Genomic DNA, 278470 nt, shown 5'->3' with positions numbered 1-278470 from the left:
GACAGGGGCTATCTATATGGCCGGGGAATGATCAGGGTCGACTTCTCGGCTTAGATAAGCTGCTGCTTTCTGCTGTTTCAGTTTTATGCCCATTCTCACTCCGTTTCCCCTTCCCAATCCCCCCTTGGCTGTCCTCCTGATATCTCGACAGTGACAGACGGCAGGCTGAGGAGGGGTTACAGTTAGTCTCGGATGCTCAGGCTCTGGCTCAGGCTCAGGCTCGGGGGTTGTTTCGGCCGAGAGTCTCCTTTTTCTGCTGGTTTTTCGACATGCAGATGTGACGGGCGCGGATTTGTTTCGTGTGTCCTTGCGACAACTTGATTTTTTGTCAACGCGATGCGCTTTTCGGGTAAATCCGAAATCCTTTTAGTCCTGATGGGTTCGCGAGTGCATTTGACACTTTGTACTTGATGGATTACGTTAATTATTGATTAAATGGGCTTGTACTTGTCAGCCCGAAAGTAAAATCCATTATGTATTTTGAATACGGCGATGGTCTGGCCGCAGCCTCCGCGACAAAATTAGATTTAAATTTTTTCGGGAATTTATAATTTGACATGAACGGGGCGCGCGTTTGATGGATGCTCCTGGATGGGTACACCTTAAAAAGAAATGCGTATATATATAATATTATTGTATGTAGTTGCCGCCGAAGAGGGTCTCTCGCTGGATACTTGCTGCGGTGACATTCCGGTGCTGCTGCTGCTGCTGCTGTCGCCTCCAAGCGCCATTGACCAGAGGTACAGATGCTGAGGCGCACTCAGGCAGGTACACTGGAGAAAAATAAGCCTGTAAAAGAATGCAACATTATATTTAAGGTTTCAAAAAATATGTTTAATTATTTTAAGATTTAAATATGGTGTTTTACAGGCTTTCCTCGGAAGGAAACTATTAGTTAAAGCATTCTAAACTGTTTTGTTAAGTTTCTTCTGAAGTGAAAAACATTTCCTCATATCTAAATTTAAAGGAAACTGTAAACTATATATTTAATGCTTAAAAACTAAATGTTTTATATTAATTTCTATGTAGAACAAACCTTGAACAAACCTTTTCTGAAACCTCTTAATGTCTCTCCCCGAATTTTCTCTCCCTGCAGATACTCTGTAAATGGGATGCATCCGAATACATGTCGCAGTCCCAGGTCCCTGTCCCGATTCCAATTCCAATCCTCACCCGAATCGAAGGCCCGGTGACGCGATGGACACGCACTAAAGAGCCCCCCGATGCTCTGAGGCTGCTGTGGCGGCGATTCATTCAGATTGAGGAGATAACGCAGCGCTGGCTCGCGGCGTTTTTCTTTGGGAGATGCCGCGTCGTTATTTTTCGGTTGTCGCTGCTCCATCTGCTCTGATTAATTCCCTGTGATGAAAGGCCGCTCCGCTCCTCCACTTGATGCTGCGCGTATTTGTTGTAAAGCCTCATTTCTCGATCCCAGAAACTTTGATTTATCGGCAGCATTCCGATTCCGACAGCGTCGCCATTTTGTGGCGACTATATAGAACGATTTAGGTGCAGCTTGACAAGTTGCATTGCAAGCTTTTCGGGAGCTTTTTCGGGGACTTCGGGAGCTTCGGGACGCTCCGTTAGTTCGAATTTTCCGACTGCAAGTTGGCTAGGGAAATTTCCGCCATCGAGCAGCGCGCAGTCTCTGCCTCTAAGGCGGAAAATTCATGAATTTATGCACAGCTGTGGCGGCTAATCAGTTGAAAATTCCCTACCATCTGCGCTAAATTTCCCTTTATTTCCCCCGCCTGCACTCAGCAAAAGTCCCAAGCGCTTCCGTTATTTAGGCACCGCCCGTTAAAAAATGGCTGCGCATTTATCTGCGGCCTGCGACAAGCGAGAGCAAGCGGGACAGCCAGAGTAATGGCTGAGCGCGAGCCATCTTGCTCGCACACATTCTGTCTTTCCCCTTTAGCGAATACATATGCAATAGACACACACACGCACACACTTTCGTTTCTTTTCGTTACTTCGCGCTGGTAATCCGTGCAAAACTTTAATTGGTGTTCCGCACTCCTAATGGATCCTGCGAGTGTGTTTCAGACCCCGCAAAACCGAATCGAAAACAGAAAGAGACATTTGTATACACTCGAAATCGCTGGAAACACATGTAACTGTAACAGTAACTGTAGCTGTAGCTGTGCGGCGGTGTAACTGTGTATGTGTGTGTGTGTGCACGTAACCGGGGGTTAAGTGTTTGGATCCAGGCGCTAATATTGATCTGCGATATGTGTCAGTTTGCTTTTGGAGGATTTATGATATTTTCATCATGAGATTTGTGGTTTTAACTTTTATTTAACAATTTTTTCACTATGTATTTGGATAGCCTAGGATGTCCTGGGGTCGTCCTTTCTGTAAAGAATTTTGATGAGGAGATTAACTTTATCAAAAGCAGTGCAGTTTTCCAATGTAGAGTTACAATTTATTGGATCGAAAAGCATGGAAGAGATCCATGTCAATTTAAATTATTAAAGGATTTTATTGAAACTTTAGTGACAGTTCTCCTTGACCATCCAGATAAGTTACTTTGTGAATTTAAATTTAAATTATTTAGGTTTCTAGAAAAATAAAATAATTAAAAGTCACAGAATATTTATATTAAGGCTGGTATATTGTTTATATTGCCGAAAAAAACTAATTCTTTCATATATCCTTTTTACTGTTAAAAAGATGAGAAAACCTATTAATGTTTGTGAAACAATCGAGTATACCAATATGTTATGTTTAAATTTGATATTGTTGATATTTTTGTAATATATTATGTCTAAATTGAATATTATTAACATTGTTTGTTATTTGAAACACGAATTCATGACTTCAAACCAATTAAGTGATTAAGTCAAAATGCTATTTTGGTTTTACATGGCGGATGATTGATTTTCTAAATAATATGGGAATCCCGAGCCAACTAAACCATTACTTTAAAACATTAATTTAATTCTTCTTTGCTATTTAAAATTATATTATTGCAACTTCTATTTCGACTTTATAAAATTGCATTATATCCATTCTTAAAATTGAAATAAAATATAAGTATATATGTATGCGTTATAGCCTTGTTTTAATTACTCTAATACGTAAAAGTTCATTTTTCCAAACAAACCAAAAAATCTCACAAATGTATATGTAAGGTATAGCCTTCCAAATATCTCACTTTGATAAGGGATGATCCCCTCCCACTTTAGTTTACCAACGCCACAACACATCTTTACTTCTTCTTACGACCTAAATTATTTGGGAATGAAAATTGACTTGTTCGGAGCAGATCCTAAAATTAGAATCTAATTGTTTCATTTCGAAGCGAAACAAATTGTTTGTGTCGCGCCATCGGATGTTGGATAATTCATTTTTATTAAGAAGAGCTGTCACTTAAAGAGGACGAGAGTCTTATCCAAGCGCACTGATATACGAAGAATATGTATATATTCCAGCGGGGGAAGATAAATTTGTTGTGAATATTGTCAACGACAGCTTGCCGGGAAGACTTTTTGACTTTCTGAGGGATGTGCGTTGACATTTTGAGTTCAAAGAAAAATTAAAATATATTAAACAACTGAATGGAAGCGGGAATGCCTCAGGGTTTATTAATCTTTTGGTTACAGGAACTAATTGCAGGAGGGTTTCTAGAAAAAATATAGAAAATATATAAACAGTCTTAAACAATCTACAATCTGCCCCCTAAATATAAATTCGTTTTTTTAATTTTATAACACTTTTGAAATTAAATCTAATGAAGCGATAAATTTAAGCCTGTGCATGTGGCGCCAGACATGTAACTAAGTAAATAAACGCTTGAATAGTCGCTCATTAAAAAATGTATAAGCCCCACCGTTGAAGTTTAGTTAATAGACTTTGTGGACTCTCCAGCACATATAATTATGTACACGTGTTCCGGCAGGTGTGGTCCTTCGAAATGTTTACACGATACGCAGACACACACACACACAGACGCAGTCTGGCGACATGTGACCGACCGAAAAGCCAATCCTTGTCACACCGCTGTGACAGTCTGTTGGAACAGTGGTAAATCAGAACTAATTTCGGAGACCGGCTCATCAGAGCCCCGCCCCGCCGCTGAGGTGGCCCCACTTCCCTGGGATCAGAGGTGTAGAGGTGTCCACTGACCCCCGGACATGATCCAAAGACTGCTATTTAAAGTTTCAAATTTCGGACATTTGTCCGTCACGACCCTGAACAGCAAACGTCGGTGGTTGAATCGCCACAGGACACTCGCAGGATAACACACAAGGACATGGACACACCCGAGGGATAAAGGTATATCCACACACAGGCAGGCAGGCAGGCAGGCCTAAGACATCGCTTCGACGTGGAGCGGACTGGACAGGACGATGACAACGAAAGTCCTTGTAGCCAGCAGAATGTAGTTTGTTTGACATCTATTTAAAAGTTTAATCGGATGAGTGTAGTCCGTGCGGTTAGGCTGACCAAAACACAGTGTATTACATAGTCACTGACTTTCCGCATCGCCATCAGGTGAGCGACCGCTCGACCAAGAGACAGGTGTTGCGATTTCGGGGATGGGCTTTCAGCTCCTTCGTCGATGCTCGCCAGCAACATTGTCTATCCTTCGACATTAATTAGCGTTGATTCATTGAGTTAACTCTGAACCCGTCCCCCCTTGAAATTTAAACAAAAAAAGCTAGCTTGCACTTTACATTTTTAATTGTGGGCTGAATCTAAATCATTCTTAATTTTTCCCTGGCTAATGGAACTGTCCATGAGAAGCGGGAATACGGGAATACATTGTTACCATTTAGGGTTGCATAAACTTAAGATAAATTATTATTTAAAATAAAAGTAAAATATTTAAAAGAAACGAGTATTTTATGCTGTTTTTCAGAACAAAATTAACTTCCCATAAGAAACTTGCTTAATGATATTTGAAGTGTACAGCCCCAAGAATGTGATGACAGTTTGGGACATGCCCCTGGGCTTGTGGCTGTATTTTTTTTATTTTGGATGGTCGTTCTGATCGGCAGCCTGTCGCCATAGCCACTTCATGCTCGATCGGAGGGCATATCTAACCATCGCTTTTTAATTGCCGTATTCTGTCCAAGCCGAGCGCCTCCACTGACCATCCACTGGCCATCCAGCACTGGCACTTGGCAGATAGCCCAATTATGTACACAGACATGGACAGGGCCGAGACCATTGTCTCATCCGGCCATAGCTGTACGGCTACGGCTACGGCTATGTGGCTATGTGGCTATGCGGCTATCTGTCTATCCGGCGGTAAGTAATTGTAGGCAAATATTTGTGTTTGCTCTTTGCCGCTATCTGAGAGCGGCAACTTGAAATGCCGAATTTGACACTCTGTCCGAGTATCGGACACGGGACATCGGACATCTGGAGTGGAGTGGAGCCACCGTTGGCCCATCGCTATCAATGGCCCGTTCATGCGAAACTTTTAATTAAACGCCTAATAGATGTTTGTCACTCCCGAGCGCCGATTAATAGCTCTCGATTCCACTCGGTCTCGTGATCTCTCGTGTCATGTCCATACGCTCGGCAATTAATTTCTGGCTAACTGGCGAGACTTTCTGTCAGGTTAGAACCACAAATCCGTAACAGACTTTCTCATATATATTCGTAATGAAACATTCTGCACTTTGAACGCCGCCATATATAGCCCGCGCGGCTTTCTTTGAGGGCGATAAGGCGGCGCCTACTCAGGCCCCTTGTTACCCAAATTCAATATAATAATATCGGGGTAAATATGATAAATTTAATTTCCTTAACCAGGCCGATTCTATCGAGCTTAATTAATTGAAAAGTGCAGAAAACCGTCCCCGGTAATTATCTCCGAAATATATATTTTCCCAGTAAGTATGTCGCCGATTTATCAGCTCCGGAAGCCTCAAAGGCAAAACTCGATAAAAATCGGTTTTATAACATTCGCATACTGTCGAAGAATTAATATATTGACTTTTTTTTTTGTGTCCAACTCATAGTCCATTTCCGTTTCTCGCCCCGTGATTGCCTATATGAATTTTTTTGGATTTTTTCTTCTTTGGCCCAAAGTTAAAGCCCGATCTCAGCGTTTTCGGGTTAATGGTGTTTATGTACACATTATTTGCATGTGTGTTTTTTCCGGGGCTCGATCAATTAACTTTGCTGACATCGACACCACCAGCCAGCGGTGAGCTGAGCGCTGAGGTTTCATTCAGAAACGCGAAAGAAGTGCAGTTCTCGTTTATTAAATGAGTATGTTCGCTGCTGTGAATTAATTCCGATGACGCAGATGAAATGGGGGTTGGCTCGTGGATATGCCAAAAAATAATGGAAACGGTTCAGCTGCTCAGACGAAGGCCTTCCTTGCAGGGGGTAGAGGATTTTCCCAATTGAAATTTCCTCTTTGGAAAACTGGCGGAAGTTGTATATCAATTGCTGCCAGCGTGTAAATGCAACAACCTGTCTAAACAAATTGTATAATGGGGAAATGGAATAAGTGAGAATTAATGTCATTTAGGAAATTCATTTCTTTGGCTTATTTTTAAAGGTTTATGCAAGACAAAACTTTGGTTGTCTAAATTATTTTAAAAAGAAGCTGGTTGAAGTATTGTACATATATATTTTAAGTAACATTTATCAAGCTTAAATATATAAAAACTCCCACAAATGGGTGAATAAATCTAAACCTAAATACTATATTTTAAGTGAATGGTTATATAAATACACTTGAAAAATTCATTCAAGGTTCGATTATCCAACAGAATTAATTATTCCTGCTTTTTGCCTGCCACTTACGATGTACTTTTTTCCACAGAATGTTCTTGTTGACCTCTTGAAATGTTAGGTATATTCAAATTCAAGCATTTGTTTCACAAACTACATAGTTTGTGACGCATTTGGTATACGACTTGGTAATTCTGCGACCACGACCTTCGACGACACGAGCTAATTTTCTTGCTTCTATTAGCGCGGGCCTTTTGTATGCAAATCGAATGCAAATGGTAATTAAACGAGAGTTTTGTAATTCGCACACACAGTGAGTGCTACAATACCAAACACAACACAACACAACACACACACTGTGGGGTCTCGGGACCCCACATGAGAAACTATACAGCCACAGTCGGGAGGGGCCAGAAATCGCGGGAGATCGGAGTGAAATATGATCGGCGATCGCATTTACAAACGCGAATGTAAGTGCAGCGTTCGCATTTTCGCATTCTGCAGTCGAAAGTGTGCACATATTTTTGTTGTTCTTTGGTGGTCCCAATAGCCCATCCGGTCGGACGGACGGACAGCTTAACGGACGGACGGACAAACCGCTGTCGACGCCCCAGTCGCCAATGCTGTCTACATTGGATTTCCGGCGTGGTGTAAGAATGCCTCTGCCTCTATCCCTCTCTCCGATTTTGGTTTTGATTTTAATTCAGATTCTGATTCGGATTTCGCTTATGGCAACTATATGGCTATATGGCACTGGGGTTACATCGGATCATGCTTAATTGGCAAAATATGATTCATGGCGTTTTGCACTTTCGTCGCTTGGTTTGCCGCCACTGCAGTTTTCGGTTTGTCGCCTATAAACAATTAACGCTGCGCCCAGTGAGTTACCATATATATGTCTGTATCTCTGCCCCCATGGAGCACACTACTGCATATATATAGATATCTCCAACGACCGCCAATTAAGAGCAATGCAATTGTCGCCGGGACCAATCGTCCTGCGTGGCTGCGATTGGTTCGGGGCTCGGTGTCCGGTGTCCAACTCATAAATACGTCATGTTCAATTAAGGAGCGTTAATTGAAAGTAATGAACATTTATCGATAATGGAGCCGACGCGAACGCGGAAGTGGCACTTCGCGACGAGGAGCCCACCTATAACAATTCATTTAAAAGTAAGTAGTTGGGCACATGTAACATGTCAGCGAAATAAGTTGCAAAGACCAGAGACAAATAGTAAATTTTTTAAGGGAATAATAATAATGATCATATTATAAAAATATATCTAAATATATCTAGTTAACTTTCCTCCAGGAAACCAAACCCAAAGCTCTTCCAATATTATTCCATTTCAGTTTCCTTATAAATATTACAAAAAAACAAGCCAAAAACAAGCGATTAAAGGAGTAACACGATTCAAGCACATATTAATATCTAATTGGAATTTCAAATGATTTTTCGTTAGCTACGAATACGATATAAAACAAGCGAAAGACAAGTAATTAAAGAGCAGTGCCAAACAAATAATGAAATAAAACCGCCAAATTGGAATTCCATATTGCTTCCTTGTTTCGGGCGATCATCACTCAATGAAACAATGTGTTCTCTTTAATGGAAGCGCTTTAAGTCGCTTAGCACTAAACAAAAAAAGTTCAACAAAAAAATAGAAAGAAGAAAAACGAATTGTTTGCCGCGGTGGCCGCGTGGAGGAAATGATATATAAATATGCATGAGACTCGCGAATGGGTCTACGGACGGCTTTTAGCTAACATTTTCGAAACTTTTACGTTTGGATTCTTAATTCAACAAAACACGCAAAGTTAATAAATTTCAAAGTGAATATGTTTTCACCATCATGCATTTAGTCTGCCCGAGAATGTTGGGCGGCGTCTGGCGACTTCGGACCCCGCTTTTTCTGCTGGGGGACTCCCCCCGGGTAGGAGCGGGGGCCCAAAAAGGAGAAGACGGAATGGAAATGTTGCTTGCGGCGTGGCTACATTGTTTGCAACTACAAGTAATTAATTTTACCACTACAAGGTTTTAATGACTTCTAAAAAGTTTTTAGCATTGCTGGATAATCCGGCCGGGGCCAAGTCAAGTCAGCCCAAGTCAGCAACGACTTTCTCTAAGGGAACGGGTGGGTAATGGAGGAGGGGCAGGAGCCGTGGGCGTGCCGACAAAAGCCTCCGCCGGACTATTGTGCTACAAGTTATTCGTAGTAAAAATAAGTGGAGTATGGAGCATGGAGCGTGGAGCAAGGAATATGGAGTGTGGAGTGTGGAGCATGGAGAGTGCTAAGAGAATAGATGCTGCCGCCGTCGACTATGCTAAATAGGCCCGACTCCAGGCCATCGTCAGAGCCCACAGCTGGCTGTTTATGGCCAGTGTCATGTCCATGTCCATGTCCCCGGCGAACCGCAAGGCCAAGAGAGCCCCAGTTAGCAGAAACCCGAAGGCCGAGGCCCAAGGATTGAGTCACGGCCTGGACACAATGTGCGGTTTTTGGTCTGTTGATATAATTTGAATTTTATGGTGTAATTACGGTCATAAATGTATTTGCCGTTTAATGGACCCCAGCATCGTCCGATGTGTGTGTGTGTGTGTGTGGGGCCAGAATCAGTGAAAGAAATAAGGGGGTTTTTAAATTAAAACTATTTAAAAATACTAGAGATAAATGATTTATTACTTGAAAGACATTTTAAAATATAAATAAATGTTATCAATTTTTGCATAACTAATTATTAATTGTTTTTTGTAAAATACTACAAAATTTAAAATAAATAAAGAACTTTAAATAATTATATTCATCTAATTATTTATATTTCTATAAACAAAATTTAATCAATGAAAAAGGTTTTACTAAGAAACAAAATTATTTAATACCCTTTAAAATATATTTCCTTGACCTCTTAGGCACCTCTCTCTCTTAATATTAAAGTTTAAACTTTTTCTCCCTGTGCACCCAGCCTTAAGACTCTCATTTTATTTGCCTGCGTGTGATGATGGCCACCCAGGAAAAACAATGTTGCCGGGTAGCCAAGAACCTTTTGTTGACTGCCAACTATAAAGTGATAAACCCGTGAAGACATCCTGATGTATGTGGAGTGCCTGCCTGCCGCAGGCGGAGGCGCCGTGAGTGCATTTAATTTGCATTTATTGGATATTAGCACGTCTGCCTCCGGATCTCTCCGCTGCGCGAGTGCAAGACGCCGCAGGAACAAAATGATGTGGTAATCTATATAAAGGCCTGCATCCGTTCGCTTAATAAGCAAACGCTAACAATGTATCCGAGGGATGGCGATGGCGATGGGTCGGGTCCTGGGGGTAGCGGAGCTGCGAGGTTGAGGCTGAAACTTTAAATACAATACGCTAATGGCATGGCATTGTGCCCGCCCGGACCTGAATCCGAATCTGGATGGGATTGGGCCAGTTGACTGGATTGGGATTGGGATTGGGATTGGATCCCCGTTCGCCTTGGGTTCGTTCGTTCGGTTTCCCAGCGCTTTTGTTTCACTCGCCGAGCATGACAAAAGTGGCGACAGCCAGCCAGCACTCGTGAATGCGAATGCGAATGTGGATCCGAGGAGGTAGCTGCAAAAAACACAGAACACACTGAATTATAAACATTTTAAATTGAAATAACGTGTCGCAATTTTTTGTCGCTTTTGCCGCCTGTGTGTGCTCCTTGCTGCCGCTGCTGCTGCTGCTGCTGCCACAGAAACAAAACAACACAAAAACAAAACAAAACCAAAATCGAAACAGAGAAAAAAAAACAGGCAAAGAGCAGCGAGCAGGCAGAGCAGCGAGACTTCAAAAACGTCGTTAACGCTTACCTACCGCGCATTCTGCAATCAAATACGATTGATCTCACACTCGCCACCCCCCCGTCCTGGCCCTGTATCTGTATCTCTGGGCCTGCCTGTATGTGTATCTGTATCTGCAGCTGGGCCACTGCTGGAGCCGGGCTGTAGCTGGAGCATCACCATCAACAACAGCAGTGACAATGGCGACAGCAAAACAACAGCAACAGCAACAGCAAACAGCCAAGAGCCAAAAGGATGGCAACTGAATGGCCAGAATGAACGGACAGGCGGACATCCAGGGAGGACGGACTGCCGCAGGAAGTGAGTTCGGGGCCCTCATTTTCGGTCCGGACCCTGTCTGAGCCACCTCCTCCAATCCTTATACATAATACCCACAGTGCCTCCAACCGCGCGTGTCGCCAAGTCGGTGGCATGGCATAGGTGGCAATGACAATCGCGACCGGATGCTTCAAATCAGATATTGTTTTACTTTGCGCCTTCATTCAGAATTTCGAATTTCGATTGTCAGCGTGTCTGTGTCGCTGTTTATTTTTTGCCTTTGCTCCTTTAACTTTGGCTTTTGTCTGTTGTTCTGTGGAGAAACGCGAAATATTTAAGCGGCGACGGTGGCAACGGCAATCACCGTTTGCAATGCGAGCAACGTGAGGCTTAAATAAATGTGTCTCGATTGGGACGACGGGCCGAGCTGACAACGCGCCCGCCGATATTTATCCTGCCTGCCAGCGGCTTAAGCTTTTTTTCTGAATCTGTAGAATCCTCACTCTCAGCACTGGGTTTGCTCAATGAAGCTCGTAGATCTAATCACACCGAGGGCCGCAATAAATGCGGCGTGCAGGCGACAAATTCATGGCTCAACTCTGCGGTCAAACAGAGGGAGAAATATATAAATGAGATATTACAAATATTAAATATAATTAAAATAAAATTAAAATAAAAACAAGAATGATTTATAGCTGAGGGAAAAATTATAGGTAAATATCCTAGTTAAGGTCTAAGAATTAAATTTTTTACTTTAAAATCTTCACAAAATGTTGGCTTCTATTTAAGATACTTTATTTCCAGTAAATTTAAATTAATATTATTCTCTCTATCATTTTATTTCAGTGCATTTACCCTGCTCATAGTCATTTCCCATTGGAATACAATTCGAAGGCAGCTGGCAAGCCCCTTCAATCACCTAAAGTCCGCTCGATAAATGAAGGCGATTTGGGACCTAATGACTGTGTGAGGTCCAGAACGGACACAGACACTCTGGACACTCTCCCTAAGTCCGACTCATCATCATCATCATCCACTTTCACCGCCAGGGGAACTGAACCGGCGAGAGTGTTTGATTATTGTCTCAATCGAGGCCAAGACGCTATGGCAACTTCCGCTTGTCCGCTGATTTCGGGGCTCAGGGATCCCAGTCCCGGTCCCGGTCCCGGTGCCCATCCTGGATGGCTTTGCCTTTCATTCATGAAGCCCCAAATCCCACCGGGAAAATAAGGAGTCGAGACACGAAATCACACAAAAAGTGCGGTATGTGTGGCGGCGGTACACAAAACCTGTCTGGTTGTTAACACCGCCAACTGGGAGCTGGGAATCGGAAACTGGCAACTGGCAACTCTGGAACTCTGGAACTGGATGTCGAGGACAACGCTCTAGTGTTAAAGCCAGGGGAAGTGTCAGCGAGCCAAATTGACAGGCAAAGGCAGAGTAAACGATTTTGGAGATTTGTCATTGATAAGTCGGCCAGAGTGGTAAAAGGGCTGCCAAATGCGGGCTTTTCGCAGAAACGAGGTCCCAGTCCCAGTCCCAGTCCCAGTCACAGTCCCAGAGCAGGGCAAGACCCAAACCGGACGGAAGGATGGAATCCTGATTGTGATTGTGTGTGGCTCTCCTGCTCAGCGGCTGACTTCTGGCGTGCAGAGCAAATTAATTCACACCTTGCCAATCCATTGTTGGACGACAAGACATATATATGCAAATTGTTTCTTACGAATTAAGCTTGCCCACGGATACCAACTGCTGTTCTCTGGCCACAAAGTGAGTGTGTGGTGTATGGTGTATGGTCTTAGGTAAATACACGCGGGACGGAACCCAGGCGGCAGTAGTTCGATATTAATTTGGTAGGCAAAGCTATGGCTTTGTCTAATAAATTACAAACAAAATATGCTCATGTCTTCGTGAGTCGACAGAAAGTGGCACACATCGAACTATTCGAATCGAATCGAATCGAATCGGAGCCAAGTCCAACAACGAGCCATTCCGAACATAACAATAATATTATGTCAGTAAGTGGCAAGGGGAGCGGTAGCCGATATGCCTATTGTGCACTGAGATAAATGTAAATTAATAATTATAAAAATAAAATTGATGAAGGGAATACAATTGTCTTTATTATTTGGAATTTTGAATGTAAATAGTTTCTTTTCATGTCTTACTAAAATGAACAGTCTACTGTTTTAATATTGCATTTTTTTATTCTTTGTTCTATTACTTTCTCTGAGTGTCTCCTTGCCTCACGCTCCGCATCCGCAACTATCGATTCAGGCGGCCTTTCAGATACTCGGACACCCAGATACTCCACCGCACTCGACTCGCACTCGGCACGAACTGCTGTGTGGGGTCAAAGAAATAATTAATTTAAAATTCCAGCAGCGCACGCCGAAACGACACATTGAAAGCTCTTTAAGTCCCAAATTACGAGCATTGTACCAGAAACAAATAAGAAAGACTCACGACAATATTTCTGACACATTTGCTGTTTGTAATGCGATTGTTAACTGCGTGCGACGACAACCAAAATCAGACGCAATGCGGATCGTTCGGTTCGATCTATTCGTGTATATTGGAATATCATATTTGAATGCTAACCTCTTCATATGCGCAGCGCGTTTTCGGTTTCTCTGTCCCACCAAAAAAGCAAAATAAATTCCCCTCCGAAATATCAAAGAAACCACCCATTTCCATTTCCAATTTCCATTACCAATTCCCATTCCCATCGGAGGAAGAAGCCGGGCAAACATTTTTGGTTACCAAACAAGACCTTCTGCCGAATCAAAGTGGTCTTTAATGGACAATGTCGCTATGATAAAAGCAGTCACACCTGGCGGGGAAAACATATTTTCATATTTGGGTTGCCTTTTCCTAAAACAATAAATTACAAAATTACCAATACCGAATTTGTAAATATGATACTGGCTTACTTTTGCTTCATTAAATTGGAATTTAAAGGTTTACTTTTCAAGTTTTTACAGATATATATTTTAAATGAAATAATACCTGTTATTGACACCTCATTAACTTACCTTATAACATCTGCAATAAACAAGATACGGTGTGAAATTAATAGCCGTTTAAGATAATCCATTATGATGGCCTGGCAGGTTTATGACTTTATTTCGCACAATCACATTTTCGGCTTATTTATTTCCGCGACATCTAATAATTTAAGAAACAAAGTTCACGTTCAATTAAGCCAATTGCCATTGAACGGCCACGTTTTTGGCCGATTAGATCGCCACGGAGGAGAGGATCGTAAATCATGCGGCGGGAAGAGCCCTTGAAGTACCGCTGCTGCTGCTTCTGCTGCTGCCGTTGAGTGGCATTTGCCCACCTTGGCGGACAGGTGCGGAAAATTACTTTTTATATGCTCGTTTTAGTGGTTTATTATGACAAAACAAAACAAACTCTAACCCAAATATCCGCGCACAAAGGTTAAGGGAACGGCACAGCTCATGCGCGGCAAGCGGCGTTTCGGAGATCGGAGGACGGATCCCAGACGAGAGCCGGCACGTCATCCACTAACTAGCCTTTTTTGGGGAAACAGAGTGTGGGCCTCGGCGATAAAGACGCAGACAAAAACGCTATTAACATCATAAAACTACTACAAAGAAGCTAAACGAAAACAGCAACCGCTATGTGCACAACATAAATCATCGAATTGTTAGGATGAAGATCCATTATGGCCCATTACGGACACCAGCCAGCAGCACCCGAGTGCTTGGCCGAGGGAAGAAAGGTAGCTGTGGCAGCGGCATTATTAAAATGCCGTTTTGCTTAATTTTATTTTATTGTTTTTGAAGAATTTCAGCCACGAATGGCAGTCAAATGAGCGCGCGAACTCCGGTGGTCGCGTCCACAAATCGAAAGAGTCGGCGGAGGGCTGGTTAACAAAAAATGCAAGAAAAATATGCACAAGTAAGGAGCAAATGCCCGGTAGCTTAGCTAACGAACACACACACTCCAAGGGACGAGGTCCGAGCTCCGAGCTCCGGACTCCGAGGTGAGCAAAGTAAAATTTATTAATGTGCCTGAGATACGCCGCTGATAGGCAGGCGTTCGCGATGTCCAGCGGCTTGTCGATCGTTTCCTTGGAAGTGGAAATGAGTAATTTTTTCAATTTTGCTTTTCACTTAGATGGGCGTCCTTGATAGTCGGCGTAGGAGAGAGTCTAAAGGCAATATGCTAAGTATTAATAAACAGGAGGGACCTGGGCGATACGCATAATGAGGAGCAGATGACAGGGCATATCATCGCTGACATCAGCACTAAACACTTCCGAAAGTGCGTATCTTCATCTAGAAATTTTGTTGAGTGAAAGTTGAACGGAAGTCGTGGGGGATCCAATCGGAATGAGGAATTATTATTTTCAATATTTTATATATTGGAGAGATCAATGAACACTTTTGGGGGAAGCAAAGGGTAATTGGTTAGGAATCTTCTTTACTTTTTTATTTACTATCTCAACTATAACTAGATATTCTTAAAAATAAACTTTCCAGACCTATTAGGCTTCATTAAGAACATCTTACAGATGACCCCATAAATCCTTATCTTTTATTAAATGCATTGCTCACTCTAATTTAATTTCTTACTTTCCATTTCTGCCCACATAAACTCGGCGGTGACCATTGATTTTTGTTCCATCAAATCCACGGCTTGAAGAGGTCGTAGACCTGCGATATATCGTATTAATCAAACCACTGCCCATGACGACCATCGGATGGCATTTCCAAAATAGGGCTTGTCGCGGCGTCTCTTTGAAAACAAATTAGGCAGCGTCGGTAGCCCCCAAACGCACTTATCGGATGCCCATCTATGTTGAGAATCCCATCCCTCCGCCCAAGATCCCGATCCGAACAGATCCCATCCGACGACACAATGTCTGACGAGATGGCTTCGGCTCTCCTTCCCCTCGACTTGGGGAGAATTATAGATAAATGATCAAAAGATTGTTAAATGCTGTTCAGGCAGCTCTGGAATTTGTTTGATGAGAGATTGATATCGCCTTGCAAGAGTTACGCATTCAGATCGAGCCAAAGGTTGTCCGGACTTGTTTTTCTTTCCGCCAACAAGATCCCATATTCGTGGATGTTTGTATACATGATGGCTTAGCACTAATGAACAATGTGTGTATCTGCATACCTGGGAGGAGCTCAAGGAAACGAGAAACCCAAATAAAAAAGGGTGCCAACACAAACTTGACTTTACGCAGGTGGTCCCTGTTTTGACCCCTTTTAAGAATTATGGGGAAATAATAGCTGGAGTGAGTCACGGTCTTTGAAAATTTAGTTCTAATGGAGTCACTTGTATCATTTTTCTAAAATTTATTTAAGCTTAAAAAACAAATTATTTATAAACTCTAAAATCTAGAGTCTAGATGCATTTTTATTTGATGTTTCTGCAAAGCCTATTTACCTAATAATCTTTCGAAATTATACTCTTTTAGCTATGTATATAATTTATTTAAATTACATATTAAATCCTAAATTTCTAGCACATTTTATTGATTATATCACATCCAGCTGATCAAGAGCTCCGCATATTTATTCACTAATAATTATATTTCCAAACCGTTTCCTCGTCCATTATATGCAGATGTGCCAATGGCTGTGTAAATTCGAATGGCAAACAAATTGAAATTGAATATGGGAAATGGGAAATGGAAAATAGAAAACTGAAAGCAGAATTATGAACGGAGGTTGTTGCATAACAACAACACACATGCCTGAGGTCGGATGCCTATGTACTCAGTGCCCGCATGCAAATATGGATTTGATTTGATTAAGTAACGCGGGCCGAAGCGTTGCCATTAATATTCTTGCTCGGGCATTTAAATGAGCGCCGCCCAAGTGGGGGTGGGTGGATGTAGTGTGTGTGCTGTGTGTATTTCGCATAGTTTTGTGCTCCCCATTGGCAATTCATGAACATGACAACTGCAACTGTCCATGGCAGCGAGATGTAGATGTCGTAGTATTCGGTGTTCAGTGTTCTGCGTTCAGTGTTCGCTGTTCAGTGTTCGGTGTGTGTACTGAGTGTGTGTGTGTGTGTATGAGCGGGTGTGCTTGTACATACATCTATGGGAACACATGTCAACATTCCAGGAACACATGTACTCTGTATGTACGCATTCCAACACCAACACTCAGCCATGCAACTAGCCCACACATAGACACACACCCACACACGCCCATAGTGTGTGCAAAAGTGGGCGGGGCCAAGGGGTGGCTCCATCGGGTGGGTGGGCACAATTAATTAATTGCCTTTGTGCTATTTGCGCAACTGCAATTAAAACACTTACTCGAAAATACGCTCAGTATCTCAGTATCTGTATCTTTATCGCCATAATTACGTGTGTATCTGTACACAGTGGAAATAGTTGAAAGTTTCAAGTTTCCAAGAAACTAACTAGTTTTATTTATTTAGAAAACTTAGGATAAATTTTATAGCACTTGGTTTTCTGTACCTAAAAATATATTTTTAAAGAAAGCTCTTTTGTTGATATGTTTTTCTCCATTATTTACTTTTTGGTAAAAGTTTTATTAAGAATACAGATCATACATTATAACAGTATGTACTTAAATACATAGAAGAAAGCTAAACTAAATTATTTATATATCAAAGATCACATTTTCAAGCCACCCAAAAAGTCTAAGATAAAGGTGTATTAGTAATAATTCAATTAATCATATATATATTTTTAAGAACTCAAATGCATTCTTGAATTTTTAGAATTTATATCATCTACTTAGCAGCACGCATTTTAATTAAATTTAATTTTAAAAATTAAAAATTAACATATTCTGCAAGCACATAAATCGAAAGCTAACCTAGTTCCTTAAATAAATAAAACTGTAAAATTAAATACAATGCTTCTTGTTTTAATTACACCCTACTTTTTCCCCGTGCATGTGCGTGTGTATTGGTGCGGAGGAAACGGAACTGCGTGAGCGCCAGAGGTCGCCACTCTACACGAATAGTTTGTGACCTTTCGCTTGTTTTACAAACAAGCTCCAAACAGTTGGCGTCGCCCGTCGCTCGACTCACTTCACCCAATTCGCGCCTCAATGTCACACTTTGCTGGGTGTGGGGGAGGTAAAGGTGGAGACGGTGATCCCCACCAGCTGCAGCAGCTACTTCTGCTGCTGCTCCGCCTCCCAGCCGATGGTGCTTGGAATTGCAAATTGGCAACGGCGCGCCGCATCGAGCCCAGGCCGAGAGCCCATTTTAATTGTTTACATTTTGTTTTGTTTCAGCACTTATTATTATTAATTTCACTGGCACTCGCCACTAGCTCCGCTCCCCCCACACCCGCTCCATTTCCGCCCGCCCCCTTGCCCTTGCGCCCTTGCGACGGCCCCCGCGGCGTATACGCTATGCTTTAGCTTCTCTTCTTATTTTGCTTCTTTTTTTTTTGTGGGCGGCAGTGTTATTGACTTTTGCAAATGCTGCAGAAATGAATGCAGAGCCAAGCAACTCGCAATCGCCAGAGTCAGAGTCAGAGTCACAGTGGGAGATGCCAGCACAGCCCTTCGCATCTTTGGGGCCGGCAATAAACAAGTTTGTTTATGGAAGCATGTTATTAAACGGCGACCGATATGCCCTCTCTTTAGAGGGGTGAGTCGGTTTTCAGTGGGTATTTGATTTGCCTGGAATTTACCATATACTACTTGCTTTTATCAGTAAGACTGCAGTCAAAGTACTGACTTTCTCTTTAGAATTTATAACTTAACAGATCTTAGAATGCATGTTTCTTACAATTTCTTAAATATTTTTAAGGCCACCATTATTAAAAAAAAATTTATTTGTAATTTATTTATAAATGAAAGCAGTGAGTACCCATCAAAGATAGAAGAATAAGCTGGCCAACAAGTCATAAACCTTTTAACATTAAACGAGATAACTTTGAACTTCCATTAAAGAGTATCCCAACTTCCCCCTTTACCTGTAATTTCCGCTTTTTCGGTTGGCCTGACTAGGTCTGTTCCGCTGGGAGACGACACCGACACTGTTGGAGGCAATGTCACTGATTCCATCTTGGCTCAATTTAGCGCCACTGCACGCTAGTGGAGCTTGAAGCTCTACTCCGGACTTGGTCTAGCCACTATCCGAGATCCGTGATCCGTGAGTCGTCGAGTCGCGTTGAGGCGAAGTTGGTCTTCAGATTGGCGGCACGAAACCATGGAAGTCTACCGTTACTAATAGTGCTTATAGCACATAGTGTGCGCTATGCATTTCTCCCCATATTCATGTATCACTGGGTTCCATGTGAATCCGGGACTCCGGACTGATAACTGTGCTTTCGCCGTGTTCGAGTCGCAGCTAAAGTGATAATTGCCAGCTCATTATCAGCGTTTTGCGTGAGCAATTCGAGCCGCGTCCAAAGAGGCACTACCTCCCAGACACGTCTGCATAAATGCATTAGGCATTCTCGCAGTGCATATTTTATGCTTGAGATGCGAAGAAACATGCTCTAAACACTTGTTCTGCAGCTCCCTTAATTAGCAGCCTATCGAGGAGTGGGACTAGCTCTTGAAAGATAATGTTTATAATAATTTTAATTTGAATTTAACAAGGGGATTAAAAAAGGTACTAGGTAACCTAAGCTTAAAGGGTTTTAATATATATAAAAATAGTTTAAAAGGCAAGAAAGATAGGTATTCTTTAACTTAGCAACTCTTTAATAGTATAATATTGAGAGAAATTATCAGTCACTATTTTAATAATATTTTGAAAGTAGAGAAAAACCTATTTTTCTCAATTTATAAATCCCCTTAAACCAATTTAACCCTAGAACGATCAATTCCCACATCCCTCCTTGTCAATTAGGGATAACTACAGATCGCGGGGGTATGTGGGCGAGGGAAACACTATGGTTTATACATGAAATTTACGAATATTTCCGCACTAATGCCGCGCCCGATCGCCAGCGCATGCGCAGCGGCCCCGGACGGAGGTGTTATACGTGCCGACAGGGCGACAGCTCGGATTTGGACGAGAAACATGTGTAGGTAACTGCTCAAATAGCTTGTAGTGCCACTGCGGGCCAAATTCAGCGCCGGGCTGCATGCGAATTAGAAATTAATTCCTAATTCGCCCCTCAATGAATGCTGAATGCCGGTGACATGTGGCACAAACCGAGTGTGGCTGCCACTGCCACTGCAACTGCATAACTGCCGCGGCATTAAAGTAGTTTTCGCTTGAGGTGTCGAGATGTCGAGGTGCCGCATTCCTGGAGCTCTTCCTCCATAAATTTCTCAAAGCGTTCCCACGACATTTGGAGCATCCACTCTCGTCCGGAGAGGCACTGCTGGCAATTATTCACGTATGGCACGGCCACTGGACTGTATAAATCAAGCGGCAAACCCAAGTCAAGCGTTTGGCAATTAACAATTTTACTTCTATTAGCCCAAACAATGTTACCACCAGCCGGTGGCAGCCAAGGAAGACCTAGGCACAGGCACAGTAGCTAGCTAGCTAGCTAGCCCGAACCCCAAGGTGCACCTTCTTCATAACACCTTGTTGCAGTTGTTACGCAGTAATTTTACGACTTTTCTCGGAACAAAGTCATACAAAACGGAGCAAAGCTGCGGATGGTTTTTAAAGAGGAAATGCTTAGCTCTGCATGGCAACCAACGGGCGATAATGGTGTGTGTACATAATTTCCACCTTTTTACTGGAAGACAGCACTTATGCGTTCCTAATGGCCACATTAAGAGTTTCATATTTCTCGTTATTTTTGTAGACCTAAATACAAGGGGGTACTTTCTATATATGTAGTCCTAGGCGCCAAGTATTTTTTGACTTGGGGGAACAGAGCAGAATATTTTAATTTAAAGGTGTTGGTATTAATTTGGATAACATGAAGTACACATTCTAGTTAAAACTAGAATGAAAATTAAGCATCTTAGGGGGTAAAATGTAAATAAAACATTATTTATGATAATGTTTCTTTGGAAGATTCCTTGGGAGAGTATAATATCTTAGAAAGATCAGATATATCAACAAAAATGTACCCTTGTTAACAAGAAATATCTGGGATAGTGGCAAAACTTGCTACTTGTCAACCGCACCCCAGCCCCATCTCTAGCATACCAATCTATCATTTAATGGAATGCCAGTTAATCCCGATTCCAATTCGATTTCTGGCTCAGATAGAGGTGAGAGCTACTACCTGGCTCTCATTTCCCTGTCGATATATTTCCCCGATTGATCTTTGCCCCGGCCTTTAATTTGCTTGTTCGCAAGCCGCGGAATTTGCATGGCCATTGTGCGTGCTTACTCACCAGGTAGCCCCTCCACTGCCCCCCGATGGATGGGATATATAGAATGGTGTATTGATGAAAGCCCCCCGGACAGGCTTCGTGCGTCACCGCTTAACGCTGGCAGTGGCAGTGGCAGTGGCAGTGCCGAGTATGTAGCCTGCATAAATATGCCGCACCTGCGCCTACATGCCAAAGTCAGTGCCAAATCCAGCCGATATGCCAACGCCGAAGAAGGCGTTTTTTAATTGCGGCGACATGCGCTGCCTGCCAATGGGCCTTGTCGTCACCTGTGCGATGGTTCGATTTGTCCGATCGCCCGATAGCTATATGACGCTGTCGCCACCACTAAGGCACACCACACTCGTCCGCCGCATCCACTACTGTTGCTGCACGCAAAAAAAAGAGCAGGCTGTGCGTTAATCCGCAATATGCAAAATGAGGTGGACCTTATAAGGAGGCCTACATAGAACAAAGGCACTAAAAAAGGTTGGTTTTATATAGAAAATATAGTTTTTGTGAGTCGATATCACTCATACGCAGTGTTGTCTGGCAATTAAATTGTAAAAAGCCGGCAGCTATGACAAATTTCCAGGCTTAAAATTATTAATCTTCTAAGATTACTTAAACGAGCTTATACTTTATCCAGAATTGTTATTAAATAATCTATAAACAATCTTCTAATATACAAAACTCAAATTATAAAAATTATAATTATTATTAACACCCAACTAAAGTCCATCTTAAAAGCCTATCCATAGCCCCAAAGCTGCAGGCGGACTTTGTTCTTCCTACTGAGCACCTTCTTTAGAACTAAGGAGTGAGTTTTAAGCCCAACTCCATGGCGAAAGGCTTACTTACTTAAATCTCTGGCCCACTGTCGACGGTGGTGTAAAAAGTCGTGTGATTGGCCAGAGACGACGGCGTTTGTGATTGTTGTGACAACGGACAGAGCACATTTGGAGAGCGAAGAAGGTAGGCAACTGGGGCCTCGGGCAGGCCGTGGCAGATTAGGGAAATCGTGTGAGAAACAACTCCAAATATTTGCATAGGCACTGTCGGGGTATCTCGCCTCTTGACTCTCCACTCTCCACTCTCGAGGCTCTCGCGCAGCTCCATTATGACATCCGACACTGCTGTTTGCGCACATTTAACGGATTGCTGACTTTGCGGATGCGTTTCGGCAAACAAATGCATCTCTTGGATCGCCAGCGGCATCTGCATCTGAATCCGCATCTGCGGCGGCGGTGCAAATAGAAATCGATGGCTGCCCGACTCTGCGGCACTCCAACCCTCGAGATCTGAAGATCCTTAGATCTACGGATCGGTTCCGAGTCGTTGAGTGACAAGTGTCCAAACAACAACCGTCAGCGGTGTTTTCTCTGCTGCATTTGTGATCATCATAGCGGCCTGCTTGCCCATTCGCCGAGTGTATTTGCCTTGCCCAGCGATTTGCATGGCCTCATGGCGTGTTTTCCCGGCTAATGCCTTGGATTTAGCCAGATTGCCTATATATATATTTGTGCATATAGTTGTATATAGAGAGAGAGTGAGAGGGGTGAAAGAAAGAGAAACAGACGCCGGCGGTTTGTTTAGTGCGCGTGCGCGTGTTCACTGTACATGGCTCACTGTGGTCGTGCATGGCGCAGGCACAAGTTCAGGAGATCACACAGCAAAAAACTATAAGTTGAAGGATATTATATATAAGATATAGAGTAAAAAATATTTAAAGTTTTTAGAGCATTTCTCTTAGCAGAAGCCATGAAATGAACTTAGATTAAAGCTACCTTTTGAATTTTTTATTAAAATTTCCTAAGGACAAAGCCAAATATAGTAGTATAGTAGTATTATTATTATTCGTGAACATTATTATTATATATTCTGAAATATTAAAGATTTGTTTCACTTATTATAAATACAAGATAGTCCTGTCAACCTCTTCCTTCTTCCCATATATAATACCCTTTAGTTTCTCTCTGTGCATGCACTCATAAGCCGTAGCTGCTGCCTGAGCCGCAGTTGCAGTTGCAGTTGCTGTCGCAGTTGCTGTTGCTGTTGCCGTTGCCGTTGCTGTTGCGACCACAAGCGCTGATCCGCGGCAAATGGCTAAAGGAATGCCTGAAATGTTTAGGCCGAGTTGGGATTACTGGCGTCCAAACATCGGGCCACTTCAAAGAGCCGCGGACATTTGATGGTAATTGCCGCTAAACGATTTTCAATGTTAGCTTGTAGAAACGTTAACATTTTAAATTTGTGTTATATACTCACGGACATGCGTATGTTAATACCCGACATCTACCCATTCGTACACCCATGCGTGTGTCGCTGAGTCCCCGTCTCTGGGCCTGGTCTCTCTCATTAGTGGAATGCAACGACGACGACGACGACGACGGGGACGGTCCTGTTTATGGGAAAGAACGGGAGATTCAGTTTCCTCGGGGGAACTCGGCTTAGCTCGCCTTAGTTTAATGCACCTGGAGATGACTTTAGGTGACTGCCGTTTTTTATTGGGGGGATTCGAAAGAACCTTAAACATTATTATGCATAATTTATTTGTGCTTCCCGTTTAGGTAATGGCTGTCGTCGGCACATAGGGCCTTTGTTCGTTTAATAAAAAATTAAATTGCGTATAAGGTGTAAGAATTTTGAGAGGAAATGGAGGTTAAAAAAAGAGTTACAGATGTTTAAATATATATTTAAAGGTTTATATTGATTATTTTATTAAAGAACTTTGCTTTTGCTAAGACCTTCAGAGATATTCTTAGAGAATCCAAGTTCTTCTTTTAGAAACCTTTCCCTCCTATTGAATATTTTGTTGTATTATTCCAGTACCAAGTACATGCAAATGCCCATATCTTGTTTGTACATATCCTAATGATCATAAGATGGCCCGGAATGGAATGTCTTTAATAACCTTGATCGCTGACTCGACCGTTTCACGCGAACATGAATGGATAAAAGAGTCATCTGCCGAGTGCCATCTCGCATGTACATTGTAGAACAATATTGATGACTGCGACTTTTCGATCGATCGTCAGCCGAGGCCTATATGGAGTGCAAAGTAGAATTCTCGAATCAAAATCAGCTCATTACGGAGGCTAATGTAAGCACAACAAAGCCATTCTGACGAGATTTATTCAACAGCTTTAAGTGCTTGGCAGGCAGGAGGAGGATGATGCAGCGCTAATGACACCGAGCACGACTTCTTCTTCGATTTGGATTCGGATTGAGCGGATGCAGTGAAAAGAGGTACGATCTGGGTATTAACAAAAAAGACTAGTACTCGCGCACAGATTTTTTGAATAAGAATCCGTGTAACCGAAGCGAGCAAGGGGCAGACGCGGCGGCGGTGTGAAAAGGCTTTCATTTCAAACGCAAACAATCGGGGCTGAGTAGGAATTGAAATTAATTTCATGTATCATCATTAATCAAAACACTCGCTGCCTTGTGAGCTGATAGGAGTTTGGGAATGGGGGAGTGCTACGGGTTTTCCTTACACATTTCATATCTGCGGCCATAACGATATTCATTCTGCTACACTTGAAGAAAGGAATATTCCAAGAGAAGTTATTTAAAGGGGAAATTGAAGAGATTAAAAAGGGAGAAACTTAAGAAATTATAAAGAAAAGTTATGGGAAAAGTAAGAAATCTAAGGTCCTGTGAAGAAGATACTGTTAAGGAGGCTGAAATACTGTCACAGTTTGAGCTAGACTTTCTTTAAAGATAGGAAAATTTAGAAAAATTACGGATAAATTAAAAAACCAAAGGACCTATGAACAAGATCCTCTTATGGAGGCTTAAAAGAAGGGAGAAATTTAAAATATTATATAGAAAAGTTACGGACAAATTAAAAACTCTAAGGACATGTGAAGAACATACTGTTAAGGAGGCTTGAATATCGCCACAGTTTAGCTAGACTTTCTTTATTACTTTAAATATTTATCCCAAAAATATTTACTCCATTTTGGTTCAGTGTAGCGAGTAGTAACATGGAGGAGGGCCCTGGATCGGTATGGAGTTGGGGGCATTCCCCGAGCCCAACTAATCAGCATGCAAAGAAAACAACATTAAGAGTCAACAACAGCGTCTGACTCTCAACACAATTATGAGAACTGACGTTGCAAGAGTTTCATGTTTAATGGCAAGTCACTTTCAGCGCCCCAGTTCAGTCATTCAGTCATTGTCATTCATCCGAACAGATGAACTGGAGCTGGAGCTGGAGCTTGAGCTGAGGCTGCTTTCGAGATTTCGATGGGATGTGACTGGCTAGGAGTCGGAGTCAGAGTCAAACTCTGAGCTGTCTCTCTAACGATGTTTTCTTTGGAAAGTTAGGAGCCGTTTCCAGTAGTTCAATTACAACTTCACCTCACTTAAAGTGTTTTGTTCGGCCGGGGCTGCCTCTCGGCCCTGCTCTGCCATCAATTATAATCCAAATATCTGGCGGGCGAAGAAACTCTCCAATCATTTGCATTTTCGCATAAACATTTTCGGTCATTATAAATTTGTACGCTTATGAATAATATACATGTGTTTTATGCCACGCAAAAAACCAGTGGCAGCCGAAAATGCTTAATTTACGCCTATTTATATTTTGTTCCCTTTCGAATTCGGATTCGGATTCAGATTGGATTGGTATAAAACACATTAACACAGTGGGACCCAAAAGCGAGACCTCCGGCTATAACACTGATATGAACAACGCTCGTTGTCGCTGTCGTTGTCGTTGTCGCTGCCTTTTGTTGCCACATAGCGTTTGTGTAGGCTGATGCTGACAATTTTGGGAACGGTCTTGGCTTTGGTTGGGGTTTTGGTTTCGGTTTCGGTTTCGGCCGTTAACAAAACATGACATTTAATAATACGTGTACAATACAAACAGACATAAGTGTTATCGCTGACTAAAAAGCTTTTTGTTGCTGCTGTTGCTGCCGGTGCTGCTCTGCCCCCTGATTGTTGTTATTGTTTTGTATCTGTATCTGTGTTTCGTTGTCATTTCGTCGGTATCGGATTTTGTGTGTGTCTCCTCGGCCTCTCCGGCCAAATTCATAGCTGCCGCTGCTGCAAAAGGCCAAAACAAATGGCTCGCCATATACGCTTTTATTCGCGTTTTATCATTATTATTAATAATGTAGATTCGAAGCGGAGCGCAAACGTGTGCATGTTTTGTTTATTCAGTGGTGTGTCTAATGGCTAGTAACTGCCCCCCTTTATCTTTGGCCGATAGCTATTCAAATTTCAGCCCGGTCCGTGGGCCTTCTGGTAGCCAGTCAGTGTGTGGCACTTTGGCCCTTACAAGATTCCATTTGCCAGCGAATATACATATGCATAATGTGGTTATAACAAGGGGTATTTAGTTTGATTTTGAACATTCAAAATGGAATAAATTAAGGGAAAGTGAGGAGACTTGAGTTTTGCTAAGTAATTTAAATAAAAACGATGATGTAGAGATGCTAAGGCAGGTCTGTAGAGCTAATGGGTTGCTTGAGAGAAGTTTTTCTTAGAGTTTTTCAATTCAGTTGGTTCTTATATATTTAAGATGAATTTTTAAGATATATTCAACACTTTTTAGTAGCTTTCTGACCCCCAAAACGCAAGAAAAATAATTACCCAGGACTTTTTCAAAGTTTGGTAAATGAAATTATATTTTATATACGGTTTTTGTGGTAATTTCTATGGTCATAAAGCTGATATCGACCAGTTGCAGCCGGCTTAAAGAAGTTATGTTCACATATGTACATGTACGTTACGTCTATAGTATATAGCATATATACCATATAGCATTTAGCTTAGGACCGATGGAAAATCGCTGTCACTGCTAATGCCCGCGTGTGTGTGTGGCGTGAGGGGGTAAAATGCATCGACATCGAACATCGGCATCGAGCCCGGTGGTCGAAACATATGCAATATCCATCGCAAGAGGAAATGCAGTGCTCGCTGCCGTATCACTCGCATCCTGCCATTTATTTGTCCTTATTTACCGAGCTCTCCTAGGCAGGAACAGAGCAGGGAGGGAATGGGAATGGGAATGGTATCGGGAGCGTTGCCGCATCATGGCTGCTGACAATGAGAGTTGAATAGACGCCTCTGTTGCGGAGAAATACCTCCCTGTTGGCTCTTGTGCAGTTATTTATTTTTGAAGTTCATGTATGCGGATATGGCGCGGATGTGTGTGTGTGTACACACACACTGGCAAGGACAACGACAACAATGCGGCTCAGTTCCGACAGTCGTCATCCTGTCAAAACAAAGTGTGATTATTGATAATTTATGATGTCACGGATTTTTCCGGTCTTCGAATTATTATTTTATTGTCTTGCCAGGGCCATTTATTCTCTGTTTTTCTGGTCTCTAACACATTTCCCAATGATTTCCCAACACTCGAAGTGTGACAGGCGCCTGAATAAGACAAATGCCGAAAAATAAGCAGCATAAAGCATTTATTTATTTAATGATTAAATATTTAACGATAAATGTGGAAAGGAGTTAGCAATTGTTTAAGGAAAACTTACTGCTAATATAAACTTTAATTTCTCTGCAATCCTTTCCCTATTTAATGATAGTTTCTCCACTTTAAATCTTTAGTTTTCCTCATTATACTCTGGGATTAAATATTTTCAAATGCTATTTAAACTCATCCATACATTTCCCATTTTCCTGGGCATTCCATAAATATTTTCATACTAGCCTAAACTCTGTAATATGTGTAAACAACAATTACGCATCTTGGCAGCCCTGCCATCTTGAAGGCATTCATTGTCCTTCGAGGCTACTTAGCATGCTAAGTTATTGGATATTTTGTGGTTAACTCCGGTAATGCCGCGCCTGCGCAATCGCTTGTCCCTCTGCGGTTCGACATCTGGTCAACCTGCCTGCCTAAGGTCCTGCGCCTTGCCTTGGTCCTTGCATTCACCTTCGGGCCGCACACGACCCAGGGTCATTTTCCGGCTGCGCATGCGCAAAACCGCAACAAAAGTCGTCCTAAATAAATATTTGCACTGGGCGGCCTCTCGGCTTCGGCTTGGGCTTAGCCCAGGCCGCTAATGCGATGTTTGTTAAACGACTGTTTTGCCGGGGATTTAGTGGTTGCCACACAGTGGTTATTGTGTGAAAAATCTGTGTTTGTGCCTAGCGCTTAAATTTATTGACGCAAGTAGTAGGCATGAAAATGCCAAGGTAAACACAGAGGGAGAGAGAGAGCGGAAGGAGGTACAGACGAGAGCGCGGAGGAATCAAATGGCAAACCGGAAGCAGAACGCGGGACCGCATGTAACCATCACTTAACTGGCGGTAACGGCAGCACAGCCCAAAAGTGTCAGTAAATGCATATATGGTTATATAACCGTATGTGCTAATTTAATGGATGACAGATAACGGAGGCCAGCTGCATGCACTTTGGGAAGAAGGTAGCAGGAAATGGGGGGGGAAGTCGTACTCATTTATATCTTAACTACATAAATATAACATTTATTTCCTAGAATTACTAATTTTATGTAATTTTATTTATCAAACTATTCAAAAGTTAAATTTTCTAAAGATAATTAAAAGTATTTTATGGGAATACTTCATGAATACTTTGGATATTCTTGGATATTCCTTAAACCCTTTGATTACTTGTTTAATTTTAATAATTTTCTTCAAAGATTCTTAAATTTGATCACATTTTTCCCTCAGTGTTTCTTTAAAACAAAAAGTACAGGCTTCAACCTCCATGTTGGCACTGCCCGCATGCGCCTTTGGCTTCATTTTCAATTTAGTCGGGAGCTGGCCATAATTTGTTCTGAAGCGAGTTGCGTCAGTAAATCCAAATATGAGAGAAGTAGCCTACCTCCCTCCCTTCCGGATCGTGGGGCACGCGACTCGGCCTCAACTCGCCCCGGCTTATTAGGTTAATTACGAGTTTTTGATTGGTAAATTAAGGCTGTGCACCCATCGTTGTTCGCCGGTCGAAGGGAAAGCTCCGGTCCCGGATCGTAATTCGGCACGCGGCAACCCGCTGCTCGCGCCAGCAACCATTTCGAAATCAGTTCTTAGCCGGAATGCCTCAATTCAAATGCGTAAATAATTAATTTGGAAGCCATTTAAGAGCTCGCGTCTGGGGCTGCCGGCTATTGACGCCCTCGGGTATCTGTATCTCTCGGCTCTCGGCTACAGATAAACCACCCGCCGCGCCTCATCATCATAATTTCCACAGCAGCCGCTGAGCAACCCCGAAGGGGCCCGCGGAATCCAAGCCAAGATGGGATGGAACCTCAGACAGACGCTCAGCCAGGGAGTTCCCTTCTCACATCTTTTTTTATGTCTCTGTTAGGCCGTTTAATATTTAATCCTTTGCCACTTTATTAGTCCCGCCGGCAGGTGTTTCCACACAGTAGCAATATGACTCGTTAAAAATGCATTATAAACACCTGAAATTGGGGGAAAATAGACAGCGGTTTTGACCGGTGGAGGCGAGTTTTGAAGGCATTAAAATATATCCTTTACCTGCGTTTAAAAGAAGACACAAATATTTACAAGAAAATTAATGAAAATATACTTTTTAATAGGCAATTTTATGGATAGGATATCATTCCATTACCGTAAGCATTTTCAAAAGGAAAAACAATATTTTCGCCCTAATGAAAGTACCTCTCTTATGCAGATAGTACTTATTTCCAGTTATAAAAGTTGAACAAATATAGCCATAATGTGTACATTTGTTGCGTTCACTAATTGAACCCGCAATCGTGAATATCTTTTTTGTTTTTCCCGGGAAAATGGCTGTCTAGGTACTCCGCTCTCTATTCAATTTACTATCTGCATCTGCAAAAGTAATCTATAATTTTAATGTATGGCAACGAGAGGAGCGGCGATATCAGCGCGTGTCGCTATCAGTGCCGATAATGAATACACAATTAACGCCGCAACGCGGTCAGCCAATAATCGTAATCGTTTTTTTTCCCCCAAAACAAACAGAAAGGCTGAGAAATACCAATAAATTCACGCAACACAAATGCGATATGGGGATTCTGCTATATTTGAATATGGCTGCCATAACACTGTTTCCCCGCAAAAAAAAAACATCTGAATAGGAATAACATTCCCACCTTCCGCATTAAGGACTCGGATCAGTCACGTACTGACATAGGTAACGCATATGTACATTTGCACTTGCGTCAGATACGGAAAAAAGAACAGTAACTAGTGACAGCGGAGCCAACCGCCCCAATTGTCAGCAGATAACATCGGCAATTTATGTACCTGCCTGCTTTTTTCAATGTAATAACAAAGTTTGGTTCGTATAAATGGAACGGATAACCGCGTAACATTTCCCCAGTCGCCCCCACATACACTCGGAGGTGCACAGGGAGAAATGTGTACTCTTTTTAGGGTCAGGAAAAAATCTTATTAAAATCAATGGTTATATTTTTTTAAGGTCTGAATAAAATTCTGTGGAGAACTAATGCTTTACAGAACACTAGGATATAGGAACCCTAGGTTTAGAATTATTATGTAATATATTATATAGTAAGCCTTAAGATATGTTTAAAAGATAATCCAAGACTTCTCTTTAAAGTTCTTAATTCAATTCTTACTAAACTCTTAGAAAGGAAAAGGTTAAAATAAGATATATGTCCCCTTAATTAAAGCTTAAATATCAAACCTTTCAGTCGGAATATTATCCATAAATCAGCATTTACAAAAACCTAAATTATATAACGAATCAATTACTAAATTATTTCGCTCACTGCACAATAAGTGCTCAAATATTTCGCAGGAAAGTGAATTATTTTTGGTGAGAACCCGTTTATGTCAAAACGATTGCCAAGAAATGGCGAGACCGAAGACACCAAACTATAATTTGAGTGTCTAGGCCGCACTTATCTGGGATCGCAGGACGGGGCCCAAGGAAGGGCCTAACTTGCAATTACACCTCCGATCCCTACCTGAATTCACGCACACCCCCACACAGAAGCCGGGTAACTGGTAACTGGTAACTAGTAACTCGGAACACGCAATGATGAAATAAATCAAACAAAATAATTGCTTTTGTTTCAACGGCGAGAACATAACATTCACCGAGGTAAAGGCAGAGTCAGAGGCCGAGCCAGTCGAAGCTGTCGACGGAAAATATGCTTCGCACCTGTTCAATAGTGGCTACCAAGTACCAAAAGAGTACCAGGTAGACCCAAGGAGCTCTCCCTCCTCCATCTTCGACTGAATGCAAACGCAAATTTACGACACGCAACTTGTTCCGAGCTGCGGGTGAGGCGAACTCGTGTTCTGCGTCAGCCCCACAAAAGACGCTTCCACCTCCACTTCCTCCACTTGGAGTTCCAGGTTTCGACGACGACATGCCAACTGTCCTCCGGAGTGGTCCGGAGTGCAGCGCGGAAAATTAACAGCACCTGCGTTTGCGACTGAGTCTGCGTCTGCGTCTGCTTCTGGTTTGGGTTCGCGTTCTGGTCTCTTTCTGCAATTGTGGCAGCCTGAATGGAGTCGGGATCTTTGGCCCGACCTTCCATATCGAGTAATCCGCTCTGACTGCTAATTGAAAATCAGAAAATGGTATGGAATTAAAGAGGACAAAGCAGTTAAGTGAGCAGCGAGCTAGAGTTGATTGGCAAAGGATATTTTTATAACACAAAGCGGATAGAAATTCTAGACTTTAAAGTAAGATAAATCTTTCCTTTCTTAAATATAAAGGTTAATTCATATAATTTATTTATTTATTTCCTTGATTTTCAATAGTTAGAACCAATAAAATATATATTAAAATATATCAAGGCTTAACATCAATAAAAATCCCTGAAAACTTTAATGATCTATCTTTATCGTTTTGAAAAAAATAAGCCGTGCAAATATTTTATTCCCTGTATTTTGACAGAAATTTCCGAATTAAAGAGCGGCTTTAAAATTCCTGAAATCAAATTATAACAAGGTCCTTGGCATTCCTGATCCGACGGCACAAACTGGCAATAAATGAATGTCGGGGTATAGTAAATAAGGCGGGCGCAATGAGGGATCGGCGTGGCGTCTGACATAATGGTCGGCCATTATTTCGCCGGAATCCTCAAATTGTCGTTGCCAGTACGAGCCTGAGTCCAACTCCAAGCTAAATTCACAACAAATTCGGGCCTGCCAACCCTCCGCGGTATTTATTATGGCATACCCTAAATGCACCCCACTCCAGGCTACACTGCTCCGATCATTGGCGAGCATTTTCCCTATTATGGTCGCCCAGCGGGTAGCCCAGGGAATAAATACTTTTGAATTTTTTGAGACTGGCAGAGGGGGATGGGAAAATATAAGCGCGGGGTGGCGACCTTCGGCGGGGGTTGTTCCGCCCAGGCCAATTTGTATGTAACTCAATTTATGTACTTACAAAATATGCGTTGTCATTACCCAGATCTGGATGTGTATATAGAGAGTTAACAGTAAACCGGCTGAAAGTCCTGAGAAACATTTTCTGTACATGAAAAGAAAATCTAATGGAACTAGTTTTGTCAGCTTAACTTGAAATTCAATTATGGGAATAGGGTTAATAGAGTATTTTCAAAAGGTATGGTACAGTTTGAAAGGGTTTTTTACAAGAAATTAATATAAATTTTCAAAATTCATATGATGCTTCTCTTAAGTTTTAAGTTAGAGAAGCTCATACATTGTTTAGTTATGATAATTGATTTATAGTAAGTTCTTATTAAAACTATCCTAGAATTAGGATATAGTTAAACAGATATTTCTATTAAAATAAATCCCATAATTTTTCAATATTTTCCAAACCCAGTTCAAGTTCTTTGACATTTTCCCCCCTCGAATCAACAACAAACCCAATAGTAATTGTGGCAACCAGCTCGCTCGGGGCATCTGTTCATGCGAAATGGGGATGCCAACATCACCGAGAGTATCCTGTGTGTCCTGCGGCAGTTGCAGAAGACAATCGCATAGAGCAACCTTTCAGAAACTGCTGCACTCATGCCCGTTTGCTCTGATTTGAAGCGAGGTAATGCGTTCCGGATTTGGACTGGAAATGCGATTGGCTTCGTCACGTCAACGACATCGGCGGCTGCCGCAGGATATAGCACTGGCACTGACATTGTGTTGACGTTAGTTAACAGTGCTGTTCAATTTTTCCGCACTAATTAGATTAAAGGAGGCCCAGGACCAGGAGTGATCCAGAAAAAAAAACAAAAAAATCAAGGAAACGCACAGAGAGAAGCAAGGCGGACAAAAGGCAAATCGTGAGTTGAGCGGAATTCCTGTATCGGCAGCCGGCGATAAAAAGGTCAAAACAACTGCCAAATACTTTAATCCTATTAAGGACATAATTCAGCTATAGCGGAGACACATGTTGCCGGCGCAGACGACAGGAAGGATAAAGAGCTGTGAGATTGTCCTTTTTGCGCCGACTACACGACGGAATATGTCTCTGAAAAAAATTGAAAGGGGGAACAGCCATTAGGGCGAAAATAAATTCGACACCAAACGAATTAAGAGAAAAAATTAACACTATTAAACTAAGGAAAAGTTTTTAATGGGGGCTCTGGGCTTCCAGAAAATGTATTTTTAAAAGGGTTTTAATGCGAATATAATTTTTTTCTAAAATAAATATATGAATATCATATAATAATAATAAAAAATATTTAAAATTAGCAATTTATTTATTTTTTTTAATTATTTATTTAGTTTTAAATAACTTAAGTAGGAACAACTTTTAAAAATTCATAAAAACTTGATAAAAAAATAATTCTAAATGTTCTTTACAATTTTCGCCTTTTAAATAAACTCTATAGTAACTATAAAAATGTTTTTTATTTTTATTAAGAAAAATTATATTGAAATTTATTTATAAGTATCTTATTTAAAAATGAATTCCACTTCGCTCCCGTACGCTTAACTTTCTCCCACGCTCATAATGCTGCCGCAATCATTTTAATTATTAAATACCACAAAAAAATCAAACCAGATATATCAAACCAGACAATTTTTCCCAGCTGGATTATAGAGATTGATCAAAAACCTGCTGCAGCTCGGAATAATTCCCTAATGCCTCGATTATCGGGGACAGTCAAGGTGTCAGCCCACAGTTGTTCACAGCGATGATCGCAAAAGATTAAAATTTTTGCTCATTTCATGGGTTTTCACCGAGTTGAAATGTCCCGGACAATATCCGAGTTTTTCCCATTTTTCCACAAAATCCTCGCTCCTTTGTGTCCCCGTTCAGTCGTCCATTATTTGCCGTCGCCTGTCACCGTCACTTCCCCATTGTCCGACATTGTTTGTTTTCATCCGTTTAATAATTGCAATGTTGCCGGTGATGTCTCTTTTGCCAGTCAGTCAGTCGCCCATTCTAATTTCCATCTGTCGGGGATGAGGATGTGCATCGGCAGGACCTAGGTGATGGACCTCCGCCGCCGGACCGAGTTTGTTTTGCCGATTGTCTGCAGTTAATGCGAAATCCGCTTACCGTTGGCCATATTTGCGCATTCGCCGAGAGTTAATACTTAAATTTGCAACTTTTTAATTATTGTAAGCGGATTCCCGTTTTTCGGGAGACTTGTTTGGCTGCGAAAACCAAGGGTCCTTTTTCACTTGCCGCTGGGATTTCACTCACCTTTCCACCACCGCGTGCACCTGACAAAATCCAACAAATATTTGTTTGTTTGTGGAGACAAAGGGATTTATCTTTGATGGGATTTATATGTATATCTATAAGTTAAGCCATTAATTATAAATGATAAGATAGAGGATTTATTAATCCGAATTTATTTAATTAATGTCTTGCCAATCTATATTCTCTTTGTGTTTAAAAAAAACCCTCCTGAAAGCTAATTTAATTTATTGTCACCCACGAATGCCTTCCTTGGCCCAACTTCCTCTCGCTTTTGGCCAATTGAAAATGGCTTTCTTGGCGCGGCAGCAGTCGCAGCATAATATGTAATAAGCATAGATAATGGCTTATTGTTAGAAACTTTTTTAATATAAATATGCACACATGCAGATGTTCGCCGCGTAGTACCCACCGCATCCTGCGCATCCTGACAGCGCCCGGCTGTCGCTGAAAGACTGCTGCGTTATTGTTAATCATTAAACAAAAAGTGAGACGAGACAAAAATACTCGGGCCCGGCCGCAGCATAATTAAACTCGGCTGCGTTGCCTGAAATTAAAATGGGGAACCAACCAAAAAGTTGGCTTACAAAAAATAAAAAAATATATATACACAGAAAGGAATATATATAAAATATGTGCAGGCGAAAAAGGAGCAAAAGTACAGAGTACATTGTGATAAGGACTGCGGCAAAATCTGTGAACAAAACCGAAAATATTTTAATGACAAAACCAAATGTTGAGCAAACAAAGCGAGCATGCATCCAAGTCCCGAATCCAATCCCAATCCAGAACCCGATCCGAACCACCACCGGAATGGAGCTGAAACAAACACACACACACAGAGCCGAGAGGCAGCCAACCCATTATGTGCGCGCCCGTAATTATTTGCATAAAAATATATGCAAAGGTCTAAACAAAACAGTTTAGCAATCAATTATGAAAACACGTTAAATAGCTAAGTGCGAGGCCGTATCTGAATGTGAATGTGCGAGGACCGGCTGATGGTATGGGATCTCCAAACACGAGCATCTGATACAGGGGCTGGCTATATATGGTTTGGGTTTGGAGTTTCCAAGGGCCTTAGCTTTAGCTTTGACTTTTACTTGCTGGCAAGACAATCGGCAGATGCCATTGTCGTCTCATTCCGAATATTTACCCGGGGGAAACCAATGCGCGGATTCACACTGTACGCACATTAACACGACACCCCGGGTACAGTGTGTACTCTGCGGCAACACCGCGATAAGTGAAGGCAAATAGCCAGACGACGACCGAGGTGATAAAAGTTTGTTTGCCACACCAAACAAAAGTAACGCCTCATGAGAATGGCCGTGTGGCTATGGCTATAGCTATGGTATTTACCTTCCACGGACCGAAGCCTTCACCAATCAGATCGGGAAGGGTAATGACTGCCTCTCGGTTTCATTAAAACTTCATTAAATTCGGGTATATGTCAGGCTTGACCCTTTCACCTTGTTTAATCAGGCGTACTCCTTTTCTGGATGTCTTTCAAAACAAGGAGAAGGTAATGGGTCCCATTATCTAGAAGCAAACATTAAATTAAAATGGCTGGGGGGTTGTTTAAGAGATGTTTTATATCATTTAAATAAATAAAAACTATAAGATGAAGAGAATTTGGTATATAAAGTGTTAAATTTAAAACTATAAACGGTGTCAAAAAGAAAGTTATTATATATAAAGTACAGGTGAATATTTTAAATATTATTTAAAGATATTTTAACTTACCTTAAACGATTTTATCTTAGGTTTAATTATACCCTTAGGTATTCATATTTTAATTATAAGTCTGCAATGGAAACTGAACAAAAAAATATAATATAATGTAATAAAAATATATATATAATGAGTATTCGTGGTTGAATAAAGCCTTTTGCTGTAATTTGTGTGTTAAAAAATACAGTCTCTGAATTATATTAAGCCTATTTGAAATCGATTTAACAAGAATAAGTAATAACACAAATGTAATTTAATTTGAAGGGTTTCGCAATAATTGAATTTTAGAACCTCTTAACCCAACTACAAACTCCATAGTATCTCAAGATATATGAGTATTGACTTCAATACCTTAACAATTGATAAAGTTATCTTGATGAGACCTCTGAAAACCCCTTCTTTTCAGCCTCAACCATAGCTCAGTTAACCAAAATTTGAAATAAAGTATACTTGAGCAGTAGAAAGTCCATTGTGCAGCTGAGGAGAGTTGGACATTGTAAATTACTTTTCCGTATGAAACTCACATTAGATGGGCTCACGAGGGCTTTTCTCCTATGTGATTTCCATTTCGCGCAGAGCCCAATCAAAACCCTAACACGATTTATGGGTCTACATAAATTCAGAAAATATTGTGTGCCGCTGCTACCCACCGCAGTTAATCCGATTATGAAACGCAGCGTTTGGCGGGCACCGCTGGCAATGGCGATGGCCACAGCCATAGCTACTATATGGCGATTGTGAACGATAATATAATATCCCACATTATTTTGCATTTCAGATAGGAGCAGTCACCTGGCTAGGAAATGCTTTTAAGATTACGCCTCTATCGGCAGAAGTCATCGTGTAAGGAAAGTGTTAAGTGAAATGGGCCTTAAAACTTGGCCATTAAATGCCGAGTTCCACCCAATAATAAACTCTACAGAATGTCGTCCACTCAGCATTGTCGGGCTGAAGTTGAATCCTCGGCTCAAGTTGAGTTGTTATGCTTCAGTTGAGTGTTGGCAAATATTTAACGTAGTATAAATATCTCCTCGGTTCGCCCCCAGACTCCCCAACTTTCGGGCATTGTTATCCAGGAGCTGCTTCTTTTTTTTCTGTATATTTTTTCGGGGGTTGGAAAGCCCCTCGGCCTGTGTATAACACAGAAAAAATCTAATTTTCCAACTTTTTACGACATTCGCTTTGCCAGTTCTGCGGCAATTTCATAAATATTTTCCGCTTCTTTGCGTTTGCATACTTTGTATGCAAAAAAACATGCCATCATCAGAACATTATCCCGCCGCGTGTAAATGAAATTCTCCTTGTCTGCCGAAGAACCTTCTGAATTTTCCCCATCCCAGCCCCCGTTTTCCCCCCTCTTGTCTAGTTGAGTCTGCAAAGGCAACGAGCGAGCGACTGACGACTGCGATTGTGGTGGTAACAGAAGCGAAAATGGGGGAGCATCGCGACCAAGACCGACTCGAGGGTTGTTGACTTATATCATTTATCATAAGGAATTAGGTTCAAGCTTGTTATTAATATTAGACTGGCTTCGTCCTCCCCGCACTCCCTGCGCGGCGTGAAGCCGTTAACGTGCGAGAGCGTTAATAAAGTTCATAAAATAAACAAAGTCCGCAGTCAACATGTGAAATTAAAATCTTTGCCGCTGTCAATTGGCGTAGAGCACGAGCTGGAGCACTCTCTCTCGCTCTGGCAGTCTATTAAAAAGTAAATCTTCCACTTTATCGCCCAGCAGTCCAGCCTGGGCCTCGACAGATCCATTAAGCTATGCCTTTTTATTGGTCTTATGAAAGACGATATTGACAATCTGGCGCAATTGTTGCCGCGGTTAATTGAAGTATCCAAATGATAGGAAATTGGAGTAATAAGTAGCCATTGGGGGTTTTGTTATTATTGGGATGAAGCTGAAAAGATAATGATAAGATGGGATTAAAGAATATAGTTTAGAGTCAAGATCTTACATATATTATTTGGAATATTTTAGATACAGTTTTTGTAAAAGAAAATTAAGTATCCAAGATCTATCAACTTTAAAGAGTTAAAGCTTTAAATACAAATATTTGTTTGATCATAATTTTCTTCAATTTAAATTATTTTCCTTTTAAAGTATTAAGAGAAAAATAGATAGATGCTTTTCAATGGTTATTATATTAATCCAATTAATATATTCAACCAAAAATCGTATAACTCACCACCAGATGTTATCAAAATATAACCAAAAATCATTACAAGTACCAAAATCTGTTGACACAAGTGGAAATCATGAGATCACACACAAAGCTGGTAAGCAAATAAAATTAAAGAGGATTTGCTAACTTGTTTATGTTTACCCTGCTTTTATGTTGGTCGCAGGAAAAATGGTGTGGTCACTTTTGTTTTTGTGTGGCAAATAAAATCGATGAAAACAAAGTAAATACGAAGCTTTTGCGAGATATTGTACTACCACTACTGCCCAGAAGTGCTACCAATTTGCCGTGTTGCGTAATGGCCGAGTGACTGAGGAGGCGACAACTGCACGGCATGCGATGACAGTGCCGCAGAACCATAACCCGAGTCCCCTCATAATTCCGCATCCTGGAGATATATGTGGCATCCCTCGGATACCCGTCCCATCCCTCGGATCCTCGCAGCTCCTGCATGGCGGCGGAAAAAGCTGAAAGGATAAAAAAAGGAATGTAGAGAAGCGGCGGTGCAACCCCTTTGGAGCGAGAGTGGTATATAGCCGGCTTGCTTCCCCTAGGAGCGGCTTTATTTTTCCATTTCCCATTTCCATTCCCACTCCCCGCATTCCGCTTTTCGCTGACCGTAAGCCACGCCCTGTGCATGTTTGAAGCGAGTGCAACAACACGAACATTGTTAGATACGAGCGAAAAAGTCGAATGAAAGGGCCAAGATAAACACTTAAGCCTAACAAAAAACGATAAAAGCGGCCAGAAGGAAAAGTTGCAAAAGGTAACAATCTATGTAGAATGTTTTATGGCCGAAGGGGGGGCCAGCAGGAAGAGAGGGGTAGCCAGCAGCCAGCAGCCAGCACACATGTCCAATATTCTCTTAACGCGATAAAAATGAAGTAGCAACATTGAAATCTGGCCAAGAGAGGGAGAGGCAGGGCAGTGGAGCGCTTTTTTCGGGAGGTGGCAACAGACGGCCGAAAAAACACAGAAACATCAGTTACATTTTGTTCGCTCGGCTTCGCCACTCGCTCTCTCACTCTCTGGCCTCGCCATAGATATATAGATATAGATATAGATATTTCTGTATCTGTATCCCGGCCGACCCACTTTCTCCAACCCTCCTCACGGGCCGGGCAACTCCTCCTGCGGCCGCCTGCACGCGCCCATGAACGAATAAAAAGATAGCGTGGTTAAACGCGCTTATTTCGGTTTATGATTAAATTTATTACGTGTACATCCAACCACAGCCCGGCCAAAAATAACAAAACAAAAGTAATGGCTTTCGGGGTAGGGGTCGCTTTTTGGGGTTTTTTTCCGGGTCTTTACGTCTTGGAAAAACTTTTTTCCCTTTTCCCTTTTAAATTTAATTACATTTTGTGGCCCCCCGGAAAAAAAAGGAAAATAATATCTAAAAGTTTGATCTAATTGGTCATTCCCTTAAGCTTAACCCTTATTATTTTTGATGAGCGCTCTTTCTAATTAGGTTCGCGAAATTGATTTCAAGGGGCCGCAACTTGGCCAAGAACGAGCCAGAGCGAGAGAGAGAGCTCCTGCGACAGCCGCCGTGTGTAGCTGTCGCCGTGCAAAAGTATCTTTTTATCTCGGGCTCGCTGTGTTTCTACGATTTCCAGGCAAGGCAGCCCAGGGATGTGGCTGTGCCAATCGAACCCCGCTCGGCTCTGGTGGCGGCGCTAGCAGCGGCGCTCGTGCTTACTCGCTCTTCTCCTGCCACAAAAAAGAAAATAAAGGAAAAACAACATCAAGAGGAAAAACAAAGAAAAAGCTGGGGAAAAAAGGAAGAAAACCTAGAGCCACCGAAGGAAGTATCTCCTCCTCTCTGGGCATCGGCATCGGCGTCGGTGTCGAAGTCGTGTCTTCGGTTCTCGTACCTTTCGGACTCTTTCGTCGCTGGTGCCTCGTTTATTTATGATTATCTGTGTACAACTTGTTCCATGTTCATCGCATGTCGATGATGGCTGTATGCTGGATGCTGTATTCCGTATTCTGTGCGGAGAGCATCGCATCTCGGTATCTATCTGCTTTGTTTGCGAGCACTGCGAGCATTAAACCCTGCCCCGGGGTGCATACAGGTACGGCTAGAGGCCGCAGATATACACCCAGTTCCACAGATACACAGGCACTCGTGGATACATGCCCCATCGCCATCTGCAGATGCAGGGGAAGCACACCTCTGAAGCGCCTTTGTCTTCGATTCGGTTCTGGTTGTTCATTAATGGCTGGTTGGTCGGTTAGCTTTAGCTGGTTGGCTGCATCTTGGCCCACTTGCTGCCACTTGCCACATGCAGCTTGCAACATTGCGGATTGTCATCGTTAAGACAGCCAGGCGCTTTTCGTTGCTCCTCCCCCTTGAGTTCTTATGGGATGAATTAACGATAGCCTTTCAAAATCCATCAGGGGTCTAGTTGCTTTTAATGATTTCTTGTTTAAGTTAAGATAAGTTCTTGGTTTCCTATTGGAATTTAACTAGAATCAGGGAAATGATATTTACAGATTTGAAGAGATAGTTTTATATTTTAGAAATTTATTTAGTTATATTTATCAATTAATTAATTTTAATTCATTATTTAACCATTTATTTAAAACCTTAATATTTTGGGAATACAATTTATGATTTCTAGCACGAATTTCCTTTTTAAAAGGTTCTACTTTCAGTAGGGTATATGACCGGACAACAGAAGTTCGGAAAATTAGAGGTTTAGTAACCTACAAGTTAAGCTAAACAGAGTTCATGGCAAATATATGAAAACGAATAAGCCAAACCAATAGCTAGAGTTCTATCTAAAGCGTTTTAAGCGACAAGATTTAACTAAAGGTTAACTAAAGAATTTCTGTTCAACCGCCTAAAACCGCTTTAAAAAATCTGTAAAGTGCTCTCTATATATTTTCTCGAATTTTATATTATTAATTGACTCCAGTCAATTACTTCGTATAATTTATATGGATTATAAAATAACTGGAATATCGATTATTTTAACTGTCCCATTAAAGTTAACCCTAGAATATTAGAATATAAAAAACCTAAAAGAAAGACAAGTGCCTTAACCATCAACTCATCCCCCACACTATCCCTCAATGAGATTCCGCAATTTTGTTACTTATTACAAGTTTCCAGAGTTCTTCAATAAACCCTCCTTGAGGAAAATCAATCAAAAACATTGTATAAAGAGACGAAATCCGGCAGACGCACAGGCATAACCGCAGCCTTCGGGGGGAAACTCGTCCACGGAATAAGTCCTGTGGGGACCGACAAAGGGGAGGCAATAAAAGCACCGAGGCACCGCAGAACCGGAGGCTGGAAACGAATCAATACGCGAACTACATACACTCCTCCTTGGGAGCTAGCTCAAAAGCATCGAATTCTCAAAGGCCTCGGATGGCCCCGACCGCAGATGTACGCCCCAAAAGCCCGGCGAGTCAAAGCGATTACACCGGAGCGGAGCACACAAACACCTTTTCATTTGTATCTATTAGATTAAAATTCATGTCGGCGTTTGTAGACGCGTACGAGTACGAGAGTACGCACTCCCCGCAACACGCGCTTCCAGATACTCGCACAAAGCTACATAGATACGGAAAATGGAGCTGCCAAGAGCCGTCGTCATCATTGGCCTGGCGCACACACACACGCACGCATACTAGCTCACAAACAACCTGAGCAGCCAAGCTATCTGCAAACAAGAAAAAGATACACCGCACGGGCAGGGGCAAGGGGGTACAGACGCACCGCATCCCAGAGATACACAGATACCATACGAAGCCCAGCGAAGCGAGGCGAAGCCATCAATACAAGCTGTACGACTACAGATACAGCGGCTACAAGCACGGCACACACAGCCACGACTGCGGGTACGAGTGGCAGTACGAGTACTCGCAATAAAAATGAGAAGAAAAAGATACTCGTACTCGCACTCGTACTCTGTGGCAACAAGCGAAGTACAAAGGATACAAATATATCTCGTGTTCGAAATATAAAAATCGTTAAACAAAGACTGGCGTTGTTTCTGGATTTGGATCGACTGCGACTAACGACTGCGGAGGGGTTTGGGGTCTGGGGTTTGGTGGCTGGGGCCTGGGGGTGGCTTGGAGCCAGGCACTGGCACTAGCATCATCATCTTGCCCTCCCGCTTTTGCTTGCGGCCATTTCGGTGGCAACTTTTCCCTGCTCGCCGTCTCACTCTTTCAGCTCTTTCTCTCTCTCTCTCTTAGCGCCAGTTAAAGCCCGCCTCGAAAAAGCTGGCTGGCCAATCCCCCCAGCCCCCGTCGATTTGCTCCCTTGCCCCCCTGATTCCTCCCCTGGGATGCCCTTGCCTCAGTGAAGTTGCTGCTGCGGTTGTTGCGAGTGTGTTGCTGCTACTGCCACTGCTGTTGCTGTTGCTGTTTGCTGCTTTCTGTTGTCTTCCTGCACAGAAGGCGACGGCAATTTTGTAGGCGCGCCAATGGGTTAACGTGATCTGAATTTGTTGCTCGCGAGCCAATTAATGTCGCTCCGAATTAAAAGGGAAGATACTGACGGCAGATACAGATACGGATCGGTAAAGTAACTTCAGCTGGGCTCACCCAAAATCCATTAGTGTGATATTTTTCATTTCTTTCTTAATAAGCTAGCTCTTTTGGGGAATTAAAAAACGTGTAAAAGATAAGTTTATTAAATTTAAGATCACAAAAAAGATTTACTTTAAATTCATAGGAGAAATAAAATGTTTTATAACTTATCTCAGAAAAAGGTAAATGTCTACAAGGGTTAAAAATAATGTAGGCTATGAGAAATTAATGTATTTTCGATACATTAAGATAAAAATATGTTTAAAATTGTCTTTTGTCATGGAAACAATACGGCAACTAAGGTTAGAAAATATTGTAATATTGTAATATAATTATATAATTATATAATATTGTAATATAATTATTTTAAACATTTGCAGATATCCAACTGAAATTGCGTGACTTTTTAAAAATTATTATTAAGATAATCATTAAAGCTTCATAATATAGTATAATATATTATAATATTCATTAAATATTTGTTATTTTTTATTTTTATTAAAGAATATAAATAATTTGTATTTGTATTTATTTTTTATTAAAATCTAAAAAATATTTAAATATAAATGCTTTGAATTTAAATTTTCTTTTTTTAAGTAACAATATAGAATTATTTTATACATGTATGTTTCATATTTTTAATAATATAATATTATACTTCAATATTAAATACTTAATATTTCTTCAAAATAAATTTGTTTCCAATAAGAAATAAAATATTTTTTATTAAAATTACCCAAAATCAATCAAACGTTGCCTTATTAAGTGAACAAGTAGCTAAAACGTAAGATACCAACTTTTTGTTTGTAACCAAACTACGTCGGTTTGTTGGTTAAATTTTTATATATTTTTTTGGCCCTGTCAATCCATTAATTTTCATGAAAACTTGCGCACCATCATCACAGGGATGCCGGCGGGCGGGGAAAACACCTAATAAATGACTATCGAAAAACTAATCGGTGATGTCTGGGCAATGGAAAAGGATAAAGCTGCCGTAACTTCATTTAAATGTTGTAAGAATTTGTTTACTGCGTGTGCGACACCGTGCTCGGGCCTGGAGCTGGGGACGGGGCTAGAGATGGGGCTCAGGTGTGGCCCGCGGGGGTTAAACCGCCGACAAAGTAGCTTTCGACTGCAGATACTCCTACATATGTAGCATATACAAGCCGTCCCGCTCTAGCCGTTGAGTGGCGTTTCAATTAATTAGAAAAAGTTAAAGAAACGCCAGGGCAAAAAACAAATACCTACATAATAAAATGTAAGAGAGGAGCCAGCAGCAGCGACGGCAGCAGCGCCAGCAGCTGCGGTGGAGCAGCGGCAGCAGCGCGAAAGATGCCACCAATCCAGCCAAAGCGGTCAGCAGGGGGGAGCGAGGTGCCCGGGGGGGGATGGTAATACTTTGGCCCAACCTCTTCGCGAGTCGCGTTCATGTTCATCAGGCTTTTCTTTTTTTTATTTTTTTTTTCTTCCCCCCTTGGATTTTTTGTACCATTTTTCATCGGCGGCGAAAAGCGAGAAGCAAGCGTAAACACTTTGCTTTCATACGTCGCGACGTTGCTGCTGATGTTGCTGTTGTGTTGTTTATGGCAACAACTACACGTAGCAACACCCACGGCAGCAGAAGCACAAGCAGCCCCAGCAGCAAGCAGCAGAAGCAGCAGCAAGTAGCAGCGTTGCAACAGCAGCAGCAGCGGCAGCAGCAACAACACCGCCTACAAATACATACATCGGCATTTACAACAACACGCAATAACAGCCATTTTTCTAGTTGTTAAGTTAATTTTTTCATGTTCTGCCGCTCGCTGCTGCTGCTGCTTGCTGCTGCTGCTGCTGGCTGCCGCGCTTCACAGCTGGCGCCGTCTCGCTTGCTCTCCTGCCAAAAGCCAGTGGCAACGCGGGCAGCATTGCCTGCGATTCGTGGCCGAAATGCTGTCCCGCTCTCACGCCGGCCGCAGCTGGCAGATACTTTATTTATGGTCACAACTGGCAGATACTTTTTCTGTAGCTGTAGCCGTGTCGCTCTCCCCTCCCCTCCCCTGCCCCTGCCCGTGACGCAACCGGTTGTGAGTCTCGCTTGCACTCGCAGCGGTAATAAGAGAATATAGGGGGGATATAGCCACCGATTCCAATTGCCACACACAGCCGCCTGGCAGCAGCGCCAGCCCACTTATAATGATAATCATTATTGCCGTTGTTGCCGTTCGTGTTCTCGCAGTCGTCGTCGTCTCAGTCGTCGCAGTCGTTGTCGTGCCGCCTCGTTTGCTACTTTTTCCACACAGAGCTCCAGCCCAGATACTCCCCTGCCCAGATACTCGGATACAGATACTCGACGACTGCTCAGATACGGTTCGGCCTGCTCACAGATACGAAAAGAGCAAAGAGAACGCACACATATTGTGACAAAAAACCCGTTTTCTCTCTCTCGCCATACACACACTTGGAAGCCAGAGTATCTGTGTGTGTGCCGCTGTGCGTGGGGTTGTTGTTGCTGCCGCTGCCTGGCTGCTTTGCGCTGTTTTTCGATTGTCGGTTGTCGTGTAATTCCCATTTGTCGTACACTTTGTAGTTGCCCAAGAAACTCATGTTAGTCTACTTTTGACTGTTACGCAGATTGTTCGTACCGCTCGTGTCCGCTGTTCGCTGTTCGCTGTGCGCTGTGCCGTGTGCTGTGTGTGCTGTGAATCTGTGCTCTCTGCCCGCCGCCGTCGCCACCGCTCGCCTTCGTGGTGCGAGCTGGATTCAGATACAGCCGCCGCCGCCGCAGCTCCAGTCTGAGATACGTCGCATCCTCCGGATAGCTGCGCCCGCTGCGTAAGCTCCATCTCGGTACCGATTCCGATTCCGATCCCCCTGTTCGCCAGCCGTCGGATTTCACGGATTAACGTAGTGCCCGCCCGGCGATCGAACCGAACGACACAAAAATCCTTAGCCGTCGGCAAGTGCAACCACTAAAGTGATGAAAAGATTACAAGAAATTCTTAAAACAAAATAAAAACACACACAAGAAACTCACAAAATAACTGAAATACATATAAAATAAACCCTCTAAGATATCCCTTAAACGAAACCCACATTTTATTTCCGAGTGCATCGCGCGGATCCCCACCTCGTGATCGTGGATCGTAACATTAAGATTTGCTTTATAGTTTTAGTTAAAAGCAAAAATTAATATTAAATGACAGTGCACAGTAATGAAACCGGTATCTGTTTAGTAATGGTGCGTATTCCAATTTGTTTTTCCGCAGCTATTATGCTTGGAATTTATAGCTTGTAAGATGGGTTGTGCTGTTATTAATGCCTGAGTTTGGATAGTGACAATTAGATTGCACTTGAGGGAACCCGTTTGATGGCACTACTTGTTGATCGGACGAACACATGTCCGAGTGCACAAACAGCGGGCTCTGATCTGAATCGATTTTCACGCGATTTGATTTGAGTTGGCAAACGGCAGACACGGGGTTAAAAATAAACCTCTGAAGATGTTCGGATCGATGTCTGCCAAATCCGTTGAAAATGTCAGGACCACAAGTGTGCTACATTGGCCAAAACACACGAAATGATCGCTGCCAATTCGGAAAATCCCTCGAAGCAATGTCTTTTGGTTGTTAACCAACCCAGCAAGGTCACAGAGTACGTTCCTCTTTGCAAATAGGAGAATCTTTTAGTGTTCCTGCTACTTAGATAATCTGAGATCCTTGAATAATATTCTTTTCTTGGGAAAAGGCAACCTGTGGCTTGGCCTAAAGTCTCTTAAAAATATATATTAAATACAAATACCTCAAAGCATACTCTCTAAGTAACCAAAAATAAAATATATATAGCCGCAGAAACACTGCCTGCAGTTATAGATAGTCGATAATCATCGGCGGCTGATTCAAAGAGCCAAGCGATAAGAAGGCCTACCATCCAGTGGATCCATCCAGCGGATCCATCCATCCCAGCAAACACCGGGAATTAATTTTTAATCGCATAGGGCCACTTGAGTTGTCACTCGATGAAAGCACGAGACGGGACAAGGGACCAGGGACACACTATATATACAAATATACAAATATATATATACATATATGTCTATAGCGGCGGTATCAATCACGACCGAAGATACAACATGCAGCGCTCTCTCTGTGACCGACCGGCGGCAGGCGATAAAAATCGTATCTTACGCCTCGGATCATTTGTAAAATGTTAAACGGGAAGAGGCACAGAGACCAGGGAGACCAGGAACCCGTTTGTAGTATCCACCAAGACTCCATGGCTCCCCCCCGTACCCCCATGTGCGAATGCAGGCACTGCAAGCAACTAAAAGTGTTGACAAAAGTGCGCGATAGGCTTATGTGCGCACAGGCACACACTATAGCACTATAGAGCCCCGATCCGGGCACTCATTGGACAACTTACAATCAAATTGCTCTTAGGACGTTGCCGTTGTCGTTGCGTTGCTGTTGCCGTTGCCTTTGCCTCGCTGTCGATGTTGCAGTCAGTTGTCGTCGTTGGCAGCAATCGGCTGTGTAATTTAAATCAATGTTGTCAATCGAAAACATGATTTGTTGGTAATGGCGGCCCCACTTTGAAGATCGGAAAGGGGCAACAGGGGGGTGTGGGCCTGGCACCAGAGCCCACTTTATTGACTCTGGGGACTCTGAGACCGAGCTCGGGATCCGGAGTTCTGTTCTGGGCCCTTCGGACACACTGAAGAGTCGCGCTTATCGCATTGATAAGGGGCAACGTTTTTAATTAAGTTTTAGTGCCAGCTGGTAGCGCGGTACAGTAGACCATCTATGCGGCTTTTCTCTTCTTTTTTTTTCTGTTTTTGTTATTTGTTGTTAATTTTTTATCCAAAGCAAGAAGCTGCTTTTTAATGGGCTGCCCATAAACCAAAAAGTCGTATAATCCAAATTTTGGGAAATAAATATTGAAGCAAAGGGAATTCCTTTGGGAAACGTTTTAAATTAGTTTCGTTTTTTGGTAATGGTGTTTATTAATTTTTATTTGGGATTAGGGTTAGAGGTTTAAAGGGTTTTTATTAGAGTTTTAACTCTATTTATCAACATATCAGTTGATTTAAATATAGCTTATGACCCTTTTAAGTTAAAAAATATTTTATATCTACAATAAAAGCTGGTAATCTGACACATATAACTTTAAAAGTTGCATTTCATTAAATACATATTAAATAAAAAATTTAAAAAATACATATCTATAACAAAATAAATCCTTAAATAACTCCAAATTTCCTTCCTAATCTTCCAGAATGCCGTTTCAACTCACCTTGCCACCTCGTCGCCCAACACGCCTCCAACCAACGCTCCGCAGAGTCCACCGTCGACCCTGCCCACGCTCGCCTGTCCCGCCGCCCAGCCGCTGAGTGCGCCCGGCATCTCCGGGCCCGGCCACAGTGGCATGGTGACCTCAACGGTGCCGCCGGGTGCCCGCTCCACCTCTCCGTGCGGCCCGACCGCCGGTCTGCCTGCCCTACCGCTGCCGCTTGTCGGTGGACCGCCGCCGCCAGGAGGACCCCATTCAGCGGGACCACCGGGAGGAGGAGCGCCAGGAGGAGGACCCGGTTCGGGAAACCGCTGCTGTGATACGGGTCGCACCATCTATACGGATCCGGTCAGCGGCCAGACGATCTGCTCCTGCCAGTATGACATGCTTAACTACCAGCGTTTAGCAGCCGCCGGAGGCGTGCCCCTCGGCGTCTATCCGGAGGGCATGTCCGCCTACCTCTCCGGCATTGCGGCTGATCAGCCGCCGTTCTACGCAAATCCGGTAAGTGAGCTCAGCACTTAAAAATTTTTGAAATCTGGGGAGACATTAGGCGGTACACTGAACGAAAATTATGAATTTAAATCTTGGATAATATTTGCTGAAAAATAATGGATTCTTTTATCTAAAATAGAATGAATTTGGATTTTCAAAAAAGTTTGATTCTTAATTTTTTTTAAGAAAAATATTTATACTTTTCCTTGACTTTAATATTTCTCTGTGTGCCTCGTAAAGCCTGTTCATAAGTCATATGTCCCGAACAATGGCGCAATAAATTTGTGAATTTGTCCAGTCGGAGCGGAGCGGGAGACCACCACCGAAGCTTGGGCTCAGCCTGAAGTTGAGGTTCAAGTCGCGTCGTCGTCATTTGATCGTGCCCCGCGGGTCTATGCTTCCGAACCTGCGGCGAAAAACTGGCCTACAGCGGAGCCTCGCTTGAAGCGATTTGTCAGGCTGGGGGCCACAGGTCCTATAGGTCCTACAGGTCCATGGGTACTTAGGGCCTAAGCCTATGCCTGACCTTTGGTTCGCCAGCGGCGATATTTCAAGCCACATTGTGTGTGCCGCCAAGTTGCGAAATATCGCTGGCTTAACTCCGATCTCCTCCGACTCCAGTTGAGTTGAGAGTTTTCTGAGGCGGCCAGGATCCCTGTACTGTCCGAATTTATGGACAATGGACAGGCACTGACTGCCCACCACATTCACCACGTCCACAGCATGTCCGGCGCTTGGCCGTCGGCCCTTTGTTCGCCTCGCATTGCTTCTAATAGCATCATGTAATTTGCCTTTGTTTGCCAACAATTCTATTTGGACACAATGTTCTGGGGACCACATGCGGAGCCCAAAGACTGGACACCCAGTGGTTTGAGTTTGGGTTCTGGCATGTGTTCGGTGCTCGGTTCCCGGGAAAGCCACCTAAGAATCGGAGAAACTGCCCTTGCCAGTCAATACAATGTATCGACTTAAAATGTTTAAGGACATTTAAAGGGAAAGGGAGATGTGTAATTTAATGTGTATCTTGTTTTTTAATTGTCTGGTGAGGGAAAACCATTACAAAACAGTTTTGGAAATATAATAAAATTAGCAAAGAAAAACAAAAGAAGCAGTTAAGTTCACCTTACTTAAAACATAATTAAAACAACCCAATAAAATCCATTGAAGTCTACTTAAACATTTAATTAAACTCGTGTAATTGGTTATTAACTAAAACCAGGTTTAAAGTGAATTTAATTGAATTAGAACACCATTTAAGCAATTTTAAATGGATCTAATGCATCCGGTTTTCTTAATTTAAATATAAACAACTTGTTAAATAATAAATGTAAATAAAGCAAGTGATTAAGTGAGCTTAGAGTGATTATACGAGCAGTGATTAAAAGTGTAACTAATACCAAAAGGCTCTTAGAACTCTGAGAAAAATTTAAATATCTAATATATTTCAATTTCAAAAATTCAAATTAAATACTAAGAACCATAAAAATGGTCTAGTAATTCCCCCAAACCATTCCGTGACAATTAAATTAAACACAGGTATTTACTTTAAATTAAATGTGTGCATTTGTCTTCGCTGTCGGTAGGCATTTTCCCGATTCAGCTCAGCTCCGTTCTGATTCTCCCTTGTCGAGGCCTCTTTCGCGCCCATTAAATATGATCCGATAAAATGTCGCATTCAAAAGTGAACACATAAATTTATTTGCTTACAAGCCAAAAAAGGAAAAAGTCTTGAGAGCTGCACAAGCAAAAGCAAAACCAAAAAGCACAATCACAAGAAACAGAAGCAGAAGCAGGCAACTCGAAACGCGCTGACGACTGTGAAATTGAAACTGAGAGTTTAATGAATGAGTATTTCGAATGCCGCTACTGAAGATGAAGTGAAATATATATATATATATATAAATAGGAGTCGTAGTTGTTGTGACTAAACCTAATATTCGCTGATCTGGGCAAACGCTAATGTGTGATTAAATATAATCGCCCGTCGAGTGATTTAAGTGCAATCGATGTCCGCCAATGGTGTTTCGCCTAATCAAACACAAGCCCAATAATAAAATATTCAACGCAGGGGAATTTGCATCTCAACTGGTTTCTAGTTCAGCGGGAAAAAAGGTGATAAGGAACCGGTTTGTGGTCTCCGAACTCCGGACAGTAGCCGTGCTCGTATAAGTTTAGCCATTGTCTCCAAAAACAAATTATGAAAGTGCCAGATCGGGATCGAGAGGCACTCACTATCTGGTAGATATCTACCCGCTGCTGACACGCCAATTTAGCGCGTTGGCAGGAGTACTCAAGATCACAAAACACAGTCCCTACTCTCCTCCTCATCCGGATCGATGGCAGGCGTTTAAGAGACAAGGCAGGTCGGGTCGCGGCATCTGCTAAATAAATCATCCGGGGTCGTAATTAGTCACTTCAGCCGCCGGCGCTAAACTGGAGCGATTTCTCTTCCCGAGAAGATAGATAGATATATGTGTGTTTATATGTAGATATATTGCCGTACACCGTAGTTGTAAAAGTGTCTGCTCAATGCGGTGGATTCATTACTTTGACACGAGCTGTCAAGCGGCTGTCAAGTTGCCGCAGCGCGGGAATACACTATGTCCCGCTCCCAAAAACTCACGACTCCGTCTCTTAAGTCCTACAGTTCTCCAGTTCTACGGTTCTCCGGCTCCGAAGGTGGATGATGACTTCAGTGGATGATGGTGCAACCGTCGTCGCATTTGAAGAGCGCCGCCGCTGCTAACAAATAGGCCGAACCCAGGCCGCGCCCGGTGTATTTTCCCTTCAGAGTTTTTCCCAGTTTTCCCATCTTGTTTGGGGGCGTCGACTGGCGATGCCGCCTCGTACCTTATTAATAAATTTGTCAACACGCAAGTGACAGGCTGTCAGGCTGTCCGCCCTCCAGTTCCAATTCCATTTCCATTCCTATTCCCATTCCGCTTCATTCATCCGTTTATCTGCTGATCCTTGGGTACGACCCCGGCGCATATGTTGCACTGCATCCTGCACTCGTGACACTCGAAGAAATTAATTTTGTTAATTGTAAAAGGCTGTCCCTAATTTAAAATGGGTCTTTTGTTTGGGTAGGCACTTCTGACAGGCTCAGGGAAATTGGATGAACAATTTATATAATTTCTTTAGACCAAAAATATAAATTTTTCTATAAAAACTAATGTTAAATTTAATCAAAAACAAGCTATAAAATATTTAAAATTTATTTTAAAGTCCCACAACCTCTTGAAAAAGTATGATTTTTTAAAACCCAAACAAACAATTAAGTTAAAGTTTGGCCTGTAGACACTTGCCAAGTCTAATGAGTGTCCTGCCATTTTGGACTTGAACTTTCCCTACGCGGCACAGGGACTCTGCCTGGAGCCTGTATCCTGAATCCTGCTCACACACACAGACTGGCCTCCTGAATACACAGAATAGCTGCTTTTTAGACACTTGACGCCGGGCAAGCAGCCCAGAATGGTATATTGACTTTTCCCCAGTTTAAGTGCCGCAACATCATCAACGACAACAATGCAAGCATGAAATTTCACACTCGACAACATAGTCGCCCTGGGTTTTTGGCCCCAACAAAGGACTGCTGGCTGCTAGGCTGCGGTATATGCTCATATCCTGTGGGAGCTACAAAAACTTTTCGCCCCCCCGGCAAGTTTTCTACAAAATGTAGCAGAAAGCAACTACAAATCGGACCACTCTCTCGCTTTCTCCATATACTATATGAAAAAAGGGGGGCTGAGGCCCCACTTCCGATATCACACTCTGGCCTTTTAGAGAAAACAACCCCCGAGACTCGGCTCAGCCTCCCAACATCCTTGGCTCCTTGGAACCTGGCGCTACATGCACTGATTTGTCAACTTTTGAAAATGTCGAAGTGTTGTCGTGTTGTTTTTTCGGGGGTGGCTTTTCTAATGGCAAGGTGACGGCGGCCAGGGGGTGTTTTTCCAGAGGGTGGGGCATGGGGCGGTGGGCTTTATGCCCAAGTACTAAATACATTTACTGCTCCGGCACCAATCTCATTGTTGTTGCCGTAAGTGTTGTGGAAAGTTTCTGTGTTGCTGCCGTTGTTGTTTGGCTTTTTGGCAAAGTTGAGAATGTTCGTTAACAGTAAATTTTGCACTTTTATATGTATGTATGTATATGTATGTGTTTGTGTGTATGGATGGGAGGAAAAGGAAGTGGCTGCCTTGGCACGAGAGTATTTGTGAATGGCCGTCCTGCCTACAACAAACAAATTAGCAGTCATGGCAACGCATACGAACAACGTACAAACAAACAGGGAACACGACCAACCGACCAACCGACCAACCGACCGACCAGCAACACCATCCACATCAACCTCAGAGTTGTACAACTTTATAAGCGGAGTTGTGAAAAAAAGTGTCATCGAAAGGCAGCTGGGAGCTCCAGTTTGCAAAAGGGGGAAGAATTACAAGCATACACAGGGAACATTTAAGATTATTTTATTTTTAAGAGAATATTTAACTTGTAAAGAATTGTAATTAAAAGTATTCATTCAAATTAAATTATTTCAAATTAAATCAACTTTAAATGTAAAGAAGAAATAAAATTTATATGAGCTAATTAGCACATATTAAATTTATCTACAGCATAATAAAACCAGAAAGTTTATCCATTAACATCGAAATTTATCGATTTAAAATGGATTTTTTTCTTACAAAAACAATATACTATTTTTTGGGACAAATATAACCAAATTTAATTAATTATTCGAAGTTGAATAGTCGTCTTAATGGGCTAATTTCCAAAAAGAAACTATTTCTGATCTTTTTATAAACATCTCCTACTTTTAAAAAGTACTTCAAGTACTTTATTCGCCGAATAACCATTTTTTAAAGTGTAGATTAGTGGAGCTAGGACAGAACGCATTCTTTGGCGCAACTCAAACTCCGCGCTGTCGTCAATTTCAATTTCAATTTCGATTACGATTCCGATTCCCAACTACCAAGACTCTCGGCTCTCAACTCCAATTCCAAATACGAATACGAAGACGCATCCGATTTCGATTCCGATTCCATTCATTCTTGGCTGCACAGGCGGGAATGCGGCGGGCAAACGTGCGTTTATTTTTAAATCGAAGCAGCAATTAATTAACTCGACCCGTCATTACGCGCATCGCTCAAATCGTGGCGCATCAGGGCGACAGACCACAGGAGCCGGAATCGGAGTCGGACTACTCCGTCTCCTCCAGCTCCTCCTCCTCCTCGATATAGTCGTAATCCCAAGGCATTGACGTTTGGCGTGAAGGGAACACAGTCGCAGAATTTCCTTGGTAATGAAGACAAAGACCCATTTTAATTTGAATTATTTAATTTGCCCGCAGACGGAGGAGAGGGTAGCCCGGTCAAACCGCACTTCCCGATGCGTGAAACGACGCACTCCGATTGTCGGGTATGGTTGGGATCCAACGGATCAGACAACATCCCAACAACCACTTGGAGTGTTCTTGTGGCCAGCCGCCAGTGGTCAGTCATTCATGTTGTTCTCTCCCGGGAGGGGGCAAGTTTCTCGGGCTTTATTATAAACACAAGTTGCCTGGCCAAATATTAGTTTTGTGAGGGAAAAAGATTAATGGGAAATGGAAGACCAGGCGAAGGCATGGGGAGTATATCCAGCGTGTTTTATAATTCCATTATTATTCGAGATCTGCAGTTTCTTCTTGATTATTAATATGGTAACTAGTGTATCTTCTACAGGTTCAAATTTATTGTGAGCTCTTTTTTTATTTATACAGTTAATAACTAATATTTATTATGATTTAATTTTTTGAAGGATTTTTAAAAACACAATTTCACGGTTCTATAATATATTTTAAGTAATTTCCAACTGCAATGATTCATCTTTAAACAAACAGATGATGAACTGCGATGAATCACCTTGTAATATTTAAAGAGAAAAATGAGTTTTTGGTTCAACTATAACTTAGCTACTGCTTGGATTTCAAGGTTTAATTTTATTGCTTAGTAAGAAAGACATTTCAGACATTCAAAAATGCCTTTAAAATTTCTTCAAAACCTTAAAATGATTTAATTTTGTTAAATATTCCCCATCATTGATATGCCCAGCCAAAAATCTCCCTCTTCCGTGCACTGATGGTGGTCAGATTTGGGCATTTAAGGCACAAACACACCTGGTACAAGCCGAAACTACAAACATTTTGCAAATGCATAAACATTGTTGCGGAAGAACAAGCTATCGGCAATATGCGATCTGCGCTACAGCGCTTTTTACAATTGCAGTTGTCGTCGCCAGTGGTAATGCAATATTTAACTCGAAAAAAAACGAGTTGCAGTTGCTGCTGCAACATCAACAGTTGCTGCTGCTGCTGCTGTTGCTGTTGCTGCCGCATCGCTGCATTGGTAATAATAAACGCAGACGCAAACATGTCGAATGTTGTTAATATTAACCACCGCCAGCGCAAATCCCGGCCGGCACGGGTGCGTTTTTGCGTCCAAAAGGCAGACTCCCGACTCTCGAGGCAATAGCAACCAGCTACTGTTGCTCAGTGGATATATAGTAGATACTACCCGGCTTGGTAGCCGGCTACAATTTATTATATGCGCTTTACCCGCATCGACATGGCCTACACGCACTCGCTGCCAAACACGCACGAGACAGATTCGGTGTACGGGATGGGATGGGATGGGATGGGATGTGAGGATCCCCCATTCCCATTCCCACTGCCATCCTCGACTTTTGGCCAATTCCCGTGATAGCCGGGCGTGATTATTGTAAGGTTGTAAAACGTAAACTGGTTTCGGTCTCGGTTCAGTTCAGCAAGGTTCGGTTCGAGCTTCCATTGAGAAATAGGAGCAGCCCGTGTAATTTAATATAGTCTGTCCCAAAACGCTGTCCATGTTCGGCTAACTGACTTCTGCAATCGCTCGGAGACGCAGTCTGTACGATGCACTTGGAAAAATATATATTGCTAAAAGGAAGAATATTTAAAAGAAAAGATTATACATGGTAAAGTAAAAATCACAGTAAAAATATCAAGTAATTCCATTTAATAAATATTAATTAAAAAGAAAAGTTGATTTAATGATCACTTTAACGACATTCAAAAAGAGTACATTATATTCAGTTTTATTATAAAATAAGATTAAAAAGCAAGATATTTACGTTTATAGGCATCAAATGAAAAAATTCCATAGTTTCTGGAAAAGAATAAAACTTAATCTCATTAAATTTTTAAAATATTCGCTTTTTAACTAAACTTTATTTCCAGTTCCAGGAACTGAAGCATATTTTAGTCTGTAATCTGTACTTATACTTAAATGAATTTGCAAGAATATTTTTTTAACATTTAACCTGTTTTTTTGAGTCAGTTTGATTTTGGGAAAACTAGTAGATTAAAAATCTTTTTTAGGAATTTTTGTTAAGGGATTTTCTTACTAGTTTAACATATAAATACTTTTTTGCTAAGTGCCAAACCTGTCAAAGGGCCTTGGCCCTGGAGTTAACCTGGCCCCGAAAGATCTGTGGCTGTTGCCTTTGCTGTTTATCAGTCTATCGCCGCTGTACTCGCACTCACCACATGCTGCGCCAACGAGTGGCAGGAGAGGAGACCTCTTGGCCAGACCGAGACCCAGACCCGAACCCGAACAGAGTCCCAATACCGATGCCAGACTCACTCCTACTCCGCATCGATGGCCGGCGATAGCGATGTTGCAACATCAACGGCAACATTTTCGTGTTGGCGACATAAAAATATTTCCGCTTTGCCGCAATCCACAGCAATTTCTGTCCAGACGCTCGTCGCGACAGCGAAACAATAGATTTCGACTGGATTTCGGGACCTGCATCCGAGTGCGAGCATCCTGCTGCAGCACTCCTGCACTCCTGCACTCTTGCACTCGTCCTGCGGTGCCATGTAGATCCGTATCGGGCTCGTTCTCATTGATTCCGCATCTTGTTTTCGTACCCCCGCTGTTTCTGGCTGGACAATATGTTTGTGTCATAACTGCGGAGGCGGGTCGTGCCTCAGGTGACGAATATGCGTCCGACTTTGACTATTCAGTGCGATTATATTATATAGAATATATACTAGAGGCAGCTGCCTCTGTCGCTCCGCCATTATCGGAGCCCCCGAACAGCTGGCAAATGTCGCAGCGAATCGAGACAAGACGCGGAGATAATTGTCGTGTTAAACTTAATCGGCGTTCTATATTACACGCCTGTTGTCCCACGCCTATCAGTGCCAAAGTCTGTGTTCCTAAATGTTTTCTGTGATTCCAATCGTTGGGCCTAATGGCACTACTATATATGCTTGTTCCAGCGTGGCGATTAAGTAGACAATCTGGGAGACTGAATGCGAGCGGAGAGTAGATCTACCAGCTCTTAAAGTCACTGCCAGGCGTCACGACTTGTCCACATGTTCCACTGATGCTGGTCAGATTGTTGCCGGGCTTATCACTTGTACATTGACACAAAAATATATTTTAATTTAGTGGTAATACTAGGAATTCTTCAGTATCTAATGGGTATTTGTGTTAACGAACTTAATGGGAAATGGTTTCTGGTTCTGGGGAAATTTTAAAAGCACAACAAATATTTTATATATTTTTAGAAAACTTTTTTATATAGTTGAAAAATTACAATTCCACTGTGCTTTGTTTTTTCCTGATAACACTTGCCCCATCTCAAGCCATCCATCCATCCAAAAATAAACACAAATATGTCTTAATGAATTTGTTTAACATGATTTTTAATAATTTTGGTTCAAGGTCCCGCGGGTTCAAGCTGCGGGAATTAGTCTAAAATTATATTTTTTTGACAAAAATATTTATGCTGTGTGTCTCTTTGTATTTTCCAGGCTGGAATCGATCTGAAGGAGAACCTGGTGGCCGGAGCCTCCCCCTGGCCATATCCCTCGATGTATCATCCCTACGATGCGGCCTTTGCCGGCTATCCGTTCAACAGGTGAGGATTAGTCACAATAGTATCTGATGGATACTTCCCCACATAGCGCTATATAAACTCCATAAACTCGGATGGTGGTCCGCGTCGAAAGGCGTCGATCGGAACGTGAGTGGGAATTGGGATTGGGACTCGGATTGAGGTGCTGCAGGTGCGTGCAGGTGCATTTTAAATGACGGCGCGGAAAAGTGCGTTCGAATAGTAAAAGTCCGGCGCATATTGGCACGCAGGCGCAGCGGCATTCGGCACTTCGGCACTCCGATACTCACTTTGTCGAGTTTCCCCATTTATTCGCTTGTAATTGATCGTTTGCACGTCGGCGGGTGGGTTGCTTCCGCCGATCGAAACGAAATGAAACGCAGCGGCAGGGCAAGGCAAGGCAACGCACCTCCGAAACCTAAAAAACCACAAACATGCTGCATTGAAGTGACATAAATTTCCAAACACAATTGCCAGTTAAACAATCGACAATCGACAACATCCCGTCACGTCATTTTCACCTCACCTCACGTTCGGACAGGTACATCGGCGGGCCCATTGTTTCCCCTGTAATTGACACTCATAACAAAATTTGATAGTTGACTCATGCAGCTACTGTTGGAGTCGTCGATGTCGATGATATATCGCAGTTGTTGTCTATCTTGGCCATACCATATTCGCCATAAATCAATTTTGAGTTATTTCGCCGTGACGTGCTGGCGGTTTGGCGAATTCGAATTCGAAATTCAAAATTCAGCGGGAATACGCGCGCGAGAGAGACCCCACCTTTAAATTGGAGGAAACCTGGGACCTGAGCACTTGGGGGCGTTGTTGTCGTCACCAATCATTTACAGCGCTGATAGGAAAATTAAAAAAATGTATTCAGCTGTCAGGTGATCAAAGGCAGAGTGCCTGTCTGCGCAGGTGTTTCGCACTCGGCGACACTTTGCATTCAAACTTAAATTAATTAATGCATCGCACAGAGCAGAGCAGCAGCAGCACCAGCAATCCCTCTGTATATCGCTTCATATATGTAGTATGTGTATGTATTTACTGTGGCTATAGCTATAGCTGCTTTAGCATCCAGTTGACATCGTTGTCATCCTCTCTGTTCGGATCGGGCAGCTGTCTGAGAACTACAAATGAGACAGCTACACATGTATGCAATGGCACTGTATCTGTTTCTGTTTCTCTTGCTCCCCCGTGTTGCTGTTTTGCATTTTGCACACTGGGGGAAATTAGAAGGAGGTTGTGCATATTTTCTTATAAATTGAATTGAGAGAGAGAGCTCGTTTCTAGGCAAATCAATTCGATTATTTAATCAAATATTTAGAAATATATTTTAAACAGGATAACATTTGAAAACAAAGAGCCACAAAAATAACTTGAGAATTATAAAAGTTAAAGATATCAGTAAATAGCTTAAATGGCTACATAAGAACTATTTTAAAGTTTCAAGAACTAATGTCAATTCATTCAAATACTTAATCAAATGTTCAGAGAAAACAATCATAAAAGAAAAGGCTTCCTAAAAATGACCAGATAATTTAAAAGACTATTAAAGTTCTGTATTTGAAAGACACAAAAAAATGACTTGAGAATTATAATGATCCTGGAATATACAGGATTAAATTGATTCTATTATATTTATTAGAAAATGTATATCCATATTTGAATCTCTTTTAATATCTTATCTGCTCTGTCACTGTATTTCCTTGTTCTACTTGAGGAAATATTTTTTTTAATTTAAAGAAATTCTTGTAGCAATTATCCCCAGTGTATTTAAGTATTCCCGGACATATGTATATGCGCTCGCCGCGATGTATATACACTCAATATACTAAAAACGTTCATGTTAACTGCCCACAAAAAGCGATAAAGGACAGTTGTTGTCCACGGCGGCATGCGGCAACATTCGACCATCGACCATCGATTCCCATTGTGGATGGAGTCGACCGGGGACAGTGGGATGGGTAGCAATGTGTCAGACCGCAAACTGCACGGGCATAAATGTTCATCGGGGCCCATGCAAATGCGTTTATGATGAACAAATTTAACGCACAAACAAAGCCCAGCCCGCCCAGCGTCCCTTTTGGCCAGTTTAACAAATTGCAACAATTGTTTGGGCCCCGGCCTGGCGCATATTTAAGCAGGAACTCCAAACGACCTGGCAACAGCTGGGCCTGCATTCCACTCGGGCCTTAATCACCTGCTGGCAATTCGAGGAATGGTCGGTCGTTGGTCGGTCCGACGGTCGTCCTTATCGCAAACTCTGACTTTAACCCCGTCTAACTAAGAATTCCTTTTCTTGTTTTTTGCAGCTACGGCATGGATTTGAACGGAGCCCGGCGGAAGAACGCCACCCGCGAGACCACATCCACGCTGAAGGCCTGGCTGAATGAGCACAAGAAGAACCCGTATCCGACCAAGGGCGAGAAGATAATGCTGGCCATTATCACCAAGATGACGCTGACGCAGGTGTCCACGTGGTTCGCCAACGCGAGAAGAAGACTGAAAAAGGAGAACAAAATGACCTGGGAGCCCAGGAACCGTGTCGATGACGATGATGCCAATATCGACGATGATGATGACAAGAACACGGAGGATAATGATCTGTTAGGTAAGAGAATAACACTATTTTTACTGAATCCTATTTTAAACATATTTTTAAAAGTAAAATTCTTATATTAATGTTAAAAAAGATCAAAGAGAGAAACTAAATTCTTATTAAATACTTCTTAATATATTTTCTACTCTTCCTAATTTTATACTAACTTCATCCCTTTACTTTTCTTCTCCCCTTACAGATGCCAAGGACTCTGGTGTGGGCTCCACGGACGACAAGGACCGCAGCGGTCGTCTTGGCGACATGCTGGCCGACCGACCCGGCGAGAGCAACAACAGTGAATGGTCCGAGTCCCGCCCGGGTTCGCCCAACGGCTCCCCAGATCTGTACGACCGACCTGGTAGCATGCCACCCGGCGCCCATCCGCTCTTCCATCCCGCCGCCCTGCACCATCACTTCCGGCCACCGGCGGGCTCGCCCCCCGACATTGCCGCCTACCATCACCACCAGCAGCAGCTGCTGCAGCAGCACCAGCAGGCGCAGCAGAATTCCCTGCAGACGGCGGTGGGCGGAACGGCCAAGCCCAGGATCTGGTCACTCGCAGACATGGCCTCCAAGGACAGCAAGGAGTCAAGCTCGGGGGCCAAGGATAACCTCGCGGCGGAACTGCCGCCCACGCATCCCGGCTTCTATGGACATCCTGGCCAGCAGCCGTCGCCGGGCAAGATTCTGTCGCCGCTGGCGGCAAGGATACCCAACTACTCGCCCTATGTCCGCCCGGATCTGTATCGGGGATTCTATGGACCGGCGGCCGCGCACCTGAGCGCTCCGACGCAGGAGTTCCTGGAACATCAGCGCAGCTTCGGGGCCAGTCTGGCAGCGCACAACGGACCGCTGGGCATGAATCCGCTGCTGTGGAAGGCGGCAGTATCGGGAGCCGCCAATGGACCGCACTTTGCACCGCTTAGTCTGACCACCTCGGGTGGGGGTGGAGCAAGTGGGGCCCAACATCAGGTGGCGCCACCGCCAGTGGCCTCACCCTCCGCCTCCAGTTCGTCCTCGTCCATGGGCTGCGACGTGGTGCACATACCGACAAGCAGCGGCCAGTCGGCGGCACAGCACATGATGGGACCAATATCCAGCAACTCCACCGCCTCGTCCTCGTCCTCGCACTCTGGCAAGATATCGCCCGGCGTCAATGTGACCTCGCTGAGTGCAAAGCCATGACATCCATCGGCATCTCCGGATCCTGAGACGACGGCGCCATCGGTTGCCTCGCCCATCTCCGCCTTCCGCTCGCTGATCGCCTTCCGGGAGCAGCAGAAGCTGACGCTCCTGCGGCCGTAATCCGATTCCAGATCCAGTTTCGATTCCGATTCCTAATCCGACTTCGATGCCCGGGCTTGAAAGGTATAATAACACTTTCGGACAATAATTTACAATGTGATTATTCGGTATTTTGATTAACGCCGCTTATACCAAATAGCAAGCAAAACCAGCTGAAACGCAGCGGTTCCCTTGGCATGGGCCCCCAAAAAAGAAAATATATACGAAAAACACTGAGAGAAAATATAAGAATTGAAATAATGAAACGTAAACGTAAAGATTGGAACACCCAACAACAACCGCTGCTGCCCCAGAGACGTTGTGCAATTTTGTGGAGAAGAAGATAATCCAAAAACCATTTGAAGATATGTACGTTAATTTAATTACTTACAACTTATGCAATCAGAGCTTATAGGATGTAAATTGGAAGATATATAGAGCAGGGGCGACATCAATGAATACAATACAATGCATATACCCGACCACTAACACGTATATAGCCGATATAAGGCGGCAGATCCGAGAGAGAAACCCACTAAATTGTAGAGCACACTTCCTTGGCGGCCAGGTCTTCTCGTCTCTCTCCCTTCCTATATCTCCCACTCACCTGTGTAGATCCGTACGGATCCTGTATGGTTTTCTTCAAGTTTGAGTTCACAGCCAGGCGGAACTTTACCCGAGAAACATATCAACCCCGAAGTCTGCTGAAAAAGAAACCCCTTAACCCCAAGCCCGAACCCAAGCCAAATGTACACGAGCAATCATTGATTTAGCTGTTATTGTTTTTATCGTCTTAAGTTACCAATTTGTTCCTGTCGTTTATAAATTTAATTTATTTTACTTCGTATGTACCATAACTTCCCTCGATGTGCGTGTAATTATTTCCTAAACTAGAGATCCGTGTATTCGCTGTACTTTATGCACAAGTTGTAAGTATGTGTAAGCTCGCGTAACTGTAGCGCCCTAAGCGTAGTGTAAATTAGTAAAACTGTATATACTTATAATAAAAAGAACGATAATGAGACACATTAAACAAAAGCCACAATTATTGGTATAAATAAAACAAAAAAAGTGTTTAATTATTTGAAATTGTGGGAATTTTTTCTTGGATTTCAGGTATCTTTTTTTTCCTCTGACGTCTAGACCAAGTTTAATGGAACAGCTAACCAACTTACCAGTTTCTTTTTTGGTTTAATTTTTTTATAAATCCACAATGAAAATAAACAAACCTAAACAAAAATATGAATTAACCATTAACCAAAAAATAAAATACTTTTGATGAGCTTCGTATGTTTGTTGCTGCCACCAATGTCCAAGAACTGTATGAAAATATCCCAAAAACACACACAAAAAAGAAGAAAATTAAAAACCGCTAACAACAGCTATTAAGAATTAAGCAAAGACAAAAACAAAAAGGTGTTAATAAATTGGAACACATATGAAAAACCGTCGCGACACTCTCCGTCCGTCTCATTTCCTTTCCCGTAAGTATAATGCCAGTATTTATTTATTTTTATTGGTTAATCATAGACAGTCCCCCCCATGCGGTGATTTAAGGGCTTGTGGCGGTGGTGTACGAAACGACAGAAGAAACAAAAACAATATTTTGCTATAAACGTGTTTTCCTGTGTCGCTGACCGGAAACGCATTCGCCGACATAAACAGAACAAGAGCAAAGTGAGCAGAAAACTTATGAATGGAGGTAACAAAAGGCGGTATATATGGCCAAGAGAGAGTGGAGGGGAGTGGGGGTAAACGAGGGAGTGGACTGGAGGGAGCCAGGGGTTAATAAACCCCACAAGTTATTTATGGTCTTCCATTATCGACTATCGCCGCTTGATTTGCAGCGGCTCATCCATGGTTAAGTGCGATTTCGCTCAAGGAGATGTGGTGGGGTATCCTTTTGATATGGTCAAGGGGAATTACAATCGAGATATAATATGTTTTATATGGCTTTTGTACAAATAAAGCAATATTCTTAGCTATTTTTTTGTAGATATTCATTTAATACCTTATATATTTTAATAATGAATAGTTAATGTCTCGTAAATGATTTAAATGAATAGTTTATAGTGTAAAGCATGACCCCTGTTCAAACATGAACACGGTTTTAGATAAGAAGCATCTGTTAGCGATTAAGTCTCAGCAGCAGAGCACGGCCTAGCACTTGTATGTGCATATCTATCTATTAATACAACCGCCACTTGAGCCTATATAACAAGTAACCCGAAATATGACCTCCTGCGAGCGGTCTGGGTTTGTTTAAGATATGTTCTTTCGGGGTGACTGTTTGCACCCTTATCGTACTTTAAATATTTCTCACGATCGGGAACTGTCCGATGCGTGGGTCTAGAACTAAGATCTACAATGTACATTCTCATGTTAGCTATATAAGCTAGGGTTTGAATGGAATAAAATCAGTTTCTTACAAAAACTCAACACATGAAGACTTCTCATTTATTTTGGAGCTCTTTCATTTTGGTCAATCGAGCCTTCGGAGCATTTTTGCTTCGACAACTCTGCAGTTTCCCCCTCTATGGTAAGGGACTCAGAGTGAGGCCAGCTCCTTCAAGCGAAGCAAGTAACACTTGTAGCTAAAAGGTAGCAAAATAATTAACTCTTGTTTCCCCCCACCCGTGGTAAGGAACAGAGTATAAAATAAAAACAAAAAGACACAAAAGAGTCTTTTATGTTTTAAAAACATGCACCATGTAGGTTGCTGTAATACCATGAAAAAAATGGTAAGGCGTGCTGGAGCCAATAATATCAGTAGAAAATGTGCTTAAAGAAAATGTAAAAAGTGCATAAAATTATGTTATGGTATTTGAAATGGCCAACATATACCATATATATGCAAAAGGATAAAAAAAGAGTCCTTCTTGTTAAAAAAAAAAAGTGGTCGAGAAATCGACAAAATTAAAAAATAAATATAACAAATATTTATTGTGGGCGTTTTTTCGAGGCCTAAAACATCGAAAAGTCGCGGTAGTGAAAAAAAAAAAAAAAAAAACCTATCGGGACAAAATTTAAAAAAAAAAAAAACACAATAATAAAAAAGTTTTTGGTGGTCGTGAAAACGATAATTCAAAAGGTCAAAAAAGAGTCCCTTTTGTTTTTAAACAAAAAAATTTTTTCCAACTCCATTGGTTGGTTTTTTAAAATTAAAGGACAATAAGAGTCCTTATTAATATTTTTTTTCCAACTCCATTGGTTGGTTTTTTTGTAAATGCCAGATATGGCAACCAGAAAATAGGAATAAAACAATTTTCTGGGGTTGAGAAATCGACTATGATATTGTGTGGAAGTTACCCAGCCCTTGACGGAGAAAAAGTAGAAGGAGGGACGACCTCACGGCAGCAACTACAAATAAGTCTGCAACAACAACGACGGCCGCAGCGACGATACAGAAACAGGCGGCATCAGGAAATCATCCTACAACAAACAACGGCGGCAGCGACGACAGCAGCAGCAAAAACAACAACATCAAAATTAAAGACGACGGCGGCGCGGCAGAAGCGGAAAAAGCAGCAGCTAAGTCGACTTAATTAAAATTCTTTTTTTAATATAATAATTTTTTGGTTAAAAAAAAAAAGGATCAGGAGTTGCTTAATGCAATATTCCCCCGGCAGGACCTCACTTCGGAGGTATTTATAAAGCTGGAGTTAAAGTCATAAAGTCAGTTTCAATACCAATTGTTTAATATAAAGGAAATTCAAAAATAATAGAAAAAAGAAATACAAGCGGATAAACAAATTTTGATGAATTAAAAATTAAAAGTTAAAAAGAAATAAAATTGTACATGTATTAAGCCATGATACGGAGGGCTTTGTAAAATATTAGTTGCAAAATTAATTATATCGAATGAAACAAAATAAATACAGTCCACTTAATTTTAATTGCAACTAATTTAAATGTACCCCGAATCTTGCTGGCCCTTGGCAGAATGTTCAAACATGAACACGGTTTTAGATAAGAAGCATCTGTTAGCGATTAAGTCTCAGCAGCAGAGCACGGCCTAGCACTTGTATGTGCATATCTATCTATTAATACAACCGCCACTTGAGCCTATATAACAAGTAACCCGAAATATGACCTCCTGCGAGCGGTCTGGGTTTGTTTAAGATATGTTCTTTCGGGGTGACTGTTTGCACCCTTATCGTACTTTAAATATTTCTCACGATCGGGAACTGTCCGATGCGTGGGTCTAGAACTAAGATCTACAATGTACATTCTCATGTTAGCTATATAAGCTAGGGTTTGAATGGAATAAAATCAGTTTCTTACAAAAACTCAACACATGAAGACTTCTAATTTTTTTGGGGTTTTCAACCCCCGTCAAAAGGCGAAGGACGGCAAAGGAAAGGAGTATTCCAGCGATATACTGCTCTCTTGGCCTGGGTTCTGAATCTGGGCGACTTTATCCCGTGTGTTCAGCGTGTCTTGTAGTGTGTCCGGCTGGGCGGTATGTCCTGTATACCTGCCTGCCCCTTCGCTCCTCCGCCTTGTGTGTTTGTTTATGTTCCATATGAAGCCTTCCTTTTAATCGGAAGTCTCCTTCCCACCGTCAGCAGAGGCAGCGGCAATGGCAACCTCCTCGAAGTTATCCACCAGATCGGGCACATCATCATCCCCGTCATCGGCAGCAGCGGAACAAGCAGCGCCTCCTGCCGAGCTCTTATTAACGATCTCCGTGGCTAGCTGCTTTAGCTGATTGATGTCCTGGGATCCCAGTTGCGCCAGGATGCTGGGCATCAGCTCCGCAATAGTCTTCCGATCACCGTGGCCCGTGATGGCAAACGTGTTTGCCGGCAAAGAGGCCTGCAGATTCGGGTTGTTGAAGTGGATGACGGTGCCATCGTTCTTAATGATGTTGACCTCCTCGATGCCGGCGATTGGCTTTACCGAAAGCTTCTTCAGCGACAACTGCAACTTCTTGTCGTCGGTGGCGGACGTGGAATGGACGATCTTCTTCTTGCGACGGGGAGTGCCCTTGCCGCCAATGCGCACCTGCTCCTCTAACTTCTTTAACTTTTCCGGATTCATTTTGATTTAAATATAATTTAGCACAAAATCTAGCCTGAAAATATATGCGACCAGTTGAGGGAAAAGTCTAAGCACATACTCAAATCTAGAACTGCTAGAAATCGATGAAATTATTTACTTTTCACTTTTTAAAGTCAAGAGAAAACAACTAAAAACCTGCCTCATAAAGCCATAAAATAAATTACCTCTTCCGAAAGCGCTCAGACAAGATCACTTTATTTTGTATTTTTCTCAGCAAACCCAAATAAAAACCCAAACCAATTCCGAAAAACTACATTCCTGGCTTTGGCCTGCAGTCGAATCGTCTGACTTTTGGCTCCCGTGAAGGCCGTTTTTACAGATCTAACTCAATACAAGTAGCGTAATCCGGGGTATTGAATAGGAAAAAACCAGTAGCACACAAAGGCGGAGCCCGAATTTTAAGCTGACATCTGTTTTTATGGACCAGAGATTATTAATTCACGCGCCCAGCGCTTTGTTACTGCATTGTCGTCGCATCGCACAAAAGGCCTCCATCCTCATCTCCATCTCGATCGCGATCGAAAAGCATCAAATCCATATTGTCAGCGCCGTTAAGACTCAATCGCCATTGGAAATTGGAACGGATTTTGGTTGTCAGCTTAAATCAATCGTGTATCTTCTTATAGTTTTCAGAGGCGGAATGATTTAATTATTGTAGAGCGGCAAGCGTAATTTCCATCACAAAACACACACAACTTTCTTCTGCCCAACAAATTGTTTATTCTCTGAGCCCGACTTAGGGAAATTCCAATATTATGGCTCCATTCGAGCCACGGATCCCTAATCGGTTTACAGCATTCTCAAAGCCCCCGATCAATGGGCGGACCCACGTTTCTTTATTGAGAAACTGTCGACATTCGAAAAGTCATGGCTTTTATGCTTGGCCAGCTTAAGCGTGTTTTCTATTGTTAACCCAAAATTGTTTAAACTTACACTGGTCACAGGAATTAAGTATTATCAGGTTGTTGGAAAATATTTTAATGATGATTTTTAAGTTAAAAAGAAATAAATAAGAACCTTTACAGTCAGGAGTCAGGACTCCGTCTCACCTTTATATCATCATAAATATTATTATTTACCAGACTTCAAAAATAATTTATGTTGAGTGACCGAACACCCTCTGAAGCATCCGATGAAACCCTGATATTTTCCAAGTGAAATCCACAATTATGCTAATTCCGGCAGACACACTTAAAAACACAAGAACATGTGTTTCGAGCATTTAGCACATTGCGTCTCTACCTTTACCTTGCTCTGCAGATACTGCTCCTCGTATCTGGATATCCGAGTCTCCGCCTGATCCGAGAGTGGAGTGGCCTGAGCTGGCAAACAAATAAAATGATAATAACATGTTATTATGCAGACAACGATCACACTGGAACCTAAAACAATGATGGGACTAAAACAGAGTGCAGCAGACGGCTGTTCGGGCCATTTCCAGTCGATAGGTGATGTGCAGCTTTCGCGGAGAAGAAGTAAAACCCACATTTCCGCATTTAACCATGTGGAACTGCGACTGCGACTCAAAAACATGTCCCGGTCCCTCAGCCAGAGACAGTTCATTGTTTTTCGGAATTAAATTTGCCAAACATCTCCATCAAATGGTATAAGAAGCCTCGTCTTGCCGCACTTTGGTTCCCTTGTCTCTCCAGAAGAGAGTGATAAATAAATTAGCCAAGCCAAACGAAGGAATAACTAATTTTAGGTCAGGAAAAACAATTAGTAGCCGAGGTGCTGAGATGATTTATCTCCTCGGCAAGCGGATAACTACAAAGTAGTTTTATCAGGAAGTCGTATTTGTATTACATGGGGGAAACCGTACCGAGTTTGTCACCTTTTGCGGCATGTTAATTATAATGCACTCTTTCAACAATTATTTCGTTAATGCTGTCACAAATATTGTGACACGTGGCCATAGCCCAGCACTTGAGCAGCGGCCTCCCTTTGATTTTAACTGTATTTTTGCAGAAAATTAAGAGATCAAAGCGTTTCCTGACATATGCAAGCTCTGCTCTTGTTTACCTCAGATACATTCACACATGTGTATCTAGAGGATATGCCGGCATGCTCAGAGCACTAATACACGAGTATATGTATGAAAATTCACTTGGATAGGGGCTGCAAAATATGAAGAGGCCGAAAAATATGGAAATAAAAATAATATGGACAAAATGGGGTTACTTTTAATTATTATTAAAAGTAATAAACAGGGAGAGAGACTATACTTATTTTCTTTATTTCTTAAGTAACATTGATAGATTCAATAATTAAAATAGAAGTAACTTCATTTAAGAATCAATTTAAAGCAAAAAAAAACTTGGTTAAGTTATAAATAAATTCTTAACTACTATATTTTCTCCGAGTGCCTTCATAAAAACCCCTACAACATTTCCTCAGAACTTGGACAAAATGTTCCATAGTACCGCCTCCACGGGATAGGTGTAACTGGGATTCACCCAGCAACTCGGGAGGGGCAGACCAAGTAGAGTCGATCGCCTGATCGTCTGAACAACATGAGCTCTTGTTTACTCGCATGTGGGTGGAGTGCTTTAGGTTGGGGGGCTAGCAAGGAGTCTCAGCCCAAGTCCAGTCTGAGCCCAGTTTCCAGGTTCATTCAACGACTGCCACATTTCAATGGCAAAGCTGAGATCCCTGTCGCAGATACCACAATTCGGATGTTCCTTATTGCATGTCGTGATTGCGTCAGCTTGTCTCCGGTGCCCGGAGCTCCTGCTCCACCGGCGAATGCGAGAAATTAAGCGGCAACCAATCATTGTTGTGTATAATGCCCAGAGAGACGAGTACCGAGAGTGTTCAAATTGAAAAGTTGTAAATTATCGGAGCACCACCATCAAAATCGAATCATTCCAATTAAATTTGAATCCAAAGTGTTGACGTCCCATTGGCAGTCATGAAATGTTTCCCTTTTTGGTTCCTTTAACTTTTGGGTTTAAGTTTTCTTGGGGATTTGAGTAATTTTTTGCTTAATAAAGAGGCTAACAGGTTAGTCTCTAATAGAGACTCTCTATCTCTTTTCTTAATGTTTAAATAATCTCAAATATAAACCAAAATCTACCCAAAAAAGCTGGCTGGATTCCCCTGTTTGCATCAAGTTAATTGAAAGCCACCTTTTGCGGTTTGATTAGGCCATGTTCGGAGGAACACTCTCGTCTTTCTCGACGCGATAGTTGGGATAGCAAATTGTTTTACGCTCCAATAAGTGGTACATGCGGCTACAAGTTGCTCGTGGGGATTGGGACTGGAGGAATTGGGATTTGAGCTGTTGTCAGCGTGATCGCGCCACATGAACACGATGGTTCTGTTGATGTGGATGATCTTAATCAGTATCACAGAAGGCATCCTCCTCTGGCCGCGCTAAGTGGATGCATACCCATATCATCGCATTGTCGTTGTCGGATCGCGAAGGGAAGGGATCCCAGGGATCCCTGGTATTGTAGAGGTGTGCGTCAGATGCTTAATTTAAATTACCCGAGGGGCGGGAAGACGAGCGAGCAGCGAGTCTGCGAGCACAGCGCACAGCATGAGTAGCTGCGATTTGACACCTCGACTGACAGCTGGAATTGGGGAAAATTATTGAGCGCACTGGAACACGAGGGCGCCCATTAGATGACTCGGCCGTAAAAGCAGAGACCTAAAGAGCGTCCCTCTGCTAAAGACCTGTGTCCGGGGCACACACAGTTGGATCTTGGATCTTGGAGATGGAGCTGGCACTGGAGTTGTGAACAGAGCAGACCACTAATTTATTCCACATAAATTAGTCGTATAATTAAAATGTTTATACAAGAACTGCTGCTGCTGCTGTTGCTGCTGCTATTGCAGCCCCAAACGATGCCACAAAAGAGATAATCAAATATTTTGTAACTCAATCCGCCCATCAGTTGAGTTCAGTTCGGTGCCGGAATAGCATCAGCATCTCAATTGCCATGAAACTCAAGCTTTTTAATTATTATTGTGCACAGTGTGCTGCAGCAGCCCCCCCGGACTTATAAATATCTCGTTAATCGGCCTTCGGAGGGTTCCGTTTTTTGGTCCAGCTCGTACGTAACTTAACCATTAATAATTTCAGAATCATGTCTTTTGTCGCCAAAACATTTACCGCAACGAAATGAACATAAAACTGTCATATGTTTGATGACTTTATATTTATGAAGGCCAAAAATGTTGATCGCCAGCAAAAACCAGTTGTTTTTACGATCGCGAATTATGATGAATTCATATTCGATATTTCAGATTCGAAATCGGAGACGAAGAAGGAGAGTCCCAGAAATATGAACGTCTCCTGTCGGAGAACACACAGGCGGTACGTGCTTTACATTTGAAATGATGTCAAGTCAGGCGCACTAATTGATCGCTTTCGAGCGTGGAATCCTTGGCGAAAGGCATCCGAGAGACAGCCACATCCACATCATTGTCCACCAGATCGATCTGGGCCCAGTGCCCATGTCCCTTGTCAAAGAACTAGATTACCGCGTCCTGTCCAAACATCGCAGTCGTCCGCCGATGGCCCATGCCCATCACTACCTACCTGTCCGGGAGTAATTTCTGTTCGGCCGCGCTCCACATTTCCCCATACTGTTCCCATTCACTTAAGATTTATTAATTTATGTTGTCTTCGTTCGGCTTGGTCCTCTTAAGCCTCCTCCTTCTCCTCCTTCTCCTACTCAAACTCAAACCCAAACTCATACTCATACTCATAATAACGATGTCCCGAGTCGCCGCAGAAAAAAAATACACCATAAAACACGAGTAGAAACATCCAAAGTCGAACGTATGAGAATATTTATTGTCTTCCACCAAAGTACAACTTGTACAAATGTATATAAATTCCATTGTTTTAAATTATAAACGGGTTCTCCTAAATGAATTGGTATAAATATGAGCATCTGACAGAATGGCTTGTTAAGTCTTGTTGCGACTGCGAGCAGAAAAAAAGAAATAAATATACCAGCCTTTGGGTTTCTATCTTGTTTCGAAAATCTTTGGTTTGGTTTTTTAATAAAGAAAAATGTTTCTATTTAATTCTAATGGTTCTGGTTCTTTTTTGGCAAGAATTTATTTGTTTTTTATAAGCAAACAGTGGCAGGGATTAGCCAAAACATAATGTCGTGGGTGGAAAATATTTCAAATATAAATTAGATACTTAAATCTAGTGTCTATAAAAATATTTAATTTATTCATTTACCTAACTCTTAATTAAATTTAATATCAACAACATTTTTTCCTATTTTATATAACCCTTAAAATTACCACCTTGGCCAAATCTCCTATTGCAAGTTCACCACCTTCTACAACGTGTTAAGATTTATAAAAAACAAATGTATAAAAAACACCCTTAGCATGGTTAAAAAAATACTTTGAACGGCAAAAGAAACACAAATCACAACCTGTCCAAAAAAAAATAAAGGGGGGACTGAAAAAAAAAAGAATAAATAACATGCGGCCAGGGTTTTCGCTGAGCAGTCAAAATTGATAGCGTAATGTCAACACCGCTGTCGTCGCTGGTTACCGCTCGCCGCCGCTTACCTGGCGGATGGATGGACTAGGACGTGTCTGGTTTCCAGTCTGGCCCTGATCCCGATCCCGATCCCGATGTCGCCGTAACCGGAGAGCTGCTGACCAGCGGTTTCTGGCTCTTTCTACTGCTTTACACCGAATTCCGGTACATTTTCTCGGAACACATTTTTCCCAAGCATTTTTGCGTGGTCTCGGTCTCTCCCCATCTCATATTTATTTATGCATGTATATACCTCCTCGGAATACCTCAATTTTGGGCGAATAATAATGCTATCAGGTGGAATAAAATATATGAACGTCTTGCAGGGGTAATATTATTGCTTCCTGCAGGAATTACGGGCCGAGAATTGAATTCGTGATGAGGTTAGGTGTTAAAGTGCGGTAAACACTGGGGAAACATGCCCGGAATCCCAAACTACACGGGATGATGATCAATAATGCCCACGTTGTGAATGGGTTCACTACGAAAACCCCATTACTGCAGGTACAGTATAAGAAGTGTGTATATATTTGGGCATAAGTTTGTCTGAGGACCCCGGCTTCTCTCGGGAAACTGCCAAGGCACTTATGATTACTTTGATTATGCTGGGTCCCGGCCATTTGTAGCACGTGCTGCTGTCACAATCAATTTTATTCCCCTTTCTCCGGCACATTGTAAAGTTTTAACACTGTTCTACATTGATTACGAAAATGAAGGTTGTTTTGGGTGGCGGCAGCTTCTTAACCCCAGAGTTATGCTGCTTCCTTTGATTCGGAAACGAAACGGGGAGCACACATAGTTTTACAGAGAGAAAAATAAAGGGATTTTGAGGCAGAATTTAAATAAATAAATAAAATTTAAATAATTTTGTTTTATATTTTAGATATTTTCTATTATCCCTTTTGTAGCATACAATTTAATTTTTTAGAAAAATTTAAATAAAATTTATAACATATCGACGCATTTTCGCGAAAGTATCGTATGTCGCTTTTTTTCGAAATTGAGATTTTAATGCAAAATTGTTAGGCACCCAATGTCTCACTACCCTGTGAAATATTATAACTGAAAACCTTATAGTTCCGATAAAAATTAAGTTTCAATTTTGTCTTTTCTATAGTGCTTCCTAAGAGATTAAAGCACAAAAAAGCTTCTCCTGTAAAATTGGATTTTTCGACATACGATACTTTCGCGAAAATGCGTCGATATGTACATACTAAAGACTTCACAATTTACAATGTGTCACCGAATTTACAGTTGGGAATTTTAATCACACTTTTTTTAAATGCTTTTTCGACTCTTAAGGATTTATTCTAATTATATTAATAATTTGTTTATATATTTTAATTAAGCAAAGAATGACCGAAGGTTGTACTAAGCTTAAGAGCAATTCATGTTCATTAGGAACAATTTACTGGTAATACAAATAAATTTAAAACTCCTTAAAAATTTTTATAAATTATCAAAGCAATTTAAATTGTTTTTAGAAACAAAAAAATGTAAACCTTTCTCTCAGTATTCTAAAAAGAGTCTTAGTTTCGTATTTCACTTGAATAAAATCCTGCAAGGTGAGCCATATTTAATTAAATAATTAAATTCCCTCTTAATTAACCCCCTTTTGTCCCAGTGCCTAGCATACTAAACGCATACACTTGTGCAGATGTGTAAAGGATTGTTTGAATCGTTGTTGCCACGCTTTCGGGGAAATGTCGAAGCGAAACAATCTGCTACATTGTGTAAAATGTTCAGACAACCGCCATCCGCCGCAGCCAGCGCCAGGGAAATCTACGGAACACGCCCCCTGAAAAGGCGCTCCCAAAGCAGCCAAACATTTTGGGCATTCAAACAGCCAAACAGGCAAACATCCAAACATTGTCGTGTCGACGACAAAAACAGAAATCAGAGAGCTGAACACAGAAAACTGGAAACAGCAACGGCGAACAATGTCGACAAGCGAGACGGCGGGGCAGCCAACTGGAGGCCCGAAAAATAAATGGCTCAAAACTGTAATGATTATTGACGCTCTTTATGTTTTAATAATGTGTCACGGAAATATATATACATATATACTTATGTATATATATTTTAAGGGTTAAATGGGCCACACGCCACCCACGTCACGAGCACTCGTGTCGCGCTCAGTGCAATAAAACTTTGAAATTCGTTTTAAAATGTCACCGGCTGTTCTAAATTTATAGCATCCACTCGCTGGCAACAGGCGCCAAATACGTTTCAAAAGTGCTCTTACATTGTGAATATATCGTGAATAATATAACCACCCCCCACAGGAAAGGGTTGAGCCCATATTTTTCATGTCCCCTTCAATCAACTAGCACGGGCACCTTCACAATTTTCAGATTTCATGGACATTAATGGGGGCTTAATAAAGTCGTTAAACGTTTTGAAAATTTGTTAACTGCAAGGTTAGGGAAAATATATACATATTTTCCAGCTCTTTGGAATGGACGGTCATGTCAGCAGCTTGACCACTAATGTGGAGAACGGAGACCCTTATTAGTGGCTAATTGAATTTCATGGTCAATACTGAGGGCTAATATTTGTGGGTTAGTATTTGTTTTGGTTAATTTAGTCTGTATAAAATTTTAAATAAAATAATAAAGATACAGAAATTAAAGGTTTTCTATGAACTATTATATTTAAGGGGTTCCCCTAGATATTTTAAAAGTAATTCTACATAGAATTACCATAAATAAAATATAATAAATTATTATATAAACTATAAAAGTATTCAATATTTGTATAAACAATTTTAAAAGAATTAAAAAAAAAAAAAACCATACCAATAAGTATTTAAAATATCAGTTAAATATTTGTAATATTAAATATAAATATTTTTCTTATTTAATTAAGCAAATTTTTCAATAATATCATGATATATATAACTATTTTTAATAAAAACCTAATACATTAAATTAAATATAACACTTTCTAAAAGGATTACCAATTCATTTACAAAAGATAAATAAAAAATATATGTATTTAAAGCTATAATTATAACATGATGACCTAAATACATATTTTCCACATTTAACAAACCAATTTAAATCATAAAATAATATGGATAAAGGCAAAAACTATTTAAATAATATTAAAAGTGTCACTCCAATCCAAAAGGATTACTATTTTTGTCCGATTATATATAGTTAAGCTCTCAATTATAAAATCATAAATCCTTTCAATTATAATATAACACAGCTTCCAGCTTGACCACCAAAGATCTGCCATTTATTAGTGGTTAATTCAATTTCATGGACCATAGTGTGGTATTCCATTTGTTTGACTTAATGAAACCCCCATTCATAAGGGCAGAAAACAAACATAATAAAATATTTCCCGGACCCACACACACACTCACTCCATGAACTTTTTAATTCATGTTCTTATACGAATGAAGGGCGAAGAAAGAGGAAAATAAATACATTTGTCATTTGTCGCCAGGAACTGGCCCTGATGGACCACCCGTGGCCGGCTGAGGAGCACATCCTGTCCTGATTGGTGGCCACCAATCCGCCTGTGGTCCAGCACTAAATTCTGGTTTTCCTGTCCAAATCGCCACAATATCCTCTGCGACAATGGGCCCGGCAGAAGGCAGCAGCCAGCAGCTAGCAGCAGGCAGGACTCGGACAGCAGGATACTCGGGTGCTGCGATGTCCTTGCCAAAACTGTACTGGGGCAAGGCACACACAATGCCCGGGCCATTTATCACGTTGGCATATTGTCCGACTCCAAGATTGGCATCGTATTGAACCCATTTCCCGCTTCGGTGCCACATCTCCATCAGCTTTGCCATTCGCACTATCATAATAAATAAATACCGGGCTGTCCGGCCAGATTCGATTGAATGGGATGACCTTTTCGCTGTCATTTAATTTCGAGCATTGTCTACTCTCGCTTCGGGAACGGAAACCCCTAATCTGGCCATGATGTTATTCGAAGTGGTATCATTAGGGCCCGGCCAGCCCGTTCGGGGGATGAAACTCAACTCAGACTCAAACTCAAACTCGAACTGGAATCGAATGAAAGAAAGAATCCCGAAATGAAAGTGAGAGCCTGCCCGTTTGTCTTATTTTGTTTGCTTTCCCGGGCAGGAAAACGCATTTGGAGTCAAAATATTTACTGTCAGCATTTTTCTTCTCTTTAGCGGCCTTCACCCCGGACCCAAAGTGAACTCAGTAACCCTTGGAGGAACAGCTTCATTACATTTATATTAGGGAATGCCAGGATTCGTCATTATTTATGACATGCGTTCGTTAATCCCGAGACTTAATTAATTGTCAGAGACATCATTGGAATATAAGTAATGTATTTGGCCTGCAAAACCTGGTGGCCAAGATATTCGCATGTCCTTATGGCGCAAACAAAAAAATACAAATATATATTGTGGTGCGAAATACTTTCTTTATTGGATTCCTTGGAGTAAATCAGGGGTTGATTTCGCTTATAAACAGACGTTGAAGGTGTATTTCATGGAGTGCCTTACTTAATTTTAATTTATTTGCTTTTTCGACTTGATGGGGTTTTTATTAAAGCCAAGGAATGACCAGAAAATGGGGAATAAACTCCAAGTACAAGGCATTTTATAGTCGAGTCACTCTCAAAGTCTGGAAGCGCTCCCACTTCTTGTCATTGTGGTTTTACAAAGTCCTGTAGTTGTCGGTTAGACAGGGACTTCGTGACCTTTCGCCGCTGCCGGGGATAATCAAAATTATAATTTGACTGATTACCCGGGCATGCCTCTCAATGCACACGCATGAATTGGCACACTCGCCTAAGCTGACGTACAAACGGCTTCATTCTAACACACAATATGTTTACGTGTATGTCCTTAAAAACACGGGAAAGAAGAGATTTATTCGACTGGGGAATACCTCGTAAAAGGGGTTAAAGTGTGAGATATGTTTTTATATATTTTAGGTCTATCCAGCTGACCTCTAACCTCTACTTATTTAACTGACTGATACAGTCTCAACACTATGCTTGGTTTTATATAAGTTTGTTACTACATTTGTAATACTATTAAATATTTATAAACAGGAACTTTAAAATATTTAATTTACTAAAATTTATTTTTTATGTTATACAACATTTGAGTGTTTTGCTTGTTACTTAAAGGGAAGCAACCTTTAAGTAAACGCTTAAAACTTTTTTTCTGTTCTGCACATCTATCATGTTTTGGGGGTTGACTTTTTGATTTTTGCCACATCCATCATAAATTACCTTTTTCTTGTTTAAATTTGCATTTCCATAAAAAAAACCAACATAGCTTTATAATTATTAACCGTTTAGAGACGTTATTGAGTTTTAAATAAATATAAATTAAAAAGAATTGAAGTTTATTTCTGCTCAGAACAAATTTAAGAAGTAAAGACAATTTAAATTTAAATCAAGACAAACTGTGTTTGAATAATAACTTTTCCCTGCAAAAAAAAAAAAAAAACAAATAAAATATTTATAGAATATCTTACAGCATTTTTATGCACCTATTTAAATATTTTCATTTTAAGAATCCCAAATAAATATTTCGAATTCTGTAACATTACTCTATATTACCCTCCCTATTAACGTTATGCTAAAATAAACATAAAAGTAATAATAGCCGCTACAAATATTATATGATTCCCTCATAATTTGGGTACTTGCACCGAAAACGTGTCCAAATTCGGGCGGCACGTGCTAGTCGGGCCGAAATGTGTAGCTTATTATGCAAGCCGTGCCCTTCAGCCGGTTGCTGTTTTTGCAAATTGTGTGTTTATGCTGGAAAATACGTTTTCCTTGCTAATTAGTACATTTGTGCGGTTCGATTAGGCCGGGGACACGTGACGCCGACGCAAGGATAATCCCTCCCCGGTTCGCCGGCCAACTAACTTTCCTAGTTGCCGCAACCGGTAAGTTCCATCTGCAGAATCCCCGCCAGACACGGCCGAACTGGTAACCAAATTCGCTGCTCTTTTGGCCACAGCCCAATGATGTTACATCCTTGGCTGCCTCGGGGCATCGGTGGGGACATCAGTGGGTGCGGACCTGTTTTGTGGAGAGCAGCAGACCCAACAAAACTGGCAGAGTCCGCATCCCGGGGATAATACAAAACATGTGTTGACGTTGCCGCAAAAACTCCCAGCCATTAAAAGAGTCCTGAACCACCACCGACCGACAGGTGTTCCAGCTGCTGGGATGGGTTTGGTCCATTGGACGCTGGTTCGGGGCCCCGCAGATGCACAGCAGAGATGCCAGGGACTTAAAAATGAAGTCTGAAAAGAAAGTTATCGAGTCATAAAATGCAGACTTCTTCGGAGATTAATTCTACTTATTTTTACAAGGTCCTTGAGCAGTTTAAAGTTTATTTTAATTTAGTAAATATTGTAAAGAATGATATGTTATTTACAAGACATTTTCTTGGCATACAAATATTAATTCTTAAGAATTTTATGATCCTTGAACATTTTAAGGATATTTAAAGTACGATAATCAAACTGGAAATGCTCAAAACATTCGCATCACTAGATGCACATGCACATGCACATGCAGCCCGCAGACTCATAATACTAACAATTTCAGCAAACGGCGGCTGGCTCATTAAAGCTCTTGCGATTGGGCTGCAATTTCCATATGGAAATTGAATTTTCGCCAGCTTTCATGTGGTTTTTCCAATGATGCGGAGGCGTGGTCTAGGGAGGAGAGCATTTTGCGCGTGGGCGGGGCCGAAACGATGTTTTAATGCCCTCCTAGGCACTGTTGACACTCTGGACTCACAGGACTCGCAGTCGGATGGATTAAAGGCCGCGAAGAAGAAGCCGGACACGGCACGGCTCGGCGCAGCATAATTTAATTAAAATTGTAAAATATTTGTCGGATTTTGCATAAGCTTGTAAAATCCCATTAATTCACAGAGAGAGCAACCCATTGTTGACCGCAACACAATCAAAATATGCAAATTTATCGCATTAACTCGAGAAACTCCGACTGTCTATCCCAACGGCGGCGAAGAAATCGCGAAGCCGGGACATTTAATTGGGAAATGAGCATCCTCTCCGCCTACACAGAAACCTCCCCCTTTCTTTGGGATAGATCCCGGGATCCCGGCCAGGGGATGGGGCTAAGACGAGGCAAATGGCGAGCTCAGTTGGCGGTTCTAAGGTCGCTTGTTTCACTCGCCATGATTTGCATTTTTAATACTTTTTAGCCTCGTTGGAAATCCATTGGTTTTACCGACAATTGCCGCCCAGATAAATCCCGGGAGTGGCTATTCAGGCTTTATTTATATTATGTAGTACATATATTTAGGCGTATCAAATGGCCAAATTAAAGTGTCGAACGGAGCTCTTTTTTGGGGGACATTCGGAGGCATTAAAATAAATTATCAAATGCTCCTTGTGGTCGCCCAAGTCGTCGCCAAGTTCCGGTTATTTATTCGCCCCAATATGTCACTCGGAGGCCAAATCCTCTTTGGCCGCCTGAAAAAGGTGCGATTGACCTAATCTGCAGCAAGCCATAAGGATATCACCGCCGTGGACTAATAAGCACATCAAAAGTCCGCACACACACACACGCACGCTCGAATAAAAAGTCAATCCTGTTTAAAATTTTCCATGCTTCACGGGACTCAATGAGAAGTAAAAGGATCGCATTGTTGTGTAAAGTCTCCCAACAACAACCACTCTGGCACTCGCATCCCTCCTTCCCATATGGACGTGTGTGTGCAGTGTCGCGACGCCTCATGTGTAAATCCTGAGCTCTTAGGGCGAACCTATATGGCACAATGCCTCACTGTTCCCTTTCTTCGATGAAGTGTTCTCCTTATTGTTACTTATATTTCGCCATAAAATGGTCAATGGTTTTGTATGAGCCTCAATTCCAACGTCTTAGTCGCAGATGTCAAAAAAAAACATATTTTTGCAACTGTTTTGTGGCAGATTTTTGCCTTTTATTACACTTACACCTTGCGAATTATTATTTCAAGATTTTGAGAGGAGTTTACTATGGAAAAAAATATTGAAATAAAAATTAGGCAGTCTTCTATCCAGTCAGTCTTAAATCCAACGTATGTACCTTAATATTATAGTTTCAAAAATGTATCTTAGCATTCCTTATTTATTAAAATCTCCTTAAGATAAAATTCACAGCAGCTGTAGAAAATGTTCCTTTGGTTTCGATATCCTACAATTAAGACTGACAAACCTTTATGTAGCAATTAACATTTGACGGACACGTTAGCATTTTGGATACCGATTCCGCAGGTGACACGCGTCACTCCCAGGTCCCCAAGGGTTAGCCAAACTTCCCGACCATATCCATATATATCCCTTCGGTTCGGCTTAGTTGATGAACGAGCTGAGGCAGGGAATAAAGTAGAAACACTTGTAAATGAGCCCTCGATCTAAGTGAGAAAGACGTGTATTTGTCAGAACCACATGTTCGCATTTTCCACGGAAGACGACTGGCCGGGCATAAGCGAACATTTGTGTATATTTAGAGTGGGTATATATTCAGGGATATTCGGGGAGGGGAGGGGGACAGAGGACTCGGGATACCAAGTCCTAGGAATGCGTAATATAATGTAAATGTAATGAGAAAGCATCATCAATTTCGAGCGAAAAGTAAATCCCCTTTAAAGCACACGACGACAAATGAAATTGTCTAGTTGGCCTTTTCGAAGTCCTCGTCGCCTATTCTAATCCTTCAGTACGTATAAATGAAATCAAATCCGAAAATTGGATTGCAAGGCAACGCCCACACATCCGCAGTTTCCACTTGGCAGACACTCTGCGCGCCCCTGCAGTTTCCCCGGGGGTGGAAAACTGTGCGGACACTTAATGTGGCAGCCAAATGTTCAATTGCGGTGTCGCAGGACATGCCAAAGTGAGCGGAGAGCGGGATTTCGAACCGACTCCTTTGTGTGTCCTCCAATGGCCAAAGTGGCAGAGTGGCAGAGTGGCAAAGAGCCGCAGAGTGGCGAAGCCGAAGCCCAAGCTAAAGCTGAGGCTGGTGCCGAAAATGTAAACAGAGCCAAATGGAGATCCAATTACTTAAACGGTTAGTCCATTGTTGAATACACCAGAATTTGCATATTTCTTATTTGTTTGTTGGTTTAGGCGCTGGCTTGAAGGCCACGACGAAGTGCCACATAGAAGGTAAGTCGATATTTCGAAATTCTGGCTTTGCTTTTGGATACATAGTGTGTATTGGATACCCATTGGCTTTGATTTTTGATATGGTATTCTATGAAATTTATAGTAGATTATACTAAGAGCATACTTCTATATTCTATTCCTGGAAATCATGAAAATGTTAAATTTCATAAAAATTACTACTTGTAAATCCAATTTAAATCCCCTTATTTCATCCCCAGATTTATGTTTATATGAAAAAGAAATTTATTGTTCCAAACAGGACTGGGAAAGCCTTTATCTGCGTGGCAAACTGCTGAAGACAATTGGCACTTTCCCGGATTTCAAATGGAGCATTCGACTTATATTGTTCCCATCTACCTACTTACAAGCAAACGTGACACTTGAAGTGATTTCACCCGGACGGACACCCAGGGAAAGTAAAATGAGACAAAAGTATTTGTTACATGTTTCACATTATTTCAAAGGCACTGTTTGTTTGCCACAAAAACGGTAATGATAAAAAAACGAGCGCTCGAAAATGAGTTGGCAATAATTCTTCGGGTCATTCAGGAAACATGTGTGGCGGCTGTTGTCCCCGAAGAAGGATCTGTTTCTATCCTGGTGGTCGTGAACCCAAAATATTGACTCTCCCAAGCGTTATTGCATTTCATGCTTGCACGCATGCATCACAAGTGGCCTTTAGAAATCACTTTCCATTCACATCAGCGCGTCGTAAGCGAGTGTAAACTGTCACCCGAAGAAAGAATAAGGAGTTGGAGAAGTTCTGGTCGAGCGACGCGTCGATCCCCATATTGCAATTTATTTATTTATTCCTCAGTTCTTTTGCACTTTTGTGAGCAGAAAAAGGAAGTATTTCGCACTTTGTAAACGAGTGCGTGAATGTATTTCTCATCAGTAACAGCAGGCAGCAAATGCACTTGGAGAAAGATTTGGCAGGTTTAAGTTAATTTAATTAAACAGGGTTGGACAGAGGAATCATAAAATAATAGTTAAAAAAGATAATTGTCAAAAGATATCTTTAATTCTTCAATGATTTTTATTTTCTTAGCTTAACTTTATGAGCATACTTTTAGGCACTATTTTAACTGATTTTAAATCGCTAGTCTTTCTTTTGTCAATTTTATTTATTTTTATTCCTCATAATCTTTTTCATTCATAAGAATAGTGACTTGGGAATTACAGCGAGTGTAGACCTACATTACGCGCTAAAAGTTAAATTGAAATATGACATTTACCTCTCTGTCATAACCATTTTTCCCTAGTGTATGAAAGGGAATAAGTCGCAGCAATTTAGTACTTCATCAAAAAAAAAGAAGAAAAAGTCTCTCCAATGTATCTGTAAGGAAGCATGTACCTCTGGACAAGTCAAAAAGCAAAGAGGATGTGACCGAGGCTTCCACTGCCCAGGGGGTCGAAGCCCGCCAGCCGAGGATGCGAACTAATGCCCCAGGCGCAATGCGCGATGCGAGCAACCCTCTTGTCAGGGCCATTGTTTGGATGCTTCTTCGATGTTTGGATGTTCCAATGTTTGGATGTTTTGGACTTGTTCTGGCGAAACAGTCCCGAGCCGCGCGCAATGACAGGGAAATAAGACAACGACAAACTGGCAGCATTCGCTGTAGATTAGCCCGCCCGATCACCGCAAATAAACAAGTTCACAAATAAGCAAGCCGAGAGCAAAGAGCATTGTGTTATGTTCGCGAACGAGATCTCCGATGATGAGGATGAGTGCTGAGAACCCACAATCCAGAGCCGGGCACTCCAGCACCCAGAACTCGGAGTCAACTAGCGCCCGCTGTGCCTCCACAGCCTGCCTGGCTTCGGCTTCGACTTCCCTGCTCTCTGCACGATACTGAATCGCTGGCGGATTTCAATCGGATACAGCTGGGCAGAGCCTATTACAATTGCAGAAACAATAAATAATTATTATGTTTATGTTGCGGTCTTTTGTTTGCCTTATTAAAACATTTTTCACGCAGCGCCAAAATCTGCAGAAAAGCAACTGTCGATGTCTGGTTAGTGGAACACAATTGCTGTTCGCCTGAAGTCGTTAAATATAATCAAATGAAATGATAGAAATTAAATGAATATTTTGAGAATTATAAACAGAAATGAGTAATGTTCAAAATTATATATAAATTAAAGCAGTAAAAGTATATTGAAGTTTAATTTAAGTGACGCAAAAAAACATGTTTATTACTTAATTTTATTACAAAACTAATCGGAATATATTTCAGCTTCGTATTAAAATGTATTTTTTAATTGAAATTTAAATACAGCACATTATCAATGTACAAATAAATTCTGATTTTTGTATAAGAACATTATGTTAATGTCTGAATTTTTAAAATGTTTTATAAACGTATTCAGATTGTTGAACATATTTTGAATAAAGTCCAAAGACTTACAACATTTCATAGCATACTTTGCGGGATATTAAAAGGAGTTTTTAAAAACACCCCTAAAGAGACTATTTTAAACCAGTTTCAGGTTTACCTTTTATAATGTATATTTAATGCAAATTATAAAATTATAAAAAAAAGGTTTAGAACCCTTATTGTTGCTGTTTTAATCTTTATGTATGCAATAAATCGCAAAATATGGTATAGGCTATAGATTCTGCTTAATATCAAAAATCCATAAATACAGACTACTGTCTGAGAAGCAGTGCACGTTAAGGATACCACACACATAAAATCAAATATTATTGTTCTCATACCATTAAAAGGGTTCGAGGTGCCAGTTTCATCTCTCCAAAGTCCGGAGTTATGAATAGAGCGCTGCTGGAGAGCCCTAAAACACGTGCCGGGTGCCATATTGTTACCGTTACAGCCCCGGGGCCACTAGCCCAGGATGTGAGACGACGTCTGAATGGAGGATGGAGTTGCTGGGAGTTGTTGGGGTGTTAACACAATCATTGTGTGTCTGGTTTTTGGATTCGGAACTCGTAGTTCGGCCACCCCCGTCGTACGTCCGCCGATGCTGCAAATGATGAGTTGTGCCTAATTCATAACCACATCGAACGAATTAACTCGCAGTATGGAACCGCCCGGAAGATTTCCAAGGGTGGGACGAGGTTGAGAGCAAGGATGTGGGATCGGATCGCTGCGTGTTTAAATCCGGCCTCTGATACACGTGTCGCAATTCGTCTGGGCGAGATATTTACAAGCGAACCGGGGGCTTGAAAGTGAAATTAATTACGGTAACGAAGGGTAAGTGTCACCAACCGGATGCGTACCAAATGGATGCCTCAGCCTCAGCCAGCTCTGTCTTAATATATGGCCAGATAAGTATCTGCCCAGTGGCAGTTCCTTACAATAGACGCTTCCCCTCTAATGGGTTGCCTTTTGTAAACACACATTAAACATCCTCTGGTTGTGTCGTTAAAAAGGCACCTCTGGTATCTGAAAAGTTACAGAATCCTGGCTGCAATATTTCTTTAACAATGAAACAAATGTTTCGAATGGAAGCCATTTTGAAAATGCATTTAATTATAATATATTATGATTATATTTCATGAAACGGAAAGCTGCATTTGATGGTCTCATTAACACTTTTTGGCTGATTTTCAAAAGTGTTTTTAAGAATAAATAATTACAAATAACACAGGTACACAGCCAAAAATTTCCACGAACCATTTCAAGTTTTCCATGATATTTGGGTGCTCCTGAGTAAAAGTCCCATACAAAATTATTCTCCATCACCTACAGGTTTCGCGATATACCTAAGAATACAAAAAACCTATGTTTGCCGACATTTTGAATTACGTGGCCTATAGAATTGGACTTACCTTTATTATTTTTGGTAGGACCTACTCTCAATACATCACGGCACTACTAAAAAATAGTCCCAATCGTGGACCATTGCCCATGTCTTTGGAATTCGACGCCAAAATTGAAACTCCCAAAATTTTCAGCATTTCTGTGATGAAAAAATAATTCTGAGAATTTAATCTTATATGGAACTAATTTTAAATATTCATTGAATCTATTGTTCATTGTATTCTTTAATTTCGGTTTAAAGCGTTTTCATGAGGACATTTTATTGGATTTATTAAACGAATAAAACAGCTTTTTTGGTTTTATTATCTACTCCTATTTGCTGTCAAATTTTAAATAAGTCAAGGCAACCTATAAAATAGTAGTAGATATGTTTCTTTTTATATATAATATAAATTTAGTTTTATATTAAATAAAAATGTATTCCGAACATAACATTTTTAAGACAGCTTAGTAGCCAGCGATAATCCTTACATATTTAAGTTTAGACAAAAAAAAAAATGTATATTATATATAAAAAGAAACAAATCTACTACTATTTTATAGGTTGCCTTGACTTATTTGAAATTTGACAGCAAATAGTAGTAGATAATAAAACCAAAAAATCGGTTTTATTCGTTTAATAAATCCAATAAAATGTCCTCAGGAAAACGCTTTAAACCGAAATTAAAGAATACAATGAACAATAGATTCAATGAAAATTTAAAATTAGTCCCATAGAAGATTTAATTCTCAGAATTGTTTTTTCATTACAGAAATGTTGAAAATTTTGGGAGTTTCAACTTTGGCGTCGAATTCCAAAGACATGGACAATGGTCCACGATTGGGACTATTTTTTAGTAGTGCCGTGATGTATTGAGAGTAGGTCCTACCAAAAATAATAAAGGTAAGTCCAATTATATAGGCCACGTAATTCAAAATGTCGGCAAACATAGGTTTTTTGTATTCTTAGGTATACCGCGAAACCTGTAGGTGATGGAGAATAATTTTGTATGGGACTTTTACTCAGGAGCACCCAAATATCATGGAAAACTTGAAATGGTTCGTGGAAATTTCACAAAGTTTAATTTTGTGTTCCTGTGTAATCAGTTGTTTAATGAACTTTTCAATTTTAATTAATTTATTTATTTTATGATTGAAATATATATTTTCATATACATCAAATAAACTATATTTTCTGTAACAAAATATTAGCAGTAGATGTTTTTATTTGCCAGCAGCAGTCATGGGCACAAATATTCATTAAGTTGAAATAGCGTACAACCCGTAGCTTGGACAAGTGTTTACATAAGTCTTGAGTTTTAACTGAAAACATAATTTTCCGTCTGAGAGCGCCGTGAAATCAAGTGGCTTTCGGAGCTCCCGGCTCCGGTCCCGACTCCCGTGTGGCATATTCCCGTATTCCGTATTCAAAGCTCCGAAGAGTGAGCTGCCGTGCAGCTGGCAGTATTTGCGAGCGAAAGAGATGCTAATTAATTTAATGAAACCTGTCCGTTGCCACAGGCTCTGGAGAGTCCTTGGCCGCTTTGTACTCGTATTTGCCCTCGTATTTACATGTGCACTAGAGGTTTACGCCGATGGTTAAAGGCATCGGCGGCGGCGTAGAGGTCAAAATGACTCGGCGGCGGCGGCGTAGTAGTCAGAAAGAACCGGCGGCGGCGGCGCGTCAAATAAGGCAAAAAGGCCATTTTAATGAGTTATTTATTTTTTTTAAAGTTTTATAAAGAACAATGACACTGAAGGCCGCGCTGAAGCTGCGCCGATGCCGCACCAGCGGCGCGCCGCGGCGCGCCGTTATTTTCATAATTTGGCGGCGGCGCGTCAAATAAGACAAAAATCGGCGGCGGCGGCGGCGTGGCGCGGCGGCGTATATGTCTAATGTGCACATTAGGCTTGTACATTTGCTGTGCAAAAAAGTTGAGCTTCTATTTATAAAATGCTAAAAATGAACACTGAATTATTAAAAGGTAATTAATTATGGAGGCATTACTTGGGTTTACTTGTAGTAAATATTAGTTGAATGCTTATAAGTTTCATAATGAAAATGAGCTCGGAATGTAAGACTTAATTATTAAATTCTTATTAAAAATAAGTTAGTTATATATACTTTATATATTCAATTTCACACGAAATGATTCCTATCCATCAAGCTTATAAAAGGGAGTTTATTTCCAAATTAATTTAAAATTAATCTTCGTCCAGTTTACCCACTTAATGCCTTTAATTAAAGCTTCCTTATTGAGCCATCACGATCCCCAAGGGTTTGGCTAAACACCAAAGCAAACTTTACTCCAGTAAAGATATCAAGTTTGTATCGTTTTTATTTGGATTCCACCTTATCGCAATGTTGAAACGCGCCACGTGCTGCTTTGAAATGTCTCTGTTCGAGTTAAAAACAAATCCATGAATATATTACTGAAATAATTAACATTATCGCACCGGCAATGGGCAATAGTCGAAGCAAGGACCGGCGGACGCGTGCGCCGTTTGACTGTAATCATCGTTATCTAATAAGGGCACCGGGAACCAGCGCTCGTCCGCAAATATTTGCCTACTTCAATCCGTCATTTGGAAGTCACATGCGTGAGAATGGTAAACAAGCCGACCCGAAGGGGGAGTTAGCACCACCGAACATCCCTGTGAATGCTCCGGATTCTGGCCCAATGTTACGTCGAACATCGAAGATCCCGGCCGAAAAACGGCCACCCGGAAAAGTCAACCCGAAGAGGACAAAAGTTATACAGCATTTAGACGCTGCGCATTTCAGCGGATGGTCCTCCTCATCCGCAACACGTGTCACTGGGTTGACGTCCTCGCTCTCTCGTCCTCCTAGATACGCAGTGCACACAGTCCGCAAGCCAGGCAGCGACTCCCAGCAATCCCACAGTCCAGCGGTCCCGGGCACACATAAAAAGCAATAAACTAAAATTAAGTCAGAAAACGTGTCAAAGTCAGTACTCACTGCACTGACAGTGATGCAAAGACAAACATAAACAGCGAGCGTTGGTCCTTGTTTACCTTAATAAAGCCGGTTTCGATTCTCCTCAGTCGCCCAGTCAGTCGCTCGTGTGCCGCCAGCAAAGACTCATGCCGAATTGGTATCGGTATCGATTCTGTGCGCCCTGGATATATAGCGAATTATCCTTTGAGAGAGCTCTGTCACCCACCTAAAATAACACCGTCAGCATGTGGAAATGGGTGGAAAATAAGGGAAGTAGTACGTTTGCAAGCTGTAAGAAAATCATTAAAATTAAGTCGATTTAAAAAAGACTGTTCCGGTTTACAGTTTTGTGTTAAATTGATTTGAACACATATTTTTCAATTTTTTAAAAACGATTTTTCTTATGGATTTAGTTAGAGAAATATAAAAAACTTGGACACATTTATTACAGCTTAAATAAATTTAAATCTTAAACCTTTTAGAGAGGTTTAGAGATTTTAAATCCAATAAAATAACGTCCGAAATTGTGCTAAAATATATTAAATATTTCAGGAGCTTAAATATTTTAAAATTCCTTACGCTGTAAACTTTTTTAACACGATTTGCGATACATTTCAAAATATTTTCGTAATTGCAATATTACTGAAAAATGTTACCTAGGAAGAGTTTATTTGAAAAATAATTTTAAAGTGTTATTTAGATTCTCCAGAAATTGAGGCGAATTTATATATTGAAAAGATATCCATAAATATATATATTAAAATGTTTTCCCTTAAATAATTCATTTAATTTACATCAAATCGTCGGCTTTCTAAAAAGGTATTACATTCTTTTACAGTTTTTTCCAGAGACTGTCCCAAATACATAACTATATTGTATTGCTAGAAATATAAAAAAAGGCCATCATATAGTTTTTGTATTTTTTAAAGTACGCCCCTTGAACACCCCCATATTGGAGTCCCATGTTTGTATTTATGTCTAGACAAATATTATAACGCATTCCCCTTCAAGTGGGACTCTGCAGAAGGATACTTAACAAAGGCAGAGCCCCGGCTTAAGTGCAAACATTTGTTTGTCTGACATTATGTCAAAATTAATTTGGTTGTACCCAGTGGATTTTATTTCTCCTATCTTAAGAGATTCGTATCTTGTTAATTTTGCGATTCATTTTATGGCTAAACCGTAAACGGAGCGCGGCCCTTTTTGTTTTATAATTTATTTTGATCTGGCCGCGGCATGCGTTTTCGATTGATATTGATGGTTCCTTCTGGCGAAACATGTTTTGCTCATCAATGAACACTCGCGCTGAACCTGTTTTCGCTTACCTCATTTAGTCTAAGGACCTCTGTGGCTCTGCGCAGTACAAAAAAAAAGACAAGGAGGCGATACAAACTTTCACATGGCGAAATACAGATACTAAATAACGATTCCGGCTTTGTTTCATATGCCGCAGCATCATTATTTAACCGCTTACAGTGCGGCTTAACATGCTGCATAGTTAAAACTGTATCCTCCAGCCATTAATTTTTAACGACAAAATATAAAGCCAACTAATTAAAGACGCTGCACTGCATTTAGTGGACTATTCTAAAGTTTTGGGTTACAAAGGACAGCTCAATATCTTCGTGTTTTAAATAAAAGTCCGAAATGTATAGCTCGTGACGATTTTTCTCTATGATCCTAAAGGCTTTGGCCAGTGGAATTGATGAATTGTTTATATAAAAAAGCATGTCACCTTGAATATCTTCTCTGAAGAAATATATAAATAAATATTATATCTTAAATAGAAGCAAAAAAAGATACTTACAATAAATAAACATCTCCAAAGTTGGCCAACAGAAACCGTGTAATTTTGTCTACAATATCTTCCATGTTTATTGGAGGACTGTTGGAAAAATGTATCAACTGACAACAAATAGAATTTAATAAACAAAATACTTGCTTAATTACGGCATAGGGTCTGGCCTTGGCCATTAGGATTAGGCCACGACTTAATTGATTTCTATAGCTTGCCACAGGACCAATGGCGTAAAGCTGTCCTCGGTTCATCAAAGCCAATCGATTGCAAAGGGTTTGAAAGTCGCCCATATTGTTGGATGATAATAAAATCGCACTGCCGCACTGATTGACGTCTTTCAGAACATCCAAAACATATGAACGATGAGCTGTCTCCAATCCAGTCGTGGGTTGATCCAATATAATCAAAGGAGGCGAGCCTAAAACGGCTATTGCGGTGCTCAACTTACGCTTGTCGCTGATTGTATACATTCGTGCCCTCTTATCTAGATGTCGTCTAAAATTGAGCTTATCCGACAGATCCTCGGATACATCGCGAACTTGTCTGGATTTTATCCCCCGAATGAGGCTGAATATTTTTAGATTCTCACGACCCGTAAACTTTGGCTCAAAATAATTATTTTCGGGACAATAACCCATGAATTGGAAGGCCCGGTATCGGCTTGTCTTGTTATGAACATCAATGCCATGGACAAAAACGTGACCCTTGGATAACGTCTGTTGGGATATTATTAGTTTATTAAGTGTGGTCTTGCCAGATCTTTCACCAATCAAGCCCAGAATATCCATGCTGCAAAATAATTTAAAAAGATATATTTTTTTAATTTAAAATATAAAACAGAAAAATACTTACGGTCTCAGTCCGAAAGTAACATCTTTAACGGGCCTTTCCATATCATTTGCTCTTACATTATCCAGGAGTAAAATATTGTTTCGCCTTTCACTCTGCGTCACTCTTTCTTGACCTGCATTAGATCTATTAAAAACAGTTCTTTTTAACATTGATTAAATACAAATATAATACAAAATACCTTTTTCTGCCAGGACATCCCTTTTCATAAAGTAAAAGTAATGTAAAGTAAAGCAAAGCCAAACCGATAAGTACCCCGAGATATGGTAATGCCGCCCAAAATATACTCCACTTTGGATGTTTCTCTAAATAAAAATGGTTTTTAAATGTTATTAATAATTACATTTACCAATCTAGCTAGGCGTGGAAATGTATCTATAAATTTCCCTTTATTTCTTACCCCTTCTTTCACGGCTTACAAGGGTGCAAAATGGGCTTTCAACCATTTTTTTTGGGTATGAACGTTACACTTTCAAAGCTACTTTTAATTAGAATAATTTTTATTTGATATCTTACCGCATATTCTATGCATCATTGCAATGGCTGTATAAATGGGTATTAAATATAGTATGCCAAAGGGAAAATCCGGAGCACCGAGCTGAAATGGTATGACTAAAAAATAAAATTAATAGGTTTACATTAAATAAAAACTCTATAAAATTACTCAAAAGAACAAATAGAAGTATGGGTGTAATCCATCCAAAAATTGTGCATCTGCAGAGTTGCATCAAAAGATATAAAAAGGGCAGCTGAGCCAGATTAAAAAACATCAAAGCAATTATGTAGGCAACTAAAGTAAACAATATATAATATATTTAAAAACTATTAGTATGTTTACCTATTTCATCACTAAAACCTTTCCAAAGTACTAAACTCATTAGACAAACCAAAAGTACAGAAAACAATGTAAGCCACAGCCAGTCCCAGAGCAAGTGGGATAACCAGAAAGTGGCCATATTAATGCCCTCGACTTTTTGCAGTAGCTTAAAATTAAGTACACGTTCTCTTATTATATATGCAAGAAAAAATCCTGTAAAAATACTCAAACATAAAAGCAATACAAATAAGACATCACTTTCCAAACATTTCGCCTTATATGTTGTACCGATTTTGTTATGTTGCAATGCTGGATATGGATAATTGTAAAAATCTATATTTTTCATGCGCATGTCAGTGATCTTTTCATAACTAGAACAATATTTATCCAGCAGCTGGCTGAAAACTTAAATTCTTAACTTTTACATATATCTTTTGTATATTTTCTCTTACTTGTTTGCCAGATATGCCATCAGTGAGGCTGCAACTGCCTCCGAATGCAGCCATTTTCGACTATACAAAATTTCATAGTTGCATTTATTCATCCTAAGTGCAAAGATATGCTTGTCATTTAAGTAGGTCGCATTTTCCAGATCTTCTTCTTCAACTGCCGTACAACGTTTAAATTTATATTTCACCAACGGTATCAGAGGATGTTCCGTGTCATTGTTTTTAGATATAGCATAACTGCAGGGCCTGCCATATGAATCTAAATCTAATTTTAAAGGTTCTTGGGATATCCAAGTTCTCCTGGCTTCCTTGAAGTTCTTAGGCTTGAAGGGTAACTTATTATTAAAATAAGCAAGTAAACCGGCAAAGGCCATAGAGAGTAACAGGGGTAGAAGAATAAACAATAAGAGGTTGTTCTTTATGTGATAGAACTTTTTCAGTGTCATCCCTTGCCATTGATTAAAGCACAGTTTATTTCGATTTAATAAACTTCCATCTGGTTCTTCGGGTAACCTGCAGACATCAGGGCACTCAGTTACATTCTCGCAGCAAGAGGCAGTGGCGTTCAGGTACTTCTCTATTATGGGCATGGTTCCGATCTGAATGGTATCTATATTTTGACATTGCACTGATTTCTCCAGAGCCTTCAGCAGGGGCACAATTCCGCAACAACTGGACTGCGGAATATTGCATGACGTTTCGCACTCATGACAGCAGATACTGGTGTTGGGAACATATTTCTCAATTAATGAAGTTATTAGTTTTTCATGATATTTTAGGCCCTGAGAGCAGACCTGAAAACGAGGAACAAATCGAATTAAAATTAAAATTACAAGGAACAATTCTTCTCCCTCCTTTTTTTAGTTTACATTTTCAGTTGCTTACCAATTGATACCCCGTTCCATAGGTGTTTTTTAAGAACGCAGCTGATCCACTGAATTTTAATTGGCCATCGCATAAAATGGCCACCCGATCGGCCAGAGCATCGGCCTCATCGATATGGTAAGTGGTCATTATAATGGCACGACATCGCTTCTCGGTCTGCAACATGTCCCAGAGCATTCGCCTTTCGCAGGGATTCAGCCCCTCACTGGGCTCGTCGAGCAGAATAATGCGGTTATCCCCACAAAAGGCACAGGTCACCGCTAGCTTCTTTTGGTCCGCCTGAGATAAATTGCGGCTTTTCACGTCCCTAACATCCCAGAGATCCAAGGCCCTTAAATACCTCTCAGCTGAGTGGTTCCTTAACTTTCTTCCCGAACCTCTTCTCCGCAAGGACGTATACAAGGTAGTATGCTGCCTTACCGTCAAATTAGGGAATAAGGCATTATGCTGGGGTGCTAACCCCACGGACGATCTTCCCTCGGGGTTACCCATGATATCCACATTATCTATTCTCACCCATCCGGAATCCAGGGGAATACTGCGGGAAATCGAATGCAATATGGCCGATTTTCCCGAATCGGAGGGACCCAATAGGACTGTTATCTGATCTTGGTACATATTCATGCTGAAATTTCTGAGATGTGCCTTATTGTTTTGCCATTTTCGCAAATTATTTGCCTCAACAATCATAGAAGGATTTTCATTCTCCGGCTGCTCAACAGGACGTTTGCGGCGGCACACTGAGATTCCATACCTCCCCGGAACAATCAATTCAGCGAAAAAGGCAATTAATAAACTAATTAAGGCTACTATGCCCATCATTGAGAGAATATAACCAACGTCATTAGTTAAGCCTGACTGAGAAGTATTTTTAAATGAAATCATATGATGCCACTGCAGTCCTGTATTATCATAATATTCGAAATAAAGTATACGCCTTAGGACTGCTAGGAAAGCATACTGCAGTAATATACTGAGAATATAGTCCAGAATTATAAACATTGAGTGAAAAAATGCAAAAAGCAGAAATCCTAGAATGCAGAAGAAAGCTGCCACAAATGCAGCCAATATGACATTATTAATTAAACTATAAACTAAGAAACAAAAGCAAATGCCACACAATGACCATATGAAAAAGACAAAAAGTAAAGCCCAGAAATTTGAGCACTGTAAGACACTTCCATTTTTACAGAAAGCCGCCTGAAAAGAAAGAAAATAATTAAATAAATAAATATTTAATGCAAAGATTGTTTTAGTTCAGGAAATTGCTAAACAGATGGCGCCACTATTCGATATATCGATACATATTCTGTGCTGGTGTTCTAGCTAGAACTGTTTTAGCTATTTTATAGCTGCTTTATAAACAAATTCAATAAACTAATATTAAATTAATAAATATAAATCCTTTTTGAAAATCTCTGCATTTTCAAGTAAATTCTTACCTTAAGTAAAAATATAGTCAGTAAATTAATAATGAATAAGACAACAAAAGTGGATATAAACCAGCATAAATAGTGCAAGAACCGATTTGACCCTGCCATATTCATTAAATCAACTTGCTGTCTCGTCTTTTCCCTGGTCATATGCTAAAAAAAAGGATTTCATTATACAATTTACACATTTTTCAAGAAAACTCACCATAACCAATCGGATAAAAGGATAAATGTACAAGACGCCAAGGTAGAAGCCCAAAATATATTCCTCTCGCCTTTTAGTTGGATCGAAAAGTACGCGATTTAAATAATTTTTATATTTTCCATCAAGAATAAATGGATGTGATGCGATCGTTACGTCAGAATTCTTATGAGCCTGGTTAGAGTCCGGTTGACTTAGAAATGCAGTAATAGCATTTATTATTTGCAAGAATCCCTCATCGGAGTAGTAGGACTCTGGAAGATCCGATATTCTTTTATCCGTATGCCAAAGATTGTCCGGCCTAGTTCGCAGGATACTGGGAAACCGAATGGTTACTTCGGTGTCCATATCCTTGACCTTCCAAAGTATGCCGCCCAAATAGTTGCCATTAATTAGATATTTAGCCATATTAGCCTCGTTCTTAACTCGAATCACATCACTCAGCTGTAAGGAATTTCTTAATGCGGGTACAAGTTTATCCGCCATTGAATCTGCATTCGTGTATAGTAAAAGTTTCCAAACGAGACCCACATCATTGGAACTTTCTAGGAAATTCCTTTAAAATAAGACTGGTTATATTGTCTTTGAAATAATTGATTTTCTTAGGAACTTACTGCAGCGGATACAGTTTCGTATTACCTCCAAGCAATCCATTACGTCGCTCTGAACACTGGATAGTGTTCTTATCTCCGTGGCATCGCAAAATAACTAAATGTAACATTAACAGAGGCAACAGGAGATACAAAAGTATTTCCAGTCTTGTATATGTCCTAAAGTTTTTGGCTAATAGGGCAAACATTTTAAGGAATAAGAATCGAGCTTAATTACAAACATCAAGAACACTCCAAAACGAAACACTTCTCATCACCTACTAAGAAAACAATCACTAAGAAATGGGTTTCTGGAGTTACAAGTATATTCTCCAGCATCAAAGGGTGAGGATTCCCGGCCTGGTTCCTAAAATATATCGCAAAATAAGTTAGTAACTGTCTTAATATCAGAAGCCATCGAATTCGTCGAGATTTTACTTTATCCAAAGAATTTATTTGTATTCTATATTTATCGAATATTTGTGTTTTATTAAGTGTACCAGTTACAAAAATTAACGCCTGCCCGTGGCACGGCCCCTTCCGCGTCCCCGTGGTCCGCCGCGTCCGCGGGCGCCTCTGCCTCTGCCGCGGTTGCCAACGCGACCGCTGTCCTTCTTTTTTGTCTTCGACTTGGGAGTGTCGTCGATCAGCAGCGTCTCCAGCGGCAAGCTGTCCGGCAGTATAAAGTATCTAATGTTATTGCCGCGAATGCTCAGCGTCTCCAAGTGGACGGGATCGCGGTTCTTGATGGTCATCCGGACGCTCTTCAGGTGGGTGTTCATGGCCACATCCACGCCGGTAATGGTGCCGTGTATTTGGGTGCCATTCTTCAGCTCAATAGTCACAGTCTCATGACTTAACTTCATAAGGAATCTAAAAGGACAAAAAAGCTTTTGCTATTTTAACAAATGTAAAAATGTGTTTAAATGATTGAGATACTTTGGCTCTACCCATGCACACTTGTTATTTACAAGAAAGTATGCTATTATTATGAAACCTTTATATTTTATCCATTGAGTGTTGTGTACAAATACAACAAAATTGCATAGCATCGCGTTTTGCAGGCGTACATGTGTACATTTTGCACAGCCCGCTAAAATTGATGGAAACCGGCATTTGCGACAGTTTCTGACAGGATTATCAATGATATAATGGATTGCGATTAAGCTTACCTGACCAATTTCATGGTTTTTATGTGTTTTCCAATAGTTTTCTGCAAAAAAACGCGCACAAACAATGCCGGCTAGTTTACTTTTTTATTCTTTTTTGGTTAAACTCAGTGTTGCCAGATGAAAAAATTGGCTTTACTCCTAAAAAATATCAAAAAGTTGAAGTTTCCCCCTAAAAAATCCACACGAAATTCGAACCACACCTGATATTCGAACCACATTTGATACTCAAACCACCTCAGTTACTATATGCCAAGATAGCAGCACAATGGATTTCAGACTATTTCGATTAGAATTCCGTTTCCACTGTTCCCAATAACTCATTTGCGCAAACTATACATATTCGACTAGTTTATCGATAACGCCGCCGCAAAAAAAAATATATTAAGAAAATAACGATTATTGAATACTTGTTCGCGGCCGCCGTCTACTAAATGTTTTTTTTAAAAACACATTTTACGGTGTTTTTTTAGTCGCCGCGACACGTACTACACAGAGAAACACGTTTTTTACCAACGCAAACAACGAATATAATTTTTGACATATGTATTTATCCGGTTTGGAGTGAGAATTAGCAAGCCATGGCGTTACTCTGCCGACGCATGTCGACGCTATTAATTATAATCCTTGCATATATCTTCCTTGGCACGATATGTGTGCAGGGATCTGTGAAACGAGGTAAAGTCTCGATAATTTTGCGGCTAAGCTAAGGCGAAGAAAAGTACATTACACATATGAACATACACACATACATACGCACATACAGCAATAACGGGTTGTGGGTGTCAACAAATTGCGGTGTTTTCTTTTGTTTTTGCAATTGTGAATGAATGTTTTACGAATATCCCAGGCAAGTTTAATTAATAGCCGGGAGTAAAACTTATCGAGAGGCAGCTCTGTAGATACAGCGGCACTTGAACTATGTCGGTAACGCCCAAAGATTACGGGGCAATGGGGTGAGATTTCAATTGGGGGACTAAACAAAGTAGTCGAGCATATGTACACACTTCCCGATGCACATACATACAGACGTAGCTATGTATGTCGGATGTATGTAGCCCAGTACTTGCACTCTCGTTTATCTGAAACAGTTATTTCGAAAACTTATTGTACAATGGAGTAAATACGTGTTGATTCCAAAATAACGATAATGGATTTTTAAGCCCGCTGTGGGTGGGGGTTGAGCACTCGATTGGGTCGTCTGGCTAATAAAAATTCTTTGACCGCCCAAAAACCCCCTCATAAAAGGGGGAAATGGATTAGCAATGGGAAGTTTTAATACAATTTTTATTCACTAAAATAGTGGGGGGAACTACTACTACTAAATGTAAAAGTAAAAATAGAAACTAATCTATACAGAATTTCTGTGCTTTTAAAAACAATTTAAATGGGTATCCAAAGTATCCTTAAAAATATATATAAAAACACATTTTTGCATACTTCCCATTTGATTCAATTTAAAAATCATTAAACAATATTTAATTGATTTATTTTTACAGAGTGGGTTGAGATAGGAAAAAACCTATCCTTAGAATGTGCCTCTGAAAACGAAGCAGCAGTATGGACATTAGGAAACCAGACTATTGATAAAAACACCACAAGGTAATAAATAATATAAAATCCCTTCGTAAAACAGCAATTTATAAAAACTACTTCCTTCCAGATTCGAACTAAGGACTGATCCCCTAAATCCCAATGAAGGTGTTAGCGAAACCAACGAAAGTCCCGACTTTATCAAGTATAAAAATGTTCTGACGCTCCGCCATATTAATATTAAGGACTCTGGAAAGTACACATGCACATCCCCTTCGGGGCAGAACCATTCGACTGAATTTCACGTAGAACCATACCTTCCCGCCAAGGTTTTGCAAAGTACCGCCGACAGGATAAAGCGCAAGGTCGGCCAGGATGTGGTGTTGCATTGTCTGATAGAAATGTATCCGCAAAATGAGACGACGAGTAAGAATATGAAATGGCTCAAGGACGGCAGCCCCTTCGAGTTCCTGGACACCTTCTCCTCCATCGCCAAGCTGAACGACACGCATTTAAACTTTACTTTGGAGTTTACCGAGGTCTACAAGAAGGAGAACGGAACGTACAAGTGCACCGTCTTCGACGACACCGGCCTAGAGGCGGCCTTCAAAGAGATTACGCTTTATGTGATGGAAGAACCGCAAGTTAGCATCGATTTCGCTAAGGCTGTGGGTTCCAATAAGATATATCTGAACTGGACTGTCAACGATGGCAACGATCCTGTGCAGAAGTTCTTCATCACATTCCAGGAGGCTGGTACACCGACCTTTCTGTACTATAAGGACATCATTAATGGCAACCAAACCTCGTATATTTTGGATAACTTCAAACCAAACACCACTTACTTCCTAAGAATTTCGGGAAAGAACTCAATCGGCAACGGCCAGACCACACAGTATCCACTGGGGGTCAATACGCTCAGCTTTGATCCAATTTTTATACCGAAAGTCGAGACCACCGGCAGCACTGCGTCTACGATTACTATTGGCTGGGATCCGCCGCCGCCGGACCTAATCGAGTACATTCAATACTACGAACTGGTTGTCTCCGAATCGAACAAGACGATTGAAGAGGCTATTTACCAGCAGAACTCCCGAAACTTGCCATATATGTTTGACAAGCTGAAGACCGCCACGGACTACGAATTTAAGGTGAGGGCATGCAGTGACCTAACGAAAACCTGCGGCCCCTGGTCGGAGATTGTCAATGGCACCACCATGGACGGTGTGGCCACAAAGCCAACGAATTTGACGATCCACTGCCATCACGACAACGTGACGAGGAGCAACTCCATCTCCATTAACTGGGATGTGCCCAAAACGCCGAACGGAAAGGTCGTTTCCTACCTTATTCACCTTCAGGGCAATCCCATGAGCACGGTGGACCGCGAGATGTGGGGTCCCAAGATCCGACGGATCGACGAGCCGCATCACAAGACACTATACGAAAGCGTTAGCCCCAATACCAACTACACAGTCACAGTGTCGGCCATAACGCGACACAAGAAGAACGGCGAACCGGCGGCCGGTAGTTGCCGGATGCCCGTCTCCACGCCGGACACCATTGGCCGCACAATGTGGACAAAGGTTAACCTGGGCTCCAAGTACATACTGAAGTCCTATCTGCCCAAGATCAGCGAAAGAAACGGGCCGATATGCTGCTACAGACTGTATTTGGTTCGAATTAACAATGCCAACAACAACGAGTTGCCGGAGCCAGAGAAGCTGAATGTGGCCACATATCAGCAAGTGCACAGCGATAACGTGACCAGAAGCAGCGCCTACATAGCGGAAATGATGAGTAGCAAGTACTTCCGACCGGAAGTCTTTCTGGGCGACGAGGTAAGGTTCTCCGAGAACAATGAGATAATCCGGGAAAACGATGACATTTGCCGCAGATGTTTGGCGGGTACAACGTTTCTAAGAAAACCCGAGACAGTACATAGGCCACCACCACTGAGCTCCCTTTCAAGTAAGTAGTATTTTATGTTCATTTCCAAACATGTCTTCAACTAATTTAACTATTACCACACTTAGATTCGGACTTGGAGGCCGGAGATAGAGATAACAACCTTATCAAGGGCGCCAATTTAACAGAGCATGCTCTCAAGATTTTAGAGAACAAATTGAGAGCTAGGAGAAATGCAGTGACCAGCGAGGAGAGTCCAGTTCTTAGCAGCTCCGTTAATCCAACTGTGCCGCTCCTGGACACCAGTCGAGATGTCTACGATGGCCAGATAGATATTAACTCTAACTACACTGGTTTCTTGGAGATAATTGGTAAGCTATGAAAGGGAACAACTAGCAGACCCAAGTCCTTACTGGTACTAAACAAAACTATATTTTCATTAACAGTTCGAGACAGGGACAACGTACTGATGGCTTATAGCAAATACTTTGATATAATCACACCGGCAACAGAGGCAGAACCCATTCCGTCCTTGGATAATATGGACTACTATCTGAATATTGGAATCAAGGCGGGAGGCATACTATTCGGTATATTGATTGTGATTATTGTGCTGTGGGTTTTCCATCACAAAAAGTCCAAAAACGCCCTGCAGGGCGAAGATACCCTGACGCTGAGAGATTCTCTGAGGTATTTATTTAAGCATTTGCATTTAATTTCTTGTAATAAATCACAAAATGTTGCATTCCCATTAAGCAGGGCCTTCTTCGGTCGACGCAGTCACAACCACAGCCATTTCATCACTTCGGGCAGCCACAAGGGCTTCGATGCCGGGCCCATTCACAGATTAGATTTGGAAAACGCCTACAAGAACCGGCACAAGGACACCGACTACGGATTCCTGCGGGAATACGAGATGCTGCCGAACCGGTTTAGCGATCGAACAACCAAGAACAGTGATCTGAAGGAGAACGCCTGCAAGAACAGGTATCCCGACATTAAGGCCTACGATCAGACACGCGTCAAGTTGTCGCCTGTGAATGGTCTGCAGACCGCTGACTACATCAATGCCAACTTTGTTATTGGCTACAAGGAGCGCAAGAAGTTTATATGCGCCCAGGGTCCCATGGAGAGCACCATCGATGACTTTTGGCGCATGATTTGGGAACAACATCTGGAAATAATTGTGATGCTTACCAATTTGGAGGAATACAACAAGGCCAAGTGCGCCAAGTACTGGCCGGAGAAGGTATTCGATACCAAGCAGTTTGGTGATATTTTAGTGAAATTTGCACAAGAACGTAAGACTGGTGATTACATCGAACGCATCCTGAATGTCTCCAAGAACAAAGCCAATGCCGGCGAGGAGGAGGATCGCAGACAAATCACACAATACCACTATTTAACGTGGAAGGACTTTATGGCACCCGAGCATCCCAATGGCATCATCAAGTTCATACGTCAAATCAATTCCGTCTACTCCCTGCAACGGGGCCCCATTCTGGTGCACTGCAGTGCCGGTGTCGGTCGAACCGGAACCCTGGTGGCACTAGATTCCCTCATCCAACAGCTGGAGGAAGAAGACTCGGTGTCGATCTACAACACAGTGTGTGATTTACGGCATCAGCGTAACTTTTTAGTTCAATCTTTGGTGAGTTGATAATAACACCAAGCTAAAGCTTTGTCAAAACTAAAATCTTGCAATTTTTGTTTTTTAGAAACAATACATCTTCCTTTACCGCGCTTTATTGGACACTGGAACCTTTGGAAACACGGATATTGGCATTGAAACCATGTCATCGGCCATAGAATCTCTCAAGCGAAAGCCCAACGAGGGTAAATGCAAGCTGGAATTGGAATTCGAGGTAAGCTTTGTACTGAAATAGGTAATGTTTAGTCTTACTCTCTACGTTCCTAAACAGAAACTGCTGGCTACCACGGATGAGATTAGTAAATCGTGTTGTGTGGGCGACACAGAGGAGAACAATATGAAGAACAGAAGCCAAGAGATTATTCCCTACGATCGTAATAGAGTGAGTTATTGAATGGTTTAATTTTAACGATAGTTTGATGTATTAATTACTGATAAACTCTAAGGTTATATTGACTCCTCTTCCACTTCGGGACAACTCAACCTACATCAATGCATCATTCATCGAGGGCTATGACAACAGCGACACCTTCATTATAGCCCAGGATCCGCTTGAGAACACCATCGGTGATTTCTGGAGAATGGTTTCGGAACAGAGTGTCACCACTCTGGTAATGATATCTGAGGTAAGTGTGAGTGTTTTTCATATTATTTCTGTGTACTTACCTATGTTTCACTTGCAGATTGGTGACGGACCTAGAAAGTGTCCCCGTTATTGGGCCGACGATGAGGTTCAGTATGATCACATACTCGTAAAATACGTGCACAGCGAGAGCTGTCCCTACTACACGCGACGGGAATTCTACGTTACGAATTGCAAAATAGACGATACGCTGAAGGTGACACAGTTTCAGTACAATGGCTGGCCGACGGTGGACGGCGAGGTTCCTGAAGTCTGTCGGGGCATTATAGAACTAGTGGACCAAGCCTATAACCATTATAAAAACAATAAGAATACTGGTTGTCGATCACCGCTTACGGTTCATTGCAGGTAATTGATTTACTTCATTTAAAGGCAGACCTTTGTAATAATTTCAACTATTTTCTAGCCTGGGAACTGATCGAAGTTCCATTTTCGTTGCCATGTGCATTTTAGTCCAGCATCTTCGGCTGGAGAAATGCGTCGACATTTGTGCCACAACAAGGAAATTACGATCTCAGCGAACGGGACTTATCAACTCATACGTAAGTCGAGTCTCGTATAATTGATTTCATTTTAAATTAAACCTCAACTACTTGCAGGCACAATACGAGTTCCTACATCGCGCAATAATTAATTATTCAGACTTACATCACATAGCCGAGTCAACATCAGATTAAGTTTAGTTTATGTACATATATTTATATACATACATACGAGATATACATAATGCACGGGTTTTGAATGAACATCATCGGTGTGCATCGTGTGTGCTATGGATAAATTATTTGTATATTTATAAAATCTTTTACTAAAGGTATTTACAAGGGCAAATTGTAATTTTTTTAACGAATTCAATTTGCCCGAAACATAATATAATATACAATACAAATATAAATGTAGTGTATACGTATCGTATTGATAAAATTACCAAAGGAAAAAAATAAGTAACATATTTTATAAGATACAATGTAATAAACAACTGAGATTAAGAAATTGTACTTTTTGTGTTTGACTTTATTTTATTAAAGGAAGCTATCTTCGGGAAGGCGAATGTTGTGTACCAGTTTGCAATTGGATCAGGGGGTTGAATTTGAAATTGTTTGTAGTTATGAGCCAAAAATACATTTATTTTAATTCGGTTTTCTTTGTTTATTTATATTAGGTTTAAAAAGAAGCATATTATTTAAATTTAAAAAATTTGTTTATTTATTTTAAATTCCTGCGTTCCAGCAGGAAGACCAAGAATATGTGCAAAATAAGGTCCTTAAATTGACGTTTCAATATATATAGATTTTTTGTAAATCTAAATTTTTTTAAATGAAATAACTAATCCAAAAAATCATTAATTTCAATTAGTTTTTTATTATGTTAACAAAAAGGCGAATTGCATTTTTTTAAACAAAATTAAAAACATCTTTAAAGTATATAAAAAAAATGGGAACCATTTTTTAAGGACTTGGCTAGATCGACTTGGCTGTTGATACTGATTAAGTATAATAATAATAATACATTGGGTCGGAAATGACTATAATTTCGTTGCAAACTCACAGCCTAAAATTTAATATAATACAATGCAGTGGTATAAAAATGGTTTAAAAAATTTGATTTTCATCTAATGGAATGATATCATCGAACTCCTTACTCCTTTTTTCAAAGGACTTGCAATCCTATGTACATATGTATGTATGTAGTCCTTCTTTTACCACCTGTTCCGTGGGGCTAAACATACATATATACATACGTTCCAGCCCTTTTACATGTACATATGTATGTATGAAATTTTTATAATTTCACCCCACCAACAGCCTTGTATAAATTAGGACAATGACAATGACTTAAAATTTTGTTCCTTGCAATTCTTATTTTTAAAATTGGTTCCGCGGCTTTACATTTTGTTTTATTTATTATTTTTTTTTTTTTCATGTTTCATTACATTTTTAAAATCCCACCTTGTTCCATTTTCAACTGTTCCAGAGTAATGGAAAACTATGACAGAAAAATATGAAATGCCTCACATTTTAAATTAAGTTTGTTTTTAGAGTAGTAACCAGATTAGCCGACATTCACAAAATTAATAAGAGAAATTTATAAATTTTCAAGCCAATATCATCATGGAAATTTCTATTCTTATCTCTTATTATCGATAGTGTACCAAGCTCATCTTACCATCTCTAACGGGACTTTGTTTACTATTATTTTTGGCAAAACAAGAGAAATTAAGCAGAAATGCCGCCGAGTAAGCTAGATAGTCTTTATCGGCGCATGCTGATAACCAGGTTCTTCGAAAAAGGATGGGGCAAGCCGGAAAACCTGCGCCGGTAAGAAAATCTTCTGAAAATTAATAGGAAATCAACGAAATGTGTACGTTTTTCATACACTCACTTTACGTAATACTTGATTGATTTTGACCTAGTTTTGGTTATTTATTCGGGTCTCCTACTTGATAAACAAAGTGGTTTTACATTGCACTGTGACTAGTAAGCAAATGGAAGATTTTGTGGTATAAATAAGGTCCTTGAAGATTTATTGTTAAATGTCACGTTCAACCGGTGTCCCCTTATATCTAAAAGTCCTGGCACTTTGCACTCATAAAAGTGAAGGAAATTTCACTTTCTCTTCTCATCAATATATTCAAGATCTCAAGGTCTAAATCTACATTATGGACTTAATTATATAATAGTTTTATTTATACACCCTAGGATCTAATACCGATTTAGAACTTAAATTGTGCATGTCTTATAATCCTAACATATTCCCTATTTAATTGTTTCATCTTTGAACTTCAGGGCTTTATTTTCCTCTAACCCATCATCCTTTGTTATTTATTTAATATTTTATTTAATTTCCATTGCTCTTATTTAGTGGATAAGACTTCTGAGAGAGAGAGAAAGGAGACTGATCTTTGGTTTATGGTTAAATGTTGTGCGATTTTCTCGGGAATTTGAGATGCATTTATTCTTCTAGATTTACGATCCCATTGTTAATTTACATTTCAGTTCCCTTTCCACCAGTGGACGACACTGGATATGACTGCAATTTTTTATTCTCATGTACAGGTTAGTGGGAAGGAAGACAAGGAAGAATAACACTCGATAAGATTGAAGATTCAATTTGCAATCGCTACAAATAATGTTTTAGTTTGAAAATATCCCTGGAGTTCAATCGAAAAACACAATCATTTATATTTCGTTGTTATCAGGCCTTATCAGCATCGCTTTATCCCATCTATCCAACAAAACCTTCATTATAAATCATATTCACTTTAATTGTCTTCGTTCTACGACAATTGTTTCAGAGTGTTTCAGTTCCGAAAAATAATATCGAGTAGGGAATCATGTTTCAAGCTTGTGCCCCGCGATTATCCCGTGGAGATAACCAAAAAAGAAATCAGTGGCGAGAGCACCCTGATAGAAGGCCAATTCCTGACCCCCCTTGAGTTGCACCTGCCCGGCGTTGTTCCGAAAGCATCCCAGCAGGCCCACTTTCAGCTCTTGATACCGAACAAGTGGAAGAGCGAGAAGCACAAGCCGGTATGCATTCACCTGGCGGGAACCGGTGATCATGTGAGTACTCTCGATATATCCGTGCCCTAAAACGCAGTAATATAATGTCTGTTTTACTTTCAATAGAGGCCGGCCCCAGGGGATCGGCCATAACAGCAAATTTGAGAAAAGTGGGTCCCACAAATAGAGAAATCTTTAACCGTTTTGCCTTGCCAATTTCATTAAAATTGTGTCATCAGACCATACTTTTTGATAATTAATTTATTTGTACCATTTATGGGACCAATTTCAGTCATTTATGAAATTTACATTTAAACCCCAGCCTGGATTTTTGCTTACCATTTTAAATTGTAATTTTTCGAGTTCCACTGATTGGTGATTTAATATTTTGCAGTTTTTTTGGAGGCGTAGAAACTTTGTGGCCAAGCCCCTGCTCAAGACCGCCAATATAGGATCCATCATACTGGAAAATCCATTTTATGGACTGCGAAAACCCACCGATCAAACGTGAGTTAAAGTGAAGATTAATAAATATTCGTTTTTCTAATAGTAATTTATTTTTAGACGATCTAACCTGCACAACGTCTCGGATATCTTTGTGATGGGTGGATGCCTCATTCTCGAATGCCTTGTTCTGTTGCATTGGTGTGAAAGGAATGGGTTCGGCCCTCTGGGTGTCACTGGGCTGTCCATGGGCGGACATGTAAGTCGAAAAATTATAATTAATTCATTAATTACTTAATTTTGATATCTATATAACAGATGGCATCCTTGGCAGCCACCAATTGGCCAAAACCTTTGGTTCTTGTGCCCTGTCTATCCTGGTCCACCGCCTCAGCAGTCTTTACAACAGTGAGTAAAATTAAATTAAGGTAATAAATAAATATTAACAAATAATCTATTATTCCTCAAAGGGCGTAATGAGCCAATCCATCAACTGGGACATGTTGGAAACGCAGTATTTCTCCGATGGACAGTACCGAGAACGTCTCTCCAAGATGGTCACTGTGATAGACGATGCCTTTTCGGCGGGCCAGAGTTTCATCAAGAACTTTAACCAGTCGCTGCACGAGCTGAAAGAGGACATTAGTGATACGCGAAAGATCCAGGAGGATGAGAGGAACAGCAACACCTGTGGCGACATATATGAAACGCAGGCCGGTGGCAGCTGCCCACAAGATGCCGACAGTTCAATATTCCTAACCAAGTCCCTGAAGAACTCCAAGCTCGACTCTGACAACCTGACCATAGATAATAGTAAACAGGACCTTAGTCAAAAGGTTAATGCCATTGAAAAAGAGGGCCTGCCCAAGGAGCCGACAAAGTCAACGTTGACGAACTTGATGAAGTTTATACTCCCGCTCTCGGCGCAGAACAAATCGGATAAGATAGATATAACCAAGACGAATTGGTGGGAGAGGGAGGCGCTGCAGTTTATGCGCGGCATGATGGACGAGTGCACCCACCTGAAGAACTTCTCGGTGCCGTTTGACACCTCGCTGATAATCGCGGTGTGTGCCAAGGATGATGCCTATGTGCCACGCGAAGGCTGCTCCAGCCTCGAGGATATATGGCCCGGGGCAGAGGTGCGCTATTTGGATGCTGGTCACGTGAGCGCCTACGTTCTACACCAGAAATTATTCAGGTGAGTGGTTATTCTGTGATTATTTTCTGTACTCAAACTAAAATGGATTGCATTTTCAGATCCTGCATCATCGAGGCCTTTGACAGGGCCAAGAAAGTATATGGCAAGGACACGGGGGAAGACCTCAAATGTGATACAACTTATCAGCAATTGTTAAAGAAATATGACAAAAACATAAGTTAGGGCAATAAATTTAAGAGATTAAAACATAAAACATAATAAATAATATGTTGCCATATAAATATTTTTAACTAGTTTTATTTGTGTGCTTAATGATAATGATAAAATATCTATTGTACATATTAATATGATAAAATATAAAAATATGTATATTTTAGTAAAAGTAAAAGGAGAGGTAATTTTGTAAAATACGGAAAAAAGGAACCATATATTTTATATTATAAATCGAAATTAATTGATATAAGAATATATGAATTAGAAAAATATTAAAATAATGAAAACATTAATAATATTTATTTCTAGTAATAAATAAATAAATAAAAATATATAAATAAAATATAAAATTAATTAAAATTTATTTAAGCCTTTTTACCCTTTGGTAATAAAATTTCAAATTAATAGAAAATATTATTCTATACATTTTTAATAATAAATAAATGAAAATAAATTTAAGCTTTTTTCGCCTTTTAGCCATGTTGGAACTTTTCCTTCTTGGGCTCTGGTCACACTGGTGTTTACATTTTGTTTAGTGACTGAAAATAAATAAAGAAATTATATTAACCAAAGCTTTAGTTAGCCTGTAACTAAGTTCTACTAAAATGAATCCTGTTGTATTAGTTCTGTCTTATGACAGCACTATATCTCCTTTGGGAATAGTCGAAAGTAATTATATGCCTAAGAATAAGAAAAACTTAAGACTTTGTTACGATAATATAAAACATTTCATTTATTTCCCCAGACATTTTATCCGAAATGGAGCAGCCAAAAGAAACAAACTCAACAGAGAGTTCCCTGGATTGCTACAAATGCGCCATTAAAACCAAGTATTATAAAACCTCCATACACTTAGTTCCATTTACTGGCAAATTGGAAAACGTTCCAGAGGATATCCTGCAGGCAACGGAGGCCTTAATAATATACTTTAACCCAAAAGATGTGAGTAATCAACCACTTACAAGATTTTATTTAAAAGGATTTTACCTTCAGACCTCCTTTATCGACACCATTCCCAATACATTGTCCAAAAACGAGCAAATCCAATTGGGTTTTCTCTTGACATCGAGTTCTACGGGGGGAGAGAGCGGCGGCATATCCTTTGGAGAGCTCAAGGAGCGTACCAATTTCTTTTTCGACATTATAACGTTGAAGAAAGGCAGTAACTCTGAGAGCGATTCAGATGAGGGGGAAAAGGAGTACGAAGAAGTTGTGGAGGGTTTAAAAAATGTCGTTTGGTCGAATGTTACAATGGGCTCCAAAGGTAGTATCAATATCCATGATACATATTGCATATCATGAGAATCTTTTCAATTTCAGAGCATAAAGATGATATTAGCAATGATGAACTGGACAACCAGCTGAAGGACTTTGAGAATTTACTGCTCACCGCTCAGAGTTTACGTAATGATACGAGCTTAACGCGAGAACAGTTCCTGGACAGAGCTGAGCAATTTGCCGGCATAGTTTCGGCCATTTTAAACGACAATGATAGCGATTAATTATGATTTAACCTATTGGAAGCAAACCCCCTAAATTGTTTGTTTGTATTCATAAAAAATATTCAAAAAATTCAAATATTTTCTTAATTGAAGTGTGCAAATTCCAAGGGGTCTGTTAAATATATTTGGTTTTTATTATTAAAAGCGGTACATATTCTTCTTTTTGCCGAAATAACAAGGTATAAAACGTTGTTTATCTGCTAATGTATGCTTTGAGAGCAGCTTATGTATATTAAGGAATGAATAAATAAAGTGTGTGTGTTTTTTTTTCTTGTTAACTTTCAATCATAAACATAAAGATTCCGTTGTGGGCGATGAACAAATAATATTTTCATGGTTTCGCATTTTTCTGGAACGACAGAGAGATTAACTTGATTAACCTGATTTCTATAAGTTATAGCTTGCAATTACCTCATCGGTGAAGTCCATGTCATCTTTAATCTGCTTGGATCGTCGCTTCTCATTCGATGTCAGCAGCTGTGAGACCTTTGTTTGCTTGGCTAGATCGTAGGCTTCCTTTTTACTCCGCATTGCACAGTCCTCGAGGGTCTCGGCAGCCTCGAACATGCCCTGCCGCCGGTAGAGTGCCCCCAGATTCTTGAGAGTGGTTGTGACGGTTGGGGAGTCCACTTTAGCCGCCTTGTGCCATCCACCGTATTCGCCATATGGGGTATTCTCTCTGTTGTCGTATTTGTTGACCTCACGCTCCTCGGCCACCTGCCAAATGGGTTTGTTTTTGCTATCGATGGCCCCAAACTCACGCTCGTGGGCGCGGGTCAGCACCTGCTTGTAGAGTATCTCCGCTTCGGTGTATCTGCCCTGCTTCAGATAGCAGCCAGCCAGATTATTCTTTGTCTTGGCCACGTTCGGATCGTCGGGCCCCAGCTTCGATTCGTAAATGTCGAGTGCTCGCTGGTAATACTTCTCAACCTCGTCGTACTTGCCCTGGTTCTGGCAGAGCAGGGCCAGATTGTTGAGCTGCTTGGCAACGTCGGGATGGTCCTTGCCCAAAACCTTCTCTCGGATCTCCAAGGCACGCTTGCAAAGGGGCTCGGCATCTTTGTACTTGCCACGTTTGCCATAGAGGACGGCCAAATTGTTCAAGGTGGCGGCTACGGCTGGATGGTTCTCGCCGAGAGTTTTTCCACGAATCGACAGAGCGTCGTTCAGTAAATTGGCTGCCTCCTTATACTTGTTCTGAAGTGGCATGAAGTGTTTTTAATTAATGGATGTATAAATTAAATTAATCGAGGCGAAGCAACCTACCTGATCACGATACACGAGAGCCAGAATATTTAGCATTGTTGCTACATCGGGATGATCGTGGCCACTGGTCTTTTCGAGGTCTTCCAAGGCTTGTTTGCAGAGGGGAACGGCTACCTCGTACCTGGAGTTGCATATAGAAATTATAAAGAAATAGTTATAGTAAAGCTTATACAATATTATGTACTCACCTGCCCTGCGATGCATACTGAATAACCAAGTTGTGCAGTGTTCGCAGACGTGCTGGAATTTCGTAGCCGGAAGTCTGATTGGCAAACTGGCTGGGCGGAGTGGGAGACATGTTGTTTCTGTCATCGTTCTCCTCGTCCGGAAAGAGCTCCACCACCGGATCGGTGCGGGATTTCTCGCAGCTGTCGTCCTGGTCCTGGTTCTCGTCGTACTTCTTTACCGAGGCCATGAACTCCAAATGCTTCTTCTCCTCCTCCAGCTGGGCGACGAGCTGCTCTGAGGCCTGGAACTTCTGCTGCGTGTTGGCCAGTTCGTCGCGCAGCCAGGCGTTCTCCTGATGCAGGCGGCGCACCTGTGTCTTTAACTTTTGCTTCTCGGCCTCGATGTTCTGCATATGCGAAGTGAGAGCCATCATCACCTGGGCCTCACTGAGGCCCAGTTCGATGTTCTCGATGTTTTTTCGCAGCATGTCCGACTTGTCGTTGTCCTTCTGGACCTCGGCAATGCCGTTCATAATCGAAACATGTTCCACTCGCAAGGCTTCGAGGCCTTGGAGGACTGTTTTTGTATTGGTTATTATTTCGTCCTGAGACATTTGCGTCATTTTGCCGATTTTCTCGATTTTCTGCCTGCAAGAAATGACACACAAAACCGGGGCTATAAGTACATACTTGTCAAGGAGCCTTTATCCTTTTTACTGTAATGTGAATGATATCGAAATGAAGAGTGTAATTCTTATTAATAAATGTGTTTTACAGCCTGTATGATTTAATAGCTTTGGAGACAATCATTTTAACCGTATATAAAATGATTCAAGCAGCGTTAATCAATACGACGAAAAAGGAAAACTGGCATTGCGCATGTTCATATGGGCCGAAAAGTGGGGGGTTGATAATCGAAAACAAATACTTTAGAATATTCGATTTTTGAGCTAAATACAGGATGTAAATCGTAAATAAAAACAAATAAAATGGTTACTAATAAGATAAAATTATTAAAAGGAATTGTGGTTCATTAGGACTTTCTATAAGATTCTTATAAGATTGTGCAATTTGTATTGGGAAAAATCAGGGAAACAAATAAATACATTCGATAACTATCGAATATATCCTTGAAAAAACAGAATATTATTTGTAAACAGAGCCGGTTAAATTTACATACACTAACATTTCTTTGGGAGATATAAACTATGTTGTTTCTTGATTTGTACATATTTTCCAGAAGGGAAAGTTAATATAATTTTTCCGTCATATAAAGTGTACATACAAAAAAGTAATCGTAAAAATAGTGCTTACATCAACAGCAAATAATAAATATACGTAGAGGTCGAAGCTCTTAATACTCTACAGATAAAAAATATTTTATATATAGGTACATAGAAACTTCCAACTAGATTTAGTAATTATTATGTAGTCTCTGCCATTATATTGGCCTTTCGTCACGCACCTTTCCAATTGGAAAACTGGATTGCGTAAAAGAGATAGCAAAGTCGGATAAGACCTATGATTTACTCTATTCTTTATCAAGATCAGAAAACAGTTTTCGGCTGGGGAAAAGCTAAAAACAGTGCGTAACAGAAATACAAGTACAAGTTGCAGCAACACCCTCGGCTAGCACAGCAGCAGCGTTCACACAGAGTGAGTCATTTTATGTACATTAAATCTAAACCATTAACACAATAACATAGAGTTTGGTGCAGTCAATTACACTTCCGTAGCACAAATGAAAACCGTAGCGCATGCGAAATTCCTTCGGAAAGTGTCTTTATTATTGCCAACGGATCACTCCTCCGGGGGTTTATTTACGATTGCAAAATGGATCATATTTTCCAGCACAAACTTTTCCTCAAGTGGCGCTGATATATGTATGAATGTATTTACTTGCAACATACACACATACGCACATGTACTGTGCGTTCACCTGTATGTGTGACTAGAATTTTGCTCACAAAATTCAGTGTTAACTTCTTATTTATTAGCTATTTGGCTAGAGCTACCGTTATGTCGGCCTTTAATAACCTTTATTACTTTTTAAATGTTGTGCAAAGCTTCCAGTAGGCAACGTTTTTTATAAAAAATAACTTACACTGCAAAAACACTTCTAAAATAAAACCAAGAGTGTGGCCAGGCGTGAGATCTGCAACGCGATTTAGTATATTTAATAACTTGCAGCCTGGCCACATTGCGGCAGGGGAAACGGGGGAATAGAAACACCCACAAAAACTAGAATTTAATAAAAAGAATGTGAAGTCAATGTAAGTGTTTTTAATTTAACGGCAAGAGCATTACATTGAGTGCATATTTGATTGAAAAATGAAATACAGAAGTATTTGCGGGACTTTAATAATAATAAAGACACTAAACAGCAGTTGAAACTATGTACATAGATTTTCAAGACAAAAAAATGGATACTTATTTTGATAGTGTCAGGTATTTATATTAGAAAAATTTCTTCTTAATTGATTTCACTTATTTTATTGCAAAATTCAGATTTTAATTATCAATGTTTTTTGTTTGGTTTATTTATTTATTTGTTAGCTAGTATTATTAAGTACATAATGTATATTCGCGAGGTGGCATATTTTTGCATTCGAAATACGGTCGCACAATTTGTAATTTGTAAGACTTTTTAGAAGTCTCCGTTTTTGTTCTATATTTTTAATTTTTTACCGTATAAAAACTGAACAAAAGAGTATGCCACCCCCAAGACCGAAGGGGATAGGATTTAATACAGGAGTTCAAACAGGAGCGAGATCAAACTCAAATACGCCCATGTCGGAGAGGCAACAAATGGCTTTACTAATCCAAATGACTGCTACATCTTCGACAGGTAAATATGCAAACAAAAATAAACATCAAAACATAATACTTATTACGTTTATAAGCCTGGTTAGTTGTCTTTGCATTGCAAATAGTTTGAATAGTGTCTTCTAAGCCCGGACCTGCGTTTTATCTCGCGGGAACTCGGCTATAAACATATGTACAGTGTGCATACATTCTACATATGTATGAATGTATGTCTGTACATAAATGTATCTGATACATGCGACGCATGTAAAACAGGAATAACGTAAAGTTAGGGCATCTTTTGGACAATAATTCCAAAAACCGGTTTTTTAATTCAAATTTTTAAAAAGTAATAATTATATAATAATGAATATTATTCAATTTTATTTTATAATAACTTAAAAAATAAATGACTTTATATTCTTGCTATATTCTCCTATTCTCACTTTCCAATCTCATGATTCACTCAGCTGTCAAATGTTTTTTGATAAGATCTCTGCCCTTACAGATTCATCTCGCACCAATTTAAAGAAGAATGAATGCAAGAAGGGAGACGCCGATAGCGACGAGAGCAACTTGAACGAGAAACAGGAGGTCCTGGACACAAAAGACAAGAGTTCCGCGGAAGAAAGCAGCAGCGATGGTAAAAACAGCGACTCGGCGCATCAGGGTAGCTCAGGAGCCAAGCGCTGCTACTCAGACATAGAAGAGGACTACGAGGAATCTGGCGAGGACGTGAAGAAAAAGAAACGCAAGGATTCGGAGCATGGCAAGGACTTGAAAAGCGCCTCCCTGAAGCTCTCATCCAGAGTGGAGAAGGGCTCCAAGCTAGCGGCGACCAAGGGCTCGCCGTCGGGCAACAAAAGCAGTGCAACCTCCAATGCCGACAAGGAGCAGGTGGAGATTAGCAAGAATGTGGACATCGAGAACGAAACTGAGTGTAGCGATGATTACAAAAGTAACGACAGCCTGTACAACGGTGGACTCAAGGTGCCGCCTTTGAAGATTGTGATTCCCCAACAGAACTGCTCCATCGACACAGAAGGCAATGTACTGAGAACCGGCAAGGTGACTGCCTCTCGCAATGCGGCCCTGCCCTACGTGGTCAGCTCCAACAGCGACTCCATCGACACGGTCATAACCAGCCAGTCCATAAGCCCGCACGAGAGCCCCCAAAAGAGCAGCATTTGCTCCACCGTTCTGGACGACAAGAATATAAAGCTCTTCAATGACGAGAAGAACCTGAGGGTTCTCCGCAGTTCTCATCGCACCGGTGTCACGAGTGTGGAGCGCAGCTCTAATAACTCCTCCCCGCAGATGCAGAGCAGCTCTCCGTCGCCGGCGTCATCGAATCATGCCAATGACACGGCGGATGTGAAGCTATCCTACAGCAACATGACGTCTAGTCCCATACCGCAAGGCCATCAGTTCGACCAGGAGACAATCACCAATGTTCCGAGTCCCTCCACCTCGTCAACCTCCTCGTCGAAGGAAATAAATCCCTCGTCGAACGTGGACTTGCATCCGCGCAAGCGAAAGATACGGCCCAAGAACACGGATGACAGTTCCAAGAACTCGAATGCCAACATGGATTCGGGTGCGAATTCCGAGGAATCTCATCCGCACGATCATCCCTTCACCAACGGTTTCCAGATGTTCTTAAGCATCCGTCGCCAGATCGAGAAGAAGTGGAAGAGCCTGTACCCCATCAAGCCGAGACCTCCGCAGGGATACAACGACTATCTGCTGACGAAGAAATCGTACTTACTCAGCCGCAACTCGGAATCTCCGGCTGTGAATATTCCCAGCACTGTGCCACAGGCCATGACGCAAATCTATGAGGACCAAGAGAAGGCCAGGCGAGATTTAATCCAAGCGCACACCGTGGAGCGGGAGAAGCTCTGTATGAATGTGGAGCAGGAGATAATACGGGTCCATTCAAAGGCGGCCAGGAGCATATCTGGTCAGTCGGCGCCGTATTCTGTGTGTACATACCTAAAGGACGACGAGGTCTACAACCTGTTTACGCCGGAGCAGGATGAAAAGGAGAAGAGTGCACGGTGTCGCTTTAATGGCCGCTTGCTACTCAGCTGGCTGCAGGATGTCGACGATAAATGGGAGAAAATCAAGGTTAGTTTTGCTTGTTTACTAGAACTAGAGAATTTTGAAATGTAACTTTGCTTTTTCCTAGGAATCAATGGTGCTGCGTCATCATAACGAGGCCGAAAGTCTGCATGCCGTTCAGGTCATGGACTGGAATATATTCGCGAAACGAAATAGACTCTGTGACAATCCGATTGAAGTGAATTTGGAGCATGTACCAATAGTTTCAGTTGGCGACGATTTTGATACATTACCGACATAACCGAGAGATTGAAGAAATAAAGTTAAATTGTTACAAAATTTAAGAAACACAAAGGTTTTCTCTTTAGGGGTTCTAATTTGAAATCTGTCCTAAGGAAGTCAAAAATTAGTTAATTTTAATTCGGAAAGCTTGTCGTTTTTGACTTTCAAATTGGCTATATAATTTTAAAAATTGAATTTTAAATCAAAAGATCGGAAACAACCTTCACTGAGTTGTAAATTTCTGGCAAAAAATGAATACTCTGCAAGTCCAAGTAAATAAATCCTTCAGATTTAGTTAACAATTATAATTTATTCGTATTTATAACTCGGTCATCGTGCACTCAAGTTGTCAACAATATTTCTGGCATAGTTAACAATGTCCTGCAAATATACCAAGTTAAAAAAATATTAATTATCCACTACTAAGACTTTCCAAATCCTACCTCGCAGTTTTCCGTCTGTTTGTTTTTGGAGATAATTTGCTGGAGTATAGACAATATTTCCTTGCGTTTTTCTGTAGAAAGTTTCAGTTCCGAGTCCAAGGACAGAGACGACAGTGCAAAGAGTGTAGTTTCCTGCTTGACATCAAACTCTATAACAGGCCTCAGATTCTCCAAGAGCACAGGGAATACTTCTGCCTTGACAAAGTCATCTGAAAGAAGAATATAAAGGTATAGTTTCGTAATCTACTTGTATTAATTAAATACTTACCTCGGATATTTTTGTCGCGAGATATTGAAGCTATAAGAAAGGCTGCCTTTATGTAGATATTCGAATTGGAGGACTTTAGGCAAGGTACCAAGGCCTTGATACCCTTGATGCGCTTGAACTCTGCGTATCCCGGCTGAAAGTTTCGTATTAGCGATGAAATCGCATAAATGGAACTTCGCACAACATCTTCATTCACTTCACTCAAGTTTTTGGTGAGTACGGGCAGGAATTTCTCGGTTATGAGAGCATTTTGACAAAACGTATTATTCTGTGCCATTTCAGCAACCGTATTGAGTGCCGAAACTCTTATTTCATTTTCCGAATCCTTTACGTAGCGCAGTAAAGTTACGGTTCCTCCAAGCTTCACCAGGGCATTGGCATTATCGATGTCATCAATGTGGCTTCTAATAACATCTAGGCTCTCCAATTTGTCGTCTGTGGTGGCCTCTTCACTATTTAAAATAACTAAAGCTGCTTTCAGAGCGGTCGGAGCATCAGTCATGGCACTGAGGGCACTTTCCAAAAACTGTTTTTTCTAGAAGAAATAATAGATTTATATTTTAAATACTGTTAAATAATACTTGAACTTGATTGATAGTACGTAAATTATATTTATAGAATCTATCTTTTTATTGAATTTCCCCAGGAAAAAGCACATGGGTAAACAAGTTCTAGATGTTTCGACTGATTCATGGCCAAACTTAAGATTCTAAACACTTCACGAGCTTAAGACCTGGGAAAGGTCTAAAATGCTGTTTTAGCCTATATCTATGCAATTGCTTAATGAAAATGATATAAATTAGTTCCCAATGTTGTTTTGTTTACAAACCTCAACATCATCTGCCGCCTCGATTGGTTTTTCCTCCGCATTTTGGTCGGTATTTTGTACTGTATATTTCAGCACGTTCTAAAATATATAAATGTAATAAGTTTTCTGCATGAAAATTAAAAAAAAAGTCCATACCTGTAAGTTTAAAGCTCCTCTTGGTACGTTCGGATTGGCCATTTTCAATATTAAATTTGTTTGCTGAACACGAATAATTTTGTGTTTTTTTTGACAACAATTAGAGATGGTGCATATACGATATGAAGAGTGTATCGAACAAAACCGATAGACGATTAAGTTGTCAGGCAACAAGAATTAAATTCATTTTTTAATTAAAATAAAAACACATATAATTTATTCAAAATTAGCAACGACTTTGGTCAATAAATTATTAAATGAGCAATATTTTTTAGTGGGTATAAGGATAACCACCTGTTGGCAGTCTTCGCTTCTTGCAAAAGGCCGCGTTCCAATTCCGCGTTCCGATTTACGCTACAGTCGTGTGAATAGGCCTCAATCATATGTTTACAGTTCTCGGTGGAAAGTTGATAAAAACAAAAAATATTACAAATAGAATTAGCGTCGTCGGTAAAAAATGTTACGAGACCTCATAACTTGGGTTTTGAATACATATCTTGGCAAATATCTGGAGAATCTGAACTCGGCCCAGCTCTCGGTGGCGCTGCTGTCGGGTAATTTTCCTTTAGTGATATAATTGTTTATCTTTATTTTGCATCAGTACTTACTGCTATTTTCCCCACCTAGGCGAGGTCGAGCTCGAGAATATACCCATACGCAAGGATGCGCTTCGCTCTTTCAATCTGCCGGTGGAAGTCACCGCCGGCAGCATTCGCAAAATCAAGCTACAGATCCCGGTTCGTCAGTTCCGGACCTCGCCCTGGTGCATCTCGATCGAGGGACTGTTCTGCATCATTTGCCCCAAGAACCTGGACAACTGGGACTATGAGAAGGAGAAGCAGCAGGATCTGGAGTACAAGCTAGCCGTGCTGGACACGGCCGAAGCCGGCTGGCGGTCGGAGAAGGGCAAGCAAATGGAGTCATACTACTTCTCCTCGTACAACAACTGGCTGAAGTACGGCACCAACATGGCCACCAACATCATCGACAACATCGAGCTCAAGATATCCGACGTTCACTTTCGGTTCGAGGACATTGTGGAGACCGGCAAGAGCAAGATATGCACGGGCATCAGGATCGGATCCCTGACCGCCCAGAGCTGCGACTGTGATTGGACCAACGGGTCCTACAAGATGAACAACAGCGAGATGAACTACAAGCTGGTGGAGCTCAAGGAGCTGTCCGTGTACTGGGACCTGCTGCACGACGACATCAAATGTCAGTCGTACTCCAACCAGGAGATCCTCGAGAAGATGCACTCCACCTGCGAACTGAGGCCACATAACTTCATCATCAAGCCCATTTGCGCGACGGCGCGATGGAAGCGCGACAAGTGCCAACAGGTGATACGAACCAAAGACAAGCCCAGGGTCTCTTGCGAGCTCCTGGTGCCCGAAGTAGTGATAGACATATCCAAAGTCCAGCGAGTGCAGATGTTAGATAAGCTCTCGGAAGTTCGCCACGTGCGCGAGGTGCGGCAGTACAGACTGAGGCGACCCAACTGCAGCGTGGCGCTTAATCCGAGCCAATGGTGGCGATATGCCGTCGCCTGTCATGGCTTCGACTTCAAAAGCAATGAGGAGAAGTGGGCCACCCTGAAGGAGAACCTCCGCTACATGCTGCTCTACAAGACGATCATCTTGAATCCGAATGAGAATCTGTCCAGCGACGACAAAGAGTTCAAGGCGTACATCGAGGGCGACAGGAACATCACGGACCTGACCGTTATGCGAAGAATTAGCTTCGAGAAGGTCTTCACCAAAGGCTTCTCCTTCGAGTCGCAGGACGTCAAGGGGAAGAACATGCTGTTCCATTGGTTTCCCAACTGGATGGGCTGGTATGCCAACAGCCCGAGCACTCCCAACGGCGAGCAGGATGAGTCGCTGAAGCACTTGGAAGACGACATTTTGGTGGCCCTGGAGAACTCCCTTCAGAACTCGTCGGACCTCAAGAGCGATGCCGTCTTCGGGCACTTTTCTATCAAGCTGTTGAAGGGCCTGATCATCCTGCAGACGGACGAGAGGCTTTGCGACGAGCGGAGCAAGTCCATGGAAATGCAATTTAATAACTTTTCCGCCTACCTTCAACTGAGCCCGCAATTGACTTCCTACACGGTGGGCGTGTCCCTGCAAGAGATCTACCTGATAGACAAGACCAGCCTGGATACCATGCACAGTTATTTGATTAAGCCGCAGACGGGGAGTGTCACGAAGAGTGTCCCCCTGGAGGAGGATATTCTGTTCCAGCTACAATACGAAAATTGTAATCACTTACGGTTTCAACTTAATATCAAATCGAAGGGCTTGGATCTTACTTACAACGAGGACGCCATACAGTGGCTCTTCGATTTTCTGGCCGACTCTAGTCCCGAGAAATACACGCCGCGCGATCGCGTCGAGGAGAAGACGGACTTTATGAAGAACTGGAATCAGATGTTCAGCGGGAATGAGGTGATTAGCTCCCAATTATCCCTTCTAATTCTCTACTAATACCATTCTTTTATCAGGTAAATCGAAAGACTTGGATGTTTGAAATAGAAATATTTGCTCCGCGTATAATTTTTCTGGAAAACTACAAAGTTACCAACTCCTTGATGGTTTTACTGGACTTTGGCAAGCTGGAGATGAGAAAGATGGAGGTTAAGCGAACGATACCTGTGATAGAATCGGCTGTAACGGATAGTAATCAAAGCGACGATGACGAAACCTACCTAACGCCGTGCTCAACGCCCCCGGCATCGGAGAAAAGTGGCTCAGAATCTCCAACATTACTCGAAAATCCCACGCTAGAGGAGGGCTTCCTGAACAAGAACGTTCAGCTGGAGTACGTCCTGCATAACAAGATCTATGATAAGTATCTTATCAACTTTACCAACCTGCAAGTTCTGGTCTGCAAGTACGAGGAGCGGTGGCAGGCCTGCCTGAAAACCTCATCGAATTTCCACCTGATTGATAAATTCAATATTAACCTAACCCTCGAGCAGAGGAACATATTCACCGTGGATCCCGAGTACCCATCGTTCATGCTCTTCGGCACCTGCCCCACGATATTGATCCACGGCAACGAGGAGCTCATTAACAATTGCTGCAACATCATGAGACCCATCATAAAGGCCTCCAGGGAAATGGAGAATATCTACAGGGGAGGCAACACCATATACGCCAGCGAACGAATCAAGAACCTGGCTGAGGATGACCGCAGCCGAGTGGTCATTGAGTTCGTGATGGACCAACTGGTGATAGAGATGCAGTCAACGGAACGGAGTATAGCCGAGTTGCAAATTATTGGAGCACGAGCTGGCTTGACCAAAGAATCAAACGAAACGAACATTTCGATGTCGGTTCACGGACTACTCCTGGTGGATGCCATACAGTCCTTCGGTCCGGACTTTGAGCTGTTGGTGGCCAGTCATCGGCACGTTGGGTAAGCTAAGTTTACTTTTTCAATTAACCATCAAAAGCTTGTTAGAATGCTTAGCTTACCAAGCCTTTAATATGATAATTTAATTTAATTTATTCAGAATGGATAGCTTGTCTGGCAGCCTTAAGCATAGTGCAGTTGTTTCGCCAACCTCGCCGGGATCACCAAATTTTTTCGATAGAGCTACTAGTCCGCACATGATTACAAAAGCAGTTCAAAATATTAAAATGGGTATGTACAAAAAATATTATGCAATGATTTAAAAAGCGTATTATTACTAAATTAAAAGCGGTATACAATTTTAACTAATACTACTGATCATTTTTGTTAAGAACTGTTTATTATTATTTTTTTTTTAAATATTAATTCATCTTTATAGGTGACAAGTCAACGGAATTCTGCGAGGATGAGGACTCCCAGGCCCTCATTTCTATTGACATTAAAATTGTGCCGCCAAATCAAAACAATTCGGCGCAACTTCACACAACCAGCATTACTTTCAATAGTTTGGATATTATTGGTAGGTATTAACAATTGTTTAATTACATTAAAATATAAAGTGTAATTTCAGCCAATCAGGATACGATTCTTGAAATTTTAAACTTTGCAAAACGTACACTTTTGACGCAGAATATTTTCTCAAGTGAAACCGAAGAGCTCAGAAAAGAATCAATGCTTGAAGAAAGACCAAAGGAGGAATTGGATGAAGATCAAGTTGATCAAAAAACGCATAATGAGATATTTTTCGACTTCTTTCGCTTGAATATCCTGTTGTTGTATACCATTAAACGCGACAAATTTAATATTGGGCGAAAAGTGGGAACTGTTACGTTGACAGAAGCCAAGATTAATGCATCATTTCAATCGGATCTGTCCATCTTTGGCTCTCTCGGTGGAATACAAGTGATTGACATAACTCCAGAAGCCTTTTGTCACCCGCGAATTCTTTCTGTGGGCCGAGACACAATCCTAAGGACTTCCGACACGAATAAGCAAACGGTTTTGAGTCAACTTTCAAACGAAATCTACTCAAATAATTACAACGAAGAGAAAAACGACGATGACGACAGCGATGCCATAAGCTTTCAAAGTCATTGGAGCGACAAAACCACTTGCACATTTCATATGCGAATGGCCTCAGCTTCTTATACTCATTGTCCCAGATTTTTAAGGGATGTAAATGCTTGTATAACATACTTTAAAAGGAGTTTGCGGTGAGTTGTAGAATCATTATAGCATTTCTTATATTATTATATATACATTTCTTATATTTAGAGAGTTTGCCACCTCGATAGGTAATAAAGCCACTGATATGGCTAAGGAATTTGTGCAACAGGTAAGGGCAGTCGAGCAAACAGGACCAGTTCATCCACAGCGAAATCGCCAGGACAATTGGTAAGCCAAAAATAAAAGTTCACAAAAAGTCTTATTTTGTTTTTTAATCTGTAAAAAAAATCATTTTAAAATTACTGTTTAAAAAAGCATTATTCAAATTTTTATAAAAATTAAAAATTATATTTATTCGTTTATTTTTTTTATATTAAAAGTGAATAATACGGAGTAGTACTTTTATTTTAATACAATTAGAAAATAACTCTTATAGTATATTTACACCGACGTGAGTTACCTGAAATATATATAAATTTTTGTATTTTCTTACAGGCTTGATATTATAATTAGCAGTCCAATAATTATTCTACCAATTTCCAACACAAGTACAAATGTTTTAATAGCCAATTTGGGTAAAATTAGCTGCACAAATTCAGTCTCGAAGCCTAGCGACTCGGACGATTATAATGAATCATATACGATAGAAATCAAAAACACCTACGTTTATTCATTGAATATTGACGAAAGCGAATACAGCTTTAATGTACATCCAGCCAAAAATAAGGATGCAATACCCATATTGCACGACACAGCCATCACTTTACCCATTTATGCGGGCTATAGTGAAGATAATGGTCAGGAAAAGCAATTGAATAGTTTAACGGTAGGTTTTATTATTATATAAATAACCCCATTTATCGTAAAGCTTTCATAATGCCTCAATTTACAGATAAAAGGAACTATGGTTGAGGCTTTAAAAGTATCTTTAAACCGAAAGCAATATGAGCTACTCTTAGAGTGCATTCAATACGCAACGAACTTTTCAAATGGCTTAACAAGCGACCCCGAAGACCTTGATCAAAATGGAGACAGTGAACCCACTTCGAGCATCGATGACGAGCACGTTATCAGCACGACTATACAGTTTTCAATGCCGGTATTCCAAATAAACCTGCAAAATGAATTCCACAACGATCTGATCAATTTGACATTCAAAGACTTTAACGTAAAGCACATCGCCAAGGGTCACGACAAGGACGTGGAAGTAATGCTAAAGTCGGTCCTAATGGAAGACTTGAAATCGGATTTCACATCACCGTTTAGAAATATGGTGACTTCGATAGACCTCGAAAAGAGTAGCAAGAAAAATGAACTGACCTCGTCCTCCTGTCCCGACCTGCCGGGCTACTGCAATTCATTGAAATCCCGATCTAGCTCCGTGCCTTCCTGCTTCTACGATTATATGCAGCTAAAGAGTTTCAGCGGCGAGAAGAAACCGTCAACGTTCTGCAGAAACAGCAAACGGGAGTTGGGGAAGCAGCCCAGGGAGAGCCAGACCTTGGTGACTTATAAATCCCATACAGGAAGGTCGGCTCAGGACAGTAAACTAGAAAAGTCAAGTTCGATTCAATTTAATTGCTTGAACTTGGCCATTTGTGTGGAGCGCTGGTATACGATATTCGACTTTTTCGGCTTGGTTTCCGCCGATAACTTGAATCAAAACTATACGGAAGAGAAGAAGCTGGTAGAGACACGTAAGTTGTGGTGTTTTTATTATTAATATATAATATTATTATTATTTTATTACATCAGATATTGACGAGCTCTTCAGCAGACTGAAAGTGTCCATCAGAAGCTTTAACTTTACCCTCATTCGAAACGAGTCCCTTCTCTCCAGAGTGAATGTGTCCAATGCCGTGTTTGTGATTCTTCAGGACCATAGATCCAAAATAGTTGAGGGCTGTCTGGGATCAGTGTCTGTTTACGATCTAACTAAGTACGGGAATATTTACAAGCAAAAGTTTTTAACAAGTGGAACGGAAGCGCTCAATTTTGTATATAAAAAGTAAGTAAAGTAAATTAATAAACTCTTTATTTATATTAAGGCTGGAAATAAAATCGATTTTATAATTGATTAATCTATTTTTCTTTCGATAAATCGATTTAAGATTGATTTAAAATCGATTTAATCGAAAAAGTTCTACGTGTATGTGAACTAAGCTAAAGTTAATAACAAAGTTCAAAATTCTCTACTCCCTTCATGTATTTACAATCTTGTTGTAAAAGAAAAAGAGATTTTAAAGGCAGAGTTTATTGATTATTCTTTATTATCTAGAAAACTTGTGGATTTGGAGGCGCTAAAAACCTTGGACACCGACTCCACCTTGCGCATTAACATGGCTGCTGTCCATTATATTCACACAAAACGATTTTCCACTGAACTGCATGTATTTGTCAAAGATCTGCTGCAATTGCAAACGGTAAGGTCACAACAACCTAAAGAACTAAATTAAATGTTGACCAGTTTATGGTTTTTTTATAGCCTGTGATAAGAAAACTAAAGAAACAAAGTCAAAGCGGCAGTGAACAAAATATGCGTCCATCGAAAATGAAGCTGGTAATTCAAGCAGACTCCCCGGTTATTGTTCTCCCGGCTTGCTACAACAGAAACGAGGTAATTATCGCTTATCTCGGACAATTCACCCTGAAGAACAGCTTCCACTTGGCCAGCGATGAGAATATTATAAGCAAAATGACCGCCACTCCAAATCCTAATGAAATCCTGGACGTAATGCGCATCGATCTGGTCAACATAAACCTGTTCTCCGGCGAAAGGAGCTCGATGAAAGCGAAAGGTGAGCAAGAGAAGAATCGAATTGTGATTGCCGACATGAACTTCCTGCGACTGGGTCAGCCCTTCTTCAACGAATCCTGCTTTCTGCACCTACAACTGGAGCGAAATCTATCGGCGGAGGGCGATCGCGTCTGTCCGGATATCAGTGTTCAGGGAACCTTCTCAAAGCTGAATGGCATGGTGAATATTCAGCAGTACAAGTTGATTCGGAGCTTTTTAAACAATAATATTGGCGAGCAAACGGATGACATTTACATGAATTACCACAACAATAGTTGCACCTCCATTGAGCGTCTTTCGACCATCAGTCTTGTTCAGAAAAAGAGCGAGGTGTTACCCAGAACAATTTCCATACTAATTTCGATACGTATTCTGTTGGAAGATGTCTCCCTGCTGCTGGCTCTGAACACCTCGCAGAGTGCTGTCATAGAGCCGTTGGCCTGCATCCACTTCCTGAAGTCGGCGCTGGAAATAGACTTGTTCAGCGATGGCTCGCAGGATATTGACTTGATATCGAGCAACATACTGATTGTGGACGAAAGGAAGGTGGAGGCTGGGGCGGGCAATGAGAACATGTTCAAGAATATTCTGGAGCCGTCGAAGAAGGAGGCGAGGATAGAGAACTCTGTGCAGGTGGAAATCCACTGTCGCAAGAAGGCCAACTTCAGCAAGTACACGATAATGCTCAATAATATGCGAGTGTTTGCTCTAATCAGCTTCCTGGATCAATTGAAATCCTACCTCCAGGAGGACTCACCTGCAGCGCCCACAGTGGTTAATAGTCAGGTTTCGCAGAAGCAACAGGTTGACAATACCGTCTCCACAGAGTTTGTGGTGAACATCACAGATTCCGAGATAATATTGGCCGAGGAGTGCAGTCGCCTGGACTCGAATGCCATTATTTTGAAGAGCACGACGGTTATTTGTTATAAGCCCAACAGCAATTCGGTGCCTCTCTCCCTGGACATAAATCACCTGGAAATCTTCTCCTGCACTTTGGACGCCGAGGAGGAGAGCGCTCTGTCCATAATCGATCCCTTCACCCTGAACATAGAGTTGAGGAGTAATTGCCTGAATATACTCATTCAAAAGCCACTGAATATTCGACTGTCGTATGTGGATGTCAAGCTGTTCTCGCGGATGGTGAGGCTCTTGCCCACACAAACATCGCGGTCGAAAAATGTGATATCCAAGGCCAATTCGGACCTGGAGAAGGTGGCTCCCCTGGTGGCCATGGGCTTCGAGCTGTCCGACTGTCTGTATGCCATGCAGGTGAACAATTGGCGGATCAACGATGCGGCTCTGTGGCTGTCGCAGCAGAAGCAGAGTACGTACAAAAATCCCGCCCTGGAAATGAAGACCGCTGTGGTGGATGCCAGCCTCATATCGGTATTCATCATTGACGACTGCATGGACGCCGATGTTCCGCTGCTGGAGGTGTCGCTCTCGAAGTTTCTCCTCAACTACACCTTCAAGACCAAGGATCCCAATCCCAAAGAGTCCAATATCCAGCACTTTAGCCTGGGCAACATTGACACAGAGGCCGCTGTCAACTATTACAATCGTAGGCTCAGCGGCTGGGAGCCGGTGGCCGAGACTTGGGAGTCGAATCTGAAGTGGAAGTACACCAAGGGTCACCTGAATGAGAACAAGAAGCGCTTTGAGATTGGTGTTTCTAGCAAGCAGATGCTCAAGCTGAATGTCACCTCCACTTTTATAGAACTCTTTCACATGGTTCTGAAGAACTGGACCAACGATTTCAACGACAACGGGGCCAAGAACTTCAGGCAACGTTCCCCCTTCATTCCATTTGCCCTGCAAAATCTCACCGGCACACCGCTGCTCTTCAAGCCGATCTATGCCCCCCTGGGGGACCTGTCCTGCTCGGACTTGCAGCAGTTCGAGCTGATCAAGAACTGGAGTTCGGTGCAGCCCAACGAGACGAAGACCTTCGATTTCAGCCAGAAGAGTAAGCTGCGGCACGTCCACTCCCACCAGTTAAACTTGCATCAGATTTTCGTTCAGATCCACGGCTGGACTCTGATAGGACCCATATCCATAGACAAGGTGGGCATGTTCTTCCGCACCACCAATCTGGATTCGCAGTACTCCACGAAGAGTAGGATAGTCTTCGATATATCCCTGATTGGATCCGCTCAGAAGCTGATCAAGGTAAAGTCCTCGCTGTTCATAGTCAACAAGCTGGACCGAAACGTATTCCTCAAGATGTCGCTGAAGAGCACGCAGAGTGACGGGTTAACTGCCATCAGTGTGGTAAAGCCCAACGATGAGCTGCCCTTGCCGTTGAAATTCATCGATGCCTCGTTGCATGTGGCGCACAGTACGCACAGTGAGAGCGAGGCCTACGAGGAGACAGGCTTCAGCAACGAGGAGATCCTGTGGAAGCTCTGCGGCAAGGACAACACCCGGCAGTTGCTGGTGAGCTACGACCAAAACAAGAGTATCTTGTACACCCTGGTCAATATCAGCAGAATTATTTACCACGTCAAGGAGCAGACCCTGCCGGGCCACCTCATCACCCTGTTGCCTCCTCTGAAGATCAACAATATGCTTTGCTGCGACTTGATGTTCAAGATCCATGAGCATGCCACCGGCAGGATAAACTCCTCGGAGAGTGCCAACATCTACAACGTGAACATCTACCAGCCCCTGAATCTCAGCATCACTCTGGACAACTTTCAGCTATCTGGACAACTAAAAGTGCCCACGAGTCACACGGGCGTGGTGGAAACGAAACTGAAGCTGTTCGACATCAAGAAGCGGGAGCTGCACCTCCGCATCTCCATTCAGTTTGTCAAGGGCAAGGGCATGGAAATCTATATCAGTGCTCCGGTTTGGATCATCAACAAGACGGGACTTCCGCTGATTTACAAGCAGGAGGGAACCAATAACACGGCAGCGGGGCAATTTGAGGAGCACGAAACGGCGCGACAAGTGGCGCCTCTGATGTTCTCCTTCTCCGACCAGGAAGGATCGCCGGCCCTGGAGTTGCGACTGGGAAGAGCCTTCGGCTTGAATAATACGGTAAGTTATCAGTAGATAACTATTTCTTTTAATTAAAAAAAATAGAGTATAGAAGCCACAGAACTTGATACACTTATGTATATTGCGATCTTTGGTTAAGCATCCTTAGTTGAACTTTTCTCTTGCGCTTTGTTAATAGCCACTCTTCCTAAACCTTCTTTCAGTGGTGCAAAAGTTTCAGTACGCACAAGGACCTAACTCACCGGGAACTGCGGGCGGAGAACACCAAGGGAAGTTATGCGATCGGAATCAGCGTGAGGCGTGGAAGGGGTCTGTATGCCAGTACCACTTTTGTGACACTCTCTCCCAGATTTCACCTGCACAACCGAAGTGGTTACCGACTCGAGTTTATGCAACTGTGCGACATTGTCAACTATGTAAGTAACTTTTTACTTTACTCTGATAAAAAATAAGATACTTAAATTTAAGATTCAAGAGATACCTGGTTTAATCCTAACAATTCTTGATTTCATCTCGAAAAAAAAAACATAAAATGTATAAATTCAACTTATAATTACATTTCAGGATCGACCGGACCCGCGTAAGATCATTTCAGCGCCGATCGATTGCAACTTCGCCTTCCACTGGCCCAACTGGGATCAGGAGCAGTTCATTTGCGTGCGCATTCCGGATGTGGAGTGCTGCTGCTGGTCGAAGGGAATACCCATTAATGATGATGTACAAAGTCTGTACATCAATGTGCGCAACGAGTGGGGTGATATGTTCTTTCTGAGACTGGAAATCATCTCCAAGGATGCCACATTTATCCTCCTGTTTACCGACGCTCGTACTCTACCACCACCGATTCGAATTGATAATTGCTCGGAGGTAGTCATCAATTTCTCGCAGCTGCGTTCCAAGCCAGTTTGGATTACGCCAGTTCGTCCGCAATCGTCCTTGTCTTACGTCTTGGACGATCCTTTGGGACTGCAGGCACTGCTGATGGAGGCGCCGGGTGGCAACATGATCGAGTTTCCCATCAACAATGTGAACAACATAAAGAAGACGCTGACGTACACCAACTTCATTTACATAGCATTTCACGGGACATTCGAGCGATCGACCAGTGATGAGGAGAGCAGCCCACACAGGCATTTGGTGTTGGGAGTTCGCGGCCGGAAAGTGGTGATAATGGAAAAGAATTCGGGGGATCGTTCCCAGTTGTGGCTCATGAATTCGAACGGTCAGCTTGAGCACGAGGGATCCACGCCACCGATTCAATCGAACGATGCCAATGCAGTGCGTCTGGTACTGGATCTGGAGAAGCCCCCGAATCCCATGGAGTTTACAACTTTGGTGGTTCGAACGCCCAACAAGCAGAGGGTTACCACCCAGACTTGGAGGTTTGAGAACGGCCGGCTTATGTGTCATGCTAATATGTGTGTTCAGGTAAGCAGAATTCTATATCCCTGAAGTATCAAATGTCATCAATGGGTCACTGCCATCAATGTTTCATCTGTCATTCCAAGACCGACTCTTTCCCTCCCTCATATGAATAATGCTGATGAAATGTACATGAAAAAGCTATCAAGTGTTGAAGAATAAGTATGAATAGTTGATGAATACTTGATAACTTGTTGATGCTAGGTGATGAATTGATAAAACAGTGATTAATTATGATGATTCATTGATAAATATGTGATGAATTATTGATGATTTGATTTTAAATCTACAACATTCCAGTCCCGATATGAGGTTGGCCTGAGGCCCAACTGTGAAGCGTATGTGGGCCGCACGGAGAATAATTCAAGCAATCACCAATCCATACCGATTGGCCAACACATTGTGGCACAAAAGCTGAGGCCTGGCTCCGGCCAATTGGAACTGTCGACGAGAATGGATGGCCCCATTTCCACAATAGAAATATGTGATATTAAAATTAAACAAAATTCAGTATTCCTCACTCCCGATTTACTCTGGATGCACGCTTCCCTCAACAATAGACAAATTACGGACAAGGGGAAGATATCGATCACGCATGAGTATCTGGTGGGTAAAACCCTATATTCTCCATGTTATATATAATATATATTATTTACTAATTCCAGATCAACGTTGAGCTCGTGAAAGGCATTGGCATTTCCATAATAACCCGAAAGCCTTGCGAGGAAATCATGTTCATCAGCCTCGATCACATACACTGCGATATATCGCAGGGTGCTTTGGAGAACTCCCTGGATTTGAACATTTCCTACATCCAAATCGATAACCAGTTGCTGGACGCTGTCAGTCAAATAGCCTTGCATACGCAAACCTCATCCTCGGACCATGATCAACACAAGAACGCTGTCGTTCTCAAGCTGAAAATGTTGCCTTGTCCGAATAAGAACGCAATCATTTTCAAGTACTTGACCCTGGACTTGAAGCCATGCACTGCAAATTTGGATGAGAAGCTCATACTGAAAGTGGCCTCGTTTCTGGGCTATGGCAAGATCAACAGGCAGAATCTGAGTGTGCAATATCAATTTGAAAACTTTGAGGACAAGCAGCCAATTCTGCAGGATATGAAGAGATACTACTTTGAAAATTTGAGTATTGGAGCGACGCAGGTGAATATTTTACATTGCTTAATTGAACGTTTTCACTTTTTAAAGTAAAGTAAGCTTAATAGATTAAATACCATATGATAACGAAACATCTAAGCAATTTGGAGTTAATGTTTGGCACTTTTTTGGTACTCAAACGTTGCACAACAACCTACCTCAACTTCCGTCAATTTTGCTATGATTGATGTGAAACTTTGACAAAATATTCTTTAGATATTGAACATATTCTTAAGATATTGGCACAATTAAACACCTTACCCCCTTAAGCTCTTTCAGTAAATCTCTCTCTCTTCACATAATACAATTCTTCCTTTCAGGTACGACTTTCCGCCTTCACATCCTCCAAGCTACCCGTGGAGCTGCATGAAACAAAAAAAACCCTAGGACTCACTCTGATTAAATTCGAAGACGCTCTCATTGAGCTGGACAGGTATTCGGATAGGTTACACTTTGAAACACTGGACGTGTATCTGAAGGAAATGAAAAAGCACTACGTCAATCAAGTCAAGTGGCATGCTGCGGCTATATTGGGAAGTGTGGATTTTCTGGGAAACCCTCTGGGTTTCGCCAACGATCTATCCGAGGGCGTTTCCGGACTGATTTTCGAGGGCTCCGTCAAGAGTCTAGTGAAGAACGTAACGCATGGGATATCGAATTCGACGGCAAAGCTAACGGAAACCCTTTCGGATAGCCTGGGAAAGGTGGTGCTGAATGATCACGACAATGAGACCAGGCAACGGATACTGGAACTGCAGTCCAATACGTCCGGCGGACACCTGGCAGCGGGTCTGAAGGGTCTCGGATTTGGATTGCTCGGCGGCGTGACGAGTATTGTGAGGCATACCTACGACGGGGCCTACGATGGTGGAGTTCCTGGCTTTCTTAGTGGCCTGGGCAAGGGATTGGTTGGCACCGTGACTAAACCCATCATAGGAGTGCTAGACTTGGCCTCAGAAACGGCCAGTGCGGTGCGAGAAACAAGTCGGGATACTCAGAAAAACACTCCGGATCGAAAGAGACTGCCGAGGTGTGTGACTGGTGCTCCTGGCGGCCTTCTACCCTTGTTTTCCAACCGGCAAAGCAAAGGGCAACAGTACCTATACCTCATCAATCACAAGAACTTTTCGGAAAAGATCATCTCCTACGAGGCGAATCTGTGGAGTGATAAGGAGGCGAGACTGCGCTTGTTGGTTTCCACCGAATTTGTACGAATTTTTTCATTAGTCGACGGCAACCCAACCATAATGCTTGAGTGTCATCTCTGCGAGATACTCTCGTGCCATCCGCTGATTACGAACGTGGGCACAACGCCATCGACGAGCAGTAGAACGGCATCGGCGGCGTGTCACTACATTGAAATATCCACAAATCTACCGAAAATAACCAGACCAAGGATACGATGTCGGTCGGAGGAGTGCGCTGAGGCGGCATCGAGATGTGTAAGTAGTGATTGTACTTAATAAATTTTGGAAAACCAATGTTCCAATACCCTTAAAATTGGATCATGAACATCAATTCTATTCCAATTTTCATTTTATGTCAGTTAAACATAATAGCTTTTTGGAAGCAAGAAGGGGGATATACTTTTTCCGATAGTTTATAAACTACTGAACTCAAATCCGGTCTCAGAAAATGTTCTGTTTGTCAGGTTTTAAAAATGTTTAAAAAGAATTGAGGTATAACTTCAATAAGTTTTTGTTCTCTAAACAATCGTTAAGATTTATTAAAAACTATTATTGCCTTTAAAATTATTTTTTAAAAATTTGGAACATTTATTATTGGATTTCGAGAATGTATATCTTGAATTTATATCCATATTTTTACAGATATATATTTAAATATCTCGAATTTGACAATATATATGGAAAAATAATCTCGAGATCCATAGTTTTTCCAAAATAAAAAACCTGATTTTGGAATTTCTTTCGGCAGAATTCAAGTTCAGTTCAAAAACCTTGGAAAAGTATTTTTGAGAAAGAGAAAATAGTAAAGAAAAAACAAAAAGAAAGCTAACTTTGGAAAACCGAAACGAAACCATTGGATTTTGATATTAGAATATTACCTGCAAAAAATAGGAATATTATTCAATAAGTTACATTCAGAAAGCTCTACAAAAATAAATAATACCCTCCGCAGTATTGCAATTATAAAGATATTCTTTTTTTTTATAGCATAAGTTACTTTTATTTACGTTTACAATTTGCGACAAACAACTATCACATATATTCATATTGTTTCTTTTAGATAAACTACGCAAAAAGTGTCTTTGATGAACGTGAACATGCCGTTTTATAAAATGCAATAATCCGGTTCGTGATAATACAAATAAACCTTTTTGACAAAAGAAAACCTTTAACAATTTATTTTCTTTGGCAATAGGTGTTACTTTATTTCCGATCTACAGTGTGCAATATAAAACATTTTAAAATTTAAGATTAGGTTTCTGGAAACAATTTGTTGGTTCAATAAAAACCAAGGATCAAAAGGCGATCAAAATGGAATATTTCAGATGAACTGACTGCTGTATATCTGTATATAAGGGTTGTCATGATGGGCATTGGTAAAATAAGAATGCTTTTAAGGTTAGTAACGTTTATAGATAACATATATAGACAGTATTTTTATTGTTTAATACTCGGCATTCTTGTAGTGCTCTCTCCTGAACGACGCCAGCTTCTGGCGCTGTGTTTGAAGCGCCTGCTCGATTTCGAGTACTTTGACATGGATTTCCATTTCCATTGTTTTAATTTGCGATGGCGTTAGCTTGGCCAGCTCGAGCTCGCTCTGCTGCTCCAGCTGGGCGTTACAATCCTTAACGGTGGCCACCAGGGTGCCCGTTGCTTGGGTAACGCTGCGCGAGGCCTTGGTCAAGTCGGACAGCTTTTGGCTATTGCGTTCGGCCTTGACCTTGCTGGCTATCACCATCTGTGTGGTGCAGGCGGCAATTTCCTGGGCGGCCACAATGAGCTCAAAGTTTTTGCCAGACTCACTTTCGATGGCCTTGTTGGCAGCCTCGACGAGATAGTTGGCCGCCTTGGCCACGCTCTTTGAGGCGGAAATCAAGCCATCAGACCACTGGCTGTTTCGCCTATAGAATTCATTGGCACTTGCATTTCCTAAAGGGGTTTTAATATTAAAATTTTAATTTATATGTAAATATTTAAATTCATAAATATGAGTGACTTCTGTTGTTTTTTTTCGTTATTTCGGACTCACCTTTTTGGGAAGCCACAATTTCGTGCTGTAAAAGACGTGATTTCTGGATCAGAACCTTGACGCATTCCATTAACGTCGTACACGAGTCCACAATCTTTCCGTTCACCTCCAAATTGGTCTGATTGTCCTTCTCCCGAGCCTTGGCCAGTAGGTCGGTTATCTTGCTGGCTGCATCATCGATGGCAGCATCCATCTCACGCAGCTCTATTTCGAGTAGCTTGTCCAAGTCGATCTTCTGTTCGAAGGTGGCCTTAATCTTCTCAATTAATTTTCGGATATCTGTTAGCTTCGCTTGCACTTCAGTTATAATTTGTTGCCCATCCTTTGCTTCGTTATTCAACAAATATTGAAACAATTGGCAGACATCTGAGCAAACCAATGAAGTTTTCGTGAAAATCTCTGGAAAAGTAAAATAAAATTTTATATTTATTGTAAAGTTGATGATCAAACGCACTTACCTTGACCCGTCTCAATAGCCGTTGTTGTTTTATAAATAACATCGCATTGATCGTACAGCTTTATGAATACATAGCCCAAGTACATCACATCGTGAATGCCTTCAGTCGTAGAAACATACTCTATAGCCGTGGAATTATTGAATTTATTAAGCAGGGATTCCATTTCACTTATAATGGCAGGCACTGCATCCAAGGGCTGTTGTTCCGAGCTGCTTAACTTTGAATTGCAGATTTCCCTCAACGTTTTGATGACCAATTTTCGGAGTTCGCTAAGGTCAGAGCTACAAGTTTGATAGGAATTTGTTACGGAAGCAATCTGTTGTGTTGCCTGGTTGAGTTTTTCCTCAATGGTAGTGAGTTTGCCTTGCAAATCCTCACTGCGTTGAGTCATCAAGGAATTGTCTTGCCTAAGTTGTTTCACAGTTTCCTGGGATTCCTGTTGAAGCGAGAATAAATTGAATTATATTTTCTCTTACATACATTTCTGAATGATAATTACCTGCAAAGCAGTTTCCTTTTGCTCCAAGTTATTTATTGTTTTTTGCAATTCAGCATTTTGCGCCTCTTGATGGGATTTATGTTCCACATTCAACTGCTCGATTTTGGTCAAGAGCAAAAGCTTTTCAGCTTCAAAAGCCTTTTGATTGTTTTCAATTTCAATATTCTTCGAGCTCACTAGGCTCTCGGCGGCTGTTAGCTTTTCTCTTGTTTCGCTGAATTCCTTTTCTTTTTCATCCAAATGGTTTTTAGTTTCCTGCAATTGTGTACTTTGAGCTTCATGGTTGGTTTTATGCTCCGCATTTAGTTGTTCAATCTTGGTCAAGAGCAAAGCCTTCTCCGCTTCAAAGGCTTTTAAATGATTCTCAATTTCGCTGCTCTTTGCATTTATTTGGCTTTCGGCTTTCAACAGTTTTTCCTGGGTTTCGTTGAGGGCTCCATTGAGGTCTTCAATTTTAAGGCAATTCAACCTTAAATTCTCGGAGGTGGAAGTGATGTCTAGAGCCTGCATTTGTTTCTCTTTAACAACATCATCGTATTTTTCCTCGATTTCGTTTTTTATTGTTTCCAGCTGCGTTATCTTTTCCTTGTGCTCTTCAACTTGTTTCTGCAGAGCCAAGTTGGCCTTATCTTTTTCCTCCACATTCCCTTTGATCTTGGAAATTTCGTTGGTAAGTTCTTTTGTTTCCAGCAAAAGCTGTGAGTTCACTTGCTTCTCCTTGTTTAAAGATTTATTAGACTCACTTTGCTGAAATTAAAATTAATAATTTATCAAGTAAAGAATAGAGAAAAATGGAAACTACTGACCTCTCTTAATAGCTGAATGTGTTCATCCCGAATTTTGGTGTAGAGGGTTTTTAGTTTGTTGAATTTCTCCGAAGATAACTTGTGCTTCTCCTCTTCCTCCATGGCTTTCTCTAAATTAATTTCAATTATATTAATTAATTATATTATAAGTTATATTGTAAAAAAAAGATATATGTATATCTGCACAAACTCACGCATTAAAATTGGATTTTGGTTTAGCTGCAGCTCCAGATCATCGTTTTGCATCCGAAAAGTGGCACACATTTCCCTCGCCAATACCAAATCATTGGACAGGATAGTGTTGTTCTGCTGCAACTCCTGCACATCCTGCCTGTAACTCTGCTGCAGATCATCATAGTTCTTTTGCAAGGCCACCAATTTGTAGGAAAGCTCCTCAATGCCAGCCTCCTTCTCGCTTATTATACCCTCCAACATGGTCAACTGCTGCTGGGCCTGACTAAACGCCTCCGCTTCGTGGTTGTTGGTGTCCACCAGATCCTCCACAACCGGATCGGGTTCTTGGGGCACGTGTACAACTGGCGGTACATAGCTGCTGAAATCGTTTTGCGACTTGAAGTTCGGACTTGTGTCCGGCAACTCGGGAACTGTGATTAAATCCTTGAAGTACTGCAGCGGACGAACATTGTTGTAGAAACTCTTGAGCTTCAAGAACAAACCATAAAACCGATCTCTGTGGCCCGAAACCACATCATAGGGTATGCCATCGTGCAGTTTGAACATTAGACGGACGCTCATATCGTACAGAGCATTGGAATCCTGAATGAGACAGACTATGGGCGCAAGCCTGCACTGTCCTTGCGGTGTCATCGAGGACATTCGGTACTTTTCCATTGAAGAAAATATGGTCTGTTGCAGGGCAATGATATCCTCCAAGTAATCGAAAATTTCCACGCATAACTGGAAGCTAGAATTAAGAGCAGTTTGTTAGAAAGTTCTTAAAATTTAAACATAAATAAATATGGATTTAAAATCAATTAAGGTCTGAGAAAGTATGCCATGAAATATTTTAAGTTTTAAGCAAATTTTTAATATTTAATTATTCCTTGTTTTGTATACTTTGCTAAATTGATTTAAAATCCTATTATTTATGTAGATTTCATTTTACCAATAGTTTAAATCCCGATCAACAGCCACAAAGAGTTCGGTGAAGGAAATATTCAGGGATCCAGGAAACATTCGATTCTTGTCGTGGAAATTCAACTTGGTGGCCAGCAGCTTGCTGTACGCCTGTATACAGCATCCGATGTCATCCTGTAGCAGCCCCCACATCTTGCCCACCTCGAGGATCATTTTCTTGTGACTCTGCGAGTGCCTTATGGCACTTTCATGCGCCTCTCGCAGGACCTTGTGCAGGAGATGGGAAAACTTCCAGGCGGTGAATCGGTTCTGCATTAAGGGTTGCCGTGAGATCATCATCCAGAAGGACTTTGCCTCCTTGGTCTTGTGGATCATAATAATAATGGAGCGGGCATGTTTGGTTTTGAGCGGCGCCTCCAGGCCATTTAAGGCTTTATTAACGCTGACGTTCTGTACATAAGAGATAATGTTTATTAATACTGAAACTGAACATTCCAAAAACTGTGTGATTCAGAGTGACCGATAATGAAACTATAAACATGTTGTTATGCTGAAATTCATGAATCAGTCCATAAACTTTTCGTTTTTAAATTTGAAACTCAAGATTAATAGTTACTGATAGTAAATGTGTGTTCCTATTCTGATGGAATGGTAATGCGGTTGCTATATATTATCTATAATGATATGTTATTATCTCAAGATATTCATTCTCTGCAGGAATGAATCACTCGGAATGCTAAATGTTATCTGGCTGGCAACAAAGAACGGGCTAATCTGATTTTTATACATAATTTCAAGCCGGTTATCTTTAATTTTGGTAGCCTGAAGTAGGTCGTTGCAAAGGTTGCAAGCATTCAGCATTCAATGCAGTTTCTATGCTGCTTTTCTGGGTCACCTACAGCCATTCATCATTCATTCACATTCACACTGGAGAAATTTCCTATTATTGTGCGGTTTTTAGAGAGCTCCTCCCGTTCCCCCTACATATAAGATCTGGTTCAAGGCTGACTTGTGGCTTTAAGTGAATGTTTATGCAAATGTCTATATACTCGGACTCGGCGGCAAGTGTCTGTATGTGTATAAACATTTACGGGTGGCGACACCCGACACCCCCGCACTACAAAGAACACTCATTGTGTGAGTATCAGTTTCAACGGATTTCCTTTTTAACAATTAAGTGGCAAATGTACATACCAAATGGTAGAATTCCTTCTCGGCGTGAGTTGCCATTGTTTACTGACAAATATTTTGTGTTATTTCCATGAACAAATTCAAACCGTTCGCTCCGCGCTATTTGTGCATTAAAGTGTACGCGAAAGACATTGGGACTGTTGGTAGTTATCTTATCTTATCAATGTTGCCTATTGTTTTCGTATTATTGGCTACATTTATATTCGTTTGAGTGTGTAAGGTAAAAATTAATCATATAAACAAATGTTGTTTTTGTACATCGCTTAGAGGTGGGTTTAACCACGGCGATACTCATCGATACTATCGCGTGCTTGCTATCGATTTGCGGTGTTTTCGCATCTCTACAGTTGGCGCAACCCAATGCGATTTATTTTCAAGTCAAAAAAATTAATTTTAAAAGGTTGAATTAAAAGCAGGGATCGCAAATAAGAGTTATGAATAAAATACAAATTTATACCAAATTAAGCAGGGACGACAAAAAATTTGTATACTATACTTTTTGAAGGACTTATGTATATCATTATAGCATATTTATTATTGTAGCATATAAATAAAAGACGTTTTCAAATAGCTTAATGTTATTAAATTTCTTAATTATTTTAAAAAGTAAAAGTATCCGACAAAAATCAGATTTGATAGATGCTAATGTAAACTCAATTATTTAATTATTCAATTGAATTAATTGTATTAAACTTTGGAGACAATTTTAAGCTTCATATTAAAAATGTTGTCTGTTTTACGAGTCAGACTTAAATGTTAATTTATTAATTTATCATAAAATTATTGTTGCTAATAAAATTATTAAAATGTTGATAAATTGAATTTCAATTGAAAATTACTTTACTTCTTAACCCCCATATCCCCTGAGATATATTTACTTAGATTAAAAAAAATATTAATTGACAAAAGTGATTGATATGGGTGGTTGCTATGGCAGTTATTATATATTGTAGCCCGGTTCCGATCGTATCTTCAATCATATACAATGTTTATGATAGCTAGATCGACTAGTCTGGTGACTTTGGTCAAAAATATATTAATGTTTAGAGTAGGCAGCAACTTGCAAACTTCTGTTTAAATTAATAAATCCCTGCAGCGTACATTTTTGTAAAAAATGATTCGTCTTTTCTATTTATGAATTAGTTTTGATATTCCGCTTGTCGGTTTGGCCGAGAACAGAAGTTCCTAGGTTGCGTCTGCATTTGATTTTGCGGCTGAATGAAGTGACGAGTGGAATCCTGAACTGGTCTCATAATTTGCTGCTGGACCGGATTTCCATAGGAACAACCTACACATCCGCATTGGCAAGGAGTTCGGGGCACTGCATCTATAGCCTGAATGATTTCCTGTCCAATAGAAGGCACCTGGAAGTCAGAGTCCATGCGAATGATGTTGTACTGCTGAATGGTGTGATCGTAGAACCCAAGGGGTAGGGCTTCTACTGCCTCCCTAACTAGTTGGGGGTAATAGTTGTATGCATGTTGATGATGGGGATCGACGATTTGTAGCTGCTGCTGCTGACAACTAGGAGCTGGTGTTACACCCAGTGACCTAACAGTGCTCCAATGCTCACTGGGCTCTATTAGGAAAGTTTCTTCAAAAGTGCTCTCATTCTGAGGATGGTAACCCGGCACTGGAGGAATCCCCGCGTAATGCTCACGAGTGAAGTTGCAGGGCGGTCGTCCGCAGGTCTGGAGTAGATTCTGCTTATTGCAGGTGGTCTTTATCTCAAGAAGTACGGTATTGCCAGGGCCAACGTCGGTATTCCAAATCTTCATACTCTCATTGCTACGAAGACGACGGGGTTGCAGTAGAGTAACCGTATCCATCTCCTCATCTGTTGTTTTTCCAGATTGGTTGGACTTTCTATAAGAGCATTTGCATGATGCCGCAGATCTGGACTCTTGAGATACTTCTTTCGAGGTTAGAAGTGAGTTTTCTGCTAAACTAGAATCGGAATTTCCTGTTATAGGTTCAGATTGGTGGCTCATTGATGTCTGAGAACTATTTCTATTAATGCAGCGTGACCTATTTTTCTTAGTTTGCTTACTGTAGGAGGTACCACTGCTGGTTTTTCCTGAGAACTGGCTTTTACCACTACTTTCAACGGATAAACTGTATTTTGAAGCCGGATTACGGGAACTTGAAGAAGCTGATGGACTCTTAAGTTTGCCATGATAGATTTTCCGCTGACATTTACAAGCTTTCGAGTAATGAGAATCACATCCATCCTCTGATTCACTGAGAGAAACTTCAGAACATTGCTTCCTCATTGTCGATTGTCTCTTTATATCCCTTTGATTACGCTGGCCATAAGTTCTTAGGTTCTTAGATGAACTTGGACTAGAAAAGGTATGATCAGAAGTAGAACATTCTTCCTCCGATGGGCTAGAAGTGATGTTGGAACTTGACTTCCTGAGCCTTCCTTTGTTTTGGGAACTCCCCATATGCGGACATTTTGTGTTTTGACGATACGGTAAATGCTCTTGGGATGAAGGACCTCTTGGTTGGCCCCTAATCTTTGGAACCTGATATGATTTATCTGATTCCATTTGCAATTCGCTGGAGCTAGACACAGGTAGCTGCTCTCTCCTTAAATTAAATTTTAAAAATTATTATTATAATTAAATGTTTAAAATAACTCTCACCATTCATCCGGCTGGCAATCATTTTTAGTTTTCCTGTTTGGACAGGGCACAAGCTCCATTGGTGGATTTTGCCTAGGACTAAAATCAGTTAAAATCAATATGCAGTTCAAGTTAAGGCCATGACCTACCTTCTTAGCTGCCTATTTCGGTAATCAGTATTCGCTCTCTGTTGCTCCTGCCTTGCATTGCATCTTTGCTTGGTTGGCATCATACTAGCTTTCAGGCTATAATCTGGAATTTTACACATGTCCTTGTCTGGTTTATATTTTTCTTGAATCCTTCGTGTGGGTATTTGTTCCATTTCGCTATCGCAACTTTCGTCCTGAACGGTGTCAGAATCATGTGTTAAGGTGTACAATTTATCGGGGATTTGATTTCTTGGTGAGAAGCACTGGCGATATATGACTGGTGTTCTTAAGCATCCTGGTGCTGAGTAGGATCGCTGCATTTTATTTACTAATACAGGAATCATTGGAGACATTTCCAGGTTTTTCGCTTGTTTTTGACATATCGTCGTATTTGATCGCTCACTCATACCACTCGCTGGCCTGTTGCTTAGATATGGAATTGATTGATTCTTTGGTTTCGTGGCTTTACCTTTAGATGGAATAATGTTCTTACTATCAGAAACCCTTTTTAAACGTTGCCTTTCCTTGGAGGATTGTTGCTTTAATTTGGAATATATTAGTCTTGAGTCAAATTTGCAGCTTGTTCCTGGAGCTCCATCGATATCCTGTTCTTGATCTGTCCTACTTGATCCTCTCAAACTGCGAGCCTTAGTTTGGGGTTTTTCTGAATATTGTGATGCCAAATCTTCATCCGTTTTGATACCATTTGAAGATGTTTGTGATATTTTTTGCTGTTTCTCCGAAGAAGTTCTGTTGAGTTCCTCCGAGTTTTGGCAGAAACTCCGATTCGTAAAGCTTACTATTAGCTGGTCTTCAGTTATGCCATCTTTAGACTTGTTTTGTTTACATGAAATATTATCCTTCATTTGTGATTCACCTTTTAGTTTTCCTGTAGAACACACCTTTGAGCCTGTTTTACCAGAACCCCTACTGGACTTACTTTCTATATTTCCATCTTCCTTACTGGGAAGGTCTTTAACACATATCATATCAGAAGTTTCCTTTTTTGAAACACCAAAACTTTGATAAGAAGACTTATATGCTTTCTCTTCCGAATTTATTGATTTCTTTGATCGTTTACTTTTGTTGTCCAAAGGAAAATAATATTCTTGGTCAATTTTATTCTTCAAAATAGAGCCACTGACTGATTTTTTTTCTCGAGAAATACTGCCAGATTGGGACTCATCAATACCAATGATTTCTTGACCAGTGCTAAGGCGATCAAAGGGTTGGTGTTTGCTTCTACATGAAGATGTATCACATGATTCACATTTTTGTTCAGCTTCACTATCGTTGGTATGTCCAGTCTCGTTACTTATTTTCGATTGAGATCTGCACACTCTGAAGCAAATGGATCTATTTCTTCGAACTCCTGGGCTGCAAGGACATGCTATAGGAGTCTGTGAGCTTAAACTATCTTTCGGAGAAGTATTCCTATTTAATGATTTTTTTAATAGAGCCTTTTTATTATATTCTGTTGAAGAGGATACTGGAATTGCCGGCCTTTGATTCTGCCAGTTTTGGCCACATCGATGACAGCAATGCCCAGAAGTCCGGCATTGGTACATACAACTAGATTGGCTTTGTGATCCTTGTGACATGGCACAGGTATATTCAGGATAGACCTGAGTATGTTGGCAGAATGCGACGGATGGCTTTACAACTGGATCGATTTCGTTCATATTAACATATTGCCCACATGGCCTACATGGCCATGTTGCTGTCGGTGATCTTTGATACAAGCATACAGCTTCCGGGGTGTGGTTTCTATGACAAGTGTTTCTCTGGCAGGTCGGCCAGGATTGTTGATAACAATGTCCAGGATATTGGTGGGGTTGATACATTGAAGGAGTCCATGAGCTATAAGCGCGGTACATGCAACATGGCTGGTACTCCGATCCTTGACATTCATTCGGGCAGTTCCATTCATTCGCAAAGGTCTGACGACGGCAGCAGTACGCAGTTGCTGGCTCGGGATCAATCCATTCATGCTCCTTTGGAAAGGTCTGACGGCGGCAGCAGCAAGCAATTGATGGCACGGGATCAACCCATTCTTCCTGAATTTGCTTAGAGTTATTTTCTTCAACTTCTGGTTTTGGTTCGATCTCTTTCATTTGTAGCTTTTCCAGAGAATTATTTTTTACATTAGGTTCAGGATCAAGAGATTTAGGATTCTTCTCGATTTCTTTAACTTTTATTGAATCCACTGACTCTCTTGGCTTTGTGACTATTATTGGTGTTTGAACTTGTGGTCCTTTTCCTTCTTTGTCTTCTAGCTTTTGAGAATCGTGGTCTACTTTTTGGGAAATTTTCGAGGAACTCTTACTTGTAACCTTTTTTGTGGATGTGACTATTATTGGTTTTTGATCTTGTGGTTCTATTTCGACTTTCTCTTCTAGCTTTTGAGAATCGATTTCTACTTTTTTTGAAATTTTCGAGGAACTCTTACTTGTAAGCTTTTTTGTGGATGCAGTTGCCTTGGGTTTTCTAGATTTCTCTTCTGCTTTATCAGTCTTAATACGTGGCTTTTGTGCTTCCTTTAGGAAAGAACTTGCTGATGAAATTGGCTTGATTTCCTTAGGTTTCTTTTCAGTTTTCTTGGACTTACTAGGTACCTTAGGAACATTGTTTAGAACACTTGGAACACTTGTTGATGCAACTGACTGACTTTTCTTCTTTTCAGTTTTCTTAGTTTTAGTAGTTGGTTTCCGCACTTCGTTATTTGATAATAATGTTTCCTCACTTTCTTTCAAGGGGCTTACCTCTTCACTGGCTTTCTTCTGGTCTTTAAGAGTCCTAACATATGTGGACTTCTCGGCAAAGCAACGACATTCAGTGGATTTGGCTGCCAGTTGATCTTTGATTTCCCACAGGCAGCGAAGCAAATCGGATTCATCATCTCCGGTTTGAGTGGATGTCTCGCAGGGACAGGGACTAGGACGTTTCCTTAATCGCCTAAGTCCCTTTTTAGCAGTTGCGGGTTGAGGTTCTGAAATGGGAGCCGGCAGAGCCTTGCGCGTTGTCAAGCAGAAGGGGTCTCCACAATTTGTTGCCGGAACAAGGGCTTTACATTGACTGACATTGTCTGGGAATGACTGCAAACCAAATAGACTGGCTAGGCTTATAGGAAAAGGAATATTCACACGAACAGGTAAATTGCACTCGAACCTATTGAGGTTCTGTTAGAACAGAAAACTAGTCTTTTCTAATGCTAACTCACCAAATACCATCTTGTTGCTGTTGTTGGGTCTTAAGTCCCTCAATCGCACATACTGGTGATTTGGTTGGCCACCTTCTAGGCACTATTTTCTTGAACTTTGGCTTGGCCTTTACAACAGTCTTTGAATCTGCGTCCTGTGGCTCTGATTTTGAATTACAAGGTTTCATTTTTTTACTTTTCCGCGATGTTTTCGAGGAAAACACAGCCATTGATAAGTCGCAATCACAGGCAGAAGAGCCTCCTGGCATCAGGGAGTCTTTCTCACCGAAGATGCCAGACATCTAAGCAAAAGGGAGGTAAGAGAGAAGTCCCCATATTAGCTATTTAAATATCTCCAGAGATCTTAAATAATCCCTTACCTTGGTCTTAAGCCTTATAGATCCAGCAGATAGTCTTTTTATTTTCTCAGAGCTATCGCCAGAAACTTTGTGGCTTAAGTTGGATTGCACTGGACTCCCCTTGGAGAGTGAACTATCATTTGATTTATTTTTGTTTTTTCTTTGGCTGGTGGTTGGGCAACTTCTCTTCTTTGGAAGAGGGTTTGTTTTCGAGGGATCTTCGAGCTTGTGTGAGGACGAGGACGATTTCCTTGGTAATTGTTTGCCCGTAGAAGATTTCTCAACTGCAGTAATTTTGTCAGAACCAGTAATCCTTGGACACGTTGGGGGACAGCACAGTTCGATTGATTCCTCCGTGGTTCTGTTCTGCCCGGGGGAACAGCAGTGCATTCTCCGGCGACAGCACGAGTAGTGGTATCTCTGCGCACCGCGAAACAAATGATTTAAATTACACATTTCCCAATTAAAGTTAATCCTTCACATTGATCTTTGATTGGAAATCTGTAATTTGAACAAAATGAGGCGTGGCACTTCGATTTCAGCTTCTCCCTTGAAATGCCTGGATCAATTTGGAATTTACAATATAAAATTTCGAAATAAGATAGCCAACTGACAGACAAATCAAATTGAAAACACGGTAGATAAATCAAATAACAACTTTATTAATGGGAAGGTTCGTTCGTTCCTGATAAGCCTCAATTTTAAACGGAAGAATTGCACAATTAAAAAGAGCTTGATATATCTTACTCTCCATTCGTAGGATATCTTACCCTGGACAGGCGTCCTGACTGTTCATGGTAAGCTAGGCTACGAATTTCGGTACGAGTTCAACGGGGCCAGCAACGCGGCATCATGAACCGCATCTGGGCAAATCGCGGAAGGTACCAACTGGGACAGCGGGAGGAATATGGAAACATATTCTGCTGCGACGAACTCGGTAACTGATTCGGCTGGCAGGGATACGATGACTGTTGTTGCTGGGAAGGAGGCTTATAGCATGGCTGCTGGGAAGGATGTGGTTGCTGCTGGTAAGGAAACTGTTGCTGCTGGCAAGGTGACATTTGTTGATACTCTTGTTGACATGGAGGAACATTTCGCTGGCATGGGGGAACTTGCTGCTGGCAAGGAGGCAATTGCTGACAAGAGAAAGTCATAGGCATGTGTAATGGCATGGCCTGTTCCTGGTAGCATGAACTTTGATTTGGCAGGGACACCGGCGCTGGACGGAAACCGAACTGAGCCGTCTGTTGACCCGAATCCACTCTTGTTTGATTAGATCCAAGGGACTTCTGCTCCTGCTGTTGCTCTGATGGTTCTTCCCGGCCCTCTCTGTTGTTATTTTCGGAAACATTCTGTTCCACGGCCATGTTATTCATGAACTGTGCACATATGTTTGGCGTGTAGCCAGGACAATTGCTGGGAGCACACCCGCAGGCGCTATTCAGCTGAAGCTGCACCTTAGCAATCTGGGCCTGGGCCTCCTGCATTTGCTGCTTCAGCTCCTCGGCCAGCATCTCGTTCAGGCCACAGTTGTTATTCTGGATGGCCGGCTGTGCCTGTTGTTGTTGTGGCTGTGGCGTTGTTTGCATATGCGTTTGCTGTGGAAATTGCTGTCGACTTGGACACTTCCAGCATACTTTGTGGGGCGGATTCTGTCGGCAGCTCGGTCGTTTTATACAAGTCCGTGGAGGTGTCCCAAAGGGTGATTGATGTTGCCCAAGGGACGATGGCTGTTGCATGTGAGATTGTTGATGGTTTAAACGAGAAGGTGAATATTGCATACTAGGAAGTTGCTGTTGCATGTAGGGAGCTTGTTGCTGTCTGCAGGGAAGTTGCTGTTGTCTGCAAGGAACTTGCTGCTGTTGCCTGCAGGGAACTTGTGGCTGTCTGCAGGGATATTGTTGTTGCCTATAGGAACCGACCCAGTTCATATCCTGTTGCTGTTGCTGCTGCTGCATATGTGGATTCTGTTGCTGCTGCTGCATCTGTGGATGCTGTTGCTGCTGTTGCTGTTGCTGCTGCGGCTGCTGTTGTTGCTGCTGCAGTGGATATCCATACATAACCTGTCTGCACTTATTGCATGGATCACTAGTTGGGGGGTCATTGCCATTGTTGTCGTCTACTGCCAGGAAGTGGGACTCGGTCACCTCGCAGGCAGTGACGATCTCCGCTGGATGCAACCCTTGCTGCTCTCTATTGCAAATGGCCACAAATTTGCCACAGTTGGAAACGCCGGGCTGGAACCACATATACGAGCCCTTACATCTTCGGGTTGGATATTCCCCACGAAAGCAGGGAAAGACCTTCTCGTCTGTTTGCATAGACTGCTCCATGATGGGGTTTTTTGGTTCAATTGGTGCACATAATTCCTTCGGCTCCTCCTCTAAAGAACCCTGAGAGCATTTATTTGACATTTCATTGCTGCCTTTTTGTGAGATACTTTGCTGACTACTTTTTAGAGAAATATCCGAGCCGATGCTCTTCTGTTCTATACTTTCTGGGAACTCATCCAGGCTGCCCTTCCTGGAGCCCTTTTGGCCACTTTTATTGGCTAGATTCGATATTTCAATGATTCTGATCTGTGACATACCTTGTAGGCTATTTTCTGCGGAAATATCCCGGCTGTTCTTCTTGGAGCTCTTATGGCCATTATTTTTTAAAATATCCTGGGAATTATGAATGGTTATTTCGTAGCTGCCACTCGGGGACCTCGGGCTGTTCTGGGACCTCGGGCTGTTTTGGGATCTAGGGCTGCTCTGGGAATTCCGGCGGCCCTTCTCTGACGTCTTTGGTCTTATCTTCTCCGATGTCTTCGGGCTACCTTGTTGAACGTCTTGAATGCTATCATTTGATGATTCTTGGTTGCTTTTTTGGGTTTTCTTTGGGCTACCTTGTGGAATATCCTGGATGCTTTGATGTGATGTTTCCTGGCTGCTCTTCGGGGATCTCTTTGGCCTACCCTGTGGATTATCTTGGTTGGTATGTGATAATTCGGGGCTGTTCTTTTGGGGCTTCTTTGATCTATTTTGTGAAGTATCTTGGATGCTATGAAGTGATGCTTCCTGGCTGCTCCCCAGGGCAGGAGTGTCTCTTGGCCTTGTACCTCCCTTTACCCTTGGTATCCTTTCGTATTCCTCTTCTCTGGCCTTGACCTGGGCCATCGCGAATTCTTTACTTTTATTTACCTTTGGGACCTTTTCGTATTCCTCATCTCTGGCCTTTGCCTTGGCCTTTGCGGACTCCCTGCGCCGCCTTAAGAAAGCACCCACTGAGAACTTTGTAACCTGCTCCACGCCCTTGTTAATCGTTCGATCTCGGCCAGAAACTTGCCTAACCGGCAATCCCGCCTGCAATATATACGACGTCGTCGCTGGCGCCTTGAGAGGTCGGCAAATATTTGAGCGGGACCGTTTGGGGAGTGCAGACTGGCTAAAGGTTCGAGACCGAGCAGCGTCCATGACACATGAGGGTAGGGTCTGGACTAATGTTAGCAGCAGCTGCTCCCCAATCTCGCTATTTATCTGCATTGATCGGTGAGAATCCGGCCCGGAAGCTTCCAATGCCTTTCGCGAGGCACTTACATTGCGACAGTGTGGTCCCTGCGATCTGTCTGTCCTACCGCCGCAATTTGGCATTTCTTCCTTTGAAACGATGCGAGTTTTCAATCAATTTTACAATGCTTCCGTTTAAATTTGCTTTACGACATGACACAAAATTTTAAAATTATATTGCTTTCAGTTTGAAAGTTGATGAAAGGACAGGTCGCTTCTTCAGTCTCGGGATAAGTTAACAAGGTCCAATGTGCAACCTTGTTATTAAAAGTAATTTTACAGAGAGTTTCCCATGACATAAAAAAGGATCTAAGCTTAATTATGTCTTTTGAGCACACATTTTAAGGCGCAAAATATCAAAATGTATTCTAGTTTAATGACTTTCAATGCCCTAAGTTACCAAGCTCTCATTAGAACTGAAGCCTAACTAGGGCACAAAAGGGGCTTACTTCTAAAAGGCTTGGCAGCCTTGCTTAGTTAAAAACATCAAAAATGTATTAGGTTTTAATGTTTTATAATATTTTACAACCACTCTATTTTCTTGTAATATTATTTGGCCATGCGTTTACTTACTTGGTACTTTTAACAAGAAAAAGAGGTCTTTACGTTTGAAATGTGCTATCCGTGTCGGTGTCCCAGGAGGAGCATCAGCTGCCATGGAGGGTAAGCTCAAGAAAAGGGAGTTTGTTTACGTCTCATGAGTTTTTATCTTTTATTCCAGAGAAACTTGTTGTCCTCGGCCTTATTGCCATCAGCGTTCTTGCTCCACTGGCAATTCTCGCGTCATCTTCCCTGGGGAGTTTCAAAAGTTCTCGGACATGATCCCACCTAGTTTTCTTGTAACGGAGCCAAAGTGCCGAAACGTTAAAAAGAAATCAAATTGTGCAAATCAAGCTTCCAAGGTGGTAAAAGATTCAGATTGTGGGGACAAAGGACAAAGAAGTAAATCATGCGATCCCGAAGAACCAAGATGTCCAGAAGAATTAGGATTATCAGGGGAACCCGGATTTTCAAGAGGTCTTGGAACAGGACTGGTGGACTGCTGTCAACCCACAGATATGCCTTGGTATGAAACCAACTGTATGCCTTCTCAACCCCAATGGGTAGATTATGGATGTCCTGGTCCTGTTTGCTGTCCAATAGACCGTCAGGGATTCAATTCTGAACTCCGAGCAGCAGGACTGCCTTCTAAGCGTTCGCCTCCATTTAATCCCTGCACAGGACAAGTTTATCAGTGTGCAAATCCGCAAATGGTAGAAGGAAACCCCAACGCTATTGGTCAGACATATAACCAAATCTGTCAGGGCGTAAACATATGCTTTAGTCCTGCCAACACTTGTTTTCAGTTCACTCCTTGTAATTTCGGAGGAGCAAACTCAGACGAAGCCAATCAAAATCAACCATATTACCAGTTTTGTCAGTGTGCCAACATGGGTCCCGGTCCTGGAACCCCGTCTTCAGAAGATCCCAGTTCATTATCACCTCAGGGTGATAATAGATCAAAGGATCATAGAAAGGGAAAAGAAAGGAGAGAACAAAGCGTAGCCAAGGCAACGAAAAACCAACGCCATCAGTATAATCAGAATAACTGCGAAGAGGGCGGAAACTTAAACGAAGCTAATCGAAATCAAGCAAATAACCGATTCTATCAGGGCGTTAACAATGGCCTCGGACCTCCTAACCCGTATTATTTATACAACGGCGGAGATGGTACACTAGGTCCTTCTTCAGAACATCCCAGGTCAGCACCTCAGGGTGATAGTAGATCAAAGGATCATAGAAAACGAAAAGAAATGAGAGAAGGAAACGTAGCCAAGTCAACCAAATCGAGACAAGGTCCCACCGCTAGCCAGCGCCATCAGTATAATCAGGATAACTGCGAAGAGGGCGGAGACCTAAACGAAGCTAATCGATATCAAGCATATTACCAATACTGTCAGGGCGTTAACTTGGGTCTTAATCCTGCTAACCCGTATTATCTATACAACGGCGGAGATGGGACACCAGGTCCTTCTCCTCAGCATCCCAGGTCATCACCTCAGCCTGATAATATATCAAAAAGTCAAAGAAGTGTAGCCAAGGCAACTAACGCTAGCCAGCGCCAACAATATAATCAAGAAAACTGCGAAGAGGGAACACAATCAAACGACTTTAATCGAGGTCAAATATATAAGGATCCACGGCAAGTTTGTCAACATCCAACATATTCTGGCCAAGTGTCCCAAGGTGGTAAAAGGTTAGCGTATCAAGAAAAAATAAGCGAAACCAGAGAAGTTCCCCGATCTAATCACCACAATCGATATAATTCCCAGGATTGCAGAGAGGAAACAATAGATCGTAGACAAAATCCTCAAGCACAACAATCTGGACGAGTTTCTCATCAGAATCCAACTGCTGGCCATGTTTCTCAAACAAAAAGAATCGAATTAAGAGATGCTTCAAGATCTCGTTCTCAAAATTTAAGAAAGGAATCAATAGATCCTAGAAAATCTCCTCAGACAAATTCACCTGTCAATCGAGTCCCTCGATCTACTCATAGATCGAAATCTCTAGAGCCGCGAACCGAATCAAGAGGAGACAACTTAGCCAGAAAACCCCAACCAAGCAGATCAGGAACCATAAGTTCTGATCGAGTTCCTCGTGCTGATGCCAGGTCAAGGTCCTTGGGAAAACAAAACGAATCAAGAGATCATCCCTCTAAAAATAAACCTGAATCTAATTTGAATTTCTATAAACAAAATGTGGGCATGAACTTCGGGCCCTCAAATGAGCACTATATAGCCAATTATACTCCACCCGATCCCATCTATACTACTACATTGGATTCCACTTTGTGTGACTCGGGTTCTCCAAGGGAACGAAACGAATCGAAGAGAGGGAATACAACTAGGAATTATGGGCAATCCAGACAAGAAAGTCTCCCGGAATATCAACCAACTTGTGGAGCTCCTTATAACCTGCGATTTAATCCCACCATTCAGTACTCTAACCAATGTTACAGTCCTCCATCCCCAGAGAAATTGAGGACAACAAAAGAGAAGACCCACAACCTGCCTTCCAATGACCGTTCGCAGCTTCTCAACCGGTGAGTCTACTGTCACAGAGCTCAAATATATTCATAATTTTTAGCCATAAATAGTCACACACACCCACACCTACAGACACTGTACAACTTTACATTAATGTTTCGTCAAAAATGAAACTGTGTTCATTACAGCTCTCGCGAGACCGGACAATTTTATGATCTGCAGATGCCTAAAGAAACTTTTAACCAGCAGCCGGTTTCGGCAAAGAAGTGCATGTGCAAGCCAACGCTCTCAGAAATACTCGCAAATGAAATATCATCACAGCCGCATGTGCTCCTGCTCAAGAAACGATTGAATAAATGTCCTGCAGAGCAACAGGGCTCCGGACATGTGCTCATGCTCAAAAAGCAAATGGACGGACAGAAGAAAAGTCCTGCAGAGCAGCAGAGCTCCGAGCCACAGGAGAAATGCAGCTACGATTATCAGGAGGATGACTGCAGCAGCTCAGACACGGAGGAACCCAAAAACTCCCCTTGCACGGAGAAACCCGTCAACTGCCCGTGCAAGGAGGAGGCCAAGTAAGTAGTGATGAAGTCCGTGGGATGGGAGAGGATTTTGACACTAGTTTTGACCACAGCTACTGCAAGAATGGCGCTGGTGTTGATGCCGCTATGTCCGCCGGGTGCACCAACAGATGTGGATGGATGACATGTCCTAATCCCTGGCCCTGTTGCTGCGGTCGCTTCAACGGACCCTGCAACAGTTCCTTTATCGGTCCCTGCAAAAGTTCCTTCATCGGTCCTTGCAATAGTACCTTCCTCGGTCCGTGCAATGGTCCTTGCAACGGTCCCTGGAACAGGCCCCGCAGCGGTCCCTGCAATGGTCACCTCTGCTACTACGGGAACTGCTGCAGTGGTTGTGGAAACTGCTGCAATTACCGCTGCAATCCCTGCGGTGGCTGTTTTTGCCAACCGTCGGCAGGCCCGGCCAAGACTGGCAAGGATTCTGGGAAGTCCAAGGAAAAGCAAGAGGGTAATAGGACTTTTCACAGTCGAAGACTAGGCGGTACCGCCGGGAACAATCGAACTTACAGTAGCCTGCGGCCAACATCTACATTTGGCAATTTCATTCCGGCGCATCCAACCATGCAAGGGTATTTTCCAACACCGCCGCCCCAATACATCTCTCCGTACAGTGGACACTGGCAAGCGGGCGAAGTACTATTGAATCCGATGTTTTCCAATCAAAATACCCTGGACAGCTAAAAGCGCCACTGACACGCCAATCATAGTCATGTTTAAATTTTTCGTTGAAATATTTTTAACACTTTTAACACGAGTCTACGCCTAATAAAAAATTGTTTATTAAAACCAATTTATGTATTATTATATATATTTTATAAATCTCCTGTTAGTTTTTTATTTGATTGAAATTAATCGAAGGTAAATTTTTTTCCTAAAAATTTTCCAGATGTTACTATGACAGACGACGAATTTCGTCCGTCATAGTTTTAATCTTCGAGGATCAAGGTTTCTGAAAATGGTCGTAAATACTTATCCTGGACTGAGTTTATGGAGATGAATATCCCACCAACTTTGTTGTTTCCTGGCATTTCATTTAAACTGATTTGACATTGAAACACACAATTTATTTAGATTTTCCTTAGTACTTTCTTTTATTAGTTCAAATCTTGAATTTCTTTTTCCTTTTATACACTCTTTGTCTGTGTGTTCTCTCTTTTGTATAACCATATACATACATGTATATATATATATATAGACTTTTTGAAAATTTTCTTTGTGGGCTTCGGTTTTGTAGAAAAACTTAAAGAGTTCTTTGTCATAAAATTAAATACAATTTGAAAATTGTTTTAGAAAAGAGACCTAACTAAAAACTATGAACATAGCACACATTTTAAACATGTTTGTGTAGTGCAGCCATTAATATTGTATGTTTTGTGTTTCTATAATAATAATAATGATAATAATAATAGTAATGGGGTATTATATTAGATTGTTAAATAAGAAAATAGATATTACAGCTAAATGGGGGAAATTCTAGCACATGATATATGTATGGATCTGGGTTCCGCAGCGCTGCTTCCTTTAAACATAGATCTAAACTGAGTTTGGCTTGCATATTGCCCTTTACTTTACTTTACGTTATGTTTGCATGATTAGCTTTCGTGTTGTACATATTAAATGTAGGTATATATATATATTTTTTTATGGTTATCTTACTCGCTATATGGACTTCTTTATCCGCCCTTATTCATCTTGCATCCCGCACTCGATATATTAAGCTTTAACAATTATGTTATGGTTGATAATTAAAAAAGAAAGAAAACAAAAACTACCTACACTTTCTGCATAGCTCAAACTATTTACATTGGACAGTTTTCTTTTTTGTGGGTCGACTGAGAACGCCAGAAATGATGGTTTTTGAGGATGTGTGGGTTTAAATTATTTGTCGGTATGTCTATTATTTATGGATAAGTGTAGCTTTTGTTTCAAATCACATATGTTTGCACTCCCAAACGAAAAAAATGGTGAATAACTTAAGGAAATGTTGTTGTTGTTGTTAATGTTGTGTCGGTGAAGATTGGAATAAAGCTTCGTCCTGCCTCCTAGGCATTCTCATCGGTCACATAGATGTAGCCATGCTGCTGCAGTATGCTCAGACGCTTCTCGACGGCATCGCGATCTAAATAAGAATAAAAAAAAAGTAAATTTATTAATGGATTTTAAGCGTTTAAGATTTCACAACAACTTACACTTGTTCAGCAGCATTTTGTCCTGCGGATGAGTGCACTTTTGCACCAACGAATGCAGCAGAATGTGTGCCGTATTGTAGCGTTCAAAGCAATTTTTGGTGTTCTTCAGTAGCTCATCTAAAGCAGCCGCCTGACACTGTTTAATGGGTTTAAAAGTTAAACGATTAAATCAGGAAGAGCAGAAAAAAAATGTATAAATCGATACTATATCGATTTTTGTAAACATTTCGATATTTAAATAAAATAAATTCCATTTTTCAATATATTTTTGTTCTTTATGTTGCATGTAAGTGGTATTTATTTATTAGTTTAAGTTGTTTCTCTTACCATATCCAGTGCATAGTCGTACAGAATCTTGTCCGCCGTAATATTAAATGCATTTGCCTTCTGCAGCAGACCGCTGCCATTGAGGCGCTTGGACTCGAACAGCATGCTCCGGTATTTGGCGTTCATGGTGAGCAGAGCTGCCAAGCATAGCAAGAATATGTTTTACATCAGCCTGACCTTATTTTTAAAAGATTAATCCGCCACTTACCATTCTTCACATTGGACGACGGCTTCAGCTGGCCATTGCGCAGCTGCTGGGAAGCCAGATTCATGCCGGACGAGAGCAGCTGCAGGCCACGGACGAGCAGCACGAGGCGCTCCGCTCGCTTGCAGTGCTCCGGAGCGTGTGGCGGTATTTGCTGAGCATCCGCCGCTGCTGCTGCCGCCGCCGACTGACTGCCTGCAACCATGAGCGTGGAAAGCGGTGCGCAACGGGAATCGGCCACCTCCTGGATGCAGTCGGTCAGGGCCAGCACAAAGTTCAGCTTGGATAGGGTCTCGTTGTGCTCGCGATCCATCAGCGTCTCCTCGGAGAGCTCCGGTGCCTGGAATGCATGTGGTTCGCCGCCACCGCTGCCGGCTCCAGTGTCCAGCAAGCTGTGCAGGCCACCGGTGGCGCCCAGCTCGGGAAGCGTGAACGCTCGCGGTCCCAGCATATGGTGCTGATTGTTGTTCTCCGACCCGCTGCCCGCCGAGCCAATAGATCCCAGGGATCCCGGAGCCACCAGCATGGTGGGACTACCCAAAGTGGGCAGCTTGGTGAGCGCTGCGGACGGGAGGACCGGAGAGCTGTTGCCGCTTCTTCGCAGCGGCGATTGCGAGTGTCCCGGCGACACCTGCCAGGTGCTCGGAGCATGCGGGGGCGGCGTCTCCGATAGCGATCCACCCGAAGCGGAGCGCATCCGCGTGGGTGGCGTTCCAATGGCAAACTGCACCGCCGGCGGAGAGATCGAATTAATGTCACTGCTCACACTGCTCTTGCGCTGATCCGGCCGCGGCTGCTTTACGCTAATGGGCTGCGATCGGGGTATCTGCTGGCCGCCCAGAGTGGCCACCGTCAGGGGGACAGATCCCTGCCTAGCCGGCGAGCCATTGGCAACCTGGCGCCGAGCTGGAGCCGGTACTGGCTTCGGCTCGGAGATGGGCAGACTGCTGGGTCGTGGCGGACTGGATTGATTCTGTTGCGGCACAGGGCGTTGGCCACCGGAAGCGGGCTGAGCTTGGGCCTGGGCCAGGCCCTGGCGCTGGTCCTCGGGCAGGTTCTTGGGCACCAGCACAAAGTCATCGGAGTCCTCGTGGGAGCTGCACGATCCGCTGTTATTCTCGCTATCGCACAGCACGCCCACATTGGTGATGGTGGCACAAATGGCCGGATTGGCCACCACGGAGACTGGAAAAGGTCAATAAAATATGATAAAATTTGTTACAAAACAAATAATTTATAATCTTACCGGTATTCTCCTCCTCCTCTAGGGCCGCCTCCTGCTCCTCGCGCTCCCTCTTCTGCTGCTGCTCGGCCAGCTTGACCAGCTGCAGTTCCTGCTCCAGCTGCTGCTGCAGGGGGCTCTTGGCCTTGGCAGGCGGGGTACCGCCCAGCGGTGGCATATCAACTGCAAGTACACCAGTCTTAGAGACTCGCCGCCGCAGGTTGCTACTTGAGTGCTCACCTGGCGACGATGCGGCCGCCTTCTTGCCCTGAAGGAAGCGATGCACAAAGAAGCTCTCGTACGAGATGCGATCCTTGGCGTTGCGGCGCAGCAGGCACAGCAAAAGATCCCTCAAATCCGGCGACACGCCATGGGGAATCCTAGACGATACCAAGAGATTAATTAGTTCTACCCATCGAAGGGCTGGAAAAGATCTTACTTGGGCGCCAAGTTGGCGTTCTGCTCGTAGTAGAACTTCAGCTCGTTGGGCGTTTGTGCATAGAAGGGCGCTTTGCCCGTGAGACACTGATAGACAATCGTGCCCAGAGACCAGAGATCCGCCTTGGAGTCGTACTGCAGCGACATGATTACCTCCGGTGCCTAAGGAATGTGGAGGTGAATGTATAATAATGTCACCGAGATAGGCATTCTAGACTCACCATGTACATGGGCGAGCCGCACAGAGTGGCTGCCATGGCGCCTTCGTTTAGAAAGCGAGCAAACCCGAAATCGGCTAAAAAATAAAACATTTCAAAATATTAGTATTCTGAGAGAAAGACTGGTCAAACAAGTTCCAAAATTATATCTTAAGCTACATCAAAAAAGTAATTACCCAACTTCGTTAGAAACTGGAAAATGGAAAGTTTTAAACTAGTTTTATTCTTTTTACTAAAGCTTCAAGAATTATGTGCTGATTATTGGATAAGCTAATAAGCACATGTCTTTATTACTTGCCTCGTGATACACTTTAATTAAAGTCTAAAGTTCTGTACTTTTTACTCACCAATTTTCAGGGTTATCTTCGATGGAGCTGGCAAGGTTTTGCCATAATTGTGCGATAGCAAAATGTTTTGTGGCTTGAGATCACGATGCACAATTCCTTTGGTATAAAGTGCCTTCATAGCACCAGCTAAAATTTAAGAAATATATACATGTATAAGAAATGTTGGTGTCGTTTTTTAAATAAGTAGAAAAGGCTTATCACCCGGTTGGGACGAGAACAAGTTGGGAATTTTAGTGACAAATCAAGCGATAAGTGAATTGTCTTAATTGGAATATTGAAAGTTAAATGTAAGATTGTATACATAACTTGTTGATAAATAAAAGATCTATAAATGGTTATACCCAATCTTACCTAGTTGTACGAGGAAGAGTCTAACGGTGTCCTCGCTCAGTGTTCCCTTGACACTCAGGTAATCCGCCAGGTCACCGCCATTGCAATACTGCAAAGAGAAAATCGCAGACAGAAAGAGTGAGTAGAGTTAAGTGAAAAACCCAATTAAGAGTGCGGTCCCCAGGCGCAAGTCAAGAGTTCAGTGCGCACATAAATTATCTAGATTCAGAGACCCCCAGAGACCCCATCCATGCACCCTCAAAGACAAAATCTCAGAGCAAAGCGCGACCCATGCAAATGAATTAAGTTCAATCAGCGCGAAAATGCAAGAGCCTCGAGATTCGTCTCTGTCTTCGTCTTCTTGTTCATCCTCCAGCTGCGGTTCGGTCTTTTGTCCGACATTCAACCAATTATTGAATGCGGCAGAGCAAGGTCACCGCGAATATGATTTATGGCAATTTTCTGAATCAAGAACTGGAATTAGGGAAATATCTTTCTGTTTATGGAACAGCCGCCAGCCAGCTGCTTTCGCTTTGTCGCATATCCAACAAAAGGATCAGTTCCGGTTTATTTTGGCATTGGAAAAAACAAAAGTACGAGTTACACCTGGCCACTAAAATCAGTTTAGAGTTATGATTTTTTTAATTAAATAATTATTGTTTGAACAACTAAGCCTTTTGTGTACTTTTAACATTGGACTATGAAAATAAATTGTAAAATAAAATGTAAAGTAATCTTATTAAAAATAACAAACCGTGTTCTGTATAATTCTTTCTTAATATTTATTATAGAAAACTTTGGAGAACCAATTAGTGATAAGGAGAAATATTGTTTTAAGTCTAGCTTACAATCGTGGACATAAGTATTTTGACACAGCTTATAGCTATATTCCAGCGCGTATATCTTAGTACTCGTAAAAGTTACGGGATCCATTTAACTTTCCAGTAAGAGATTATATTTAAAACTTTAAAAAAGCAAAAGATGTTTCTGATATGTAAATTGACTTCTTTGCTATGTCACATTATGTGAGAGATCATGAATTTTTGGGTGGACAAAAATATTTTGACATTGCATTCAATCAGTTCTTATTTGTTTCGTGCGCATTAAAGGACGTTGTTTGTTATTTATAACTCCAACTTATAAATCTTTTAGCAGCTTTAATACATTTTTTGTCAATTTTCCTAATTTCTGTACCGTTATTTAATGAAAATATGGGGAAAACACGGGAGCTAAGCCAAATCCAGCGAAACGAAATAATAATTAAGTACCACCCAGGTATTTCGGTCCAGAACCTCAGCATATTTTATGAAGTACCCCGTCAAACAAAATTAACAAACATAAACTGACAAATTCGACGAATAATTTGGTCAGAAAAGGACGACCATGCAAAACTACGCCTAGACAAGAACATCTAATCTTTGCAAAATTTAAAGAACATGTCCTTATTAAACCAAACGAAGTTTCAATGGAAGTTAAAAACGATTATGATATTTTAATTAGTAAAAAAACAGTTGAAATATTATTTAAAGAGGCTAACTTTGCTACTTTGTGGCCCGTCAGATACCTTTCATTTCACCTAAAAATGAGTTGAAACGATTAGCCGATTAGGCCGCACTTTCTTGCGAATATTTTTTGGTAATCTGCAGTAAATTTCTTTTTTTTAACCATGGTACTCAAAAGAACTCTCATCGGTCCACAATTTGTTCCCAAAAGGATTTAGGCATGTTTAAAATTATTTGGCAAAGGCTAATCGTTTCAACTCATTTTTAGGTGAAATGAAAGGTATCTGACGGGCCACATTAGTAGCAAAGTTAGCCTTTTTAAGTCTTCTTTCAACTGTTTTTCTACTAATTTAAAAATCATAATCATTTTGAACTTCCATTGAAGCTGCTTTTGGTATAATAAGGACAATATCTTTAAATTTTAAAAGGATTAGACGATCTTGTCTAGGCGTACTCTTGCAAGGTCGCCCTTTTCTGACTAAATTATACGTCGAAATTGTCAGTTTATGTTTGTTAATTTTGTTTGACGGGGTATTTTATAAAATATGCTGAGGTTCTGGACCGAAATACCTGCTTGGTACTTAATTATTATTTCGTTTCGCTGGATTTGGCTTAGCTCCCGTGTTTTTCCCATATTTTCATTAAATAACGGTACAGAAATTAGGAAAATTGACAAAAAATGTATTAAAGCTGCTAAAAGATTTATAAGTTGGAGTTATAAATAACAAACAACGTCCTTTAATGCGCACGAAACAAATAAGAACTGATTGAATGCAATGTCAAAATATTTTTGTCCACCCAAAAATTCATGATCTCTCACATAATGTGACATAGCAAAGAAGTCAATTTACATATCAGAAACATCTTTTGCTTTTTTAAAGTTTTAAATATAATCTCTTACTGGAAAGTTAAATGGATCCCGTAACTTTTACGAGTACTAAGATATACGCGCTGGAATATAGCTATAAGCTGTGTCAAAATACTTATGTCCACGATTGTATACCTGAAGAAAGAATCTTTTTTTCTATTCTATTCAAACAATTTGGAATTTGCAGAAAGTTTTCTTTACGCTAAATTGTAACTTCTGAAAGAACCATTATTTAGTGACAGTGTATAGGTGTCTTTATATTTGACTTTGAAATATGAATAGTGTAAACAAACATACATATGAATAGTGTAAATCAAGAAACCCCAAGTGTTTCTCCTTCTCTTCTCAAGCAACAAAAGTTGTCCGACAAATGCCGTTATTTTGGCCAGAGCAAGTTGCCAAAAAGGATTTGTTATTTTGTGACCTTGAGGCTGCCAATCAAAGACATGACTATATAGTTTTTCATACAATCACGCAGCATACGCTAAGTATATACACATGTGTTTGTGTTTTTATGGACTTTTTTGTGCGTTTTGTTTTTCATGAGAAAATATATGGACCACTTACAGTTTAATGAGCAAACAAAGCAAGCAACAACAACAATATTGGGCAATTAAACGGAAAAAATTGATGAAATGACAAAAGATTTCACTTCAGAGGAGAGGAGCACTGAAGAGAAGTAAAGAGAAAAGAACACTAAACGAGTCGTTGACATGTAAAGTGACAATTGCAATTACAATAAAAATAAAAGTAAGAGTGGAAATGAAATGGGAAACGAATAAATATTCTTTTTCTTTTAGCAATAAAGATATGTGCAATACCAGCGGGAAATACAAAGGGTATATAAATTCCCAGCAACAAGTGCGGATGAGTCAGCGATTTATTGGAAAATGCACTCAGGTTCATTTAAAAAAAAACAAACACTTTTGGGCTTTTTCAAGAAGAAAGGGAAAATCGAGATATTAAAGCAAAGAGAGACAAAAACTCTCTTAAGCTCCGCAAATAGCTCTCAAAATTTGAGCTTGACGCTTCTGCGGCCTTAGCAAGCTCATAGCTCATTCTCTCTACGACGCTCGCGCGATACGCACGGAATAACTGTGAAAGCTGTCAGCGGCAACAAAGAAATCCACGAAAATAAAACAATAATAATACAAAAAAATTAAAAACGGAATTCGGTACTCAGATTTTGACGTGAAACTCTGCCAATAACTCCGGAATATGGTTCCTTAAATAATATATATAAAAACAACGCGAATCGTTATTCCAAGTAAAGGCAATGGACTAAAGGTCAACATTTTCTAGGCGATAAAAAATAAAGCATGCCGCCATACATACGATTATATATGTACATATATATTGTACCCAGTAATCAACAGAGAGTGACATGAAATGGAATTAAAACAAGCGCTTAACTTAGTACTCGCAACTCGGGGAATCAAGTGCTCCTCCCTCGAAAATCAAAAACATCCAAAATTTGTAATTGGCTTAGTCATTTTCGGTTTTTCTATTCCTATAAATTATGTAAAAAATCTTCAAGAACTCATTATCTTTACGTTCCTTAGAAAAAAAAAAAAAAAAACGACAATTAGTAATCAAGTTTCCCCAAACCAAAGTTCACAGTTTAACATACCGATAGAAATACTGAATTAATTGTATAATCTTAATTAGTGATTATAATATGTGAATATTATTAAAGAAAGCCTTATTCATTGTTAGTATAATTCACAATGCTTTTGTCTGTTTTATAAACAAAGTTTATGGCCCACATTATCTGTTTAAATCAAAAAAGTTCCAGTGACTCAATTCATATAAAAATATCACCAGTTTTAAATATGCCATGAAATAAATTATTATTAGTAACAAGAAGTAATTTATTAAATAAATCGATTAATTTTTAAGAACTCCAATAACTATTATGTGAATCAAAATTTTAGTGTAGGAAAAATGAAAACAATAATCAAGAAAGAGAGCAATTGGAATTACAATTGGAAACTGATAAGATTAGGAATAACGGCTAAACATCAAGCTAAACATCGGAGAGATTAAAGACGAGGCAGAGAGCCCAGATAAAGGAGGCGACAGGTCTGGCGCCTGAGAGACTAACTCCCACTCTCTCGTGTTCTCCCAGTCTGTCACTCTCTCTTAAGCACACACGCATGCAGTGGCGTAGATATACATTTTTGGGGGTTTTTAACATCTTTAAGTGATGTAAAAATCTATTTAAGACATAAAGCAGGTTATCTAAAAAATTTCTCAATGAATGGTTTTGAACCCCCCAAATCCATACCTTTCTGACTACGCCACTGCCAGCGCGCTCACCTGTTCAAAATGTTCGCTGCATTTGTTCGCGATTTTCTTATTTCGCTCATTTAAGAGCCGACTTGCGAATGGAAATGTTCGTGCGAACGGAGTGAACAAATTGCGAAAAATAAATTTAATAACTTTTGGCAAAACTCAAACAGCCGGCAAACCCAATAAAAAGTAAATAAGCAAATAATTCCAAGTGAATAGTGAAATACGAAACAGCACATGCTGAATGAATAAAATAAATCTATTTATATATAGCTAAAGCAAAATCAAAGAAAATGAAATGAGACTCACCAAATAAACATAAATATTAGAACAAACAAACCTTGCAAAAACCCAGTGAAATCGTTAAAACGAAACAAAGGGCTCAGCGCCAGCGAATAAACAAATAATAAATCATAATGCACGTGTATTACAAATTTGGATTACTGCTGATATTCTTGCTAAGCGTAAGGTAAAAAATCAATTTCCAATAAATATTTAAAATGAGAAAAGCCCTAGACGACATCATTGTTAAACAAAAGAAAAATTTGAATTTCCTATTTGAAAAGTGACGCAGGGTTGGTTGGGATTATTTTAATAAATTTGTACTTGATAAAAGATACAGAAAGCTCCGAAAAGGGAGAAATAAAATAAATAAAACAAAGTACAAAGTTTCCATTGAGAAATGCTCACAAGTGATTAATTCAACTCGAATCGGAATACCGACAGGTGAACCCGTACAACGGGACTTTGACCCGCTCACTGCTTGAGATACCAATGCCGAACGGAATGCTCACGCAATTGGCTTATAAAATAATAGCAAACTTTTTATTGATAGACCTCGGCAACAGCTCCTCTAATTGCATGAGTTTACACTCTCTATGCCTAATCGTATCGCGATCGCATAATCTGATAAAAATAATAACAATATGCGCTTGTCCAATCATTTATACCATTATTTCTTATCATATGAGTGCTTGCTCATTGATATTTGCTAGGGAGTCGCTAAATTAGAGGGCACGTAAATATCGATCGAACCATTTGAAAATAGCACAGAAATTTACAACTGTCTCGCTTTTCCTGTTGTTAGCTAAGAATTTACGACTCAGATTTGGCTTAGCCTCACTTCCTTTAGCTAGGGTACACAGAAAAAACATAAATAAGGTGATATTTTGTGTACTTTACGAAAAGATATTCAATTATGATTTAACCCAATCAGTAAACCAATATTTATATAAAAAATATTATTTTATATCATCTTAGTAGTGATTTAATACCACCATTTACTTCAGTGTAGCGAACGACTTTTGTCCTATTGATTTTTAGGCATTTTCTCCTTTTCCATTCACTTAAAATGCTTTTAAGTGCCGCATCCAATTTAAAACATTTCACTGTAAGTAGTCAAGGGAATTAAATCGCAAGTTGACTAGGTCGTCATGCTTAGTTACAGTTTATGATCTTTCGTAATAAAGGTAAACCTGCAGTTAACTGAAGCCTGAAGGCAATTGGGTAATATTCGATTTTAATATCTTTATTAGTCGGTAGAAATATACTATCCATTTCTTATCGCTACTACACTTCAGATATAAGCTTCGGTTCCATATAAAATCGGTTATTCGGTCTAATTTAGCACTTTTATGGCCTGACAAGTATCTTCAACAGTCATTGAAACTTCACTCAACTGTCACGCAATTGAAGAGACTTCTAAATGACATTTTTAAGACGCACTTGAACTACTGTTCCATCCATAAAACCCCCAACCAACTAGATCCGAAGTCGCCAAAAGCAGGATAACGAACGATTTAGAATCAGGCGACGCTGAACCACAGAAAGCAAAAAATAAACAAATGGCAAAAGTGAGAGTAACGAAAACGTAAACTAAAAACCGGTCAAGTTGTCTCTTTTGCCATGACGTAAACGGGTTTTGTCTGTCTCGTTTTTACAGTGATTATACAGTGCATATCAGGAGTATAAGACGATTTTCAAGAGCATTTCAGTAAATGTGAATTTACAATTTAAAGAATTTACATAGTACACGTAATTGTTTTAAACAAATTACAAATTATAAAAAAAAAGTAAATTTATTTAAAAATTGCTTAAAACCTTTTACATTAAAAATGAGCATTAACTATATAATATAAATTGTTTTAAATTAACATAAATCAATTTTTAGAGGACCTTCTATTGTTTTTCATAGTAGCTTATAAACTCTTTCTTCGCTTCAATGAATGAGCTGTAAATTTGGCCACAGCTGTATGTAGTAATACGTATGTTTTTCAACATATGTACATATATTCATTCATGCTCTCTGCCGGACCAAACATAAACAAAAGCGTATAATGATAGTGGGGAAACCGGAGACGCCGACACGAGCAAAATTATCACGAATATGTGTGCTTGAGTGAGAGACGATGGCGTGGCTATAATAAAATAGGTCAAGAGCGTTTTCAGGACAAATTAGCGAGGTGTGTTTGCCTTCAAGACACGAATGATGTAAGCGCGTTCTGCTTAGAACTGCCAATCTAAAGCCAAATATTGACAGTTTTTTGGGGTTTTTTGGTAAAACGACTTTACAAACTTGTCAACTAATTGCTGTATACGTAATGAGTTTTACCTTTTTTAAGCAATTTGTTTTTTTTTTTCATTTGATATAAAAAGATCTTATTGTTGTTTATTTTTTAGCATTAGCCACACGAATGCCGCTCCGGCGGGCAGCGAGGAGGCAAAGCTATTGCCCAACACCGATGACGATTATGACTATAATGATGATGACTACAGTGACGAAACGACAGACAAGGAAGTGCCAGAGACGGCAGAAAATAGACTGATGCCAGAATTATCCTCCTCATCGACCACAACTACATTTCGACCAATATTTAGTAAGTCAAGGAGTTTAATCACTTGCTTTAAATATATCCATAATTCAAATTGATCCTTTTGTAGATATACCACGACGCAGTAACCATGTCCTGGAGCCCAGTTGTCCTCGCAACTGCCTTTGCCTGGAGGACTTCAAGTACGTTCAGTGCACGAACGCGCATTTAACTCATGTTCCCCTGGATTTGCCCAAAACGGCGGCTATTATTGATTTGAGCCACAATGTGATTGCCGAACTAAGACCCGAGGATTTTGCCAATCTCTCAAGAGCAGTGGAAATCACTCTAAACCACAATTTGATCAGTAACATAGACAAGGAGGTGAGTTGTGGAGCTATATTTTCTGTTACAATCTGAAAGAGGTGTCTTTAGTTATATATATTTTAATTAATTTAATTAATTTACTTAAGAAATAATACTACAATCTTTAATTTTTCAGGTCTTCCAAGGCTCGGAGCGTTTGCAGCGACTGAGATTGGCCAACAATCGCCTTACCAAGATCGATCCCGACACCTTTTCCGCCGCCAAGGAGTTGATACAGCTGGATTTGAGCAATAATACGATTACCCAGCGACTGGACGGCTCCTTCTTGAACCAACCGAACTTGGTCGAATTCAGTTGCTCTAACTGCAGCTGGACGGAATTACCGGAGCAGACGTTCGAAAACATGAGTGCGCTGCAAGTACTCCGGCTGAACAACAACGATTTCAAACAGGTGAGCAATCGAGCGCCAAAGTTATCGCACTATCGTTAGAGTCGGCTTCTCCTGCTTGCTATCGTTCTATCGACAGTTGGCGCAGCCCCAACACAGCTGAGAGTGCTCCCCAACACCATATAGTCGTCCCACTCTGGCTCACAGTATGTTTTTCTCTTTTTCACTTGACAGCAAATCAATACGAGAGCTTTCACGCCGCTAAAAAATTTAATTAAACTGAAGCTGCCGGAGCTGGACCAGCCCAACATCGAGGAGCTGTGTAACTTGCTCAAGTCCATTGATAACATCAGCTTCCGGCACTTTGATGTCAGCTGCTACGAGCTCGTTCTGGGCACCTCCTTCAACGAGAGTCTGATTACGGCCACGGATCCGCCGTTCATTCGTATTACGAATCTGCCCACATTAGCCACCAGCACAGCGAAGCCAGCCACCGGAACTCCAGCACCGCCACGAACGGGTAAACAATGGTGGGATCGGATTAAAAATCATCATATTAATACTGTCTATTTTGGGTGTAACAGCAACTCGCAATCGGGGCAAAATGGCCAACAGCACAGATGTGGTCAAGGCCGGAATCTTGAGTTCGGTGACCGAGAGCAACAGCGGGGACAGTGTGGAGACGTCCACCGAGAAGGAGAAGCCCTACCAGGTGCCCATTTCCCAGGAGGCCATCAACACGTTGCTAATCTGTGCGTAAACTAGGTTTAAATTGTTCTTAGCTATTAAGTGTCAGTTATTGAATTTTTACTAATATTGTCACTCCCCCTTTTAGGCATCATGGCTTTGGCCGTGATTGGCATTGTCATTGGCCTCATTTGCCGCAAGGACATTGGCGGCATCAAAACCAAATGCTGCCGCACTAGCAAACCAAAGGAGCCAAAGGATCAGGTCCATCCCACTGAGGAGATACCATTGAATAAGCTAGCCTAAGAGAACTTTCCAAAACAACAACATCCAGAAGAAAAGAATCCTATCCTCCAGTTTTCAGAACAAACCAATTCCATTTTGGCGGCATTTTTGCTAGATTATAAATAGATCTAATTGGATAATTAGTTAACTACTTTGAGTCGCCTTTAACTGACGTCACACCTAATTGTAGTTTCTTCTCCATTGTTCGTTCGCCCGCACAACCACCAGGAAGTTAATTCCCAATCCTTTTGTTAGATTCTAGTTGTTAGTCGGAGTAGGTTAAGCTGCCTGCCTAGTCGCTTAGCGTTCTTTTCTTTAGGGGAGCTTGGGAAATGGGATCCCACACACACCAAAAACATATGGCACACACACCGCGCACACACACACTCCTGGCTCTGTCCTAGGTCTAGTTTCAATAAGAAAATTTCCATCGCAACACTTAAATTAATGTAACACCTAGATAACATTAGTTCTTAGAGCTGACTTTAGCTATATAAATGTATAGACTTTTGCCAAAATACAATAAAAATAATTATTGTAAATAGTAAGCAATGGAAAATGTGTTTTAGAAAGATAACATTACTTTAGATATGATTATTTACTTAAGATAAAGGGAAAAGGGGACATCTGTGTTTATGTATGCTTCGTTATCTTTGTTTACTGAAATCAGAAAACCCTCTCTGGTCCAGCGGACATATTCCGGAAACCCGACACCTGATAACCTTGCTTGATATCCCACACTTATCCTATCATATATTTATCCCCAGACAACAGACAACAAATTAAGCAACGTGTAAACATCGTAAAATATTGGCAAGATAAATAAACAAGCAGTAGCCAACGAATTGTGGGAAAAACGGAATAGAATAGCACGTGGCCGAGAACCAATAAAAATCATCAACACAGCACAAAACGAACCGATTAATTTCGGGGAAACGGAGGAGTCTCTCCGGTGGCCAACAAATTAGAATACCAGCACAGGGGCAAAGTAAACATGGCGAATGGGGCCAAAGTCAGGCGATCGAATTGTGTATCAACGGCTGAATGGCAGATGAAACACTCCCTATCGCTACACCCCTATCTCGCAGCTCCACCTATGAATGTATGTTTGTTATGTCGATGACATGCAATCGCGTGGCCACAACAATGTGGCTATTGGAAGCCAAACTAAAAACAAAACAAAAAAGCAACAGATTAGGTTTATTTTGAAAGCACCATTACCTTAAGTTAGAAACTTTTTTGAAAATACTCTTCATACGATTGAAATATATTAGAAAATATCTTGTTTCCTATAGAACTGGTTTTTGGTTTTACTGAAGTCCCAGAAAGCATTTTTGGACCAAGCTGTATCCTTGTTAAGACTTAAGAGAGAACTTTTAACAATAATCTGGGAAAACGACATTTAATGGATTATTAAACTAATAAAAAAAAAATAATAGCCCCTATTAAATCGTATAAATTGCATCTTGACATTAAAACATAAGCTAATTCCTTGTTTGTTGCAAAAGGTATTTGATAAAACTTATAACTTAAAAAAAACTTATCTATAAAAAAATGTGTACCTATTGTTAAGATTTTTTACATTAGTTTTATTACCCAAAACTAATTCCCTTTCGAAATTCTAGGGTATTTTGTAAGAAAACAACCCTATCCAATCTTATAAGTGAAAATTCTCGCAAAAAAAAAACAGGAGGAAGCTAATTCTCGTGCCACGGGCATTTGACCTAATTTCAAGATAATAGATTGTATATAAACAGCGCAACACTGGCCGCTAAAAGTACGCAAACACCTGTAACCCAAATTAAGTTGAACAAACTTGAGGTTAAATATACATTTGGTATCCAAGGTGCGCTTGTATGGGTGTAAATCAACAAAATGCGTTTTAACAAAAACAGAAACGATGAATAAACCAACAATAAAAATAAGAGGAAAACAAAGAGAAAAAGTAAATGGTAGCATAACGTTTGTTGGGATTTAGATAACCTAATTTATATTAATTAAGGCCATTAAAAATACTAGTTAAAAGTGTGTGCTACAACTTATATAAATAGTTTTCGTTCGTCAATGAAATATTTAAATAACCACGTACACATTCCTTAGAATCAATCAAGGCACAACTCTTTGTTTAACAAGGAATATAAGCTTACTTAAGGAGGTTACGAAAATTATTAAAGATATAAACTTTTAAGATACAGGCATTCATAAGTAGCAAGCATTCGACGCCAATCGGCGGCTTTGGCCGTTCTATTCCCACTTTATTTTTGTTTACGAATTCATTTCGCAACTTCCGCAATTAATGGCGTAGCATTTTGGTCAAAAGGTGGAGGTCTGTAAGAGGAGGAGGGCACCGGGGTAGTCATTCAGTGGGAATGACGTGAACCTGGCCGACGTGCACTTTACTTTACAATTCCCACCCCCCACAATCAACTGGACTGAGTCAGACTCACACACGTTTTAGCCATGAAAGCATTTAATATTTATGAATCTCTCGCCGCTCTTTGCGGTTAGCTTAATGTTAATGTTAATGCTAGCTCGCTTACCTCCATGACCAGGCTGACGCAATCCTGCGACTCCTTGCAGTCCAGCAGAGCCACCACATTCTCATGGTGCAGCTCGGTGAGCTCCTTCAGGATCTTGATCTCCTTGCCAAGCAGGTTTTGCGTCTTCAGCTGCCCCTTTTTCGTGATGCACTTGATGGCCACCGGCATGTGTTTCTATAAAAACAGAAAAGAGAAAGAAAAGAAGGAAAACATTTCATTAATACTTAATCGAGGGTTAGTCACTCCAAAGTCATTGAACGGGCAACCGAATTATAAACCAAAGTCAACGAAATGAATCAATTCACTCGCTTTGGAATTCGATTGACACAAAATTAGCAAAAAACAAAACGCATTGAATACTTGGGTTAAGGTATCGCCTTTTTGGATTGTTTTGAATCGGAAGCACAAAAGGGGATTGTTTGTTTGGGAATGATGTGCATATTGTATGGCCTAAAAATAAAGTTATTTATCGGTCATTTACTTAAAAAGCTATTTAGAGTTTTACTTGTGACTTCAAAGGTTTTGTTTATTGTCTTTTTTATTACTTTAATTTTGGTTTTATGCGTTAGATTATTTAAATTTCAAATAATGAAAATTTATTGAATCTATGTAATTATTTCATTAGCTTCCCAAGTTTCACTTTCCCGGTTAAATAAAATGTCTTTTTGGTAAATTGTTCTGTCTTCTCAGGTCCCTGACCTGTCTACTGCGAAAAGTGTATAGAGAGACGCGTTCCTAGAGAACTCAAACGAGAACTCCTGCTGCTCCAATCTAAATCCCATAATCTGCGCATCCAGCTGTTGCCATAAATTTGCCTTTGAAATGTTTACATTCTCCTTGGGCAAAAGCCTTTGGCCTGCTTCAATTAGCACGCACCGAAACGGGGAAATGCCGGAAAATGCAAATCGTGATCCCAGAAGCGACGGCCCCGGCAACGTGTTGGAGGGTCTCGCTCGGTTAGTCGTTATTATTAGATACGCAAAAACGCATTCAACCGGCAGGCAGACCGAAAGAGGCCGGGGGAAAGCCCATAATTGCGGTGAATAAGATTGTTTACTCGAGCGCTTGTCGAGTGACGAACTTGGCCGGGACTTGCAGCCCCAGCAGCTAACGGGTTGAGTTAACCGGCTGAATCGCTTCACTGATAAGGCCCGACGGACGTCGTTTAGTGCACCTCGAGGCCCTGCTCCTTCACCCCGTCGATTTCTCCTGGATATGGTCACCTTATTTGCTTTTTACTTAGCAGGTGACAATGACTCTTTGTCTGTGTTTGCTCGCTTCGCCGTCTGCCTCTGGCTAAAGCTCACAACAAAAGACGAAAGTGTAAATTTAAACAAGTTTGCCTACTACAAGGAAGCACAAATGTGAATAGTGTTGGCTATATACAGTATCGAATGGGTTTTATCCTATTAGAACATGGATTCAAAATAAAAATCTAGTTTTGCCAAAATAAATCCATACGAATATTTGATTGTGTTGACTTTATTCATTTTTAAGTATACAGCTTTTAAACATACAACTAGTGGGTGCCTTTGTAGCCGGACACTCTTTAGGTTTCCTCATGGAATATCGTATCACCTCCCTGTGTTCACGTGTTGCTTGAATGGAAATGACAATCGATATGTTCTCTTAACCCTCATAATCTCTCGCTGTATGTTATTTATACAATTTACATTTATTTCTTAATATTCTTTTTCTGCAAGCTGCACTTAAACAAGCTATTCTTGCAGCTTCTGACCGATAACAGGGCCCATGCACTTTTGTTTGTTTGTTTGAGAGACAATCTTGAAGTGAGTTCAACTGCATCTGTTGTTAAGCCTCAGCCGGTGTTTGATGGATGCTGAACCTGAGACCTCCACGAGATTACAGAAGACAATTGGTGGTAAGTCATTACATACTAATAAGAATACATAGAAAAAAACCAAAATAAAACTATACTAATAACAAAGCAACAGTTCATTTTCTTTCACAAAACCTTACTTCTTAAAATGACTTTGCAATATCAAAAAAGCCTGAATGGCGTACGTTTTAACTCTCATTATATTTAGCCTTTTACGTCACTCCATTATATTCCGTTTACCTTCTATATTCGCCGTCTAAGATAATAAAAACGCTTGAGATTAGATTACCCATAAAAATAAAAACAATTGCGGACACCGGGCAGCGGAAGCCGAGGCAGTTCTTGACCCAATCACCTCAATCATCCAAGCGAGCTAGCGAAAACTGTGTCAAAAGCGAACGGGAAAGTGGCCCGCACCTGGCACCTCGAGGAAAATGGGAAAACTGGGAGAGAGCGACCTCCGATCCCGGAGATCTCCAAACCCCCAAAAGGTGCAGCGAGGTTAGTTGGATATTTTTTCATCAATCAACAACACAAAAAACACCCAAAAAGCAGGGAAAAGGTTCAACGAACTGGAGAGGCTCGATAAGGCGAGGCAAATTTGTTATTTTGTGTGCTGTCTTAGGTGCAACGGCCCCTCAACTAACAACAAGAAAGGAAAACATTTCTTTTGGCCAAAAATAGCTAACAAAAAAGATAATAATTGCGCAGAAAATGCGAGAAAGAGTGAAGCCAGAGACAAAAGCGAGCAAGAAAAAAGTGCATCACCTCATCCACAGGCTAGGCCAAGCCGAGTATCGTCGTATCTGATGGATACAAACAACTTCAACTGGTTTGGCGGGTGAAAATGTAGCTCTGGTCACCGCCGCTGCCGTCAACTTTGCAAACAAATCGCGGAAATTCTCATTTTTTTGCGACGCAAAACTTTTATTTCAATACCGCATAATTTACGCCTGATCGAATCACACGTCGGCCGGCTAATTTATATAGAATACCACCGATCTGGAGCTGAGAACATGCCAAACTAGTTTGTGTGAGTAATACCTTGGATAATTGGTATATTATGCTGGAAGATGTCTGGCGGCGGCATTTGCTGAATAATTTATTGGTTAATTTCAAATTTGTTTCTGTCTGCACGTGTTTAACTTGTTCCCATCATCACGAATTAGAAAGGTGATTTCGAGTTTATGGGATGGGTTTCTTTTGTTTTCGATGTCTAGCATTCGACTTCCGTTTATTTGAATTTAGATACAAATAAAATTAAAGGTTTCACAGATTCCTTAAACAAACTTTAAACTGTATTTGTACTAAACCTATTCTAACTCTTTCAAGATATAATTCACAAATGGTTCGTGTTATGAAAACTGATAACGAAAACAGTGTCAAGATTCCATTTAAATGAATTGAATTGATTCCAGCTAGCTCTGAAATTACAGGCTTTTTAAAAATACTAATTAAATTTGTAGAAAACACTTGCTAATCATTTAAATAGGGGCCTGCCCAGAAGCTTCATTTAAAAATTGATTATAAAGCCATTTAAATCACTACCACATAACAAACTCAACGATTAGACCGATCCCTATCTATCTCAATCTCAATCTTCCTCAAGATGCATTTTCAAAGCCAAATGCAGCAAATGAAGTAAGAGACGGTGACAAAATCAAATGCAAAATGCAATTGCATTTTTGCTTTGGACAAACAAAGTGAAATGAATATGCAAAGGCCTCAAAACGAGAACCGAGAACTGATTGCACAATAGAGCTCTGTGGCTGGAGGGGGCGGGCGGTCTGGAAATACAATAAACATTACACGCGCTTAGAACGTAATTTTTGCATGATTCCGCCGTAGCCAGCTTATGCAATTGGCGGGCGATAAAACGGAGCGTTCGTTCTGTGAAATATGGAAACACGTGTCGTCTGGTTTTGCACATGCCGTCGTATCCGCCAGATAAAGATTGATGGCTTCATTCATGATAGTAAAAATGGAATCTAACCAGACAGTCCGTACTTGGCACTGCAGCTGACATTTATTTTTGGATTCGGATCCTCTGCAGAGGATTTCCTTTTCGAGTATCTTACGGGTATGTATCTCTTGGCGCTGCACATGTTAAAAACACACACAGACTAGTTCTTCGACTATTTTTAGCGAATGTTCCGCTGCCGCTGAGCACGTGCAGACAAAAGATACATTTCTGGAGATACAAATGCCAAGCACTCCGCATTGCCTTGTCCTTCGAGCTGCTTAAGTAACCCAAGTGATTACGGCGATGTTAAGTCATGGAAAGAAATCGAAAACCGGCGTAGCTCCCACAAACCAGTTAAGCGTAATGGCCATAAAAGGAAAGACGCGGGAAGTAAAGTCTGCTCAACTCGCATTCCGACTCTTGTCGAAATGGATTCAATGGTCTAAAGTAAAATAAATAGATACACATAGGTATTTTAAACTATTATTAAGATAATAAAAGGAACAGTCCTTTGTTTAATAATCAAATCAAATTCAAAACCACGGTTCGGGACTTGACTAATATCTGAGGTGAGAGCGAGCGAGATAGAGATTGAAGGTTTAGACTTCTCCTATAACTTCCATGGGTATCCCCCACGGTCAAAATTTCTAAAAACATCTATCACAAGTGTATTTATAACAATCTATTTGCTTTTAACCGGATACAAATGCTTACTCTGCGTGCAAAAATTAGGTAACTCTAGGGCTCTTTCTAGAATCCAAAAAATTTTTTACTTATAAAAGGCATAATAAATCGAATGACAAAGGTAATGTAATAAATTCAAGTAACTTCAACAAGATACCAGTGATCACTTTGGGGTTTTCATTACATGATTAACGATCATAAATTTAACAAGCCATGGCGGGTCTCTACTGTTAAAAAAAAATAAATAAATAACTAAATAAAAGAAACGTCAGACGGAAAAAAACCAAAATTAAATCGACTTTCGATACAGATCACTTGTGAATAAAGGGAAGAAAGAGAGGCCATTAATGACAAATCTACGGTGACAGAGATGGAAAGGTTGAGGGTGACAGAGAGGGTCTTACGTCGGTGTCTAGATGGAAAAGAGACAAGTGAGTGGTGGTGGTGGTGTACGTGTGAACCGATTGTCCCATTGTTATTGTTATTTTTGTCGTCACACTGCATTTGTAATTAATAATGTGATTTTATTTACACAGACGCGACGAACTTGAGCAATTTAGAAAAAAAAAAAGGAAAACAAGAAAACAAAAGTTGATAAGACCGATTTTTTCTTTGCTTTGTTGCACTAATGAAAACACGATCGTCGAACGAGAAAAACAGAACACACTGAATGTTTTGCGAATGATATGAGCAAGATAATTTTGTTTTGGCTTGATCATATGGAAATTCAAGTAGGTACATATATATTGTGTATAAGGAGATGAACACCCATATGTAGGTGCGTGTTTTTAATGGATATACACACAGATACAGAAAACAGCTGATGCAATAACTGGCAGCTGTTGCTGCTTCAAAAAGCTTTTCACTCTCTGCTTGTTTTCTGTTTTGATTTGGTTTTTTGTTTTGCTTATATGTATATTGAATGAAACACGAAAAAAGGCTCATTCATATTAATGATCAAACCATTTAGGATGCCCAACTATTTTTATAGATGCATGTTGAATTGTTTATGAGCTGAGCTTGTGATAACAGTTGCTTGACCTGAACGCTATTTGACTAACTGGTTAAGCCTGATGACAATTAAAAGTATATTATAATGATTAAATGAAGGATTTATTAGCTTATTAAGACATTTGTATAAACTTTTAATGATGAAGTCGCTTGAGAAGATGAAACCAATAAAAAGGCATTTCAGCTTTGAGTATCAGACCGAGTCATTCTTTTGTCACATTCCTAACTTTTACACAAGTCGCAAAATCTATAAATTTATCATGTTATATAAACTTTTATTATTATATATTTTTTCTTATTTACTTCGAAATACCGATAAGAATTTCTCACTCCCTTTAACTGAAAAAAAAACGAGCCTAGCAATTGTTTAGAATTAATTATTTCTGCCACGACCCTGAAATAGTTCAAAAGCACTTCTATGGCACACACTTATGCCATACACACATATTTTTCATACGCCATGGTGTCTGTATATAAATAATACGTAGATATGCTTCTGCTGGGGCTCTCGCGAAAAGAAATCGCTCCAAAGCACGTGCGTGTGCCAGCAGCTCAACCGAAATTCGCTTAGAAAAATAGGAGGGGAACGCACAAGGCAATAGAAAATAAACAATAGAAAGACGCAAATTTTAAGGAAAACAAAACATACATATAACCACGCCTGAACAACAACAAAGGGCTGTGATTTTGCTGGACTCTCTCGCTCAGCAGTAGTTCAATTCGGTTTTGCACAGTGGAAGGCGAAATATTTAACTTGGTTGCTAATAATAAGGTGAAATTATGGTTAAAAAGTTTTATAAAATAAATAAAACCATACCTTTTATGAGGGATTTAGTAATATATGAAAAAATATAGTAAAATATGTTTAATTTGAGTAAATAAATATGGGATATATAACGCATTTCCGAAATAATTAGAAATTCTGAATTATGTACATGAGTCACCATTTGATGTGAAATGTATCCTGTACCAGAACTTTTTCCACCAGGTATATGGACCTTTTTCACTATCGAAAATATCGGTGATAAACCCTCGAGCTACGTCTATGTTTATAGAACCCTCTTTCCCTAACCAGCTGATTCAAATTAATATAAATCACATCACATTTTAAATTTAAAAAAATAAACTAATATTTTATGCGATTTCTTTAACGTGTTAACTTTTTTTGCACTGTGATCAGCTGATTTTTTTTTTAAATTTCGCGACATTTGCCGGATTCTTTTAGGCTTTATTTTTTGCCTTTGCCGCTGCGGCGACATATCGTGTTTACCTTTGACAATGGCGCATTGTTAATAACTTTAACGTTTTCTGTTGTTGTTGATGTTGTTTTACAAATGCGACCAAGCCCCACATTAAAATGAAAACAATAACAAAGCGCCGAATCAGTCGTAAAAAACAGGTTAATAATATGACGGAATTGTAAGCGTCGGAACGGTGAGATTGTTGTTGTTTTGTTATTATTTTTGGGATCTTACCTTGCGATGACGTCCCTTGTAGACGACGGCAAAGGCGCCGTGGCCAAGCATATCCTTGGAGCTGTATTCATATTCCCCGACAATATTCATTATGCGAGGATGCGACGCCTGGATGTCCTCCCTCCGTTTCCGTCTTCGTCTTCGCCTCCGCTTCCCACTCTCCCACTTTTACACCCCCTCACACGGACACACTCACACACTTGCACGCACGGCTGTTGGCTCTTCCTCTGCTTTACTTTGCTTTTGCTTTTGCCTTTGGCTTTGCCTTCCAATTGCAATTGTGGAAAATCAATTTTTTTCTTTTCAACGAATGGTGGGCACTTGGCGATCTGCTTTTCACGTAACGCGCGTCTGCTTGGCCTGTTTGGTCACCTGGTGGCTGGTGGCCAGAACGACATTAACGGCCACTCACTCGAATTTCACTTGTAATTGAATTAATCTGTGTCTTTTTTAGCTCTCGGCCGTGTGTGATTGTGTCGGTTTTCAGTGTGGTATTGGTTTTAAATTGCGCCCCCACACCGCACAACACAGGATTGATTGCACACCCACACACACACACGCACGGACGCCCTCGATCGCCTCGGTTCCTTTCTGGCTTTGTCAATTTCAGATCTTGGTCCCAGCGAAAAACTTTGCAAAATTCAATTTTCCAACTGCTTCGCCAGAGAGACTAGTGGAAAGAGGTAAGACGAAAACACGATTGAGAGAATTGGAGGTGGTGGGGATGGCCAGTGTTACCAGTCGTGCAGAGGAGAAAGAAACCACCAGGTTAGCAAAAATATCGAAGCTACCAATGTACTTAAACTTAATAATTCTAATTAATTAGTTGATTTACTGTAATGGGATTTCTGATTTTAAAACAATATTAATCAACTTGCTATAATTTGTTAAAGTAAGCGATATAAATTAAAAAAAGTATAAATGTGAAATTAGTATTTTCAAATATCGTTAAGCATTTTCTGCCGATAGTTTCACCAACGGGGTTTTTATGTCTCCGCCTGGTAACACTGACTTCACCATTGTGCATTCGTAGAGGGAAGAATCAGAAAAACATAAGGAAAATCCGGTTAATTTATAGAAAGCGCGGTGAAAATAGTAAAATACTATTTGCGCGGCAGCGCAATTGCTTCTAATTAGCATAAAAGGTAAGCATCTCCACTAAATAGGCGAACTACCACAAGTTCTTGAGTTCCGAGTTTGTGGATACATAGTGCATAGATAACAAGAGAAAAGGGGAGGAGAAGGTGAAGACAATGTAGAACGTGGACTGATTCGAAATTGTTGTGTCTTGCAGAAATCGACCAGTTGAGCTGAAATAATGAGTGCGTCGAGCGAGGGCGGCGCGGGAGGAGGAACGGTGGGTGGCGGCGGCGGAAGTACAGCTACAGCGCCATCAGGTATGTTGAACGATATCCAAGTGGAATGTATACATACATATTTATATACTCGTGGAATAAACCCTGTATTAGCATTGTGCGATTGTGTGCGTATGTATACATAACATTTCAGCGCCTCTCTTTTGCTCTCTCATACGCGCACTGTTTGTTTCCTATTCCTCTTTCTGCCTTACTTTCGCAGCACTGCTGCTCTCAGTGTGTGTATGTGTGCTTTGTTGTTACTGTGCATTCGTGGCAGGGTTGCCAACAACCCCGTAATTGTTCTGATGATTTTGTGTAGTTTCAAAAAGTGGATAATTTCGATTTAAAAATCCATATATTCATCGTTTTTGTACGTCCATCGTTTGTGTGTTCCATTGGGAACTTTTAATAAAAAAAAAATCTCACAGAAACCCCACACTGCCCGCCCGCACAGCCCCCCTGAAAACCATTAAGATACGCACCCAACAACTGCATCCCCATGCACTGCCATCGTTGTCCTTGCTGCATCCATCTTCATCATCGGTGGCGTCCGCATCCGCATTTTCATCCGCATCCCTGGTATCGCATTCGCATCCGCCACTGCAGCTGCGCGGCGTCATAAACAAGTACTCATTGCCATCATCCCATTTGCCATCCTCTGCAGCACACTCGGCGGTGGCCGCCAAGATCACTCACGTGAAGGCCGACGGCGGCGGTGGGATATCCATTTCCGGCACTCCGATCCTCAGCGCCGGAACCATCAAGGTGGCAGCAGCCAATCCCATCCAACAGGCTTCCCTGGCGGGCACACCGATTTCCCTGAATACGGGACAAGCCACCACGGCGGCCTCCATACGAGCTATCGGAGCTGGGGGCCAGTCCACGCAGGTCCGCGTCATGATGCCCATGATCAAGCAGCTGGAGAATGTCACAGCGACGGGAAGGACTCAGATTACTGCCATACCAGCTGCTCCAGCTAGGAGTGTCTCCAATGCTTCGATTACGGTCACCAGACCCGTGACACAGGCCTATCTGCCCCGAGCTAGTGTCACGGCCACCCAGATGGGCGGCGTTGGCGTGGGAGTTGGCCAGCGCTTGGTCACGCCTCTGCGAGCCACATCCTCGGCCTCGGCCACAGTGACGCCCGCAGCGCCCACGGGTTTAAGCACATCGGGCGGCTTTGTGCGCGGAGCAACCGCTTCGGTCAGCAGGAGTGGAGTGGCTGTGTCATCCCAGCCACCCTCCACGGTGATCTCGTCCAGCAACAGTGCCACTTGGATGCAGAGTCCAACGGGACAGGTGCAACTGATACGAGCCATCCATCAGCCGCGCCAACGCATCATTACCACGTCGGCTGGTGCCAGCGTGGTGACCACTGCTACTCCAGTGCCAGCGCCAACGGGTGAGTTTTTGCCTCAGTAATTTGCACAAGCACCTTTATTAATTGATTTTCATTTTGACAGCTTTATCGGTGTCTACTGGGCAGCCTCTGACACCCCAGCAGGCCACGGGTCCAGGCGGTCCTCAGGCTTATGTCGCCACTGTCCTGCCACAGAGACAGCACCAAGCCACGCTGGTGTACTCCTCCAATGTGTCGACGCCAAATGCCAATACAAATCCTGGCCAGCAATTTAATCCACGTTTTGCAGTGGCCACGCCCACCACAACGCCAGGGGGAACCACAGTGACGCCCCGGCAGGTGCGTCCCATACCACTGGGCAAGAGCTTTCCGGCGGCCAAGTTAAACACGACCAGCATCAGCATCAGGGCTCCGAGCATCCCGCAGCTAAATGCCAGCGTTACGCCATCCCAAACGCCCGTCAGCGTCTCCGGGGGAGCGACAGTGGCACCAGGCCGAGGACCTGGGGTCGGTGGAACTGCTCTGACGGCCACTAACTTGCACACCACGAGGATTATCCAACTGCAGCAGCCGGCGACGGGAACCACTCAGCAAATCATAGGATCTGCTGCCCGCCTGGCCGGGAATGTGATGCTTCAGCCTTTCGTGATGAGCACCACGGCAGCAGCCAAGATGGGTAAGTTGAAATCGAGGAGCTGATCCCTTAAATCTATTTCATTATAATTTTGCTGCAGGCATCCGACCACCTGTTACCATGACGGCCAAGGTGCAGCCATCGCTGACCATCACACAGCTTAATCCCATCGGCAAACTGTCCACAGCGGGAGGCACTGGCGGTCCCACAATGACGCCGCAAGGTGTGGCCAGCATTCAAGCGGTATCAGTGCCAAGTGTCTCGGCCAGTGTGGTCAATCCCAGCTCCGTGACGGGTGCCACATCAGCTGCTGGCGGAGCAACCGTTTTACCCCTGACCATCAGCGGCAGAGGAGGTGCAGTTGGTCCAGGGGGGAACATCCTAACCGGTACACTGACGCCCATCAAGAATGCTAGCGGTGGCATCAAGATGATGATGACGCCGGCTCCCACGGCGGCTGCACCAGGCTCGGAGGGACCGGGTAATACTGGACCAGCAGTGGGAAGTTTCCAGCGTACCTGGAATCCGGTTGTGGCTTCACAGAGTCAGCTAATGAAGGTGCGTTGTCGCTTAGCTCTCAATCTCGTATCTCTTACGTGTTCTCATTTTACTTTCTCTCTCAGATCGATGATAAGGGAAGTGCTGCCACAATCTACTACGAATCCATGCCGGCCTCAGCCTCCACGGGGGTTCTATCATTGACCACCACCACGGTGACGCAGAGCACGCAGGCACAGCCGCAGTTGGTGAGCAGTGCCGGCGGCAGCTTGTCGGTGTCCTCTTTGCCCTTCGCTAGTCATGCGCCCACTGGAGCTGGAGCCGGATCAGCGGGAGTCGGTTCCCAGGCCACATTTACTGTACTGCCCTCAGGCGCTGCTGGAGGAGGAGGAGCTGCTACTCGGACCATAGGCCCCCACCAACAGCTGATAATTCCAGCGGGAGCGAACAGTGCTCCGCCGCAGCACATGGTGATTCCGCTGCACACTTCGGTGAAGGTGACAACGACTGGAGCGGGGGGCAATCCACAGCAGGCAACCGCCGGAGGTGGATCGTTGGTGCCCAACTTTATGCGCAAGCGGGATGCAGAGGGTTCGCCCATCCGAGCGGCCAAGAATCTGGCGCCCACGTTGCTGTCCATGGCGAGCAACACAAGCGGTCCGAGTCCGGGAACCACCTTCAATCTGCAGCCCGTGTCCGTGGCAGTGCCGACATCCAGCGGACTCAACTCTGGGCTCACTGTGGAAGCGCTGGCCAAGAAGGAACGGGAACGGGTTACGACACATGGAGGAGTGCTGCCCACCAGCGGAGGCGGCGCAACAAATGTGGCACCCACAGCAGCTGGCACCGCCGTTTCTTCAACGAGAAATTCGAGGGCTGAGTCGCCGGCTTCCTCGGATGGCTCAACTACTGTATCGGCCAACTCCTCGCCCGGAGTGGATCAACAGCAATTGCAGGACAGGATTGGCGATGCGCCAGCGGCTGCACGCGAAAATGCCACGCATTTTAACCCCATCAATGAGGTAAATATTCAACGACAGACATTAGAGAAATTATTAAATTCTGTGTTCTCCTTGAAGCTGTACTCGACGCACCAATCCCTGCAACAAGGCTTGAGCCACGCCTCTCTGGGCGCTCGTAGCGGCAACAGCGCCTTTGTGGATGTTCAACAACCGACGCCACAGCAGCAACAGCCTCCTCAGCAGCAGCAGCAAGCGGCCCACCTGTTGGTGGGTTCCTCCTCGCAGCAGGCAGGTCCTCGACTGAACGGCACGGGGAATAGCTCCAGCTCCAGCTACGACTGCTCCTCCAGAAAGAAGCCGCGACGATCAACGTGAGTGTTGCCTTAGCATATCTTTCCCAACGAATTTTTAAAGGCAGTTTTTCATAAATTACAGCAATGACAGCCAGCACTCTGCACAAAGTCAGGCATCTCTTTCGCTGCCACCACCTAGTGCTGAACCCACTGCGCCAACTGGTGCTGCCTACATGCAAAAGCACAACAATGGCGGGCTGCTGGTGGCAGCAGCGGCAGCGCCAACGGGCGTGCCGACACCTAATAGTGCTCCAGGCGATGCCAACCATCGGAACAGTACACCGGCCGTGACGGGCAACAAGGAGAATGCCAATCCGGTGGACTTTGTCATCCGTCGTCCACGTAACTGTGCGCTGCTCAATGTGAGTTCTGACTGAAGGCCTTATTTTGGGAGCACTTGGTTAACATTTCTCTCCCTCTTGCAGACATATAAGCCCACCCACAAGTTGGCCAACAATCACTTCCATCGGTATACCGATGTGAAGCCAAGAGAGGAGCGTCGTGCCACCGTGATTGATTTGGCCAATCAACCCAATGTCCAGGGCAAAATCAATGGCTGGAAGATCTATCATTTGAGCTCGCAAATGGAGGACTTGGTAAGGATTAGAACTTTCATACATTTTAAGGAAACTCAACCATGCTTTATGCTTGAAACAGAACGAATCGGAGATGGTCAGCCTGGGCCAGCTGGAAGTTATGCTCAAAGATCTGGAGAAGGACAAGGACAAGCACAGTGAAATGGAGCGTGTAACTGAGTTGTTAAAGGTAAGCTTCTTATAGTAAACCTATTAAGAGTTTAGTAATAATTAAATCATATTTCTAGGGCAATATCCAACGCAGCAAGATCATCACCGAGGGCATTAACGAGGCACAGAGTCAGCTCATGAAGATCTTTGAGCACAAGCCACACGTTTCGGACATAATCAATCGATGCGCCTCCAAGAGGAACTTCAAGAAGCGCGAAAAGATCTAAATGGGGACAGACCACAGAAGTAGCTAAGGATCTAAAATTAAAAGAAATCGGGGAAACTACAAATTTTCTTGATTTCTTCGACTTGATTTTAAATCGTTAGTTATTTTCTTGGCGTTGTGTATATTAACTAGATTAAGACACTTAGATTTTAACTAATTCTTACCTTACACGCTATTGAGATTTGTAAGACAAACCAGAGTTACAAAGAATCCAGCAATATTTTTTCATTTTCCTAGCTTAAAAACATCAAATATACTAAGCACTTGAGTTGTATTTAGTAGAAATTGTTTATTCTTGCATTTTGTGGATATTTGAGGATATTTCTTACATAGGCGGCGGCGGTGGAACGCCGTTAAACATGGGATGCATGGCGGCGGGCCGCGGTGGTCCTGGCATTGGGAATCCTCCGCCGGGTGGTCCCATCGCCCGATGCATGTTCGGCGGTGGCGGCGGCAAAATCTTGGGCTCAAACTTGAAGGCAAACTGCAGGAAGAACTGCTTGGTATCGCGATTCCAGTGCGTCCAGAACTTTCCTTCGCTCTTCTCCACCTCCCGCGATGGCACCTTGAACCCAATGGTCTCATACGGCTCGGAGGCGAACAGCAGGTACTGCCACTTGCGGTCTGGTGGCTCAATCTTTTGCTCGTAGGCGGACATGAAGCGATGCCGGGGTACAATGTTATCCGAAATCTCAGGGTAATCAATTTGGAAGAGCAGCGACTGCTGGCCATTGCTGAGTTCTCGCTGCTTGGTTACCCTATAACCAGGCCGTCCGATCTTCACGAACTTCTTGGGTTCGACGCGTGGCTTTTCCGGCGCCAGCAGTGACGAAGGTGCTTCCTTGGCCTCCTTGGCGGCTCGGCGGGCCAGGTTCTCCTGATGCTTCTTGCCCTGCGTGTGGGCCAGGTAGCTTCCCTCGTTGTTGTGCAGCGTCAGACAGAGCTTGCACTCGTAGGAGCCCAAGTGGTTCTTCATAAAGTAGGGATCCTTGTTTAGATCAATCGTTTCGAGGGCGAGCTGCCGCAGGCGCTCCTTCCGGTCGCGGTTCGTTTCCGACCAGGAGGCCACGCCTCCGCTGCCGGTCTTGCCACCGGCACGGTTCTGGAAGTCCATTCTGCGTTTCTTTTACTTAATTTCAGCTAAAAAAAAAAAACGTTTTCGCGTTGGGATGAAAATTTTAGGAAAGTTTTTGTTGGTGGTGTACAGAATAGGGTTGTCAACACGCCTTAAGGCAGCTAGTGGTGGAAGTGTGCTTAAGAACGATAGTTTACAGTAGAAAGTGTCCGATATTTTATATGAGATATATTAATAAATACAATTTTTAATTAAAAAAAAAAACAAAATTCTGAAATAATGGGAAATTGCCATATCTTGCAGTAAATTAAATATGGTGTATAGTATAGTAAAGAGAATGGTCGAAAAAATATAGAATAATATATTATACAGAACCGTCCGTTTATCTTCTGGATAAATAATATTACCTTGCTAGGGTATAAAAATATGGATATAATTAGTTGAATAAATTTGATGTTCAATAACTTTAATTAAATTTTAATTTATTAAATCAGGTATTTTCAATATTAAACACCCCATTAAAGGTATTCTTCTGGAGTTCTAAGGTATTTTTACCAAGCGAAGTGCGGCCACACTGTGATTTTAGTTGCACATGCTTGAATCTTTTTGTCAATTTTAAAAGCAAAAAAGGCCAGAGCAAAGTGAAAAGTCGAACAATTGATAGTGTCTGTGTATTATTTTAAACAAGAAAAAAAGGATTATAAAGAAAATTATTTCCTAGCTGACGGCAGTATCCAATAATCGACGACGCCCACATTGTGTGTGTGAATCAATTCAATTTTCTTGCAACATTTCCATGGAAAACTGTGCGGAAGGCTAGAATTCTTAACGTGTAGCATCGACAATGGACCCCAAAATGGATAGCAAGAGGCCGGAGCTTGGCATCATGGGTCCACCGCCAACAGTGCCCCATTCCAGCAACAGCAGGCCAGATGCTCATCCGCTGCCAGCGTCGTCGTCGTCGGCAAATGCCAGAACTGCAGCACCGCCCAGGCGGATAATCAAGACGATCAATTTGGATTTTAAGAAGCTCAAGGAAGCTGGGCTGGACAGGAAGCTGGCGGAGGTGTTGAGCAAGCAAAGTCCGGCTGCAAGGGCGGGAATACCACATTCGCCCAGTAGTAGCAGTTCTTCCTCTGTCGCTACGCAGTCTTCGTGTACGTCTGCGGCGACGATGACGGCGGCAGCGGCGTCGGCAGAGGCAGCATCAACCTCATTGCACTCGCAACATCAACAATTGCATCAGCCTGGTAAAAAATCGTTTCTTTTACATATATTTTTTTAAACCATGAGAAACCGTTAGCACGCTTTGGTCTTTGACAAATATTTCGGAGAAGCCTTGAATGGTTGTACGAGTTTGGGACATAGGGCAGCGAAATGTCTCGATGGCGCAGCTGCTTGCGGCGGCGTCAGATAATCAGTAGCAGCGAGTTTAGTTCGATTTTTCTCCCGAGTTCGGATCCCGTTAAGGGAGGGAGTCTTTTTTTCTTCTAGTGTTTTATTTTTACCTTTAACTTTTATAAGATTTCCTAAAATTCTATTACATAATTTGGGTATTAACTGAGTTCATTGAATCGGTTAGATCGGTTTGAGGAAACATGATTTGTATTATATTTAGTACAGTTTATATATTTAGTAGTTTAGTTAGTCTGAGATAAATGTTGTTCTATTGTTATTAAAAGAAGTTCTTCAACGTTTTTTTTAATTTAAAAATAAAGATGTCAGGAATGTTTCAAAAATATTGCTGAACATTCTAGGGTTAAAGGCGTAAGGGAATTTAATTTACCTTGCAAATTCAATGTTTTTTGTTATTTTATTTAAGGGTTAAAAGAGATATTATGGAAGAGTTCTTTATCGGAAATATTTAAATTTTAATAAATAGTTTTTATTAAAGGTAGTAATTTTGTTAATGTTTTTTTTTCTTTTAATAAAGTAAGTGAAAAAAAAGCTTAATAGTTTTTGAGGAAAAAAAAAAAAACTTTACAAGAGTTATGTATTTATAAAATAAGAAATTCGTACACTTCAATTCTCGTGCATAGATGGATTAATTTTTTTTTAAATCTCCACGCCTCAAACTTACTTCAAGTGCCACCTTTGACACAGCGGTTTATATTCTTTCGATGGCGCAGCCTGTAAGTGCGCGCGTCAAGTGAGGTTAAGACCGCTTTTTGGCCCGAGTTCAAATCCCAGTGCCGGCCCAACTCCAATTTTGTTTAGTTGAGCTCTGATGGTGTTTGTGTTGTTTTATGCTTCATTGATATTTATTAAATGTTTGTATTAAGATGGTCAACATGTGTTATTTAATATATTTAAGCTAATTGGTTTTTACATTTAATTACTTTTTGGGTTAAAGACTTCTGTCAGGATTTTATTTTTAGCGCGACATGACATCATTTATCATTTACATTTTTGTATATATATTTTATTATAATTTATGCATTAAAATTATATCATCAGCCTTTATTCTTACACTAATATTTACTTATATATTTTATTGGTTCACAGAATTGCCGCAGACCGCAGTAAAGCGAATTAAGATCTCAGATAGTATGGAAAAAACAGTGCCCATTCTAACGCCGCCGGTGGCCACAACGTCCTCCAACCTGGAGCGTACCATGCACGTCAAGGCTATGTTAAAAAACAGGATTCTTAATAAGTGCATAAACACTTCCACCCAAATACAGCAGCCAAAGCCAATGCCAGCACCCAAGATCCCTCCAACAGCTGCCCAGGGCTCCGCTCCTCGGAGTGGAGGAAGCAGCAATGCAGCTACTGCTGCTCCCACTAGTGGAGCTTTCACCATCCCCAAGGCCGATCTGAGTGTGCGACCAAAACACCCACCATTGCTGCTTAATTTGGTGAATCAATTGCCCAAACACCGGACCATGTGCATGACCACCGATGACATAGAGTTGAGGAACCAGCAGGAGCTGCTTCAGCAAAAGGCTTTTGAAAGGCATCCTCCTCCTCAACAGAAGCAGCCAAAATATCAGCCACAATCTTTGCACATTTCTATGCAGAAATCATCACAAAATACGCCACATATTCCCATACAAAATTCACTACAAAATCAGACACAATCTCCGAAAATTTCTATGCAGAAATCCTCGCAAAACCCACAACATAATCCTATCAAAAATCCGCCCCAGGCTCCAACACCAATTGCTGCAGCAAATGAATTGCTTTTGCCTCCTCCAGAGGCCTCAATAATTTCCCAGAAAAGTCCCTCGCCACCACCCTTGATTGTGCTGGAAAACAAGGTATTGGCTCCTAATGAGAAGATCGACTTGAGTAACTTGCGATTGCCAAGCAATACTAGTATTGTGGCCACTATCGTGAAGACGAAGGCACAACCCCTTGCCCAGACAATCATTAAGGGTGGCAAGGTTATAATGAATGCCAGCAAGTTTAAGGTGCCGCGGGAAAAGCTAGCCGAGATGGCCCAAGAGATACGTAATCAGGCCAAGCAGGTGAAACAGAACACACAACCGGAAGCAGCAGGGGATTCTTCCACTGCAACCACAAAAATACCTACTACTATTCCTAAAGAAATCGATCCAAAACAGCAGGCAAGTTTTACTCAATCCACTGTTGAAGCCACAGATTTAACAAGCCTTACATCGGGAAAACCTAAACCTATGTCTTTAAAAAATACAAAAATGAATACTGCTACAGCATTGGATCAAGAAGAGCTTCCTCAAGATGAAAACACTGAATCCAGCTATATGGACTCTTCTGTAAATACTCCTGAACAAGAAACACCCAAAGTAGTGATAAACACAGAGGCAAGCTTCTTGGACTTGCCCATACACATTTCTACTGACAGAGTACCAAAGGAGTTGAATAAGTCGGCAGATTTTGAACAAGAGAAACCTAAGAAACCCACTTCCACTTCATCACAAGAGATCCCTAAATCATCAGCGACTGCAGAAGCATCATCACCAGTTTCCAAAGTCCAATCAGCTGTGGATTTTATAGCCCAACTAACTGCAGAGCATTCCTTAGATGAAAGCAGCTTCATGGAGCTCTCGCCGGAAGAGCAAAGCTTGAATGCTCTGTTTGGTGGCTCTTTTACTGGAGTGCCGACTCAAAATGCAGAAAAGGAAAAGGAGCCGGCGGAGGAGGTAGGTTCCTTAAAAGTAACAAGATCTTCTCCCAAGAAACTATCAGAGGAGGAGGAACTACCCATTGGTAAGATTATGAAAATGGATGATATGGATATACTGCATGCCACTTTGGATGTCAAAAGCGATAGCACCAACATACTACGCATCAGTCCAAATGCAATTAAGCTAAGGAGCAGCGTGGATCAGTCTGGTATGGAGTTACCAGCGGCAACCTCAACAGAGATTGCAGTTCCGACAACAAACGAGGAAACCCTTGTAGTTGCAACATCAACTGATAAAGGTGACCAAACATCAGGGCCTGATATGTCCCAGAAACCTGTAGCTGAAGAAGCTTCAAAAGGGTCTCTGGAAAACCAGATTAAACCAGTGACTGATTCTGCTAAGGAAGTAAATCCCCCAGCAAAACGACTCCCCCTAAGATCCAAGAAAGCCAAAATTAATTTAGTGCAACGCAATAAAAGGCCTAGCATGCCAAATAAGTTCTTGGATTCAAAGAAAACCAAGCTAGACGGCGTCGTGGAAAGCGGTGAGGAGGCAACAACGGCGATTATGGATCACAGTTTGCTGGAAGAGATTCGTCCAAGTGCTGGCGTCCAAGGAATCGAGGTAATTGTATATTTGAATAATCAAAGGTCAGAAAGCGTAAATCTTAATATAATTAGTGTTAAAAACAATACCAAACAGGTGCCAACTAACGTAGAGCAGGAAGTCAGGGAGTCCGAAGGTGAGCAGCAAGGAGTCAGTCAGTCCAAAGAAGATAAGGAGCAGCAGGGAGTCAGAAAGTCTAAAAATGATGAGGAGCGCCAGGAAGTTCGAGAATCTAAAGATGATGAAGAGGGGCAGGAAGTCAGAAAATCTAAAGCTGATGAGGAAAACCAGGAAGTCCGAGAGTTTAAAGAAGTTGACGAGCACGAAGTCAGAGATTCCAAAGAAGATGAGCTGCAGAGATTCATAGAATCCACAGAAGATGAGCCCAAAAAAGCTTCCAACCCAGCAAAAGATACAAAAACTAAAACCCAAACTGATACCCAAAATTCTGCTAAATCCTCCATAGAACGTGATCTAACCCAGCTCTATCATCCACCTAAAATGCCCAAAATGAAAACCAATAAAAAGAATAATAATCAGGAAGCCCTGGAGCACACACAAACTGCAAAAGCACTATCTATAATCGAGATTCTTTCTCAAGAGCAACCGCCGCCGCAGGGCGATGCTAAGTTGCCATTCCGAAAGGAGTCGCCCACTGAAGTTAATCTGCCGGAATCCACGGGAATACAAAATTTAGTTACCCACCTGACAGCTGAGAGGGTGACACCACAGACCAAGAAAAAGCTATCGACATCTCCCCCCGATTCAGGGGAAACAGCAAAAGGAATGCCACGTAAGAAACGAATGAAAACACGACCTGTTCTCAGCAAAAGAACTTCGGCAAGGAAACAGGAAGAAATTGGTCCAGAGTTTCTACATCCCATTAGTCCGAATGCTGGAGGAGGTCGCATTCCCACCTCTAGCACCAGTGATGATGATGGTACTGTGTTTCTGGGCTTTAATAACAAAGAAGAGAAGCGTTCCAAGACTCCAGTGCGCAGCAAGCGAGTGCGGCAAATGAGGATCAATGAAACCGACATCAGTGACGATGCTACTCCCGACTACGATGAGACTGAGGAAGAGCAGCAGAAGCCAGTGGATAAAGACATTATTAGTAGACGTAAAGATCAGGTGTCTGACTCGGATAGTAGTGATTGTCCCATGGATTTCGGTGATAATCCCACTAACGAGGATACAAGTCTTGATACAACGCTAGTATCAATAGAAGCAGAAAGTTCGAAACAGATAAAGTGGGATGATCTTAAAGGTGCAAGTAAAGAACCAATCTTGGACGCAGCAAATTTACCCGAACAACTAGAAGCTCTCAATGAGCCAGAACAGTCGGAAACTGTGATAAACGAAATAGATTTAACAGTTGATTATAGAAGAAGCAGCAGAAGCAGGAAGAGTTCAAGGAAACCATCCCCCACAGCTAAAAAAATTAATTCAGAAGAGCCCTCTACAAGCAAAGGAGCTTTGAAAATAAGTGAAGCTAAAGAGAAACTACTAACAAAACCTGGATCTGTAGAAGGTTCGACTCCAAAGGCGGGCGTGCAAACCACAGTAGAAAAAGAGTACAACTTGGTATCTAATGAAATACAGAAAGAGCTAAGAGATGTGGAGGAGTCAGTAACATCTACGAAATCCGAAGGAAAGCGTAGATCTCGCTCAAGTAATGCCACTGACTCAAATCAAGCTGAAGACTCTCAAAAAACTGAAAATAACTCTGAACAAAAAGAAGACAAGTCTAAAATTCCTGAAGCACAAAAAGAACCTGTAAATACAAACGAAAAACGAATAACTCGCACCGCCTTAGTTTCTAAAACTGTGATAGAAAAAAAAGAAGAAATTGTTTTAACAAATTCTGAAAATTCAAATGAAAAGCGAGCCTCGAGACGCCAGACCAAATCAAACTCCTCAACTTCTGAAATTACTGAACTTGTTCCAATTTCCAAACCATCGGAACACAATGAAGCCATAAAAACCAGAGCAAGTCGTCAGTCTCGTAGTAGAACACCAGCTCAACCAATTACCAAATCAGACAAAACCGATACAGACACAAATACTCAAAGTGAACTGGAAGAACTTAAAGCTACCGAGGAACCTAGTTCCAGTAAAGATGCAGGTAGTTTTAAGCGCCAGATGCGGAATAGAAAATCAACTGTAGCTCTCGTGGCCAAAGATGAGCTGAACTTGGATAAAGAACTAAAAAATACAGATTCACAAAACCCACAGGAAGTTCAAGCTGCAGAGGAACCGGAACACAGCCTAAATTCAAAGCGTAAGTCTCGCAGTAGAGTAACCAAAATAACAGATTCAGATGTTGGTAAAAAGCAGAAAAACACAACAAGTCAAGTAGGAAGTCAGGAAGAAAATAAAGCTGCAGAGAAACCGAAGACAGCTTTAACTTGCGAAGAAAATAAAGTTTCAAACCCTAAAAATGTTGATGCCACAGAGGATGAGGAAAAGCCTGGCAGTTCCATAAAATCCAAAAGGAAAAGGCAATCCCGAAATACACCAGTTTCCAGACTTGTTGCTGCCGAAGAGATGGAGCCAACAGCATCCTTAGCGGATTCTCAACCCGCAGTGACCGCTGCTGATGATGTAGAGTCTCGCCTTAGTTCAGTTCCACAGGACATAGAAGATGAACCTGCTCCCTCAGCTCCAAAAAGGGGCAGGAAAAGCAGCCTAGCTAAACAGCCACAAAATCCAAGCGAGACTTTGCTAACAGGAGAAGAAGATGACACCGAAACTGCTGGTCCTTCAACATCCAATAGAAAAAGAAAGCGAGATGCCGATACAGAATCAACTGAGGCCTCCAAAAAACCAAAGACTGATCGTTTTGTTCCTCAGGGCTTTGATATACGCCTGCTCCTCATCCGCCAACGGGAGCAGTTAGACAGTGACGAAGTCCTAACAGACGAGGGCAAGGGCCAAGGTCCGTTACAGTGCGGCTTGTGCCTGGCACGCTGCACCGCAAAGGATTGGCAAACCCATCTAGGAGAACATTATGGAGTGGGTTGGCGTGTCGGCGAGACACCAAACGTTACTCGCGCCTGGGTCTTAAAAACTATGAAGCAGTATATTGAGAAAAGCGGCGAAAAGATAACTTGCCGCCTCTGTCAACGACAATTGGGTTCGCACACGGGTATGGTTGTCCATCTGGAGGGCTGTGGCAACAAGAAGCGCGTGGAGTGCGATCTCTGCAAGAGATCCTATTCCAAGCTCTCCTTTCCCGTGCACAGGCAATCCTGCTCGAGCCAGCAGAAGAGAAAAATAGAAACTGGCAGCTCCTTCAATCTCCGCCTGCTTCTCATCCGGAAACGGGAGCAGCTGGACAGCGAAGAGGTTCTAACTGAGGAGGGCAAGGGCAACGGTCCGCTGCAATGCGGCTTGTGCCTGGCACGCACCAACAAAGTAAAGTGGCAAAGCCATTGTGAGGAACACTATGGAATCGGCTGGCTTGTCGGAGAAACACCAAAGGTAGGTTATGAAATTACAAAATAAATTCAAGCCCTAATTATTTGTTTTACCCAGAACGTCACACGCAGCGGAATAATGCTCATGATGAAAGCCTACCTGGAGGAATCCAAAAAGAAGCTAGTATGTCGGCTTTGTGACCATCGACTGGGCTCTGCCTTGGGAATGATGCTGCATGTGGAGAACTGCGGCAATAAGCAGCGTGTCGAGTGCGAAATCTGCCACCGATCATACACCGCACTCACGCTTCCAAGTCATTTTCGGGTCTGCTCGAGGCGTCAGCAGTTAGCAGAGACATCGATGGTTAGGGCTGAGGAGCAGAAGATAGAAGATGCTGGCGAAAAGGTGTTTAGCAATGCAGGACGCGCTAAAAGGAAGTCCACAATCAAGTAAGATGAGAAGAAGAAAAGGATGTTACCACATAAAAAAATATTATATTAAAATGGAAATAAATTATTTTGTATTATATATATTATATTATATATATTTTATTATATATATTTTATTATTTATTAACACTTCCAATATTGTGTTTCTTTACAGGGCTGAAACGAAGCTAAAAAAAATAGGTGAACACACTTCCGGTAAAAACGAGTTCGATGGCAGCGATTCCTCCGATTACGATATGGCAAATGACAAGGAGTCATCCGAGGAATACGATTCCGAGGGAGTTGATTCCAATGAAGACTCCATTAGCGCCGAGCAGGATGGCAGCGATTGCGAGAAGTCTAAGCGCAGTAAAAAACGGACATGTAAAAGACGCCAAGGGAATCTCGGCGAACAAGCAGCAAAGCCTTGTAAGTAGAATAATGTCTATGAGTAGGATTTAATATTAAAAGTCGTTGTATTTTTTATATATTATAGTGTTCTTACGTGAAGAAACTGAAAAATCTAGTTCAACCCATAAATGGAAAGAATTGTGAGTGAAACAAATGAACATTTGTTTGCAAAATTTGTTTAAGGCTCCTTAAATCCTTTTTTTTAGCTTGCAAATCAATTATTCAGAAAGTCCTTTGTATTGCCACTTTAAGCCTGGCTACTCTACGCTGTCTCCGGAAGATGCCCATAGATTGCTGCCCTCCAAAGAGTCAACATCTGTACGCTATGCTTATGGCAAAGCAAGCCAGGACTCGGATTGGCAACGTTTGGCACCTCTTGAAGGTTTCAACAAAGAAGGTAAAGTTTAGTCTAAGAAGAGCCACATTCAAATATTCAACTCTTTATATTTGAATCTTTATTCAGGCGAATATGTGGGTTATCTAGGTGGTCCGATTAGACAGCTGGCCTGGGTGCCGTTGCCCTCAGATACCACAGATCAGTATTTGCTATGCTCCCTCCGATCCAGAATGAAATCCTTTGCACGGCATTCGAAACTAAAGCAAGAAGACGGCCTCTTGATGTTGCTCAAATGTACGGAGGGGTCCTCAAATCAAAAATCTTGGAACGTACGTCCCCAGCTTCATTACGGAATACGCGTGCCCAATGGACCGGTTCATAGCTTCGCCTTCTTGCCCAGCGGTGGCTACGACAAGGCCACAAATCGTTTGGGCCTGTTGGCAGTGGCCCATGCCACCAGTGATGTCCACATCTATGCTTTGCCTCTGGAGCTCAAAGATGAGGAGAAAAATGACGAAAATGTGGTTATACAATTGGAGAATGTGATTACTCTGAGTTTGGATGTGGATCAGCCGTCTGATGAAGATCAGTGCACAAAGATCTGTTGGTCGGAGGTAAGAGATGGAAGTTTTTGAAATAAGATAAATGAAATGAAATTTTAATTATTTTCTCAGGCTTCCGGACACAATTTCTTGGCCACCGGCTATGCAAGTGGTCATATAGCCTTCTGGGACATTGGCGATAAGGAGAGCATTAATTGCTTCAGGCGGAATAAAGAAGAAGTCTATACTTTTGTGCCTTCAAATACCCTATATTTGGGGGAGCGGAATATCCAATGTAAGCTGCCACAGTAATAGCTTTAGTTATTCCTTATTTTATTTACTTTATTTCGATTCTTTCCAGTTATGGAACTGCATTACGATTTGAACGGAACACGTTGGCTAGCGGTTGGCACTTTAGTGCGTAAATTTCTGGTCTACGATATTTTGAACTTGTCGCAACCTACGACACTGATGCAAAGCACCTGGAACAATATATATTTAGCCACATTTACTTGGTCCCCTGTTAGCGAGGCGATAGTCCTGAGCAGTACCCGTAAGCTCATTAGATTATTTCCTATTAAAACAGCTTTTAATTATAATTGTTTATATTCTCTAACAGACTACAACTCGCGCGCTATATTGCTCAATCCTGCGAGCATTGAATTCGATTACCGAACCCTGGACAGCACCTTGACAGCGAGTCGTTCCATGCACACGAATTGCCAGCAGAATTACATGGTGTTGGTAACTGACATTGGCGACTTGGCCTTCCTCGATGCCAAGGCCATTACGCGTGGGGTTCATCTGTCCAAGACGATGATCAACTACCGGGCTGTATCTACCACTAAATTGCAACATTTGGGCGATGGGAAGCCGAATCAAAAGGATGTAATCAGCGCAGATGAATTCCATAGTGACTATGGTGTGCAGATTAATCCTCTGGTCGAAGCGCATCCGCAATCTGCCCGAAACTGCCCATACCTGGGGGAGAAGCGTCTCCCCAGCAATCCTCACTCTCTGGCCCTAACCCGAAACAACTGCGTTCGCTGCAATTGGAACTCCTCGGCAAACTCGTGGGTGGCCATGGGCGCAGAACATGGCCTGCTGCGCATCCTCAACTTTGAGCGAAATAAATTCTTCTAAAGAATTAAATCTGGCATCTGAACAAGCACCATCTGAGATTATAAAATATTTTTTTACTTCCTAATCCATAGTAATAGTAATTATAGAAAACGGACTGGCTGAGGGAGAGTTAAGCTATGTATTTCGTTACTTTTAATTTATTTTTTTAGCTGTTGGAAGATTACATACATTATAAATTTTTTATATGAAGTTATTGTTGTAAAATAAAATATACCTTTATTATATAATTAAAAAATCGTATATAAAAGAAATTATGCTCTTCAAGTTTACTTAACAAGTAAAAAACAACATGAAAACTTTGGTGGGAAATATGGGATTATATATAAAATAAAAACACAAGAAACGGACTTTAACCCATCACATTTTAAAGTTTTTTTTTACTTAAATAATCCCTGGTGTTTTTCTGAAATCTGAGAAGAGCAGCCTTTTTGGGAGAACTTAAATCATAGTAAGCTCTGTTCCTTTAGGCTAGTCAGACTTCTATCTCCGCTTTGAGATATACGATTCCAAATCGAAATCTATCCAAGACGTCCAAAATGAATCCCAGCAGTGAGTCAAAGGATACCGCTTCAGAAGCTGATTTCGCCGAAATAGAAAAATTGCGGAAAAGAATGGTGGCTTTGATGCAGCGTATGGATCGTGTGCTGATTCCCTTGAAGGCCATGCAAAACGGCATAATGCCCGGCGAGCCAGATTATCCTAAATTGAACGATGTATCGGAGGACACTGATTTTGACGAGGAGCTGGCAATAAAATACGATGAGCCACAGTATACAGAGCCAAAAGAACACTAATATCCTGAGACCCTGAGACCCGAGCAGCCACAACATTATTATCATAAAGAGCTCCACATTCCAAGGGATACTTTAATCGACTAGGAACTGACCATGATGGGCAACTAAATCAACCTGCACGGCACTTTTTCCGACGAGGAAATTTAAAAAAATCATCCTGCAAGGTCCACTAATATCTACAAATCCCCATGAATAACAAAGTTGGTTACATATTAAATATATATATTTATTTTTCGCGTTATCAATAGTTGTGTTATTTCATAAAAACTATGTTTATGCAAATTTAACAATGATAGACGGGGACTTTTTATAGCTTTCAGCTGTGAGCTGTGATTATTCAAATGTCGAAATATCGAAATATCGTTTTGAAAATTATTAAAATTATATGGTTTTTATTTCGGGTTTTATTTAATAAAATATTAACACTTCCCTAACGCTGTATGGGCGTAAATAAATAAATTTGCAAGGGGCTTACAACTTATATGAGCTATATGCTAAGTGAATGCTTCAGATTGGGACACAAACAGCTAGATATATATATATATATAGTTAATATACATAGACATACATATACATGGTACAAATATATATATTACGAATTATCGAACAAATGCATGCAAACACGTTTAAAAAAAACCCGAAAAGAAATGCAAAATTGCCAGTTAAATGTCGTAAAAACCGAATTCGTTGATTGAATGTGAAGTAACACTAAATAAGCATACATATACATATAGGCATTATGATATATATGTTTTTCTTACATTGCTGTTGTCTTTTCTATGGCTGCAAAAGCAGGCCGTTAACAGTGGCTTAACATTTCTCGCGGCTTTTCTGCAGTTGACCTTCAGTCTTCGCTCTTAGCTATAGTTTGCTGCAATTCTCCCGATCTCTTGACCTCCCGCTCTATGCCTAACCAAAACTCTATGCGAACATTAAATTCTATAAACAAATTCATCCATCCATTGCAAAGGGACCTTGCACTTAACGCGAACCTAAATCAAACGTAAATTAACGGCAAGTTAACAGTGATTTCCGGTTTGTCTCTCAGCTTCCGGTCTGCGATTTGCGCTCATCAAGCGATTTACTGCTTCTCCGTTCCGTTGACGGGAGTGGGAGCCGGGATGGACCTGTTGCCGGCCAGCTCCTGCTGGATCTCGTTCAGACTCTTGCCCTTCGTCTCTGGCACGGCAAAGAAGACAAAGAACACGCCCAGAACCGTCAGTCCGGCAAAGAGCCAGAAGGTGCCGCCAATACCAAGGCCCGCGTTTAAGTCATCAAACGTCTTGGTCACCACGAAGGCCAGCAGCCAGTTGGAGGTACCGGCCAGCGAACCGGCGAATCCCTTGATGTCAGTGGCAAACAGCTCGCCCATCATCAGCCATGGCACCGGTCCATAGCCCATCGAGAACATGATGATGAAGATGCACAGAGCAGCCACCGGCAGCCAGCCCAGGCTTTCCACCTGTGCCTCGTCCTGGCCTTGAAGGTAGAAGTAAACTCCGATGGCGGTGGTAGCAACGGCCATGGCAATGCCCGAGGCCAATAGGAGGATGCGACGGCCCAGCTTGTCCACCACCACGGTGGAGACAAAGGTGGCCACCACCTGCATGATGCCGATCAGAATGGTTGCCCACCTGGGTCCAATGCCAGTGTTGGCTTCCTGTAAGGGTAAAGGTTTTCAATTAAATATTTTCGTATTTTCTTTTAATTCGCAGGCTTTCCTGGACTCTAACCCACCTTGAAGATCCTTGACGAGTAGAAAATAACAGCGTTGATGCCGCACACCTGCTGGAAGAACATCAGACCCAGACTGATGGCCAGAGCCTTGCGGGTGACGGGTCGGTTCAGGGCAGACCACACATTGACCTTGTTCTCGCGGATTTCCCTATCAGTTTCACGCAGCTCCGCCAGCTCCGGCTCGTAGTCGTACTCCTTGCCACGCAGCCACTGGATGGACTTAATGGCACCCTCCGACCGATCTTTGGCAACCTGTCAAAGAAGGATTTCAGAAAGTTAGACATGCTTGTCGATTGTTTATCATTTTATCGTCCGCTTTTGATGGCAAACTCGTGGTGCTTTTCGTATCTTTTAGGTTTTGGTTTTACCGAAAGGTCTTTTGATTGACTTGACGATTATATCTACTCAAGATATACTTTACTTTAATTCAAAGGCGTCATTGAATGGAATTGTATATGTATATTATATATATATCGTGTAGATAATTTTTTAGTTAGGAATTTTTATCGAAAAGGAATTTTTGATTGACTTTCAGATTATATCTACTCAAGATACTACTACTTTACTCTAATTTAAAGGCGCCATTGAATTATATAAATAATAAAATCCTAATAATCTAATATTTTAATATTTAAAAAAACACAAACTCACCAAATAAGTGGGCGATTCCGGCATGAAGAAAAAGATGACTCCAAAGACGAGGGGCAGAATACCGCAGATGACGCTCACCCAGAAGATGTCCAGGCCAGCGCCAATGGCGTAAACAAATAAAATACCAATGGTGATCATCAATTGGAAGAAGCTGCCCAGCGTTCCACGAATATCCTTTTGGGCAATCTCACCGGTGTACATGGGAGCGGTCACACAGAAGGCACCGCCAGCGATACCGAGAATGAAGCGGGAGGCATACATCATGCCAACGTTGGCGGCCCAGATGAGCATCGCCCAGCCGACGATGAAGGGCAGGACCAGGAACAGCATGGTCCACTTGCGGCCAATCAAGTTGATGAGGAAACCAATGGGAATGCACACGCAGGCGGCACCCAGTGTCATGGCCGAGCCCACCCACGAGAACTGGGTGTCGCTCACCAGGAAATCATAGCCACTGTGGTTATCCACGATTTCCGTTTGGGCCGGCGAGGTCCAGCCCAAGAGGGTGCCGCAGGCAAAAGCGCCACCAGCTGCTGCAAGGGCGGCCACATATTGTGGCAGTTTCTTGGAGTTGTTCTCCGTGGATGTGTGCACCATGTTGCCGAGAAGATTCTCCTGATCCTGCAAAGAAAATAGAGAATTGGTAAGTAATTTTTAATAGAATTTAAAGATGCCTTAAAGCTGAAATGTCTTCTATATTCTGGCAAGAATTTAACTTTAATTTAGTGGCCAAGTATCCTTGCTGATGATCGTTCTTAGTTACCTTTCACAATTCTAAAGAGATCGTTTTTAGGGTAGATCGTTCTACTGTGACCAACTAATTGGGACTGAGGGCCAGTCCAGCAGCTACCTGTGAGTATTATCAAGCCTTGGGCTCCGATAAGAACCCCCCCGGCACAGTGATTAGGACATTTATTGGCGGACCGATAGGGGCATTCCATTGATTGGCCGTGCACCCATATTTATTGCACTCTCCCGGTAAAAAAAACAACTAAATAAAATTGGGCTATGCTCTCCTCATTCCGATTGTGAGCTGAAGTGCTTCATTATTTCATTACGCCGGTCACATAAACAGAAGTCGCCCCCGAAATTCACGCACACTCGCTGCCCCGATATCATTCATACGCCGAGTGGTCCGCAAATTATTATGATTTCGGGCAGGAAAAGCCTTTAAGATCTTAATATTGACTTAATATTTTAAGACAGAGATGCCGCGTGATCATGAAACTAAGAACTTGGGGCATTCCTATTATCAAATTGAGAGGTAAAGTAGTATAATTATTAAGTTCATGTGTTCCCACTTGACAAATTTTAATACACCGGTATGTATACATAAGTATCCGATAGAGTTTAAACGATAAGGGGAGATTAACTGGATGGAAATTACCAAATTAGGTAAATAAAACTTAATATATGGGTTGAAAACAGGATATTCTGCTATAATTTGTATTATTTTTAGGAAATCAGAGTAAATGGAGATAGAAAGGAACAGTTTAAACGCTAAAGGATTTGATTATGACCGATAAGTATTATTTATTTAAAGCCATTATATATATTTGACTTTTAAGATTAAGATTTAAGATTTTAAGCTCTTGCGTAAAAAAGATTATCTTATCTTTCAGATCATTTTGTTTAACTAGAAGGGAACCTAACTTCCGGTAGCCGAAAATGGTATACCTTTAAAATTTGCAATTGGATGAGGGGACTGAATTTGAAATCGATCATAAGTAAGCCAAAAATACATTAATTTTAATTTAGAAAGGATTTTTGTGTTGGGTTTTAATAGATAATAATAATAAAAAAAGCTAAATTGTTTCTTTTTTGGGACATGATCATGAATACATATGGTTTATAGGGTCAGAAATAACACCTTCTAACTATAATATAATTTCCTATAATATATATGTATAAAAAAAACATATATATCCCTAAAATAACCCTCAAATGTTTGCCATTCCATTCTATTTGTAGGCGTTTTTAATGAAGGCCTCCCAAGGGTCAAGCAGCGCCAATTACCCACATTCAAACACCTTGTTAGCTGTACTCCATTGACTTCCGTTCAATGGCCATAAATTACTGTATAATCAGTACAGACATATATAGCCTAGAATATCGCTAGCCTAATCAGTAAATTGCCAAAATATCAGCTATACATATGTACATGCATATATGAAAATATCATACATCAAATCAGCTGGCCATATTCGAGCTTTTTTATCAGGAGCTTTTCCAAGATATCTTTAGTGTTTATAAACATTTCGAGTAGGTGATATAGGTGATATATGGCTGTCTGCTTTATTGTCTGCTCATAAAAGGGGTGTGTTTTGATTTTACTCAATGGAAAAGCTTACTTTTATCTCGATTAGTCTTGACCTTTGACAAGTGTTTGTGAAAGATATATTAAAAGGAAATTCATGTTTTATTATAGTTAAGTTTACATTTTAGAGAGAGGATTTTCCTACTTCTAAGGTTAATTGTTCCGAGATCCAATGAAAAATTCCACAGTAAGGAAACCTACATATATAGCCATTTTATCTTCCTTCTATAGCCTATACACATATTTAAATTGGTGAATGTCGAAGCCATTGCTTGGGGGCAACTTCTAGAGAAATCCCAAGAAAATTCAAGAACTTAAAAAGCAAACCCAGCCCTGGCAAGCATAAAAGCCATTTGGCAAACCAACATATTGGTAATTTATAGCCATTTTCTCTTCGTCGCTTATTTTTTATATGCAAGTATACATACATATCTCATGTGTCGCCGCCCACTCAAGCAGCCCACTCGGAGTGCCATTGCCAATCTCGGCCCACGCCATGGAGGACAACAAATCACTTCCGTGAAAATGCAGGCCAAGAGTTGCAGCTGGATAGGAGATGGAAGCGAGTACTGTAAGTAAGTACGCCCACATATTAACTGTCATTTACTGGGCTCGGGACGGCGACGGGACACACCTCCGGAGAACTGGCTGCCAGTCGGGGAGAGCAAACGAAGCGTTCAAATCGTGGCTGAAGTGTCTGAAATCGATATCTGGCTAGATTCAGTTCCGTCTGCGGCTAATGTGGTCAATCCATTGGCTGTCCCTCAACCTTCTGTATCTAAATTTAGATTTACTGCCAGAACAACGGGGAGGGAATTCCACCCAAAACAAAGCCAGTAACCCTCCCCCCAGGATGACAACTGGCTGAGCGTCGGGGTCCAAGTTCGTTTCAATGTCAGTGACAGCAGGCGCAACAGTGCGCGTCATAAGCATGCTAATGTTATATGCATATATAGCATTCCTATAAACTGGTTCAAATAGCATAAGAAAATTCCGTTCAAATACTTAATAATTATTGATGTGTCTAGGTTAATTTATGTACGATAAACCTGTGCTATTAACCATAACATTTGCATTGCGGGATCTTAACTATTAGTAATATTTAGTAAAATTTAAATACGGTATTGTAAATTATTCTTTTCTTTAAAATATTTTAAAATAGTATGTTTTATAAGGCATTATTTATAACAATGATAAAATAAAATCAGATCAAGGCTGGTTTCTTGTAAGGTAAATAAATATGAAAGCCAAGATCAACTCAAATTTAAATAATCTTTTAGTTAACTTTGATTATTTTGCGACATCTAACAATAAGCTCAAGATTTTAAAAACCTTTTAGGTAATTTGGCTCTGTGATTTAAGCAAAATAAAGTGAAAACAGCTTTATGGCTAACCATTTAGGGTAACGTAACTCATTGATATTCAAATAATGTGCCTTACTATAGAGTGTGTTATCGAACTGGTCAACTTTTCATAATTTTTTTGTGTCGCCGCATTTCAAAATGTAAATGTTGCTCATAAAATTTTGTTGTTGCTGCCGGAATTGTGCACAACATTTTTAATGGTTTTGAAGGGGTGGTGTCGCAGTTAATCTGCTTGTGTGTTTTATTTTTACTAAAATAATACACAAAATTGTTGACTCATCAAGTGTCAGTCAGTGGAACGAGTTGTCCCGGTGAAATAATCACTCGAGTGCCTTTTTGTTCCACAAAAACATAAATCCATATCATGCTTATTGTTATAAATAATTTCTCTCTTCTGGGAATCGGTGATACGCCCCCTATTTTAGAGTGTTTACTTATCAAATTTTGTCTTTGCTTTTTTACCAAATGAGTTCCAAAAAGATAATACAAGATAGTGTTGCAGTCTTTTTTTTTATTTTATGCGACCTTGTCCAACATAAAAAAAGAAATAAAAATAGAAAGTTTCCACATCGGTCGGAACTCATTAGGCTGATAAGCTTGGCGATCCATCAATGGCGGGGCTTAGCTCTATGAATTTTGGAAACTGTTTGGGTTTCGGCAACCAAAACTCCAGATAAAAGACAACAATAATTGCTCTATAATTGCTTATCGTTAAAACTATATATGTAAAGCGGAAATGAAATGGGAAAGGTATTTGAACTCGTGCAATAAGCGGGAGAAATATGAAATTACTATTTTGTTTTTAGAGAAAAAAAATTAAACATTTCTGGCCTGATAATTGCCTGGTAAACTATTTATATCTCATATCTCTTTTTTTTGCGGCAACATCTTTGTGCTTTCAACTACGCGTTTGCTTTGCTAACAATTGAGATTGCTTTCGGTAAATATTTGATATTAAAGCTAAGTTTTTAGATGCTCTAACTTTTTTAAAAGTATAAACAATTTTATGTATTTTATGGCTAGGGTATTTGTAGTTCGATTTGTCCTTAAGCCCAATTTCCTGTCTCGTTTTTCTTTACTTCGCACTGCGTTAATTGGACTTTCGCCGTGGCTTCTACCAAGGTCATAATCAAAAATGATGCATTAACTTGGCTAGCCAGCTGGCCAGCGTAAATTAAGTTAACTTGGCCTGTGGCTCAAGTACACAGGAAAAAAGGTATAGAAGATATAGAAAATATTCTTTTGGTAAATAAGCAGATTTTGCCAAGAAATATCTTTTTCTTTAACAAGAAAATCTATGATTTTTTATGGTTTATTTGCGTCTTTTTTTGCATAATTTTCCCTCTGTGTTTTATGTCTTAATTTTTATGCGTACATGTGGAGTGGAGCTGGTGCGTCCATTATCGCTGGCTTTGACGATTTTGACCGCTTGCCGGGAACCGTACTTGGCCCCATTCTCGGCGGATTCCAGCAGGTGGGAGCTCTCCTCGTTGTTGGTTCCTGGCTTTTTGGCAACCTCCTCGCCGCTGGAGTTGCTCGACGATGCGGTGGACATCTTGAAGGGATTATGTAAACTTCGGGTGGGGTTTTCTTGGGAGTTGCGATGGGGATATGTTTCTCCGTATTCCTCGGTGCTCTATTGTCTAATCTTAACCGCTTTATATCACTTTTCACGGCACTTTTATCGGGACAATAATAATCAAATTGGTTGAGTAATACGATATGTCCTTTGGCTTGGCTCTTTGTCCTTTAGCACGTCGTCTTGGTCGACCACCCACGTAGCATAGAATACTTTAAGGCGCATGCGCATCAACGGCGAAACATGTTGCTGCCCAAAAAATTAATACCGTAAAACCGTAGTTGCTTATATTTTCTGCACAGTGATAACAATTTTGGATATGATTTCGAATATTTCAAAGATATTTCTGGATATGTTTGGGATTCGGTGACTTCTTCCTCGAGTCGACCGTCCGCACTCGCGTGTATCTGTATCTTGAACTTGGTATCTTTAACCGCACGCCACGAATGCTGGCTAGCAAATGAATGGCGCGCCAAACAATGAAAAGGCCTCCGCCGGGCTCTGGCTCTATGTGGACTCGCCGTCGCTCTCCAAGTTCCCCCCGAATTCTCGTCGCTCTCAGCTCTATGCACGCTCCGGTTTGCGCGCCCCGAGAACTGGTCTCTGCTTTTCTCTTTCTCTCTCTCCAGCGACCATGGTCCCGGTCCCTGTCCCGGGGTAAAGACTCTATATGCATCCGAGGCTATTGACTCGCGGCAGACAGCAAACTGGAATTGCAGGCGCCTCTGCGCTGCACAGATTTTCGTTTATTTCGGATCGCCGGTTCAGGGTTCTGCTTGAAATTGCATGCAACCCGCCGCGGAGTGGATGCAACTCTTGGCTGCACAACACATGGCGGCCATCTCCTGGGCATCCGTTGCCTCTGCCTGTCCATTAAGTTAAGTCAATGCAAATTTATGAATCTGCAATTGATCTGTACACGTAGTAATTGCTTAACGGTAAGTGGTTTCAAGGAGTGGAAAATTTTTAATTGAAAACTTGGAAAAGTTTTAAGAATAGTTTTTGAAATATTTAATTTCTTTGATTTGTTTGTATACTAAATATGACCTATTTATTTTAAAATATTTAAATTTTTAAAATATATGATCAATATATCTTAAAATTATAAATATATCGATTTTATCGATAAATATATTTTTATTTTTATCGCCTCAAATCATATAAAAATCGATGATTCAATCATAAACATCACTGTTACAAATCAAAACAATTTTCAGTATTTAAATCAAGAAAATCTGAAAAAATTCCTAAAACGATTAACAACCCAATAAACCTGATAAATCCCATCAATATGTTTACAAGTTTACAAAACCGCAAAGACAGGAAATTAAAATGTATCTGTACTTTGTGTATAGATATCCACGTGTCATACACTGTTTACTGAATTTCCCGTATGCAAACAAAGATTAAACAGAAATAAAGGCTGCCGACCGTCTTGGGAATCGGGAAATACATATGTCGTAGATATCTATGTACGAATTGTAGAATTCCCATTATCATTTCCAATTCCATTTAACCAAACGTCGTGGAGTACACTATTTGCCTAGCTGCTATGCAAACCCAGCAAACGCAGCACGTTCAATGGATCCCGTTTGTTGTGGGGCCAGAAAATGTGTCTGCCACTGAGCATAATGGATTGCCTCTTACGGTGGCTTGCTGCAAATGAAAATGAGCATTTCCAGGCTTTTCGTATTTTTCGATAAATAAATACGACACAGCTCCCCCAGCTCCGAGCTAAAAATGGGTCAGATAATGAGCACCTTTTTATATAGCAACTTGAGTAAAACAGTGCCTGTAAAGAGTTCTGGGATGTTATGGAAATTTCGGGCATACAAATGGCTTATAAAGCAGCACGTGAACTTAATTGTAAGTGGCAGGTATTTATATTGAGACCTCATACGTGAAAGGCTTTCCATATTTTATAATTTATTTATACAAGAATTTTTGTAAAGTCTCCAAAAGTACTTAAGAATGGTGAACACAAAGAAAAAAATTGTTTGACATTTAGGATTATGATATTTAAAATGTTAATGCTTTGGTTGTTATTTTTAAAAGCATATAAATAATGATAAAAAACCGACTTTTTAAAGATGAAGATATAAATAAAGGAGGAAAAGATTTAAATATTTTTTAAATCAATAAAAATAATACCTAAAAATCTGCTTTAAATAAATAATAATTATAATTATATATAATTCATTTAATTTAATTTCTGTGGCATTTTAAATAAAATATTAAATATTATTTTTCATTTTAAATTCACAGTTAATATAATATTTCACCTATACTTTCCTATCACCCTTTTTGCTCACTGTAATTATGATAAAAATCGCTTAGTGTCGAGCTTGTCCTAACGCAACCCTGTTAACGTTTTGTGTATACGCTTTGTCCACACCCTTAACCTTGTCCCCTGCACTCCCAGCCCCCCCTATTTGCCCCACTATGACCTGCGGGGCATTAACGCAGCTCCGGCGGGACTTGGAATACAACCAAACATTTGGCACGCTCCACGCTTGGAACAGGCTCACAGAGCGCCCAAAAGCATGCTCTCGCTGCTACCTGCTGCGACAGCGTTTTAGCATGTACAGAAAATATGTGTATCTGTGCAGCTGTATCTACACCCAGAACACGCAACGCTCCCCAGACTGAGTGGCTATGTGTGTGTGTGAATTTACCTACTAATTACGAGGGAAAGTGCAAAGGGTATAGTCAAGCCAAGAAAATAATGATGATTAAATGCGCGACGTTATGCAACAGAAAGCTCATTAGCAGTGGGCCAACGTTGACATTGGCCCTGGTTTGGTGAGCAGCAGTGTAGCTACGTCACGCAGCCATGTATCTGATAGATACATTTCATTCCATGAGGGGCGTGCGCCGCGTGACGTCACGGAAGCCAAGCCCCAAGAATCTCGACCAATCAGCTAAGGCAGAACACAGAACGAGCCTCTCAAAAAAGTCTGAGAAAACTAAGCGAATATGCAGAACTAAATAAATATGCGAATATACAGCGGAGAGCAAAAGAATATGGTAAAATATTATGAGGTCATAATAATTATTTTGAAAATGTTCTTGAATTTATTTTATATTTATTTGTTGAACTCTATGGAAGACCTTGAATTATTTAGTAATTCATCAGTGTTTTAAAAAAAATAAAAAGCTTTACTGGTTTGATTTTAATCCCTTGACAATATTTTTAAATGCCTTTAAGTTTTTGGCTTCCTTTAGTTTAAATAAATTACTATTATTAATTTATGTTTAGTTTCTTTAAATACACCCCACTTAAATGCTATCATAACTCCCTCTGCTGTATCGTCTGTTTATCTCTGTGAATAAATGTAAATATTTTCTTCTTTTCTGAAATTATTCTTGGCTTGCGCTGCTGGCCCGCGAATATCACGCGATTTATAGCTTTCGGTTCAAGTGCAGCTACCAAATATTTTCGCTGACCCACCATAATATCTTTACCAACGACCTACATTTGAACTTGTGACAGGGCCAACATGATGTCAACAGCTCCAAATTCGATAAAATTCTATTTTACCGCCACCCCCAAGCAGGCCAAAGAAGCCCAAAATCAATAAGGCGTCCTCGACGACGACCCAAGGTGAATGTATCTTATATACATGTATATTTTGGCCATAAATGTGGGTGCCTGGTCTTACGCCATGCAATTTGTCAGCTAACTGATGAAATTATTTCGTAAAATTTCTGGATTTTAAACGAGAATGTAATTATTCCTCGTAAATTTACATTTTTAATGCAGCGAAATTGTTCTTTGTTTTAGGTCAATGTCATGCCATTAAAAAAGCTGTTTAAATTAAATGTTTTTAATTTAAATTCATGTTGTTTATACTTACAATTAATGTTCACAGATTCTTGATAGAAACAACGATTTCTGAAATGAGAAAAAAAAGATATATATAAGAAAAAGGTAAACTAATGTTAAATTTATTAAATAAAAAAATTTAAAATATTTTTTTTGGCAAGTCTATAAAATTGTTAAGTCTTACTTATTTCATTTCCTTAAATTTAATTTCAATATAAGTTCATTATAAGTGCTTCTTAATGAATTTGAATTTAGTTTTGAAAAATTCAATGATAAGTGAACGGGATAAAAATTAAATATTTGTAAAAAAAATAAGTTAACATTTTTTAAATTAAATTTTGTTTTTTTGTTTTGTATTAAATCACTAAATTCTTTATTTTAACATATTTTAATCTGACGTATTGTCAACGGACAAAAGCTTATTGCTCGGAGAAGCTTCCCTGTGGTTTTAAAGCTTTACTCCTATCGTTTAGCTTGTGACAATGCCTCTCAAACTGTGCATTTAAAATGGAAACTGGTTTCCTAACTGTATAAAAGAATTAACCCAAAATTCTCACTAAAATGCTATGTAAATAAAAATAGATAAATATTTAAACATTTCTTTTTTCCATAGAATTGTCAAAACACTTGCTTCACTTTTTGTTGCTCGTGAATGAGCCATAAAATTAAGCAAGAATCGAACGTTTTCTGAATGACTTTTATTTCTTGCAACTCTTTAAATTGTAATGTATTTAAGAGATTATTAAGACAAAGGTCTTACGACATTGGGCTTGACTAATATTGTATATATTGCAACGAATATGGCAATTGGCAGTAAATAATTTCCTCTGAAATTCCACTGATAAGCCTTCCCTCACCTCACTCACCTGTTAACCCATAAATACTTGTCTAGGCACATTTTATCTCTAGCCAAAAAAAAAAAAAAAAAACACCATAGACCCCGCAATTTATTGCCAAAAAAAAGCTATTGGCCTGACTATAGCCATCGATCATATTGTTTTTGTTATTAGTCAGACAATCGGGCAGACAGCAGAAAGAAGCCCGAAGAAGGCCAGGCAGGGGGGTGCCTTTAATCTCGTATCCTTATCACCATGAAGCTGCAGCGTGGCGATATTGGATCCCCTTACCCTTGCCAGGGGGCATATTTCGGTGCCTTATCGCAGTTATGTCACCTGAAGTTGTATTTTGGCTGCCAAATCGTTTTATGGCCCCCCATCGAACCCAATAGATTTCCCTATCAGGCCATTCCAGATATGGTTGCCCGAAGTATTTATTTATGTGCACGGCAAATCGCAGATCGAGTGCATTGCCGATCGGTCAATCGGGGCCTGGAGTTATAACTACTACAAGTACCTCCCAAAAAACAGTTTGATTGACAGATCGTAGAGATATAAATACATGATATAGAGGCATAAAACCATCCGATTCTGTCACTGAAGAACTGGCGCCGCCGAACACGCCCCCACATTCAGCGTACAATCCCATGAACCACACGCAGCGCAGGCCTTAACAAGAGATTTCCTTATTAAATTCAGTGAAAAGCGATTATATATATTTTGAATATCTAGGCGTAGCGCTCACTCACTACCTAGAGCTTGGGAATTTATTAGAGCCAATTGAGCGCACTTTACTTTGATTAAAAGAAATCTTTATGGTTTACTTGCGCTCAGATAAAACACAAAAATATAAACATTGCTTCAAGACCCATGTCAAAGATATAGCTTAAAACGATAAGATTTGTGAGTGACTAAAGGGAAAGGTATTTTGTTGTTGTCTTGAAGAATAGAATAGAGCTTTAGAAGTTCAAGTTTGCTTGGAGTTCTTGGTAGTTTAACGTCTAGATTCCTTGAGTTATACCGACATAAGCTTACGATTAGTTTTCTTATCAACTTTCACTGTTTTAAATTTTCCAAGATCGTCGTTATCAGTTCTCGATTGTAGGCACTCAAAAATTCCCAGAAACAATCTTTGAACTTTAACAAAAACAGCAATATTGGTTCTCCTTAGCTCAGAACATTGATAATCCATCTATAGAATACGCTTTTAGTAGTCGCAACTGTGAGGTTATTTTGTGGCTCAATAATTGAAGGCACTAGTTATACCAAATACTTGTGCAACTATTAACTGTGCCTTGGCTATAGTGTTTGATCAACCATGAAGTGGCGGGGCTATTGGTCAATGAGCTCCGTTCTTGGCTGGGACAAGTTCAAAGTCTTCGCCATTGATTTGCGTAATGAGGCGCGTAAAAGGGGGAGGGCGATAATCTCTTGATTAATATTAATATTTCTATTACTTAGCTCTGGTTGTCACAATCTGGGGGCCCAGTTGTTGATTCTATTGTTGCTCAGAGGCGCGAATTGTGGGCTCGCATTGACGCAGGCTGGAGCTTGGGGACGAGCCCCACAAGAAGCCGGGAAGGTCAATCATTTGTCGGCCTGAGGAGGCGGGATTTTGCGACAAGTGCATTCGCATTCGCCGCCGGGAGTTCACTGGGTTTATCAGGTATAGCAGTCCAAGTGGGACGATCCACGTCTGGCCCCAGGCGATTTCAATAAATACACATTAATAATATTAATCATATATATTTATATGTAAGTTGTTTTCTTCGCTGAATCGCCTTTGCATTTTCCTCTCGTTAGCGAGCTGCCGGTTGCTGAGATCCTAGTGCCTGGAAAATGTTGAAAGCTCTACCGATGGCTCCGGCCCAGGGTCCAAGTTCCTCGGTGTGATAAGGGGTTCTACGGTAGCTGCAGTTGATTAACACTCAACTTAAACAGACGATAAGCGACGAACCGAGATCCTCATTAGATTTAATGTGCGGCACAAGTATTTTATTATTAGATTTTCCTACGTTATTAGCACAAGTTTTCAGTCTTATCATCGTCTTTATCGGGAGGAACTTGCTCTTGACTCGTGTCACTTACAACACAGTCAAACAAAGTGGCCTAATTTGTGTCATTATGGTCCTGATGAGAGGGCACTCGACTCCAGAAACCTCGTAAATCTTATCAACCTCAAGTTATCGGTGAAGGATATCGCTAATATGATTGATATATCTTTTGTTTACATTCAATTCTTCGATTGCACAATCCCACAAGCTATAAACAAGCCACAATCAATTGTAACCGTGGATAAACAAGATAGCATTCGTAGCAAAAGTTCCCCGATTGCCACTCGACAGGCCCTTAATACGCTCATCTAATAATATGTCATTACGTTTCTGGCACTGCAATTTCACATTTCAGAAAACTAAAGTGAAAAATGACGGGAAAACGTCTTGGAAATTATAGTCATACTTATGAGTTAATGCTAAGCGTGAGAGTGGACAGTTTGTCATGTGTTTTCTTCAACTGATAACATAAGCAAGCATCAGACAACTAATAGACTTTTGAATAAAAACACTGATAAGAGTATAGAGACCACACAAAGTGTGAGTATATATTAAATATTTCTCGCCCTCGACTACAAAAATGTGAACTTAAGCGCCCAAGTTCAGGGATAATAGTGTTGTTTTGAAATCGAATCGTCGTCTCCAAGCGAATATACTGAAAACCCCAAGGGAATCGATCGCCAAAAATATCAGTATATAAATTACAATTATCAACGATTTCCGCTCTTCCTGGCGTAGCGATTAATTAGAAGTGAAAATAACAATGAGGCCTTTGATATGGACCGACATACAAAAACAAGTTTAGCTGCAGCCGATAATGAGGCAGGCCCGTTACGTTAAGTCTCCAAGAAAACAGATGCAAATTTATAAATAAACGCGAAATGAATGTAATGCCAGACGTTAAAAATATTATTTAAACATATTTACGTTTTTAAAATAACAAAATGTAAGCGACAGTCAAAGGAAGTTAACCAAAAATAAAGTTAGGCGTAAATAAATGGAAATAAAATAATGAGGCATAATTCTATATTCGATCATGGAGGGGAAATGATTAGAAACAATCTCAATATATGGAAATTCTAAAAAACCCGATATACTTTATTAAAAGTTCGAGTGACATTTCCTAAGCGAAAGAGCCACATTTCACATTTTCTACCTAAATTTGCACTCGCTAATCTTCCATTTAACAATCAGCTTCCGCTCGCTAAATTGTACAAAAAATACTATAGGTAATCTGATATATGTCAATGCGTAACCGGCAGTATATAGCCTGATACAAAAAAAGTAAATTGAAAAGCCGTCATCAACGTCAGCGCAGCTGATTGACTGACTGATTGTTCTCGTTCGGAGAAGCTCCAAACTAGAGGGGTGTACAAAATTATTCAGCTTGCACTGAGATCTGATTAGTATTCCCTCAGAATTTACGGAAAACCCCCCGAACTGCCGTACATGGAGTAAAAGAGGAACTGAAGTTCCATAAAAGTTCAAAAAGTGCATGCACAGCGTAAAAACGTGATATTTCGAACAACAACAAATCTATTGCAATTTCTAAGGCATTTGAGAAATAATAAAAACAAACCTGAAATGCCTACATAAAGTACTAATTATATTTTAAGGTATTCTCAAATGCGACGGTTTTCATTCATTCATATCAAAAAGTTGTTTTTAATTATTAAAACATGATCGGAATGTTTAAGTAATTTGCACAATATTAAAGTGCGTTGAGCGAACCCGTTAAAGCTCGGCTTAAACGTGTCAAAGTTCTATAAACTCAAATCAAATTTTGAACTCTTTTCAACTCTGTAGAGAGAAAAGATGCAAGAATTTATGTCTATCAGCCAAGGGGCTTGGTTTTATATGTAAAAGATATTTTATGAATTGAAAAAGCTTTATATATATTGATACATTTCCCAGTCAAAGGTCTATAAATATTTCTAGCGATAAATTCTCCAAGATTTCCTCAAACAGTTTCCTCTCTACTCAGATGCAGGAAAATATTCTACAATTTCCCGCAGCCAATGCGTGGGTGTCGTCAACGATTTATGCGCCTTTGATTTCCCAACTTGACGTCACAGAAAATTCTTACGCACTATTTTTAGTAGCTTTCTCTGCAATAAGTTTTTTTTTCTATATCTATAAGCATAAAGATTAGGGATATACATATGTGGGATATATGCAAATTTGAACTTGACAGAGAAACTTTTATTTTGCCTTTCGTTAGCCAAATAGTTTTCAACACCTTTTCATTGATTAAAAGCCAATCACACAAATGAGTCAACAAAGTGGCCAAGGCCACCGGAATGTATCTGTTGTATCTTGTAATTGTATCTCGGTGTGTGTGCTTAGAGGGGTCACTGCAGTTTGTTTACATTTTTCAGGTGGAACACCCCAGTTCCCTCTGACGTCACAGAGCTTCGATTGAATTACAAGCAACAAGCCATCGCCACCCACCGAATTGCCTCCCCTACCGCCCCCTTGTCAGTTACCTGTCCGCGACACGTGATGTTAATTTTTCCCGTTTGCTTGTTTGCTTAGATTTAGTTGTGGGAAAGCGCTTATCCCCCCCGTTTCTTATATGCATTAATCTCCATATTTCCTCAAAAAAGGAATCCCCGTTTTTAGTTGTAAAAAATTAAAGTAAATAAAAGTTTACATTGCCTTGAACTAGGCCGAGTTAATTGGATTAGCTGGGGAGTGTATTTTTGCTTTGAGCAGCCGCAAAAAAAATGTGTGTATTTTAGTGGAAGAGCCACCTGCTCGTAAACAAATGCAAATGGATTGACTTTAATGAACTAACCGAGTTTTGTTTTAAATAAGTTCGCTTATTATTTGGTGAATAAGAAAGGGCGGGTGGTATAATAAACAAATTCTGAGAAATGTTTCCTACTTACATATATCCTATTACCTAAGGAGTTTCTATATCCGACCAGAGAAAATTAAATTAAGTTATAGATATACTACTATATTAAAAGATATCTAAGCTGTTTTGAGAATATAGTACTCTTCAGAAAATGTAATTCTTAAGGTTTTACCTCCAACATATATAATTTCTTAATCTCCATTAAAATTATGATAATGAATTAAATATTAAATCTTCCCTTTCCCCCAAGTTGCTCCCAATTAAGAATACGTTATAAAAAACACCTAATAATAAAAACAAATATATATAATACTCAAAAAATGCAACAGGTTTGATAAAAATACATGTATATAATATTATTCCTTGGAATTATTCCAACCTTAAGCTTGAGGAGTTTCCCAAATGGGATCAGGGTCTTCAAGGTAGAGTGCATGGAGAGACTGTGCCATTGAATCCATCGACTTATCAGTAGTTAACTTTTCTATTAGCTTATCTATTGATCTAGAACATTTCATGTAAAAGGGGAATTCTTTTATTTTAAACAGACATTGTTGTTCATTGCACAGAAAATTAACAGGTACGTGATTATTATTTCAATCGGAAAAGGTGCCTCTACCCATTTCGATTCGAAATCGAAAATTAATTATAACACAAAAAAAAATAAGAGGTTTAGCCGGGGATTTTTACAGATTGCTCGGGAAGATATACGTGGAAGTGCTCTGCGGTTGGGAAACTTTAATGTTCTCTTCGGGAATTCAAGCCAAGCTCGGCGGGGGCTTGGGGATCATGCCATAAATAAGTGTGTAGATCGTGTATTTTATGAATCGAATTTGTTTATGGCCCATGTTGACATTTGGCACGTTCCCGTGTCTCATCAAATTTACGCTTAACTCAGCACAAAGCTTTTCCCCCATCGAAAATGCAGTAACATGTTCTCGGCTCGGTTCTTCATAGATATTTCAGTTCCGAAACTCGTGTAGCGCCTAATTAATCATTGTTGGGGCTTTCGAAAACATCCAAGGGGGAAGTGTTGAATCACGGGACGGGGACTCCAGCCCCTGACTTTTGCATAATTTTCTTTTCCCCTTCCCTATAATTCTAGTATGCACTACTGACACAAACTGTAAAAGCGGCTTTGTCGTTTTCCACCTCTTTGTTTTAGTTACAGATTTTCTAAAGTTGCTTGCTCTCTAAGCTGCTCTAATTTATTGTCTTTTATTTTATTTATTTATTTTCAAACACAGCATATAATTTTTGTAGAACATTTTTCACTATAAACATTGACGTCAAAAAGTATATTTTCAAATGTTCAACAAGTTTTTTGAATGTTTTGTTCGTTTTTTTTTGTACTCAGGCTAATCTATGTGATTTAATGAATGGTTTTTAAATATCCCGTGACCAGCACACCCTTAATTAGCCTGACGTAAAATTAAACAGGAAAATATTGAATACTTTTTGTCAAGTATGTTATATAAAAGAAAAAATATTATTATGTTTTGGGCATGTTGTAAAATTAATGTGAAAAAAATATAATATTGTTTTAGTAGAACTAAACAAAAACGGACATTTCCTAATTATTTTTTGTCTTGTTAAATGATAATAATTCTTATAATAATATCTAAATTTTGTTAGTTAATTATTTTTGTTGATTAGCTGCAACATTATACACCAAGAAGCTATTAAAATTATATTCAAGACATATTTATTTGTATTTATTTTCGTTTTATTTCAGTTTAAAATTTCTGAAAATATTCAAAACAAAATATAACGTCATATATTGCACCTAATCTTTATTATTTTTAATTTGTTCTAAAATATATAGTTTGAGTTAGTGGAAAATTTTTGAAAACATAATATTTCTGTTTCAAAGACACACAATGTTTGCTATATATTTGTACCGAAAACGAAAATGTACTCAAATTTGATACGTTTTCCGTGATTTCTTTTTCAAATATTTTTGTATTTTTCTATTTTTTCCTCTGCCCGGTAATTTATCACTTTGCCCGCTCTTTTCGTATAGATTTGCGTACTTTGCGGTTTCTTTTGCCGGGGCAAATATGCTTGACAAATCAGTGGCTCTAAAACCGAGTCAAAAAAGACCGGGTGAACAAAAACACTCTCAAACTTACCCGCCGAAAAAAACAAAACAAGCAAGAACCCAACGTGCTTTGTTGTTCTTGTTGTTGCCCTCACAGCTTCCTCGCTCGAAGTCGTGAACTTGAATTGTCCTTTGTGAACGCGGGAAAAGAGGCGGCTCCTCCTTTCTTTTTCGATTCTCTTGCAGTTTGTTTTTTTTTTTGTGCGGTGCAAAGAAAGTGCACGTAATTATGGTAAAATATACAGCGGCTGACAAAATTACAGTTCACACACACGCACAGAAGGAGGGGAGACACAGTTACTTGGACATGGACGAAACAGCAGTTCCTTATTTTGGAATTTATTCTAAAGAGAACCGCGCGCGTCGGATTCGCAAAAACGACTGATAGCGTTGATATAGACGGGCCTCCCTTGTCGACGTTGACGGCCGTGGCAGAGCGGCGGCGGCGGCAGCAGCAGAGCGGTAGAAAAGCACTGCTGAACACACACCGTTAGTACGTTGCTTTTGCTTTTGTGGGAAATTTAGCGCTCTTGTTCTTGTGCTCTCTTGCATCTCTCCCTGTGGTTGTTGTTTTTGTTGTTGTAGCTGTTACTGCCATCTCTCCATGTAATTATTGTTGTTGCTGTACTTTTATCTTTTCGTATGGTTGTTGTTGGTGCTCTGCCATCTCTCCCTGTGTTTAACGTTCTTCCATCGCTTCCTATTACGGATTATGCTTAACCGTAACGTTCTTCCTAAACTACGTTGACGTCACAAATGGGGGGTTTGTGGAAATTTAAAGCCTACGTGTGGAATTTCATCACGTCATTTAAGCCCAATTGTGGGCGGTCCTGAAGGATGCTTGCGGCATCGTCCTTGGCAGAGGACGCGCAGCTTCTTTTCGCGCACTTTATTACGGCTTACGCAAGCAACGTAAGCTTATCACGTAATCTGAAGCGCACACAGGATAATTTTACTAAAGCCACGAACGATTGCTGCAAGAACTAAAATAACATAAAGAAAATATTTTAAAAATAAATAAATTATCACACGACTTGAATTCTTATTAATTATTTATTGATTCACTTGATTGGACTATTTTTTGAATCACTTTAAATTGAATCCAGTATCAAATGGAATTTACAATTAACTTGTAATTTCAATTTAAAATATTTTTTTTACTTATCCAACTCATATTTCCTTATCCCAAACACAGGGAAGTAGTCATTTAGTTTAGCATAAAATTTATTTGGTTCCATTCCTTCGGCTCTTGCGTCAACATTAAGCAACAATTGCGTCTTGAGGCCTCTCAGCTTTATATTTAAAATATTTATGTATATATATTTGTGTGTATATATTGAATTCATTTAGCTTAGATGTATAATTATTCATTAGGTTGTTGAGTTTTTTTAAATAATTGAAACGGTAGTTAGTTTGTGGTGTCTTTCTTCTGATAAGAGTTAACTACGAGTACTTGCCCTTAAAAACTGGAACTGGTCTCATTAAGTTGTGATTGCACTGAAAGACTTGCGTCCATCCGTCGGTTAACATGTCACTCTGCTCCTCCCCTCTTACCCGCTAGGCATTATGATATATGTAGTTGTAACATAATTAAAGCATTCAATTGTCCATTCTTATTCGAGTCTACAATCCACACACTTGAAATCCTCCTCCACCCTACGGCTCCGTCGACTCGCTGAAGCCGCAGAACCGCCACTTGGCCTCATCCTTGGCCTTGAAGAGATTGGTGTACTTTCTGAGTATATTGGCAAGATCATCTAGGTTACTGGGGGCAGCGTTGTTGTGGCAGAGCATTCCGCCTAAGTAACTGGCTATGTTGGCAATGTCCACGCCATGGGGATGCAGCACCAGGTAGGCGGAGGCCAGAGCAATTATCTTAGCCTCGGAAAGGGCCAGGGTCTGGAAGGAGGCCTAGAATAAAAAGGGAAGGGATAAAAGATCAGGAACATAGAACAGACCTAAACTAACCTTTTCCCTGTGCGATATTGGTGTCTCCTCTGCAATGGTCTCCACATTGTTGACCTTAGAATTATTCTGTGTAATTGACTCCTTTTCTTTGGTTTCCACGGAGGTCGCCTTTGTGGCCTCCAGATTCTCATCATCCTCGATTTCGTGGATCTCCACCACACCGCTCTGGTGCTCTATGATCCTCACATCATCGTCCACCTTATCGATATCAATTATTTCCGGCTCCGACTGCCGACAAGGCTCTGGGGTCTCCTCACTGCACGAATCGTCGCTGCCATAGTCGAGATTCGAGGCGTTGGAAGAGTTCGAGGCAGCACCGTTGCTGTTCTTGGCCTCCCTGTTCTTTAACTTGTCGGCCGTCTCCTTGATTTTGGTCTTTAGCAGTAGTTGCTTTACACCGGCATCCTTGAGATTCCGCTCAAGCTGCTCTATGATCTTGGTGTCCTTCTGTTCGCGCATCTTCGTCTGCAGCAGCTGTGTCTGCATGTTGCGAATGGTTTCTTGGAGCACCTTGATCTGCTTCTCGCGCTGCACATAGTCGCTGCGCTCCAAAGTCATCTCATGGCGAATGGCCTCCAGTTGACAGCGCAGCGAGTCGTTTTCGTCCTAAAATAAATTGTGAAATATTTTTTTTATTTTATTATGGATTTTATTTAATTTAAGCTCACCTTCAAACTATCGCTGTCATACCGCATTCTCTTGGCGCCCGGGCCACGCCTCTCGTAGTCCCGCTCATCGTCGGAGATTTCCATTTCATCGTCGGTGATCTGGACCGTTCGCAGTTCCTGCATTGGCATGCGAAAGACCTTTAATTAATTTCCCATTTCTACCAGTTGAAAGGGTATATGGTTTTCATTTTGATTCCATTGCTTATACAGATTATAGATCTAGAACCTAGCTATAAAATTTGCGTATTTAAAGAATGCATCAATCAAATTGGTTTCCTGTTTCACGACTCTGTACTGGTCCGCTTACTTACCTCGCCACCTTTTCAAAAAGAGAGTTTTTGAATTTTCGATTCTTTCTTTTGCTATTAATTATTAATTTGTTTTTTTTTCCTTTGTTACTCAACATCATGTATCTCAGCAGCAACAATTTTTTAGTTTTTCATTTTTAATTTACCACAACCAATCCGACAAATTTTCCAATTTTTCTTTTTAAAAAACATTTTATTTTTAGGTTAAGAAAAACTTGGAAAATTGTGGACATTTGTCTAACTTTTACGTTTAGTTTAGAGAGTATTTAAAGCTTATTGAAAATGTTATGCAAATGCTTAGTAAAAAGAGATAGAAAAAAAACCATAAACAAATGATATATGTTCCAAAGCTAAGAAAATATATAGATTAAAAGCATTTTAGAAAAGAGGCGAAGCTATAAAATAAACCTAATGAATGTCTATGACAAGGAAACTGCTTAAACAATAGATACAAAATAATTTTAAACAGTTTCTAAAATTCTTAGATATATATTTTAATGTTTAAACCAGGTTACAAACAAGGAATTCAACAGACTTGCGAATTACATCTAGATTAGGTCGGGAATTTTGTTAAGTGACATCAGCAGAACCGATAATATGGGAATTTTGATAATCTTTCGAACAAACAACTAAATGACGTATTAATGCAGGGAACAAACATGAGAAAATTAACAATTAATGAACAACAATTAGCGTCTGCTATGGAAACATACAGTAGTAGTAGGGGTAAATGTGGCGACGTGCAGACTGATATGGATAACACAAAATCGCATTAGTGAAGATGTAAGGACAACTACGATTACGATTACGACTACAGAAACACCACAATAATAATACAAATAATAATAATAATAATAACAGGAACAATAACACGAGCGTTACAGTAGTGAATCGAGATTATTGGACAGTACATTTGGCTTTTATACACAACATTTGGCAACTTCTGAGGTTGAGGTTGTTCGTATTTGGATTATTTGAACATTTTAGTACGTACCGTGGCTAACTTCTTCCATTGATCGATGTTTTTTCTTTGGGCTTTGGTGAAATGGTCCCAAACCTTCTTGTGACTAGCGGCATTGAACACTTTTTCAATCTGAGTGACTGAACAATAATGCAATAATATATAATAATATTAAGGGAGGACAGAGGGTATTTTTGATGTTGTTTTCTGGATTTGGAGTTCAGTCTTGCTCTTCACCTTTTTTTATATTATTATTATTAAATAACTAGACTTGCTCTTTTGCGAATCAAATGAGTGAGAAATTATAAATTGAATTAATCTACAGGAGAGACCCTCGCATAGCAATTATATATGTATGTATATGTAAAATAGTTACGGTTATTTAAGATTTGATATATTAGGTACAATCTAGAGAGAATACAACAGAGTGATTCATTACCTATCTTTAGATTTGTCCGAGTCTGAGAGAGGGTTTTGGGTCTACAGGAAGCTTATTCCTTAACTCTGTCAGCGAAAATGTCTCGAATTTGTTTTTCTTCGCCTTTGCGGCTTCTTACAAACCTTTGGGCCCTTAAGCAGACTTCAGCGGACTATTGTGATGGTGTCCGAGGCACAGTAAAAGTGAAGAGATAATCAGCCGCACAGTGGAGCGAATCAGCGAATGAGGAGATCAAAGTAGTGCATAGAAAATTGGTAACTAATTAAGCTGTAGTTCGTTATAAGTTGTGAAAACTGTTATATCTTTGGCATATTTATAATATATTGCTACAGGAGAGTCACAGAATTTGCTAATTATTAGTAATTTATTTAAAAAAATGTGTCTAATACTGTTTTCAGTTAACAGGGGTGCCACCGAAATGGTTTCACATTTAAAATTAATTTAAATGTCTAGAAGTAAGCCATAAAATATTAAATAATCAAAAATTAATGTTCTTTGTAGAAGATTTTTAGTTTACATTTAATTTAAATGAATTTTTTGTGACATATTTATGACAAATGTAATTTAGTGTTGAATTCGATCCCTTTATCTGCATTATATAATACAAATAAGGAGATAGATTCGAAGAAAATACTGAACTTTACTTTATATCTTTAATCCTTTTCAGATAAAAACTTTATTTATAAAATCTTTAATTAAATCTTGCAACATTTTAATTTAAAACCTCGCTTTAAAGTTCTTAAAGAACATACTGATCTTACTTTGATCGCCTCTTCATCTTAAACGATTTTTCTGCTCAGTGTGCGGCGGCCTTTGGCTTGGTCTTTTTTAATTTATTTTTTGCTAGGCTTTACCTGATCCTGCTTGGATTTTTTGGGTTTGCTCCTTCGTCTTTTTGGGGCGAGCAAATTTTAGACAGTGAGTTCTTAATATGGAGTTTCGGCATTTAATATTTCGATGACTAGTTTTGCTAAAGTGTGTGTGTGTTTGGTGGGCATGGTGTGTGTGTTGTTCGAGTGGGTGGTGTGTTTGTGGAACGCTGGTAGATTGTTCAGATATACAGACGCTAAGAGGCTAACCCGGGCGCAACGAAAATAGAAAAAATAGGATTTCAAAGTGGGAGCGGCACCTATGTAAAATTCCCGTCTAGTCTAAGAGCTAAGAAAGCTGATCTGCCGGCGGCCGATCGGCTGGAATACTTACATTGCGTGGACATGGTGCCCATCTGCTTGCGGTAGCTATCCCTGGCCTTCTTCAGATCCTCCTCCAGCTGCAGTTTGTCGGCGTGGAGTCGCCGCACGTGGGCGTGGGTGCTCTGGATCATCGAATAGAAGATGTTGGCATTGCGCTTGGTGCAGTCACCGCGCTCCAGCCAGGCGGTGATTGTCTGGATGGCCTTTACAAAGGTCTCGTTGGTGCGCAAATGCTCTGCTACGGCCGTTGCCTCGTGATCCGTATAGTGGGGAATGGGTGGCGGTGACTGCGAACGCATTCTGTCCAGCGACATGCGTTCCCGGTGACGCTGCTCCCGCTGTTGCTGTCTCTGCCGGCACTCGTAATCGTACTGGTCATCCCGAGCCTGCGCATAGTCCACATGCAGACGTCCAAAGTTGGGCGGTTCATTTAGCGCCGAAATTCGCAACCTATAGCCAGATAGGTAGATGGCACGATCTATGGCTGTCTCCTGGCGATAACGGATATGGCAGAAGTTCTTCTTCGACATGCGCAGCGTGGTGATCTCCCCGCACGACTCGAATATCTCACGGATCACCTCCTCGGTTATGTTCTCTGGCAGTCCTCCAACAAAAACAGTGCGACAGCCGGGCGGTCGGTCGCGTATGGTGGGCGGCGGAGCATTGGGGTTTGGCGGAAACAGAATGCAGTTCTTCGTCTTGATAACCTCCTTGAGGCCAGCCGCTCCTGTGCCATCTGAGGGAGAGGGTAAAAATTCGGTAAGTTGGAGCATAGAAATATCCCAAAATGTAGTCTTACCCGCCGAGAGGGCTGCTTCCACTGCTCCCGCCTCCGAGGGCATTCCCGCCGCCGCTGCTGCAGCGTAGTGCATTTGTTGCATCTGCTGCATGGCCGCTGCCATCATGGCCGTGGGATCCATAAGCATCTGGGCATTGGTGTTGCTGCCTGTCGCTGTCACAGATGAAGCGGATGCGCCTCCGGTGGCGGAAGTGTTCCCGCCAGCGGGACCACTGCCCGCCTGGATGGTCGGAAAGTACAGATACCCCGGCGGCGTCTGCATCAGTCCGTTCAGGTAGAGCTGCGCTGAGTCTGGCAGCGAGAGCCCGGCGGATGTGGCCTGCAGCTTGGGATCCTTGTGGTTCGTGGTTGATGTCACGTCCGCCGTGTGTTCATTCTCGTTTTCCAGATCCATAGGAGCACTGCCCTGCGGCTGCTGCTGGGGCTTAACTGTCTTATTGTTGGATGCTTGCTTGGGCGGCGATGTGGCTCCCATGGTGATAGCACCTCCTACGCCGCCGCCGCCGCCACCGCCCGCAGTGGTGGTGGCCACCGTGGAGATGGCGGCCGCCAGTTGGTTGAGGAAATTCGGGTGATTTGGCAAACTGACGCCGTTCGGCATGGTCCCAAAGAGCGGTACTGCAAAGGAGGTAAGCAATACTATTAAATAACTAAAAATAACGGTATTAACAAAGCCGGTAATAAAGCAAAATAACAATCAGCTGCGGAGCCCCAAAATTCTCGATTACCACTATTTTTTTCTCTTTGGGGGGGTGGGTGGTCTGCAAAATGGCGTAAGTGCCCTCGCTGATTACAGGTGATGCCCACACAAATGGCCCGTGTTTCGACCTTTCCAGAGCATTATTTTCACTCCTGATGCTTTGTTTTACCTTTTAAGGTTTTATTTAACTTATTATTTCATCACTTACGCATATTATAGCCCCCGCAATTGTACGCCAAAGGTAGTGTAAAAAAATAATTTCCTCTAGCGACGAGCAGCCCCAGTCCGATAGCTATCGATAGGCGGGGTATACCAAAAGCAATCGAACATAATCGACGTTCGCCCATCGCTGCCATGAATCATCAGCTGTCGTCAGATTTTTAAGGAAAAACAAACCGCATTCGAAACGTAATACAGGAAAATTCGTGTAAATTTCGGTTTAAAACCAATCCAGCATGTCGGTGAACACGGCACACGCCAACAACGGCGTACTCATCCACGCTGGGGAGTAGTAAGTATCCGGAGAAGACCCATAATCTTCAGTGGAAATCAGCAACTGATACCACAAATGTAAACACTGACGTGTGGCATCCGTTGATTGATTAATTGATGGGAAATATTGATACGAACTCTTGCCCTATTTCCTTCCACAGCATCCTGCTGCACAGTGACAGCGTTTCCATGGAGTTTTCCGGGCAGGACAGTCCCATCTTCAAGGGATCCAAGGCGGGCAGGATCTACCTGACCTCCCACCGGATGATCTTCAACAACAAGAAGTCGTCGGACGCCATGCAGTCGTTCAGTGCTCCGTTTGTGGCCCTGTCGGACGTGGAGATTGAGCAGCCGGTTTTCGGGGCCAACTACATCAAGGGAAAGGTGCGCGCCCAGCCCAACGGCAACTATGTGGGCGAGGTCAAGTTCAAGCTTCACTTCAAGGCCGGCGGTGCCATAGAGTAAGGAAATAAGCCCTATGTTTACTTTTCCTTTAGCTAATTGTTAATTTTATTTTGTAGATATGGCCAAGCTCTGTTGCGCTCCGCCAAGACTGCGATGAACAACTACCATCGCGGCGGCCTTGCTGGCGATGATCCGCCACCCTACCAGCCGGCTGGAGCTTGGAACGAGGCACCACCACCGGCATACCAGCCGCCACCAGGTTACTACGGCTGGTTGCCGCAGCACGACGCCTTCAGTGGCCCGGCTCCGAACACGGTGTTCATGAGCGACAATCCGCCGCCGTATCCGGGTATTGGTAAGTACTCCCAGGCACCAGACACTCCATTCAGGCAGCACTACTCGGCTTTTGTTTTGGCACAATGCGACGCGAATTGGAAAAGGCCTTGCTTAACCCACCCCGAAAATCGAAATTCACGCACCGCACACGCTTCGTTTAACCCACTGGGGCACTCTCTCTCCCATCTTTCTCGTCTTAGCACCACCGGCACCCTACCAACAGCCAGCACAACCACAGCAGCCGCAGGCTCCGCCGCCGTCTGAACCCACTTGGTATGGTTTTTCAGCACCGCCGCCACAGCAGCCGCAACAGCCGGGTTACGGACAGCAGCAGCCCGGTTTCGGGCAGCAACAGCCAGGCTATGGACAACAGCAGGGCTGGGCCGGCGGTTATGTCCAGCCACCGCCCTATGGCGCTTGTGGTCCGCCCGCGAATTGCCCGCCAGGAGCTCCGTATGTGCAGCCGGCCCAGAACTACAATGGACCTCCGCCGTATGGTGGTTATGGTAATGTGCCCGGTGGATTCAACACGCCGGGACTTCAGCAGCCGAATGGTTATCCGGGTGGAGCACCACCACCAAATCAGCAGCCGTCGCAGGCTGCAGGGGCCGCTGGAGGAACTGCCGCTTCGGGAGTCAACTTTATGGGCTTCAGCCTGCCGCCAGGAAGTGAGTAAAGCTTAAACCTAAATTAATCTTCATTTATCACTTAGTTCATTATCATTTCCTTCCTTTAACTATGCACAATTTGAATTAGCTTTTACTTTTGCTGAAGGAGGTGGTGATAAAAAGAATGACAAGTAATCAATAGGAAATGATTCATGAATGTATAGAAATATTTATTAAAAGGGAATCGAAATGGAAGTCATCAAGTATTAGTAGGATCATTAAACCCATAAAGTATATTAATATTATGGAACAAACTATGCAAGATATCTTAAAATCTATCAAGAAGTTTCAAGAAATGTACAGAGTTATCAGAGCCTAAACCTTGTTTTATTTCTTAGTTGTCCAAATTGTAAGAATATGTGTCTAAAAGTAGATAATAAAAAAATTCCCGAAATAATATACTGTTATTATGTTATTTAAATTTAAAAATTATTTTTCTTCGCTATTTTGATTTTTATTTCCCTTATTTAAAACATCATCTGTAGTTACACGTAATACCCAATATCAATACCAGAAAAAAAAGTTCATTTACAAAAACCTAAAGGAAACAACTTTATTCTTTTGACCCATTTTTTACAGTGTAATAAAAGCAAACAAACTACTGTACCTCAAAAAGCCAAGCCCCAACAAGTAAGACTTATTGTTTTCGATGTTTAACCCTCTAAACCCCAAACATGCAAATACTAACAAAAGCCGAGTCGTCAATTAGTTTAATTTATAGTGACTTTGTTTAACGTTTGTTTCCTCTTTAACTTGTTCTTTACCCTTTTAAACCCCTACAAAATGCGAACCTTTAGTAGCAAGATTTGGCAGCACTTATCATTATTTCTATCCAGTCCAAAGACCAGCTACCATGTGTGTTTTTCTGGTCCCAGCTCTTATACCATAAACACAAATTGTAAGAGATGTCAATGGAATACTACAGAAATGAATTCTAAAATATATAATAACTCACATGGTTTGTAATGAGCTGGATTTCCTGTATTCCAAACAGATTCCAAAGAAGCTGAGGCGGCAGCAAGTGCATATAATACCCCATATAACCAAGGCGGACCCAGTGGATCGGGAGGCGGTGACATGCCACCTTCATATAATGTAAGTATTGGTTTAAATTTATAAACATTTTTATAAATTTTTAATTATTTCCTTGCAGAACTTGCCACCCAGCTATGATGATGCCTCGAAAAAGCCCCACTAACTATTATTCCCATAACGAAAAATATAAATATTAAATGTAATAATCAGGGACTCTGAAATACAAGTTAGCTATTTGTGTTTTCTGTTAATAAGACTTGGAAATGTAAAATGTATTTCAAAAGAAATTTATATGTCCAAGTTTTGTTGTAAAAAATAACAAATTTTAATGAATTTTAAAATCGTTGTGACGGTCCCTGTTAATAATCATTCATTCCTTTGAGGTTTATTCATAAACGAAATACGCGTATTAAACAAAGTTATTATATGGATGTTTTACTCTCAAAAAAGTTTTAAAAAACTGTTGATCTGTTTTTAATTTTTTACTTTGAATTCTGGTCACAAAATAAAATTTGGTTTATATTTTTGTAATTTTATTGGCTGAAAGCGTTGCTTTTTATACGAGAAAAATATTAAATACGTTTGTTATACGAAAATTATGTAAACATATTTGATCATTTATTAAATATATATGTATACGAAAACTGTATATTATTAATCAAGAAATTGGAGTATATATCCTGGACGGGGCCTTCTAATTACTTTATTTTCAGCAGGAGTACCTTTTTATTGGCTGAACTCTAAGAGATACCGGCAGGTTGTGGAACCTCGGTGTATATCCATTTATTCAGTTAACTTTTGCTAAGTCTTAGAGCTGTAGCTTTATTTGTTACTTCAGTCGCTGGGAAATACAATTTTCGATGAAGTACTAAAGGAATAATAGTTATTTATATACGGGATTTCCAAAACTAAATCATTTTCCATTTCGTAATTATCTTAAAAATACATTTTCCGAAAGCATCTCTTAGCTATTTTAGCTTATTTATAACTTATAAATATAAATTATAAGCCATTCAAATGTGGTCAGCTTACAAAACCAGAAGAAGAAGCATTTCATTCAGAAAAAGACCACCCTTTCAGCTTTCAAAACAACAACAGGCTTATTTTTGGTCCGATAGCCGACGCGGTTGAATAAAATCAATCATACGCCACATGCGCAGACGCGGGCGTGGTGAGAAAAATGCCAGGACATCGGCAAAGCAAAAGGCTGACGAGCAGATGTCCCACGGAAAGCGGTTTAAATAAATCAAATAAAAAATAAAGCCACGAATTAGGGCACTAATAATTAAAGGCTTACAAGCCCAGTTAAGTTTTTACGGCTGAAACTGCAGATACCAGCTGAGTGTTGTGGTGGCTAATTGCGAGTTTGGGCCACTTGTGTCTGTTGTTTATCGATTTGTGTATAACGTTTGCTCCGAATCTGCAACCGAGAGTCCTCATGCCAATCTGGAAAACAATGCCAAGGTCCAGCAGCCAACGAGTAGTTTAACCACCAAAGGATACGACTTTGGTTAAGGTTTTAAGGAGCAAAACAACAGCAGTGAGTCATGGATGGGGGTGGACAGGAGACCACATACGAACCGCTGGACGGCCGTGGCTCTGGCCGTTCGAGGAGCAGCCATTCCCCAGCTGGCTCGGGCTTGAGGCATCCGGCCAGCATGGACAGTCCCGAGTTTGACACGCGCGCCCCCAAGGATCAGAGGCACTCCGTCTACCTGGCCCTATTGGCGGCGGGCATTGGGTTTGTTTTGCCTTACAATAGGTAAGTTATATTAGGAGAAGGATGTTTAAGTTACAAAAATCATTAAAAATAGTTCCCGAAAGTATGTTTTTAAAGTCCATATATTTTAAATATATATTTTAAAAGCAACCCCTATTTAATTCCCTATAAATTAAGCTAGTCACAATTTGTTCTGCTTACAGTTTTATCATTGCTGCGGATTACTGGCAGGCGCGTTTTCCCGGTCGCCCCGTGGCCCTGGACATGTCGATGACGTACATTTTCGTGGCATTCGCCACTGTCCTGCTAAACAATATAGTTTTGTCGTTGGCGCCATTTCAGTCTCGTGTGCTCTTCGGCTACATGGTGTCCTTCACCACCCTGATCTTTGTGGCCGTGTGCGAAGTGGCCTGGCATATGTTTGCCCAAAATACAGCGTACCTGGTGAATATGTCCGCGGTGGCTCTGACCGCCATCGGTTGTACCGTGCAGCAGTCCAGTTTCTACGGCTTCGCCTCGATGCTGCCCAAGCAGTACACCCAGGCGGTGATGGCCGGCGAGAGTATCGCCGGCTTCCTGGTGTCTTCCAATCGTGTGGTGACCAAGCTGCTCATCAACAACGACCGCGTCTCCACGGTCATCTTCTTTCTGACCTCCACCCTTTACATACTCTTTAGCTACCTGCTGCATGTGGCCACCATCAATTCGCCGTTTGTGCGGTTCCATGTGGAAGCCTGCTCCAAGATTGTACTGCGGCCGGATGAGGTGAGTCGAGAGGCAAGGGAGGATTTCAAGAAACAGTTGCAAATGTTTGGGTTTTGGTTCTTTCAGCAGGAGGTTGATGGAGCGCCCAGTGGCACTCGGTATGGAGTGCTCTCGATGGACGGCACCCACACCACAACCACATCGGTGGGACAACAGGGCACTGGAAACGCCCTCAGCTTCAGCAATCCCGTGTACGAGCTGTCCAATCCGACGGCCGGCGAGAGTAGCATCGAGGCCCTGGGCCAGCTACCAGAACTTCCGGCCACGCCTCCCGCCCAGGAGCCCACAACGCCCACGACGGTTGCATTTAAGGTGGAGCACGTGATCACTCCGCGTCGCTGCCGGCCGAGCAAGTTGGGCGATATCCGCGAGGGATTCGTGACCAGATGGCGGGTGGCCCAGGTTATCTATCCACACATGGTGTGCATCGCCCTTGCCTACTGCGTGACCCTCTCCCTGTATCCGGGCATCGAGGTGGAGGTGCAGTCCTGCGCCCTCCGCTCGTGGATGCCGGTGCTGCTCATGTTCTGCTTCAATACGTCGGACGTGGTCGGCAAAATCCTGGCCGCCAGTCCCTACCCGTGGTCACGCCGCCAGCTGATCCTGCTGTCCGGCCTAAGGATCGTCCTGGTGCCGCTCCTTTTGCTTTGCTGTGCGCCACGCCAGCGTCCAGTAATATCCGGCGAGACGGCGCCGTTTGTCTTCACGATTGCCCTGGGCATTACCAACGGATTGGCCGGCAGCTTGCCTATGATGCTAGCTCCGGCCAAGGTGCCGGGAACGCTGAAGGAGGTAACTGGAAACATCATGACCCTGTCGTACAATGTAGGCCTGACGGTAGGCTCCCTGATTGGCTACTTGTTCGAGAGCATGCTGGGTCCGCAGCTGGCGAATCCCTGCCCCTCGTATCCCTATGTGCCCGCCTCGATCTTCGAACAGTTTCATGGCCACGGCCATGGACACGGGCATCTGCCGCACCCGCTGCCGCTGACCAGTACGAGTACGATGAGTCCGCCGACCACTGGGGCCACCACTCTGGCCCCGCTCCTGCTCAACACGACGCTGGCCAGCCTTGCGCAATCCAGCAGCTCCACCACCAGCACCTCAAGTCCGGCCTTGGCCACCGTGATTACCACCACAGCTCTGGCGCTCTACAGCACGGTGGCGGCCAGCAGTGCAGAGGTGCTGAACGCCACCATGACCTCGATCCTGTCCACAATCACCAGTTCGGTGGGGGATATCAGCGATGAGATGACCACGGATCCCCAGACGCCCGAGGCTCTGGTCGATAATATCTAAGGATCGATGAAGCACGCCCACATCTGCATATCTTTCTTTGTAAGCTTTACTGCGAGACTATATTTGGATATCATTGAATCATTTACAGATTTATTTCATTATTATTCTTACCAGGCAGAACGAGTAAGCTTTTTAATCATTTTGAAAATTTAATACCAATATCAAAGGACAAGAAAATCTCTTCAAAATGAATTATAGCATACAAATAATTTTGTTTCTTCATTTTCCACAGACCTATAAACAAATCACATTGAAAACGAGTAAGAAATACAATTGAAATTTACCTTTATCAAACAGTAAAGTAAAGGATAACCAATTATCTTGAAATTCTTTCCGTAAAGTGATCCATTTTGCGAGTAAGCATATATTTCAGCTCAAGATATACAAAATGTGAACAAAGATTCCAATGAAAAGCATGCGCAAACTTCTTACTATAGGCAATACAACTCGTGTACGTACGTAGTTCTATAAACTATATGTATTTATATCCTTAAGGTGTCTAGGGTGTGACATCTAGGACCCGCACATTACTATTCGAATATACTCCAAACAAGTGCTATGGTTTTCAAATTATAAACCTGTTGACTTAGAGTTACGTACTTAAAATATATGTGTGAATCTGCGTATGATCGAGGAAAGCGGGCCTGGTTATTTTTGTAAGAGTGAAAAATAGTTGATGGCACAGAAAAGCAGCTTTAGAAATATATTTCAATCAAAATAAGACATGTTATCAGTGGGAAAATTAATACTATGTATCCTTTTTTGTTTTAAAAAGATTTGTATGTATGGTTCGCGTTAAATGATTTTTGTATAAACTAGAGAAGAATGTGAGTCGGGTAAAAATGTAATTGTTGTAAGCATTAAAAGCCATCAAGTGCTGCAGCTGGCCTTAAATTGTTTTGTTGCTATTTAATTAATTTATTTAATTTCCCTGCGATTGTTCTGGCTATATACGTAGAGAGAAAATTGTATTTATAAGTAACAAATATGTCAACCTGCAGAGAACATTACAAATAAATGTTAATATAGAAATATTTCAATATACTCTTGAAGAAGTTATATTTTCTTGGGGGTAAGGGAAAACAACGATACCCTATATTAAATATCACTAGAATCAAAATCCCAGAAGCAAATATCTCCAGCTCACTTTCGGAGTTTAACCGTTATTTTCCCCCAGTATTTTAAAGTATAGTTTTATATACCTTAGCATGTTGTCAGGTAGAAGAGCGCTCCTTCAGGATATTAAAGGATAATAGCGCCATCCTGTGGAACCTCAACGGACAGCAACCGTGCCAACTCGTTTCAAATTATACATTCCAAAGGAGTTGGCAGGACTATTGTCCTTGAAAATCTCACAGGATGGCGCTACAATCTGAAGAATATGGCTGACTTTCACTCCTTGAACTTAACAGGAATATTTTAATATCCTGTACTATAACTATCAGAGAAATATTTCCTATAAAATATAAAATCCTTCGCTTCGAGTCTAGCATTCACGCTTTAAACTTAAATATCCTTACAGAAGGGATTATTTTATCCTCTCTAACAGTATCCTTTTTATAAGTTCCTTGGTTTTTTATAAATCACCCTTATTGGGGTGACTGTAAAGAAATGTATTCGTCCTTTACAATATTCTTCCTTTTTTTTAAATTTGTTGAATGTTTTTAATCTAGATAGATCATAAACCTGAGCATCAAACTTATCCTTGTTTTCAGATTTAAACAGTCTATTGGACATTTTCAGAGTTTCAATTATTTCATTTTTATTTCTTATTTAATCGTCATATAGTATAATATACTAAGTATATAGTCCATTTCCATTCAATTCAACCGTAGTGGTTCGTTGCCAAGGGTTAACTAAACTTTCAAACTACATATTTATTCATTAAATTCCTGAAATCTCCAACATCCTATCGACTTTTTAAGTAAAAAAAATACATTGATTAAAACGGATTGGGTATTGTTTGATTTCGGCTGCGCATTTCCGGGCTTATGTCAAAATTTTCTATTTAAATGTAAATGAATTAATTTCAAAAATGTATTTTTCTTTTAATTACAAACGCAGCGCGCCTGGGGAACATTCTGCATTTGTCGAGTGGCCAAAATGAATACAAATTGAATCAATTAGACGGAAAATCCGCCTCCGACTCGAAATGAAAGCCAGAGATAAGGCTTGGGAAAAGCGGAGGCGATTGGCTCCGACCAAATGCAAATTTATTTATTTTTTCCCCAACTCTCCATTTCCCCATCCCCTTTTGCAAAATCAATGGGCGGCATTTTCCATTTTGCCGGCGGAAAAGTGGCAGGGAAAACAGGTTAAGTCGAGAGGACACAACCCGGAACCAGGTCCAGCACCAAAGTAGGCAATTAAATTTATTTTATTTCTCGCTCTCGTTTCGTTTCGCTTCGCGTTTTTTCTGTTTTTGTTGTGACTCAAGGAAGTGGCGGAAAACGCAGACAACACTTGCGTTGCAGGACGAAAGCGGAAGCGGAAGCGACGGGGAAACTCCCTGCTAAACTTGCCGCTCTTCGAAACCCTTACTTTGCGGAGATAGCGGAAGTGCTTGGCCGTGTTTTTGGGCCCGCCTCGATTGCATATGAAGCCACTTTTATCGATTGGGCCTGCACTTTGCACTTCGCACTTTGCCTACATATTTAGGCTGACTTCCACGTTTCGGCTCTTCCCTCGACGCAATGTCATTGTCCCCGGGCGACTATTAACCCTTTGAGTTACCCTCGGATACGATAACATATCCTGTGTAAAGGCAAGGCCAATGAACCAAAAGCGAGGACAGGCAGCAAATAGCAAATTAAAAGTCTTTAAATTATTTAGTATTTGGTGTTGCCTCAGGAAATCTATAGTTCAACCAGTAGGTCTTAGTGGAAATATGCTTGTGAATATCTTTAGTTTCTATTTTTAACTATTTTTATTACTATTCATATTCTAAACAAAGCCACTTGAGGACTTTCCCTTAACGATAACGAAAATCGTCTTGAAAAACAAAATGATAGCAAAGGTCGAATTTTGCACCACATTCAGCATTTGCAGAGCTTCCGCCACATAAATTCCCTTCAAATGGAGGCCAAAGGAACACGAGGTTGACGGGAGCTGGTGGTATCTCCTCGCAAGTTCTGCCCGAGTGGAAGCCAAGCAGAAGAGCAGCAGCAGCAAACTACTTCTAATAACAACAATCAACGCTTTCGCCTCGGCTCTTCGGGTTGTTTGGGTGCTGTGTAATTACATGACAGCAACAGCAACAGACAACAGCAACAACAACTTCAACTGCAGCAGCAGTGAGAGCAGCAGTGGGAGCAAGAGCAGCAGCATTACGAATTACGATAATAATTTCCATTTCTAATTTCCTTACCACGCAAAAGGCCTTTGCACTTGCCGAGGTTGCCAGGCTGCCAAGCACCGCCACCACCCTTCAAAGCCACCCACCAGGCTTCCGGCAACAACAGGCTAAACAGGCTACAAGTACACTTAACCAAGATATGGTAATTGTTTTGAAAGCCTTTCGAAGTTTATAGAAATAATTTTCGGGCTAAACGAGACTTTAATAATGATATACACAGGTTTTTAAGAGCGATAAATGCCCTTAACAAAAATATTAATAAAATATTTAACTTAATTTTCGGTTATACTGATGCTTCTTTTATTATTTAAATGAAGAAAATCTCTGAGAGATTAAATTAAATTAATAGACAATATAAGATGAATATTTCCATCAACCATTTTTTAAGATTCCAAGTAACAAATATTACTTTAATATTTTACCTTTAAATAAAATAAAAATGTTTCGTTCAGTGTAAAAGGGATTGCGGGAATGTGCCCAAGAGCCAGGGCCAGACGTTGGCATAATTTCGATGCAGAAATCTAACAGAATGCAAATGCAATCATTGACTTTTTAGCTTATAACGAAATAAGCGTTGTGTTTATTGGTTGGCTGAACGAGCAAGCACCAGACTCGACGCCCTCCTCCCTTTCTCCCTTCTCGTGGGAAAATGGCAGAAAATGGGATAACACTGCCCAGGCACTGGTGGCGAGTGCACTTGTACATTCAAAGCCTCGGCATGGCCACCAAGTGGGTGGTATTGATCGGCCTGGGGGGGCTAAGGGTGTCGGCCTAGGCCTAAGGTTGCGTTCAAATGTGCGCCAGAAATGTATAGGGAGTCTGAAATAAATTTTAGAAATTTATAAAATGGAAAAGAAATAAATTGAATTATATTTTAAGTTTGGTTCCTTACTTCTGTTGTTAAAAAATAGTATTATTTAACTAACTAACTCAAAATAATTATAATTAATTACAAATTTAATATTGATTTAGTCTTGTTTTGGGTAAGTATATATGTTTAGAATTTTTATGGTCTTGTTAAGAGTTCCATAAATTAATAATTATTTCTCACCTTGATTAACGTCTTAGTTTATTTAATTTTTCAAAGAAATTAATTCTAAATTAAACTAAATTAAGTTTAGCAAACTTTTTTAATAACAAAGTAGCTTATTAGCCATATTCCTCACACAAGACATCCCAAATTGTTCACGAGCATTTTCTTGGATTTTCGCTCCCCTCAAATGCAGTTTTATCTGCTCTGAATCTGTCGAGCTGCGAGGGAACGACCCAAGAGCTATATAGAGTTTAGTATCTCTGGCACACCTCGTCGGTCGGCGCTATCTGGTCGCCTTAAATCGGCTGAGCTTGCTCCACATGGCTCTGGCAATTGGGGATATACACTGGTGGCTGTCAACGGGCAGGTGGCAGGATATTTCTCCTTTTTCTTTTTTCCGTTTTTCCTTTTCCGCGACCGCGAAGTGAGTTTTCCTTTTATGCTGCCGCTGTTGCCACGCCCAGTATCTCTCTGTGGGTGTTGTTTTTGTATTTGTAATTTGATAATGCATTTGATTAAGGAAATGAAATTTTTATTAAGGCTGTTTGCTCATTCGCGTCGCTGGCATCGCGCCTTTGCTTTTATGATTTCCCCCGCACTTTGTGTGTGCGTGTGTTGATTTGCCCTTTTTCCGCATTTTTCTTTCCGTGCGGGGGTTCTGTTTTGTTTTCCCCACTCGAGCGAATTTTCCCTAACCCTGCAGATTTGTTTTCGCATAATTTCTTTGAGTGCGGTTTGGATCTCGGCAATTTTACGATGCGCCGCAGCCCGAGAAGGTGGAAACCGTGTCGGAAAACACCACTTTCCCTTTCTATTATTCAGTTACGAAATTTGCATAGCAGGTTAAATATATAATTTAATTTTTTCGTTCACAATTCGGATTTGCATTGTATGTAGTACCATACTATGGACTATGACTTTGTTAGCCTTTTGTCTGGGCTTCCGGTGACTTTCAGGGGGAGTGTGTGTGTGTGTGTTTAGTAAATGTTAATGTGCTGATGGACAGATTGACAGCAAATAAATAATGAATATGCCCAGGGGTATTGTAAATAATATAAAATCGGGCATTGTAATTGCATTTAGCGCCATAACAAGCCGCACAAAAATGATTGTGTCGCGTTCCACATTTTCCCCAGCGGACGCGCGAGAATTTATCACATTTCTTTTTTTGTTGTTTTTTTCCACGGCCTGGGACATGTCACGAAGCGCGGAAAAAGCCAGCGTTTCGCGGCAGAAGAGTGCAACGGAATTCGTATTCAACACCATGGAAAACCCTTCGTGCGCTAACTAAGTGCGCTCATTCAACTCCGAAAAACAAACTTTGGCTATTGTTATTACATTTTTTGTTCACATTTTCGCGCTGGCGTTGGTGTGGGAAATCCTCAGCTGGTCATTGACTTTCCAGCAACTTTCCGCTTGACATTTAACGAGCATGTTAAGTGTTAGAATGAAGCCTACTTTTCAGCGCTGCCCAGTCCTGCTTCTACCCCGCAGTCCTGTTTACATTATTTCCTTGTTTCGTCCTCGGACAACAAAAGTTGCGTTGCCGTGTTGTTCATCCCTTCTTAAAGCAGCGACTCAACCCTCCGCGGCTGAAATCTCTGTTGGGTTTAAGCGAAGTCCTCGCCGTATTGCACACAGAGCAACATCGAAATGTGGGTCATTGGCTGTAATGTTGTTTTAAAGAGGTGGCCACATTTATTATTAAAATTTAATCAAGGCGAATTGTTTGTTAAGGAAACCAGATCAATGGGCAGGTAATGCAATGCAGCCACGAGGACATTTTAACTTTTTAAATAAAAGCTATTTGTGTCTTTGGGTATATATAATATATATATTTAATATTTTAAATAAAATTATATGACTATTATATTACATTATTAATACTATAGATTAGGAATTCCCCCTTTAAAGGGACAATTTATATACATTTCTAAAAATTTTACATAAATATATATAAATTGTGACATTTAAAAAGTCAAAAGAAATGATATAATTAAATTATTCATAATTTTAAGCCAAAGTTTATTTAAAAACAACTCCAACTGAATCTCTAACATGACTTTATTAAAACAGAAAATGCAAAAGGGAAATTCACCCTGCAACCTGTTACAACAATACTGGTTTTCCAACCCTCTAACAACCCCTCAGACTCTAAGGATAACATTCCAACTTACCCCTGCAACGCAACTGAGTTGCGAATCTCTCTCTCTGATCGAACTCAAACGAGTCGAAGGAAATCAAATTGAAAGGACTTCGGGAAAGTGTTCCCATTCAATGGAAATTCGGCTTTCAACTTGAATAATGAGAGCTAAGGAAGTTTCGTAAATTTTTGCCAGGACAAAGAGAAAGTCCAGGGGCGTGTTTGCATTGGACCTACCTCAAAGTCAGTCATTTGGAATAGACAATGGGCCGCAATTACAGGCACGCCGTTCCGTTTGAAATTTTTGGCAAAGGATAAGGGGGCTACAGGATGGGTTTAAATGGGGGTTAAGGGTTCCGGCACCATGCGGTGCCATCTAAGCCAAACACACACACACATGCGTGTGTGTGCATGGAAAGTTTACTGCGTTTGAGGCCAGCAACTTTGTCTCATTGTTCCCAACGCCAAAGGGTAGATGGTCGAATGGATCCCGGAAACGGGATCGGCATGCAGCGGATATGGGAAATTATTCACCCTTTGCCGTAGCTCCAGCCGGAAACGGAGCTATCTATGGCATCAGTGTATCGGGAATCGCTTTCATTTATTTCCTTTTCAGGACTCTGAGCCTCTCGCTCTGCGGTCGCCCACTTGCACCTGGTCGTGCTCTTGCCACTTTGCCACCTGGCCACCAAAGAGGACATGACCATCGGCGTTGCCAACTAAGCGATTTATAAACGATTTGCCAAACTTCGTTTCGACCTTTTCGGGGCTTTTGCGGCTCGGTCCTGTCCCCTGTCTCCTATCCCTTCGGCCTCATCCACCTGCGGTTGAGTGTTAAGTGTTTTTTCCAATTCTGTATTTTTTTTTTTTCGGGCTGAGGCTGGGAGTAGGCCAAATATTTGCTAATGAGTTCTGCTGTCCTATTTATATATGTATGCCGTGCCGGGGCGAGCATTTGTGACCTTTTCGGGACATCGGAATATATAATATTTACCTATGCAAATGAGAATTTTCGGTTTGGCTCGGTCTGTACGTATTGATTTTCAAGGATTGTTGAGTTTGGGTTACTTCCTTTGGTTATTTGAATAACGAGATATGAAAATGTTTGAGAACACATCGATTTAAGGTTATAAATTTGTGGATTTCAAGGAGAAACATTTTTAAACAATTTAGAAACAGAAGTAAATAGAAGTTCAGAGTTTCAGCAAGTTTTAAAAAGTTTTAATTGTAAGATATCATATTTTGCTCATTAAAAGTTGCTCAAAAAAAAGATTACAATTTATAAATTCACAGAAACTTTATTATTTTTAATTAATTTGTATTATATTTCGCTTAATTAGTAATTTTAAACAGTTTATTGGTAGCGAAACTCTTTCATTGAAATAATCTTTGCACTTTTATATTTCTTTTTCATCGGAAAACCATGTTTTTAAATGTCCTTTCCCCCTCGGGCAAGCTTTAAATGTCTTGTGTAATTGTCGTTGTCCGTCAGAAGCCCTTATTTTTTTTTTATGTTATTGCTATTTGGCTCTGTGATTGTTTCCGGCCGAGCGACAAAACACGAATTGCAAATTTCAGCCACGCATCAATGATAGCTCGTCATTGGAATTCAATTTGCATTGTTCATGGGCGCTGGCCAATCCGCCGACAAATGGCCGCAATGCTGGTCAGGATAGGGGATGGGGGTGAGAGAAGGAGGTGGAGATGGTGGTGGACCAGAAGCAGTAGGTCCTGTAAAATGGCACTGATAGGTGGTGCCGGGTTTTCGTCTTTTGGCCTGTTTGTGGTTCTGTTTGCGGTTTCATCGGTGGCCCATGGCTATCAATTTACATCAACGCAGGAATATATATATATATTATATATTAATATCTGTTTATATGTCATATCTGCATATATATATTTCCTTAATGTGACTGTAACAGATTTCATTTATGTATGAATATTGTGTAATTAATTTTAATCACTGTTCGTCTCAGGCCTCATAATTGCTTTTATATATACGACTATTTTTTATCTGCTAATTGTTGAATTTTTCTGATTTATACATTATCTAAAGTTGTTTTTTCTATATACAAATTAAACTGCTTTGGCAGAGAAATTAAAGAGTGACATATCCTATTTTTTAGACTTTGACAGCTTGTGTTTGAATATGAAAATTATAAATTACTCACTTTACAAGCCATTATAAGCTAATGAGATATTGGTAATTAGGTCATGTCAAAGTGTTTTAGGTGAGGGAAATTAAATATTAAAACTAATGCAGAAACCTAATGAGTTTTTATAGCTAAGGTTTACTTATGCTTATATAATTTTTATTGTCATGTTGATACTTTTCCTACCAACTTCCAAGACTTTTTCTTTTCCATTTCTTAAATATTTAATAATCTGTTTACAGGCCAAATATTTTCGAATTCCAATATGAAACTTTGCTTATTTTTAGCACATTGCTAAATGAATTTTTGATAACTTCTTTGGCAGGTGTTGCAGTGTTGGGAAATGCTTAAATGCTTGTCGGTCTTTCAACAGGCATGCAGGAAAATCCCATTGAGCCCGGAGGCATTTTCGGTCAGAGAAAATCGAATTCCCATGAAGGCGCTGCAAATTGATTTTTAATACAATTTAACCGCAGGCGTAAAAACCGCCCGAAAAATGGTACAGGCAAATGGTTTTTATATTCAAGTGCTTTTAAGTATATATGTGCATACTATATATACATATTTGCTGGATCCCCTCCCTGTTCGGGTGTTGTGTTTCTCGAGGATTTATCGCACTTGGTCTGCCTGCCTGACCGGCGCTTTGTTTGCGGCTCAGCTTTGGACTGACATGAAAATCCTGGCAACGCCATTGTCCAGGCCAAAGGAACAGGAGAAAAAAGTGAAATAGAAAAGGAAAAACTGCAGCCACATGTTGGAGTTGTCGCATTTTCCCCACCACACTTTTCGGCCATGTTTCTAATGTATTTCCCAGGGTAAAGGCCTTTTAAAGCTCCTTCACCCTCACACTTGAAAGCTTTTATTTTTATTTTCTGGATATTCCTAGCCCCTGGCCAACTGCTTGCTTTAATTGCATTTTTGTTGAGCCTGAAAATTGCATGTCATCTGTCACGACAGACATTCGCATTTGCCTAAGCCATATAAATGAGTTTGTTCTTTTCGAAGCGATAAGTTTGTCGGCGGAAATGCAGTTCAAGTTGCTCATTATGCGGATCAAATTAAGCCCAAAGTCACACAAAGGACGCGAAACGAGCAGAGTGAAAATCAAATTTTCCAATGCCCATTATTCGGTTATATTTAAGAGCTGCTTCTAAAAGTTTAACACAAAAATTAAGTTACAAAGCTAGGGTTGTTATGCCTTTTAAGCAAACTTAAAAACATACAAAATAATATGTTCAATATTTATTTAAATAAATAATAAAATTTATATAAAAAAGGTGATACTTTAAGAAAAAACATATTTAATTTCTAAAAACCCTGAGCAACACCCAAAATACAGCCAACAATAAGCCTTAAAATGTCCATTCTACAGCAGGATTATGCTCTTATATATACAGTTAGATCTCCCTTTTTACTTTATCATTATTTCCCTCTTAAGCCCAGCTTATCCAAGTCTCAACAGCCACCAAAAATCGTTTGCAAAAAAGAGGCAAAAGCAAAATAAATGCCAATCTATGGCGCTGGAAGAGGCGACCGCATTGCGGGTCCGGCAAATAATTAAATTTATTTCAACTTTGGTCGCTGCCAGCAGAAAGCGACCTAAGCCAGCAAATTTTTAATTTGCATAGGAAAAAAAGACAGCGACAAAAAAAGAGGAGAAAGTCGAAGAGAAGGTCGACGCGATTCACATTGACAACAACGGAATCGCAGGAAACGCGGGATTAGGGAGGGGACCACCGTCAGGATCTTCCCTGTTGTCCTGGCTCTCGTCAAGTGGCAATTAATCAGTTTGGCCAAGTGGAGGACACTCGACACTGCAGTGGGGAGCAGGAATTGGAATTTGTCTGACCATATTTATTTGTATTTTCTTTTGCCACTTCCGCTCATTTATATGGCTTCGATTTTTATGGCCCTTGGAGTGTTGCAGAAATGCTCTTCCCTATAGTTTATGGCGGTGCCCGGTCTCGCAGCGATTCCTTTTTTGTGGCATAAAAATATTTGAGGCCATAAATATGGTGCACGGAATTGGCCTAATTGAGTGTATTACATGTTGGCCAAGCCAAATATGGGCCATCCCGAGTGGAATAGTGCGGTGCCCTCTTGTGGGACCGCCCCCAGTGAGGGAAATTTATTTATTTTTCATTGCCTCATGCTGGCCGGATTTGTAAAGCGAATAAATTCGGCTCAGTGCCAAGGGTAGCTGAACTTTTATGTGATTTTTTGTTTGCCTTTTTTCCCTAACATTTATTTGAGGAAGGCCTGTTGAGGAAACCCCAGAATCCTTGTGATGTTTTTGCTGATTGATTCGGCAACACTTTTTCGCTGGCCTATTTACATCGTTTTTGGCTGGGAGACCACCAAAGGAGCGAGGAATTTCCCATGGCTCCTCTTGACCAACTGCTTTTCTTTCGGCCAAAGTTTGTCTTCTTGGCTCTTGGTCTTTTTCTACCCGGTTTGTTTTGTATTTCTTTACTTTCGGACAAGTAATAAATGAATATTGACAGGAGGCGGTCCTGCCATCAAACTTTCAGCCTGCCGACATAAAAACTTAACTAATCGCCCAGTTATCGACTTAATGCTCGATTTTTCTTGCCTTTCTTGTGCTAAAAAAATGGAGAACCGAGAAAGGACCTCTGACAGCCAGCACATACACACACACGAGTCTAAGTGGCACTTGACAGGACAAGGCGGCGGCGGTGGTGGTGACCTCGAAAAGGAATCAGGAGCCGATGGCGAGCCTTTGAACTGCAATCCAAGTCAAATGAAAAACTCGCCCGCAGGCGGAGTAGAAATGGCAAATGCTTGCCCCTTGGCCAGTCCAGGACAAAATAAAGAAAAACATGAAATGGAGAGGGAGGGAGGGAGTTTTCCAAGGACTATAAATAAAAATTTGCCCCCTATCGATTTTTCCTCTAAGAGCAGAAAGCAGCAGGCCAAAGTGAAACAGAGCCCATGAGTGTTTGTCTTTTGCTTGTTTGCCTTTAGTTTCGTTTTGTTTCGATTCTTGGCTCTTGATGTTTTCAGTCCGCCTCCTGTCTGCCGGCCATGCAGTGTCCTGTGCGGGGGGCAGGACCCATATAATGGAGAGAAATTGCCTTTTAATGAGTCGACAATTTCATCTGTGCCAGGCTCTTCAACTTTGACAAGCTTCAATTAATTTATTTTTTTGTTACTCTGATTCATGGACGTTTTGTGCTACTTCTTTTTTAAATATTTGTTAATTAAATGTCATTATTTTCTATTTAGCTGAGCACGAGCCGTGTGTTTTTTGAGGCATAGAATCACATAGGAACATACAATCAAGGAAATATATATTTTAAATATCTATGTTTGCCTAATAATATTATTTATAATATAAAATATAAACATTTAAGTATACACTTCACTGTCTGATTCTTCGGATTCGTCACTGCTTATATAACCATCAGCAGTGAGTGACTCCAATTGCAGATATAAATCGTTGTAGTAGTACACCTAAAAGAAAGAAAACAAAACAAATAATTATTGGGTTTGGGGACTTTCCCTACCTTAAGGTTTACCTGACGCAGGCGCTCAAAGTCCACCCAAATGCCTCGTAGCAGCAAATAGGGATACTTAGTAGCATCACGAACAGATCTTAGAGTATTTACGAGCTCCCTGACTTTAATTTTCGTTATGTAGCCATAATATCGAAAGAGGGAAAACGTTTTTAATTTGATGCATTTCATACAAATCAAGTTAATGTAATCAACTTCATTTTCGTTTGCAAAGTGAGTTGACGTTACCTCCAAGATTTCCAGATTCTTTGCCAATATCAGATACTTGAACCATTCATTCGAAGCCAGGCCAACAGTAAGTCGTGTTAGCGTTTTTATATTAACCACAGCAGCTATTTCATAGTTGTCCAGATCTTTGCCGTGCACAACCAAACATTCAAGATACGGTAATTCTCTGAGTTCCCTCAGTATCTCCCACATCTCTATTCCGTGGATATTGTGCAATATGAGCTCCTTTAGATTCCTTAGGAGACCAACACTCTCAATGTCTTGCATATGGTAGACAAAGCAATCCAGATATTGCAGTTCTTCGAATTGAGACATAAGCTTAAAGTCCTGAGAGGGAAATGTTATTTTGCGTGTTCTTTGGGGGGCTTCTAAGGCCAGAGTCCTGCATAGATTCTCCACAGCTGGAATTGAGTATAAGAGGTGTATATCCAACCACCGCAATCTTGGAAGCTTGGTCAATAGGTTGAGGTTTAAGGGTGTTGAAGTCTCGTACAACTCGGTTAGAAATCTAACCTGGGTGTCTAAGCCAACTTCTTGGGAAATAAATGGCAGGGCTTTAGTGTAGATGCGGTGCTGAAAAACATCTGAGCCCCTCGGCGGCAACTGGCACTTTTGACAATAGCGAACGTATTGGTTTCCTGCTCTATGGCTCGGTGAGTGTTGCCAGTTCTGTCTATCAGGTAACCCCAGTTGTAAGCCCGACAAGGACTCAATTCTCGCAACCTCGATAACCTCTTCGAAAGTGAGTACTGTTCTCTCCACAATGAGACATGTTAGTGTTTGATCCTGTTTAGAGGCCAAGGCTTTGAACAGATCCCTCAACCGTCCCATTGGATGAACGTTAATGTTGAGCAGCTGAAGCTGATTCATTGTGGCCAGATGGTCAATGAATCTGGAACAAAAGAAACCGCACTCGAGCTCTTTAAGGCTACGAATTTTCGCCACCTCTGCGACTTCTTCTGGGCCAAGGAATGGCACTCGTAAATATTCCAGAATGTGTGTTTCCATCGAGGCAAAGCTTTTAAAAAGCGCCTTTAGGGATCCGTTACCGGAGGAGTTCCCGATTATAAGACTCGTTAGGTTTCTTAAATTAACCAAAGGTGTAAAAATTCTCGCATCGATAGAGACATCCTTTTCGAAAAAGTCCAGAACGACAGTCCATATTTCGGGCACTTCGAGATTTAGCACACGAACTTCGCAGTGTTCGGTTCGGATGCGATCCATTCGCCTGAAAACCCATTCTCTGCTATTGAGATGCTGTAGTTTCACTGCAATTATCTGCTCCAATTGATGCAAGTAGCATCGGATGTAGGTAATGGAGGGAAAGGCACCCAAAGTGTCGATTACGTTTTGGGTAATTGGCATATCTTTTGAAAGTTCTAGTTTCGAAACTTCCAGAAGACCCGATTTGGAATAATTTTCAGCCAATAGGCCTATCTCATCCATCGTAATCCAAGCCTCTACGTAATATTGAAGAGCATGTGCGAGGATACCCCAATCTAGTTCATCATTTCCAGGTGACAATCTAGCAATTTCTCTTGCAGTCTCAGGTGAATCGATTTTCCTACTTCTGACAACAGCACGCATGCGATATACTACCGTTTCCAAGTCCATCTGAGTGGTTCGGTTTAGTGGAAACGATAAGTAAGTTTTCTTCAAATTTTTGGGCTCATAAAAAAGGCCTTGAAGTATATAAGTATCTTTGGGGCAGCATTTGAGTGAAGTCAATGATAAAATCTCTGACAGCGCATATTGCTCTTCCATGGTGATATATACATTCGGAATGCTTATCTGCTGGATTGAGGTTTCTTTCAGACCTCGGAAAAGCTTCAGTAGGGAACCCTCAATGGGTTCCCCTAAGAGAGTTAAGTCCTTCAGTTTTGGCAGCTGGGCAAGGGGTGCATACTCTGCGGCATCTAGGTCCTCCTTCATCGAAATTGTCAGGTATTCCAGGTGATTGCAATACGGAACGATGTCAGACAATCTGCCAGATATTTCGGCACTGGTTAATTTAAGTCGGCGTAAGTTAGGACTTCCTTGACACAACTGGATCAGGTCATTCACATCCATTCGGGCGTCCAGTTGCAGGGTCTTCAGACCTTTGATTTCCACATATTCAAAACTGTAGCCTATGAAACAACCACTATTTCCACTCAAATACAAATTAATATTTGAGTCTACTTACCTCTCATGGTAATGTCAAGCTTCCGCAGAGTCTTTTTCTCCTTCAGGGCATCCAGAAGAGCCTCGAATCTGTCCAAGTGTTGCGGATAGTACTGCGATGGCTTGTAAGTCACTTTCACCGCTTCCAACTCGTCGTTCTCCCTGATGGCATTTAGGTAGGCAGACCAGAATAATTTCTGTTCCCTCGGGGACTGCTTTTGCATGAACTTATATAGACTCGATAGGTTCACATTTATCAGTGGGGCTCTATTCGAGAAGTCCAGCGTTAGCCTCAGCTCTTCGTACAGTTCGGGGTCCCATTCCCTGAATACTTTGGTCAAGGTTTCGCAGCTGATGGCAAAGTTCATGAGATCCAGGTACTGCCCCACGGTATCCTTGGCGTTATGGGCATTCTCGCAGTTTATTTTAATCCTACGAAATATATTGTACAAACAAAAGCAGTTTAGGCTCAAAATGTTTGGTTCACGGGAACTATCGCCCATGGCTTCTGCTGTGGCACGACCTATCAAAGCGAAAGTATAATTCTGACTAACAGGCAATACGCGAAATATGGCCTTATCAACTGTTTGTATTTCTTTTATATTGGGTATAGATATCCGTATTGATAAGCGCTCGTTCTTAGTTCGCACTCTTTATGCTCTTTGAAAAATAATAACAAAGGTTAAGAGAATGGCAAAATTAAGAAACTCTTTGATAATTACATTTAAAAATGAGCTAAAAATAAATTACTATGCCAGCAACAATGAGTTTATTATTTAACCAAATAAGATCCTTAATACCCGTTGATTGTTGTAAATTGACATTTATATTTATACTTTAAATTTTTAAAATTTTATCAATGTTTATACCCCTCTAAATTCAAAACTAAATTCAAGTTAGTTCCGCTCACTTGTACAATGAAATCAGCCGATTTCCATGGGCGGACTACCACCCACTTTTTTTTTTGGTGGGCGTGACGGTGCATCATAAATATGCGTGCATATGCATACACAGGCTAACAGGAAGCAAATGCCTTTTTCTGAGTGTGTGTGTGTATGTCTGCTCCATTTGCTTTACGACTCCATTTTGTGAGCTTTTCATTTCCATTTCCCTCGTTTTTTGTTTTGTTTGCTCCCTTTTCCGTGTCGCCCCCTTTCAATTTGTTTTACTTTGCTTGCCATGTTTGAGCGATTTATGGAGGCTGGACAACTGGAGGAGCAACAAATAAAAAGAAAAGAAAAAATTGTGAAAAACAGAGGGCCATGGAAATGTGTTCCACTTGCTGCGATAGATAAACGTCCTTCCTGCCAGCCTACAAATTGTTTTCCCTATCGATTCACCCCTAAACTTTAAAGTATTCAAGGTCGTCGAATGGGGGACTATATGAAATCCATTAGTGGGTTAACCAAAGGCTCATATACATATACGTTTATATAGACGATATAGACTTGGATGTGCCTGAGAAGGCTGCTGGTCTTGGCGCAGAGTTGAAAGTTCATTAGTAAGCCATAAAGTAGGCTATAAATTCTAGCGGGCCACACATGCACACATACATATGTGATAAGCATCCGCCCACTAACACTTACATCTTTGCGGAATGGCTCATTATCAACACGCAGCCAGAGCGAGCTAGGTACAGTGGCCGAAAGAGGCGGAGCGACAATCTGCTAAGCTCTAAGCCAAAGGATCTAGCAGCTGGCGCCCGCAACAACAGTTTGAGTGGCTGTTTCCTTTTCGCCAACTACTGGGTTGATGGTTACACTGGAGAAAAATAAATTTAAACAATAAATAAGAAACCCTTTCTTATTTATTTCATTTTCATTTTAGGTTGAAAGTATGACTAACCATCAAAGTAATTCAAAGAGATACTAGACTATAAAATCAGAAACTGTTGAGACCCATTTTCCTTGATTTTTCTCACTATACTCAAGTGTGTTAATGTGGGTGTGGCACACCTCCAGGCGCTAACCGAACCGCATATCCACATTTAAATTATGCAAGTCCTTGTCTAGGCCGTTCCATTACATCTGTCTGTGAGTTCGTTGGTTTGTTTGCTTAGCCGCCCGTGTCTTTGACCCAGAAGCACACATTTCGTCGCTGCCACAGTCGCGTTTTATGTTCTGCTCCATATAAACATATATATATATATATATGTATATATAGTATATGTACATGTGCCTATCTATAGAATCGCATACCTGAGCCTGAGCATAGAGCACACATTGCGAGTGGCTCAGGTTGTCGTGTTTGTCAATTTGGGCAGTGCCTGCAAACGATTTTTATTTGGGTCTGCTGCTGTTTATTTGTTTAAATTTAACGCATCAACGTGCCTGCCCCCCGGGGGCTATTCCGCCCTGTTTGCTTTGCTATTATTTTCCATGGCAGGCTTTCGGTTTATTTTTTTCGGCTTTTGTATAGCAAAACAGATTGTATTCGGAGACTGCTCTCCAAAGGATACTCACATTTTTTTCCGTAATTTAGGCATGGACTTCAAAGTAAAAAAAAAGTAAATAATATTAATATAAAATGGTACTTACTTTTAATTATAAAATAATTTCAAATTTTGGTAGAAAAATATGTTATGTTTTCTTTATATATTTTTACTTATTTTTCATACAGCTAGATTAAGTGCTTTTTACTCTTTAAATGTAAAAAATTCTTCTTATTTTAAAGTGAAATTTTCAGATGTACTGAAATGTTTTTACTTTAATAAATTTATATATTTTCCTATTATGTTTGCTTTACTCGATTAAAGTTTAAATACAATTCATAAATTTATAGCTGAACTTTAGTCCGAAATCGATTTTCGGTAAATATTCCCTGGCCATTGCCTAGTATTCATAGATTTTCCATTTCAGCTCTGATTTTCACTTGGTTTTTTCTTCTTTTTTAAATTATTTTCTTTGCAGTTTCGGTTCATTTAATTTCAGCGTTTACCAAATATTTTCGTACACGGGCTTTTCTTTTTTCCACCGTTCATTTTCGCTTTTCTTTTTATACATATACATATATATTTTTTTTGGGTATTGCGAGGCTTGCCTTCAATTTTCATTCAATGCCATCGTGTCGCCGCACAAAGTTGTGCTTTCTTTTTAGAGCATTTTCTATTTTTCCTCTTTAGGTTTATTTTTCCAGGAGGCAGCTGGCAATCGCTTTACCCCTCAGGATCTGCGTTGCGTGAAATCGCATCAATTGTACAAACTTTGGGCGCGTTATTTAATTTGCCATTGAGGCCGTCCGCTCCATTTATCCGCCTGTGCAGCCGACGGCCGGTGGTCCCAGACAGGATGCGTAGCCGGACACGGCCGCCCTCGTTAATTGTTCGGCGGCCACCACCGGGCGAATACCAATATTTCCATGCAAGGATTTGAGACAAAAATTTAATTACAGTGGAATACGAAATACCGAAATCATTCCGACCTTGGCCAAATTCAATTCAATCAGCAGAAATTTCATTCCTTGAGACCCCCAACAACATGTCCCTTGGCACTTTTCTGGGGTGGCTTCGCAATCGGATGCGGACGAGGCCGGAGAGCCTCAGTCTCTGTCTCAGCATCAGCTTCAGCTTCGGCTTCAAGCTGTTCGACATGACCCAGTTCGATGCTGTTTGAATAATTGATCAGTTGCCGCTGCCTCGCTTGTTTTCTGGCAACGTCAACGGCCTGGTTGGGCCGGGTCGGGTCTGGTCTGGCCTGGCCTGGACTTTTGCGCCGGACTGGGTTTGGGTTGTAATTGAGCCGGCGGCTGGCTGTTGAATCCACCCAAGATGTGTGCGGCTGGCGAAAATCGGAAAAATGTCACGGAGCTTTAATTATTTTCTTAAAGTAATTGATAGTCTGTTGTGATAATATTGCCATTCCGCAAGGCAGCTGAGATCATGTCGTAGGGGTGGCTTAAGGCTGGTAGAGAATAAATACTTGAATTTGGGTTAACGTTAAAGAAAGTAAATTGTTTTATGAAAATTAAATACTTTTCTCAAAGGTGCTTAATATTTAAAGGTATTTATTAAAACACAAAACACAAAAGGAATAATTATTTTAAGTAAAATAATGTTTACTTTCTCTAGGAATTTATCTAACAAATATAATAATTCCCTAAATACAATTTCTTATATGCATTCCCTCATAATTTCTCCTGGCCTCCACTTAAAAATGTATAATTTTAAAACCATAATTACAGCTGCATCTTGTGTCCTTCTTTCCAACTCCTTAGGTCTTATCCCTGGAAACTTTGATGGCCTTTCGGAGAAAGCGTGTTGCATACGACTTGACCCTTAATTAATATCTTGAATTACGCAGGACAAGCATATAGTGCAGTGCGAAACTTTTTGTCAAGTACACACTTGGGCCATGGCAACTTAATTTGGTTGCAAGACCGGCACCCGTTGAACTTTGGCCAAGTTGTAACGAGGCAACTCCTCCTCTGCCTCCGCCGCATATGAGTTGTGATCATTTAGTTAACTTCAAGGCTGATGAAATTTAAATTTGAAACTTTACTCATTTAATATTGATTTAATGATGTTGTTCTTGGCAGGAACTTTTTCAACTTCGGCCCAGCCGAATTTTCTCTTTGAGTTGTCGGTTGCTTGTTTCGTATGTATATTTTTGTTCAGACTAGACGGGGAGTAAATAAGAAACCGCTAGCAAGATGCGGGTTTAATAAGCGGGCTGTGGCTGCCGGCAAAAATATTTCCATTAAACTTTAATAGGTCTTGCCAAAAATTATAGTGTTTTAAGGTCAAATCAAAACGAAGAGATTACATCCCAATCAGGCTTAAGTAAGTTCGTTGCAAACATATAAGAATATTGGCCCATATGCCTTTTTCCACCTCGGGGTCAAATTTGTTTGAGTTAAGAGCTGCTCAACCCGAAAACTTTTGGCCATTCGGCCATAATATTTAACCAAAAGTTTGGCCTCTATCATTGGATGACCTTTCGTGTTTTGGCAGCAGCATAATTTATGGCCAAAATTCTTATCGTTACCCTTGGCATATGTGTTAGCCACAGAAACTCATAAATAATTAATGGGTGAGAATAACCGAAAGCGATACAAGTTCAAGGCTATGCCGGAATATTTAAGCTAATTGTGAGGAGTGGTTAAGAGAAAAGCCCCTGACTGGGCCAGGCCAGGATAAGCAGAAAGCTAATTGGGCTGGGCGTGTGTTTCGAATGACATTATATAGAGACATGAATGTGGAATAGAAATAACAGGTTCTTGGTTTTGTTTAAATTTTAAAAATAAGCAGGAGGAGTATAAATATTTTTTTAACTGGGAATTTAGGAAGATAATATAGTGTAAAATACTAATAATAACTTCTTAAGATGTGTTCAGAAAACTCTAAGAAATATTTTAAATATTTTTTAATGATATCTAGAGAAACGTACATACTAGTGATTAAATTTAAATTACAATGTATATTTCACCCACTTAATTATTATATTTAAATTACAGTTTATACAACCGAAAGACGAAAACGTTGACATCCTCTGATGCGTGCAATATGCGAGTGGAAGCACACGATAATAATGACATTGCAACCGATGATGCCTGTAACTGTTGCATTGTTTCCTCTCCAATCGACAGGGAGAACAAAGGGATGCAACACTATCGCTGCTTGTTTGCTACAATTTAAACATTTGTTGTTTCCCAGTCCAGGCCAGAACGGTCTTTAGCACGTTTACATTGAATTAAACGCTGGAGGGCTGCAGATAGCAACGAGGAGGGAACAAAAACAAGTGCAAGTGCAGTGGAACATGGCCAGCAGAAAATCAACAGAGGGACTACAACAACTACGGCTACATTGTTGCAGGAGGAGCCGCCCGGTTTGGGTCCCGGTCCAGAAACATGGATCCAGATCCCCGAATCGAGAGGAGAGCCGGCGGCGGAGCCGGAAAGTGAAACAAGCTCAGCTGAAGTGAAAGAAAAACAGACAACAGTCAACGAAACAATGGCAACAATTCTGATATTACTCGTACTTTGTTCTCGTATTGTTCAGCGAGTTTCGAGCATATTATTTATTATTATTTCGGGCCCTCGCTCTTATATATATATAGGTATATATATACAGCGTGCACTTCCCCACCGATATGCTAATTGAAATGTGAAAACGAGAAAAGAAATTCTCAAGAATCCTTATCGTGGCGGAAGGAAACAAAAGGAGCTCCTTGCTCCAGAAAAGCTGAATGAAAATGAGCACGCGGGCTCTCAATAAATTGAGTTAACCAGAGGCGAAATCTTAATGAATTGAATTAAATGTGAGATGGTTAATTTATTGAGTCGTAATCTGGATATAAATAAGGCCACAAATTTATAGTTTTTTCCAATGATAAAAATACATAATAAATATAATAATGTATATTTAAATATTAAGTATTTGTATCTGTATTTATTATGTTCGTTATAAGAATTTGTTTCTGTTTTTAGTAATTGAACTAGAATTTCTTAACTCATAAGGTTTCTACAACAATAAACTTTATTGTAAATTAATATATTTATTATTAGCACATCGATTAACAGGTAATTATCTTATTTTTATTGAATTCTCAATTTTCCGTTCCAGAAATGATACATTTTCTGGACCCTGGCTCTTTGGTGAGTGCCGCGCTTGCTACAAAGCACCGTTGAAGGGCCCTTAAATATTTTATCACAACGCGTGTGTCCGCACATTATTCATTAAAATTTGCTTCATCAACGGCAAGGAGGAGCAGAATGGTACGGTACGGTCCTGGCCAGCGAAAAAGCCGAGTCAGAGTCAGATCGCGAAATTGAAGCAAACGAGGCAGCAGTAAAAACTTCCAATTACTCAGGCGCATCGTCCATTCCGGCGGCATAAAAAAGGATACGGTACGCGAGTGCAGCATGTACACATGTACCCATACAGATGTACAAACATGGGGGGCAGGGAGATGGGGGTATCTGTGTGCTTTTAATATCCTTTTCTTTGAATAATTCATGCACACAGCCCCTGACCAGGCCCTCGCCCGAAACTCTTCAGCGGCAATCAGATGAGTTGACGAGGGCCGCCCGGAAGGGTTGGCATTCATTCATACCAAAGGCAAACTTATTAATTGGCACTTGAGCTGTGGTAACCACAGGCTCGTCATTGCCAGTCCAGTCCAGTCGAATCCCCCTTTCCCCCTTTCACGTACTCGCACTCGGAGTACGGAGCCCCACATCGCCCCACGTCATTCAACTCTTTTGAGCGGGCATAATTTAACAGCGTTTTTTTTTGTCCTTTCCCCCGGCGCGTTTGTCAACTGAACGCTGGACAAGCACCCCATTGGATATTGCTGGTAATCCACTCGAACAACAACAACAGCGGCGACAACATCGCTGGGTTTTTGACCACGAGGGACGATGGCGGTGAGGACATGGTCTGAAGGGCCCTGAAAATACCCAGCAGCCAAGGGAATTAAATCGGATAGGTATCGAAATTATGCGACCCTGTAAATGCCATCAGAACTGATTTGCAGAAACGGAAAAATAATTATAAAGCTTTAAAAATATTTTCTTTACTTGGAAAGTGATTTTTATCTGGAAACTTTTGAATTTGTACGTCACTTTCTATTCCAAAATCTCCTTAAAATATTATTTTATACAAAATACATAATATTTCTGCTTATAATATGTACATCCTGGTTCAGAAACCTCTTTTCTCTCCTCTCCTTGCGAATTACTTTTGCATAAAATAACTTTCCAGCCAACAAAGGGGGCGTCATCCTGGGACTTTAGTGCCGTAGACATCCGCCGCCTTCGCCTTTCACAGGGTATATGTTAAAATTTGACTGACAGCGCGACACATGAGACAACCTCATATCCTCAGTCTCAGGCTCGGCGCCATTGTCACGTTTCAACATTTAAATTAAAATGTTTCGGCTAAAGGACGAGACGGTGGAGCTGCGAGAATTTCCTTGCGTTCAGTGGAGAGCAAAACCGCAGTGAACAAAAAATCTCAGGCATATCCATTTAAATATGGCCCAGCGAAAAAAAGCCAAAAATAAGGGGGAAAAAAAACGAACATGGCAATGTTAAAAAATGCCTTGGTTGCGCTTTTTTCGCGCTGGTCGCTGTCTTTTGCAGTTGGCGCTCTGCACTTGAGAGCCGCCTGGGCTGTTTGTGTTGCTGTTGCCGCTGAAGTTGCTGTTGTTGTTGATGATGGTCGAGGAGGTGGAGGTAGCCTTCATCCTCTATCCGCCAGTCGCCATTGCGAGTGGCAGCTTCGTTTTGACCATCGCCATTGCCGTCGCCTGCACTCGTCTTCATTTATTCAATGCCGCTTGGGCTGTGGGCCACACGGCGTATGCGTGCTCTGCGAAATTCCATACAAGAAACTTTTCCGTTTCGAAAAGCTGAAAAAAAGGCTCAACGGAAAACAAAAAGAGTATATTGGGGTGGTGGCACAGAACGAGCATGTTTTCTTCAGCTTTCCAACAGCTTGTACTTAAAGAGTTCAGTCGGGTTTTTGTGGCTTAAATCTGAGCAAGAAAAAAACAGTTGTCCTTTCAATCCCAGATTAGGATTTCGAATGCAAACAAAAATATGGGGAAAGAGATTTTCTGGTTTTATATAGATTTTAAACCTAAAAAAATACTTTGTTGATTTGTATTAAAAATGGATTATGGATCGAAAACTGTAATATTTGGTTAAATATAAATAAATATAATATAAACATATAAATATATATATAATTTGTTTAAAAAAAATAGTAGAGAATAATGCAGCCTTAATTTTAGGCTAAAAAATGCTTATTAAATCACTACAATCATTTTTCTACAAGATCTATAATAAATATCTTCAAAAAACACTTATCTTAGGTTTCCAGTCCACCTCCCACCCACTTAAATCCTCCCCGACTGCAGTGTCCTTGTCGAATTATGCACTTTCATTAAGTAACTGCAATCAGGCGCATAAGGATCCATTCGAGAGCAATCTGTTGGCTTGGCTGGCTGCCTTAACCTTGTGTCTGGCTGAGCGTGGCAAAATGCACTTTTAATTGGGCCGAGCGGCAACCGGCGAGGGAAATTGAAAAGAAGTGTAAATGGAAAATTATAATTAACATTGCCAGATGCCCATCGCCAATGCCATCGCTTTAATTGCAATTTCATAGCTAGCTGCAAGGTGAACTGAGCAGATCTAACATTGCGCATACGCCGTGTGTTTTCCATTAGTTGCCATAAATTATAGAAAATCAGGATTTATGCCCAAATTGTCACGTTCATGCGCCAAAATAGCACCTAGAGCCGGCATTGTAATTGATTAATGCGAGTCTCTCGCTGGCATGTTCAGCCAAAACACAACAAAAAAAAGGGCTCTGGAAATTTGCATATTTGAAATTATGACAATTACACGGAACTGTCAGAGTGCATATGCTTAATAATATTGACAATGTTATATTTTGAGGCAGCTTTAAAGAGCTCTTGTGCTTGGGTTTCCCTAAAGACAAGGGGGGAAATGGAAAATGTACACAGGAAATGTATTTGCTTACTAGACACATTTATGCAAATATATTTTAATTCAATTAAACAAGACGAGCAGCAAATAAAAGTCTGCCCTTCCTTAACCATTTTACAAATACAATATTTCATTGGTCTCACTTTTAGCTGACAGCATTATTGTTTTGCCGTATATCAAGATTTCAGATTTTATTTTCTCCCAAAACAAGTCCCAATATTGGCCCATAGAAATGTGAAATAACATATTTCAGAGCAGCTTTTGTGACTCTTATTTATTTTATTTTTATTTGTCCCTCTTAATTCTGCTTTTGTACATAATTTGATGGCAACATTTCCATTCAATTCGCACGACACGCACAGCATTTGTCTACACAACATATATTGCATTTCATTGACAGGCCTCCTTCTGTGCGTAGCAGCTGTCAGCTGCGAATGCGAATTCGAATAAATTGTATTTTTGCAAAACCGAATTCAATTACCTAATGATTTGTTTTACATGCAGCTTTTTGTTCGTCTTCCCAGTACAGAACACAGACGAGAGATGAGAGTTTAGGCAGCATCATTCAATTGCCGAAATTCACACGCACGAACAGTGCTGCAAATTAGTCAGTGGCCATGTCTGGTCTGGTTCCGTTTCTGTGGACACAGTCCAGCTGGTCTGGTCCATCATTCGACCCAAACATTTATTTGATTTGGCCAATATGACACACAGTGTCTGCCTCTCGGCCTGCCGGTGATGTTGATTGAGTGCATTTTATTCCGCAAATATTTGCTTTCAATAACAAATGTTGCCTTAGCTAATAAGTTAATTAATTCGTATTATATGTGGAATGGGAGGCCTTCCATCAATCAATTAAAAATCACAAGTGCCATAGGCTTTCCTCTTACTAATTTTGTTTAAATAAATGAATGGATTCCCCTGAAAAATATGTTTCATTAGTGAACTCAAAGTTCAATCACGCAGATTGAGTCATAAAATCCAAAAATTGGCTAATTTGTATATTAGTTTATTACGTGCTAATAACAAGTTCAACTTCCCATTGAACCGTTTTTGTAATTAAGTTTATGGTAAATAGATTGTGTCTCAATTTTTGGTCAATTAATTGTTACCAGATAAGAACTTGGATTACTCCCTATTTTTTCTAGGAAAAATGTGCCAAGATAACCTGGTAGACCAGCTTTTTAATGGTAATGTTGCTGTTAATTATGACTTTTATTTAAGAATAATAATTGGGGAAACTCTTAGGTCTATCTATATCAAATTCTTGTCCTTCATATTCATAATTACGTGTCTACATTAACGAATAGAGATTGTATTAGATGGCATCAGGTTTCCACAACTCAAGTGGCTTTCACAAGTGGTTACCTATAGCGTCAGTTAAGTATTGATTGGCATGGCGTTGCGTTCCCAACTATTTTATATTTACGGCCCCATTTATAATCGGCGGCCATAAAAGCCATAAAACCCTAATCTCCGCGATAACTTTCCCGTATAAGAAGGCACTGCGTCGGGCCAACGTTTGGCATTACGTCCTCTGAAACGTCGCGATGTGGAGCAACCGCTGCTCGTTTTTACTCCTGGCGCTGCTGATCGCCGGCAGTGCTGGAAAAGTGTACGGCAGATTGCCTAGAATCCTGCCGGAAGCCCTGGCCGAAGGCGATGAAGGTGTTGCAGTGCGCGGTGACTGTGAATTCAAGGTCAACGGTGACCTCAATGATCCCGCTCCGCTGTTTTCGCGTCACAACTCCTATGAAATCATCGTTCCCGATCCCACGGATACCGTGCGTCTGGTGAATGGCGAACTCTTGGATATGTTCTGTCCGGGAGTGGGATTTGCAGCTCCATTCGACAACCGCACACGAGTGACGGCCCAGTGTTTGCAAAACAAGTATTTCCTGGTTGATGATCTCATCTATCCGTTCAACAACTTCTCCTGCACCCAGTGGGCCACCTTTACGGCTCTTCGCACGGGACAAGACTGCAATGGCGGCACGGATCTTGTCAAGGTAGGCTTCGAGGTGGATGATGGCGGCTTCCTGCAGACCTACGAACTCTGCCACGATGCCGAGGCGGAGGCCACGCGATACGTCCACCATGTGCTATACCCCTCGAGCTATGACTATCAGCATGGAGTGGCGAGACCCAGTTTCATCGAACTGGACTTCTACGGCGGTCGGGATGTGAACACAAAGTACACTCAGGTGCAGCAGAACATCACCATCAGTGGAATACTCGGCATGGACGCCTCACCCTTCTTCAACTACTCAGATGATCGAATCCTGGCGCGTGGACACATGATTGCCAAGACGGACACGATCTTTGGCGCTGCACAGATGTCGACGTTCTTGTTTATCAACGTGGCTCCACAGTGGCAGACCTTCAACGGAGGCAACTGGGAGAAGGTGGAAACCAGCGTTCGAAAGTTCGTGGCCGATCGTAATCTCACCACTGATTGCTATACGGGCACTTACGGCGTGTCCACTCTGCCGGGCGTGGATGGCGTGGAGAGGGAGCTTTATCTTGACTTTGATGAAAACAATAATGGCTTGATTCCCGTCCCGAAGTTCTACTATCGCGTCGTAATCGATCGGGAGAGCCGGGAGGGCATCGTCCTCATTGGCATCAACAATCCCTACTTGACTCTGGAGGAGATCCTAAAGGACTATATTCTGTGCCAGGATATTGGCCATCAGCTGAGCTGGTTGAGTTGGTCCAAGGAGGATCTGCACGAGGGTTATAGCTACGCCTGCACTGTGGAGGATTTCACTAAGGTAGTGAAGGACTTGCCTCTGGATGATCTGTACACAAGCGGCGTCCTTGGGCTGGATGATGTGACCACAGTGGGTCCTACGAGTACCACGGAAGAACCTACAACGACTCCTACTCCCACCACAGTTCCTTCTACAACAGAGGAATCCACCACCGAGGAATCTACGACGGAATCAAGCTCATCGAGTGCTTTGCCCACCACTGTTTCATCCACAACTGAGGAACCCAGCTCCACGACGGAAGCACCCACTACCTCCACAGCTACTCCGACGGAGGAAACCACATCCTCCACTGCTACTCCCACTGAAGAGCCGAGCTCCTCTACAGCTACTCCCACTGAGGAACCCACTTCCTCTACTGCTACTCCCACTGAGGAACCCACTTCCTCCACTGCTGCTCCCACCGAGGAACCCACGTCCTCCACTGCTACTCCCACTGAAGAGCCGACTTCAACCTCTTCTAGTTCTTCCACAACTACAAGTCCCCCTGTAACCACATCCAGTCCCATTGCCAATCCCTGCAGGTTCAACATCAATGGCGACCTCAAGGATCCTGCTCCGCTTCTTACTCCCCAAGGAGCCCTTAGCTGGTTGCTGCCTGACGAAAGTGGCTTCTACACCGTGGAAGAAGGATCTTCCATTGACCTTCACTGCACTGGAGCTCTGGTTTCCCCCTTCAACCGCTATACCGCTCTGACAGCTCGATGTGTGGGTGATCAGTTGTACGAGGCAGAGGACCAGCGTGTTGGCATTCGCGTATTCGTGTGCCAGAGTTGGCCCACTTATGAGGCAGTGCGAACCGGAGAGATCTGCGAGGGCGGCACTGATCTCGTTCAGATCGGATTCGATGTGGCCGCCGGCCTGCTTACCCATCTGGAGATCTGCTACGACCAGCAGGAGCAGATTTCGCGATATGCTCGCTACGAACTGACCCCAGCCAATGTGGCCTATCAGCGGGGAGTGGCACAGCCGGGCTACCTTCGAGGGGACTTTTACACTGGCGAGGATGTCAACGTTCTTTATGGTCAATCGCGTCAGTTGGAGTCATTCAATGCCGCCCTGGGCTTGGATGCCAGTCAGTACTTCGATAGTTCCAAGGATCTCTACTTGACCCGTGGACAACTGGCAGCTCGCCAGGATTTCATCCACAGTTCCGCCCAGAGGGCTACGCACTTTTACATAAACGCTGTGCCCCAGTGGAGGAGCACCAACATTGGCAATTGGCTGGCTGTGGAGTCCAGTCTGCGGCAGTTTGTGGCGAACCAGGGGCTGAATGTCAGTGTCCATGCTGGCAGCTATGGCATCTCAACTTTACCCAATTCCCAAGGTGTCCAGACCGAGCTGTATCTGAACAGTGAAACCAAGCAGCTGCCGGTGCCTAAGATTCTCTACCGCCTGGTTATCGACCAGGATACTCGCAAGGGTGTGGTCCTCATAGTGGTAAATAATCCCCATCTTACCCTAGCCCAAACCCTGGATGACTATGTGGTTTGTGAGGATGTGGGTGCTCAGTTGGATTGGTTGGACTGGGACAAGACGGACATCTCGAAGGGCTACTCATATGCCTGCGCTGTGGATGACTTCATAAAGATAGTGAAGGACTTGCCGCTGGATCAACTGGAGACCACTGGCGTGCTGGGCCTCTCCAACCAGGATTTGCAGGATGAGGTGTGCAGCTTCCGGGTGAACGGAGGAGATCTGAAGGATCCAGCACCGCTATTTGTCGTACGAAGTGAATTGGGCATTGCCAGGTACTTGGAGCCCGATCAGGAAGGCGTGGTGCAGCTGAAACATGGAGAGTCCTTGGAGTTCCACTGCATCAAGCCCTTCACTGGCTCCTTTGCTGGCTACACATTCGTGAATTCCACCTGCTGGCAGCAGCAGAACTTCCTGGCCCTGGGCAGTCTTTACCAGCTCCAGGATTTTGTTTGCACCTCTTGGCCAACGTATACGGCTCGCCGCACCAATCGTCCCTGCAATGGAGGCACTGATCTCCTGGAAGTGGGCTTCCAGCTCTCGGCCACCTCCTCGGATGACTTCCTGCAGACCTACGATGTGTGCCACAATGAACTCTCGGAGGTCACGCGCTATGTGCATCACGTCCTCTATCCAGGAAGCGCTCAATACCAGCGATCGGTGTCCAGACCGACCTTTATACCAGGCGACTTTTACAATGGCAAGGATGTGAACACGATGTACACCCAAGTCCAGCAGAACATCACTGTCTCGGAGATCCTGGGCATGGATGCCTCGCACTACTTCAACATCAGCAGCAATGTCTACCTGGCCCGGGGTCACATGTCGGCCAAAACAGACTTTGTTTTCGGCGCCGCCCAGCAGGCCACCTTCTTCTTTGTGAACGTGGCTCCACAGTGGCAGACTTTCAATGGCGGCAACTGGGAGCGAGTGGAGGATAGCGTGAGGAAGCTCGTGGCTGACGAGAACATTACCGCGGACTGCTACACGGGCACGTGGGGTGTGTCCACCCTGCCGGATGTGAATGGTGTCGAGAGGGAGCTGTATCTGGACTTTGATGAGAATAACAATGGCTTGATTCCGGTTCCCAAGCTGTACTACCGCGTCGTCATTGATCGGGAGAGCAGAAAGGGAATCGTTTTGATTGGAGTAAACAATCCACATGCCGACTTGGAGCAAATCGCAAAGGAGTATCTTATCTGCGAGGATATAGGTGATCAATTGACTTGGGTCAGTTGGACCAAGGAGGATCTGGGTAAGGGCTATTCCTACGCCTGCACCGTGGAGGACTTTACTGCCGTGGTAAAGGATCTGCCACTGGACGATCTGGCCGTAGAGGGAGTGCTGGGCATTCAAGACTAGAATGTGCTATAAATAATGAATTTCCTTAATTTAAAACCAATAAAAATACAACCCACTTGCCGTATTGTTTTTCTTCTGCAAAAATACAAGGCTTTGAGGCACGTTTAAATTTAGTTGTTCGTGGCCATAAAACTTGGAAATCACGTTCGGTTTTTGTTCTTTTTGGAGTTTATTGCATGTTGGACATATTGATAAGAGTCAGGTTATCAAATGCCCGGCGTTATCGTTTATGGCCGGCACACAGCTATTTATTTGGCCTGCCATCGGACTGTTTGCTCACGTGCCGCACGTTTTCCAGTGCCGCTGGATTTTCCTCCCGCTGTTCCAGTGGCCCAAATGCCAGTCCCTTGGCCCCGAATCCGTATCCAAATCCCAAGTCGAAGTCCCCATGGCAGTGACTTTCACATTACTTATCGGGACAGCTTGTACGTATTGCCTGTGCCTGCGCGGTTTCTTTTGTTTATCTTATCGCAGCGCAATCGTCCCATCGCGTATTAAGTATACGCCAGCGTGGTTAATGATTGTAATGGACTTTTCAGGAGGTAAACAAGAGTCAACAAGAGGGGGAAGATAGAACAATCCACACGCATGTCTTGATTTATATTTGCTGAGTAATCTCTCAAGTGCTTGGGGCTATGGCGGGGTTAAATAATGTGTGCATATCTTTACTGTGTTTCGATTAATGAGAAGTATCAAGTATCAGGGTTAAGAATACATTGACTTTAAGCCTTGAACCTTTGAGTATACTTTATACTACATAATTTATTAACTTATAGTTAAGATTTAAACCAATGTTTATTGAAGCCTTGAACTTCATTAAGTTTTAATAACGCTTTACTTATTGATTCATCAACTTATAGTTCGGGTTTTAATCTTAGTTTATGTATGCCTTGAACTTCGTGAGTTCAAAGTTCTTTTCATTGACAAGTTTAATTCCATTAACCTACTGTTTCAGCATGAACTTTTAATGTCACATGTCTATATTATTTATATCATTCCAAAAAAGTGTGACTAATAGCGTAAATAACATTTAATTAAAATATAATGCGATTCTGCTGAATTAATTTAACTAATAATAATTAAAATCTCTTTTCAAGCGTGAAAATGAATATATAAAATAGAGGGCTTTAGCCGCACTGACTTTAGTTGATTTTACCATTTCAGACAAGGATGAAGCATATATTTAGAATATATCTGATCTTAGGAGCAGCATTCTGCACTCAAGGATACAAAAGTAAGTTGGCTGGAAAGGATTAAGGCCACTTGCTATATAAGTTCACTTCGTAGGATTTGGTCTGGATTGTGAGGATATTGCCTGTGAATTGGGCGAAAGATGCACTCTATCCCGGGTGCCATGCACTGGCCCAGACCAACAGGAAGGAGTACAATGTGGAGCTTACCCAGAGTGTCAAAAAGGTGCGTGACAGACTGTAATCCCAATCGATTTCATCTCTCATTCACATGGAAATCCGGCTTTTCTCACTGATCCCTTTCAGATCAGCTGGCCAGGGATTTCTCCATCGACACCACACTGACCATCGCCAACACCCGCAGTAGCATCATCATACCCAGCACCAGCACGAATCGCAATCGGACCGACACGAACACGGATACGGATACGGACTTTGAGCTGCTGACCGATTTGGGAAATCCGGATAATTCCGCCACGCACGCGGGCCAGACTCAGGCCAATGTCCTGGTGATTGTACAGGATGGGTCACAGCCTCAGCTTCAGCCGAATCCATGGCTAAATCGCAGACAGAATGTGCCCTGCACAGTCAATCCCCTCTATCCCTATGCCTGCAATTATCCGGGCTACGTGCCCAATACCGGCGTGGGATTACCCTCATATCCGCAGGCAAGGTCGGGCAATGGCCCCCAACTGGTTCCGCCCACGCCGCCCTGCTATTACAATTGCTATCCCAGAGTGGGGGCCAGTCCTTATGGACAATACAGGGGATATCCCCTGGCCAGGTCGGCCAATCCCTCATCCACCAATAACTATTTGCTTTACCTTACACTGTCGTCGGGATAATAGAATTTTATTTCAAATAACATATTTTCCTAGAAATAAAAGCAACAAAATAGTGTTTAATGGCTCGCTTGGTGCTATTTTTTTCTGTGTACTCACCAGCTCTGCACCGTTTCCGGCGATCGCCGCAAGTGCTGTACCAGCCGGTGGGAGTGCCGGCTCCTCTGCCGCCTCCAGGGTATCCACTACCACGTCCAATGCCCCGCCAGGCTGCGCCCCAATATCCTATGATCCAGCCTCAACCTAATCCACAATATGCGATCCAAGCTCAACCCAATCCTCAACTGTACTTTTCAGTGGGGATGTCCTATCCGTCGTATATGAGTTACAATAGTCGTTCGGCAGGAGGTCCTCCTTCGTCCTTTTATAGCCCTTTTTTACCCAACTATAATTCGTATTATTACAACATTAACTTACCCTTTTCGGGAGGATCCTCTTAGGATCTTAGTTAGTTTATGAAATTCTTTACTTGCACTTTCTGTTCACACATATTTTAAGAATATTTTTCACCTTTTGTTGTAATTTAACATTCCCCTTAAATAACCATTATTTCTGGGTTTTACAAAGACAGATCCCCCCGGCCAAAAACCAGAAACAGATCTTTCTCGAGCTTCTAATCGAACAACTCGTCAGATTCCCATGCCTCCAAGACCCATGCCAATGCCAGGACCTATGCCGATGCCTGGTGTCATGCGTGTGCCAGGCCCAGTGCCAGTTCCTATGAATGTGCCTCCAGTTCCGGGACGGGCCTATTACCCGCCGTATATGGGACAACCCATGCCAATGGCCGGACCAGTACGGGCTCCAATGCCCATGATGCCGATGGGGCCACAGCCTGGCGTTCCAGGTGTTCCCTTGGGGGGTGGAGGCTTAGGTGGAACTAGCATTATTGTGGAGCCTTTAGTTATCCTGCCCATGGGCATGGGTGCAGGCATTAATCCCAATCAATATTATGGATCCAATGGAGCTTATCCCAGCTACAACAATTATAATCCCTACAATACGTACACCACGGCACAGCCCTACTATGACTATAATAATTATAATAACAATAACTACAATAATTACAACAATTACAATAACTACAGTGGGAGTAATAACAATTACAATGACTACAACTCATACGGTTAAATGTTAAATTAAATGTTTACTCAAACTCTTTTCATAAAATATAATTAAATTAATTATGCATGAAAATAAATGTTATATGATTTAGCCGATAGAAATTTGTAATTATTCCAGCAATAAAAGTTCAAATCTGAGAGTATAAAGCCAGGCAAATGTCAAAAATAATTAATGAACAAGATGATCAAGGTATTTTATATACTATACTTATCACAAATAATAAAAATTGAGAAAAGATACTATTTATTTAAATCTTGCAAGGAAAGTTAAGATAACCTAGACCTGAATACACTTACTTATATCAGTCCGAAGAATTCGGAAGAACTTTTACACAACGCAGCCACAGATAAATAAATAAATAAATAATTATTTAACAGACACAAAATGTCAATAATATTATCGCTGCTCCATTCTCGCTGAGAATCAACATCGAGAAGCGGAAAGAGACGGCAGACAGCTTGGCGCGGCCAAGAGAGAAAGAGCGAGCTGAGAATGTACGATAAAAACACCTGTTCACCAAACAAAATTCACTCAGTCTGCAGTTAGACAGCCACCTCGGCGGTCGTTTGTTTCCAAACATGACGAAGTCAGCTCGTGGATACCAGCTCATCGCGTTGCTTTTGGCGATCGTGATACCGAGAGAGATTCGAGCACGTGAGGCCATCACTCCCGGCCCTGATGTGGGTCAGATAATCAAAGATCTCGATGGATTGCATATTGATGGGACGGGATTTGAGCCAGGTGAGTTTTACAGTAGCATTCGAAATATTAGTTTGGTTAAAATAAGATGTCTTAGGAAATTTGGTAATGTTTAAGGTAATTTATTTTAATACAGATTTTTTATTAATTTATATATTAAATATACTATATATTTGGAAAATGTAAATTATAAAGTAGAGTTTATATTTTACTTGTACATTAATTTCTTGTGAACGTAATTATTAGACATACTAGTACTTTTAAACGTAATTTTTATTCATTTATTTACTTTCTCTACTTTTTTTTTTTTTTAATATTTAAATTATAAAGTAGAGTGTGGTAGAGTGTTGTTAATTTGCATTAATTTCTTTTTCTGTGAACTGCTGATAGTAATTCAGAACTTGGTCTGTCTTGCCTAACAACTATTTCTTGACAACTGCTAAGCTTATTTGCTTAGAAAGTGATACTCCATGAAATTATTTTCTAAAAATACATAAACATATGGTTCTGCAAAGGCCACAACTTTACAAATTTAAATATATATTTGCATAGTTATAAATAAAAGCAAATGTCGTCACATTTTTTAATGAATGTGTCATAAAATTGCCTACGACTTTTCTTCTTTTTGTTTATTAAACTTTTTTTCAATATATCATAATTCTTAAAGCTAACTGCTTATTTATAAATACTTTCCAATTTAAATAACTTTAATGTTGCAAATCTCTAAGTTTTCTCAAACTATTCCCTAATTTAGTCAATTTAATTTAGTTAATTTTATTGACGCCCGAAAGCATAACGTTAAACACCAAGTGAAAATTCCAGGTGCTCCCTGCAGGGTGGACGTGCAAAAGGAGCTGCCTCGACCCGACCAGGTTCAGCCCCTTTACCTCCGCCCCGGCACGGATCTCTACTGGTTGCCCAACGTCGACGGGCAGCTGGAGATACCCCGTGGCGCCAGCATCGAGCTGCACTGCAGCCATTCCTTTGCATCCATGGACACCGACCAGCGCTCGATACGGGTGCAGTGTTTGGAGAACACCACCTTCGCGTGGAAAGGGTCTAAAATGAAATTCCGCGATTTCACCTGCAGGCAGGCCATTCCCTACACTGTGGAGCGCCTCGACAGGCGTTGCGGGGATGAGTCGCTGCAGCACCCCGCAGCGTTCTGGTATCGCGTAGGCTACGACATCGGAGACGGCAGATTTGTGGCAACCATGGAACTGTGCCACGACCCGTATCTCCTGCGCACACACTACGCCCGCCACCAGTTGACACCCGCCAGCGTGCACTTCCAGAGGAACGTGAAGCGCACGAAATTCAGTCCCGCCGGCCACTTCACCGGCGTGGACATAGCCAGGATTTACTCGCACCGAAACCAGGAGAAGGTGATGGATGCCGGCCTCATCGACGTTAAGGCCGGGCTTTTCCTGGCCCGCGGGCACCTGGCGGCCAAGGCGGACCTGATCTATGCCAGCCAGCAAAGGAGCAGCTTCAACTATGTCAATGTTGCGCCCCAGTGGCAGACTTTCAACGGTGGACGCTGGGCCAATCTGGAGGAGGCCACGCGGCGCTATGTGGCCAGCTCTGGTATCTCGGCCACCGTGTACACGGGCACCTATGGCCAGATGAAGGTGGCCGGCAGCCGGGTTCTCCACCTGGCCACCGATGCCAACAACAACGGAGTACTGGCCGTGCCCCAGCTCTTTTATCGCGTCCTCATCGACGAGGGGCAACCGACGCGCGGCATCGCCCTGCTGGGCGTCAACAATCCGTATGCCACTCTAGCCCAGATTCACGAGTCCTATGTCATCTGTGATCCCGTCGAGGAGCAGGTGGCGTGGCTGGACTGGTTGCACAAAGGCAACGCCAAGGGTAAGCTGAAGCAGGGCTATCTCTATGCCTGCTCCGTGTCGGACCTGGCCCGTGTCGTCCCCCAGCTGCCACGCCCCCTGCTCGAGGTGGACGAGCTGCTGGCATAGATGCGGGCTCCGGTTTCGTTTCCGCTTCCGCTTACCTTTTGTGTTTAAGCGAATGCAATAAAGACTGAGTGCAGGTGGGTCGTTAATATATATGAATACCTTATATTGATTCAGGAAAAATTTCGTATTTATATCCAAATATAGGGGGAGATGTAGGGAAATATTTTAATGTGAATGTATAATATATAAAACTTGTAGATCTATAGATATAAATAATTTATATAAATAACAATAAATTGTCTAACAAGATTAAGGTTCTTAAATATAAATTGAATAATTGGAGTTCAGGAAGTTACATATAATTTTAAAAAATTCTTTATTGTAAAATATACACTTGGAAAAGTTCACTAACAATTTTGGAACAATTTCAAAAACCTCTGTTGTTTTATATATAAAAAAGTAATGTTTCGTTTCATTTAATCAATAAAATTCTAAGTTAAACTATTGGGATAACGCTTTCTTAGATTTTAAATAAATCCCCGGACGAACCTTAACCCGATTTCATAAATCAAACAAGTTAATTTCCAAGTTAAGGAGTTATCCCCAGACCATTCTTTCGTTATCCATCTGTGCCAGTTTCATGTGTGTGGTGTGTGTTTTTGTGCCTTCCGATTATTAACGCTCGTGTGAGCTTCACGCCATCAAAATCAAATGGGACATCGTGTGTGGTCATGTCGGGGGCGGGTCCACGCCCACTTCCCTGGGTAACCGGGGCCAAAATCGGAAACGATATAGCCTCGTTATGCGTTTGCCTTGTTGGCGGCAGAGCAAAATCGGTGGAAGAAACGAGGATATCAAATACGGCTCGGCTGCATTACCTTCACACACATACACAAAACACAATTTGTTCCACAACATTGATTTAATCCTTTTTCTTCTGGGCCACGCACACACCACACACTCACACACACACACACACAAAAAGGCTGTCGTGAAGAATTTTCTTAAATTTTCCGCTGGGGTTTTCATGGCACTTCCTGTCGTGGCGCTGCGTCCTTGGCATTATCATGAATATTTTTGCCCTCCGTTGTGTGCCTTCGATACATTTCCATTTGCTGATTTGAAGCGCACTTTCCACTCGGCTTTCTTCTCGTCTGCTCCTCTCTGCTCTTTTCCGCTTTACCATTTTTTCCGATTTTCCGTTTTCCGCTCGCTTAGGTCCAGACCGTGGCATTTGGAAAAAAATAATGTTTTTATGCTGGCTTGTGCGGTAAGCAATATTTGCTCAAGTATCCCTTACAGACTTCTGGGCAGTAATCATTGAATGGGGCGTGGAATGTAAGCCAATTTATGGTTTTGGTTTGGGAAGCAAATTACAATTAAATTTTAAGTGACAAAAATTTTATTTTTGGCTCATTAGGTTGTCGTATTATTAAATTTTGTGTCTTGGAATAATTTTAAATTTTATATAAATATTATCTGAATATTTGAAATAATTATACATATATTTAAACACTACTGAGGATTTAATTATATTTAATTTTACAGCTTTAAAAATATCTTTGTCTCGTAAAAATTGTATTTCCTTTCATATGGACTGCATATCCATAGGTTCCCTATTCATATCCGGCTACATCGCGTTTCTACCGCGTAATAAAATTGAAACTTTTTGGGATTTGTTTATTATTTTTAAATTGGTCAAAATAAGTCTGGGAGAAAGGATTGAAGGCGCCCCTATTTTATAGAAATTAAAATAATAAATAAGTAAATTCTTGATGCACACTAATAATTTCCAAAAACGAACATTGACAAACTTCAAACTTCCAGCTCACATTGCCTGGAAATTAAATGCTCCTTGTGTTGCTACGAGTAGCTGCAAAACATTTGTAACAATTGTATTTCGCTTTAGGATATGGAATGGAGTGCAGCACGAGCTCCAAAGTCCAGACGACTTTTCTTTAGTGGCCATAACATTTCCCTTAAAATTGAGAGGAAAAAGAGAAAACACAACAAATTGCCCTGTTGTTGTTTATCTTGTTATATTTTTCTTTTTGCTGACTTGATGAAGTTTATCTGGAGGCCAGAAGGAGCAGCGAGCAGTAGTAAAAAAGACGAATAATTGAACGCACTTCACGCAGATGTTGTCGGGATTCTTTTTTATGTCATTTGCTCGCACGGCCTGCCGCCCAGAAGGATGTGTGCGTGTGTGTGTGTTGTGTCCTGTGGCCTCCAGCGGAAATTATAATTTATATTTGGGTTTTCGCCCGGCTTCTGTGTATATTTTAATATCGCCACCTCTGGTTCCGAGGGCCAGTTCCAGGCGGCTCTTCTTTTATTTTGATTAAAATGCATATTAAATATTTGGCGAGCAAACAAAAAACGAAAACACAACCGAAATGTATCAAAATAAAATGTGTAAAAAAAAAAAAACAATACACATAAAAAATATAATATAAATAATTTCCTGCTACCGTCTGAATTTATTTCCCGCTGTGGGTCCTGCTTCCTTCCGTCCCGGCGATAAACTATACACATCGCAGGACCCACACACACACACATGTGTATTGAGCTACGACCCAACCCGACTTGCTGCAAATCCTGTGCTGCGCCTGCAAGGATATAAAAAGTAAACAAACAATGAAATTGTTCCCCTGTTTTCGGCCTTATTTACATGTGCGGATGGGCATATTTTGGAATTGGGGACACAGGCCCAACAGGAAGCAGTAAGGGTTTTGATTAATATTGGAAATTGGGGCTCCTTTGACCGTTCTTTAATCGATATGTGATAAGATCTTGTCAAAATTTATGTCAGATTTAGGCAAAAATAAATTATTCTAATATTAACTAGATTTATTTCAAGTTTTTCTTTCAGAGAACTAGCTTTACTTTTGCTTCACTCTTGCCTAAGCGCTGTTTCCTTGTGGCCCGAGCTCCAATTGGATTTTTATACCCTCAATTTGAGCAACAATTTTGCACATTTTGACCAGTTTCTCCTCTGTCCAGCACAGAAAGCGAAACAACGGTCCAAAGTGAATAAAATACGTGCACACAATCCAAATGAAATAAGAGGAAAATATGAAAATTGGAGAATGCCGGAATGCAGAAAGAAAAGCGAGACGAGGACACGAGGAGATGGAGATGGGGATGGAGAGGAAATTCCGTTTCATTTTACTGGAAATTACAGTGGAGAATGTCCCCGGCAAGACAAGACGACGTTGACATCCAATATCCTTATTGTTGGCCAACGGAATTTATGGCTAACAAAGTCGTTAAGTAGGCTAAAGTGTGTGGCTTGCAGCGGAGACCGAGGCTATGGCAGTTTGCAGCCTGCACTTGAGCGTAAAATGGCCAAGTCAGGGTCGGGTCGGATCGAGTAAGCGCAACTCGAAGCTAATGAGGTCATCAACGTGCCCACCGCACCCCCGCAATAACCCATCCGAGTGCCGGTCCATCCGCATGCATCACATCACCGTCGTGGCTGCGAAATTGAATTTTGAGTACTGCCAAAGTGCGGCCGCCAGGTAGGCTCCGATTCAGGTGTTTGATTAATGGGTCCCGGGTCCTGTCCCTGTCGCAGCCAAAAGCCGGATTCGAAACATGTTTGCTGGTCACCCACTACACCGCCCTGACTGGTTAACCCACCGAGATCTGATTTCCAACCCGATTGCGGCTGGGCCACTGCAATTACGGTTGCAGCAAATTGGAGAAGTGGTTTCAGAGCTCGAGATCAATTTTAGTTTGATACGATTTTAGTGAGAAATAGCTTTAAATTATTTAAGAATTTCTCTTGCGTGTATCTTTATTCTAATTACATTTTTTAATAAGAATATTAATGAGTTTTCTTGTAATAAGATTTTAAACTGTGAACATATTAACATTGCTTCCTCTACGTAAATTTTTGTTGTCCTAGTCCTTGTACCTTATCCAAAACCATAACCTTGCCATCATTGGTTCCCACATCGGTCGCAGGACCTAAACTTCCTCCACATTAAATTCTATTATTCTCTTGTTTATGATTTGACTTTAAGGGCCCGTACACTCTCGTCTCGATTGAAAGACGCCAGGGGATCAGCAGCAGGAACTGGCGCAGGAACAGGAAGAGGATGGGCAAATAAATTGGTTTCTGGCATAAAGGCATGAAGACCCCCACACACCCAGGTACTGGCTCTGCGCCAGAATTTGAATATGTGTGAATATTTATGTACGAATATACATATTTCTAAAATCATTTCATAACCCTGCCCATAAAAAGCAACGATAATTTCGTACCTTACCGGCTTGTCGTCGCCAGGTGAGATCAAAGGGTTTGCCATTGTCCTCTGCGGCGTGAAGTCACATGAAAGTTTATGAATTTGCTTTAGGTGTGATGGTAATTAAATAAAGGTCTTGAAATAAAGGCAAAGCACTCGACAGATTTAAGATAAAGCTTTCGAGGAAATTAAGGAAGCTGTCAATAAAATATATGAAATAAACAGGAGGTGATTTTGGAATATTTTGTGAAAATGAAGTGGAGATTTCAATGTAATTTTACATCTCTTTTCAAGGATTCAAAGGCTACACTTTAATGTTAAGAAAGATTAAATCTAAGCATGTCCGAGTTAAGGTTATAAAGGTTATAAAGAACCATGTTCAAGTGAAATGATTGCCGGCAATCAGGGGGAATAAGGGAAGACCCGTAAAAGCAAGCATAAAACCGAGGCTACTGAAAAATGTAACAAGCCGCAGAAGAACAACAACTGCCAGCCAAATGGGTTAACACTCAGTTTGTCCGTGCTTCCGTGTTTGAGGAGCATTCGGCGCTGCGCTTTTTATCATCTTTTCGGCCCGCCCCAAAGTTGCGCGCCGTCTTGGCCACAATTGGCATGTCGGTCTGCGGTCGGTGGCTGCAGCTGCAAGGCAAGGATGTGGGCCACAAAAATGCGGCTGGGAGATTGCCACAACGAAACGAGCAACGGAAAGGTAACAACTGTGCGCCGGTGGGTTGCAAATGACTTTGCCATGCTAACCAAATGGTTATCTTTCAGTTTCATTGTGGTGCCCCTGCAAGTGGATAACTTTTGGGTCTGCGAGTCCCCTGTAATTTGCATTTCAGCCAGAGAAATGGCAGGATTCTCCTCAGCCTTTGTACATTCAAACGAAAAAGTGCTTGTACTTTACATTTAAAGTAATACTTAGGTAAGTTTGAAGTTTTTCTTAAAGGTAAATGCTTACACTAAGAAAATAGCTTGAGGTTCTATAAAGTTTTAAATAATGACTGACATTTATAGTTTTTTTTATTTATGTGTGCTTCATTACTCTTGCTTATAATCGTATCACTGAAAATTGATCAAATACGTGTAATTGATTTGTTTGTTTCTGGCAATCAAATTGATTATTCGTTAGCCAGGAATTTAAAAGGCACAAACATCTACAGTTCTACTGTGATTTACACTTTACAGTTCAATGAACTGACCGCAGTTAAGGGAGAATTTCCCGAGGAGTGACAAAATAGGAAAAGCGTTTGCCCGAGACACTTCAAGTGTAAATTTGATGGCCTCGAGGCGTCCTCTCAAGTGCAGTCGATGATAAATCTCCACGCAACAATGCTGACTGTATATATATATAGGCCAAGCCATATATAGGCAAACAATATATAAAATCTAAACGGGGCTTTCACCCTCCGGTTTTATCGCTTTCGTTACTGGAAAGCAATTGAATTGTGTCGCTGCTCACAAAAGAGTGTCGTATGGATACGTTTGCCGGTCCAATCACCGGCTTGTCGCCAGGATACCGGAAATGGGTGAAAGTGAAAGCCCCGGCAATGGTGGTCATTAGGGCGCCTTAGGAAGCTCCACTCTCTGGCTTTTGCTCCGCCAGCTTATCGTCCGGCTGACAAATTGCCGGCCAGACAACGACTCCTGATGCCGACGAAATCCCCTACGGAGCAGACTTTAATTCTCAATGAAGTCAAAGTTAAATAAAAAAAGTTCTGAAAACCCAGAAACATAAAAGCGAAAATGTATTTCAATCTATTTGGCACAGTCTATATAGGTGGGGCGGGGGCCAGAGAAGATTTACGGCGCCGCTCTTGTTAAATGCTCTGTCAGGAGACGACAAAAACAAAAAGGGTCGAACCATTGGCAGGAATATGGATATTTCCACTGAAATCGCTGAAAGCAACAGTTGAATTATTTAGCTTTATGCGAAATGGAGTTTAAAGGCAAAGTTTTATTCAGTTCTTGCATGGAAATACAGCAACTTCTGTCAGTTTAAAAAGAGAAACTTGATTTATAATGGAATAGATCTTTAACACCCCAACTAATTATAATGAATATAGAAAACACTAGGATGTTCATTATAGACTTGTGGATAATCCACTTTATTTAGCAGCTGCCAAGGGTCTCTCCTCTCTCCGTTTGCCAAACACGGAATCTCACGAATAATGTGAATGTGACAAGAATATAAATTCATATTACAGAAACTCTGAGTACGAAGTATAACGAGCAGGAGAGTCATCTCTCCATTCCCTCCAACCTCCACCCGGTCCGCCCCGAGAATGGGACTCTAATGTGACATTTATAAGTGCCGGGGCGACGGATGGGCGACGTTGCATGTGGCACACACTGACGAGCAACGAGAATTACAAAGTGCATTTTTCATCATTCTCCCAGAAGGCGAACACACAAGTTGCACAACTATTTTTGAGTTACTCATATCATGTTCCCGCTTTGGCACTTGAGTATGCGAAATTTGCGACACACTTTAAAGTCCTTGAGCAAAGCAGCACGGCGAGTTCTCAAGTTGATTAGATAGAAGTTTGGGCCAAGCAGCAGCACGAATTATCCTTTAAATGCAGACTCCAAGCTCAGGATCAAGTGCCTTTAGTAAATTTTAGAAATATTATAATATAAGAGATCACGCAACTGAGCCCCATATGATGCGCTCCTTATGGATGGAAATGTCCTGGAATTAAAAAAAAATATTTAATAAATTGTTTCTAAGATTTCTTAAAACCACAAACCTCATGAGATATATCTTGCTTCTGACTGATAGCTGGTATTTCCAGCTTGAGAGGAGGCTGCTGCCCTAGCCTCTCGTCCATCCGTAACAAGTCTATTGCATCGTTGAAGAAGTTTTTGTTAACATTACCCACGGCCAATCGAAGCAGCTTAAGCCTTTTGCAGCTTGCAATTATTGTGAGCAGGCCGTGGGAAATATCCAGGGGACGGGACATCCATAGACAAATCTCCTCCAGGTTCTTGAGTCGGCCTAGCATCTCAACGCACTCGTTGCTGGCACAAAAGCACGTGAGGTGCCTCAGGCTCTGGATGCATACCAGCTGGCAGACCTCCCCTTGGGTAAGGCTTCCTCCGTCGATGGAAAGGTGTTTCAGCTGAGATTTTACTGCCAGAGACGAGAGAAGGGGCTCAAAGGAGCCGCTACGTCGGATTCCAAAGTGTGAGAGCTCTCGGAGCTTGGGAAGCTTAGCCAGCGGTTTGTAGTCCGCCGGCTCCGCTGTCATGCCGAACTTGAGTACCTCCAGGTCTTTGCAGTGGGTCACAATAATATCCACAAGATTCTTTTGGCAACAAGAATAGCCCAGATGGAGACTGCGAAGATTGCTATTGGACTTGAAGCATTTCACCAGGCAAGCTGGGGGAACCTTTGGTATGAGAAGCTGAAGTGTTTCCAGATTCTGCAGTTGATGCAAACGATCCACACTGAAGTCTGCAAGGGTTACCAGAAGTTGGCATTATTTTTGTCAAGTTTATTATCTACATATACCTTACCCTGAGTGGCCTGAAACTCCAGTCGTTTCAGCTCAGGCAAATGCCTAACGGCGGCCAGGACTTGATCGAAGGGCTTGTCAATGGGTGCTATGTAAAACTTTAGCTGCTTCACCACCAGGTGCTTCAACCGGTTCATACCAGACAAAGTATGGCAGAGGATACCATAACATTCCGCTGGTGCAATGCATCTATAGGACGTTCCCATGCATTTTCCCGTATCAAAATGCTCCAGATTGATGGTCAAAACCTCCACCGCCTCCCGACAGATGCATAATTGTATCAGTTCTAGTCGCCGACTGTTTTCGTCGAGTGTGAATTCCCGGTATTTACTGCCGCACTGATTGATAAAAACCTGACGAAATCGCTGGCTCACTTGAGCGAAACTAATGCGATCTTTCGTGGTCAGGAATTCGAGTATATTATAAAGACAGTCGTCGATGAGCTCTGCTATGTTTGTGGCACCCATTGCCAAGGCGTTCGAAGTAAGACTAAAATGTAATTCCACTTTTTGAATGAAGGCAAACCTAAGGCCACGTCGGAATAAACAGCTATGAGTAATCTGTTGTTATTTCTGTCCCGATAAGATATACGTACTCGCCGGGAATTGGCTGGGGAACCAGTTTGGCGAGTCTAAATGAAACTGACCTACCGTAACTGATGAATGAAATAAATGCATTGCTGATGAAATATAAACAAACAACAGCTGGCAGTAAGGCAAGAGCTTTACTGACTATTTTTATACCATTGCAGGGTATTATAATTTTAACCAGAAGATTCAGTATGCGGTTTTAATAAAACAAATAAAACAACAAACACCTAATAAAACAAACAGAATTGAAATTGATGCATTTTTAATTTAGTTATGATGGTTTACAAATACAATCTTCGATTTAAATGAAAATAAGCTAAATTCGTATATCAAATCTAATTGTCATTTCTAAGTTTCGTAGGACAATATCGGTCTCTATCCTCGCGAACTTTGCAATGACTAAGGTGCTCCTGAGATATGTCGCGACGGCCAGATATATGATCTCTTGGGTGTCAGAGTCAATAGGAATTTCCTTTTCAAACTCTTCCACATGCAATCTGATGTCAGATTTCTTCAATTGCATTAGTTCTCTTTCTATATTCAGCTTCACAGCTAACCTGAGCTCTTTTAAATCTCTAATTCTGGCTAAGAGCTGTATATTTCGGGCATGTGTCGGCCATTGATTTTCCAAGGTTGTGAGCAATCCAAATTTGACTATTTTTGCAGTATCCTTGGAATTGCTTATGTTCTGGCTCCTTAGACTTTCTATTGTGCTTCGCATCTCGTTTATCTCAAAGCACATAGGAGCGCAAGAAAAATGTGAGTGTCCACTGTGTCTTTGATACCAATTTTTTAGCCGTCACAGTATTCGTCTTATGAATGTCATATCTCTAGAAGTAAGAAATAGAATGCTTTCATTTGAGAGTATGTCTACGCTTATATGGTCCTGCTTTTGATTATCCTCTGTCGAATTCATCTTCAAATCAAGACCACCAATGATCGGCAGTTGCCACAATTGTGTTGGGCTCAAGTCCAATGGCGGTTCCTTTATATGGCAATCTAATTCTTGTAGATGCCGAATCTTAGATAGCTCTTCGATTCCCGATTCTATTGGATGGTCAAATGTCAGCGTCTTCAAGGTCCTGGAACAATTATCTGCCATTGATTTGAAGAGAGCACCCAACGAATCCGCCTGCGGGCTTCCACCTAAACTCAAGGAGCTTAATTTCGGTAAATGGGTGAGTGGTGCGTACTCGATGGCATTTGAGTCTGGTTTCATTTGAATATTCAAACAATGTATATTTTTGCAGTAGGGTGCTATATCGGCTAGTCTGCCGTATATTTCAGTGCTAATAATCATAAGAATTTCCAGATTTGGGTTTGATTTTAAACAGTCAACCAGTGATTCGGCCTCCATGGGAGTAGTCAGCGAAAGAAGGCGCAAGTTCCGAAAACTCTCTAGGTTTCCCGCTGAGTAAGCTGTGCAAAATATGAATAATTGTAATTTAAACTAATCAAACTATCTCACATTTCATTACTTAGCATTTTTATATTTAACGTCTCTAAGTTTTCTTTTTCTTTAAGAATTTTTATAATCCGTTCGAATGTCTCCATATGCTCAGGGTAATATGAATTCGTCTGGAATCTGATAACGCAACGCAAGAGACCCGGATTTTCCTTGAGGGAGGTACATAAGATGTCCCAGAACTTAAGCTTCTCCGATTTGGTGTACTTTTTAGTTTTCTCGTACATTTTAGCCAAATCTAGAAACACAATATTCCCGGTCAAAAGTCTCCAGTCTTCCAGTCTCTCCCACAGGTCTTCACTCCAGTTCAGAAATGCCGACCGAAAGTAATCATGGGCAATCGCAAAGTAGATTAGGTCCCTATATCGATCTGTATTTTCTCCAAGTTCACAATTATTTTGTATTTGCTTAAAAATGGCGAATAAACAAAACGAGTTTAGGTCAAGAATTGATTTAGTTGTCCCCGATTTCACTTCCATTGTGTTTCGATCGGCGAGAATAACTTGACTTTTTCCGATGCCGGTTCCGAAGGTACTGCTTCCGGCAAAGGGGAAACCTAATCTTTAAATCGACTTCGAAAAAGATAAGATAGGAAAAGCTACACAGAGGAAAATATATTTGAAATTCTTAAAATAAAACTATTCCCTATTTCTCAACCAATATTTTTGGCTTTAATGAATTTTGTATATTCTTTTTTAAACAAAAGAACAAAAGCAATGTGGTTATCAGGTGTAAGCGCCACCCGAAAGTGTTATAAAAACATTATAATTGAATTTTTTATAACGTGCCGCGCTGGCTGAACTTATCCTTACTGTGGCTGGACTGGAGTCATAAAATATCAGGCAGGAGGAGCTAAGGCTAAGGAACATTTAATAGTTGGGAACATAAATTCGCCTGGGCAGCATTACAATTAGGAGGGGAAATGCTCGGGCTATAGGTATACGATGGTTCGCCCTTCAAAGTCGGTCCCTTGTCTTGCCTTTTTATTGGAAACTTTCCGGAAATGTGACGCCTTAAATTCAGCTGGTTAAGGTAACTACTGACAAGGTCATTGATAAGAAAAAATAGTAATAAAAATCAAGCAAGGGGATTCCCCTTTAATAACATTGAAGGCCTCCTCATTTGTGTTTTTTGATGAAAATTGATTATTTGTGTCTGACATGTTTTTGAGTTTTATTCACCCACAAGGACTGATGTTAGTTTGCGCTTCAATGATCTGTCAGCGTTTGTCGCCTGGCCAGAAATGTGTGTAATTTAATCAGACGGCGGGCCGAGAAATAAAGTAGGCCTAATGTGCGAAAAAGATGACAGGCGATGTGTTTGCCAGTCGTCCTGCCCTCAAGGCAGGACCTCTGATATTGTATTATGTTTTATCCTCTTGCGTTGTCTCCGCTGAGAAAATGAGAAAACCGCATTTGCATAAGTAAGAAAGTGTGAAAGTGAAAGCGAGACTACTGGCCCTATATCCCTTCTCGTAAGCCGTTTTTGCGCTTTTTGACAAATGACTTAAAGCCTTTTGGGGCCTCCGACTGGCCATGAAAAGGGTTCAAGTAATTTGTTGAGACTCTTGAATATTGAATGCGAATGCGAATGCGAATGCGGACCACGTGCAGGGGGACACGACGCAGAAGAATAAAAATGAAATATCTTTTTGGCCAAGGCAGCAAACAAATAAGCTGCGAAGAAAAAGCGTTAACCGCCATGACACAAAATGCTTTATGTCCCAAGATGCTGAAATAAAATGCTTTATGGAATTATGGAATTGCGTAACACCATCAGATGTCCCATCAACATTTCATAAGCCATTAAATATCCAATGACCTATTTAGAGCGGGTTTGGTTTAGATCAGAGAGCTTCAAATTTAAGTTAAGAATATAGTAGAAATATTTATACATATTTAAGTTGTAACTAGTTTTCATTGGAATAATATAACTAGAATCAGAAGCCTTTAGTTACGATAGGAGTAGCTAATCAAGGTGAGGAAAGTTCTGAACGAAATATTATAGAATTAAGCGTTGCCGTACATCTGGTCAGAAAACTCTTAACCCGAATGAATCCACATCTGTCTTTCATGTGCGTGATGAAAATCGCCCAAATATGAGTTCAGATTGGCTTAGGCATGTTGTTGGGGCCCGGTTCCATTTCGCTTTTATTGCAACAACTTGCGAGAATGTCCTTGTCCTTGCCCAAGCCAAAGGAGCCGGAGGAGGTGCGCGTTTAATCCGGAAACTTATTTATGTATGCCTTTCCGGTCGTTTTCCTTGCCCGACGCATTTCTCGCATGTGTAAGTTCGTTTATTGTCGCACAGACAATCGCACAAACAAGGGTGTTTCGATGCCTTTGCCAGAGGTTGGCAGGCAGCACAAAGGGGAGACCGGGAGGTGGCTTTATGCCATTCTTATGACACGCCCGCGCACACTTTCACTTTACATAAGGCCAGTGTTGTGGCGATGTGCGTGAGGGTCCTTTGTAGCGGCAACGCTTCAGGAGGACATCTAGGCGGCAGCGAGTGTTTGTGTTGACAACACTTGATAATTCCTTGCATACACGCACTTTGACTGCAAGAAACTACTCGTTTTATCCAATGCCATCTCTGGATACTGGGTACTTGCTTTTCCATTGATGTGTGCATCCTGCCCTTGGGTATCCTGTCCTGGCAGTTCCTTGTCTGCGGCTTTGAATTATTTAAAATGGTTTCTTTGCGGAAAATTGAGGAGATGGAGAGGATTCTCCATTATTATATATTCATAAGGGGGCAGATCGATGGGTTATTTCGAAACATGATATTTGTCCTGGCTATAAATTTTGATTTACGGAGTGTCCTGCGGCTGCCTCGTTTAGCTTTTAATCGTGCTCTGGGCTAAGTAAGTGGAGACTGTGCGGGATATTCGTTTTATGTTTACTCTTAGTCATTTTGTTGTGACCTTGATTGACACATAATACTCGGCTTAAGGACATCACTTAAAAAGCTTATTAAACAGTTTATAGTTAAAGGAAGTAATGTTGTAATATTGAATTTCTGGACACTAAGTTCTTTGCTACTTAAGACAAGTTCCCACAATACATAGGTATGTATAATATCAAATGATTTAAATGAAATAAAAATTTACTAGTAAATTTCAAAAGGAAAAATATAACTAATTCATTTTCCACCAAACTTACTATCTAGCAATTTCTTTTTTCCCAGATTTTAAGCCAACTTGTCTTAAATTTTGTCACTCACGATGGCTTTGATTCTGCCCTAGTCGTTGGTTCGAACCAGGATGGCAATGGCAGGATGTGCGAACCCTTGCTGGGTTAATTTAATTAACGAGCAAGGCAAAGAAATTACTTCGAGGGCCGCGGAAAAGTTGTACAGCTGCGGCTGGCGGAGACCTTCGCGGAAAAGCCTGCGATGGAAAAGGAAAATGCCTGGCAGTCGGGCCATAGATCAAAGCACGCCTGCTGAGCACGGCTTTTCCGCTTTCCCTGCAGCTGCTTGTATTTGTGCTTCCCGTGCGTGTGAGCTGTCAGCAGGTGAGTGTGCGGGGAGTGTGCGAGGTGTGTGTGTGTTGAGCCTTGTCGGTTTTATATAAAGTAGGTCAGTAGTAGTGCCTTGCCAATAAAAGTTAATGCTTTCAGGTGCTATGTAGTATGTGTGCGGGTGGTTGTGCATTGTGTGCCCTGGCCTGTTGATATTTTTTAATATTTATAGAATTTTAAAATGCCTGTTAAGTGTAGATATTAAACATTTAAATTCGCAAGCCAGGCGATTGGATGAAGTTTTAACACTTTTTGGCAGTGCTTTAAGTCATTTTATTATTTTCCAATGCAAAACGCCAGACACTGGAGTTTTCTTTAACATTATACAAGTTAATGAAATTACCATTACTTACTTGCCATTTCTCTATATTTTTTTTACAGTTTTATAGTAGTTTTTCGAGATAATATTATTATCTTATCTTACCCTGACTGTGAGTATCGCATTTAGCTATCTACTTTGCACTTTTTCGATTGCAAAAAACAGTCATCGCTCTTCGGCTTACCGCTATGGATGTGGGCATTGGAATTTTGGATCTCAACGATTACTGCCTTCAGAGGATACTCCATTATGTGGACATTAAAGGACAAATAAGCTTTGCCCAAACCTGTGCTAGGTTTCGGGATGTCTTCCATGTCTGGTCACGTTGTGAATACTCCTATGTTTCGATTGTTGGCGACGTTGAACCAAGGGAGTTGACCTTGCTCAGTCTGGTGGCCTCGAGTGTCAGAAAGCTGAATATATTCGCTGACGATCTGGTTAGTTCATTCAATGATAATTATACAGACAAAAAGCACCATAATGTAGTTTCAAAATTTTGCAACCTGATCCGAAGCATGGACTGCCTGAAGTCCATCAAGCTATGGCAGGTGAGTCCACATCCGATCGTCAAGCACATACTGAGGGCATTAAGAGACTTGCCTCGTCTGAGAAAGCTGTATTTGTGCATTCCAAGTAAGTGTTTAAGAGTGTGATTCAAAAAGTTAATTATCTGACTATTGTCAACGCTCTTTTGTAAAGTGCGGATCACGATAGACTTGAGTCGGTCTTATCGGCTGAACTTATTCTGGACTCCTAGGGATCTACTGAGACACTGCAGATCCCTGTGTAACCTGAGGACCCTACATCTCTCCGATGATGTGAGCAGCTCCAATCTCCGGGATATAGTAAAGCAGATGCCGCATCTGAAGGATCTGAGCTTCTATATAGATCGATCTAATAAATGGAGTCTGTTTCTCTGCCATCAAGATACCAGAAATCATCTGACCAGGATCTTTGACTTCCTGGCAAGCAAAAGGAGACTGGAAGTTCTCAGGATCAAGGGAGAAATAAATGCTGACAACGAGGCCAAGTCCTTGGCTAACATAAAAACCCTGAAGTCCCTGGATTGTAGTTTCGCCAACCCCAACTTTGTGATTTACCTGACCGAACTCACTTCGCTCAGGAGCCTGCGCATAACATCGCTCCATGGCATGGATATATCTGCAACATACCTACAGGTGATTCGAAGCTGCAAAGATCTTAAGTTCCTTCGCATTTTCGATTACAACATTAGTCCGAACTTTGTTTCCTTGGCCGGCAAAGTGCTGGAAGAGATCGAGTCGGAGAACACACTACATTTAAGAGTCCACGGCCGCCATAGCTCACATTCATTGAAGGAGTTTAAGTCAAATGCTTTGGACCATAAAAATCTTTTATTTCGTTCAATAACAGCCACAGAACTTTTAACATTAATCTGAAAGGGGTTACAAATATTTTTAGATGTATAAAGTTATGATAGTTTTGTTTTTCAGTATTAAGCATTGGCTAGAGTTTTTTTCTTTCAACATTTAAGAACGTTATTACTATTATTATATTAAATTTCGGAGAAGTCATATTTTTAAGTCTAAGCTTACTTATTTCTATTATATTTAAAATTGTAATCAATTGCCAAAGTTTAGGTTAAGAAACAAAGGACAACTCAAAAATCTATAAATATAAATAAAAAATTATAAAAAACAGTCAAGATTCTCTAAAGAAAATGGTTTATTTATGTATGTTTTACCTACGCATTCAGCTGAGTTCCCTAAGGCGTTAAAAGTAAAATTAAGCGGCTTTCCAGGGCTCCGTCTGGCATTTCCAATTATGCAAAACTCCGAACTGTTAATGAAATGTGTCAGAAACAATTTGGTATAATTTTTCACTTAAAGCTGAAAACAATTTATAATTAGAAAAGGCCTCGGAGTGAGAGGAAAAGGAACGGGAAAAAATGGTTTTACCTGTTGGCAATCTACAAAGTCGCTGTTTTTTTGTTGTATTTTCATTTTTATTTCGCAATGACAGACAACAGAGGGCGGGACAAACGAACAGTGATTGCGGATAGACAGAGATGGACGGGGACGGGGACGAAGACGGGGGAAAACAAAATGGCAACTGTCGCAGACGGAAGTACGTCAAGTGTGGGCACAAAGCCGTCAAGCGAATGCCACGGATAAGCGGAAGTGGGCTGCAAGAAGAGGAGCAAGTTGGCGGGCCGGAAGCGGCCATTGTGTCCTTGCGGCGAGATAGGGGTTGTGGGCGGAAATTATTGTTTCTATTTTCGAATTTTTTGCTGACTGTTTGTCGGTTGAACTTTTCCATTTATGACGCACTCTGGCGGGGAAGGGTCCCAGTTATTCTATAAAAAATTTATCTTTTGATAAAAATTCCCCTTCCCAGTTAATGATTCCATTATCTTTTTGATTTCAGTTTGGCTTCAGCTGTCGAAGTTTTAGTTTTCGCGAAATTGGAC

The 278470-nt window shown here is 41.3% G+C and overlaps 30 protein-coding genes, 1 long non-coding RNA gene and 1 pseudogene across 62 annotated transcripts in view; 16 read left to right on the top strand and 16 right to left on the bottom strand.

Moving 5' to 3' along the window:
- Positions 1-1456, bottom strand: part of LOC138928526 (uncharacterized) — a 1908-nt gene extending 452 nt beyond the window's left edge. Inside the window, exons 1-2 of the mRNA XM_070285719.1 lie at positions 1048-1456; positions 1-789 (exon numbers count right to left, since the gene is read on the bottom strand). The exon at positions 1-789 is cut by the window's left edge and continues 452 nt beyond it. Coding sequence (XP_070141820.1) covers positions 761-789; positions 1048-1342 — 324 coding nt within the window. The 5' untranslated portion in view covers positions 1343-1456 and the 3' untranslated portion in view covers positions 1-760. The remainder of the gene's footprint in view (positions 790-1047) is intronic.
- Positions 1457-45704: 44248 nt separating this feature from the next.
- Positions 45705-62727, top strand: mirr (iroquois-class homeodomain protein mirror). 4 transcript variants are annotated; one of them, XM_017160938.3, is made up of 5 exons: positions 45705-46323; positions 48357-48875; positions 57715-57821; positions 60119-60417; positions 60605-62727. In XM_017160938.3, exons 1-5 carry the CDS (start codon positions 46282-46284, stop codon positions 61588-61590), a joined length of 1953 nt encoding a protein of 650 aa, XP_017016427.1. In that variant the 5' UTR covers positions 45705-46281; the 3' UTR covers positions 61591-62727. The 4 variants fall into 4 exon arrangements, with proteins under 4 accessions (XP_017016427.1, XP_070141503.1, XP_070141502.1 ...); XM_070285402.1 differs by lacking the exons at positions 45705-46323; positions 48357-48875 and adding an exon at positions 57093-57290; XM_070285401.1 differs by lacking the exons at positions 45705-46323; positions 48357-48875 and adding an exon at positions 57093-57317.
- On the bottom strand, positions 55937-56956 carry LOC108070457 (uncharacterized). The gene is made up of 2 exons (XR_001770554.2): positions 56434-56956; positions 55937-56056 (listed from the first exon to the last, which is right to left on the bottom strand). It is a non-coding gene; the product is annotated as an uncharacterized lncRNA (long non-coding RNA).
- Positions 62728-66002: 3275 nt separating the features above from the next.
- LOC108070388 (transcription factor BTF3 homolog 4 pseudogene) lies at positions 66003-66812 on the bottom strand (annotated as a pseudogene).
- Positions 66813-89688: 22876 nt separating this feature from the next.
- Positions 89689-95419, bottom strand: LOC121502277 (phospholipid-transporting ATPase ABCA3-like). Of its 6 annotated transcripts, XM_070285582.1 has the most exons (14): positions 95182-95419; positions 94571-95123; positions 94375-94518; positions 92933-94132; positions 92621-92841; positions 92051-92560; positions 91620-91996; positions 91446-91571; positions 91298-91393; positions 90963-91086; positions 90785-90907; positions 90077-90721; positions 89942-90019; positions 89689-89883 (listed from the first exon to the last, which is right to left on the bottom strand). In XM_070285582.1, exons 1-14 carry the CDS (start codon positions 95364-95366, stop codon positions 89709-89711), a joined length of 4557 nt encoding a protein of 1518 aa, XP_070141683.1. In that variant the 5' UTR covers positions 95367-95419; the 3' UTR covers positions 89689-89708. The 6 variants fall into 6 exon arrangements, with proteins under 6 accessions (XP_070141683.1, XP_070141682.1, XP_070141685.1 ...); XM_070285581.1 differs by having other exon boundaries at positions 92051-92841; XM_070285584.1 differs by having other exon boundaries at positions 89689-89878; positions 92051-92841.
- A 160-nt stretch (positions 95420-95579) lies between these two features.
- SmD1 (small ribonucleoprotein particle protein SmD1) lies at positions 95580-96484 on the bottom strand. The gene is made up of 2 exons (XM_017160942.2): positions 96330-96484; positions 95580-96030 (listed from the first exon to the last, which is right to left on the bottom strand). Exons 1-2 carry the CDS (start codon positions 96341-96343, stop codon positions 95670-95672), a joined length of 375 nt encoding a protein of 124 aa, XP_017016431.1. The 5' UTR covers positions 96344-96484; the 3' UTR covers positions 95580-95669.
- Positions 96485-96691: 207 nt separating this feature from the next.
- Ptp69D (Protein tyrosine phosphatase 69D) lies at positions 96692-103059 on the top strand. Of its 2 annotated transcripts, none has more exons than XM_017160941.3 (12): positions 96692-97004; positions 97826-97928; positions 97990-99830; positions 99896-100138; positions 100214-100457; positions 100527-101418; positions 101486-101632; positions 101690-101800; positions 101865-102044; positions 102102-102409; positions 102468-102603; positions 102661-103059. In XM_017160941.3, the coding sequence occupies exons 1-12, from the start codon at positions 96908-96910 to the stop codon at positions 102736-102738; spliced, it is 4380 nt and encodes a 1459-aa protein (XP_017016430.1). In that variant the 5' UTR covers positions 96692-96907; the 3' UTR covers positions 102739-103059. The 2 variants fall into 2 exon arrangements, with proteins under 2 accessions (XP_017016430.1, XP_017016429.1); XM_017160940.3 differs by having other exon boundaries at positions 100524-101418.
- A 1024-nt stretch (positions 103060-104083) lies between these two features.
- Positions 104084-107455, top strand: LOC108070387 (protein ABHD18). Its single transcript, XM_017160838.3, has 7 exons — positions 104084-104379; positions 105357-105624; positions 105959-106071; positions 106129-106267; positions 106327-106416; positions 106479-107209; positions 107269-107455. Exons 1-7 carry the CDS (start codon positions 104288-104290, stop codon positions 107390-107392), a joined length of 1557 nt encoding a protein of 518 aa, XP_017016327.1. The 5' UTR covers positions 104084-104287; the 3' UTR covers positions 107393-107455.
- A 430-nt stretch (positions 107456-107885) lies between these two features.
- On the top strand, positions 107886-109035 carry LOC108070442 (uncharacterized). The gene is made up of 4 exons (XM_017160919.3): positions 107886-108052; positions 108129-108325; positions 108377-108647; positions 108704-109035. The coding sequence occupies exons 1-4, from the start codon at positions 107989-107991 to the stop codon at positions 108883-108885; spliced, it is 714 nt and encodes a 237-aa protein (XP_017016408.1). The 5' UTR covers positions 107886-107988; the 3' UTR covers positions 108886-109035.
- On the bottom strand, positions 108997-112540 carry Klc (kinesin light chain). 3 transcript variants are annotated; one of them, XM_017160918.3, is made up of 5 exons: positions 112423-112540; positions 110340-110966; positions 110152-110272; positions 109297-110082; positions 108997-109234 (listed from the first exon to the last, which is right to left on the bottom strand). In XM_017160918.3, the coding sequence occupies exons 2-5, from the start codon at positions 110939-110941 to the stop codon at positions 109217-109219; spliced, it is 1527 nt and encodes a 508-aa protein (XP_017016407.1). In that variant the 5' UTR covers positions 110942-110966; positions 112423-112540; the 3' UTR covers positions 108997-109216. The 3 variants fall into 3 exon arrangements, with proteins under 3 accessions (XP_017016407.1, XP_017016405.1, XP_070141114.1); XM_017160916.3 differs by having other exon boundaries at positions 112365-112486; XM_070285013.1 differs by lacking the exon at positions 112423-112540.
- Positions 112541-112916: 376 nt separating this feature from the next.
- On the top strand, positions 112917-115541 carry LOC108070439 (ankyrin repeat domain-containing protein 12). The gene is made up of 3 exons (XM_017160914.3): positions 112917-113166; positions 113632-115253; positions 115315-115541. The coding sequence occupies exons 1-3, from the start codon at positions 113031-113033 to the stop codon at positions 115486-115488; spliced, it is 1932 nt and encodes a 643-aa protein (XP_017016403.1). The 5' UTR covers positions 112917-113030; the 3' UTR covers positions 115489-115541.
- A 218-nt stretch (positions 115542-115759) lies between these two features.
- LOC108070395 (uncharacterized) lies at positions 115760-117293 on the bottom strand. Its single transcript, XM_017160846.3, has 5 exons — positions 117145-117293; positions 117010-117087; positions 116181-116715; positions 115913-116121; positions 115760-115850 (listed from the first exon to the last, which is right to left on the bottom strand). The coding sequence occupies exons 1-5, from the start codon at positions 117184-117186 to the stop codon at positions 115800-115802; spliced, it is 915 nt and encodes a 304-aa protein (XP_017016335.1). The 5' UTR covers positions 117187-117293; the 3' UTR covers positions 115760-115799.
- Positions 117294-117312: 19 nt separating this feature from the next.
- Positions 117313-132611, top strand: Vps13D (vacuolar protein sorting 13D). Of its 2 annotated transcripts, XM_041775556.2 has the most exons (19): positions 117313-117698; positions 117772-119594; positions 119651-120567; positions 120665-120795; positions 120944-121084; positions 121136-121778; positions 121840-121959; positions 122227-122557; positions 122624-123428; positions 123487-123739; positions 124010-124154; positions 124217-127573; positions 127738-127950; positions 128099-128962; positions 129257-129562; positions 129622-130122; positions 130437-131558; positions 132364-132428; positions 132499-132611. In XM_041775556.2, exons 1-18 carry the CDS (start codon positions 117602-117604, stop codon positions 132412-132414), a joined length of 11820 nt encoding a protein of 3939 aa, XP_041631490.1. In that variant the 5' UTR covers positions 117313-117601; the 3' UTR covers positions 132415-132428; positions 132499-132611. The 2 variants fall into 2 exon arrangements, with proteins under 2 accessions (XP_041631490.1, XP_017016378.1); XM_017160889.3 differs by lacking the exon at positions 132499-132611 and having other exon boundaries at positions 132364-132460.
- Hip1 (Huntingtin interacting protein 1) lies at positions 132430-137627 on the bottom strand. Of its 2 annotated transcripts, XM_070285012.1 has the most exons (9): positions 137391-137627; positions 136225-136646; positions 135776-136023; positions 135293-135703; positions 135099-135208; positions 134293-135039; positions 133794-134229; positions 133336-133734; positions 132430-133235 (listed from the first exon to the last, which is right to left on the bottom strand). In XM_070285012.1, exons 1-9 carry the CDS (start codon positions 137424-137426, stop codon positions 132748-132750), a joined length of 3297 nt encoding a protein of 1098 aa, XP_070141113.1. In that variant the 5' UTR covers positions 137427-137627; the 3' UTR covers positions 132430-132747. The 2 variants fall into 2 exon arrangements, with proteins under 2 accessions (XP_070141113.1, XP_017016380.1); XM_017160891.3 differs by having other exon boundaries at positions 135293-136023; positions 137391-137626.
- A 686-nt stretch (positions 137628-138313) lies between these two features.
- LOC121502231 (microtubule-associated protein futsch) lies at positions 138314-144327 on the bottom strand. 2 transcript variants are annotated; one of them, XM_041775314.2, is made up of 5 exons: positions 143743-144327; positions 143384-143664; positions 140164-143331; positions 140036-140113; positions 138314-139979 (listed from the first exon to the last, which is right to left on the bottom strand). In XM_041775314.2, the coding sequence occupies exons 1-5, from the start codon at positions 144175-144177 to the stop codon at positions 138527-138529; spliced, it is 5415 nt and encodes a 1804-aa protein (XP_041631248.2). In that variant the 5' UTR covers positions 144178-144327; the 3' UTR covers positions 138314-138526. The 2 variants fall into 2 exon arrangements, with proteins under 2 accessions (XP_041631248.2, XP_070141874.1); XM_070285773.1 differs by having other exon boundaries at positions 140036-140107.
- A 36-nt stretch (positions 144328-144363) lies between these two features.
- On the bottom strand, positions 144364-147505 carry LOC108086279 (uncharacterized). Its single transcript, XM_017183167.3, has one exon. It carries the CDS (start codon positions 147354-147356, stop codon positions 144549-144551), a length of 2808 nt encoding a protein of 935 aa, XP_017038656.1. The 5' UTR covers positions 147357-147505; the 3' UTR covers positions 144364-144548.
- A 223-nt stretch (positions 147506-147728) lies between these two features.
- Positions 147729-151672, top strand: LOC108086280 (uncharacterized). Its single transcript, XM_017183168.3, has 4 exons — positions 147729-147935; positions 147994-150357; positions 150490-150876; positions 150936-151672. Exons 1-4 carry the CDS (start codon positions 147886-147888, stop codon positions 151561-151563), a joined length of 3429 nt encoding a protein of 1142 aa, XP_017038657.1. The 5' UTR covers positions 147729-147885; the 3' UTR covers positions 151564-151672.
- A 273-nt stretch (positions 151673-151945) lies between these two features.
- On the bottom strand, positions 151946-176807 carry Atg1 (serine/threonine-protein kinase unc-51-like protein Atg1). 3 transcript variants are annotated; one of them, XM_070285765.1, is made up of 12 exons: positions 176671-176807; positions 174831-175209; positions 167858-168031; positions 156180-156267; positions 155829-155954; positions 155485-155558; positions 155265-155425; positions 154850-155205; positions 153607-154788; positions 153399-153535; positions 153072-153207; positions 151946-153001 (listed from the first exon to the last, which is right to left on the bottom strand). In XM_070285765.1, exons 2-12 carry the CDS (start codon positions 174918-174920, stop codon positions 152925-152927), a joined length of 2601 nt encoding a protein of 866 aa, XP_070141866.1. In that variant the 5' UTR covers positions 174921-175209; positions 176671-176807; the 3' UTR covers positions 151946-152924. The 3 variants fall into 3 exon arrangements, with proteins under 3 accessions (XP_070141866.1, XP_017016382.1, XP_017016381.1); XM_017160893.3 differs by lacking the exon at positions 176671-176807 and having other exon boundaries at positions 154850-155008; positions 155066-155205; positions 174831-175500; XM_017160892.3 differs by lacking the exon at positions 176671-176807 and having other exon boundaries at positions 174831-175500.
- Positions 159613-165876, top strand: LOC108070430 (leucine-rich repeat and transmembrane domain-containing protein 2). 3 transcript variants are annotated; one of them, XM_017160898.3, is made up of 8 exons: positions 159613-159795; positions 161094-161289; positions 163500-163696; positions 163761-164014; positions 164133-164408; positions 164580-164865; positions 164930-165097; positions 165181-165876. In XM_017160898.3, the coding sequence occupies exons 2-8, from the start codon at positions 161237-161239 to the stop codon at positions 165336-165338; spliced, it is 1392 nt and encodes a 463-aa protein (XP_017016387.1). In that variant the 5' UTR covers positions 159613-159795; positions 161094-161236; the 3' UTR covers positions 165339-165876. The 3 variants fall into 3 exon arrangements, with proteins under 3 accessions (XP_017016387.1, XP_017016386.1, XP_070141867.1); XM_017160897.3 differs by having other exon boundaries at positions 159613-159815; XM_070285766.1 differs by having other exon boundaries at positions 159689-159703.
- On the top strand, positions 175841-181177 carry Sap130 (Sin3A-associated protein 130). Of its 2 annotated transcripts, none has more exons than XM_017160912.2 (11): positions 175841-175975; positions 176125-176227; positions 176853-177590; positions 177652-178224; positions 178283-178740; positions 178806-179702; positions 179760-180013; positions 180078-180357; positions 180421-180591; positions 180653-180760; positions 180819-181177. In XM_017160912.2, the coding sequence occupies exons 2-11, from the start codon at positions 176149-176151 to the stop codon at positions 180966-180968; spliced, it is 3708 nt and encodes a 1235-aa protein (XP_017016401.1). In that variant the 5' UTR covers positions 175841-175975; positions 176125-176148; the 3' UTR covers positions 180969-181177. The 2 variants fall into 2 exon arrangements, with proteins under 2 accessions (XP_017016401.1, XP_017016400.1); XM_017160911.2 differs by having other exon boundaries at positions 176643-177590.
- A 59-nt stretch (positions 181178-181236) lies between these two features.
- Positions 181237-182189, bottom strand: Sf3a2 (splicing factor 3a subunit 2). The gene has a single exon (XM_017160913.3). The coding sequence runs from the start codon at positions 182079-182081 to the stop codon at positions 181293-181295; it is 789 nt and encodes a 262-aa protein (XP_017016402.1). The 5' UTR covers positions 182082-182189; the 3' UTR covers positions 181237-181292.
- Positions 182190-182621: 432 nt separating this feature from the next.
- LOC108070459 (microtubule-associated protein futsch) lies at positions 182622-193242 on the top strand. Of its 2 annotated transcripts, XM_017160939.3 has the most exons (11): positions 182622-183292; positions 184548-186775; positions 186854-190240; positions 190295-190626; positions 190781-191034; positions 191102-191156; positions 191223-191413; positions 191480-191967; positions 192028-192190; positions 192257-192448; positions 192515-193241. In XM_017160939.3, the coding sequence occupies exons 1-11, from the start codon at positions 182887-182889 to the stop codon at positions 193036-193038; spliced, it is 8220 nt and encodes a 2739-aa protein (XP_017016428.1). In that variant the 5' UTR covers positions 182622-182886; the 3' UTR covers positions 193039-193241. The 2 variants fall into 2 exon arrangements, with proteins under 2 accessions (XP_017016428.1, XP_070141183.1); XM_070285082.1 differs by having other exon boundaries at positions 184548-190240; positions 192515-193242.
- Positions 193243-194037: 795 nt separating this feature from the next.
- On the bottom strand, positions 194038-213544 carry nebu (solute carrier family 2 member nebulosa). 2 transcript variants are annotated; one of them, XM_017160881.3, is made up of 5 exons: positions 213186-213544; positions 205338-205375; positions 196221-196841; positions 195570-195821; positions 194038-195492 (listed from the first exon to the last, which is right to left on the bottom strand). In XM_017160881.3, the coding sequence occupies exons 3-5, from the start codon at positions 196815-196817 to the stop codon at positions 194914-194916; spliced, it is 1428 nt and encodes a 475-aa protein (XP_017016370.1). In that variant the 5' UTR covers positions 196818-196841; positions 205338-205375; positions 213186-213544; the 3' UTR covers positions 194038-194913. The 2 variants fall into 2 exon arrangements, with proteins under 2 accessions (XP_017016370.1, XP_017016368.1); XM_017160879.3 differs by lacking the exons at positions 205338-205375; positions 213186-213544 and adding an exon at positions 201277-201719.
- An 818-nt stretch (positions 213545-214362) lies between these two features.
- Positions 214363-220482, bottom strand: LOC108070423 (ecto-NOX disulfide-thiol exchanger 2). 2 transcript variants are annotated; one of them, XM_017160876.3, is made up of 7 exons: positions 220399-220482; positions 219491-220108; positions 218702-219427; positions 217093-217199; positions 215791-215907; positions 215123-215728; positions 214363-215065 (listed from the first exon to the last, which is right to left on the bottom strand). In XM_017160876.3, exons 1-7 carry the CDS (start codon positions 220400-220402, stop codon positions 214811-214813), a joined length of 2433 nt encoding a protein of 810 aa, XP_017016365.2. In that variant the 5' UTR covers positions 220403-220482; the 3' UTR covers positions 214363-214810. The 2 variants fall into 2 exon arrangements, 1 of the variants encoding a protein (XP_017016365.2); XR_011444793.1 differs by lacking the exons at positions 214363-215065; positions 217093-217199 and having other exon boundaries at positions 215707-215728.
- A 47-nt stretch (positions 220483-220529) lies between these two features.
- Wbp2 (WW domain binding protein 2) lies at positions 220530-223792 on the top strand. Of its 7 annotated transcripts, XR_011444794.1 has the most exons (7): positions 220532-220701; positions 220844-221143; positions 221204-221442; positions 221624-222091; positions 222671-222721; positions 222889-222989; positions 223086-223144. XR_011444794.1 is itself a non-coding variant. In XM_017160883.2 (6 exons), the coding sequence occupies exons 1-6, from the start codon at positions 220646-220648 to the stop codon at positions 223287-223289; spliced, it is 1122 nt and encodes a 373-aa protein (XP_017016372.1). In that variant the 5' UTR covers positions 220530-220645; the 3' UTR covers positions 223290-223792. The 7 variants fall into 7 exon arrangements, 6 of the variants coding, with proteins under 6 accessions (XP_017016372.1, XP_017016373.1, XP_017016371.1 ...); XM_017160883.2 differs by lacking the exons at positions 222671-222721; positions 222889-222989 and adding an exon at positions 223245-223792 and having other exon boundaries at positions 220530-220701; positions 221711-222091; positions 223086-223186; XM_017160882.2 differs by lacking the exons at positions 222671-222721; positions 222889-222989 and adding an exon at positions 223245-223792 and having other exon boundaries at positions 220533-220701; positions 223086-223186.
- A 516-nt stretch (positions 223793-224308) lies between these two features.
- Ent3 (equilibrative nucleoside transporter 3) lies at positions 224309-227351 on the top strand. Of its 2 annotated transcripts, none has more exons than XM_017160994.3 (3): positions 224309-224888; positions 225050-225611; positions 225681-227351. In XM_017160994.3, exons 1-3 carry the CDS (start codon positions 224674-224676, stop codon positions 226908-226910), a joined length of 2007 nt encoding a protein of 668 aa, XP_017016483.1. In that variant the 5' UTR covers positions 224309-224673; the 3' UTR covers positions 226911-227351. The 2 variants fall into 2 exon arrangements, with proteins under 2 accessions (XP_017016483.1, XP_017016482.1); XM_017160993.3 differs by having other exon boundaries at positions 225678-227351.
- An 11612-nt stretch (positions 227352-238963) lies between these two features.
- On the bottom strand, positions 238964-249783 carry LOC108086281 (uncharacterized). The gene is made up of 5 exons (XM_017183169.2): positions 249615-249783; positions 241544-242044; positions 239359-241487; positions 239134-239187; positions 238964-239068 (listed from the first exon to the last, which is right to left on the bottom strand). Exons 1-5 carry the CDS (start codon positions 249781-249783, stop codon positions 238964-238966), a joined length of 2958 nt encoding a protein of 985 aa, XP_017038658.2.
- Positions 249784-252514: 2731 nt separating this feature from the next.
- Positions 252515-256635, top strand: LOC108070481 (uncharacterized). The gene has a single exon (XM_017160967.2). It carries the CDS (start codon positions 252522-252524, stop codon positions 256578-256580), a length of 4059 nt encoding a protein of 1352 aa, XP_017016456.1. The 5' UTR covers positions 252515-252521; the 3' UTR covers positions 256581-256635.
- A 1115-nt stretch (positions 256636-257750) lies between these two features.
- On the top strand, positions 257751-259743 carry LOC108086282 (uncharacterized). The gene is made up of 5 exons (XM_017160823.2): positions 257751-257814; positions 257868-257996; positions 258077-258605; positions 258715-258790; positions 259180-259743. The coding sequence occupies exons 1-5, from the start codon at positions 257751-257753 to the stop codon at positions 259741-259743; spliced, it is 1362 nt and encodes a 453-aa protein (XP_017016312.2).
- Positions 259744-260286: 543 nt separating this feature from the next.
- Positions 260287-262787, top strand: LOC108070375 (uncharacterized). Its single transcript, XM_017160824.3, has 2 exons — positions 260287-260478; positions 261259-262787. Exons 1-2 carry the CDS (start codon positions 260316-260318, stop codon positions 262413-262415), a joined length of 1320 nt encoding a protein of 439 aa, XP_017016313.1. The 5' UTR covers positions 260287-260315; the 3' UTR covers positions 262416-262787.
- A 5939-nt stretch (positions 262788-268726) lies between these two features.
- On the bottom strand, positions 268727-270603 carry LOC108070400 (uncharacterized). The gene is made up of 3 exons (XM_017160852.3): positions 270125-270603; positions 269356-270062; positions 268727-269297 (listed from the first exon to the last, which is right to left on the bottom strand). Exons 1-3 carry the CDS (start codon positions 270588-270590, stop codon positions 269250-269252), a joined length of 1221 nt encoding a protein of 406 aa, XP_017016341.1. The 5' UTR covers positions 270591-270603; the 3' UTR covers positions 268727-269249.
- A 5593-nt stretch (positions 270604-276196) lies between these two features.
- LOC108070399 (uncharacterized) lies at positions 276197-277700 on the top strand. Of its 3 annotated transcripts, none has more exons than XM_017160851.3 (3): positions 276197-276458; positions 276536-276654; positions 276721-276919. In XM_017160851.3, the coding sequence occupies exons 1-3, from the start codon at positions 276210-276212 to the stop codon at positions 276776-276778; spliced, it is 426 nt and encodes a 141-aa protein (XP_017016340.2). In that variant the 5' UTR covers positions 276197-276209; the 3' UTR covers positions 276779-276919. The 3 variants fall into 3 exon arrangements, with proteins under 3 accessions (XP_017016340.2, XP_041631291.1, XP_017016339.1); XM_017160850.3 differs by having other exon boundaries at positions 276357-276458; positions 276508-276654; positions 276721-277700; XM_041775357.2 differs by having other exon boundaries at positions 276197-276654; positions 276721-277700.
- The last annotated feature ends 770 nt before the right edge of the window (positions 277701-278470 follow it).

Source organism: Drosophila kikkawai, chromosome 3L, assembly GCF_030179895.1.
Source record: "Drosophila kikkawai strain 14028-0561.14 chromosome 3L, DkikHiC1v2, whole genome shotgun sequence".
Lineage (NCBI taxonomy): Eukaryota > Metazoa > Arthropoda > Insecta > Diptera > Drosophilidae > Drosophila > Drosophila kikkawai.
Note: the sequence above shows the minus strand (reverse complement) of the source record. Positions and strands in the feature narration are given on the sequence as shown.

Excerpts from the sequence above, each read along its gene's own strand:
- mirr (XM_017160938.3), top strand. The coding sequence starts at position 46,282 with ATGACAGTGCACAGTAATGAAACCGGTATCTGTTTAGTAATG. Across the intron at positions 48,876-57,714 it reads CGCCGTTCTACGCAAATCCG|GCTGGAATCGATCTGAAGGA; the intron begins GTAAGTGAGCTC and ends TGTATTTTCCAG. Across the intron at positions 57,822-60,118 it reads GCCGGCTATCCGTTCAACAG|CTACGGCATGGATTTGAACG; the intron begins GTGAGGATTAGT and ends TGTTTTTTGCAG.
- LOC108070399 (XM_041775357.2), top strand. The coding sequence starts at position 276,210 with ATGGATGTGGGCATTGGAATTTTGGATCTCAACGATTACTGCCTTCAG. Across the intron at positions 276,655-276,720 it reads GCTGTATTTGTGCATTCCAA|TGCGGATCACGATAGACTTG; the intron begins GTAAGTGTTTAA and ends TCTTTTGTAAAG.
- LOC108070423 (XM_017160876.3), bottom strand. Across the intron at positions 215,908-217,092 it reads AATGGAAGAAGTTAGCCACG|GAACTGCGAACGGTCCAGAT; the intron begins GTACGTACTAAA and ends ATGCCAATGCAG. Across the intron at positions 215,729-215,790 it reads ATGACAGCGATAGTTTGAAG|GACGAAAACGACTCGCTGCG; the intron begins GTGAGCTTAAAT and ends AATTTATTTTAG.
- LOC108070442 (XM_017160919.3), top strand. The coding sequence starts at position 107,989 with ATGAATCCTGTTGTATTAGTTCTGTCTTATGACAGCACTATATCTCCT. Across the intron at positions 108,053-108,128 it reads TCCTTTGGGAATAGTCGAAA|ACATTTTATCCGAAATGGAG; the intron begins GTAATTATATGC and ends TTATTTCCCCAG. Across the intron at positions 108,326-108,376 it reads TATACTTTAACCCAAAAGAT|ACCTCCTTTATCGACACCAT; the intron begins GTGAGTAATCAA and ends TTTTACCTTCAG.
- LOC108070395 (XM_017160846.3), bottom strand. The coding sequence starts at position 117,186 with ATGGCCAATCCGAACGTACCAAGAGGAGCTTTAAACTTACAG. Across the intron at positions 117,088-117,144 it reads GAGGAGCTTTAAACTTACAG|AACGTGCTGAAATATACAGT; the intron begins GTATGGACTTTT and ends TATATATTTTAG. Across the intron at positions 116,716-117,009 it reads AGGCGGCAGATGATGTTGAG|AAAAAACAGTTTTTGGAAAG; the intron begins GTTTGTAAACAA and ends TATTTCTTCTAG.
- LOC108086279 (XM_017183167.3), bottom strand. The coding sequence starts at position 147,356 with ATGCCAAATTGCGGCGGTAGGACAGACAGATCGCAGGGACCACACTGT.
- LOC108086281 (XM_017183169.2), bottom strand. The coding sequence starts at position 249,783 with ATGAAGACGAGTGCAGGCGACGGCAATGGCGATGGTCAAAACGAAGCT. Across the intron at positions 242,045-249,614 it reads ACAGCCCAGGCGGCTCTCAA|GTCGTGCCACAGCAGAAGCC; the intron begins GTGCAGAGCGCC and ends TCGCTTTGATAG. Across the intron at positions 239,069-239,133 it reads ACTTTGAGCGCCTGCGTCAG|GTGTACTACTACAACGATTT; the intron begins GTAAACCTTAAG and ends TCTTTCTTTTAG.
- LOC108070375 (XM_017160824.3), top strand. The coding sequence starts at position 260,316 with ATGACGAAGTCAGCTCGTGGATACCAGCTCATCGCGTTGCTTTTGGCG. Across the intron at positions 260,479-261,258 it reads TGGGACGGGATTTGAGCCAG|GTGCTCCCTGCAGGGTGGAC; the intron begins GTGAGTTTTACA and ends TGAAAATTCCAG.
- Ent3 (XM_017160993.3), top strand. The coding sequence starts at position 224,674 with ATGGATGGGGGTGGACAGGAGACCACATACGAACCGCTGGACGGCCGT. Across the intron at positions 224,889-225,049 it reads TTTGTTTTGCCTTACAATAG|TTTTATCATTGCTGCGGATT; the intron begins GTAAGTTATATT and ends TTCTGCTTACAG. Across the intron at positions 225,612-225,677 it reads TTGTACTGCGGCCGGATGAG|CAGGAGGTTGATGGAGCGCC; the intron begins GTGAGTCGAGAG and ends TGGTTCTTTCAG.
- Atg1 (XM_070285765.1), bottom strand. The coding sequence starts at position 174,920 with ATGAATATTGTCGGGGAATATGAATACAGCTCCAAGGATATGCTTGGC. Across the intron at positions 168,032-174,830 it reads ACAAGGGACGTCATCGCAAG|AAACACATGCCGGTGGCCAT; the intron begins GTAAGATCCCAA and ends CTGTTTTTATAG. Across the intron at positions 155,559-155,828 it reads GAAGATAACCCTGAAAATTG|CCGATTTCGGGTTTGCTCGC; the intron begins GTGAGTAAAAAG and ends TTTATTTTTTAG.
- LOC108070387 (XM_017160838.3), top strand. The coding sequence starts at position 104,288 with ATGCCGCCGAGTAAGCTAGATAGTCTTTATCGGCGCATGCTGATAACC. Across the intron at positions 104,380-105,356 it reads AAGCCGGAAAACCTGCGCCG|AGTGTTTCAGTTCCGAAAAA; the intron begins GTAAGAAAATCT and ends CAATTGTTTCAG. Across the intron at positions 105,625-105,958 it reads TGGCGGGAACCGGTGATCAT|TTTTTTTGGAGGCGTAGAAA; the intron begins GTGAGTACTCTC and ends AATATTTTGCAG.
- LOC108070481 (XM_017160967.2), top strand. The coding sequence starts at position 252,522 with ATGTGGAGCAACCGCTGCTCGTTTTTACTCCTGGCGCTGCTGATCGCC.
- LOC108086282 (XM_017160823.2), top strand. The coding sequence starts at position 257,751 with ATGAAGCATATATTTAGAATATATCTGATCTTAGGAGCAGCATTCTGC. Across the intron at positions 258,606-258,714 it reads TTGCTTTACCTTACACTGTC|CTCTGCACCGTTTCCGGCGA; the intron begins GTCGGGATAATA and ends TGTACTCACCAG. Across the intron at positions 258,791-259,179 it reads GCTCCTCTGCCGCCTCCAGG|ACAGATCCCCCCGGCCAAAA; the intron begins GTATCCACTACC and ends GGTTTTACAAAG.
- Ptp69D (XM_017160940.3), top strand. The coding sequence starts at position 96,908 with ATGGCGTTACTCTGCCGACGCATGTCGACGCTATTAATTATAATCCTT. Across the intron at positions 101,801-101,864 it reads TTCCCTACGATCGTAATAGA|GTTATATTGACTCCTCTTCC; the intron begins GTGAGTTATTGA and ends ATAAACTCTAAG. Across the intron at positions 102,410-102,467 it reads CCGCTTACGGTTCATTGCAG|CCTGGGAACTGATCGAAGTT; the intron begins GTAATTGATTTA and ends ACTATTTTCTAG.
- Sf3a2 (XM_017160913.3), bottom strand. The coding sequence starts at position 182,081 with ATGGACTTCCAGAACCGTGCCGGTGGCAAGACCGGCAGCGGAGGCGTG.
- LOC108086280 (XM_017183168.3), top strand. The coding sequence starts at position 147,886 with ATGTGCTATCCGTGTCGGTGTCCCAGGAGGAGCATCAGCTGCCATGGA. Across the intron at positions 150,358-150,489 it reads CGTTCGCAGCTTCTCAACCG|CTCTCGCGAGACCGGACAAT; the intron begins GTGAGTCTACTG and ends TGTTCATTACAG. Across the intron at positions 150,877-150,935 it reads CCGTGCAAGGAGGAGGCCAA|CTACTGCAAGAATGGCGCTG; the intron begins GTAAGTAGTGAT and ends TTTTGACCACAG.
- LOC108070439 (XM_017160914.3), top strand. The coding sequence starts at position 113,031 with ATGCCACCCCCAAGACCGAAGGGGATAGGATTTAATACAGGAGTTCAA. Across the intron at positions 113,167-113,631 it reads GACTGCTACATCTTCGACAG|ATTCATCTCGCACCAATTTA; the intron begins GTAAATATGCAA and ends CTGCCCTTACAG. Across the intron at positions 115,254-115,314 it reads ATAAATGGGAGAAAATCAAG|GAATCAATGGTGCTGCGTCA; the intron begins GTTAGTTTTGCT and ends GCTTTTTCCTAG.
- Hip1 (XM_017160891.3), bottom strand. The coding sequence starts at position 137,426 with ATGGCAACTCACGCCGAGAAGGAATTCTACCATTTG. Across the intron at positions 134,230-134,292 it reads AAAAGGAAACTGCTTTGCAG|GAATCCCAGGAAACTGTGAA; the intron begins GTAATTATCATT and ends TCGCTTCAACAG. Across the intron at positions 133,735-133,793 it reads GGCTATTGAGACGGGTCAAG|AGATTTTCACGAAAACTTCA; the intron begins GTAAGTGCGTTT and ends TTACTTTTCCAG.
- nebu (XM_017160879.3), bottom strand. The coding sequence starts at position 201,456 with ATGTCCACCGCATCGTCGAGCAACTCCAGCGGCGAGGAGGTTGCCAAA. Across the intron at positions 196,842-201,276 it reads GCACCAGCTCCACTCCACAT|GATCAGGAGAATCTTCTCGG; the intron begins GTACGCATAAAA and ends TTTTCTTTGCAG. Across the intron at positions 195,493-195,569 it reads ACTCGTCAAGGATCTTCAAG|GAAGCCAACACTGGCATTGG; the intron begins GTGGGTTAGAGT and ends TTACCCTTACAG.
- Klc (XM_017160918.3), bottom strand. The coding sequence starts at position 110,941 with ATGACGCAAATGTCTCAGGACGAAATAATAACCAATACAAAAACAGTC. Across the intron at positions 110,273-110,339 it reads CAGTATGCATCGCAGGGCAG|GTACGAGGTAGCCGTTCCCC; the intron begins GTGAGTACATAA and ends ATGCAACTCCAG. Across the intron at positions 110,083-110,151 it reads CTCTCGTGTATCGTGATCAG|AACAAGTATAAGGAGGCAGC; the intron begins GTAGGTTGCTTC and ends ATGCCACTTCAG.
- Sap130 (XM_017160911.2), top strand. The coding sequence starts at position 176,149 with ATGAGTGCGTCGAGCGAGGGCGGCGCGGGAGGAGGAACGGTGGGTGGC. Across the intron at positions 178,741-178,805 it reads CACAGAGTCAGCTAATGAAG|ATCGATGATAAGGGAAGTGC; the intron begins GTGCGTTGTCGC and ends TTTCTCTCTCAG. Across the intron at positions 180,014-180,077 it reads AAGAAGCCGCGACGATCAAC|CAATGACAGCCAGCACTCTG; the intron begins GTGAGTGTTGCC and ends CATAAATTACAG.
- LOC108070459 (XM_070285082.1), top strand. The coding sequence starts at position 182,887 with ATGGACCCCAAAATGGATAGCAAGAGGCCGGAGCTTGGCATCATGGGT. Across the intron at positions 191,035-191,101 it reads CGAACAAGCAGCAAAGCCTT|TGTTCTTACGTGAAGAAACT; the intron begins GTAAGTAGAATA and ends TATATATTATAG. Across the intron at positions 191,414-191,479 it reads TGAAGGTTTCAACAAAGAAG|GCGAATATGTGGGTTATCTA; the intron begins GTAAAGTTTAGT and ends ATCTTTATTCAG.
- LOC108070400 (XM_017160852.3), bottom strand. The coding sequence starts at position 270,590 with ATGGGTGCCACAAACATAGCAGAGCTCATCGACGACTGTCTTTATAAT. Across the intron at positions 270,063-270,124 it reads GGAGTTTCAGGCCACTCAGG|ACTTCAGTGTGGATCGTTTG; the intron begins GTAAGGTATATG and ends TAACCCTTGCAG. Across the intron at positions 269,298-269,355 it reads AGCAAGATATATCTCATGAG|GACATTTCCATCCATAAGGA; the intron begins GTTTGTGGTTTT and ends TTTTAATTCCAG.
- LOC121502231 (XM_041775314.2), bottom strand. The coding sequence starts at position 144,177 with ATGTGTAATTTAAATCATTTGTTTCGCGGTGCGCAGAGATACCACTAC. Across the intron at positions 143,332-143,383 it reads CAGCAACAAGATGGTATTTG|GTTCGAGTGCAATTTACCTG; the intron begins GTGAGTTAGCAT and ends GAACCTCAATAG. Across the intron at positions 139,980-140,035 it reads GATTGCCAGCCGGATGAATG|GAGAGAGCAGCTACCTGTGT; the intron begins GTGAGAGTTATT and ends ATTTAATTTAAG.
- Vps13D (XM_041775556.2), top strand. The coding sequence starts at position 117,602 with ATGTTACGAGACCTCATAACTTGGGTTTTGAATACATATCTTGGCAAA. Across the intron at positions 121,779-121,839 it reads TACTTTAAAAGGAGTTTGCG|AGAGTTTGCCACCTCGATAG; the intron begins GTGAGTTGTAGA and ends TCTTATATTTAG. Across the intron at positions 122,558-122,623 it reads AGCAATTGAATAGTTTAACG|ATAAAAGGAACTATGGTTGA; the intron begins GTAGGTTTTATT and ends CTCAATTTACAG.
- Wbp2 (XM_017160882.2), top strand. The coding sequence starts at position 220,646 with ATGTCGGTGAACACGGCACACGCCAACAACGGCGTACTCATCCACGCT. Across the intron at positions 221,144-221,203 it reads AAGGCCGGCGGTGCCATAGA|ATATGGCCAAGCTCTGTTGC; the intron begins GTAAGGAAATAA and ends TTTATTTTGTAG. Across the intron at positions 221,443-221,623 it reads GCCGCCGTATCCGGGTATTG|CACCACCGGCACCCTACCAA; the intron begins GTAAGTACTCCC and ends TTCTCGTCTTAG.
- LOC121502277 (XM_070285581.1), bottom strand. The coding sequence starts at position 95,366 with ATGTTTGCCCTATTAGCCAAAAACTTTAGGACATATACAAGACTGGAA. Across the intron at positions 94,519-94,570 it reads CTTTTATCCGATTGGTTATG|CATATGACCAGGGAAAAGAC; the intron begins GTGAGTTTTCTT and ends CCTTTTTTTTAG. Across the intron at positions 91,572-91,619 it reads AGGTTTTAGTGATGAAATAG|TTGCCTACATAATTGCTTTG; the intron begins GTAAACATACTA and ends TGTTTACTTTAG.
- LOC108070430 (XM_017160898.3), top strand. The coding sequence starts at position 161,237 with ATGCACGTGTATTACAAATTTGGATTACTGCTGATATTCTTGCTAAGC. Across the intron at positions 164,015-164,132 it reads TCAGTAACATAGACAAGGAG|GTCTTCCAAGGCTCGGAGCG; the intron begins GTGAGTTGTGGA and ends TTAATTTTTCAG. Across the intron at positions 164,409-164,579 it reads ACAACAACGATTTCAAACAG|CAAATCAATACGAGAGCTTT; the intron begins GTGAGCAATCGA and ends TTCACTTGACAG.